The 288,358-nt window shown below is 38.1% G+C and overlaps 4 protein-coding genes and 1 pseudogene across 13 annotated transcripts; 3 read left to right on the forward strand and 2 right to left on the reverse strand.

Annotated features, from left to right (window-relative positions):
* Positions 1-29,791: 29,791 nt before the first annotated feature.
* On the reverse strand, positions 29,792-120,645 carry ACAD11 (acyl-CoA dehydrogenase family member 11). Of its 4 annotated transcripts, none has more exons than XM_081301195.1 (20): positions 120,389-120,645; positions 108,595-108,694; positions 107,118-107,243; positions 105,954-106,115; positions 102,926-103,090; positions 97,390-97,531; positions 96,935-97,056; positions 95,168-95,274; positions 93,605-93,731; positions 84,904-84,981; positions 84,034-84,172; positions 79,690-79,797; positions 71,680-71,778; positions 49,816-49,882; positions 49,108-49,193; positions 47,259-47,330; positions 46,211-46,365; positions 34,250-34,366; positions 33,278-33,387; positions 29,792-31,308 (listed from the first exon to the last, which is right to left on the reverse strand). In XM_081301195.1, exons 3-20 carry the CDS (start codon positions 107,130-107,132, stop codon positions 31,194-31,196), a joined length of 1,986 nt encoding a protein of 661 aa, XP_081157321.1. In that variant the 5' UTR covers positions 107,133-107,243; positions 108,595-108,694; positions 120,389-120,645; the 3' UTR covers positions 29,792-31,193. The 4 variants fall into 4 exon arrangements, with proteins under 4 accessions (XP_081157321.1, XP_081157318.1, XP_081157319.1 ...); XM_081301192.1 differs by having other exon boundaries at positions 29,800-31,308; positions 120,103-120,645; XM_081301193.1 differs by lacking the exon at positions 95,168-95,274 and having other exon boundaries at positions 29,800-31,308; positions 93,605-93,706; positions 120,103-120,645.
* ACKR4 (atypical chemokine receptor 4) lies at positions 66,386-71,406 on the forward strand. The gene is made up of 2 exons (XM_081301198.1): positions 66,386-66,837; positions 69,259-71,406. Exon 2 carries the CDS (start codon positions 69,268-69,270, stop codon positions 70,318-70,320), a length of 1,053 nt encoding a protein of 350 aa, XP_081157324.1. The 5' UTR covers positions 66,386-66,837; positions 69,259-69,267; the 3' UTR covers positions 70,321-71,406.
* LOC308653615 (tRNA methyltransferase 10 homolog A-like) lies at positions 115,593-116,808 on the forward strand (annotated as a pseudogene). Its single transcript has one exon. The product of its transcript is annotated as a tRNA methyltransferase 10 homolog A-like (transcript).
* Positions 120,646-120,835: 190 nt separating the features above from the next.
* UBA5 (ubiquitin like modifier activating enzyme 5) lies at positions 120,836-136,719 on the forward strand. Of its 2 annotated transcripts, XM_081301196.1 has the most exons (12): positions 120,836-121,168; positions 127,816-127,861; positions 127,977-128,066; positions 129,386-129,495; positions 130,272-130,358; positions 131,107-131,191; positions 131,774-131,878; positions 132,060-132,187; positions 133,163-133,298; positions 133,532-133,607; positions 133,749-133,855; positions 135,438-136,719. In XM_081301196.1, exons 1-12 carry the CDS (start codon positions 121,008-121,010, stop codon positions 135,519-135,521), a joined length of 1,215 nt encoding a protein of 404 aa, XP_081157322.1. In that variant the 5' UTR covers positions 120,836-121,007; the 3' UTR covers positions 135,522-136,719. The 2 variants fall into 2 exon arrangements, with proteins under 2 accessions (XP_081157322.1, XP_081157323.1); XM_081301197.1 differs by lacking the exons at positions 120,836-121,168; positions 127,816-127,861 and having other exon boundaries at positions 128,001-128,125.
* Positions 136,720-136,856: 137 nt separating this feature from the next.
* Positions 136,857-174,720, reverse strand: NPHP3 (nephrocystin 3). 5 transcript variants are annotated; one of them, XM_081301189.1, is made up of 27 exons: positions 174,287-174,720; positions 172,489-172,614; positions 171,806-171,956; positions 169,695-169,847; positions 168,593-168,726; positions 166,592-166,752; positions 162,368-162,524; positions 161,622-161,696; positions 159,660-159,833; positions 157,319-157,422; positions 156,017-156,131; positions 155,294-155,437; positions 154,717-154,814; positions 153,317-153,419; positions 152,700-152,782; positions 151,177-151,315; positions 149,226-149,390; positions 148,047-148,141; positions 147,376-147,498; positions 145,970-146,159; positions 145,559-145,800; positions 144,324-144,399; positions 143,467-143,594; positions 142,360-142,600; positions 141,253-141,378; positions 140,582-140,697; positions 136,857-140,051 (listed from the first exon to the last, which is right to left on the reverse strand). In XM_081301189.1, exons 1-27 carry the CDS (start codon positions 174,677-174,679, stop codon positions 139,871-139,873), a joined length of 3,993 nt encoding a protein of 1,330 aa, XP_081157315.1. In that variant the 5' UTR covers positions 174,680-174,720; the 3' UTR covers positions 136,857-139,870. The 5 variants fall into 5 exon arrangements, 3 of the variants coding, with proteins under 3 accessions (XP_081157315.1, XP_081157316.1, XP_081157317.1); XM_081301190.1 differs by lacking the exons at positions 172,489-172,614; positions 174,287-174,720 and having other exon boundaries at positions 169,695-169,864; positions 171,806-171,935; XR_014022954.1 differs by lacking the exons at positions 136,857-140,051; positions 140,582-140,697; positions 141,253-141,378; ... (3 more) ...; positions 145,559-145,800; positions 148,047-148,141 and having other exon boundaries at positions 146,023-146,159.
* Positions 174,721-288,358: the final 113,638 nt, after the last annotated feature.

Raw genomic sequence — 288,358 nt, forward strand, 5'->3', positions numbered from 1 at the left:
CCATTATCTGTGCTCAGTTGGTACTTTACACACACACACACAAATGTGAAATTCCTGTGGTATATTCATATATGCATGTTCATGATTTCATTAAATTTATTCTGCATTTCCTCCCTTTTTCTATCCTTCCTGATCTCCTACTCCATGATCTTCCCTATATCTTTATATACATGACATCTTATATGTAGTACCATCTGATCTGTGGTTTCAGTTAACCAAGGTCAACTGTAGTCCAGAAATAATGGAAATTTGCATAGATAAACAGTTCATCTGTTTTAAATTACATGCCATTCTGTGTCTCATGATGAAATGTCACACCCATCTGCTCGGTCCTGTCCTTTAGAATTTATCCCTTGTCCAACATATCCACATTGTATATACTACCCACCCACTAGCTTAGTAGCTATCTGGGTAAATCAAATGACCTGAAGCATCATTTGAATCGCTGTGTTTGAGTTTATTTTCCTTAAGTATTTTTCTTAATGAGGACTCCAAAATGCAAGAGACGTGATGCTGGTGATTTGGATGTTAAGTGAAAAGATGAAAAGTACAGTCAGATATTTGAAAGACCACATTCACAGCTTTTATTACAATGTATTACTATATTTTTTCCATTTTATTGCTAGCTGTTGATCTTTTACTGTGCCTAATTTATAAACTATTATAGGTATGTATTTGTAGTATCTGGCACTACCAAGGTTTCAAGCATCTATTGGGGCTCTAGGAATAGATCCCTTGCAGAGGAGGCAGGGTTGAGTTGGTACTATATACATATTTTATGAGAGCCTTTTATTGGCCAGAGAGGGTGTGACCCAAGAATACAAAGACTTCTTTTGAGTTCATTTCCTTATCTGCAACATAAGGTTGGTGATTCTTAACTCATTTCTCAAAGGGTTGTGATGAGGACTAAATATGGATGGCTATGGAAGGGCCTTGGAAATTGAGACAAATTGTTAGACTAAGTTATCAATTATGAAAACAGTTTTATTTATTTTTTGGATTAGAGATAAAATAAATTTCAAGGACCTCTAGGTCTACATAAAGTTATTTTTGGGGGGGGGGGTGTTATATTTAGTTGGACACAATACCTTTATTTTTTATGTGGTGCTGAGGATCGAATTCAGGACTTGCATGTGTTAGGTGAGCACTCCACCACTGAGCCTCAACCCCAGCCCTACATAAAGTGATTTGTAATTTAAAAAAAAAAAAAAAAAAAAAAAACTAGGTTGGGACTGTAACTCAGCGGTGGAGCATGTGCAAGCACAGGCTCTGGTGCTCCCCAGCACCCCACCCCCCAAAATGACAAATCTTTTCAAGCAATGATGTTGCTGTGTTACTAAAAATGTAATTCTGGCTCCAGATTCACTGCAGGTATAATCTTTATTCAGAAAACCATCTGTTTCCTACACTAAAACACCTTTTCCCTATAGGTGCTGTGTTATGGTTTGGGTGTGAGATATCCCCTAAAAGCTTACGTGTGAGAAGTGCAAGAATATTTAGAGGAGAAATGATTGGGTTGTAAGAATCTTAACCCAATCAGTGAATTAATCCCCTGGTAGGGATTAACTGAGTGGTAACTGAAGGGGTAGGGTGTAGCTGGAGGAGGTGGGAATTGGGGTGTGGCTTTGGGTATATATTTGTATCTGACAAGTGGAGTCTCTCTCTGCTTCCTCATCATCATGTGAGCTGGATCCCTCTGCCTCACTCTTCCGCCATGATGTCCTGCCTCACCTTGAGCCCTGAGGAATGGAGCCTGCTGTCTATGGATTGAGACCTTTGAAACCATGAGCCCCTAAATAAACTTTTCCTTCTAAAATCATTCTGGTCTTTTAGTCACAGCAGCGAAAAAGCTAACTAAAACATGCTGCCTATTTACCAGCAGATGAGTTTCAAGAGCCAAGACCCAGAGAATGACTTAGTTTCCAGAATGAGAAAGATGCCTGGCAATTGAGTCAAATGAGGAGTTCCCTTCAGAAACTAAAAGACTACTCACACCATTAAACCAATTTATCATCATAGAGAAGATGTTAAGAGTTTGGAGTTAGTTGATACAAAAAAGCTTGAGAATACAGAAGTCCTTGATTTCCAGCAGGGCTAATTGAACAACAGTGGCCAACTTACCTTTTTGTTATGAGGAGATTAGGGCTGAAAACTTGTCCTCTAAGGGCAGGCAGCAGAGGTGAATGGGTGAGGGGAGGGAGAGCTCATGCCTGTCAGCTCCTGCTTGGCACCACAAGGGTCCTCCAGGGTTTGCCAAATGCTGTCATGTTCAAGAGAAGCAGAAGGTTTGGATTTCCCTGTAAAATGAGATTTCTAAATTTGAGCAGCCCATTCAAAGTCTTTCAAGTAGTGAGTCATACAAAATAAACTTGTGAATTACACTTTGCCTATGGTTTTGCTAAGTTTGGGGGTAGGGGGACAAATCTGAAATTTGGTCCTCTGGAAATTTAGAATGCTATAAGGCATGTTACAAGGTGTTGGATGGATGCCGTTTTTTCTTTTTTAAGAGAATTTTTTTTAATATTTATTTTTTAGTTTTCGGCAGACACAACATCTTTGTTGGTATGTGGTGCTGAGGATGGAACCCAGGCCGCACGCATGCCAGGCGAGCGCGCTACCGCTTGAGCCACATCCCCAGCCCCTGGATGGATGCTTTCTATCCAGTGAGTTGCAAAGTCAGTTATTAGCTGAACTCCCTTCACAATATGCAATAATTTCACAGTCAGGCATGTTTATGCCACTTCTGTGAGGGGAGAGGGTACAGGACTCCAAGAAAGCTATCTGTCATGGACTGAATGCTGTCAACCTGCCCACGTGCACAAAGATCAAGTGAGCACATCTGGAAATGGCAGCTGCCCATCAGGCATTCAAGAAAAGGCATCCAAGTGAAAACGACCTTGCCAGTACAGCCTCCTCAACTGTAAGAAATAAATCTCTTAGTAAGTCATCCAGTCTCTGGTGTTTTGTTGTGGTGGCAAAGCTGATACTCTAGTGTTGACTGGAGAAGTGGGAGCAGAAGGGAAAAAGGAGGTTATTCAACCAGAGCTACCTGGGCATTAGACTTGTTATCAGTTCAGCTCAAAGTATCTTCAGAAACTTTAATTGATACCTATCCTCTTTTTTTTTTTTTTCTTTTTTTGACAGCAGTGAGGATGGAACCTAGGGTCTTACACCTGCTACCACTGAGCTACATCCCTAGCCATGATAGCCTGTCCCAAAGCTGGGAGGCAATCTCCCAAGGCTGGTCTACAGCACAATCCAAAACTTATAATTGTCACTGGGTAACAGCTAGGTAAGGCTGGCTCTTGGGAGTGTTTCCAGTTTCCTAGTTTATTTTAATGTATCCAGGTTATATCAGAATCATTGCTGGACGTTCAACATGTGGATTTTAAGTAATCCGTCCTTGTTCACAACAAGGTTGGTGGTTGGTGGATTTGGAGTGCCCAAAGTGTTATCTTGTATCACTCGGTCTAGCTAAATGAGGACAGGAGGAGGGAGTTGTCCTGGAACCAGTATGGGCTGCAGTTCTGGCCTTCACCACATGACCTTGGGCCTCTCTAATGGAGGTTATTAACACCAGACTCACGGCCCTACCCAGAATGCAGTGAATCACTAAGAGCGTAGAACTGGGCTGGATGAGACTGTTGAGACAGAAAATTTGTTCTCTTTAGGATTCTGACCTGGATTATCAATTTCTTCTACAAAATCCCTGGGTTGGTCTGGACAGAAAATATTTGACATTTAGAATCTGATGAAACATACATTAAACCCTCCACAAAATTACACACAACAGATACTTAATTTTTTTTTTAATTTCACTCGCACACCTGTTAAAAGCCCCAGACCTAATTCACTTCTCAGAATTATGATATCATTTCCCTCAAATAATTGGGCTTACCAGGAAACAGACTCTCAGTCTCCTTTATGATAGCAGGAACATCCAGGAATCTTCTGTTCCTCACTGCTTTCCGGTTGTTGGTTTTTACTGTTTGTTGTTTAATGTGTTAATTAGCATTTAAAGCAAAGAATATCACATCTGTTCAGTCCACTAATTTAAAATTCAGGGAGAAAGGGTGGGCTAGGTCAAGTATGGGCTCCAGGACCCATGAATAGAGGAAGCAGAGAGGCCAGTTTAAAATTATAGTTTTGCCTTTAAGCTCACACACACAAAAAAAGATGTTTACCCAGCCATTATTTTTATAAGCCCCCCCCCACCCATAGGGAAATAGGGAAGTCACTTTATGAAAGGCCCAGAAATCTTACTAGAAAGTTTCAGTAATGTATACAAATAAGAATTGTTTATCCTCATTTTTAACATTGAAAATGTACATGGTTTATATCACAGGGTTATGTGGTTATTGTGTGTAAGAGGAACATTAGCCTCATCCCCTGGCCCTGCCCAATGTCCTTGAGTAGAAAAAGGAACCTAGTGCCCCTGGTCTTTATTTCAGGAAAAAGTTTATGAAAATGTGGCTTGAGTCACTAAAGGAATGAGTCATTTTTCTTCAAAAGGAGAGGACATATGGAAGTAATTCTATAAATATTTGGGTTTGCATCAATTCAGGAAAGTTGCTTCAATTCGAACTTAAACTCAAACCCCAGTCTTCCTTTATATGGCTCAAGACATGGCTTGCATGTGTCTGTCAGGATCCCCCGCATTTCAAGGGCAGGAAATGGAATGTACTTTCTGACCCTAAAACCTTTAAAGGGAGTTGGGATTCTCTAAGCAGCTCTAGAGTTGGGAGCATGAAACTTTTTCAGTTGATAACAGAGCTAGATACCACACCCTTCCTGTGACAGGGACTTTCCTGAAGCAGTTTAGCATGATGGAAAGAAAGCTGTTGAAGTCAGATCTTGGTGGGAATGTTGATGGGTGTATTCCTCCAGGCAGGAGGGTAGAAGCCTGATGAAGGCTGAACAGGAAGGAAGAAAAAACAATTTGGAGAAAACAGACAGTGAAGGAAAAAAAGAACATTGAAAAAAAAAGAAACCTATCATTAACACCTCAGAAAAAAACATTGTGTCTGCAGAACAACAGGATGCCCCTTTGGAAAATTCTTTTATTTGGAGAATTTAAAATCACAGCTTACTAAAATTTAAAAATAGAAGTGTCACATGAAAAACAATAGAATGAATTGGAAAAATAAGTGGAGGAAATCTCACTAAGAGATGACAAAATAGGTACAAATATGTTTGTCACAATGGTTCCCACTATTCTGATTAATTATTATGTACCAATACAAAGTTTTTTAAAGATGGCAAAATCAGATGCAAAGGTTAACCACAAACACAAAAGGTAAACAAGCTCAGTGCAGGAGGCCGATTATCACCCCCCCAAAAAAAATTAGATCAAAAAGGAGATACTAGGTTTGTAAAAGGGCAGGGAAGGATATACAAAGTTCAAACACTTTCCCAGAAAGGAGTGCCTGGCTTAGTGAATGACAGTAAACTGTACCAATGCATAGTCTTGTGAAATTGTACCAAATGGAAACAGATCCTATAAGTTTCCAGGGTGTGGCAGGAGAAGGGAAGAACATTTCTGAGAAATGAAAGAGTCTGATTAGCACAGAATTGCTCTACAACACTGAAAGTTAGAGGACAAGAGGACAAAACTTCAGTTCAGAATTCTATATCCAGCTAAAGTGCCAATTAAATGAGGGGACAGGATTAAGACATTTTCGTAACACAGAGGGTGTCAAATTTATTTCCTGCGAATGCTTTTATACGAAGCTCCAGAAAGATGTCATGCATCAAATCAGGGTAACCAAGGAAAAAAGTTAAGAGCTCTCTAAATTATTGTGGGAAAAAAAAAAAAAAACTTACACAGAGCAACAATCTGCTTCTGATTTAGGAGCGGGCTGTGTAGACTGGGCAGACTCTGGAGAAAAAGTCTTGAAGAAAGTGGTATTGAGGGGCTGGAGCTGGAGCTCAATGGCAGAGCGCTTCCTGGCACTTGAAGGCACTGGGTTCGGTCCTTAGCACCACATAAAAATAAACAAATAAAATAAAGGCAGCTGTCCATCTACAACTACAAAAGAAAATGAAATTGATAGGCAACCTGTGTGTTTGAATGTACTGAGAGAAAAAAGTCTCATTCATTTTTTCTATAACTTTTCTGAAGAAGTTTTTCAGGATAAAAAAGTTTGGAGGTGACCAACCTTATAATTAATTGTTCGCACAAATGGACTGGACTGGACACAAATTTCACGGATCATCTCAGCCTTTTATTCAGGAACAAAGTTTCCTGCAGGAATGGGGTGACGCCACTGGATCCACTTTCCTGGTTGAAAATGAACCGTTGCCATTTCTGTCTTCAGTGAAATTTTTGTCCCCAAGAAAGGATAACAGATTGAGTTGGTGTATTCTTGGTTATCAAAAAATACTCATGTAGCTTCAGGATTTTGAATTGGTGAATATTCATGATGTGTGGAAAAGCATAATACACACCACAATCTCAATCACACAAAATGGGATATTGTGTATATATGCACATAACCTAGAGGGTCACGTCCAACTAAGCTTCTTGTGAGTGGATGACTTTGTTCTTTGCTTGTGTTTTTTTTTTCCCTGTAATGTACAATTTACTTTTAAAAAATAAAAATTATTTTAAAAACCTGTAAAAAAAAAAAAAAGAAAGAAAATGAACCATGGAACAAAGGAGGGGGTTCGACTTCTGTAGATTATACTGAGAGAGGTGACTTAATTAATGAGCATGTCAGCTTGGGCACTCAGGAATTTGGGGTCTGTTTTACTAGGCAAAATGGAAGGGGTGTCTGGGGTCACTGGTCAATATCTGGAATTTATCTTACTGGACTGGATGGAGGGCCTGCGGTCAGTGGCTGGTATCTGGGAAAGGATTTATTTAGGGAAGGATCAATGATTTAGTCTCTTCCCAGAGACTGTCATTTCAGACTTGATGGCTATCTCCTCCCAGGAGCCTGTCCTGTCACTGAGAATGAATGTATTGGGAAAGGATCAATGCTGTCGATGTAGGGCTGCCTTTTTCACTCCATTTTTCTAGGCCCCACTATTTTGGGGTTTATCATTTTCCATATCTAATAATAATTGTATGTATTAGAGGCAGAGAAATAGGTAGCCATGCTTATCGATTAGCTTAATTTTTTTGTTGTTGTTCTTGTTATTTGAGGTGTTGGGTATTGAACCCAGGGCCTCATTCATGCCAGGAAAGTATTCTACCCCTGAGCTACACCTCCAGCCCAGCTTAAAATCAAAACATTAGCATGTGGGGAAGGCAGGAGGGACGTCACTGATGTTTTTCATTACTAACTTTGGTTGGTGATTTGACAGTTCAACAAACAAATAAAGATTTGGTTAAAAATAAAAACTAGAATTTGAAATCATACCAGTTTGCCAGATATGGTGACACACACTACTGTCCTAAGTTACTCGGGAGGCTGAGGCAGGAGGATGGCGGGAGAAACCCAGGAATTCAAAGTCAATCTGGACCCCATCTCAAAAGGAGGGGAGGGGTGGAATAATGAAACATTCAATGTGGTGATATCTTATTACGGTTTTGATTTGTGTTTGTCTAGTGATTAGTGAGATTGAGCATTTTTGCATATATTTATGGGCCAAGTATATGCAAAAGTTCTTTAAATATTCTGGATATTATTTCCTTGTCAGATGAATATTTTCTTGAGAGAAAATACTTTATGATATCTCTTAACGCTAGATTATTTCTTTTGTTGGGCTGAAGTTTCTTCATGTGATGTAATCTATTTGTCTATATTATATCCAATTTCGCTAGCCCATTATTGAAGAGACTATCCTTTCTCTTCTTTGTATTCTTGGCTCCTATGTCAAAACTCAGTTGGCTGGGCCATTTTTAGCAATTTAGAAAGACCCTGTTTCAAAAATTGTTTGAATATTTTAAAGGGTTGGGGATATATTTCAGTGGTAGATAGCATATGTAAGGGCCTGAGTTAAATTCTGAGTCACACACATGTTGGCTGTATTAACATGGATTAATTTCTGAGTTCTGTATTCTATTCTCTGTCATTTTTTGTAAGCGAGAGTGAGAGAATTTTTTAATATTTATTTTTTAGTTTTCGGCGGACACAACATCTCTGTTTGTATGTGGTGCTGAGGATCGAAGGCAAGCGCGCTACTACTTGAGCCACAGCCCAGCCCCAAACTGTCAGTTTTTATGCCAGTACTTGGCTGTTCTGGTTACCACGGTTTGTAGTATGTTTTGAAGTCAGTGTTTGTGATGCCTTCGACATTTTTTATTTTTATATCTTTTTGATCAGAATTGCTTTGGCTATTCTTGATCTTCTATGCATGGTTCCGTATGACTTTTAGGATTTTCTATTTCTGGGAAGAAAGCCATTTATATTCCATAGATATCACATGCAATGTGTAGATTGCTTTGGCTAATATGATCATTTTAATTCTATTAATTCTTTGGATCCATAAACTCAGCATTAACTAGCCAATTTTTTTGTGTGTCCTCTATAATTTCTTTCATCCGTGTTTTATAATTTTCTTTGTAGAGAATTTCACTTCTTTCATTAAATTTATTCCTAAATATTGTATCTTTTCATAAATGGAATTGCTTTCTTCATTTGTTTTTCACCAAGTTCATGATAAAACTGCTACTGATTTTTTTTTTTGTAGGTTGGTTTTGTATTCTGCAACTTTACTAAATCCATTTTTCAGTTCTAAAAGCTTTTTGGTGGATTATTTAGGTTTTTCTTCGTTTAAAATCATGATGTGGGGCTGGGATTGTGGCTCAGCGGTAGAGCACTTGCTTCGCACCGGCGGGACCTGGGTTCCATCCTCAGCACCACATAAAAATAAAGGCATTGGGGCTGGGGATGTGGCTCAAGTGGTAGCCCGCTCCCCTGGCATGCGCGGGGCGCTGGGTTCGATCCTCAGCACCACATACAAATAAAATAAAGATGTTGTGTCCACCTAAAACTAAAAAATAAATATTAAAAAAATTCTCTCTCTCTCTAAAAAAAAAAATAATAATAATAAAGGCATTGTGTTGTGTCCATCTACACCAAATAAATAAATAAAAATCATGGTATGAACATGGATAATTAACTTCTTCCCTTCCCTCCCTTCCCCCACTCCCCTCCACTCCCCTCTCCTCTGCATCCCTTGTCTAATTGCCCTTGCTAGGACTTCCAGTACTGTATTAAAGAAGTGTCTTGTTCCTGAGTTTAGAGAAAGTACTTTCATCTTTTCCCCATCAACTGTGGGTTTTCCATATATAGCCCTTATGAGATTGAGGTATGTTCCTTCTACACCTAGTTTGTTGAGAATTTTTCTCTATCCAGATGATAACATGTTTTTTCTGTATCACATTTATTGATTTGCATGCATTGAACCATTCTTGTATCCTTGGGATACATCCCACTTGATGATGATGTTAAATTCAGTTTGCTAGGTTTTTTTTTTTTTTTTTTTTTTTTTTTTGTACCAGGGATTGAACTCAGGGCCACTGGACCACTGAACCACATCCCCAGCTTTATTTTGTATTTTATTTAAGGACAGAGTCTCACTGAGTTGCTTAGCACCTCACCATTGCTAAGGCTGGCTTTGAACTCTCAATCCTCCTACCTCACCCTCCTGGATTACAGGTATGCTCCATCGCTAGTATTTTATTGAGAATTTTTGCATCTATGTTCATTGGGGGATATGAGTATGTAGTTTTCTTTTTTAAATGTCTAGTTTTGATATCAAGGTAATGCTGGCCCCATTAAATGAGTTTGATAGAGCTCTGCCATCTTGATTTTTTTAAAAATTGTTTAAAAAGAATGGGAGCCAGGTGTAGCAGCACGAGCCTCTAATCCCAGTGGCTCAGGAGGCCTGAGGCTGGAAGATCATGAGTTCAAACCCTGCCTCAGCAATTTAGCGAGGCCCTAAGCAACTCAGTGAGACCCTGTCTCTAAATAGAATACAAAATAAGGCTGGGGATGTGGCTCAGTGGTCAAATGCCCCTGAGTTCAATCCCTGGTTCCAAAAATATCTAATAAATATGTAATTAGTTCTTTTTTGAGATGTTTTGTAGAATTCAAGAGTAAAGCCATCAGGTCCTGGACTTTTTTTTTCTTTTTTTTTAATGGGAGTTCATTATCATTTATTGGTCTTTTTAGATTTCTATTTCTTCTTTTTTAAATTTTTTTTCTTTTTTTGTAGTTGTTGATGGACAGCATGCCTTTATTTGTTTATTTTTTATGTATTGCTAAGGATGGAACTCAGTGCCTCACACATGCTAGGCAAGTGCTCTGCCACAGAGCTACAGCCCCAACCCTCTATTTCTTCTTGATTCAATTTTGGTTGATTATATGTGTTCAGGAATATGTGTTCATTTCTTCTAGGTTTTATATTTTTTTATCATGTAGTTGCTTACAATAGTCTCTAATGAATCGCTGTACTTTTATGATACCAAGTGTAATGTCTCCTTTTCCATCTCTAACTTATATAGGACTTCTCTCTTTTTCTTGTTAGACTAATTAAAGCTTTGTCAATTTGCTTATCCTTTTGAAAGACTGACTTTGTTTTATTTATCTTTTATGTTGTTGTTTTTATTTGTTTGTTTCAGTTTTATTTATTTCTCCTCTGATCCTATTTTTCCTTCCCTTCTACTCATTTTGGGTTTGATTTATTCTTACTTTTCTGAGTCCTTGAGATAATTGTTAGTTTGTTTAATTGAGATCTTTCTGTTTTTTTTTTTAAATCATGCATTTTTTGCTATAAACCTCCCTCTCAGTACTGTTTTTGTTTTTATCCCACAGATTTTGATATGTTGTGCTGTCATTTTTATTTATTTCTAGAATTTTTTTTATTTCTCTTATAATTTTTTCAATTACCAATCGGTCATTTAGGAACATATTATTCCAGGTTCATGTACTTATATAATATTCATTCTTCTTGTTGATTTATAGTTTCATTCTATTGTGGTCTGAAATGATAGATGTATGGTATGATTTCAATTTTTTTAATGTATTGAGACTTAGTTTGTGGCCTAACATTTGATCTACCCTGAAGAATGTCCCATGTGCTCATTAAAAGACAGTATCCTTCTGCTGTTGGATGAAATGTTTTGTAAAGGTCTGTTAGGTCTATTTGCTCTGTACTATGTACTATGGTTCATTCAGATGTGTTTTTGTTGATTTTGTTGATTTGGATGATCTGTCCATTGAGGAAAGGGGGATGTTGATAATAACAACTATTATTGTTATGGAGTCTATCTCTCCCTTTAGATCTAACAGTATTTACTGTAGACATTTGGATGGCCTGTTGTTAGGTGCATATATTACAATTGTTTTGTGTTCTTACTGAATTGCTCCTTTTATCAATATATAAATAATCTTATTTGTCTCTATTTACTGTCTTTTTTTAATTTAATGTTTGCTTTATCATATATGAGTATCACTACTCTTGCCCATTTCTGGTTTTGATTTGTATGATATATCTTTTTCCAACTGTTCACTTTTAGTCTAGGTGTATTTTTATCAAGTTGAGTTTCTTATAGATAGCATGTTGTTGGGTCTTGATTTTTTATATCCATTCAGCCTGACTGTATTTTGATTTATGGATTTACTCCATTTACATTCATGGCTGTTATTTTTGGTATACACTCCTCCTGTCATTTTTTTTAAATTGTAGTCTGCTTGTTTCCTATATACTCTGTTCCTTTTCATCTCAGTGTTTATTCTTGTAATCTGGTAGCTTTCTCTCATGTTAAGATCTGGTTCTTTTTCTAGTTGATATATTTGTTCTCCTAGTTTTGTACATTTGTGCATTTTCACAACGGTGGCTGTCATTCTTTTGTTTCTAGTATAGGATTCCCTCAGGTATTTTTTTATAAGATTGGTCTAGTGGTGATGATTTTCCTTGGTTTCTCATCTGAGGAAAAACTTTATTTCTCTTCACTTCTGAAGGATAGTTTTACTGAGTATAGTACTCTTGATTGGCACTTTCCCCTTGTCTTCCGGCTTGTAAGGTTTCTGCTGAGAAATCTGCTATAAATGTAATGGACATCCACGTATATGTGATGTGACACTGAATTCATTTTGGCCTCAGAATTCATTTTGTCTTGTGTTTTTTACCTTTGTTACTATAATGTGCCTTGGTGAAAGTCTGTTTTGGTTGAATTTACATGGGGTCCTTTGGGTTTCTTATATAATGTGAACATTTATTTGCTTAACTGTGATCCATAGGTCTTATAGTCTTTTTCCATTATTCTTAATAATTTTCTTTTTTTTTTTTTTTGTCTAAATAGGTTAATTCAAAAGTCCTTGCCAGGTAGGTAGCTGAGACGGAGCATCACAATTTCAATGCCACCTTCAGCAAGAACCTAAGCAACTTAGACTCTATCTCGAATTTTTTTGAAAAGGCTGCAGATGTAGCTGAGTGCCCCTGCGTTCAATCCCCAATACCAAAAACAAGCAAGCAAACAAGCCCAAGTCCCCACGTTCAGAAATTGTTTCCTCTGCTTTTCTAGTCTGCTGTGGAAGTTCTCCAATGTATTCTTTATTTCACTGGTTGAAGTTTTTAACCCCAAGATTTCAGATTGGTTGTTTTTGATGACACCCATCTCTTTGGTGAATTTCTCTTTTATATTGAATTGTTTCCCTCATTTCTTTGTATTTCTCTGAGTTTCACTGGGATCATTATTTTGAATTCTTTTTCAGGCATTTCATAGATCTTATTTAATTGAGATCTACTTCTGGAGAATTATTATTTGATTAGTTGATGGCGTCTTGTCTCCTTCCATACCTCTTGAGGAAAGTGGGTGTCATCATGTTGGTGTCTGTACATCTGATATCTGATATGAACACTTGCCTCTTTCGATTTTATGGAATAACTTTGGTAAAAAAAAAAAAAAACTTTTCATTTACAGGGGATCTTTTCATTTAGAAGGGATATAGGGATAAGGGTTTTGGCTTTGGTTATAGGAGTACTCAAAAGCCTAGTCTCTGATTTCTTTGGCTTTGATTGATGCTGGTGCTGTCTACGAGTGCCTCAGTAGTCTAAATCACAATAGTCTGTGAAGGTAGCTATACAAATTTGCAGTGAATGTTGGTTTTTCAAACATGCATGTTGCCAGCCTTCACAGAGATGAGCCCTGATGGTATTAGGGCTTGTGGCAGGAGCTGCTACAGTCACCATGGTGCAGGAAATTGAGAGGACTGTCTCCAGGTCCTGGGGCAAATACAGGTGACACCAAGGAGTACAGCCCCAGTATCCATGGCTTCCAAGCCACAGAATGCAAAGGAGACTTTCCCCAGGATTCTCAGAATGAATGTGGAAGGTGACCGGGTCTCTGGCACCAGTAGCCACAATTTTGCAGTCACAGGATAGGATGTGACTTTTCTCAGGCCCCATGGGATGAGCACAGATAATGCTGAGGTCTGCTGCATTAGTAACCATCAACTCAAGGTGTCGAGATACAAACGGGGACCTTTTTTAGGCCCCATGGGACAATTGCAGATAGTACTAGGGTTTGTAGTGCTGGCAGTTGCTTTGTTGGGGAAGTGGAACCCAGATGGTTCTATCTCCAGGTCCCAAGAGACAAATGCAAGCTATACTGTATTTTTTTGCTCCAGAAACTATAGTCCCATGTTCGTGGGCTCTGGAGGAGAACTTTGCTACATCCCCTGGTGCTTATGAAACTGCACTTTTGAGATGAAACTCAATTCACTGATTCTGCTGGCTGCCGAGAAGTGTTACAGTTCTTAATAGTGGGCCATGCCCCTCTGCATTGCCGCAGACCCCAGCATCTCATCTTCAATTTCTTCTTCCAGGGTTCTTGTGAATTCAAAGAATGAAATCCATAAACCAGATGAGTGAGTGCAAGAGTAGGATTTATTGAAGAACAGGAATGGAACTTTTTCAGTGCAAGAGGGGACCCAATTGCAGGTTTTCTCTGCCCAGAGGGTGCTAGTCTAGGGCTTAATATAGCACTTGGTTCACTGTTACTGGTCCAAACTTATGCTAATTGGGATTTGGAAGCTCTTAGTCCAATTTTATGCTAATTAGGGCTTGAAAATGTACTAATGCTATTGGTCAATTCTTGAGTTCCAACTTTCATTCAAGTCTACCCCACTTCCATTTTCTCCTGGCGGGTCACAAACTGGGAGACTAAGTTTGATAAATGGGGCTGCAGCATTTCATGGATCAGACTTCTGAAGCCTCCTAACCGTGCCCAGGGCAGGCCACAGAAGGATGACAGGTCTGTGTGCCTTGGCTTTCCTAGGTGCTGGTTCTCTGTGCCTTCATGGTGGGCTTCACACCGCAGCGGGTGGTGCTTACTGCCTGCGCTCCAACCCAGGCTGTTGCTCCATGCTCTGCTGCCACTACTGCTGCTGCTGCTTCGTGGCAGTAGGCGGCTGCTGGTGTGGCAGCCAGGGATCCATGTCACATGTAAAGGTAATTTGGGGTTTGTGAAGCTGGAACCCATGCTTCTGAAGACAAAGAACATAAAGAAAGCCCCCTCCCCCAATTCTACAAGGTTGAGTGTGGGTGGCACCAGGGCTTATGGCTTTGGTACTTATGATCCTGGAGCAGGAGGACACAGATGAGACCTCCTGGTCCCAAAGGACAAGTTCCGTGATGATGCATGGTTAGTTAGTTAGTTAGTTTGTTTGTTTGCATTAGCAGCTACAGTTCCAAGGCCATGACTGGAAAGGAGACCTTCCCTGCTTCCTGTGGGGTGAGTGCAGATGGTGCTGGGTTTGGGGTGATGGTAGCCACTATCATGGAATTTGCATGGCAAAGATAGAAACTTCTCCAGGACCCATAGGATAGAAGTAGGTGGTGCCAGGCTCTTGGCAGCAGTAGTGGTAGTGCCAAGGCTGTGAGTTCAGGGGAAGACCTTCTTTAGTTCCCACGAATTAAGTGCAAGTGGTGCTGGGGGATTAGGTCCATTGAGTTCCTGGAAATGCAGGACATAGCTGGTACTTTTCCCAACTCCTGATGGACAAGCGTGAGTGAATCTGGGGCTTTGCCCCAGGAGCTGCAGTCCCAAGGCCATGCGCTGGGGAGAAGACCTTATCCCAATGTAGGTGGGACTTGAGCTTGTGCTCTCAGTGGTAAAGCATCTCTGTACTAAAGGGGTGGGGGTGGGAGAGACCTTCCTAGATGGACACCTGGATCTGTGAGCATGACTGGTCATGCTTGTCTCTTTGGTTAGAGGAACAAAACCTTCAGTGTATGCTTGCACCAGATCAACTTGAATAAAAACATAACTGACTTAAATTTCACCAAATTTGAATATCTGCCTGTTATGGAATGGATATGTGGTGTCTCCAAAAGCTCATATGGGAGACAATGCAAGAAACTTCAGAGGTGAAAAGATTAGATCATGAGAGTTGTAACCTGATCAGTGGATCAGTCTGCTGATGTGGATTAACTGGGTGTGTGACTAGAGGAGGTCAGTCTCTAAGGGAAGTGCCTTTGGGGTATATATTTTGTCCCTGATGAGCAGAGTTCTCTCTCTCTGCTTCCTGATTGCCAAGTCCTGAGCTGCTTTCTCCCACCACTCCCTTCCACCATGATTTTCTGCCTCACCTTGGACCCAGAGCTATGGAGTCAGCCATCTATAGACTGAATCTCTGAAAACATGAGCCAAAATAAGCATTTCCTCCTTTACGTTGTTCTTCTTGGGTCTTTTGGTCACAGCAATGTAAAAGCTGACTGAAATAGTGCCCACAACTGTTTTATGGCTAGACTGCTTAATCAAGAAGAAATATTCTGAACTCCAGATATCAAATGATTGACACGGGACTTGATTTCTTAAAAAGCTTACCTGGGAACCTGTGCTTTTCTTCCGAGGAAAATCATATATGTTGTCAGAGAGCTCAACCCTGGATGTGTTACTCATCTTCTCTGAGAGACAAAGGGTGTACAGAATCTTGCTGACCTTTAATAAATCTTTGCCTTTCCTTGTTTTTGGTGTGTCCTGAATTTTTTTTCAGTGGCATTAAGGGGCAATCTCTACTCTCAGCTTCCTTGGAGTCCCCCAGACCAGAGGGGGCAGCCCTCCAGCCTTTACTCTCAGGAGAATCAACACAGGATGCAGGAAAACAAGTTATCTGGAAGCTGCCCTCTATTTCAGAAAGGCCCTTAATTTCCGTCTGTTTGATTTTCTCTGCCATCATTCCAACAATGGTTAGCCTTTCGGTTTCTAGACTTTTCTAACCCTCCACTTTCACATGTATTGGCTCTACTTGGAACATTTTTCTCTACTCATATCCCTCGTTTCTTCAGGTGTGGAAGATTTCCTTGACTCCCTGATATTGTGGACTCTTCTTATGGAGGCCCAGGGGGAGGAAAAGACCGTCAGCGTAGGCAATAAATAATTGGGTCCCATCCAGAAGATGGGGGCTGGTTGGAAAGGAAAGGAAATGAAACGCTGATATCTGCAGTGACCTTCCCCCTCCTCCTCCACCTGTTGCCAAGGTAACCTGCCTCCAGGGATCCATCCTCCCTGTTGGGAGTTACAGGAGTTGTAAATTAGTGCCTCCTGGGCTGCTCCCTTCTTACCCTGGATCACTCCAGTTTTGGTCCACCTTTGGGTCACTTAGGCAGGGTAGGGGGAGGAGAGAGGTAGGATAGGGGGAGGAGAGGCCATACGAACAAAGGAACTCTAGAAAGTATAAAAGGGACAGGGTACCCCCACTTTTTCAGACACCCAGCTCTGGGACCCCTTCTCTGTGGAGAAGTCTATCTCTATTCTGTCCTTTAAATAAATCTTGCTTTCTACGCTTGCCTCAGTGTTTCTGAGGTGCTCAGTCTTCACATCTGGGGAAACAGAACTGGGCCCTGATTGATTCTCATCGCAGGTGGTATCATTAATAGTGTTCTTGGTTTAACAGACCATCCCCTGTAGGAAGACTATAAGTTCTGGGCTGGGGATGTGGCTCAAGTGGTAGGGCGCTCGCCTGGCATGCGTGCGGCCCAGGTTCGATCCTCAGCACCACATACCAACAAAGATGTTGTGTCTGCCCGAAAACTAAAAAATAAATATTAAAATTTTCTCTCTCTCTCTCTAAAAAAAAAAAAAAAAAAAAGAGTATAAGTTCTCCTGGTTCACCTTTAGCTCTCCTGGAACTCAACTAAATATTTGGTGAATTAGTTAAACTGTGCTTGTATAAATCAGTTCTTTGTGGTTAAAAAATATGTATACTCCAAATTCACACAATACCAACTGAATTCTAACAGGAAACAGTAACCTTTATCAGTTGACATTAAGAGTCATGGGTTGGGTCTGAGGCAGGCCTGTGTGGGCTAGTTTTGAACAACATAAATTCCTGCCCAGGACAGTTGTCATGCCTGAGCTATGCCATTAACATAGACCAGACATATTTGTGTTTCTCCTCAATGTCAGAATTTATTGAATAGCAATAAACCCACAAGCTACCTCACTTCCATTGGCTTTAATTCTTTGAAAACTCATGGTTTGCTTGGTATCAGGATCCTAGCAACCGCAGGTTCTTTTATTCCATTCCAATCTTGATTACTAATATCCGTAACATTCAAATCACACAACACATTTTACACAAGGATGCACAGGTTAGAGAACAGCTAAGAGAGGGTTCACAGTGGCCACAGAGTTTAAAAGAGACAGAACTGCAAGCAAAGATTTTGAGTTGATACAAATGCAAAGGAGTCACTGCTGGTGGCCAGATAAGCTACAACCTAGTGGGAAAATCTGAAGGCATGAAACTAGTTCAAGGTGTGTAGTTTTTCAGGGAGGGCAGCTGTTCAAGGTAAGGTACAGAGCAGTTCAAGGCGAAGTGAGGGTCTGGATGGCAGGCAGTTTCAAAGTGGGCTGCATGCGGCAGAGAGATGGAGTTGAGCTGAATCCCCTGGGGACAAAGTCTAGTGCTGATCTCCTATTGGCCTCCTGGCCTCCTGGTCTGAGAAGATGATGGCCTGATGGCACAATGACTCCATGTGTGCCCCCGCACCCCGGTCTTTCTCCTTTTATGTCGTTTAGGTGAAGAGTTACATCATATAGTGGTTTGTTGTGTTTGATCATCTCACCAGCCTGGTTTCTCTGATCTGGTTTGATATGCCCATGCATCCATGGGCTTCTGAGTTAATTTGGTAAGTTCACAAGTGACCATTTTTTTTTTTTTTATTAGCATGATTGATTTCTCAGTTTGAGCCTTATGATTGTGCTGTGCAGCTGGGGGTTATTCTTTCTGATGTGTTCTGTGTGTCCAACATCTGGTGGTTATCTATTTGCCCATACAGGTTACCAGGGCATTCTGCTTTAGCACTTGCACTCAAAATAGAGCAACCCAGGGCAAACTGATGCTTTATAAATGGAGTAACTCAGGGCCCGGCCCAGCCTGCTCTCCACACTGGTCTTCTCTGACTTTGAAATGTTTTCAATAATGCCAACTTCTCAGCCATTTGAGGCTGGGATTGGAGTTCTGAAATGTGCAGAAATGCCACCTGTTGTCTTTTTCTGCGTCTCACTTCCTGGATCTTCAGTTTAAATGGCTTGCATACTGTATTCAAGCTTCTACAGTGACACAGGATCTTAGAAGAGAAATTTGAACATGTTTTTGCTTTGTTTTCTAGGGAGAGCCCAAGTATTTTCCCAAGGTTATATGATTGTGGAAAATCCTGTCCTATCTAGTACGGATGGGTAGGGTTATTAGATTAAGGGAGTTGTCAACAGGATGAATTAACTCCTGAGGACAAGTCCAAGGACAATAGGGATTTGGTCATTCCTGTATCCCCCCCGCCCCCAGCCCATCCCCGCAAGCCTCAGCAAGGGTTTATCAAAATGCCTAGGATCCAGGTCTTCCTTAGTGCACTAAAGTTAATCTCATGTGCTCTGAATTCCACTTAGTTTAGTGTTGTTTAGCTAGAAATAAGAAATTCATCTGTCGTGAGCCGGCAAAGATACCACTGAATAAAGGAAGGAAATATTTCAATCCCCTCGCATTCCTGCTTCACATCTGGCAAAATGCTTAAAGCCTCTGCAAATATTGTCTCTTCTCTTCTGAGAGCTGTCTCAAACTTGGACAGCAAAAGAAAGGTTAAAAAGAGAACAAAGAAAATCATTGCCTTAGCTCATGAAGATCACAATATATTGTGGATTTGCTGGTCAAGTTACTTACTCCTATGGAATTAGAATTCTTGCTGAAAAGTTTCAACTGTGTTACTTACTGTCAGTCAAGCTAGGGAACCTACCTGGATCCCAGGCTGGCTGGATCCAGTCACCTGTCCACAGAACAAATAAGCCAATGATATAAAAAGGAAAAATGAACTTAATACAGTTTGATCAAACTGGGGAGAAATAGCTAGACTGTTTTTCTCCATAGGTCCAGTGCAAGTAGTTAAAATTTATAGAAATAAAAGTTAGGAAATAAACACATGTAGATCTAGCTAGGCTGTGCAAACCAGAGACTATATCAGACAGTTTCAGCTTCCTTGAGCCTGCAGGTAGGTTTTCAGTTTCCATTCTCAGCTTGAGGAAGTTTGGGACTTTTAATTTCAAAGGGGCGGCCTTTCAAATGAATTTAGAATTCAAACTCTAGCCTCAACCAAAGGAAGGTAGACTTCCCAGGAGGAGAGATCCAGGTTGACCCAGCCTGAGAACTGAAGCCATGCCAAGCAGGAAGTTCGTGTAAAGGGAACTTGCTCTTCTGCAGGGGTATTACCTTTATGGGATGGGTGGACCACCCCTCCAGTCTTATTTCAAATTTAGACCATTAATAACAGAACATTTGGTTAGCATCTTGGAGACCTAGACAGGAGTTAGGGTGACCCAAACTGAAAGAAATGCAGCAAGAAAGGCTTTTGAGGATAATTTCCCCTGAAGCCAAAAACCTCATTAAAAGCCATTTTCCAGAAGGTGGATCTGGAAAGAATAATGATTACACTTTTGACTTTTATTAAAATGTTTTCTCCATTTCCATGACAAAGTCATTATTAATTCCCACTGAGCCAGGAGGACTGTGGCTTGTAAGTCCAGTGGAATCTTAAGATACTGAGTTCATACACTTGAGTTTCTATGTGTTGGAGCCAACGTCTTGTTCCAGCCAGAAATCTTCATCACCAAGAACAAATACTAGTTTTCCTCCAGTGATCCGGAGGAATGCCTATACCACAGGATCTTTGGTAAACAAGATGTGCTCAGTGATTCTTGTCCAGCTGAGTTTTGTTTTGTTTTCTTTAATATAGTAGATGGACTGTAGTTATTATTATTTTTTCCTCACCAGACAATATCATAAAAGATAAAATTTGCCAGGAATGGTGGCCTGTAATCCCAGTGGCTCAGGAGGCTGAGGCAGGAGGATCACAAGTTCAAAGCCAGCCTCAGCAAAAGCAAGGCACTAAGCAACTCAGAGAGCTTATCTCTAAATAAAATAGAAAATAGGGCTGGGGGTGTGGTTTAGTGGTTCAGTGCCCCTGAGTTTACTCCCTGTTACCAAAAAAAAAGAAAAAGGATGAAATTCATTCTTTTTCCCTTAGTTACACTAGTGGACAATTTTTGTTATGTGGCAATAGATAATTTTACTTTATTTTCTAACTATAGTCCTTACTTATTTCTGCTCAAAAGTTTGTTATTTTTTCCTCCAACCAGTTTTGAATTTGGCTTGTTCTTGTTTTTTGAAGTCCTAGAGATGTATCTTTAAGATGTAGGTTTGGGTATGTTGTGTTGCCATTTTCATTTGTTTAAACACGTTTCTAACTTTCCTTCTGATTTCCTCAGGGACCCACTGTTCATTCAGAATTGTGTTTTTCAGACTTCCTGAATTGGTATTATTTCTAAAATTTCTTTTGCTGTTGACTGCTAGTTGTGTTTTATCATAATCAGAAAACATACAAGGTATGATTTCAATTTTTTAAAATTTATTGGCCTAATGTATCTTTAAATTTTGCAGCTTATTATATGGTCTATTCTGGAAAGAGTTCCATGTGCTGATGAAAACATTCATCATCTGTTGGATGGAATGTTCTCTATACATCTGTTAAGTCCCTTTGGGCTATAGCATAATTTAACCCTTGTGTTTCTCTATTGATTTTTTTTGTCTGTATAATCTGTTCCCTGATGAAGTAGGGTGTTGGAGTCCCCTACTACTAAAGTATTAGAGTCTATTTCTCCTTTTAGGTCTAATATTGTTTCTTTAATAAAACATTGCCTGCATATCGATTTTATAATTATTGTATCTTCTTGTTGAATTGATCCCTTGGACATTATATAGTTACCTTCTTGTTCTTTTTTATTTTGCGGGGGGGGGGGCGGTGGTGGTACCTGGGATTGAACTCAGGGGCACTCGACCACTGAACCACATCTCTAGCCCTATTTTATATTTTATTTAGAGACAAGGTCTCACTGAGTTGCTTAGTGCCTTGCTTTTGCTGAGGCTGGCTTTGAACTTTTGATCCACCCTTTGAGGGTGCAGCCTCCAACGCCCCTGGGATTATAGACGTGCAGCACCACACCCAGCTCTCATGTTTATTTTAAAGTTCATTTTTCCAGATGTAAATCCTGCACACTCTAGGTTTTGTCATTTCCCTCCTTTTATTTTTAGTTTGTGTATGTATTTACTGGTGAAGTGAATTTCTTATAGACAGCATGTTATTTTTTGTTTGGTTGGGTTTTTTTTAATTGTTTTTTAATTCATTCAGTCAGTCTGTATCTTTCAGGTGGAGAATTTAGTCTCTACATCCGGGTTATCATTGATAGGTCAAGACTCATTCCTGTCATTTTGTTGAATTTCTTCTATTGTTTTGAATATTCTTTGTTCTTCCTCTCTTGTTCATGTTGGGGGTTGGATGGTTTACCACATTCATATTGGGTTGTTTTTATCTTTTTGTGTATTTTCTAGTGGGATTTAGACTTCCATGATTTTTTTTTTCACTTCTGCATGTATGACTTCCTTCAATGTCTCATGTATTTTCCCACTTGGGGCTTATCTTGGAAAGCCTTTATGTTTTCTTCATTTCTGAAGGATAACCTTGCTGGATGTGGAAACCTTGGTTGGTGATTATTTTCTTTCAGGATGTGCCATGACATTCCTTTTCTTCCTGACCTGTGGGGTTTCTACTGAGAAATCTGCTTAGTCTAACTGGGATGCCTTTAAATGTGACATGGAACTTTTCTCTTGCAGATTTTAAAATTTTTTCTTTGTCTTACATTTTTGAGAATTTGACTATAATATCCTGTGGTAAATGTGTTTTTGGTTATGTCTATTTGTGATCCTATTAGCTTTCTGTGCATGGATATCCCTATCTTTCTCAAGGTTAGGGAATTTTGCTGCTATTATTTTTTCTGATGGGTTTTCTACATTCTTAACTTTTTTTGTCATTGCTTTTTGGTATTCTGAAAAAGTGACTGTTTGTTTAATCGATGGTGTCCCAAAGGTCTCAAATGTTCTCTTCATTCTTTCTTTCTTTCTTTCTTTCTTTCTTTCTTTCTTTCTTTTTTTTTTGGTCTGACTGTGATATTAAAAAATAAATAAATAAAAATAAATAAAAACCTAGCCTTTAAGGTCAGATTCTTGTCAAAGTCTTCAAATATATTTTTTATTTTACTTATTAGACTTGTTATTTCCAAGATTTTTGTTTGTTTCTGTTTTAGATCTCTCTGTTGAATTTCTCACTCAAGTGCTACATCATCTTCCTGGTTTCAATGAACTGTTTATGTATTCTCTTGGATCTCACTGAACTTTTGAAAATAATCACTCTTTTCAATTCTTTTTTTTGGGGGGGGGGTACTGAGGATTGAACCCAGGGGTGCTTAACCACTGAGCCACATCCTCAACCTTTTTTTTTTAAATATATATTTTATTTAGAGACAGAGTCTCAGAGTTGCTAAGTACCTCACTAAATTGCTGAGGCTGGCGTTGAACTCACAATCCTCCTGCCTCAGCCTCCCAAACTGCTGGGATTACAGGCATGCACCACCATGCCTGGCCCTTTTCAATTCTTTATCAGGTATTCCAGCCATTTCAATTTCTTTGGTAACTGTTGCTAGAGAACTATTGTTTTCGTCGGAGGTGTCATTTTACCTTGTTGTTTTCATATTCCTTGTGCTCCTGCATTAAGATCAGGTATATCTGATTTATCAGATCAAGTAGATCAAATATATCAATAACTTTTATGAGATGGCCTTCTTAGTAAGCAGTTTTGCCTGCAGATGTGTCCTTGGGTGTTGGTTTGTTGTGCAATGTTGACTTTGATTGTATCTGGGCACCATAGTGTATTCTCCCTGTTGATTATTTGGCTTTGATTCTTGACTTTGCCCATAGTGCACAACATGTTGAAGTCGTCAGAGAGACTCGCTGTGTGGTCTATACAAGAATGGGTGCGCTATAGCAGTTCAGGCAGGTAGGGTACAAATGGCAGTGTGTGTGAGGTGCTCACTGGGTGGCTACTCCTGTAATGCGACTGGAGATTCCTGGGGTAACGAGGGTGTCCACAGGCACTGTTGATGTTAGGAAGGGTCTCTGGCACTGGCTACCCCAGTGGTGGTGAGGGTCTGAAGCACTAGTCCTTGACTAGTCAGTGATATTGTCCAGATGCTACACAGAAGAGGCTAGAATCACAGTAACCGTTTGGTTTTGTGGCACTCACACCCAGTCCTGACAGCAGTGTGAGGTGAGAGTAGGTGAGTGGGGGGGCAGGACTGTGGCAGAAACGGGGTAGGTGGGCCAGCAGCAGGGACCTTGGTGTTCATCTCTCTCCTGTTTCAGTGGCAGTGCCCACCTGAGAGTAAGACTTCTGCCAACGTGGGGCAAAGATCCTCCTGGGGTTCTCTTTGGCTGTGTGCACCCATTGGCAGGAAGATGTCTGAAGCCATGGGATGACTGTCGGCCTCCTCATAATGCCCCTTTTGGGGTGCAGCTTTGGGAGCACCCTGTAGCCTCCCTGCCCAGTCAGCAACAGACTCCTAGGGTGGCACAGGAGGCAGAGGCTTCAGCACCTGTGTGGGCATTTGTCTTCAGTCGTTGCCGAGGCGTGAGTCTCCCAGCAGCTGGACACACCCTTGGTCTCAGAGGGCAAGTGCCTCCAGCCTCTAGTTCTCAAGGGCACCAACCTCCACTCTCCCTATTTTGCAACACCAGTCCCCTGCAGAGCAGGGCAGCTAGTGGACTCTGTCAGTGTCACTCTGCTGCACCAAGAAGCTACCTTCTGAGCCAGTGCAGTGGAATGAGCCCGAGTTCGAATTCAGACCATAGCTCCCATCTCAAGATGGCTCCTGGCCACAGCACCCTGTGGGTTCACTAGGAGATGACCTGAAACCCTTTTCCAAAGCAAGGCCACTGTGCTGATTTCAGCTTACCTATCTAAGTGGGCTACAAGCCTGTGAGGATATGAGCCTTTCTAGTAGCTAGGATTGCCAGCATCTCACTGATGGTGTGCTGGGATTCTTTCACCCTGACCCCTGCAAAGATCCTCCTTCCCTGGCTGTCAAGCCAGGTTGGTAGATTTGGGGTATTTTGTTTTTCTGCCTATTCTGTTGTCCCAGGTCTCCAAATCTTCCAAGTTTCCATTCTTTGTCTCTTTTTTTTTAAATTTTTTTTTAAAGAGCGAGTGATAGAGGAAGAGAGACAGAGAGAGAGAGAGAGAGAGAGAGAGAGAGAGAGAGAGAGAGAGAGAGAGAGAATTTTTTAATATTTATTTTTTAGTTCTCGGCGGACACAACATCTTTTGTTGGTATGTGGTGCTGAGGATCGAACCCGGGCCGCACGCATGCCAGGCGAGCGCGCTACCGCTTGAGCCACATCCCCAGCCCCTCCATTCTTTGTCTCTTGCCAATTTCCTGTGTTCTCCTATGATCACTCACCTCAAAACGCACCAATTAGCCTGTTGTTTTGGTTCTTTGTGGAGGAGCCAGTGAGTACTGGCCACCTCGATTCAGCCGTCTTGGAGTCCCTTGTTTTCTCTGCTCTCCACCCATCTTGTCCTCTCCTAGAGTCTTAAACGACTCATGTGGCTTGCATTGTATTTCTATTCATAGTACTGGAAGAGCTGTTTTTTTTTTTTCTTAGACAACATGGGACAGGCCCATAAACCCAGTTTGGCCAACCACACATTCCTCAGAGTTGAGCAAGTCAGGCAAGGAAGGAAAGAGCTGGTGGGCAAGGCCAGATGGAGGTCACCACTGTAGGATGGCTGTCCCATCAGCCTGCTCGGGTTGCTCTCTGGTCCAGCTGCAAAGACCTACCTGATCTGGGTGAGACCCTCCAGACTTCCTCAGTCTCCCCCTCCCACTCCCAGTTCCACACAGGCGATTCCTTTGGCTCCCATAGGCCTTTTTCTGATGATTTCAGCCATGCACCTACCTGAAATGAAGATCAAGATTTGTCAGGAAGCAAGTCTCCACCCTCGGCCCCCATGTCACTTTGAATCTTGTTATCACTGAAGTCACCATCACGAAAGCTGGGGCAGGAGCAACTGAGGCTATGTTGACCTCCCCGGGTGATTCTGATGATGAGCCAGGACAAAAACTCTGTTTTAGGACCCAGTGCGCTTGCTAGTGTGCCCTACTGCCAGAAGTCTGTATGGCCAGTGAGTAAGCCTGAGGCTGTGTGACCACACATTAGACGTAGAGATTAATCAGCATCCTGGACCCCGGTCCTCCTGCAGCTGGGTGCATGACTGTGTTCAAGAAATAGAGAGGAACTATTATGTATGTGGCAGGCATCGTTCCAGCTACTAGTGCTGTGATCAAAACAGACAAAATCCCCTTTCTGCTAAAGTATACGTTTTACTAGAAGAGGGAATACTAAGCAAAAGAAAAATACATAGTATGTCACATGGTGGAAAATTTTGAGAAGACAACTAAAGTAGAGGAGGAGGGTTAGAGGTCTATGTGTGGGTGTTAAGAGGGTTTGAAATTTAGCTGGTGGATGGTCATAGAAGGAATTCCTAGAGAGTTACATTGGCAGGAAAGGAGTAAACCTTAAAGATAGGGAAGGGGGTGCAGAGAGCTTTCTAGGTAAATAAACGCCTCTGCAAAGACCCCAAGGTAACAAATGTGAGAAATAGAAAAGCTGGCGGTCCATTTTCAGAATATAGTATTTACCTTTCATTGGATCCAATTGTAGCCTTTGCCTTTTGCCCACCCTAATTCTAAAATTAGCCAATTGCACAGATTGTAACCCCAAACTCATCCAATCAGAGGGAAGGGCAGCGCTGGGTTAGGGTAGAGGTTTAAGCAGGTGGGCTGCCTGCCCAGGTGCGCTTGCTAATGTGCCCTTCTGCCAGAAGTAAAGGTTTGCTTTGCCCACCCACTTTTTAAAAATATTTATTTTTTAGTTGTAGTTGGACACAATGCCTTTATTTCACTTATTTATTTTTTTTATGTGGTGCTGATGATCGAACCCAGGATCCCGCACTTGCAAGAGGAGTGCTCTACTGCTGAGCCACAACCCCAGCCCCACTTTTTTTTTTCACTTACTTTCTTTTTAAATGTGGTGCTGAGGATCGTACTCAGTGCTTCACACATGCTAGGCGAGTGCTCTGCCACTGAGCCAGCACCACCCAGCCCTTGCCCACCCATGTTCAAGCAGGTGTTTGATTTCTTGTGGCACCTCCTTATTTCCAACAAGAAAAACACCTGGGATATTGGAGGACTAGCTGGACAGTCAGCTGGTGTGGAGTAAGGAAAAGGAGCAGCGGAGATTAAAGGCAGAGGGAGAAGGCTGGTGGAGGGAGGGGTGTCTGCAGTCTCTGCTTTCACCATTTTTAAAATGTGAAAGAGAAGAATCATCCAGGGTGAGTTATTAACCCAGGAGGCTGGGCAGCACTGCCTGCCTGTGTAGCTATTCTCCATTTGGCCAGTGCTTATTTAGGGCGTCCCCCGAGTGAGGCATTTTCTCCAGGATAAACACACACACACACACACACACACACACACACACACACACGGTTGTGTGAGAAAGAGGTGCTGAAAAAAAGGAACAAATAAAAATATTATGGTAGGATCATAAATCCTAAATGCTTTTTGTCCACCCTGAATTAAGGGAGGACACTTCCCAGAATTCTGCTTATTAGGAAAATTGGAAAATTCTAACAATCACCAGAAGTGGTTCTGTTTCTCTTAGGTGTCCTGACTTCCCTCTGTGCCTAGAGCGGATCACAGCCCTCTGGCCGATTAGACATCAGGATAAAATATTTAATATTTTAAATATTAAATATTTTTAATATTTTTATATCAAATATTAATCAAATATAATATTTTAATATTTAATATTCAATGAGTATTTAACAATCCATATTCTCCTGGATTGTTAAATACTCATTGAACTTCTATTTCACCAGTAGACTTGCCCAAACTGCTGGGCACCCCCACTCTAGACACTGATGCTCCTCCTGAGACTTAGTTTTCCTCCAGTGGCTGATCCATTCTGGGTCTGCTGCCCAACCTGTGTTCACATGCCAGGGATCAAGCTTTGGCTCTTCGGGGTTTACAAATGGATGCTTTGCCTCTCACGATTGCTGTGCTACAAACCAGGGACCAGCAGAGCATGCATGACCACTCTTTCACACGTTCCTTCATTCTTTTCTTAAATGCTTCAGCCAGCTCTGTGAAGCAGACTTTTCTCTGCATATCTTCACCCCCCCCCCCCCAAATGAGCATGAGTAAAGAGTGAAGATGTCAGGCACGGTTTCAGGGATCAAGGAGACATTAGTGCACAGAAAAGTGACGGAAGTGAAATTTGGAAGGGCCTTACGCTCTGGTGAGAAGAGAGACCATGAGTAGATAGATATGTGCAAGGTAGTGTGTGCTGTGAGAACAGAAAGGCAGGTAAGGAGGCGGAGAATGACAGCATGTGAAATATGATCAGAACAGTGGTCAAGAAAGGACACTCTGAGGTGGCTCTTGAGCAGGCGTCTGGAAACCTTCAGGAGAGGAGAGTCAGAACGAGGCTCCAGGCCTGGCTGTGTTTGTGTGCTAGAACAGCAGCCAGGGGACCATGATGGAGTGGGCCATGTTGGGGAGATCAAAGAGCTGTCAGGGGATAAGCTCAGATGGAACCAAAGCAAGGACTGTTAATTTATTCTGAGATAAAAGCTGCGGAAACACAAGAGGCTTGTTGCAGCTGGCAGTTCTGCTGTGAAAACAGACCAGAAGTCCAGTTGGGCCTACTGCTATAGTGCAGGCCAAAGACCAAAAAAAAAAAAAAAAAAAAAAAAAAAAAAAAAAAAAAAAGAAGAAGAAGAAGGCTGGAGAAATAGGATATTTTTTCATAGTAGACGTTTTCACGAATACATTTCTTTTGATAATATTCTTTACGAATTCCGTAGGAAGTCTGAGTTAAAAAAAAAAAAAAGTGCCTTTCCTCTGACCTTGATTCAAGAACAAGGAGAAAAGTGGGTTTGGGCAAGCCTTGTGCCACTTACTGGATTCCATTGGCATGCAGTATCATCCTCCACCCTTCTCCCTTTCAATCTGCATGTGTCAATGCTGGTGAGAGGTGAGTTTACAACTTCTCTGTTCAAAGATCTACCTGCCACTTTGGACTTGGCTGCTTGTCCCCCACTATCGTTCTCTTCAACAATGTGTAAGCATCTTTGAAGTGTGGACCACAGCTGTATGGGAACAGCTGGGATGCTGGGAACCCACCCCCAGGAGGCCTTTATAGATAGCCACAGGTGGATGAGGAAACCACTTCCTCCATAGTTGTGCCTTCTTGAAGTTACAAACTTCAGATATTGGAGATCCCTTGCTGGCTACTCCCCTGCACAATCACCCTCTCCCCTCGTGCATCCTAACTGTTTTGCCGAAGTAAAGACCATGACCTTTTTGTGTGGTGCGTCTTGTGTCTTCCCGGTCTGGCAGTCTGGAGGCTCCTCCTCTCCTGCCACCAGCCACACGGGAAATCTTGGAGGGATCTTGGTGGGGGAAGCCCTGACTGGGAAGCCCATTCTCCCGCCTCTCTTCCTGCAAAAACTTCTCATTTTAAAACCATGTGGTTCCTAACATGTGGCAAAGCCAGCACACTACCCTAAGAGGACTGTTGCTCAGTGACTCCTGGCAACAGCCTGCAGAGACAGAGCCCTAGAAATGGACTGAGGCTCACAAGATTCTAGTCAGTACACTCTCCCTACCATGACCAGGGCAAAGGGACCCTTGCTCTCTTCATTTTTATAATTTGGAGACTTTTTTCCCCTTTCAAAAACAAAACAAAACATACTGTTCTTTTTAACATGATTTTATCTAAATAAATAAAGGTAGGGAAAGAGGTAACTATTGATGACACAAAGTGATCTGCCTTAGAGTGTGGTACGTACAAGACAGTCGATAACGGAAACAAATAACTAATTTAGCCAGCTTTCTTTAAAGAGAGAAAATTACAAGATTACTAGTATTGGGCATAATCTTTAAAGCCAATTATTCAAAAAAATCCTGATTTCTTCTAAATTACAACTTTGTAAATTAGTAATAAGGTTACAGGATTTGCTCCACATCAAATAAGGAGACCTTATAAAGTAGTATCATGTTAACTAATTTCCAGATGTTCTATATAGTTTCAGTGATTCTCACAATAGGCCCTTGGTAGGTGAGGGTCCTCTAGGATTAAAAACTTCATCTCAAAATGGAGAAAGAAAATGAGCTATGCAGAGGGTAAGAGGGCAGATGTTGCAGAGGACCTCACCACACACAGGGGACCCCAGCCCAGGGCTGGTCAAATTCCTGCACCTCCACACTCACCCAAGGAGAAATTTAAATCATGATGGAAATCATCTAAGGACATCATTAAATTCATGGGATGTATATGTGTTCTGATAAAACAAACTTAAAAGGTTTTAGGGGGAAAACCTTTTATTTGAAAATTTAAAACTTGATCAGTTACTATTGCAATGATATTCACACAAAAATGTAATGAGAAACAGGTGAAATAATTTTTAATAATAAATTTTATTTAACTCAATATTTCCAAGTTATTATTTTGATATGTAATCAATATAAAAAGGTATTGAGATGTTTTTCATGCTAAGTTTTCAAAATCTGATGTACATTTTACACTTACTCTGTTTTCTTATTTGGATGCCAAATTTTGATTCAAAATACTTTCTCTGTATTAAGATTTCATTAAATTTACAGTTGAAAAAGTAGATTCACAAAATCCAGTCATTCTAAGCATACTTAAAAGTTTTCCCCTAATAACTAAATTTAATTTTTTTTTTAATTAACAATTCAGTTCCTCAGTTTCTTTTTCCTTTTGGTACCAGGTATTGAACTCAGGGGCACTCAGCCACTGAGCCACATCCCCAGCCCTATTTTGTGTTTTATTTAGAGACAGGGTCTCACTGAGTTGCTTGGGGCCTTACCATGGCTGAAGCTGGCTTTGAACTTGCAATCCTCCTGCCTCAGCCTCCTGAGCAGCTGGGATTGTAGGTGTGCACCACTGTGCCTGGGGGTTCCTCAGTTTCATTAGCTACATTTAGGGTGCTCAGAAGTCACACATGGCCGACAACTATACTATGTGTGACAGCTGACGTAACTGCCACAAGGATGTCTGCACAGGCTGCTGCTACGCCTGGGCCACTCAGAGCAGACTGTCTTTAACCTCTTAACAAAACAGAAGAACTTTCTTACAGCTCAATCTGTCCACTGTTCTCATTAACATTTTATAAGCAAGTAAAATGGTTCTTAGTTATATTTTCTCAAAATTTGCCGTGTTTTCTTGTAAACTATCAGCTGCATTCAGATGGAAGACAAGTGCTCCAGGCTGTATTATGAAGAAGTTAGAATTGCATGGATTCTAAACAACCCATATAGCCATGTGCAAACTTTATGGCACGATTTCAAACTAACCCCTCTAAAAATAGTGTTTAAAAGAGATCCAACTATATGTTTTTAAAAGCAGGATGAAATATTATTGAAGTTATTTACTTATATTAATTCCTAAAATTCAAAACATCAAACCATTTTTATGCCACACAGGAAATGTTTTAGAAATAATTCTCCATTATTTTATGATCTCATTATAAGTTGCACTTAAAAGCAAATACTAAACCACTTAGTTACTAGACCTAAGAACAGCTACAGATTTTCCAACTTATATCTGTGTGACCCTTGAAATTATAAAACCCACTGATCAAAATAGAGGCTAAAATCTTTACCACAAGTGAAAACTAACCCTGTTCTCAATCTGTTACAAAAATGTGAGACTCAAATGTTGGAGCTGATTAAGGAATGCGTCTACCCTGGGGATGGAGTGGTGTTGCCTTCCTCACATCTTGGCTCTCTGCGCTTTGGCTTGGTCCTGTAGCTCCATCTTGGCAATTGCTGAGAGGTGCACTTCATCGGGTCCATCTGCTAGGCGCAGAGTTCGTGTTAATGCATACCTGATAAAAACAAAAGAGCAGGGATTTGTGGGAGGTGTCAAAGAGGAACATGATAATTTAATGAAATAATAATTCTAAACCAAGATTAATTTCAATACAGCAGGAATAAGAAAAGGAATGCAATTAAAATGAAGGGAGTAAGCCAAAGGACTTCCAAGATGCTATTTTAAAGTTCCTAACTTGGGAGGATTCAAGATGGCTAAATAGAGGTGGCAGTACTCACTCACTTCTCTACAGAGAACTCTAGCAACAGGTGAACAAGTGCATTTTGAGGTGAGTGATTTTGAGAGACCACTAGAGATTGGCAAAGAGAAAATGGAACCTTGGGAAATGTAGAGACCTGGGATAAAAGCAAAAAACCCCAGTATCTACCATCCTGACTCTGCAGGGTCAGGGTGAAAGGAAGAATTCCAGCACACTCTATTAATGAGGACGCTGGCAATCCTAGCTACTAGAAAGGCTCATAACCTCACAGGCTTGAAGCCCACTTAGATAGGTAAGCTGAAATCTGCACAGTGGCCTTGCTTTGGAAAGGATTTCACATCGTCTCCTAGTGAACTCACAGGGTGCTGTGGCCAGGAGCCATCTTGAGAAGGGAGCTGTGGTCTGAATTTGGACTGATCTAGGATTCAGAAACCTACACATGCCCACCCTGGGAGCCCACAGACGTTCCACTGCACTGGCTCAGAAGGTATTTGCTTCATTAACCCCCAGCTTGGTGCAGCAGAGTGACAGTGACAAAGCCTGAGAGCTGCCCTGCTCTGCAGGGGACTGGTGTTGCAAAATAGGGAGAGTGGAGGTTGGTGCCCTTGAGAACTACAGGCTGGAGGCACTTGCCCTCTGAGTCCAAGGGTATGGCCAGCTGCTGGTAGACTCACACCATTCCAGGACTTAAGGCAGATGCCCGTGCTGTTTGCTGATGCCCTCTACCTGGGCCAGTTTCACCTGCTACTGATAGAGCAAGGAGGGAAAACTATAGTTCCTGCAACTGCTCTGACCACAGGGATGAGCTGAGGGGCCTTGGGCAAGAGTGGGTCCAGCCATTGCCTCGCCCTCACATGTGCACTGTAGATAAAGGACTTGTGAAAAAGTCATGGATCCAGCAGCCACCGTAAACCCAGGTGTGCATGGCAAAAAGGGACCAAGAGGAATTTTACCTGACTTCAGCCACCATTGCACCAAAATGGCAAAGAGGAACACTGTGGTTGGTTCCTGTTGCTACCCTGCCATCTGGCTATGCACTGCTGTCAGAACTGGATGTGAACACCACAGAGAGGATGCTGTAGTTCCTGCCAGCTCCTTTCCTCATGCAGATTCTGGGCTTGAACCAGTGGGGTTAATCTCATTCTTGGTTTGCCACATGTTACCAGAACTTGGAAGAGCTAAGAGGTGTCTTAAGTAAGATACAGGTAGCAAATGGTATTACAGCATATGTTTTGTTCTTTCTTAAGGCTAAAAATCCATGGAAGGTGAGACCCTACTTCCAGTGCGATAGACCAGGTGCACTGTGGCCACGTGTGGGGACAGATAGTGGATGGAGAATGCTTCTTCTAGCCTCCCTGTAATGAGAATCTGGCTATTTCATGGCCACTGGCATTCTCTGCTGCAAGTGCAGCTGCTGGTTCCCTGTGTGGCTGGTGATTTGTCCCATACACATAGAGTTGGCTCTCGGCTGTTTGGCTCTCTCTGGTACTCCCCACCTTCGTATTTCTGGGTAGATCTCCATACTATTGTGTATGCCAGGAGTCCTTAGTGGGTCCTCTTGGTGTGAAATTTAACATGTCAGAATGAGCTGATGATTGTAATTATGAGTCAAATATTTCTTGGTGGTGAGGTCTATATTAAAAGTTACAGTATCACTTCATTAAGCCTTCAATTATGCTTTAAAGTAAGTATCTTTATTTTCTTCCTAAACAATTAGTGTCAAGGTTTTGGTATATTTTTAGTTAAATATTCTATATCCACTCACATGTTAGCCAGAGGGAAATCCTGAGAGACGCCTGCACCTCCACACACTTGGATGGCTCGGTCAATGATCCTGCAGACGGCCCGTGGGGCAGCCACTTTGATCATTGCAATCTACAATAGCAAGATATGCAAGAATGCTTTTTTAGACCATACACACAGAGCCAGAATTTGATAAAATCTGTATTTTCCTCTGTGAATTGAAATAAGGAAAATTTCCCACAGCAAAACACCACTAAAACAAGATCTTTGGTGAAAGCCAACAATGAGATTTGTTATAATGTAGTTAGTGGCCATATTTCAGTCAATGCAGACCTTCTGGAAAGAGCTGTCTCTTTCCAAGTCACGTTTTATTCATTTATTTATAACTTGCCTCATTTCCAAAAGGATTTCAGGCAGCTCATAAATTATACTCATCATGTTTGGGGTCATAAAAAGAGTTCAAGGGTCATCACTCCACTACTCAGTTTTCTCTTAGTGATTTTATGGGCTTTTAGAAATAAATGACATGTCCTTATCCCATATAAGCCAGAAGGAAGGCAGTGGCAAGAGGTGCCTTTTGTGAAACATTACTATGTGGCAGAATTGTCCTGTGCATTCTATATGTATCATCTTGGTTATTCTCCTCAAGAACCCTGGGCCAAAGCAGAAAGATCAGTTACTTTGCCCATGGTCACAGGCTAGCAGAAAGTGGCATAGTGAGTACTATTAATTCTAGGTCTATATAAAGCCTAGAATTTCCCCATTCCTTGTTACTGCATGTCAAGAAAGCTGAAGATATTCTGCATCCCTCAAAATCATCCCTTAAAGCAGCCCTATGAAAACTAGCAAATAATAGATATTTATAATCTTTAAACCATAATTACTGAAGGCTTCCAATATTTTGAGAGCCACTGAAGTGTCTTAAAACCTGAAATGCACAACGGGTGGGAGAAAATGAAAAAGTCTCTGCAGTTAGTGGTCCAGGGAGCCTCACCTCCTTTCTGGCACCAGTGCTGCCCAGAGTATCTATGCTGTGGGCGGCTTTCAAGGTCAACAAGCGGATCTCCTCGATGGCAATTCGGCTCTCAGCAATCCAGTGAGCCACAACTTCCTGTAGGGGAGCAAAAGGAAGGAGAAGATAAGCTGGTATCTGAAGACCACATGTAACACAGCGTTAGAGTTTGAAGAAAACAATTTCTAGGCCAATGATGTTTCTATATATTTCAAAATGAAAGAGTTCATTCGCTTGATATACACCACCTAGCCACTTACCTGTGGACTACTAGTTAAAATTGAACATTTTAAAATAAACTTTATTGGTTCCGAAAAATCTTTTATTTTGGATATCTTTATGCTTAAGATGGCTGAACTGGGCAGTTTATTGCCAAACTACTCCTGAATGGCCCTCCTGAATGCAGATTACATGTTCTCATGGAAACCTGACTAGGTATTTGGTGGTGGAGTTGGCCATGGTCAAAGTAGATAATTCCCAGCAAGGGGATAATTCAGCAGCACTCTTTTTTTAATTTCATAATTTTATTTTATTTTATTTATTTATTTATTATTTTTTTGTATTGTGGATTGTAACCCAGGAGAACTTAGCCACTGAACCATATCACCAGACCTTTTTTGAATCTACCAGTTCTGCCTGTCCTCAAAACTCCCAAGCAATCTACAAAAAAATTTTCTAGAATTTATGTTATTTCAAGATCATAGGATACAAGATAGACATACATAAATCAACTGCATATATATAACATATATGTATGTATATGTGTATATGTGTGTATATTAAAAATATAGAGACACAAAAATTAAAAATACAACACCATTTGCAATTGCTCAAAAACCAAAATACTTATGTGTAAATAGAGGTAAGTACTGCTCTATATGTAAGTAAAGTTAGGCATAGTTGTGGCATACATTCTAGGAAATGTGTTCTTAGGTGATTTTTTAATTGTGTAAACATCATAGAGTGTACCTACAAAAACGAAAACAGCTATGACATCACTAGGTGATACATCTTATGGGACCACCATGTATATGCAATCCATCATTGACTAAAACATTGTTCTGTGATGTATGACTTTGTAAAAGGACGTGCATAGGATCTGTATGCTGAAAGCTACACAGAGATGATAAAAGAGACCAAAGAAAAGCTAAATAAATGGAGAGACACACCATGTTCATGGAATAAAAATACAACATAGTAAAGTATCTGATAAGCCCAGCCTAATTACCTCTTAAGTCAGGAGCCATCTTGTCAAAAGTTACAAAAGATTCATTTCTGTTTTCTGTTTTCTGTAAAATATTAGGATTTCTATTTGGCCTGGCTGTATTTTGATGTTTTAAACTTGTTTGGAATGCCTGCCTGTGCCTTGAACTCACCCATGCTTGGCTTTCCCTAACCAGATAACAACCCTCTCTGAAACCTTAGTGGTGCCTCATAAATTCTGGCTTTCCCTGACCAGATAACAACCCTCTCTGAAACCCTAATGGTGCCTCACAAATTCTGATGTTGGGATCTAAATTTACTCCCTAAGTACTGAACCATTTAGACCATTAACCTACTACCTGCCTTTGTATTATGCTTGTCAAAATCCTGTTATCTGAAGTTCTCAAGACACCTCCCTTTTTGCAACTTTCTGTGCTATAAAGCTGCACTCCTAGAGAGCTGGAGTACTGTCTTCTATCCCACGGATTTTGGGAGAGGGACAGTCCCAGCTAGTCAGAATTACAAGCTTGCTTTAATTTGATTTAAAATTGGAGTCAGTGGTATTTTCTTTGCATCGTGGTTTAACATATCAATTCTTTCTAAACTGAAGTATACATTTAACATAATTCTTATCAAAATCCCAGAAAGACTCTTTGTACAGATATGAACACGATTATTCTAAGAATTACATGGAAAGGGAAATGAATGAGAACAGCTAAAACACTTTTGAAGAGAAGTCAGTCACTAAATGACTTTTGAGAAGAGTCAGTCTAGTTTATTTCAAGAAAAGTTTTATTACTACAGTAAGCAAGATTGTGTGGTGTTTGTTGGCAGAGAGACAAACATAGATAATTAGGATATAAGACAACCAAAAATAGGCCCACATAAATATGCCTGATAGATTTTTGAAAAAGGTACAAAAGCAATTCAGTAGAGGAAAGACATCCTTTACAACAAATTTTGCTGAAGCAATTGGACATCTATAGGGGAAACAACCAACCAACCACCACAACAAAAAACAAACCAAACCAAACAAAAATCAAACTTAAGTCTTATATGTTATTAAAAAAATAAACTCAAGGGGCTAGGGCTTTACTTCAGTGGCAGAATGCTTGCCTAGCATGTGTGAGGCACAGGGTTTGATCCTCAGCACCACATAAAAAAATACAGAAATTTTAAAAAATCAACTCAAAATGTATTGCATATTCAAATTAAAAATTTTAAGGAAAAAAATCATAGGGGAAAATCTTTAGGACATAGAGTGAGACAAAGAGACAAAGAATTCTTAGAGTTGATACCAAAACCATGACCCATAAAAGCAAAAAATGACAAGTTAAGATTCATTCAAATTAAATTTGCTCTGTGAAAGATGAAAAGAGGGGGAAATATTTGCCAATTACATATCTGACAAAGGAGATTTTCTGGAATATGTATAGAACTCTCAAAATGCAACAGTAAAAAAATAAACAATTAGAACATGGGCATAATACATGAACTTAAGAGGATATAAGATGGCAAATAAGCACACAAAAGGCTCATTTATGATTAGCTATTTGGGTGATGTAATTAAGGCCACTTGAAATACCGCCATTAGTCTATCAGAATGACTGAAATTTAATAAGTTTCACACCATAATATGCTGGTGGGAGTGAGGACAAACTGGGTCATTTATGCACAGTGAGAATGAAAAACAGAAGAGAGTCTGGCAGCTTCTTTAAAAATTAAACATGCTAGGCTGGGGGTGTAGCTCAGCAATAAAGTGCTACCTAGCATTTGTGAGGCCCTAAGTTTGATCCCTAGTACCTCAAAAAACAATAGAAAATTAAGCATGCAACTGTATATGATCTGTTGTAAGTAGTTAAGCAAACTTGTCATACAACCATACAAGTAAATGCTACCATAAGAAAAGTGATACATGCAATCTAGATGAATCTCTAAAAGATAGTGCTTGAGTAAAGAAACCAATTACAAAGGTTTACATACTGTATAATTCCATTCCTGAAATCACAGAAGTATAAAAATGAAAACCTAGTTGGTTGCTAGGAGTTAATTGTAGGCCATGAAAGGGTGGTGTGAAGGACCTGGTAGGGATGGAAATGTTCTATAGCCTAACTTTATCCATAACAACATTGTGGTTCTGATACAAGATGTTACCATTGGGGGATGTAGGGGATCTCTCTGTATTATTTCTTATATCTGTATGTCTATTTATAATTATCTCACAACAAAAAGTTTTTAAAAATTGGTAATTGCTTCTCATTTATCTTAGTGAACATCTCTTGAGATTGTCCACTTTTGTCAAGCCTCACCATAAACCCCAGGAGCAAATGTATATTTAGAATTCAGCACAGAAGCTCAGGCAACATACTGAATGTTTCCTGTTAGCTGAAATCCATTCTTGTTTCCCAATTGTAAACATAGAATTGGTTTTTACATTGGAGAACAATGTTTGTTAAGAAAGTTAGACTGGCAGTGCTTTCACCCAAGCCACACTCACCTGCCAGAGCCATGGTTATGCACCATCATGTTTGCTTTGGGAAATTTCTTTAGCCATAGGATGCTTGGTTAGAGATTCTCTGGAGCATTTATGTTCAGAATGACAGCCACTAATCAAATGTGGCTACTAAGCATTTAAAATATGCTCAGTCTGAATTTAAATGTAATTAAAGTGTAATAGAGATGCCCAATTGTAAAGAATCAGTATTTTTGAATAATTTAAAATATCTCCTTAATAATATTTTTATATTGATTTCAAGTTGAAATGATCATGTATTGGGTATCTTGGGAAAAATAAAATATTTTTTAAAATTAATTTCATTTATTTGTTTTTACTGTTTAAAGATGTTGCTAAAGTACTAGAAGATTTAAAATTATATTTGTGCTGGTGGCATATGTCTGTAATAACAGCTATTCAGGAGCCTGAGGCAGAAAGACTTATGATTTTGAGGCCAGCCGGGGCATCTCTGTCTCAAAAAATAAAAGACTCAAGGAAATACCTTAATGGTAGAGTGCTCTGGGTTTACTCTCCCATACCACAAAAAATAAAATTTGTGGCTCATACTGTATTTCTATTGAATAGCACTATCTTAGAGGTTGAAACATATAGTTCTGAATTCATGATTTTAAACAAGCTGCTGGCAGTCAACAGAATTTTTTTTATGGTTGCAAAACCAAGTAATTGTAATTTCATGAACAGAATCAAAATGCATTTACATTTTTAGCTTCAGAATAAAAGAATGTGTTCTCAACTGGGTCATTACAGACCCTAGATTTGCTAAAAAGCATTAAATGAATAGAACTGAGTGCTCTAGGAAACTGACAAATTTATTTACTAAGACTGAATTTTGCTTTAGAGACTGGAATTGTTTGAAGAGAGCTGGAAGGAGTCTCCAAATTCAGGGATATGGAATGTTAAACTTTCACAAATTGGGCGGCGGGTGGTGGGTAAGCTGGCCTGAATTTTTGTTTATGACATACATTTCTCTTTTTTTGCTTCAGCTAGATCATCTTATTTGTACCAGATGTGAGAAGTTTCCAATAAAGAAGCATATTTTTAAAAAGCAGAAACTTCTGAGTAGCCAGGTACAGTGGCATATGCCTGTGATCCTAGCAACACTGGAAGCTGAGGTAGGAGGATCTCAAGTTCAAGATCAGTTTTAGCAATTTAGCAAGACCTTGTCTCAGAATAAAAAATGCAAATGGCTGGGGATGTAGCATAGGGGTAAAGTGCCCAAGGCACGTTTGAACAATGTATCAATTTTACTCTGTCCTCCCTTCACCCTGCTCAATGGATTGTGTGGCAAAAACTGAAAAGAGAAAAGGGGAAGAAGCCATAGTTGATGCTAGGAGCAACTCTTTCATCCCTAAATAGCAGCAGGAGGGCTGTATCCATGACCCCAAAACCTCCTCCAACAGTGCCCATCAATAGCTGAACACTTCCCCTGCTGTGTACTCTGTACTCTGAGGTTCACCACAAACTATTCTCAGTTATGATATCATAAAGCGAGCTCTATTTTCTTCATGAGAACAGTGTTGCAACTAAGCCATGTGTATGCTGAATGAGCATAAAGACTACAAGATATTGATCTCAGTAACTATTGCTATTCTTTTTGTGGCTCTCTCCTTCCTGCCCCTCCCCCTCGCACTACTGATGTTATTAATATTAGCATTAATAATACTGCCATTATTACTAATATTAAACATGTTATACTTCATGGAAAGCAAACACAGTCTAAGAATTTGGATAAAAAATATACTGCAAAAATTTAAAAAAGGATCACAAGTGTACTTTACAAGGGGATTGATGTCTTAAAATATACTTGTCCAGTAAACACAAATACAGTTCTATGAATACAAATTTTACCTAATATTAGCTTGTTAGTAACAGTACATGTTAAATATTTAATAATACTTTTTCTTGATTTCTTAAAAATTAGAAAGGTTTTTTGGGGATGTTTTCATTATCCCACTTTCTGTAGAAAGTTTTTCAAGGGAGAGCTGTCGCCAGCGCCTGCAAGGTAGGCATACCTGTGACCCACCGGGAGAACAGGCCCAGAAGCCCTCCGGCGTGGTAGACAGATCACCCCAATTGGAGGAAGGGCCCAGCTGCCGCCCATAAGGTAGGCAGGCTGCGTGTCACGGAGAAGGGGCCCAGCGGCCCGCCGGCCTAGTTGAAAGATCACCCCAATTGGAGGAGGGGCACCTCCTGGAGCCTTCACCTGTGCCTGCAAGGTAGGCAGACCTGCGACCTGGAGAACAGGCCCAGTGGTCACCCTCCTCCCCCCACCCCCCCCCCGTGGTAGACAGATCACCCCTATTGGAGGAGGGGCCCAGCGGCTGCCTGCAAGGTAGGCAGGCTGCGTGTCCCAGAGAAGGGGCCCAGCGGCCGCCGGTGTGGTAGAGAGAGCACCCCAATTGGAAGAGAGGCCCAGCCGCAGCCTGCGCCTGCACAGTAGGCAGACCTGCAACCTGGAGAACAGGCCCAGCGACTCGTCTGAGCGGTAGACAAACCTCCCCAGTTGGAGGAGCCCAGCCTCCCGCCGGTGAGGTAGACAGACCACTCCAACTGGAGGAGGGGCCCTGCCGCCCTCCCGTGGGGTCACCTGACTGAGCTCTTGACAAACATAAGGTTTCCCCAACACCCCCACCTCATCAAACACCTTATGAGAAAAACTGATGGAACTCATCTTGGAAAATCCCACCAACACTTAAAACCCACCAACCGGTTGACTGGCATGGCTACCAGTGCAGTTCTGCAGCGGATCAGGCACCTGGTTTACATCTCAGAGAATAAGAGTAGAGAGGCCACAGGTAGAAGCTCAAGTCCTCTCACACTGACTACCACCACCATCCTGAACCCAGAGACTCAAGCTAGGAATAGACAACGCCACCAACTGGAAGAAATGAAAACAGAGTTCTGAGAGACATCTTTTTTTTCTTTTTTTCTTTCTTTTTCTCTCTTCTCTCTCTCTTTTCAGCTATTCACCCAGTCTCCTCTACCCTTCCCCCTCGGGTCTTCACAACCTCAACATATGTGAAACCAAAAATTGTACACGAAAAAGTCTTTAACAACTGAATCACCAGAATAATATACTATAGAGGAATTGCATATGCCCCACCTCTCTTCCCCCTTTTTATTCCTTTTCTTTTTTCTCGCATTTTCTTTTTCATGCTCTCTTTTTTCTCTCCCTTTCCGTGTTATCTGTTTTTACTCCCTCTTACTCCCTCTATTCCACTTTCAACCCCCTAAATTTTACTATTCATAAGTAGGGTAATCTTATAAATACAGATAGGAATTTGAATCTATACATTCTTCCATAAATTACCCATCTATTGGTTAGAGCTCTCCAAAGCTACTAAGTTAGATTAACCCCATACCCTCACTCCTTTCCCCATAAACATAACATCCTACACCTGAAATCCAGTTCTCTTCAAGCTACCAGAAATGGTATGCCTTTCATGAAACTAATGACTATATTTGTAAACGATAATCGAAACCAACATTTGTAGACATAGAGTCTAGCTATAAATGTAGTAATAAGGAAAACGTGTGCTTAGATGATGTACTATTGATATTGAGAACTGTTAACATTGTCTTTCTCCACAAAAGGGAGACTTTGCAACTATACAAGAGCAATATAAATATATAGGGGGAAAATTCAATAAAACGACAGTTTCACCAAGCAGAAAGAAACGCGATCAGTATGAAAAGACAAGGAAAGAAAGGACCACAAGCAATGCAGGTCAACTCAACTTTAGAAGAGGTAATATCTGCAGCAGATGGAATGTCAGATAAAGAATTCAGGATATACATGCTTCAGATGATCTGGAGTCTCAAGGAAGACATGAGACAGCAAAATCAGACAGTGAAAGATCACTTTGACAATGAATTACATAAACAAATCCAAAAAGCAAAAGATCAATTACACAGGGAGATAGAGGTTATAAAATACAAACAAACAGAAATCCTAGAAATGCAGGAAGCAATAAACCAACTTAAAAACTCAAATGAGAATACTACCAGCAGAGTAGAACACTTAAAAGATAGAACATCAGACAATGAAGACAAAGTAATTCAACTTGAAAAGAACATAGACAGCTCAGCGAGACTGTTAAGAAACCATGAGCAGAACATCCAAGAAATATGGGATAACATAAAGAGACCAAACTTAAGGGTCATTGGGATACAGGAAGGTATAGAGGTCCAAACCAAAGGAATGAGCAATATGTTTAACGAAATAATACAAATCAATGAAATCGAAACAAAAGAAACAATTGAAAAAACTGACAAAACTAAAAGTTGGTTCTTTGAAAAAATAAATAAGATCAACAGACCCTTAGCCATGCTAATGAAGAGAAGAAGAGAGAGAACTCAAATTACTAGCATACAGGATGAAAAAGGCAATATCACAACAGACACTTCAGAAATACAGAAGATAATTAGAAATTATTTTGAATCCTTATACTCCAATAAAACAGAAGATAATGAAGGCATTGATAAATTTCTTAAGTCATATGATCTGCCCAGATTGAGTCAGGAGGATATAGACAACCTAAACAGACCAATATCAATTGAGGAAATAGAAGAAGCCATCAAAAGACGACCAACTAAGAAAAGCCCAGGACCGGATGGGTATACAGCAGAGTTTTACAAAACCTTTAAAGAAGAACTAATACCAATACTTTTCAAGCTATTTCAGGAAATAGAAAAAGAGGGGGAACTTCCAAATTCATTCTATGAGGCCAACATCACCCTGATTCCTAAACCAGACAAAGATACTTCAAAGAAAGAAAACTACAGACCAATATCTCTAATGAACCTAGATGCAAATATCCTCAATAAAATTCTGGCGAATCGGATACAAAAACATATCAAAAAAATTGTGCATCATGATCAAGTAGGTTTCATCCCTGGGATGCAAGCCTGGTTCAATATACGGAAATCAATAAATGTTATTCACCACATCAATAGACTTAAAGATAAGAACCATATGATCATCTCGATAGATGCAGAAAAAGCATTCGACAAAGTACAGCATCCCTTTATGTTCAAAACTCTAGAAAAACTAGGGATAACAGGAAATACCTCAATATTGTAAAAGTTATCTATGCTAAGCCTCAGGCTAGCATCATTCTGAACGGAGAAAAATTGAAGGCATTCCCTCTAAAATCTGGAACAAGACAGGGATGCCCTCTCTTACCACTTCTGTTCAACATAGTTCTCAAAACACTGGCCAGAGCAATTAGACAGACGAAAGAAATTAAAGGCATATAAATAGGAAAAGAAGAACTTAAATTATCACTATTTGCAGATGACATGATTCTATACCTAGCAGACCCAAAAGGGTCTACAAAGAAACTATTAGAGCTAATAAATGAATTCAGCAAAGTGGCAGGATATAAAATCAACACGCATAAATCAAAGGCATTCCTGTATATTAGCGACAAATCTTCTGAAATGGAAATGAGGACAACCACTCTATTCACAATATCCTCAAAAAAAATAAAATACTTAGGAATCAACCTAACAAAAGAGGTGAAAGACTTATACAATGAAAACTACAGAACCCTAAAGAGAGAAATAGAAGATCTCAGAAGATGGAAAAATATACCCTGTTCATGGATAGGCAGAAGTAACATCATCAAAATGGCGATATTACCAAAAGTTCTCTACAGGTTTAATGCAATGCCAATCAAAATCCCAAGGGCATTTCTTGTAGAAATAGATAAAGCAATCATGAAATTCATATGGAAAAATAAAAGACCCAGAATAGCAAAAACAACTCTAAGCAGGAAGTGTGAATCAGGCGGTATAGTGATACCAGACTTCAAACTATACTACAGAGCAATAGTAACAAAAACAGCATGGTACTGGTACCAAAACAGGCGGGTGGACCAATGGTACAGAATAGTGGACACAGAGACCAATCCACAAAATTACAACTATCTTATATTTGAAAAAGGGGCTAAAAGCATGCAATGGAGGAAGGATAGCATCTTCAACAAATGGTGCTGGGAAAACTGGAAATCCATATGCAACAAAATGAAACTGAATCCCTTTCTCTCGCCATGCACAAAAGTTAACTCAAAATGGATCAAGGAGCTTGATATCAAATCAGAGACAAGGCATCTGATAGAAGAAAAAGTTGGCTACGACCTACATACTGTGGGGTCGGGCTCCAAATTCCTCAACAGGACACCCATAGCAGAAGAATTAATATCTAGAATCAACAAATGGGACTTACTCAAACTAAAAAGTTTTTTCTCAGCAAAAGAAACAATAAGAGAGGTAAATAGGGAGCCTACATCATGGGAACAAATCTTTACTCCTCACACTTCAGATAGAGCCCTAATATCCAGAGTATATAAAGAACTCAAAAAATTAGACAATAAGATAACAAATAACCCAATCAACAAATGGGCCAAGGACCTAAACAGACACTTCTCAGAGGAGGACATACAATCAATCAACAAGTACATGAAAAAATGCTCACCATCTCTAGCAGTCAGAGAAATGTAAATCAAAACCACCCTAAGATATCATCTCACTCCAGTAAGATTGGCAGCCATTATGAAGTCAAACAACAACAAGTGCTGGCGAGGATGTGGGGAAAAGGGTACACTTGTACATTGTTTGTGGGACTGCAAATTGGTGCAGCCAATTTGGAAAGCAGTATGGAGATTTCTTGGAAAGCTGGGAATGGAACCACCATTTGACCCAGCTATTCCCCTTCTGGGTCTATTCCCTAAAGACCTAAAAACAGCATGCTACAGGGACACTGCTACATCGATGTTCATAGCAGCACAATTCACAATAGCTAGACTGTGGAAGCAACCTAGATGCCCTTCAATAGACGGATGGATAAAAAAATGTGGCATTTATACACAATGGAGTATTACTCTGCATTAAAAAATGACAAAATTATAGAATTTGGAGGGAAATGGATGGCATTAGAGCAGATTATGCTAAGTGAAGCTAGCCAACCCCTAAAAAACAAATGCCAAATGTCTTCTTTGATATAAGGAGAGCAACTAAGATCAGAGTAGGGAGGAAGAGCATGAGAAGATGACTAACATTAAACAGGGATGAGAGGTGGGAGGGAAAGGGAGAGAGAAGGGAAATTGCATGGAAATGGAAGGAGACCCTCATGGTTATACAAAATTCATACAAGAGGAAGTGAGGGGAAAGGGAAAAAAAACAAGGGGGAGAAATGAATTACAGTAGAGGGGGTAGAGAGAGAAGATGGGAGGGGAGGGGAGGGGAGGGGAGGGGGGATAGTAGGGGATAGGAAAGGCAGCAGAATACAACAGTCACTAATATGGCAATATGTAAAACAGTGGATGTGTAACCGATGTGATTCTGCAATCTGTATATGGGGTAAAAATGGGAGTTCATAACCCACTTGAATCAAAGTGTGAAATATGATATGTCAAGAACTATGTAATGTTTTGAACAACCAATAATAAACATTTTAAAAAAAGAAAGTTTTTCAAGGAAATCTGCAATGAGGCTTTCTATTCCCTCTCAATACTTTTTGCTGATTTTTATTATATTGCTCACATGTAACTATGTTTATAGTGGTTTGTAAATAAAAGACTCAATAGAATCTAATTTGCAGATGAAAATTCAAAATATCATGAATGGTCCACAGAATATCGGTCCCATTTTGACATACTTTCTCCAGTGATAGGGAACTCACTTTCTCCTGGGAGTCCATTCACTATTCAATCTATCAGAATATTCCTCTTTTTGGGCTGGGGATGTAGCTCAGTTGGTAGAGTACTGCCCTTGCATGCACAAGGCCCTGGTTCAATCCTCAGCACTACACACACATAAAAAGAATGTTCCTCTTTTCACTAAGTTTTGGGCTGTTTTCCATCTTTACACTAATCTGTCCTGATTTCTTCCACAAAACCAAAGATCAAGGCAGGTCCCTCTTCCAGTACAACCTCTTCATATCCACAGAGAGCTCTAATGACCAGGTTCTCTAGAGGAGTCTGAGAAATTTGAAGCCGTTGTCCACGCTATGTGTTGAGGTGATGAAGCACTGAAGGAGCTCAACTTTCAAAAGATAAATATTTTTCATCAAACTATATTTAAATAAAGAATAAATATGCTTTATGGGAAAGAATCACCTTGTTCATATAAAGTAAATTTCTCTAGCCAAGGAATGTTGTTTTTGTTCATGATTAGTGTAGTATACTGGGGTACCATAAATTCAGGGATGTAATCATCCTTACATGTTCATACAGTTTCTTCTTAAAGGCTTTCCTTTGTGCTGCCCGTTCACACATGATTTGCAAAGCACGTTCTGCTAAACCTATTGTTCTCATACAATGGTGGATTCTGCCAGGTCCAAGGCGGCCTTGGGAAATTTCGAATCCCCGCCCTTCACCTACAAGTAAAAAAGGAAAACATGAAAATGTTCCTTTTGTTATTCACAGAAATTCTAGAAAAATGATGAGCTTCCCTCAATAAAAATTACCTCTGGTGAGGAAAAATAAAAAGGAATGTTCATTATGCATTTAAGGGAGTTTTGAGATCTGTTTTTTTTTAAACCAACATCATTAAAGATTTCAATCAAACTTAAGCTCTGTCTCTTGAGCACTTACTATACATAAGGTAGTTTATTAGTGCTGCAGTAGTTACAAAGGTGCATGAGACAATTCCCTACCCTAGGAATTTAGAATCCAGAAGAACAGGCGAAGATAAGGGCTACAGAGAGGGCCAAAGAAAGGGAAAGGAGGGCGAGATTGTTATCATTGTTACCATAGTAACTTTAGAGCCTGGCAAGGGTTTGTTGAGTAGATGGGGTGAGAAATACAAAAATATTCCTGAAAGGAATAACACTTGAGATATTCTTTGAAGGCTGAGTAGGATTCCAATAAGCAAGAGTCTTTCCAGGCATACAGCATACAAAATTGTTTATTCATCTGTCTTATATATAAGACGTGAATTCAGAAAATACTAAGGTCTTCTTAAAACAAGGAGAGACCCAGAGATCATGTCTTGGGAAAAAAGGGTGTTGCTTTAAATTGGATATTGAATGATTTTTGTATTTAGCTATGTTTTCAAATCATATGAAATACACAAAAACATCTAACATTGAAATAAAACTTTATCATTCTACATAAGTCAAATCACAAAATGGAAAATTTATCTTTGATAAATGGCGTAAATAAGATAGAAATACACCCAAATAAAGGATGACTGGATGTGTTCTACAGATTTAGGTATGAAAGTATTAATATATAATACTGGAGAATAATCTTTCCAAACTTATCTCACCTAGTATTAAATTTGTAGCAGGAACTCGCACTTGGTGGAAATGGATCTCAAAATGTCCTCCGTGTAAGTTATCTGTAAAATAGAAAATACAAGTTTAAAGAGAAAAATTTTTAAAAAGAAAAAGAGAAAAATGAGTTGACTAAAATAAAGTTATACATAATGAATCTGCTGAAGTATAATTACTCAAAAAAAGTAGGGTTTAAAAGATCCATGTGTAATAGACATTCCTAAGTAAAATCATCCCTGAACCCCCAGCACCCAGCAGTTCAGAAAACTCATCATCTGTTCAAGTGAGAAGAGACTTTAGAAATCATTTGATCCAGAGGTTTCTCTGAGCTATGGAAAAAGAAGACTGGGTTCCATGGTGCTGGCAAGACTACATTACTATTATTATTTTAGTATTGTTTTTCCTTTTAATTTTTCTACATTAGGAATCCTGAAGAAAATATCTGGTGTTTCAAAAATAGAAAATAAGTAATGTAATTCAAGATTCTATTTTGTCATTGTGGAAACCAATGCCTGAAGATACAAAGGGCCTGCTTGAGAGGACAGAGCAGGCTCAGCATTAGTGATGAAGCAGAGACCTGACCTTCATTTAGGCATGTCACTCCTAATTTGCACTTGTTCCACTATGCGTTTGCTTCTTGAAAAGGCTGGCATTAGAGTCACTGAGATTGGCAACACAATCACTCCTCCTCCCCATCAAATTATAGAAATTATCTCTAGCTAACTCCACACCCTTTTCCCGTCAGAATAGATATTAAAAATCAACATTCTGTACACTGTTTCTTTTGGCCTTGGACACAGGGAATTGGAAAGATGCTAGTGTATATTTCACAGTAAAAATTCAAAAGCAGGCTCTGCAGTCGACTGCCTTCGTACCCAACCTGTATTAAAATTCATTTTTTGGTGTCTTCATGCTGTTGCTCTGCAACCCACAACTCTGAGGTGCAATTTGCTCCAGTGATCTTGTGTGCCCCATCTTGTACCTAGACTTCACTTGTGGGTACATCCTATAGCTGCATCTACAGAAGGCTCTGATGTCAAACTTTTGTAAAACCAAGGCTTGTGTCTGCTATTCAAACATATTCGTCAGTCATCTTCAATAACAGAAAGTTAGACTCACCATAAAGCCTGAATTTCAACCAATTTTGCATGGCATTTATCCCCTGCTAACATGCTATATAACATATTTACTCATGTTTGTCGTTATCGCCTGCTTCCTTCCACCAGTGTGCACGCTCCAGGGGGCAAGGATCTTAGTCTTTTGTGTTCCTTTATGTATTATAAGCACTTAGAATTGTACTCAGCACTCAATAAGCACTTGCTCAGTGGATGACCTGAGCAGCATGGACACAATGAATATATGCCCAGGATGGGTGGCAGGAAACAAAAGCAGTCTTGCTTCTTAGAAGTTTGTCCCATGAGCAGAAGGCAAAGCTTTGCACTCAAAGTCAACACTCAACTCACTGCTTATTGACAGTTGTGGTAGGTTGATTGACTAAGAAAAGTAAACTTGGAGGCAAAAAAAAAAAATTTTGGTGTAGATTATCTCAATTTATCTGTTTGTCTGTATCTACGTCATTAATCCATTCTCATGAATGACAGAGAAAAGACTGGTGGTTTAGAGTTGCTTTTCCTTGAACACATTCTGCATTTTCCGAAGCAGTAAATGAAATGTGGCCAAATGCTGCACTGCCTCACCTGCTGCACCCGAATTCCACGTTGCCAGGGCCAAAGGCATTTCCAAGAATACCTGTCATATGTTAAGATTCTCTCTATTTTTGCCAGCGTCACTGCAGATTCAGGTCTGCATTAGCAAGCAGGGACATATGTACTGCGTACTTACCCGAGTACCCAAAAACTGACAAAGGCCTTATCATTTTTATTCCAGGTGTGTTGATAGGAACAAGAATCATGCTGTGCTGTTTGTGCCTAGTCAAAAGAAAAATAATGTTAGGAAAAGCTTGCTAAGAGGAGAAATGAAACAGACATTACCACCATGATGTTCTGCCTCACTGCAGCCCAAAGTGTTGAGCCAATGACCTTGGACTGAAACCTTTGAAACTATGAGCTAAAATAAACCTTTCCTCCTTTAAGTTGATTTATCTCAAATATTTTGTTACAGCCATAGAAATCTAATTAATATACGGTTTTTTGTTGTTGTTCAACAATTGTAACTGGGAAACTGATATGAAAAATTAAACATTTCAAGACTACAGCCTTTGATTACAACATCTGATCACTTCAATAATACAGACAGTTCTGAAAAATTCTATCTCTAATCATCTGATCCTAACAGCTTTCATGACTAAGTAACACTCTTGAATGCCAGAAATTCCACAGTGAAGAATGTACAACAACACTCCCCAAAATATTTTTCAAATATGTCTTTTGGCAAAATACTTGTGAAATACAAACAATGAAATTTAATCTCATAATATATTTTATATTATTATGATTTGTAAGTCCAGTATTATATTTTAAGTAAATTAAATGAATAGCAAGATTGACTTTTATTCCTATACATATTTTTCAATCAATATTATTTTATTACCTGGACTGTGAAGTAGCTTTACTTCTTCCCAAAAGAATTAAAATTTTACACCTGGGATTCCCAGCTCCTAAAACCAGGGAGGAAATGATTAGAACTCTTTATAAAAGAAAATTTCTTATTTGGCGTTTTATCCTAAAGGTTCTAATACTCCTAAAGTTTATTTCTGGCAAAAACAAAAGGGAGAAAATCTTTTATTCATTAAAATAATAATGCTTTACACAACCCTGTTTGTCACCCAAGAGAAACAACTGAGCAAGTACTAGACTGGACTCCATCAGTGAATGCTGCTGCACTAAAACTAACTGAGAGTCAAAAAAGCAAGCAACAGCTGCCACCCTTGAGGCAGCCCTCCTATTCCCACCACTTCAGACATAAGCATGCTACAAAGGCTGTGAAATGTCATGCCTGATATAACTGTATGTCATATATAATACAAATTTTATATCTAACATAATATTTTATATGTTCATTTATAAGAGACTCTGATCCAAACTTCAGAAAGCCTGGGTTCTCATTTATTAATTTGTTGGGGGTCAAAATTTGACAATGTAAAATTATTCCTATTTTAATACTTAATATTATTTTATCACATATTTTAGGGGGTTTGAGAATTCCCCACTGGTCTTGCAAAAAGCATATTTCATGTTTACCAGTAAATCTAAGCACCTGGTTCCTGAGGGAAACTACTGAACTGGCCTTCCAGCTACCATGCCACACACACACACACACACAAACACACACACAAAAAAACTGGATCCAGACTAAGTTAAACATGTCTATACAAAGTCTCAAACAAATTATCAGATTCTCTTTTCTAATTTTTTATAAAAAGAGGTTTCGACATATTTGAAATCATATAAAGATATGGTGAAAAATGGAATTATGTCAAACAATTGAATAACACGGTATAACTTCAGGAGAGATGCAAGGGTGGCATATTATAGGTTAATAGAATTAAAGGCACTATCAACCAACTACAATTTTTAGACTTTACAGGGATTCCCAACTGAAACAAATAAAATAAAAAGTATTAATGGCACTCATGAAACAATTAAAAATTTGAACACTTATTGGATGTAATAGTATCAAGAAATTTAGGTTAGTAATAGTATTGTTATATTATAAAGGAGCTCTTATTGAGATATGTACTAAAATATTTGTGAAAGAAATGATGTGATATGTGGGATTTATTTCAAAATAATATGGGGAGAGGAATGAATGGGAGCAAGAATAAAGACTGGCCATGAGTTGAAATTATTGAATCTCAAAACTGTTCAGAGAATTCCTAGGGAACTTCAATGTGCAGTAGGGACATGAAGGAGAAACACGGGTGGTGTACTGAAATGTCTGGAAATGGCTCACGTACCAGCAGGAGCAGTAAGGAAGGTGGCACCCAGAGGAAAATGCTGCTTTGCCCCTGAAGATCGAGAAGAGGTTGGGAGGAGGACAGAGTGCAGCAAAACAGTACTAGGAGAAAGATAACGAGGCGAGAAACAGAAACCAAGCCAAGCAGACGGGAAGAAAGAGTATAAACGGAAGAGTATGGTTAGAGTGAAGTCCACTGCAGACTTTAGCATTTACAATAGTCATTTGAAACCTCCTGCAATTTAGTCTCTGGATCTGTGGAAGACACAGATGAATCCAATTCACAACAATTGCTCATACAGAGTTTTCAGTCCAAGGGATGCTAAATAAACAGAGAAAATTACACAATGGAAGCAATGTAAAATTTCCTGAAGTTCAGAATGGTAACTGAACTGATGGCTTTCTGAAACAAAAAGAGATTTAAGAGAGTAGAAACATGTGTTTGCCTCCCACTGTTCCCAAGATCCCATTGAAAGAAAAATACAAAAGTACAATGAAGACATAACTGACAGAAAAGGAAGAGGAGTCTGTGAAAGCACACGATTGGAGGTGTTGGTGGCTGATGGATAAAGGATTTATTTCACTCAATGTCTGAGAAATAGGTGGAGGCAAGTGGAAAAATGAAATCTGCAGAGAAGTTAGTGTCTAGAAAATAATAATAAGAGGCTGAATATAGAGAATGTTCTTTCTGGCCTCAGAGTCAGAAAGTGTGACTCAGAAGTGAGGCTACAAAAGAATGATAATGAGGGATTCTTAAGAGAGAAACACAGCAGCTGGTGCTTTCATAGGCAGGTATCTGACACTTAGACCGATGGGGAGAAGTATCAATCATGTTACAAGGAAGCTGAATGGAATGATTCTGATCCTGGGTGTTGAGCTCCAAAGCTGGCTTCCCGTCAGCTAACCCTGATGGAATCACAGCCCTACGCAGTAGTTCTTATAGAATTCTTACTCAGGAAAGATGCAGGGCTGGAAAAGAGTTCTCTGTTCGTAACAAATGAAACTTTAACCAATTACTTTTCCATTCCTTCTAAGTATTAATGGAAAATCAAGGATCTGTTGTATATGTAGAGAACCTGTAGCATTCAAGAGAATGACTGGCCAAAATAAGCTGGAAAACTGACCACAAAGGAATGAAATAAAACAAGAAACAGAGAAAACCTAAGGAGCAAACACAAAACAACAAAACTGAGCTAAACCAAACACAAAACTTCTGGTTAAAGTAACATGAGAGAGCCAAATGTTTTATAACCATAAAACCAGAAAAACATGCTTCCTGAGAAGAATAACACAAAAATGTTTAAAGATTAGCATATTATTGCTAAACATAAAGTTTCATAGAAGCATTAAAAAAAATAAATCAAGAAAATTTTCCATAAGTAGAAGAAAAAGCAAGAGACTGAAAATAAGAGAAAAAAGAGATAGCCAAAACATGAAGTACAGCATCAGGGTAAAAATGATGAATGAGAAAGCAAAAACTTTAAAGAGAAAAAACTTTCTGGGATAAAATTTTCTAAAACTGAAAAAAATAAAGAGTTTTCAAATGGAAAAAGCCATTGATGGACAAGAATAATCTATCAAATATGTGCTAAGGACATTTCAAAACATAAATGATAAACTAAAAGGTTTCAAAAAGACTAAAACAAGTCACTTGGTATCAGACTTTTCATTAGCCACAAAGGATGCTAGATGAAAGTGAATAATTCAATTTAGAATTCTATACCTATCCAAACTATCAATTTTGATGAAGGCAGACTAAAAACACATTTATTCATGCAAGAGCTGAGAATTATTTTTCCCACAGAGTTAAGAACTAACTCAGGCAAAATGAGGGAGTAAATCAAGAAAAAAAAAAGAAGCCCTAATATCCTAACAGTCCAGTAAAGTAATTCATGAAAACCCCAGGATTACTGCCCTAAACTATGTCTAAAGAATAGTCAGTCCAGGATGGAAAAGACTAACTTCTACAAAAGAGAGCTTCCAGAAAAGAAAGTTCAAAGAATTAATGTGGTTCAAACATAAAATAAAATGTAACATGTGAGGAATTTAAGTAATACACAAAATATAAGAAAAGCTAGTCTAACTGTCCTCGATGCTAGAATCACTCCCTAGACTGGCCAGGTAATTTATAATGTATCAGTTATGGAAAGACACAAAACTCTAACACAATACTTGCATAGCCTTATAAGTTAAGCATTATGTATTGGTTTTTAAAGTTTAGAGTCATCCTGTGGTCAACCATGATTTGTTACAAGACAGAATATAAATATTAGTCATCTTAACACTGTAAAAGTAGAAGCTGTAGCTGATATACAAAAAGGAAGGAAGGGATAAAATGAAGAGAAAGGGGTAAAAGAATCATATCCTTATATTATAAAGTGGAGCATGAAGAGATTCTGTCAAATGAGAATGCAGAGAGAGATTTAAAGATTAAAATCTAAAACCAATTTAAATCCTAATAAATATCTACATTAGGAAAAGGAAGACAGTTACAATACAAATGACCTAAAACTGTCACTATTCAAATTGAAGTGCCAATTATCATGTTTAAAATGAATATATTAGGAGTGAGAAAAGAGCATTTTACCTAGAATTATAGTGGAAATGAGAAAACTAATATTAATGCTCTCCAGGGTATAATACAGGTATGTGGAAGCACAGGAAGTAACATGCTCTTAGTCTCATTTGTTACCATTTCTAATTGGATAATAATAATTCTTTAAATATATTAAAGAAAAAATTAGCCTACTATTTTTGCAATTTAATCAGTAGATCCCAATTAGGAGAAGGAGAGGCTTGCTGAGTGAACTACAATGTTTTCTATTCCTAATTTTCTTTTAATCCGGAACATTTCACGTACAGTTTAAAGAGGAGTAATTTTCTGCAAACGATGGGGTATTTCCCCACTTCTCTGTGATTAAACACAATTTCAGAAATCCTACGGGCATATGGTGCTTGATAAAACACTTAAATTGATCTAAAAAAAACCACTTAAAATAGATTTCACTTGGGCTGGGGCTGGGGCTCAGTGGCCGTGCACTTGCCTGGCATGTGTGAGGCACTGGGTTTGATTCTCAGCACCACATATAAACAAATACAATAAAGGTTTATCAACAACTAAAAAAATATTTTAAAAAAAGAATTTCACTTGGGAAAGGGAGGGAAGAGCAAGAAGGCAGTGTGCCTTAAATGAGTGACTCTGCTCACCCCCAGGCTATTGATAGAATAAGGAGACACCTAAACTGATTTTAAGATTGATTGACAAGATTTGCTTTCCTTATAGGCATAGCCATCAGAATTGTATGAACATGAAATCATATGTACATATATGTGATTTTTATCTATTACTAGAAAGGGAGAGGTCTTAATTTACTGAAAAAGGAAATATAAAAAATAAAATTAGTCAGGCTGGGGTTGTGGCTCAGAGGTAGAGTGCTCCGCCTAGCACGTGCAAGGCCCTGGGTTCAATCCTCAAAACCACATAAAAATAAATGAAGATATTGTGTCCAACTACAACTAAAAAAACAAATAAACATTAAAAAATTAGTCAAAATATGTCACACTGTAATCAGATAACAAATGAGCTAGGCAAATTTGTCTTATTTTTTCATAAATACTTGACTTATAGTATAGTTTTGTTCATAGTATACGTGAGAAAGAGGGAAAAAAAATTCTACACTTCTGGGCATTTGTGATATAATCTTATTATTAAATCCAATAATTAGTAAATTAAATGAAGTAAAATACAAAATTATCATAATGAAAAGGAATATTTTTTATTAAAAGAAATTTGCAAGCATTTTCATAAATACAAGTAAGAAAATTATAATAGTCAAATAGAAGACTTTGCTTCAAAAAGTGTGCAAGTAGGTGCACTGACACTAGACAACAAAGGCCCTTCATTCAGGTTAAACACACTTTATATTAATCAGTATTATAGTTTGCATGTTGAATGTCCCTGAAAGGCCCATGTGTTATAAGCTTTGTCCCTTGGTGGCGCTACTGAGTGGTGATAGACCCTTTAAGAGATAAGGCCGAGGAGAAGGTCCTTATTTCATTGGGAGTGTGTCCTCAAAGAATCTGTGGTACCAAAGTCCCGTTTTCTTCCTCTTTTTCTCCCTGGCCATGAGGTAAGCATTGGCTCCATCACACACTTCCCACCATTGCCATTAAGTTCCTGCACCAAAGACTTAAAAGCAATAGGTCCACCTGATCATGGACTGGAACTTCTAAAACCATGAGCAAAAAGAAATCTTTCCTCTTTGTAAGTTAATTATCTCAGGTATTTTGTTATAGTGATAGAAAACTAACCGACAGAGATAATAGGAAATAACAGTTTCAGAATTTCTAGAATTTGTTCTTCTTTATAATGGCAACCTGCCCCTCTCTTTCATTGTTGATTTTAGCTAAGACTCATTATCTGAAAATGCTCAGCTGGGGGAAATTTATTTTACCCATAATTGGCTCTAGTTGTGTAATAATATATAATTAAGCTTTAGTTAGAGAGGAAGAAATCTTTTATAGAGTGGCTTACTTTTAATTTTGCAAATATATATATATATATAATTTAATATATATAAATGTAAATTTATATAAATAATATAATTATATATAATTACAAAATTATATATAAATTTAATGTATATAATTTTGCAAATATATATAATTTTTTTTTAACTTGGGGCTGAATTTGAGGTTTTACTTGTAGGAACCCATGGCCAGTGGCTGAAAGGTTGAGTCCCCCATACTGCACTGTCTCCTTGCTGGGCATACTTCTGAAAATCAGATCAGGACATGATGACATGACTTTGGGTTAATTTTCATTTGCGATCTTTTCTTTTTCTACTTTTCATCCTGGCAATCAAGGACTTTTTGGATAAGTCTTTTAAAGTCTCATTAATTCTAGATAACCAGAAGCTGAAACACAGAAGTAAAATCTCTATAATTCTTTTGAACTCTTGTCCAAAGCCCTCTTTTTCTAATACTCAGAATATATAATTTCCTGATATTTCCTAATGTTATTATTGCCTTGTTCTTTCTATTTTGAAGAACTTGTTGTCACATCTTTGTATAAGCCCAACAGATTTCAAATAGTATGTAAAGTCGGAAGAAACTTAAAAAACAAGGCAAATGATTCTTTAATTGTTGGCTTGCTTAAACATGAAGAATGATTCAGATTCTAAAAAATTAAACATCCAACCTGGTTCTCTTTTTTGCAAACATTAAGTAGAGGAAGTAAGGATGAATGCATGGTTTATAAAATTAAAAATATTTTTATTTAATTGTGTCAGAATATAAATATATCATCTCCTCTTAGCTACAAGCAGAATTTGGCAGGTGCAGCAACTGAAACATCCTTCTATTGAAGATAATGATTACTTTAGTTAACAAGCAGGATTCAAAAAGTCAGAAACAAAATATATTTGGGGAAATATGAATAATCCAGAGAACATTTCAACATATTTGCTGTTACAGGCCTTCATGAATGAAAACAGATGGCATAGATAAAATATTTTTGTTTTTAATCCAGACTTTCTGGTATTTCAAGACTGTTCAAGTGCCAGGATTAAGTCAAATTGAAAATTATATCTCCCTGATATTTACTAATGATTTTTTTTTAACTTCTTAGGCGCTTAAAAATAATTTTCTAACAAAAGGAAAGACGAAAAGTGGAGGGGGAAAAAAAACATGAGTGTCATGTATAGTGTGGTCTGAAATAATTACTAAATAATATAAAAATTACATAATATAAAATTAGTCAAACACAGTCTCAGGGCTATTTCTTCTACCAACATTGAATTTCTGAGGTTAAAAAAAAAATTGATTTAGGTCTAGGTCTAATAATAAAAATTCACTGTAAAATAAATAAATAAACATTTCTACAATAAAATCACTTGAAAGCAATCCCAAGGTTAAGGAAAAAACAATCTCATTTGTTGGGGAAATACCATTTGGCATTCACTGAATCCATCTAAATATTAAGTATTCAATGTTACATGCTGCTGCTCTTACTGCTAAATTACAAATTATGGTTAGAGGAAAAAAATTCCCAAGAGAGTTGAAACTTTTAAAAATTTTAAATAGGGACTGGGGATGTGGCTCAAGCAGTAGCGCGGTTGCCTGGCATGCGTGCAGCCCAGTTTCGATCCTCAGCACCACATACAAACAAAGATGTTGTGTCCGCCGAAAACTGAAAAATAAATATTAAAAAAAATCTCTCTCTCTCTCTCTCTAAAAAAAAAATAATAAAAATAAAAATTTTAAATAATTTAAGCCATAAAAATTGGTAGAAAAAATCTAATATTTATATCTCTAGATGAGAAAGAAGTTTAAGCTTTTAAACTATAAATGAAAACAAAAGGAAAAGATCAATTGGTTTGCCTATATAAAATTGTTGTACATTAAAAAACAAGGAGATTCAAGATGGCAGACTAGAGAAGACGACATTCCTAGTTGCTCGGTGGCTCAGGATTCAAGCAGCAGGAATACTACTTCTCTGCAAGGTAGGTGAAAGAGGGGCTCAATTAGTGAAATCAATACTGGACAGTTAGAGTGTCTTAGATGTTAGGTTGGTGGAGGCGGCTAGGTGGTGACTTAGTGGCAACTTAGAACAAAGCAGCCCGCTCAGAAAAGAACATCAGTCAGATGCCCGGCGGAAATGCCTGTCAATCAGCTAGATCTCCTGACTAACGCCTGTCAATCAGCAGGACCCCCTGGTCAATCCTGGAGTTCAGCCAACTCCCCTGACCAACTTCAAGGGGGCAAGGGACCCTAGAAACACCTTTTCCTGTCCCAAGCCCTTCCCTTCCTGCTGTAAGCCCCATAAAAGTCCAGTCCGGTCGAGCTTCCACGAGGTTTCTCCTCAGACCCTTCCCCTGTCCCCTCTGTGGGTCTGATCGAGTTCCGCCCGGGAGTGATATCTCAATAAAGCCTCCCCCGCCTGATCTGACATTAGAGACTCAGAAATTTGGGTACTTTAAACAAAGAAGAAAGACTGTGTTGGAGCCAAGCTGGTAGTGGCAGCTGTGGTAGCAGTACTGGTTCAGAACACAACAGACAGATTTTGTATGGAAAAACCTGAGATCAGAAAAGTGGGCTGCCCTTAGCCATCCAGAGGCTGCACTGGTGCTTGAAAAGTGCCTTGGGTTTCCCAACTGGAAACTGTGGAGAGTTGAGGTGGGAGTGGCCACACTGCAGCTACTGCTGTGGGAGCCAGAAGATCTGAGCAAACACAGCTACACTGTCCTGGAAAGCTCCTTCCATGTAGCCTAGGACATACTTAGAAGAACTGGAGTGAAACAGGCACAGAGTATTTTACCCAGGGGGATTCAAGTTGGGGAAAACCAAAGGAGAGCCTAACTCCTTCCTACTTTGAGTCTGGCAGCTCACCTGACCAGCTGAAGTGGGTTGTGAATCTGAACAGTGTGAACACACTAAGAACTAAGCTGGGGAGCCTGGAAAAAGTGTGTTTATGGGCAGCAGAGGGTTGAAGGATTGGCTTCCCTGCTCCCCAAGTGGAATCCTTGGGAGGCTTCTAGATCTAGATTCTCAGCAGAGATCAGCAACTGCCAGACCCTAGGGGTGTATTGATCTAATCTTTCCAGAGCAGAAGCCACTCAGTAAAGGCCTAATTAGACCTAAGCCTCACCTGCTGGAACTCGACTCATAAAAGTCCGCAGCAGCCCAAACCTGGGAGTGCATCCATCTGAGTCTGTATAGACAAAACTCCAACTGACAGTACTTCCCATTCCATTCCTTCTCAGAGAAGCTGAGAATAATTTGAACCAGCTTCAGTTTTAGGCATTCCAACTGTCATCTTGGTGAGCAACACTAAAAAAGGGAAGGGTTAACAACCCTCAGCCTTTGATCTTGCTATCAGTACACAGCCCAAGAAGAAATGGAAAGATAGTCACAAGATCCTGGGTTTGGTCCCTAGCACCGCATGAAAGAAAGAAATATGGGTGATGACATCCTTTGGGCCTTGGCTGGGCTAAGAGTGCACAGCACATGAAGAACCCTGGATAAATAAAATTAAAAAAAAAGGAAAGAAAATCTAAACAGACCAATGGCTTGTAATAATATACAAGCAGTAGTAAAAAGCCTTTCAACAAAGAAAAGCCCAGGACCAGATGGATTTTCAGCTAAATTCTACCAAACCTTTAAAAAAGAACAAATGCCAATTCTCCTCAAATTATTGCATGAACTAGAAAGGAATAGAACACTTCCATTCACTCTATGAAGCCAGTATCACACTCATATCAAAACCAGGACACATCAAGGAAAGAAAACTACAAACCAATATCCCTGATGAACGTATGAGAAAGAATACAGTATTAGTAAATTATATTCAAAAACATATGTAAAAGATTATATACCAGGATCAAGTTGGTTTTAGCCCAGAGATGCAAGGATGATTTAATATATAACGATCAATAAATAAAATTTATCACATTAACAGAATTAAGGACAAAAATCACTCAGTAATCTCAACAGATGTACAGAAGGCCTTTGACAAAATTTAGCACCCATTCATGATAAAAACACTGAAGAAACTAGGGATAGAAGGAACCTCCCTCAACAACATAAAGGCTACATATGAAAAACCCAAAGCCAACCTCATAGCAAATGGGGAAAATCTGAAAGCATTTCCTTTAAAATCTGGCACAAGTCAAGGATGTCCATTCTTATCATTCCTATTTAATTCAGTGCTAGAAAGTCTAGCCAGGGCTATTAGGCAAGAAGGAAATAAAAGAGGTAAAAAAGGAAAGGAAGACAAATTATCACTGTTTGCAGATGATATAATTCTATATCTAGAAGATCCAAGAAAAAAAAAAAACCTCTACCAAAAGACTGTTAGAGCTAATAAGAAACACATTTGGAAAAGTAGAAGGTTACAAAATCAACATATAAAAATCAATAGTTTTCCTATATAATAATAATTAATTTGCTGAAAAAGAAATCAGGAAAAATAATTCCATACACAATAGCCTCAAACAACAACAAAATACAACCTAGGAATAAATTTAACCAAGGAGGTGAAAGAGCTCTAAAATAAAAATGATTTGATCATTAAGGAAAGAATTTTGAAAGACCCCAGAAGATGGAAAGACCTCCCATGTTCCTGGAAAGGCAGAACTAATACTGTTAAAATGGCCATACTACCAAAAGGAATATATAGATGTGTTGTAATCCCCATCAAAATACAAATGACATTCTTCACAGAACTAGAAAAAAACATCTAGAATACATAAAGACTTCAAAAACTTTTCAACAAACAAATAAAATTAATAAATGGGCAAATGAATTAAACAGACACTTCTCAAAAGAAGAAATACAAATGGCCAACAAATACAAGAAAAAATGTTCAACATCATTAGCAATTAGGGAAGTGCAAATAAAAACTACATTGAGATTTTATCTCATACCAGTCAGAATGGCAGTCATCAAGAATACAAATAATTATAAATGCTGGAAAGGATTATAATGTGGGGAAACAGGAAGCTTTTCCACTGTTGATGAGACTGTTAATTAGTACAACCACCCTAGAAATCAACATGGAGGCTCTTCAAAAGATAAGGCATGGAACCACCATATGACCCAACTATACCACTTCTCAGTATTTACCCCGAAGAATTAAAGTAATCTTACTGCAGTGATATATGCATATCCATCTTTATAGCAGCACAATTCATAATAATCAAACTATGGAACCAGCCTAGGTGTCTATCAATGGATGAATGGATAAAGAAAATGTGATATATGTACACATATATCAGCCATAAAGAAAAATGAAATTACGTCATTTGGAGGAATATGGATGGAACTAGAGACCATCATGTTTAGAAAAATAAGTCAAACTCAGAAGATTAAGGGTCATATGTTTTCTCTCATATGTAGAAGCTATAGAAGAAAAATGAAAACAAAAGTTGGGGGTGGGTCTCCTAAAAATCAAAGGGAAATCAATAGAGGGACTGGATCAAGGAAGATAGAGAGGAAGAGAGGAAGTGCTAGAGAATTATATTGTTATATTGTTATATTGTGTGCATCATGAGTGTGTAACAATAAATCTCATGAGTATGTATAAGTATAATGCAACAATAAAAATGTGAAAAAATAAATTTACCTTTGGTTATAAAAAAATCAAAAAAGGAAAAATATTTCACATTTATGACAAAATATGTATAATAGCTAATAGTTTGATATTATATCTTTGGAATATAAATAACAACTGAATATCAGTGTAAAGGTTAACAAAGAATAGATCTTCAAAAGGAGGAAATAAAATGTAAACAGATTATTAATTTATCATTAATTAAATAAATGCAGAAGAATGCACTAATGAAATACTATTTACCTATTAACTGGCAAAGTTAATATTCAACAGCTGTTTACTGTCCAGTACTTCACACATGGCTGGTAAGGGAATGGTAAAGGGTACTGACTTTGTTGTGAGTTATTTAGAAAGCAGAAGGTAAAATATATTCTGTAGGACATATTTTAGGGAAATTATTGTTGGGAGACCAAAAGTAATAATTCCTATGAAGTACAATTTAGAAATATTCTTCAAAATTTTAGACTGAGTCAGTCTTTAGCCCATCATTCCAACTTTTATGATTTATTCTGTAAGCAGGTGAAGCAGCAGATGCAGATTATTCATTGCAGTGGTACTGTTAATATTTGCACTGAACTAGGCATTAGCCAGTGCCCGCGAGTAGGAGACTGTTGAAATATACTGTGGTATGTCCACATAATGGAACTCTTCTAAGAATAATAAACAAACTTTCTTTGCACAAATATGAAAGAACTCCAGGATTATTATTCAGTGTAAATAGTATGAACACCTTGGTACAGGGGGAAAAGAGGATAATTATATGCATTTATTACATTCCTTAAAATTCCAGAGTGAGATTAGGTTTAAATTCTTTCCACACAATATCCACAAATATGCTCTCCACATCATTTAGATTAACAACACACTGGAAACAATCTAGAAGTCCTATAATAGGAAATGTTAAAGCAAATTATAATAATCTATACAATAAAATATTAAGCTACTGATTTGTCATTTATAGTTAATTTGCAATAACACATTTTGCTCAAGCAAAAATATGATGTAAGAAACTCATACAATATAAATTGGATATATAATAGGATACTACAGAGAAATCATAAGGCTATACTTAGTATATCTCCCAATATTAGTGATATTCTTAGTGATAATGTAGTATATTGTTTAGCCAAATGTCTATCACTGAGCAAAATAACACCACAAAAAAAAGAGAGCGGAAATAGATGTGGGGAGACATTCTTCAGGGGCAAGGCAGGAGATCATTTTTATATTTCATTCATAGAAAATTGGAATCATGCAAGAGTTAACAACTAGAATCAACAAATGGGACTTACTCAAACTAAAAAGTTTTTTCTCAGCAAAAGAAACAATAAGAGAGGTAAATAGGGAGCCTACATCATGGGAACAAATCTTTACTCCTCACACTTCAGATAGAGCCCTAATATCCAGAGTATATAAAGAACTCAAAAAATTAGACAATAAGATAACAAATAACCCAATCAACAAATGGGCCAAGGACCTAAACAGACACTTCTCAGAGGAGGACATACAATCAATCAACAAGTACATGAAAAAATGCTCATCTCTAGCAGTCAGAGAAATGCAAATCAAAACCACCCTAAGATATCATCTCACTCCAGTAAGATTGGCAGCCATTATGAAGTCAAACAACAACAAGTGCTGGCGAGGATGTGGGGAAAAGGGTACACTTGTACATTGTTTGTGGGACTGCAAATTGGTGCAGCCAATTTGGAAAGCAGTATGGAGATTTCTTGGAAAGCTGGGAATGGAACCACCATTTGACCCAGCTATTCCCCTTCTGGGTCTATTCCCTAAAGACCTAAAAACAGCATGCTACAGGGACACTGCTACATCGATGTTCATAGCAGCACAATTCACAATAGCTAGACTGTGGAAGCAACCTAGATGCCCTTCAATAGACGGATGGATAAAAAAATGTGGCATTTATACACAATGGAGTATTACTCTGCATTAAAAAATGACAAAATTATAGAATTTGGAGGGAAATGGATGGCATTAGAGCAGATTATGCTAAGTGAAGCTAGCCAATCCCTAAAAAACAAATGCCAAATGTCTTCTTTGATATAAGGAGAGCAACTAAGATCAGAGTAGGGAGGAAGAGCATGAGAAGAAGATTAACATTAAACAGGGACGAGAGGTGGGAGGGAAAGGGAGAGAGAAGGGAAATTGCATGGAAATGGAAGGAGACCCTCATGGTTATACAAAATTCATACAAGAGGAAGTGAGGGGAAAGGGAAAAAAAACAAGGGGGAGAAATGAATTACAGTAGAGGGGGTAGAGAGAGAAGAGGGGAGGGGAGGGGAGGGAAGGGGGGATAGTAGAGGATAGGAAAGGCAGCAGAATACAACAGACATGAGTGTGTCAATATGTAAATCAGTGGAAGTGCAACTGATGTGATTCTGCAATCTGTATACGGGGTAAAAATGGGAGTTCATAACCCACTTGAATCAAAGTGTGAAATATGATATATCAAGAACTATGTAATGTTTTGAACAACCAATAAAAAAAAGTAAAAAAAAAATCAAAAAAAAGAAAGTTATAGGAAAAAATAACAATTAAGAAACATTAAGTAAGTTCTTTGAAAACCTATCTAAGGTGAATGATGCCTTTCCTTATCTTCTAAGCTACATGATTACCTTTTACATTCTGTCAAATCTCTCTTCTTCCCACCAACTCTCCTAGTTCTCTCCAAAGAATAGGAAAATACAGGAAAAAGCCAGTGGGTTGGTTTTACTACAATCCACACGACTCACTATATGATACCAGAGTTGCAGCTCAATCCTGACATCCTTTATGCCCCTAGGATTGTGTTTGAGTTCACAAAAATGATGTGCAAATTCAAAAGATGTAAAGATTAATAACATTATAATTAATTCACAAGATGGGAATGCAATTTACAAGAAAATGTGGTTGTTTTGGGTGGGGAAAACAAGGGAAAGGAAGAGATACTTTCAAATATGTATAAAATAGTATCAAGAGTTTCTAATAGCATAATGGAATATTAAAAAAATTTTTTTTGTAGTTGTAGATGGACAGAATGCCTTTGTTTGTTTATTTTTATGTGATGCTAAAGATCAAACCCAGTGCCTCACACATGCTAGGCAAGTGCTCTGTCACTGAGCTACAGCCTCAGCCCAGCATAATGGAATATTAAAAATGTGTTCAGATAGCATGGTAAGTGGATAAAACTGAAGACGTGAAATCAAAATTTCAGCTCAAGTGTTAAACTTATACATTTGTGGAGGATACTATTTAAACATTGGTTAATTGATGTATGTATTTATTATTTGGTCAGTGCGTACCATAAGTAAGATACCAAGATAAATGTTGAGAATGCAGCAGGGCACAGAACACCTATAAAAGACATGAAATTTTAATAAGTACTAACAACAGAGTAAGATGGTACTACAGGCATAAGAGCAGCTATATCTGACCTAATCTGGAAGAGTCATGGAAGGCTTCTTGGATTATTTAATGTTATGGTCAGACTGGAATCTGAATTCTAAATAGAAATTTGAGATCTAAAATGGAGCAGGAGGGAGCTCCTCTAGGCAGGAGCAACAGAATATGCAAAGGTCCACAATTCCTGATTTCAAAATCTATAGCTGGGTTGAAGAGACTATATAATTGATATCCAAGGAGACTGCGGTATTGATCAGTCATTATAGAAGTATAACATCAAGGACAAGTAAAATGGGATAATAATCAAAAGGAACAGTAGGACTGCTATTAACCCAAAATATTTATTGAACACCTATTATGTGTCTAGAATATCTCGGTGAATAAAGCAAATAAGAGTTTCTGTTCTGATGAAGCTTATATTCTAACACAGGGTGTGGGATGGTAGGAAGCAAACAATATGAATGATATGGTTCACTAGAACATGATAAATGATGTAGGAAGTAGACTGGGAGAAGGGGAAGGGTGTTTTGAGTAGAGTAGTCAGGGACTGCCTCAGTGAGCAGGTGGTGAGTGGACAAAGACTTGCAGGGGACGAGGAAGTGAGCATTGTAAATATTAAGATAAAGCACATTCCAAACTGACAGCAGAGCCAGCACAAAAGCCATGATGAGGACTTACCTGGTATGTTCTAATCAGCAGGAATACTGATGTGGCAGGCAAAGCGGTGAGTGGTATGAAATGAGGTCAAAGAGGCAACGAGGGGTGGGAAAGGCAGACTTTTGGGATCTTGTAGGTCGCTGTAAGAATTTAGTGGAGGGTTGTTTATTCATTTCCTCCAGCCAGGGTAAAAGAAGGGAAAAACCAGATAGTCTAGCCAAGGCAGAGATAACATTAAGAGCAGTGTCCTTTAGAAGGCAGCAAGAGATTAGAAAATGACCAGTCACAGGAAGAAATGATGCTGCTCTTGGAAAAACTGCTAGAGCCCGCTCAGTGTGCCAATTATGCCCATCTCTTTAGAGACTTTGGTAGTTCGAAATTGACCAAGGTGGGATATTAACACCATGGAAAGTAGAAAATGCCACAAATCTAGGTAGTGAGCCAGTTTAGCTGCATGCAGATATTTCTTCAGGGTGATGCAAAAATAAGAGAAGTTGGCTAATCCCCTGTGATGTATATTAAGGGAAGGTGAAGGAAAATGAAGGCAGGCCCCAATGAGCTGGTTTTGTGTGACTCAACAAGCAGGCTAGACTAAAGGCTTGAAGAAAAAAATGACTGGGGTCTAAAATAACTTCTGCAGGTGGGGACTGAGGCTGGCCTTGCATGAGAAAATAAATAAGGCAGCTGCCATGCAAATGTGAGAAGAGTTGAGTTGAAATAGACCAGAAAGGGCCACATCTGCATATACTTTTCTTCTTTCTTTAATTTTCATTTGTTTGAAAGTATGGAAAAATAAGCAGCCTCCTAAGACAGAAGGATTTTGAAGTTTTTTAGTCTTTGAAGGAAAATGTTACAAGCAGGCAGGACAGTTTAAAGTCTGGGGAAAGATGCACTTTGGGGCATGGAGAAAGAAAGAGTAAGGGGAAGCCAGGACTCTTATAGATTAAATAAAATGCTCAATGATGTGGCATAAAAGTATTAAATTCTACTGTAAGTGTATAATGATTACTCATTATTTAGTCTTCGATAATTTAGTCTTCAAAAAGATAATTTTTCTGGGTCAAAATCATTTTTGTTTTCTTTCTTAAACAAAATAACTTCAGAGAGTATTTCTCCAGATGCGTCCAAAAGGAGAAGATTGCTGCTTCTGGTGAATCTCCTGCTTTAGCATTCAGTTGCTAAGCTGCAGGCATTTTCTTGTTCTCTTCAGCGAAGTGGAAACTTGAAGAGTCTGTAGTTTTGGAAACAAGATGGAATTCTTCCAAATTTGTATTCTGGGACATTTAAGAACTTGGATTTGACTTTACAGAATGGTTTTACATAAAAGACAAGACCAAGTCCTCATGAGTTTAAAATTTCAGGAAACTTTCGTAGATCCAAGATAAAGGCGGGGTGTAAAAACGAAAACAAAAGTAGCCAGAGTTAGAGAAACCCTGTGATTTTTATCCTCTGCACTCAAGACTGCTCCTCTTTGCTGGCTGAAACAGGTTGGTTCATTCTTTCTTTTCTCATTCTAACTCGGATATAATTTTTTTTAAGTCCAAGGATTCTGTATTTTTACCTATGTAGAGGAAGGTTAGATAGATGCATAGCAGTTTAATATTTAAATGAACAAAAAGAACTACTTAAAACTGTATACTTTAACCTTAAAATGAGAATATGAATATAGCAAAAATATTTTCAGTACCAGTAGTTCTATGTAAAACATTGATGATAAAATAGGTTTTGCTGTGCTATTTTCTTTTGCTTTCTTTTACAAGCACTGTTTTTTTTGTTCTTATAATAGTTACAAAAACATTTAAAGACTTTCTATATGTCTGCCATAAGGATAATTTCTACAAATAACTTCCATTCCTATTGCTCACCTTTTTAATAAGATTAATCATTACTTTAAAATGCCCTGCCTTAATATCTTATATTATTTGGACATATTATTCTTTATCATCAGGCTTAAGAACTCTGTGATAAAAGAGAAGAACGAAGTTCATGTTATGTTAATAATTAATTCATTAAAAAAAGACCACAGTGGTCTTCCAGACTGGAACTTTTCAAATAATCTTAGTGATAAAAATAGTAGTTTTAAATTTTGGTACGTGGTTTTTGCATAATGAAAACAATTCTTCCATGTGGTATCTTTCCCCAGGGGCCAGCTTCACTTTGCTCTACTCATTCAAAAAGGGTTAGCTAGTTTCAGATTGTTCTTTTGAAAATGTACCATGGTTGGCAAAATGCTTTGGAAATATGATCTTTATTATTGTTTCTATATAATTACTTGGGATTCTTCAAAGGATAAAAATAACCAAAAGAAGATAGGAAGCCTAAAGAAAAAGCAAAAGAATGCTAAGCACTATAATAAAAACATTGAAAGTCATAAAATGCATTTTTAAAATTTGTGAATACTGTGTGAGCTTATCTTAGTACTATCGAGTATTATTAACCAACATAGTACAACAGCTTCATGTTGAAACAGGAGATTCCTGGCATATCCTCTATCCATTATAGAGTAACAGCTTTATACATGCCGGCAAAGCTTCAGTCTGACAAATACTCACTGAGCAGCTACAGTGTGTGCCAGGCACACTAACAAGGCTTCAATTACAACCACAAATCAAACAGGTCCAACTTTGGGGATCACAGAGCCTAAAGGGATAAGGCAGTCTAGGACATGTTTTCCTTGGGGTGGGATCAGTTCTTTGGGAGGTATGTCTTAGATCAGGAAAGTCTTCTGAGGCGGTAACATCTGATTTGATTGAGTAGGAATTGGCTCTTAAGGGAAGGGCAGGAAATAATGCTGGATAAAGGATTAGAATGAGCAATGATGCAGACATGAGATGCAGCATGTTGCATGTCCACCAAATGCTGGCGAAGCAGCATATTCCTATTGAAGCATGAGGATGGAGCTGGGAGTGGCACCACATTACAGTGAGAGCTTATCACGCTAGGAAGCTTGGATGTGACTTTGAGGGAAAGCAATGTGTCCCTCAGGAAAGAAGATAGCAGGGAAGTGGCAGACTGGCAATTTAGAAATATAGTACTCAAATAACAATCAGAAAAATGTTTTTGACAAGATGATGAGGAGGTATCCAGCAGGATCCCAGCTAGGATGATACTGTAGTAGGCCAGGTGAGAGTCACATTGCTCAGATCATGCAGGTGTGTGGAAAAGCGTGGACTAGATGGAAGAGACAGATTCAAGACAAAATTGGAAGATAAAACCAGAACATGTGGGCTGCTTGGAGATAAGGGATGAAGAGAGAAATCAAGGATTGTTGAGGCTTATAGCCTAAAGGATTAGGGGCTATAGGAGGGATGATAGTGCTAACAAATAATAGTATACCTTAAGCAAGTAGTGACTGGTTTGTGAGGGAAGTTGACTAAAGGAGTCTTGTTTTATAAAAGCCAACTATGAATCTTCAGCACAGATGCTGAGATAATTTATCTAACTTCAATTTATAAATGACATAAAAATGAGAAATGAATTTATTATTTCTTAAAATTTGTCATAGATATACATCACAAGATTGTTATATATGTAAAAATCATAACTTTTTTATTCTCTTATGTTGAAATCTGACTTAAATTTTCATGTTTTAAAAACTGCATTTATATAAAAGTCTTCAATTTTATTTTAAGATTTAACGATTAAGAACATTTCTGAAGGTATTGTTTTTCATCCCAGTGTCAATCCCAGTTCCTGCACACAGACCCATAAATTAAGGATGGCTAACTAATTTGGGGGATATACTCCAATGTGGCTCCCATTAAAGCTTTTTAAAGGGTGGAAGATTCAGGCTCACATGTTATAGCAACAATCTATTCTCCAGGAAAGAATAGAACACATGCTGGTCAAAAGCTGTTTCCTTTTAAGCAATATTAAAATTAGTATCTTGTGTTCTTTTTGCCATCTAGATTGCAGTCATGGCTTTGGAGCAGAACCAGTCAACAGATTACTACTATGAGGAAAATGAGATGAATGGCACTTATGACTACAGCCAGTATGAAATAATCTGTATAAAAGAGGAGGTCAGAAATTTTGCAAAAGTTTTCCTCCCTGCCTTTTTCGCAATAGCTTTCATCCTTGGACTTGCAGGCAATTCCATAGTTGTGGCCATTTATGCCTATTACAAGAAACAGAGAACCAAAACAGATGTATATATCCTGAATTTGGCTGTGGCAGATCTACTCCTCTTATTCACTCTGCCTTTTTGGGCAGTTAATGCAGTTCATGGGTGGATATTAGGGAAAATGATGTGTAAAGCAACATCAGCCTTATACACAGTAAACTTTGTCTCAGGAATGCAATTTCTGGCTTGTATCAGCATAGATAGATATTGGGCAGTAACTAAGGCTCCCAGCCAATCAGGAGTGGGAAAACCTTGCTGGATCATTTGTTTCTGTGTCTGGACAGCTGCCATCTTGCTGAGTATACCCAACCTGGTTTTTTATACAGTAAATGACAACATGAGGTGCATTACCATCTTTCCCCACCACCTAGGAAAATACATGAAAGCATCAATTCAAATACTGGAAATCTGCATTGGATTTGTCATTCCCTTTCTTATTATGGGAGTATGTTACTCTCTAACAGCAAGGACTCTCATCAAGATGCCAAACATTAAAAAAGCCCGACCCCTCAAAGTTCTGCTCACAGTTGTCTTAGTTTTCATTGTAACTCAGCTGCCCTATAACATTGTCAAATTATGCCAAGCCATCGACACCATCTTCTTTCTGATCACTGACTGTGACATGAGCAAACGCATGGATATTGCCATCCAAATCACAGAGAGCATCGCACTCTTTCACAGCTGCCTCAACCCAATCCTGTATGTTTTTATGGGAGCCTCTTTTAAAAATTATATTATGAAAGTTGCCAAGAAATATGGATCCTGGAGAAGACAGAGACAAAATGTAGAGGAGATTCCTTTTGATTCTGAGGGTCCTACAGAGCCAACCAGTTCTTTTACCATTTAAATGTAAAACTGTTCTACCTTTAGCTTGGATACATAAGAATGATGCTTTTCCTTTTGATAAAAAAAATTGCAGGGAATCTGAAATTCATATCTCAAACACTGTTGCTGCAACTTATAACAAAGAAGGAGTTGGGGTCATGGTGGAGGTAGAAGCCAAAAAGGAGACAATAAATACACAAAATATGAAAATTAAAATTGATGATATAGGAAATAGAAGTAATAGGCATAAATCAAAGCACTAACAAGAAGATCCTTGTGTGATGGAATGGTTTTTATATCTTGAATATACTATTGGTTACACAAATCTATAATGTTATATATTGAAAAAGATTTCTATATGCATTGTAACAATTTCAACTTCCTGATTTTGATTTTCTATTATAATTATTATTATTGGGTTCATCTATGGGTGAAGGCTACCCAAGATCACTCTGTACTATCTTTGTAACTTCTTGTGGATTTCTAATAATTTCAAAATACAAAAGGTTTAAAAAGAAAAACACACTATACTAGAAGTTTAGAAATCTAAAACTGATTAATAAAAAGGCTTATGTTTAAAAGGCACTTGTAATTATTTTTATTTATCTAAATTTTAACACAAGAACAATTTCCTCACATAACTTTAGTACCTAAATAATTGTGTAGCAAAACAATCTTTTTTGTCATTGTTGTTTCTTAACTTATAAGTAATTTTATAAAATTCCAGAAAGAATAACAATTAATAACTGAAACAAACAAAAACAACCAAAAAAAACCTCATAATATTGTCTAGCCCTTTCATATACTCCTGGTAAATTCTTAAAAACACATGTTTTGCTTCCATAATGTCAACTTTCTTTAGTAATACCTGGTTATCCTAATAAATGTTGGTTTATTGTGTAGGTTTAGAAGAATCCTCAAATTATAGTCATCTATCTTCCAATTTTTATAACTTCCTAAAGAATTCATTTGTTTATGTGAGTCTGAGAGTTGAGTAACTATATGCATAAAGTTTCTTTATAATGTATAGTTTCTCATTTTTCATTTAAACACTTGTATTTTTAAGCAATAAAAATATGTACCATAATAAATTTTTATTAGTATTATTGGTTTTTGTGCTAGGGATTGAGCCCAGGGCTTTGTGCATACTACACATGAGTTCTACCACCGAGCTATACTCCCATAATAAATTTTTTTAATAACATGCACAGATTATCTTTTATAAATTACTTTTTCTCTATCTACTATTTCTAAATTTGAAAATGCTTTCAAAGGCAGAATTTAAAGAATTTTGATCATGAAATTAGTATCTGTGAGTCATAGCATTATTATAACACAAAGGACCAATCTTTTGAGTGAAAAAATTATGCGGAACACTCACCACTGCTCCACCATTTCTTGCCATTAATTATATAGCTATCTCCATCTCGCTCGATGCTACAATCAATATTTGTGGCATCACTTGAAGCTACATCAGGCTCTGTAAACAAACAAAGATTGGATTTACAGGCAGGCAGATATCATTAGTTTGCAAAAGAGGCTTAGATAAGGGAATGCAAACTCTGAAAGAACAGAAGCATCCTTGTGTCTTTCATTTTCCATTCTTCCCCAATTCCACCCCGGTCCTCCCCTCTCCTATACATTGTAGGTACTTAATAAATATGCATTGGAAACCCTGAATGAATGAAGTATTCTATTTCTAAAGCTTGAGACTCAGATTTTTGAGAGAGGGACTGTACATATTCTGTAACCCCCTGTTAGTGCATTGTAAACACTATATCATTCTGTGGGTGTGAAATAAATGCCTCTTACTCATTTAGGTGAAAATCAGTTTTGTTATTACAAATAGTTATAGAAAACAATAAAATCTGGCCTTTATTGAAAGTACTTAATTATAGACAACTGAAATTCAGTTTAACTCAATCATGAATCAATGTTTTGTCTTTTAAAGTGTTCTTAATTATTGTTTCCTATGTATAAACAGTATAAAAAGTATTTTTATTAACATTTTCCTAGTTTTAGTTTCTTGTATGATTATAATTTGAGTCATATGTCCATTTTTCTAGGTTTACAGGAGAATTGAGTACTTTGTATCAATATAAAATTATCACAAAGACAAATATTTCACACATAAGGACAAAAAAAATCTTAAATTAGAGAGCAATTTTAGAAATGAAAGTTAAAAGTGTGGGGAGCCATTCTGACACGTGATTGGGTGACTCCCGTTAAGGGCCTGAGGCACTCTGGCTGTGTCGGAGTTATCCCGACCCTTTCCTGATGAGAGAGCCCATCCGTGTGGGGGTGTGCGTAACCACTGACCCTGGAGACCCAATCACTGACCCTGACCTTGGAGTACAGCCCCCCCTCAACCTTCATTGGATGGAATTCTCCCCTGAATCTCTTGTCCCCGGCGTGTTCGCTCTCTCTCTCTCCTGCTAGCCCAGAGTAATCCTCGCTGCCCTGCTGGGCGGCTGGAGGCAGGGAAAAGAGGAAAAGAGGCGAGCCGTCTTGGACCTAGCATTAAAATAAGGTACTGTCTGTGTGTTTTATTTTGATCTCTTCTAACTAACTGAATGCCAGAACCTCATTAATGAAACCACTGCGCAGGCCGCGTGGTAGAATTGGCGCCCAAGAGGGGGGCATTCTGAATTAGTTAGATTGAGTGGGAGCGCGCGCTAAAAAGATTAAGGGAAAAAATAAAAAGGAAGATAAGGAAAAGAAATAAAGAGAAAATAAAGGAAAGTAAGGAATAAAGAATAAAGAAAAGAAAGAGGTGACATTTGGGTCACAAAAGTAATAAAGAGGATAAGGAAAATAAGAAATAAGATAAGAGAAAGGAAAAAGTGACATTTGAGTCACAAAAGTACCGGGAGATATTGAAGGAAAGAGACGTTAATTTACTTAAAATGGGAAATTCTACTTCTTCGGATAAGGAAATGTATCTAACTATTTTAGACAGTATAATTAATCAGAAAGGAAAACAGATAAAGAAAACTCAGTTATTGCAATTCTTAAAGATTGTAGGTGAATATTGTCCTTGGTTTTGTGACCAAGAGTCTCCAAATTTACTTACTTGGGAGAAATTAGGAAGAAAGTTACAGAGAGTTTGTCTTTCTACTGAAATACCTGGAGGCATAAAGAATATACAAAAAACTTGGACGGCCCTAGACCAGAGTCCGTGGCCGCCAGAAGAGCTTCTGAGAGGTATTCAAAGAGCCATTAAGTCTATTCAAATGGAAAATCAGCCTGAGGCTAAGTTAATTACCTTTCCCTTGAGAACAAAAGCACTAGGGACCAAGGTTAGAAATGTGAACTTAGACTCGCAGCCCCATGCGGAGGATTCAAACGGCTCGGATCAGCCCGCTTTCCCGCCGCCGCCGGCATTTCCTCCTGGCGGGAGCCCGGGAATTCCAGGGACGGTCGCACAGTGTGACGTCACTAGCGGCGCCGACCAGGACAGTCCGCGATTTTTACCGGAACAGAGACATGGATCACAGACAGTTTTCTTAGGACCTTCAGAGACAGTTGAATTAGATCCTGAAACGGGACCAACACAAATCCCTACTGGGATTTCCGGGCCGCTTCCTGAGAATACTGTAGGTTTAATTTTGGGGCGTAATAATTTAAAGGGAGCTATTGAAGTAATACCTGGCGTGATAGATTCAGAATTTAAAGGGCAATTATATGTTACTGTAAGATCCAATTATGCCCTAAGACTCACCCCAAAGGATATTTTTGCTCAATTAATATTATTGCCTTGTGTCTCAGAAAGGCACCTGCCGGCAGATTCAGTTTCTAAACCGCCGGACAGAGTATATTGGTCCCAGTTAGTGCGACAAGAACGCCCTTTATTAAAACTTAGAATTAATAATAAAAATTTCCTAGGAATAATTGACACAGGGGCTGATAGCTCAATATTGTCCAGCCGGTTTTGGCCCAGGACATGGCCTCTGCATACAGCCTTAGCTAACCTAGAAGGAATAGGAAAAATTTCACAGCCTGCTCAAAGTGCCAACTATCTCCGTTGGGAAGATTCTGATGGAAACAGTGGAATATTTAAGCCTTATGTGTTAGAGTCTTTACCAGCTAATCTATGGGGAAGAGATATTCTAGCCAAAATGGGACTGCTACTAGTTACCCCAAATTCTATAAGGTCAGTTGAAGAAATTAATCAGAGGTATTTTCCTGGAGATGATAGGGAAACCTTTCAGGAAAAATATCTGTTTACAAGCCAGTCTCCACGGCAAGGATTAGTAAATACTTCAGGACAAAATTTTTATTAGGGGCACTGAGTACTTCCCCGATCCTTAAGACAGCTGAAAAAATTACGTGGCTCACAGAAGAGCCTATTTGGATTTCTCAGTGGCCCATCTCAGGGGAAAAACTTAAAATAATTCATAGATTAGTTGAGGAACAACTTCAAGCTGGTCATATTGAACCAACACTTAGCCCTTGGAATACACCTATTTTTGTTATTAAGAAAAAGTCAGGAAATTGGAGATTACTACAGGATTTAAGAGCAATAAACCAGATAATTCAGCCTATGGGATCATTACAGCCAGGACTTCCCTCCCCCACAGCCATTCCTTTAGATTATAGCTTGATGGTAATAGATTTAAAAGACTGTTTTTTCTCTATAAGGTTACATCCTGAAGATTGTGAAAAATTTGCTTTCACTGTCCCAGCAGTTAATTTTAAGGAACCTGTTAAAAGATACTGCTGGAAAGTCCTTCCTCAGGGAATGCGTAATAGCCCTACACTGTGTCAAAAATATGTTGATCAGGCAATAGATCCCATTAGAAATAGCTTCCCTGATGCATACATTATTCATTTTATGGATGATATATTATTGGCCCATGCTAATTCAGAAGTACTTTCAGAAATTTTTACTCAGTTAGAGACCTCACTTACAGCAATGGGTTTATGTCTAGCTCCTCAAAAAATTCAAAAGGTATCTCCTTTTCAATATCTAGGTCAGATAATTCAAGGGAGTACAATCCGTCCTCAAAATCTTCAGATAAGAGTCAAGGAGTTACGTACCCTTAATGATTTTCAAAAACTATTAGGAGATATTAACTGGCTAAGACCATCCTTAAAGTTAATTACTTCTGAGTTAAGTCCTTTATTTCAGATATTACAAGGAAATCCTTCTCCAACCTCTCCACGTCAACTAACTCTGGAGGCCAAAGCAGCCTTAAGGAAAGTGGAAATTGCAATTAAAAATGCACAGCTTACTAGAATAGATCCTAAAGAAATACTATATTTATTAATATTTCCAACTGAGCATACCCCAACAGGAGCCATATGACAAAGATTAGGAGTTATTGAATGGATCTACTTATCTCATTCCCCTCAAAAAACATTACTTCCTTTTCATGATTCTATAGTTCAATTAGTAATTAAGGGTAGAACTAGGATTTTACAATTAATTGGATCTGAGCCTGATATCATAATTATTCCATTTTCTGTTCAACAGACTAATTGGCTTTTTCAAACTTCTACTTCATGGCAGATAGCTTTTGCAGATTTCCCTGGGCAGATAGATAGCCATTATCCTCGTGATAAGATTGTACAATTTGCATCATTAACATCACTTATTTTTCCAAAGATTGTACTTTCCCATCCAATAGAGGGAGCCTTATCGGTGTTCACAGATGGTTCCAGCTCTGGTAAGGCAGGTTTCTTCAGCCGTGTTCACACAGAGGTAATACAAACTTCTTATACTTCAGCTCAAAGGGCAGAACTTCAAGCCCTGATTTTGGCCTTAGATTATTTTTCAAATGAGCCTATTAATATCTATTCTGACAGCTTATATGCAGTCAGAGTTACCAAAAATATTGAAACCTCAATTATTGGGTTTACTTCATCACAGGAGTTATTTGAATTATTTCATAATTTACAAAAGACAGTGCTAATGAGGAAGTACCCATGTTTTATTACACACATCCGTGCACATGCTAACCTCCCTGGACCTTTGGTTGCAGGTAATGATAATATTGATAAATTAGTAGCTTTTTGTCAACAGATGTCTTCATATGACTGTGCCCTAGCTTCCCATTCCTTGCATCATCAAAATGCTTCTAGCTTACGTAAAAAATTCAGTATTACCAGAGAACAGGCTCGTCAGATTGTAAGCCAATGCCCTAAGTGTGTTATTTACACTCCATCTCTGCCATCAGGGGTAAATCCCCGTGGTTTAAAACCAAATCAAATATGGCAAATGGATGTAACTCATATTCCTCAATTTGGTAAGCAATGTTATGTGCATGTCATAGTGGACACTTATTCTAGATTTATTTTTGCCACAGCACGTACTAAGGAAAATACTCAACATGTAATTTCTCATTGCTTAGCAGCTTTTTCTGTTTTAGGGTGTCCTATGCAGATTAAAACAGATAATGCTCCAGCTTATGTAAGCTCTGCTTTTCAACAATTTTGCCAAGAGTTTCAAATTAATCATAAAACAGGAATTCCTTATAACCCCCAAGGTCAAGCCATTGTAGAACGAGCTCATTTATCTATTAAACTTCAATTACAAAAATTAAAAAGGGGGAATAAGATAATGACTCCCCAAAATAGCCTTAATCATGCCTTGTTTTAAATTTTTTAAACTGTGACACAGAAGGTCACACTGCTGCTGAGAGGCAAATGTCTCCCTCGGTGACAGGCCCATTAGGCAGAGTTCTGTGGAAAGATTTACAGACTGGTCAGTGGAAGGGCCCAGATCCGGTAATATCATGGGGCCGAGGGCATGCTTGTATTTTTCCAGAAGGTGCTTTTCGTCCTATCTGGGTGCCTGAACGTGCTATCAGACATGGAGGAGATAGAACCCAGACTCAAGCGACTGAGGATAGACCCGAAAGAGCCACAACCCAGAAGGAGGAGATATCGGAAAAAGATGAAGAAAGACCAGATTGAACCAGCCGAGAAGCTAATTTCGTGGAAAGATGTGAAGAAATTGACAACCCAGGCTTCCCAAATACTTCGACGCCTAGGAAAGAACAGGACACCAGTCTTGATGGTAGTGACAGTAATTGCCCTACTGGGCTGTCAGGTAAAAGGGAATCAAGTAGACACTTATTGGACATATTTCCCAGATCCACCCCTGGTACACCCAGCTGTGTGGACTGGAGAATCTATTCCAGTATTTACTAATGACTCATTCATGATGGGAGGATTTACAGATACTCATATTACTCCCAATCATGTGACTAGATTTAATTATTCTGGCTACAGTGCCCAATTACCTTTATGTTGGTCACATGATAAACATGCTGGCTGTCTAAAAGTATCATTTGAAGAAAAGACAGCGATTGGTAAACCTAGACTGACAAATAATTCTATTTATGGAGACTTAAAACCTAATACTAGATCAGTAATTAAGATGGAACTTTCCCATAACAAGCCAGTCATTTCTGCAAAACCTCCACCGGTACCCCACTTCCAAATAGTTCTATAATTGAAATTGGCACCTTTCCTAAATGGATGGATTGTGTAAATACCTTTCCTGTACAACATAAGGTGTCTAAAGCTAGTGGGTATATTTTAGACTGGTCTCCAAAAATTGATAAGAGACAATTACGAAGAAATTCTGCTATGACACCTGCAGGATTTGTTAGTAATATTTTGACTTATAGTGAAGGAGGCATTCAAAGAGATATTTGGCATTTAATTACTGCCTCAAAATATTTACATTTTACAGACAAACCTTTACCAAAATTTGTCGGCAAGAACTGTAAGGAGGGATCTTGCTATGGCCTAAGAGCCTGTGTCCAATCTCCTTATGTTTTAATTATTGGAAATGTAAAAGTTAGATGGATAGATGATAGATATTTTGTTACTTGTAATAAGTGCAACCTAACCAATTGTATTTCTAGGTATAATGGAGGAAAAGGAGTGCTGATACTTCATCAGCCCTCTTTTGTTTTATTACCTGCTAATATTTCAGAGCCATAATATGCTGATGCTGGTTTACAAGTTTTGCAACAAATTCATGCCCAGCTAACAAGACCTAAACGTGCTATTGGAGTCATAATTGTTGGTGTCTTAGCACTGGTCTCATTTATTGCCTCAACCGTCTCTGCATCTCTGACATTGTCTCAGAATATTCAGCATGCAAAATTTCTTAATAATTTAGCTCAAAATACTTCCAAGGCTCTGCGTAATCAAGTAGATATTGATGAAAGGATTGAGACTAAGTTAAACGCCTTAGAGGCGACTGTTATTAACATTGGTAATGAACTTTCAGCCTTAAAATTTAAGGAAAGGCTTAAATGCCATGCTAATTATAAGTATGTATGTGTTACAGCTGCCAAGTACAATGCTTCTCTCTGGGATTGGGAGAAGGTTAAAACCCATTTATTAGGTATTTGGCAAAATAGTAATAATAGCTTGGATATTCTGGAACTTCATCACCATATCCAAGACATTCAAAATAATAGAGCTGATTTTTCAGATCCTTCTTCTTTGGCTAACCAAATATTGAAGGAATTAAATGGATTCAACCCTAGAAATATTCTTAAACACTCCGCTTGGTACCTTATTGGATTATTCTCTTTGCTGTTAATTCTCTTTTGTATTGTAACTATAGGATGGCAAGTCTTCCAATCAAGAATCCGGGGACTCCAAAGAGTGAACCGCCGCCTCATTGTTAAGAATAGAAAGGGGGAATATGTGGGGAGCCATTCTGACACGTGATTGGGTGACTCCCGTTAAGGGCCTGAGGCACTCTGGCTGTGTCGGAGTTATCCCGACCCTTTCCTGATGAGAGAGCCCATCCGTGTGGGGGTGTGCGTAACCACTGACCCTGGAGACCCAATCACTGACCCTGACCTTGGAGTACAGCCCCCCCTCAACCTTCATTGGATAGAATTCTCCCCTGAATCTCTTGTCCCCCCAAATAAAAGGCTACTCCCCGGCGTGTTCGCTCTCTCTCTCTCCTGCTAGCCCAGAGTAATCCTCGCTGCCCTGCTGGGCGGCTGGAGGCAGGGAAAAGAGGCGAGCCGTCTTGGACCTAGCATTAAAATAAGGTACTGTCTGTGTGTTTTATTTTGATCTCTTCTAACTAACTGAATGCCAGAACCTCATTAATGAAACCACTGCGCAGGCCGCGTGGTAGATAAAAGGTTATGAGACTAGATTTACTCTGCTACTAATGCTAAAGCAGGATGCCAAAAAATATCATCCAGTGTTCTCCCAAAGGTGAGGATGATTTTATTCTGCATATTAAAAACTGCAAAATTTAAAAGCAAGCTCAAAACAAACATATTCACATTTCTGGCCACTGGTAAATTTGACTGAAACACACAGCCATATTCCATGCTTCTTCAACTCACCCATAACAACTCCAGGATGACTGAGGACACAGGGGAGAGTGGAGATTTGCCTTTACCTGTCATACAGAAGGCAGAGGTAATGTCCCCTCGAAGAAGAGGCTCCAGCCACTGCTGCTTCTGTTCCTCACTTCCATAAAGGTGCAGTACCTCCATGTTCCCTGTGTCTACAAATAGGAATAAAAAGCATTTGTTTTACGTTTAAAATTTTACTAGTATGAAATTCACAACTTTATGTAGAAAATATAGGCATGCATCTTTTAAAAGCTAATATTTTCTAACAAAAACATTTGGAAACACACAATAAGTACAATTTGCAATGATGGCATGCCACTGTTGTAAGTATGTGGCATTCAGTGCATATTTATTTAATTTATTCTGAATCAGACTCTTGCCCATTTCATCCCAGCAACGCTCCAATAAAGTCTAAATCAAGTAAGACTGAAGAAAACAATTCACTGGAATAGATCGGTGCCTGCTACAATTGCAAATCATGTATGCCCTGCAGGGAGTGAATGCAATGTTTCAAGAGAACAATTAACATTACATGTCTGACTGAGGTCCCATTTCTTAAGTTTTCAAACATGCCCTGGGCTTTCTATCTTCCACATGTTTGCTTGGACAAGCTCTTTTCTCTGAAAGTCTATCAGTCATCCGTAAATAAATTTCTGCTTATGATCTCTTTTCTCTTCGAGAACCTCCAATTACCCATTCGAAACATCTCTTTCCTCTGAACTCATAGAAATTATTTTTATCTCTAACATCGCTCTACAGAAAAGTACTAAGTCTTCTCTCAAGCATGTGAAAGACAGAATCCCTGCCCTGGTTAAAAAGCAGCAGCAGATAACTTTCCCAACTCTTGGATGATAGTATTTGGTACACGATACACTGTGGTATCTCCCTCAGGCAAAAAAGCAATGCTTCATGTTTTCCATGAATAGAATGCTTTAAGACACTTTTGTGGATTTTCACTCCGATCAGATTTCTAAACATACTATGTAAAACATCTCCCTTTTGTGCAAATTACTCAAGATTTTGAAGAACAATTTTTCAGTATCAAGTCTTAGAACAACTTTAAGGATAATTACTTCATTGCCTATGAAAACTAAGTTAAATCTAAGTTAAGTCCTTCTAGATATGTTTGTATTCTGTTCAGATATTCCTCATGTAACCAAGACGCACAAAATTCCTAGTAGATTAATTGAAGCTTCACATTAAATGAGAGAGAAAATTAGTCTTGAGTTACATTAGATGAAACTCATTGTTTGCATTCTTTGCTTGCTTTAAATTCAGTGTTACTTATTATAATTTAACTAAGATAAATATTGAATAAATATTCCAAAATTATCAGTTATTCTGAGAAGCTGGCAAAATTATCATTTATAAATTGGGAAAGTAAGCTCCATTATTTCTACAAAAAAATGTTTTCCCATTAAAAAATCATCCCAACAGCCCCCAAATCCAGCAGTAGATTTGGGATTAAAACTATTTCCAACATTCCAATATACAATATTGTATGATTTATTTAAGGGTAAATATACAAATTGGAAAAACACATGTTATAATCATGGTATCTGGGAAATGATTTAGGTAACTTGGATAGAAACTGATCTTTTGTAGTTAAGAAAGTTCATAACGTATTTAACAGTATCACTTACATTCCCTTCTTCATCTGCTTTGGAAATGCTCTAAAACACAATGTTCAAGGCTTTCATGAAGATATCTCTACCACAAAAGAAAACACTTAGTTTTCTACTTCCAGTTTTATATATCTTACTTGCTGAGTAGAGTTGCTAACCATTCCTTGATCAAATAACATATATTTTCCTGCCCAATTTGAAAATTTCAACAGTTTTCTGATATCATTTAAATAATACAAGTGATAGACTTATGAAATTTTAATATGAGGAAAAATCCATGACCATCTAGTAACAAGTGAGTTTGCAGGTCAAATGGAAAATAATGGGAGAGCTGCATCTGCAAGAATGTCTCCTAGAGACTTATTTGTCATATTATGGCCATTTGTGTATCATGGAATCAGTCTGATGAAATATGGCTAGCATGCCTTAAAAAATAAAACAGAATACATTAGATTAGATTTAGTGGGAAATATCTGAATGCACTACATTTAGTAATCGAAAGTACTGTTTTATGAAACTTTTGTTTCTTGTAACATGTAGGAATATTTATCCATCCATCCATCCATCTGCCCATGCAAATGCTACATATTGGGTCACAATATAATGTATATTTCTTACCATGAATAGCAATAAAAACGTTTCAAGTTAGAAGATCACTAATTAATTTCCCTTTCTACAAACTCATGCTACCCATTGTAGTATATTGTAATAGCTTTATTCAACTGGTATAACTCTTCAGAAACTTTGCAAAAAGATTCCTTTTCATTTACAATGTATCATTATTAGATTGCAATGCAGTAGAGTGATTTTTGGATCAGTATTTTGAAAAGGGAAATCATCTCAGGGCCAAGCTCTGTCATCATCAGACGTCTATGAACTGTCTTAGTAATGCCAAAAAAAAAAAAAAAAAAGAGAGAGAGAGAGATAAAGTCTGGAATGAAGCCACTTTGCTAAATCCAGGATATGTTTTCTCCCAGAAGTCAAATATAGTTGCATCTCTCTCTCTCTCTCTCTCCCTCTCTCTTTTTTGGCAGCTTAATACTGCTTTAACTCTTGGGGAAAGCCTTAGCCACAAGGCCATACAATGAGCATGAAACTTGTGTGGGGATACTATCATCCTATTACAAATCAAGTGAAAGTCCTTGACTAATAGCATCAGAATAACCAGAGTAACTGGGGACAGGAGAAGGGGGAGACATTCCATTCCTACTTTAGATATACTAAATTAGAATCTGTAGAGATGGAGCTTGGGAATATGAATTTCCCCAAAGCTTCTTAAGCAGTTCTACAAATTCAGGTCTGAAAATACCTCCAACAGACTACATTCTAGGTTTACCTCTTCTTCCTTCATTTGATTTTTCACAAATATCCTCAGAGGCATCCTTGACTCCTCCATTAACAACCCATATCTAATCAGGAAATCCTCTTGGTTCTCTCTTCAAAATATCCTTAGAATCTTTCCACTCACCACTCCCTCCACAACTACCCTCATCTGAACCATCATCATCTCTCACCAGGATTACTGAAGTAGACTTCCTGCTTCCCACCTTCCCTCCTTTCATCAGTTCTCACATAGCAGCCAAAGTGATTCTTCTAGATCTGAAGTTAATCTTATCACTGCTTTGCTCCAAATTCCCAAAGGTTCCTCTTCTTCCTGAAGGTATAACCCCTTACCTGCCCAATAAGGCCCAATACATGAGGCCCTTTCCTTTCTGAACCCTTCTCCTGCTATTCTTCCTCTATGTTAGAGTCTATAAACAAGTCAGGATGGCGCCTGGCATTTTGCCAGGGGGAGTGGTTTATGAAGTAAGGCCAGCGAGCCATTAAGTGTGGAGATTCCTTATTGGTTGACTACTGTATCTAGTTTATGTTAATTAAGATAAGCTGTGTGGGATGTATAAATACTGCTCCTGTCCTACAATAAACAGCTCCTACTCCTGCTGTATCAATCTACACAAGTTGCTCGCCCCCCCCCCCCGTTTATTTTGCTGCAGCCGGACTGCAGCACCTCTAGCCACATTGATTGGCCTCCTTAGTTATTCCTGGAATACACCAATAACACTTTTGTTTTCGGGTCTTTGAATTTTCTGTTCCTTCTGCTATGAAAACTTCCCTTCCCCACCAAGAATCAGTAGAGCTGATAAGTCACTCAATCACCTTCTACCTCTTTATCAAATGTCATTTTCTCATAATTGTAACCTACCCCTATCCTGCTATTTATTTTTGCTACAAAGTACTTTTCATCCTCAGATTTACTGCTTAATTTACTTATTTCTTATCATTATTATTTATTTTTGTTTCCCTCTATTAGAATTAGACCCTTAAAGGCAAGGTTCACTGACTATTTTATTCCCTATCATAAAGACTTGTGGTTGGCACATAGTAGATAATCAATAATTGGCAAATGAATGGAGAGATAGTGAGGCTAACCAAAAGATTTGGAACTCTATTCAATCTCATGAGCCGTAGAAATACCAAATCTCCAATTAGGAAATCAGGATCCTCATATAACCAATCCCTTTCGTAGCTACTTTTCTTCACGGATTCCCTTACTGTAATGATGTTTAACAAAAGAGTAGTTCAATGAGAACCTCAAGACATCAAGTCCATTTTTATATTTAAATCAAAGCATATGAAAAATAAAAGTTATAGTGAAATTTATAAATCAGTGACTATGTAGAAAAACTTTATCCATGAAAGGTAGAAATTTTAAATAATGCTCAAAAGTATCCGAGAAAATTCTGTTTTGAATTAATTAGTAACCTGGTGCTTGGCAGTTAAAGACATCTGGAGCAAAAAAGCATTTTCCTGTTTCTTCAGCTATCAAGGCATAGTCCACCTGGCTCAGACCGCTCATAGCTGGCAAAAACAAGTTCCAGAGGCCCTGTGCTTTGGCCATTTCCTGTCAAGGTGAAGAAAAAGCCAAAGTGAACAGAATTCATTAGGACCTATATGATCTTATTTTAAAAAGATATTGGTGTTTATGCTTTCTGAATTAAAAATACGAAGTTTTTCTTTTATAAAACCAAGCAGTTATTAATTCCTTATAAATCAAGAGTTTCTTAACTATTCAAGAAATGTCTTCCAGTTTTCCTTAGATTTGGCAAAACAAAAACAAAAACACTAAATTTGCTTACTTTAGAGCTTATTAATCTCCCATACTTGAGCATAATTATGCCAAATACACTATTTTACGTGTTTGAATTTCTTACACATGTTGCTAGTAAGACTTGAAAATGAGAAAGGTGGATTAAGCCCAGGTGGGACAATGCCCTATTTTATTATTTTCCTTTCAGTTCTGGGGATTGAACCCAGAGTTTTACTCATGCTGAGCAAACTCTCTACAATGAAGCTACACCCTACACTCTAAGCTCCCAAGTGCCTGCTTTGACTTTGATCTTAGATTAGTGATAGGTGATCATGAAGTTTTAATCTCATTTTTATTTGAATAGCTAAAATCACATACCATATATAGAACAATATATAGCCCAATTTATTGTTTATAGATTCTGCTTTTGAGCTTTCTTCTAAAAATTACTGATGATTATCTTCTAAGTACATAACAAAAACTAAGATCTCTAAAAACACTTGCATTTGCATTTTCTAATATTAAAGATTCTCTCATTTTCTTACCTTGAGTTTATCAATCACTAAAGGTTGTTTCCACTTCTCTATGGACTTTTCATTTTGAACATAGTATTCAAATACCTCCTTAAGGTAATAAAAAAAATTGGCTTAAGTTAACCAAAGTAGGTAATGTCACAAGTGGATAATATCAAAAGTAAACATTTTTGAGTGAAGAAACTTTTTCAGCTTCTATTAAATCAGTAATCTTTTAAAAACCAGAAACAGAATAACAAAAATTCTAAAGGTTTGCTGCTCACAAAATTATTCTGCCTCAATATTAGATAGTAAAAATCTAATAACCAAGATTTGAGTGTTTCATTTCCAGCAATATGCTAGATGGGCATAGAAATCCCTCAACTAAAAAGGTTAGGTAAAATATTAAAAACAATTTTGAAATACATTTAGTAATGCAAGGCTGTGCTGGAAGGAAAATAAGAAATCCCTCAGGGCCAAGAAAAAACAGGCCTGATTTTTAAGATGTGAGAGAGTCCTGGAGCCAAGTTTGTCTGGGCCAGAGAGGCTGATCTATGCTCGCTTAGGCCCTGGGTGTTAATGGGCCACATAGGCAGGTGTCCAGACAAAAAGCAAGAGGGAGGATCTGAGATCACCTCTTTCTCCACCAAAGCCAGGGTTCTTGATGGATAAAACTTAAAAAAACAAACATTAAAGAATACATTAAAAATACCACACAATACACACCCCTAGACTGGTGTGGTGGTACACACCTGTAATCTCAGCAACTTGGGAGGTAGAGACAGGAGGACTGCAAGTTTGAAGCCAACCTCAGCAATTTAGCAAGACCCTGTCTCAAGATACAAAAAAAAAAAAATAAATAAAAAGGGGTACAGGTATAGCTCAGTGGTAGAGAGCACACATGGATTTAATCTTCAGTACTTAAAAAAATAAAATCCCACCCCTCTAAGGTAGTCCATAGAAGTAGAGAATCATATGTAGGTCTTAGTTCTGAGTGGAATAGAAAAAAGAGATTCTTCTAACTTAGTCTGCCTTCAACCAAGTTTGGGATCTGAATTCAAGTCCTGTGTGGTTTTAGGGAGAAAACCTCAAACCAAAAAATAAGTTTACAACATTCCTGGTGACAGTGTCCACGAGCACTTGGCAGAAACAAAAGTAAATCTTCTCTGAAAGAAAGGGCTTTAAAATAAAGGCCTTAAATAATTCCCTCAGATAAAATTACATTCCAAGGAACATGAGTATACCATGAAAAATTACTAATCACTCAAGCAAACAAGCCACCATAAACAAGAACTAGCAAAAACAATAATTCAACAAAACAAGCTCATACTTCCCAAAGACTACAGATACAGATAGAGTAACAGTGAGGCACATGATATAAAATATTTGTATTCAATAGATTTCAAAAGCAAAAGCATTAAAAGTCTGTCAAAGAACTATCAAAATCAACAAGGCAAATTTGAAAATAATAAATACAACTCGAGAAAAACATAACCTCAATAATTAATCTTAAGAACTCTGTGGCAGAGCTGGGTGTGTGGTGCACATCCATAATCCAAGTGGCTCAGGAGGCTGAGGCAGGATGGATTCAAACCCTGGTGCAAAAAAAAAAAAAAAAAAAAAAAAACCTTCCCCAAACATAAAACCTCTGTGGCTCTGTGGCAGGGATTCTCAAACTTTGGTGTTATCAGTATCACTTGGTGAACTTGGTGAAAAAACAGGGGCACAGGCCTTAACCTACTTCAATGAGCCTGGGCTTCTGTGTTCTTTAGAGGTCTCTAGGCAATTCTGACATACTCCAAAATTAGAGAACTGCTATTATATGGATGAAAAATAGACTACATACAGCTTAAAAAAAAAAAAAGGAAGAAAGATCTGAAGAAATTACTCAGGATGAAGAAGAGAAATTCAAGAGAAGAAAAATATGAGTGGTTAAGGGATATAATGGATTTAGAGAGAAGTTCTAACACTACTATTATTATTATTATTATTATTATTATTATTATTATTATTTTGGTACCGGGGATTGAACTCAGGGGCACTTGACCATTCTGCAACATCCTCAGCTCTATTTTGTATTTTATTCAGAGACAGGCTCTCATTGAGTTGCTTAATGCCTCGCTTTAGCTGAGGCTGGCTTTGAACTTTTGATCCTCCTGCCTCAGCCTCCTGAGCAGCTGAGATTACAGGTGTGCACAATTAAGTCCAGCTCTAACATAAGTTTTACTGGACCCTTAGATGAAAAGAATGTTTCCTTTTGATGCAAATGGATTTCCAGTTTTCCCAGCACCATTTGTTGAAGATGCTATCCTTCCTCCATTGCATGCTTTTAGCCCCTTTATCAAATATAAGATAGTTGTAGTTTTGTGGATTGGTTACTGTGTCTTCTATTCTGTACCATTGGTCCACTCGCCTGTTTTGGTACCAGTACCATGCTGTTTTTGCGACTATTGCTCTGTAGTATAGTTTGAAGTCTGGTATCGCTATACCACCTGATTCACACTTCCTGCTTAGCATTGTTTTTGCTATTCTGGGTCTTTTATTATTCCATATGAATTTCCTGATTGTTTTATCTATTTGGAGGGAAATGGATGGCATTAGAGCAGATTATGCTAAGTGAAGCTAGCCAATCCTTAAAAAACAAATGCCAAATGTCTTCTTTGATATAAGGGGAGTAACCAAGGACAGGGTAGAGAGGAAGAGCTGGAGTAGAAGATTAACATTAAACAGGGATGATAGGCGTGAGGGAAAGGGAGAGTTAAGGGAAATTGCATGGAATTGGAAGGTGAGCCTCAGGGTTATACACAATTACATATAAGAGGAAAGGAGGAGTAGGATAAAAATTATATAAGTGGAAGAAACGATTTTTAGTAGAGGGGGTGGAGAGAGAGAAGGGGAGGGGAGGGGAGGGGAGGGGAGGGGGGATAGTGGAGAATGGGATAGACAGCAGAATACATCAGTCACTAGAAAGGCAATTTGTAAATCAATGGAAATGTAACTGATGTGACACAGCAATCTGTATACGGGGTAAAAATGGGAGTTCATGACCCACTTGAATCAATCTGTGAAATATGGTATATTAAGAACTATGTAATGTTTTGAACAACCAACAATAAAATATTATAAAAAAAAAAAAAAACATCAAAAAAAAAAAAAAAAAAAAAAAGAATGTTTCCATCTTTTTTGTAGTTCCCTAAACTGCAAAAAATTTGGAAAAATTTTTGGAAATTTGGAAAAAATATTCCAAGAAGTTTTCAGAACTGATAAGTCAATTCTCAAATTCAGAAAATAAAATGAAGATAAAGCATAGTAAAACTACAGAACATCAAAGAAAAAGAAAATCTCTTAAAGGGAAAAAGAGATTATTGATAATTAAAAAATTAAAATTGAAAGCTGATATCCATAGTGACACATGAAGCCAAAAATCAGTGGGAAAATATCTTCAATTGCTGAGTGAAAATAACTATTGACCTATAATTCGATATAAAAAATAAAACTACCTTTCAAGAATTAGGGCAAAATAAAGGTATTACCAATAAAAAAGTCATTATCCACTCAGCATCCCCCAGCCCCCCCAAAATAGAGAAAGACAAACAAGAGTTTAGCAAGCAGATTCTCCCTAACAAACTTGATTCTAGAAGAAACACTTGAGTTGCAAGAAAGAATAATAAATCAATAAAGTAACAAATATGTGAGTAAATCTAAATATAAACCTAGTAAAATAAAACAGTAATAACTTCTAATGTATGCAACTAAAAGAAGTTAAAACATAATGAAAATATTGGACTATATAAGCATTCTGCAATGCACTGCTATTATTGTATCTCTGTACCTGTTTTTATTTTTTTCCACAGATAAAATTACATTCCAAGGAACATGAGTATACCATGAAAAATTACTAATCACTCAAGCAAACAAGCCACCATAAACAAGAACTAGCAAAAACAATAATTCAACAAAACAAGATCATACTTCCCAGGCTAGTAGAATTAACTGGGCTAAAGGCTATAAACATTGTCAAAACTCTTTATCCTTATTATCAAATTATTTCCATAATTGTTCAGACTAAAAGACACTCATATAAGCAATGTATTGAAATGTTCTTTTAATTGAAGGATGGCTACCTTGGAGTCCTGCTTTATTTGGTGATAACTTCAACAAAGCAAAGATCTGTCCTTTCAAAGGTACGAGGATAAATAGCTGTTGTCATTTCTGTCAGGAAATCAGTTAAATTGGAAGATTTCCTGTTTAAGGTTGTTTATTTTTTCTATTCCTCATGTTGCTATAGAAATAGTCAGTGCTATTGTGTTTGGTAATAAACATATTATAATTTCCTTATCTCTGTCTACCTCTCTATAATACTAAAGTTCTAAGAAATTAAATCACAGCAATACTAAAGTTCTGAAGAATTAAATTATGCCAGTGTTTACCTGCATTATTTAATACCTTATATTCTAAAGTCATTTAGGGAACTGCAAAATATATTTGTGATTCAGAATTAAATAAAATACTTCATTGTCAGGGGGCTGCCCTGAACAGGAGCTACGCACACATCTTTAAGTCCTGAGTAAAGAGGAATTGGACTGGTATTGCACCCTGCAATGAAAGTGGACTTTACCTCAGCTTGGATAAGAAAGGTGCAGCTCTGGAAGTGGGTGTCACCTGATGGAGTTGAATTACACCCACTTGTTTGTTGTAATTCTACCCTTCTGCCCTTTTTTGGATAGAATGTTCCATGGATTAGTCCCCTCATTAATAAAACCCGGGTTCAAGGCGTGCTTCCTCTCTTTCTTGCCTGCTTTGCCTCCTTTTGTGGGAACTGGGTCAGAGGAGTCATAGAAACCAAAGAAAGGTATTTTTCTGTCTGGGTGTCTTTAAATAGTGCCAGCCTAGTTCTTCTGGAGTGACCATGACTTAGTTGTGTGTCACAACACCTCATTACAAAAAAAAGTCCTTCTCAGTTCTTAAAGTATGAAAAATAATTTAATAAGCCAGGTGCTGCAGGTGCTGTAATATACCTCTGTTGCCCCAGCTACTTGAGAGGCTAAGACAAGAGGATAGCTTGACCTCAAAGTTTGAGGCCAGCATGACAATAAAGCAAGACTCCAGCTCAAAAGGAAAAAAAAAAAAAACAAACTGTTGGTGAAAGACAAAAGCAAAAAATATATTTTGAGCCTGGTTAATATTCTCGAAATATCAACCTTAATTTGGTACTTCTTCATCTACTAACTGAGGAATATATTAGTTCAGAATCTTAAATCTGAGCATACAAATAATTTCACAGTATATGATTTTTACTTTAAACTTAAGTCTACTAGAAAGAATCAACAGTTCCATGGTTTATGTTTTACATGCTGTTTTTAGGATTCTTTATCAATTTTAAATGGGAAGAACTGACTTTTACTATTTTCACAGATAATGGATTATGTTCTCAGTTTATGCTATTCAAAGAATATCAAAAGGTCATTGCCATAGTTTTGTGAAGCTTATTTTTTCATATCATAAAAACTTGAAAACTATGTAAAAATATAAAGTCATTGAGAGTCTTAGTAGCTAAAGGTAATGCTAAAATGTTGCTGTTTTATGACACAAACTTAATTTATAAATGTGACTGTTTTAGGTTTTGTAAAACTCAGTTATATACTACTAGATAGATTTTATATAGGATTTCTCCCCTTCCATTTTGAAAAAGCTATTTATTTTTCTCCAATTTCAAATGTGTATGTCTCACCATCAGGGATTGGCATCATTGAGTATCATTCTACCAAATAAAACATTTTTACAGATGTTAGTACAAGTTTTTAAAAGAAGAAAAAGTGCACATTTTCAGTTATGGCTACATTTCAGATTTCAAAGATTTGTAAAGACAAAATGACTGTGGGTTTCCTTGCCACATAAAACATGGAAAATCTTCTCCTTAAAGATACAGGCTAGGGACTGGGGATGTGGCTCAAGCGGTAACACGCTCACCTGGCAATGTGTGGGGTGCTGGGTTCGATCCTCAGCACCACATAAAAATAAAGATGTTGTGTCCACCAAAAACTGAAAAATAAATACTAAAAAATTCTCTCTCTTTCTCTCTCTCTCTCTCTCTCTCTCTCTCTCTCTCTCTCTTCCTCTTCAAAAAGAGATACAGGCTGCCTTTTTAAAGAACTTATACAACATTTTATTTTATTGCAGATTCTTTGCAATATTTTAACTGCTGCATGATAATAATGTCAGTGGAGTATCACTGACTCTTCAGTGCTGCAGTGTCCACTGAATGCCTATTCACATTTATAAGTGAAAGAGACAACTCACAGACTGCATTTTAGAGTGAGCAGATAGGAATGAGGGAGGCTGACAGGCACACTAGTGTCTCTATTCAAGCCCTACCTGCCCCCACTAAAAGCAACAAAAGCAAAACAGAAAACCAGTACATGGAGGGCCCTGCTTAATCCACTAATCCTCAGTTAAAAACCTGACTTCTTTGAAGCCCATGGTTACTTTTTTTTTTTTTTTTTTTTTTTTTTTTTTTTAAGAATACTATTGCAGTCTGCTGTTTGGGGCAAATACCACTGTTATGCAGGGTTATGAGAGACCAACCCAAGCAACCCATCTGCTAATTTCTTCAATCAATCATGGCTCTTTCTCTTCCCCTTGGCATTCTTGCTCTCCTTCTTACCCATTCACAGAGAACTCCATTTCGGATAAATGGTTACCACCTGTGCTATAGCCATCTCTTATTTCCAAATTCTTTTGAGATGTGGCTCATACTGTAATGATTTCTTCTTGGCTATGATCTACTCTGCTTTCCAAATCTAATGTTCATTCTCTTTTCAAAACCTTTAGGCATCCTGCTTTCATGCTTTTATCAATATATTCCATTTTCTAGGAAAAAAAAGTTTTTTGATTCTAGGGGCACTTTACCACTGAGCTACATCCCCAGCCCTTCTTATTTTTTATTTTGAGAGGGTCTCAGTAGTTTAAAGTCTCTTTGCTGAGGTTGGCCTCAAACTTGCCAACATTCTGCCTCAGCCTCCAAAACTGCTGGGATTACAAGTATGTACCACTGTGTATGGCTTCCAAAAACTTCTTATTATTGTTAATTCAATAGTCTTCTGATTACGGGAAGGGAAGAAAATGTCAAATGCAGACCACCATCTGAAAAGAAAAGTGTTGTATTTTCTTTTTAAAAAACAAAAGTTCAGAACTTTAAAACTCATAATTGGGACTGGGGATGTGGCTAAAGCGGTGGCGTGCTCGCCTGGCATGCGTGCAGCCCAGGTTCAATCCTCAGCACCGCATACAAAGATGTTGTGTCTGCCGAAAACTAAAAAATAAATATTAAAAAATTCTCTCTCTCTCTCTCTCTCTCTCTCTCTCTCTCTCTCTCTCTCTTTAAAAAAAACCTCATAATTGAACAAATACTAACTAAAGCAGAATATATTCAGTGATAATCTCTGGACATGAGAAGTGAAATTTCCTCATATTTAAGTATTTTTAAATAAACCATATCTCACTCTATGAGAAATGTTCATCTCAAGCTAGATATTTACTTTAAAATATGATATTTATATAATTCAAACAGCACTACTGACTGCCCTACAAACACATACCAGCTCTGAACATTTTTGTTGAAAGAATGTTGGTCTTTTTTGTCCCTATTTGATTTGCCAGTCTAGCTCTAGACCTCTCAGAATCACAGCAAGTAGAATAGGAATTTACCATGTATCTGGTAAGACCTATTCACACTGTAGATGAGGAGACTGAGGCCACACAAGACCAACTAACACAACACCACCTAACCGTGGAAGGGAGGGATTAGAATCAAGCACTTACATTCCTACACCAGGGTTCTACCCACACACATCCCCATCTCCTTCCATAATTTCATAAGAGGTTTTACCTTTTCTTCACAGCTCTTGTCAACTCTTATTTAATGTCTGTCTTTCTTGCAAAAGTATTTAAGTGCCATAAGAGCATAAGCCCTATCTTGTTCTTTATAACTTGTTGTTATGTACCCAATCATTATTTGTTAACTGAATGAGTGAATGCATCATACCGCCTCCCTATTTACTCTCCATGAACTTAGTGTAACTTAATATCTTCACAGAGTAGCATATCGGGGGGAGAGACCAGGTAATACCTGTGAACAGCTTGAAATGATAGGTGAAATTTTCTGGGCATTACCCTCTTGTGAAGTCTGCAATTCTCATTAAATTCTTAAAGAGAGTCATTTTTTTTTTTTAAGCTGAATGTTACTGCTGTAGGAAAAGGTACCCAAAGGAGAGTTTTACTCCAACATATTTTGGCTCCCAACTGCTAATTCTGTGTGACTTACTTTCTATTCTACAGACTTACCTGTACAGCCCTCTGGCATGTGTGTTTGTGAGACAGTGAGTGTGAGATATACTGGGAACTGAACCTAGAGGGTCTCTACCATTGAGCCACACTCTGGTCCTTTTTATTTTATTTTGAACAGGGTCTGCTAAATTGCCCAGGCTGGCCTTGAATTTGCCGTGCTCCTGCCTCAAACAATAGAGTCCCTGGGATTACAGACATGCACTCCCATACCCTGCTTCTCCCACTGTCATATTTTAGAAGCTTGGAATTTCTCAGGTTCTGTGTAAGACGAGGAGGGGAATCTGAGTAAGAATTGACTGCAAATAAAATAACACCATGGTTCTCCTACAAGCATAAATAACAAAAGTATTCAATAGCCTTTTAGCATATAACATTGTTTATAAAATACCTTTTCAGCCGGAAGAATGTGTTTTTTCATGAAATGCTTCACCTCCATAAGAACTTCCTGGCCTTTCTTAGTCTGTAGGAACAACTGTCCTGTAGTATCAACCTGTGGCAACACATTACTGAAAGTTCTTGACCAGAAAAGAAAAGAAAAAAAAAAGTTATCAATATGTTCAAAATCAAAATTATCTATTTCTGAAGAAGATAATGTAAAGTCTGCCTTCCAGCTCCCCTGAATATCCCTCAAAGAGAGTTGCCATATTTTAATTTTTGTTGTCTTTCGTATTATGGGGTAAATATAGAATCACCTTACCTTGAACATTAAACTTTAATGCTTAAATCACTATTTGGGAAAAAAATATAAGCCTAGCATGACCTCAATCAATGCTAGTTTTGAATCTTTGTTGAAGTCATCTGTCAAAGTCACTAAAAAGAAGGAAACTGAACACAAATTTAATACTTATACTAAAAGAAACACAAATATGACTTCAAGGTTATTCTAAAGAAGACCTTTAAAGGTAAACACAAAGAACAACAGTTGGTTATCATGTTGTTACAGATCACAAGTATCCATCTATATGATGAAATGTGGAAAACCCAACTATTGTAATGCTATTCTGCAGGTACTTGTGGCTTAGGCAAAAATTTCCAGGGACAACATTATACACGTATTCAGTAACAGGAGTATAACTAGAACAGGGTGTTAGATGCCTCAAAAAGTGCTCTAATGATAGAGACATGGATTTCAATACACTTATGAAGGGGAGTTGCATGGAAGATGGAAGGAGACCCTCATTGTTATACAGAATACATGTATGATGTTGTGAGGAGAAAAGAAAAAAAAAAGTGTGTCATATTAGATTGGATAGAGAGAAGTGATGGGAGGGGGAGGGGGGATAGGAAGGGCAGCAGAATAGACATTATGATTGCTGTATGTATATAGGGGACTGTATGACCAATGTGATTCTGCAATCTGTACAATCAGAAAAATGAGAAATTATACCCCAATTGATTCAAATGTACAAATTGCCAAGATCATTGTCATGTCATGTGTAGCTAATAAAAAAATACACTTATGAAGTGTATGAATAAAATATTGTGGGAGAAAGTAATAGTTCTATAGTAATAAATAAGCTTATATACTACATAATTTTAAAGAGATATATTTAAAATATTAGAAGGAACTATTAGTCAAATATTCGAAGGAAACATTTGAGTTGTACCTATATCTTTAAAAGGTTATACATTCAAACTGATAAAAATATGGTAATTTTTTCTAATCATAAATATGGGAATTTTCTTTTCATTTTGGGTCAATTTATTTTTATGCATATAAGATATTTTACCAAAATACTATCATAACTAGCAACAGAAATCCTGGCACCATCAACAAAAATAATGCCTATCTCATTATGTTCATAACCTTCACATACCTAATTATTTCTTAATGAATGAATAACCTTCACATACCTAATTATATATTTTCCTCCCTACTCTCTGTGAACTTATTCAAACAGACCTAATTAAGGCTCTAATTTGAGTTACTGAAGGACTCTGTTTTCCTTACCTTTTTGAGAGTTGTAATCCAGTTTCTGCCAGAGGTTGCACAATATTGGCAAACAGAAAGCTATCCTCAGATGAATTATTTCCCAAAAGATATCTACTATATACTCCCTATAAATAAATTAACATAGGGCAATTAAAATTTATTGAAAACTGTCCTTCAGCCATCCAATCAGTCTTTCCAAAGTTTCTCAGCTATGTGGGGAATTAAATTCAAAATACAAAGATGTAAATTAGTCTACCAATGCCATAAATTCACATGTAGGAGTAATAATTATACCCCACTAAATTAAAAGGTCATACTGGTATCATGTAGTTAAAACACTCTCATCCAGGGGAAATTGTAACTGATAATCAAAACAAACTTGAAAAGGATCCTAGCAATTACCAAAGACATCAAACCCGCAATTAACATCTCTAACAATCACTACCTTCTCTTCACAGTGAGGGTAAATCTAAAGAAATCAAAATCTGTAAAGGCAAAGAGAAGGCAATGAGATGACCTCTAATATTTAATCTCATTTGTGGACCCTTAATTTAGTAATTTACTATTTACTATTACAGTAATTCACTATTACAGCTTCCTTTGAACTGTGTTAGTTGAATATTAATCAGTTTTTAAAAATAATTCTCCATTTCTGTACTTCCAATATAATAAACACCCCTTCCCATCCCTCTAAATACAAGTGACTGGATTTCATTACTATTTTCTTTATGTAATTCTTTATGCAATAAACAATGTAATGATTTTCCTATCTTTCCAATTTTACATTTCCAGTTAGAATGGAATGTTTGTGATCACTTCTAAGGCTATTACTATGTAGTTTACAATGAATATTTTAATTTCAATTATAACTCATGTCAAATTTTTATTTGAAATGAAAATCATTTTAAATTTAAAGTCTATTTGGTATCTGATTTATAGAAACTGACAGATACTGAACACATTTCAAGAAATCCATTCATTCAACATGATCAGCTATTAGAATATAGGATGAGATGTAATATACTATTTCCTGGAGGAGATTTCAGTTGTTCATGGATAGCATAAATTCTGAGGACAAAGAAAATTAAATGTAATTTTCTTTATTCCTTCTTTTCTCATTTAAAAAGTTTCTGAAATCTCTTATTTACTGTTCTTTTTCTAAATCCTACTTTTGATGAAGCATCTCAATTTCTTAAAACCCTTAAAATTCAAGGTAGCTGGAAACTGGATAGGAAAAAAGAAGGCATTTGTTTATATTAAAATTGGAGAAAACCTGAATTTATGCTCAATATCCTCTCAAAATTTATTACATTAAATATGACTGTTAGAAAATGCAAAATTTTAGTCATTTATTCACTCAAAAACGTAATAAGCAGCTCCCATATATAAGGTACTGGGATTCTTCCCTTATCATCAGTTCTGGTTAGCTAATGACTTTTTAGTCTGAAGCAGGGGGCCTCAAAAGAGTGTAGCTTGTTTTCACATTGGATATTCAGGAAATGGCCAGTTTCTACCTGCTTTTTGCTGTCATCATGTCTTTCTCTCTCTCACCCTCCTTCTCCTACGTTTATTATACAAAATAGTGGCAAAACATTTTTCTACTCAAAATTTCCCTTACTAAAGGTCCTATTCTGTAGATTTACATTTTCTCCATAACTGATAGCTGGTTTTTAAGAAAAGCAAAATAGTCTAAGGATTAAAAAATATCAAATCCTGAAGACCAAAAAATACTGTTAATAGTACATTAGTAAATAATGATGAAACATATTCAAAACAAATAATTACCTGTGCTATTCCAGCCAGTTTAAAATATGAAAATGCAAGAAAGAAATTCCAGTTAGGAAGAATAGGATTAATTCCCCTGTAGCGGCAATATATTGAAACCAGTTCTTCCATTGATGGTATTCCTGTACAAATAGTACACAATATAAACTTAAATAAAAAGAGAGGGTGAATATTTCAAAATGTTACAATATGACATATACATGTAAAATAATATAAAAATCATTAATCCATACATCAAAACATGCTCTAAATATTGATTCTCAAAAGAACATTATATACAAAGGATTATATTTTATCACAAACTACTAACATAAAATACAATATAAAAATTGATAAATAAAATTAATGAGAAACATTTGGAAGAAACAAAAACTAAAATTACATTATAATTAGTTATGATAATAATAAAGATAATTCTATGTTAATAGGAACTTAGACAACATTATGTTTTGTACCTATGCTTTCTTGAATTTGAGAACTTTGATGCAGCATTGGAACGGTCCTTGGCCAAAAGTAGAACAGAGAAAGATAAGCTAAATCTGACAGAGGATGACCAGTGGTTGAAAGTTCCCAATCCAAAACTGCTATAACTCGAGTCTGTAATTTAAAAATTTAAAAAAGGTCTTTTAACGTATTAAAACTCAAAACAATGAAAATAAGAAAATAGATGAATATACTTAAAATCATGTTTTCCATCAAAAGCCAATACAGAGCCATAGTTTGCCAGTTTTTACCCCCAGTGGCACATCTATCCCATTTATGAAGTAATGAAATGAATTAGCCTTCATTAGGTAGAGCCAAGTCCTCTAGTTTCAGTACTGGCTTCAGTCCTTCTGCATTTTACTTTACTTATTTTACTAATAAGCAACACAAAAGCAGATGAAACTTCTCAACCAGGAGTAGTTGTGATAAAGAAGAAATTCCAATAGTTAATTGTATTTCAAGAATTCATGTATAATTAAGCATTTGCTCTGGTGATTAAATCTAGCTATGGGCTACATGTATTTATTCAATGAATAAGTACAGAGTCTGAAATATGGCAGGCAATCAAAAATTTGTAGTTATTACTACAGGAAACATTGATTATTCCCTTCTCCATGACTACTAGATTTTATAATATTTTTTATTGTTGTGACTATATTGTATTATAAGAGGATCATTTCATGTTACTATTCTACCTAGTAATTTATAAGTAATTTTAACTGTATTAAAATGATTTGATTCCAAAGAGATTAACTAAAGCGATTTCTACAGACCAAAAAGATGACTTGGCTCAAATCCATAACAGCTGATATACTTACATCTGGACAGTGATTCTCCCATACCTGGAGGCTAATGAATAATGAACACCATTAAGGCCTATTTCAAATGTAAGAAACCTTGGGGCTTTCTTGTGGGAATACCTTCAGACTCATATGCAAGTTACAGGAAGAAGGATGGGATATCATAAGAAGAGTCAAACCCAGGTGGTAACCAGGATGCCTTTTTCAATATCTATTTTATTATTGCCTTTTCCCACATCATGAAGTTTTATTTTATTTTTTGAGCTCATACAGACCTAGGTTAATGTTTTTCTGATCAGTTCTATTTTTTGACTGTGGAGTTTTTAAACATTGCAATGGAGATTGCACCTGTGAAAAGCTACGAGGCCTTTACTATTATGTTATGTGTTGTATGTATTGTGTTATATGTGCACACTTGTGTTTTGTGTTGTATGAATGTATGTGCGTATGTCCATATATCATATATGAGGAGCGCTCATGAAAAAATGGATCCAAATATTTTGTTTTATTCATGTGATTTAAATGGTTTAATTTAAATTGGGTAAACAGCTGTTGAGGATTGTTTTAATATGTGAACAAAAAAGGAGGTCAACAGATCTGTTTGTTTACTTTTACCTTTCCTTTTCATTATATTTAATAATTCTGTTCAGGATAATGTAAATTGTTTAGAAAATTGCTTTCTTTTAGTGCCTGCTGGAATGTTACATAATTATGTAAATTGTTTAGAAAATTGCTTTCTTTTAGTGCCTGCTGGAATGTTACATAATTTTTCTTAGCCATCATTGCCAGAATCCCTATTTTCATCCCAGTGCCGGTGAAGACAAAGATAAAACCAAACTACAGCTTCTTCCATAGCTATCACAACAAACTGTATAAACTGATGCATCAATGAATAATAACTCAGCAAGTGATGCTCAATCAAGGAGTCAATTTACTTTGGGAGGAAATGGACATATTAATAGATTCCTCTGCTTTGAACTGTTTGCAGAACTTGCCTGGACTATGTATCACTTGCATGCATTGTGAACTATCTGTTGGTGCAGCGAATTGTGGTAGTGCTGGGGTATCTTTACTGATGGTGTCATCAGTGGTACAATTTTTTCAAAGAGAGCCGTCATTTGGCTTGGTGCTGTGGCATTTTTCATCCTCCTCCCTTCTGCTTGTGATGGTCTAAAATTTGGGGGGCAACAGAGGTAAGGCAAAGAACCTCACCCCCTCCCATTGGCACCGAGGCCAAATTTGGGGGCCAACAGAGGTGAGGCAAAGAACCTCAACCCCCCCAATGGTGCAAAGGCCTATCCACAAGTATGGCTGTATGTGGACCGGTAGCCAATGACAGGTAAGATCCAATTACAATGGTACCAACCTAAGACAGGAGGCTGACGCCTTGAGGTCAGCTCATCTGATGACGGGTAAGGACCATATGTAGTATTGGACAATGTAAGACAGGCACGGTCCCTAAGCCACATGCTTGTTGTTTAATTAAACAGAAGGGGGGAGATGTTGAGAGCCACAGTTTAGTTGGAATGATGCCTGGCATTTTGCTAGAGGGAATGGTTGAAAGGTGACCCTGCTCTGGGAATAGGGCGGCTCTGGGATTAGGGCAGATCCTGCTGCCTCAGGGCACCCGCTACTTTGGAGTTCCCTTGAGTTCTCAGTGGGGGTTCCGTGAGAATTGTCAGGCGAGCCTGGTGGAGGGAGTGTGTTTCCGGGAAGTGTGTGTAGAGTGCCGGTGAGAGTTCGGGAATAAAGAGTTGCTGTTTGAACCTACAAGGCTTTGTGGTGGCTCGGTTATTTGGTGCCCAGCCAAACTGCGGCAAGTATGTAATAAGTTTCATTATCTCTGTACAATTTCACTACAAGCAAAACCTGCCACAGCCCGGCTGGCTGGGCAAAATAGCTGGGGGGGAGTGACAAGCAACTTGTGAAGGTTGATACAGCGGGAGCCGCTTTATTGTAGGAGAGTAGAGGTATATATACCCTTAACTGATTATACACAGCTTGTTTCAATTAACATCATCCAGATACAGCAATCCTCATCATCTTAACAATTATACACAGCTTAACTCAGTTATCAAGTAGATACAGCAATTAGCCAATAAGGAATCTCTATCATCTTAGTGGCTCGCTGGCATTACCTCATCTTAATAATTACACACAGCTTAACTTAATTAACATCATCTTAATGGCTCACTGGCATTACTTCTCAAACCATTCCTCCTAGCCAGGCGCCATCTTGACCTGTTTGTGGCTCTCAGCAAAAACCAATTCTTTCAACATAGATTCATTCAGAATCATGTGAGCACCTGCTCTATAAATATAAAAAGACCTGTAGGTATATTCATATTCTCTCTCTCTCTCTCTCTCTCTCTCTCTCTTCATCTATTATGTAGATTTCAGAGACAAATATAAGAAAAAAATAAAGACATAATCCTTAACCTGAATAGAAAAAAAAAGCTTTCTATCATATTTCTGTACACATATATAGGGGAGCACATGCATATACATATCTGTCATGTAATCCAGAGGATGATTTTGCAATTTGTGATCTTATGGGGAAAAAAAAGTCTAATTCTCTACTGTGAAAATTTTAAAAAGAAGGAGAAAGATAAACTATTAACTGAAATGACATTTTAAATTTTTAAAGCTCTTAGTGTTATTCCATAGTGAGTATCTTTTCTTCTTCAATTATTCTCATAGTTTCCCTTGTGTGATGTGTAGGCACATAGGTACATATTGTTCTTTTGCTAATTCCTGAGTATCTTTTCTCTACATCTCTATTTTGAGCTCATTAGGAGCTACATTTCCTTTCCATTCCATGTTTCAGAGCACACAGTTAATAATGAATAAATGCTAATTGACTTGGATTCATGGATTACATCCATGAAGAGTTAGCTACAATAGTTATTGGAGGCAGAAGCTGTTTAAGTTTGACTTAACTAGTAATTCTGAGATTGCTGAGTATAAAGTAGAAGATATTTTCCTAACTACTAAAAAATTAAAAGGTGATGATATATATATTAACAAATTAGAATTGCAGCTAAATAACTAAAATCTATGTCTTTATGGGTTGTTTCCTTTTAAGAAGAAATGTCTCTCCCAGCAATTGGATACCTTGCTTATCTGAAAATAGATGATACCTGTTCAGCTACTTTAATCCCATAAAAGATGGATTTAAAATGTGAGATTAAATATAAAAGGGAAAAACAATTGGATATTTATAATGGTTTACCATTATGTTCAGCATATTAAAATTAATCTTTAAATATCTTAGTAAAGAACATATAATCTTTTGGGAGACCTAGGTTTGTGTTTTTCCTTTCTTAAGTACAGAATAGAAAACAACTATAGTTACATAACATATTAAGGGCTCTATTAAGAGTAGTCAAAGATAAGCTCCAAGATATTAATGAATCAAGTAATATTGACCAAGACAAGGCAGATCCTGATGTTTTAACGAGTAAGATTTTGTAATTTTCCAGGTTATAAATTGGCACTATTTAATTTTCCTAATCTTAATATAGATAGCTTAGAATCTGGAATTCATCAATGCTATTAAACAAAAGTTTATGCACACACACTTGAAGCAGCCCCCTACTTATGATTGTTAGACTTAGAATTTTCTGTCTTTATGAAATGGTGCAATGACCATATGAATTTCGATCTTTTCCTGGGCTAGCGATGTGAAGGATAGTACCCTTTTATGGTTCTAGACAGTGGCAGTGAACCACAGCTCTCCATGAGCCATGCCATCATAAAGGTAAACAACCAATACTTCCGAGCATACTATATAGGTAGGTCATGACATTCAGTAGGTTAGGCATGTTAAACACATATTCAATTTTTGATATTTTCAAATTACAATTAGTTTATCAGAATCTAATCCCATTATAAATTGAGAAGCATCTGTATATAATTATATATACATAATTCTAATATCCGGACTAACTTTCCTATGAAAAATTTCCTGTTCTGCTGGTAAATATGCTCACATATCCTTATAAGGATACTTTGAATAATGAAAACTATGCAATGCAACTTATGTATTTTTTCCCTGTACTCTTTTTGTAAGGAAGGAATATAAAACCCAAAAGTGTAGCATATAAGTTTATAGCAGCTTTTCCTGTTCTAAAAAAAATTTAGCATTGTGAGAAAATTAATGGACCCAGAAAATAAGAAGCAGGATTCAGGGAACTGTAAATCTTTGATTTGTTTGTACCCTTTACAAAGAGTACACTGTGTACATTTACACAAGGCAAGGTTACATTAATCTCATGCAATTCTCTGAGGCCTCAAAAGAGGCTTCTGGAATTCTGCCTTCTCTGAGCTTATAATAAACAAATTAAAAATTCTTAATAGCATAGGAAAAAAGAATCCAAAGAAATGTAATGAACCAGAAGAAAGAGCAAGAACATGGATGAGCCAAATATTTTAAATAATAAATGAAAAATGTCTTTGGAAACAGATGTACATATAAAAATTCCAAATCCTTTTTAAGTAGTAAATTAGATACCATTTAAGATTAGAACCAGCCTTAAAGGTAGGCATCTACCTGTGCTAGAAATAATTTTTTCAAGTTTTAAGTGTGTATACATCCTGAGTTGTAGGGAAGGAAGGGAAAGCAGGGCTCCATGGGGATGTCCAGGGGGCATCTACTTGCTTTTCAATTGAGACCTACTTTAATTATTATAAATATGGCTTACAATACCTCCTTAGGGTGGAAAATGATGTTATCTAGCTTGAAATCTCCATGAATCAAATTGCTCTCATTGTCATTATCTGGCAGGTTTTTCATTAGCCACTCAGACAGCTGTTTCATGGCAGGGATGTCCCGATGAGCTGCAGCTTGATACTGCGATGTCCAGGTTGAAACCTAAAGATATAAATATGAAAAATGATAGAGCTGAAAGTGGAATGGAAGGTTGAGCCATTCTAAAATTAAAACAAATTCATTTTTCTCAAATTTTATTTTACTCTGAAAAGCTTGAGATAATGCCTATAAATGAAAAATCACATAAGTTAAAACATTCATATCAGCCTCAAATTTTAAACACTTAGGTATCGCCTATCTTGCTTCATTTTACTTTCCTAGCATTTTGTCAAAGACCAAAAAAAAAAAAAAAAAAAAAACCTGGCCTAGCTGGGCTTGGTGGCTCATGCCTGTAATCACAGCAGCTTGAGAGGCTGAGGCAGGAGGATTGCAAGTTCAAAGCCAGCCTCAGCAAAAGTGAGGCACTACTCGACCCAGTGAGATCTTGTCTCTAAAAAAATACAAAACATAGTCCTCCAATAAGTGGGACTATATTAGGTATCTGCATTTATCTTTCCATTTCCAAGTATAAGGTCCTTGCTTAGCATCTGGAAGGCTCTGCGGTCGAGTGCCCCTGAGTTCAATCCTCAGTACCAAAAAAAAAAAAAACAAAACAAAACAAAAAAAAAACTGGCCTACGCATCATAGGTGTGATATAGTCTTTATCCAGGAACAACTTTGTGGAAAAAAAAAGAATGTACACAAACACACATACAAATAAATAGGCATAGACCATTTCTTAAAAGGGCACAAGAAATAAGTAGTCCCTGAAAAAGGAAATATGGAGGCTAGAAGAAAAAAGGAGATTTTGACTTTCAATTTTAATTGCCTTTCTTAAACTCCCAGAGTCTTCTAAATATACTTCAGGTATGAATAGTGCAAATACTTTCTATTATTCTTAGAATTAAAAACAAATCCACTTTTTCAGACTCCTCCAACAAGTGGGACTATATTATGTATCTGCATTTATCTTTCCATTTCCAAGTAGTCCTTGCTTAGCATCTGGAAGGCCATCTTAAGTGAAAGCCACCATTTTAAGGAAAAAGTTTCACTTTCATGCCCAAGGGCGTTTCTGAGAAAGGCTCACCACTCCTTTACGCTAACCAAACTCCTCTGATTCCTGAGCTTCCCCCATAAAAGTCCCCAGAACTCAAACCTGTTTGCCTCTCTCTCTCCTATAGAGAAGATGCCTTTATTTGTCAGCTCTGACAAATAAACTCTTGTGTGTATCTCTGCCTGGTCTCCATCTTTTATTTCTTACTCACCCATCTGTTGTTCCTTGCTTTCCCTTCACCAAGTGTATCTCTGCTCAATTTAATGAAATAGAACAGAGATCTTTATCTTTAGAGTTTTACTAATCCAGGTTTAAATTATGTTCATGCCGCTTACTTGTGTATTACTTTGTCAGTGTAAGCCTTAGTTTCCTCATCTGCAAAATGGGAGTGAAAATACCTATGTCTTAGGGTTGTCACAAAGATAAGAAAGAGAAGGTCAATAGCTCATCTGGCACAGGACCTGACACAGACTAAGTACTCTCCAAAACCTAGTTCTCCCTCTCTTCAGCTTTCTCCCACCCAAATTGACATGTTTACAAAGGGAAACAGCCTCCTATATATCTGGTCTTGCTTTCCCTTGATTGAAAGGCTCACAATGTCCCCTATCACTCCAAATTTCGTCTTTCTTAAAAAACTTACTGCAAGATATCTTTCCCAGAAAGTTTTTCCCATCTAAGCAATCTCAGTGCTCTGAATGACAGTGCTCTTGTGATAAGCACCAAACAATTTACTACTAGATTATACACTCTTTTATATAATTTTCTAGTTTCATGTATTTGAGATGTACAGGTTCATGTACAGTTCTCTCAAAAATGACCAAGTTTCTTTGGAAGAACCTTTTTCTCTTGTTATTTTTCACAATACTCAGAAAGAATTAAACACACAGTAAAGCTTAACAAATGCCTGCTGGCACAACTTAGAAAGGGAAAACTGGTTTCCCAGTGTGGTGGTGCACACTTGATCCTGTAATGGGTAAACTAACCCAAGCCTGGATGCAAAATAAAACCAAGAACACTATCCTGAGAATTAGTGTCTGGGAAAGGGAGAGTTCTCCCCTTTCTAGTCAGCTCCTCTTCTGGGAACTTGATTAGCACAGTGGTGGAATATAACTACTTTCCTTTGAAGTGTAAAAGTCCCTGTACCAGTGGAGGCACTGGGCCCAAGGCCTCATAAAAGGAGCCAGTTCTTCCCCTTATCATTCTCTGCTTTGTAAACAAGCTTAAAATCTTGTGCACAACTATGTATTGTTTGAACTAGAAAATTTATGACACTACATAGCCTATAAATGTTGTGACAAACTGGTAATGTATGCTGAGAATTTGGAGTTTGATCTCCTCTGGACCTGCTGGTTTAAAATAAAGTTTGAGCTCTCCCACTCTTTTAGAGTGCCATTTGCCTTTTCTTGCCTGATTCCCACAATAATCCCAGTGATTCAGGAGACAAGACAGAATGATTGCAAGTTCAAGGTCAGCCGGAGGAACTAAGCAAGACCTGTCTTCAAATAAAAAATGTTAAAAAGTGGGCTGGGAATTATTAGCTCAGTGATAGAGTGCTTTTGTAGCCTGAGCAAAGCCTTGGGTACAATCCCCAGTACAATCTCCAGAGAGAAAAAGAGTAAGGGGGTAGTGGGTGGGGAGAGAGAGACCGAGAGGGAGAGGGAGGGAGGAGGGACTAGGCAGAAAATATATTGGTAAGTTAAAAGAAGAATCTGAAAACAGTAGCCTAAAAATAAGTCAATCTAAAGAATTATGTAAAAATAACAAATAGCAAAGTTTCAGAAAACCATATAATGATTGGTTTTTATTTTAACAAATGAACAATATTTCTTTCGAGGAACTTTAAAAAGTAGGCTTTTTATACTGACACATTACCTGTCTTTTGCAGTACCCAGCACCTGGACCATATCCCTCCAATTGCATTGTCTGTAAATTCAAAGAATGCAGTCGAGCCAGTGTCTCTATCATGGCCACATATATGGCTGAGCGTTCTGCTGGGCTAACTCCGGGAAGTGTGAAGTCACGAAAGATTCGGCCCTATGGATGTGATTATAATGGGTAATTTAAATGCTTGAAACCAAAACTAATACTTTGTAGAGTATGTCAGAAATACATTCATTTGTGAAACATTTACTATTGTAATAGTGGTCCACTTCCAACTTATTTTTAAAATGGACATGTTTCTTTCTCTTCCTCTCGCCCACTCCCTAATCTCAGGGGAAACAGTATTACCTTTCTTCCCCATTTCAGGAAGATTCATCTGTCCTAGAGTACACATCCATTTTAGGAATGAAGTAATCCAGACTTGGGGGTGGCACCAGAAGATCTCAGAAATGACTATCTCCCAAATTAACAAGTGAATTACAACTCCAACAGAGAACACAGGGAAAGTAGCTTTGAATCACCTCCTTAAAAGACCCCTGTTCCTGCTGATGGGCAGAATCACAGCTTCTGGAACAGGGGTCTCCTGTATTTTTCCTTTGCTAGCAAAGTAATAAACCTTCTTTTTTCTTTTTCTCAAAATCGCATCCTTGTTATTGAATTGGCATCAGGGACAAGAACCGAGCTTTTGGCAACAATATAAGAGTATACATTCAGAGGGAAAATATGAAGATGTGCTAAGATGAACACAAAAGTCAAACTACTCCCAACTTGAATTTTACCAGAAACAAACTAAAAAATAATTTGAATTTATTTTATTAATGGTTTGATCTTTTCTTTGGGAAATGTGTTATCCCCCCATACCTTACAGGACAATTTGCCATTTATGGATAGCTCTTTTCTGACACCTAGAGGAAGACTTAAAAATAAGTCAATATTCTCTAATTATTAAATTAGTTCTTAGTCTATTTCATCTCTCCCTCATTGTATATGCTTAAATTAAAATAAAAATTTAAGCCTTTACAAAGCAAACTGATTAACTGATTAACAGTTGAATAAACTGTCATTTATAAATATCATAATAAAATTTCATCTAATAAATCATACTTAACTTCAAAATTAAAAATAAGAACAAATGAAATAAGATTATTAACTTACCTGCACATGTTCCATCACATAAAATTCTGTTCCAATGACAGAAGTATCATTGCAGTACAGTAAAACCTTGGGAACAGGGAAGCCAACGGAAAACAAGGCTTTCTGGACTTTATATTCTCTATCAATCTAAATAGCATGATAGATTATTAAAAATTAGAAACATAGAAATTTAATAACTACTTGTAAGATAACCTTAAGGTAAGAAATCAATTATAAAACAGTGTCAACAAATAATACAGAGGATAACAGTAATAATTTACTTAACAGTAGTCTTAATATAATCATTATAATTATAAACTAAATCAGCTCTAAAAAATTGTAACTTAATTAGGATAAAAGGATGGGCACAGGGTCTAATCCTGGGTCTGTTATTGTGAAGGCAATAGTTTTTCACAGGTTATATCATAAAATATTCCTTTGTTCTCAGCAGTTCCCTGCTCACTGGCTTTCTCATTCTTTCATATCTCCCAAGGGAGCTTAGGTGAATGTCCCTTCTAGTGTACAACCATAGTCTTCTAGTGTGAAGGGACCAAGAAAGTTACAATCTGCAGTTTTTCATTACCCAGCTCACAGTGGTCTTTACCTAGTGAGATAAGCCTGGGAAGCACCTATTAAACAAGATCATATTAACATCCTAAATATGCATAGTGTTTTCACTCTTCTCCAGTATTGTGAATTATGTCCTGGCTTATTTTCTAAATATCCATAGACAATATGTGTTTATGCAAAAAGGAAAACTCAGTTGTTTTTTAAAAAAATTGATTGAACATAATATTTGTACATATTTCTGAGATATAATGTGATGACTCGATTCACATATACATTGAAATGATCAACTCAGGGTAATTAGAAAAACTTAGTTTTTAACAAAAATCTTTTATAATTCTCACTGCTAAGTCTTATATTTAGAGAATACATTAAAATTCTATTCAACTCTTCTTTTTTGTTGTTAGTTGTTGATGGACCTTTATTTAACTTATTTATTTATATGTGGTTCTAAGAATCAAACCCACATGCTAGGTGCACTCTAATACTGAGCCACAACCCCAGCCCCTCAAGTCTTTTTATCACCAAAAGATTAAAGCCTTGTAGCAAGTATACTAAAATAATTCAGCAAATAGTGTTATTAGATATAATATTTAAGTATATAACAAAAACAAAACATCTAAAAATGAGCAATACTGAAAATATTCATGGGCTCATTATATTTCTTGCCAAGTATACAGGGAGGAACCAAATCCCACAAGATTGTTTATCAAGATGAATGGCCTGAGATAGTCTTATATTTCAATACCAAATTCTTTTCTAAAACAAAAAGGGACAAAATTCAAGTAAAATTTAATTAGAAATAAATTCATTTTTCTATTACTTATTAGCCAGAAGATAACTTTTAAAAAGCAATTTAGATTATTTTTGTGTGTATAAAAGGCACTTTACTTGTCACCAAAAAATATACCATTACATTTATGTGCCATACCTTATGTGCTTTAGGAAGAAGTGAACCTGGTGGCTTTTTCCTGAGTACATATGCTTGAAAGCCCTTCTTGAGATGAAAGGTTGGATTGGACTGCCCTGATCTAGATAAAAACAAAGAAAAGGTGAGTTACAGGATATGTTTTCCTTCTTCAAATCCTGCAGAAATGTCAGAAGAGACAGGGAATGAAAAGGAATCCACCTGAATGTTGGAAAGACAACAGTAGTGCTATCAGCATTTCACAGTATGTAATATACTAGTAGCTGAGAATCTATGGCCCACACTAGTAGAAGAGTGGACCCCACCACCTGACTACAAATCATGTTCTGTCAGAAGTAACCCATGGCAATGTATAGATCTAAGTAAATAAAGGCTGGGAGAAGAAATTTCAGGTAATCAGTCAGAAAAGCACTAAAGGATGCTGGAACAGCTGGGTTAGTACCCTTTATTTGCCCTTGGAGAGAGAACCCCATTTGTCACCAAGGCGAGCAATTAAATTCAGCTCTCTACAAAAGGAGAGAGAAGTGAGATCGCAGAGTGAGCAGCATCTGGGCCAGGAAAGTACAAAAGTGCCGCTGGTAGCTGGTAACTAATGGACACCAGTGCACTGGCTTTCCTCTCCAGGTGTACAGTAATTCTCACATTTACTAAGGATATACACTCCAATTAACAAAACTATCCAATCTACACCTTCATTTATGACATGAGCAGTTAAGCATCACCTAACTTTTGAAGAATTTAATAGTATAAAAGAGAGACCCTGAACCAAATAAGCAAAGGAATAAATCCCAGAGGCATTATTAGGTAATATGAGAAATGAGGAAAAAAATCTGAAATTTCTCCCTAGGACTCCACCTTCCATCGGGAAAGAACAACAGTGAGCCCAGACTGAATGCAGCAGCAGCTCCATCTCCTATAAGCCAAAAACATTGTTCCCAGACTCATATTAAAGAGCAATGATCTTGGCACCATCTAATTCTATGATTATACTAGTGGCTGCTAATGGATGGGGGAGGAGGGAATTAGGAGGCATGAGGTTTCTTTCTGAGGTGACACAAAAATGTTCTAGATTGTGAATATACTGAACCATATACTTCAAAACTGTTAAAACTGTGAACTTTATATTATATGAATTTTATCCCCAAAACATCAATTAAAAAACTGAAAACTTTTCTTCTGAGGAAATACTTACTGTGGTTCTAACAAAGGCAAAAAAAAAAAAAAATGCAGAAGCTCACCTGCACTGGAGGATCATCACTGACACTGTCAAGATAGCATGGGCTAAGTTTAGCCACTGCAACCATCAGGCCTTCAGAGAATCTGGATCAGAGGTAGCCTCAATGTAAGAATGATCATCACTGAGCCAATGTTTAAGACTTGGATAAGATATCTATGCTAAAAGAAACATGTTGATCTACAACCTATAAGCACTTTTGGCTTGTCCAATTTCTATTAACAAAAATGCAATCATTACACTTAGGTGTGTAGCTAGAGGCCTCACTGGGTTGGAGAAGATTTTGACTAGATATCAAACTAGATTCAAAAGCTCAGAAATTACTGTAGGACTTCTTCAATAGAAGAGATGGAAAAAAGAAAGAACCAACCCTATAAGTGTTAGTTATGTTTGCAGCTACCTAGGTGGCCATCTTGTCCCATTAAATCTTATCCCTTGTCCAGAAATAAATTTGAAAATATTCAGGATTTGCAGTTTCTCTGTGTTACTCCTTGTCCATTGGCATGGAAACTGCCGCAGTCTGGCTGGGCACAGAATCACGAGCTACTCAAGCAGGAACAAAACTTTATGTTTGAAAATGCCGCCAATGCCCCATACGCCCCTGGGAAGCTTGCCGATCCACACACGCGGCATTGTCCCGGAACCCAAGAGGAAGTTCCTCCCCCGGAATTCCCTCCTACCGCACTTCCCCAACCAATGGGAACTCTCCAGGAGTCCCGTAGCAGGCCGAGGTGAACAGCAGGAGTCCAATATCCATATGAATGCAAATCTTAACATAATCATATCATCTCAATGGCTAGCTGGCGGCACCTTACAACCAAAAGTGCCATGCATCATATTACTTGTGGCTCTTAGCAGAAACCACTGTTGAGCCATGATATTCTGACCAAGTACAATATGGCTGTTCACACCAAGCAGCCTCAGACCTTCACCATCTACTCTCCACAATCAATTGGTTTGTTCAGTTTTATGTGATTGCGCAATGATAAATAAGAAGAACCAACTTGGCAAACTTGAACTCTTAGGCATCCTCCTGTACCCTCTGGATTTCCATGGATTCCATTAACTTGATACAGTTGCCAACAGCATCTGAGACATGTTTGAGATAAAAAGACCACTGACATGGTGTTTGAGAATGGACAACATTAAGTATATATGGTCAATAAGGCTTAAAAGTAAAAAATGTGAATATGAGAAACAAAGAGTCAAAATATTCACCAAGAAGTTGCTCAGATCTTAGATATTTAATAGGCCCCAGTGGAAGATGAATTCAAACAGAAGATTCTTGACAAGTGCAATGGAATTATCAAATGGCTGGACAAGAATCAGATTACTGAGTAGAAAGAATTTAACATCAGCAGAAAGATCTGGAGAAGGTCCCAAACGCCACCATGTCTCAGTGACCAGAGAGCAGGCACCATGCTAGGTGCTCCATGAGCAATTTCCCTGGGAGTGGTTGCTTATTCTTCCAGAGGTGCTTCTTTTGGAACCATGATTGCAGATACAAATTAAGCCAACCAAATCACAACGAAGTTTGAACACAGTCTTGACATTTGAAGAACACTGATTTGTAAATAGTTATTTTGATGGCATTTAAAAATCATATTTAAGGTACTATGTAACATTTCCTTAGACATTTTGAATACCTGAATATACACCATGAAAAAAATTACAGTTGCATTTTATCCTTGTGGTAAATAAAAAGAAAGTGCAATTCATGTTGGAGAACAAAATATTTTTAAATTGGCATCATAAAAACAAAAAAGTAAACCCAGAGCACTTAGCTTTAGACTGCTACTCCCAAGCTCCAACAACCTACGGAGATAGTCACGGAGCACTATGAAAAACAGGACCCTTAGGATTAAGAGATAAACACCTGTTGGGGGAAATAAGAGCCAAGCTAGCTCTCTGTCTTATGGGGTTAACAGTCACACCAGAAAATTAGGAATTTAAAAGTGCATCCATCTTCAAGGCTATGGGAGTGAAATAACACACCAGGAGATGGGAGGCTGAGGAGTTAGCTCAGCCTTCTGGGATTATGTGGTCAGCAGAAATGACAAGAAACTGGAGCCAAAGCAAAATCACTGGAAACAGTTCACTGAAACAGTACAATAGTTGGCTTCATTCTGAAAATGCTGTCAGACTTTCCCAGATGATAAGGGGCAAACCAGGGTAAAGGACAAATGCATGCACATGTGGATATCAGTCACTAAAGTAACCCACAGGAAACTTTCAACTCATTAGCATAGTAAAACAGAACCCCCAGGTGGAGACCTAAGGAGACATGATATATGAAGAGGAGTACGGGTGCAACTAAAATCCCAACACTACATGTGATGACGTCAAGAGATCAGATTCCTGCCTACTATGTAGATGCCATAAATGCTTACATATACCTTTGTCCTTTGCTTGAGCCAGCTTGACACTGTTGGTCAGTGCTGTCTCCCTTCTGTCTTGAGCAGAAGCCCCTAATAAAATCTTGCCTGTGCTTAAATTCTTCTGGGTCCAGTTTTCATTTCAACAGTTCTGGATACAAGAACCTGAGTGTAGTAATACTACCCTATCCCATAGTGCCATGGCATTGAGACCACCATGGTGGTCTTCCTCCCTGTTTTTATTCTGCAGACTTCCCAAGGGGCAGATTTTTTTTCCACATCAGTCATCCCCTGGGTCTGGAGATGTAGTCTGTATCCTTCTTCATTATCATTCCTGATTCTTTGCTTTCTCCAGTTTCATGACATGAGATTCCGCTCCCACATTGGGCACTAGGACTCTGAAAAGGGGCGGGTCTCCCTACTTCACCCCTTCTCAGCAGGAAGCAGCCAGACTTGGTATAGACACCCCAATTCATTATCTTCTTTCAGAGTCTGGAATGAAGGATATGGAAAACAACAACCCCCAAGGAGAAAGGAGGACAATGGGCTCTGGACTTTCATCCTTTCCCAGCAACAAATGGGTTTTGAACTTTTGCAATTGTTTTCCTGATTTAGGCTTTTAACTTGCACAACTGTTCCCTCTGACTGCCCAAATGATGCACTCTGCAAATGATTCAAACCTCACTTGTTATGATCCAAATCTCACTTAAACCCTATCAAAATCAGACCCCTAATGTAATTAATTGCCATTTTCTCTTCTGAAAATGTGCCATTCTGCTGCTCAATAAAAAAAGTTTGCTGATCCATTGAGGTCTGTTCCTTGTTTTGGTTATTTTTGCTTTTACCATCTACCCTTCTTTATTTTATTGTAGCCAGCTACCAACTCCTAGATCACTCCCCTTCATTTCTGGAGGATTTTAGCTTGATTCACAATTACTCTCATAAATAATACTTGATCAATGATTTCAAAGTCCACACAGAAGAAGGATCTAATAACAACATGTGATGGACATGGTGTCAAGGAAAATATCAATGGAGGAGGAAAATTCAAGGGACTGACAGATTTTGAGTATTAGATTGGACATATCTTGAAACACTGTATAATTCTACTTTGTAAGCATTTCTCTGATCTATTTTTCTACTCACTTTGGATAGTACCTCAATCCATTGATCCTACTTCTTTTCACTCACCTCCCCCCACCACATCCTTCCTTAACTAGCCTACATTTAATGGTAAATTACATAACCATTACCTTGATGCACCTTCAATACACTTGCCCTTTTCTTACTTCATGGTATTTGCTTGTAAAAATCCCCATCCTAATTAAATCCAATTATCTGCTTATACTTATAGAATTGAAAGTAGCTAGAGAAAGAAACATATGGTCATAATTATTGATTTTGGCTAAGCTTGTGAGAAGCAGACCCTGAGTAAAAACATGTGTGGCCAAATGACTTAAGGAAGGGCTTGATAAATAAAGAATTGGGAGAAACTGGTCAGGGAAGGGAAGAAAGACAAGCCAGGGTATGCTCTAAGACAAAGTTCCTAAGAGGGCAGCTTCAGCCTTAACTCCTGGGAGTGTAGGCAGGTATTGGGGCAAGGGGAAACTCTGCAGTGTCTAATACCCTGAGAGCTGTCTTACCTTTGAAGCAAAGATGATGGAGATTTCAGACTCCTGAATCACTTGTGATTAAGAGCCATCTTAGGCATTATAACATTCAGGACAAAGGAGGCTCAGATAGCAGAAGGACAGTTCTCCAAAAAAAAGAGCCACAGCTGCTAGCTATTAAAAACCCAACAAAGCTGGTGTATACAGAAACAATAGTAAAAAGAGTACCTGGGCAAAACAATAATGTCTACCAAAATAACTACTTGTCCTTCAAATTCATCACCATGAACCTCAAGGTTACCCTAATTGACAATCATTTTTCCTTAGCTCATTTATTCTCCTATGCTCTTGAATTTCATAATTTCCTCTTCCTCAAACCTCTAGCCCCTTCTCCTCCATCTTCACTCTCAGCTAATTACCTAGGTGCCTAATTCAGTGAGAAACAACAATTGGATCAGAATTTCCACAAATTTACTCTACTATACCTACTGCATACAATTATCCACACTCATATTATTGTCATCTCTCCGGAGTCTATAGAAGAATGTTCACACGTATGCCTAAGGATAACCCCACCTTTTATGAATTGGATTATTCTGGTTTTCATGGTCCTTGTTCCAGATATCCCTCTTGCACAATTACAAATCTCTGCCATCAGCACACAAACATGCTGTGTGTGTGTGTGTGTGTGTTTTAAAAAGCCTTTTCTTAAACCTCACTTCTCCCTCCACTTAAAACATTTCTATTCCCCTTTGTGGAAATGCTCCCTGCTCCGATTTTCTTTCTTTTGTTCTTTCTTAAACCTATTTCAATCAAACTTTCATTTCCGTATTTGCACTAGAACTACTTTTTCAAGGTCACTGATACAAACCATGATTCTCCTCTCCTCTCTGGCCTCCCCCTTCTCAGATTCCTTTGTAGGTTCCTCTTAATTCTCCAACTTCTTCATATTGGGGTGCTGTGGACTCAATTTCTAAACCTTAGCTTTATGACTCATTTTCTCTGTAATTCTTTAATCTCGTGGCTTAAACACCTTCTCTATGTCAATAACTCCCAAAATTATGTCTAATTCAGACCCAAACCCTGACCTCTAGACTCATATCCAGCTGCTATACATATTCACTTGAATGTCTAAAAGCCATCTTGAAACTTAACATTCCCAAACTGAGTTCCTAACAGTCCTCCTCTAATCCATTTTTTATTACAGTCACCTCTAATTCAGTTCATGATAACCCCATACTTATAGCTACCATGGTAAAAACAGAATAATTCTGTCTCTATCTTTTTCTTTCCTATGCCATATCTAATCAGTAAATTCTTCAAGATATACCTTCACCATGACCACTCTTCACATATTCTACACTCCCATGCTAGTCCACGCCACTAATCTCTCTCTACTGTAACACTGTAATACAGCTGTCTTGTGTTCACCCTTGCCTCAGTCAACTCTCAACACAACAAACAGAAATTCTGGAGATGTGGCTCAAGCGGTAGCACGCTCGCCTGGCCTGCGTGCCGCCCAGGTTCGATCCTCAGCACCACATACAAACAAAGATGTTGTGTCCGCCGAGAACTAAAAAAATAAATATTAAAAAAAATCTCTCTCTCTCTCTCTCTCTCTCTCTCTCTCTCTCTCTCACCCCCCCTCTCTCCCCCTTAAAAAAAATAATCACGGAAGCTTCCAAAGGAGGACTTGCCAGCAGTATCAAGAACACACCAGAGGCTTTCTGAATAAACTACCACATTCTCCTTCTCCATCACCTCAGTTTAAAACACCAAATAATGTCATTTAAAATGTCACCAGCGTTTATTGAGACTTTTAATGTTGAAAAGAAGCAAAACTTAAGTGAAGATCAGGAAAGAGAGAAACCAAGATCAGATGAAGGGATTCAATCAGTATCTAAATGACAAAATGAAGAAGCTAATAATACAGAAACAATGGGAAGAACAATGAGAATTTCTCAAACAAAAGTGGAAAGAAACAAAACTCAATAGAAAGAAATTAGAGAAACTCAATAGAAAGAAATTAGAGAAACAGTGTCAACTGGCATCAAACTCAGATGGAAATGACAGAAAACGTGTTGGAAGACATGCTGTTCATAGTACACTCCGCCTTATCATCAACTATAGTTCAGAACTACAGTTCTGATTTGATGGCATGAAAGGACATTAAGAAACTTCATGAGCATATCCAACAATGCTATGCAGAAAAACAACGAGCACTGTATCCTGTGAAGTTTTACCTGACAAGCCATGAAGGCCAACTGAAAAAAGAACATAGATGTAAATGACAAAGGACAGGACAACTGGAAGGATATCTACATCAACCAGAGCATTATAATGAACTCATAATAAAAAGAACCCAATTTTCAGATTCACCCAATATACTAAAGGAATTAGATGAATCAAAGACATAGGTGATTGGAGCATTAGTAGATCACAACCATCATAAGGGATTCACATACAAACAAGCATCAGAATTTGGAAGTGATCAGGTATGGCTCCCCCTTCAAAATTTTGTGAAGAAAAGTTTTGGCAGTTAATCATGCATTTGAGATTATTCTGGGATACCTGGAAACAAGAAACTGGCAAGAAGCATTTTTCACTCTCTTACCCCAAAGGAAAGGAGCTTTTCCCGTAGACAAGCAGTCTGCCATGGTTGAAGGTGGATCAGACAGTGATTCCAGTGAAGGAAATATAGCAAGAATGAACCAGAGTCACCACATAAAGACAAACAGCAGGATAAGGTACATAGCACTGAATGTACAATGCAATCTGCACCACACTAGCATTACCCATAATAAGGAATAATACCACAAACACCAATGTTCTCACTACCTTGAGAAAATTATCACGTCTTTGAAGCCCTCTGTAAATCCTTCCTCTTTAGAATAACTACCGTCCTGAATTTTATATTTACCCTTCTTTTGAAGTTTATTTAATTAAACAATATATGCTAAATGTACTTTTATTTGTCCATGATTTTTATTCAGTGTTGTGTACAGCTACAGCTGACTCATTTTCACTGCTGTATGGTATTCCATTATATCATTATAGTACAATGTATCCATCTATTTTACTACCAATAAACTTATTGGGTCCTGGATTTTTGCTATTACAAACTGTGTAGTGAATGGAGTATAATTTCTCATTCTTTTGGTTGTACATGATGCGGGATCTCACCGGTCATATAGTTTTATATATACATAGGGTAATAAAATCTGATTCATTCTTCTATCCTTCCTATCCTTATGCCCCTTCCCTTCCTTCACTCCCCTAATCTAAAGCAACTCTATTCTTCCCTAGCCTCCCCACTTATTGTGAATTAGCCATTCACATATCAGAGAAAACGTTCAATCTTTGTTTTTTGAGATTGGCTTATTTTGCTTAGTATGATATTTTCCAACTCCATCCATTTACTGCAATAATTTCATTCTTCTTTAAGGTTGAGTAATTTTCCACCATCATTTATATATATATCACATTTTATTTACCTATTCATCTGTTGAAGGGTACCTAGGTTGGCTCCATAGTTCAGCTGTTGTGTGTTGAGCTGCTATAAACATTGATACGGCTGTATCACTGTAATATGCTGATTTTTAAGTCTTTGGGGGTACAAATGGAGAAGTGGTATAGCTGGGTCAAATGGTGGTTCCATTCCAAGTTTTCTGAGGAAGCTCCATACTGTTTTCCATAATGGTTACACCAATTTGTAATTCCCACCAGCATTGTATGGGTGTACCTTTTTCCTCACATTCTCGCTCCCCTATGTTGTTTTTTTTAAAGAATTTCTTCTCTAATTCAAAGGTTTAAAAGGTCATGTATTCTAAATATTTAGTTTTGTCTTTAACAACCAAGTACACTGTCCACTTGGAGTGTGTGAAGTAGAATAAGGAGTCTAGTTTTAACTTTTTCATATGGATAATAACTATAATTGTCCCAGTATAATTTCGTTAAAAAGTCTCCCTCCACACTAGTTCTCAATGCCAGCACTGTCATATATCAAAGTTCTATAAATATTAAGTATTTTTGTAAAATCTCAAATTCATTGGTCTATTTATCCAGCTCCATTAATACCATGCTATCTTATTCAAATTTCTGTTTTGTTGTTCTTTAGAAGTTTTCTGTGATTATTGACCTTATGCTCTTGCACACAAAATTTAGGATCAATCTTTCAACTTAGAGAAAAAAATCAGAATTTTAAAAAAGAAAAATTTACAATATTATATTTTTCTAATCATGTACAGACATCTCTTAATTTTGAAAATTCTTTTTACACATTAAAAAATCCTAATAAACATTTTCTCAACAAAGGTACTGCACAGTTTTACTAGATGAATATTAATACATTATATAACCCCAACATTAAAATTCATACATTAACACACACACTCAAGATTGAATCCTATGTGGTTTGCCACTTAGTTACAACCCTAGACATTTGTGTGTGTGTGTGTTGCTGGGGATTGAACCCATGGCAAGGCAAGCACTCCACCAACTGAGCTATATCCCCAACCCTCCCCAGTCCTTTTTTATTTTTGAGATAAGGCCTAAATTATTGAGGCTGGCCTTAAACTTCCTCCTGACTTAGCCTTCCAAATAGCAGGGGTTACAGGAGTGTGCCACAATGCCTGGCTGGTAATTTATATTTTTGATGCTCTTATTAATCATAGCTTTTTGAAAATTCCTTTTTAACTGTTGGTAAAGTACAGAAACAGAATGCATTTGTTTACAGAACTTTCATAACTATTATCTGTGTAGATTATTACTTCTTTAATCCATGAATATTTCTAAATGTGTATTTGATAGCTGTTTTTTTTTCCGTTAAAGTTTTGGCACTTATTTTCTAAAAATGTGGGTTTTTTTTCAAAAAAAGATACTTCAGAATTATTGAGGTTTCCATTGTGGCTTAATGTGTCTTTAACTGTTATAAAATTTTTCATGTGTTCATCTGGTGTGGGATCCAGTTCTATTCGTATGTATAAAATCAAGTTCCAAAGTAATTTCTATACCACAACTAATTTTAGTTAATAAGTATGATTATGGTTTAACATTCAATTTAATTCAGAATTAGTAACTCTACAATCCTAGGTGAATATCATTATTCCTTTTTGTCAAAACAGGACTTGATGTTCAAAGGGCAATTGATTCAAATTCTTGTGACCAATAGTAATTGAACTTTGACCCACTTTAGTTTGTTTACATCATAAGTCTTCTAGGCCAGAGACTACAGTTATTCTTTACTCCACCTCTCCTTTATTTCCCAATGTCTATTAAGACATGGGGCTTTTAAGTTTTTATACCCCAGACTCTCTCTGATTCATCTCCTTTATTTCCATTTTTACTGAAATCAATAGTCAAAGAATATAAACACCAATGATAAAGTGCCAATGTTATTGCAAAGTTTACACCCTTTCACCCACATTACTTCATTTTATTACCAAGGCTAACTAGAACAGGCACAAAAGAAAACTTGTTCTCAAAGTTTACGTAATATATTTAAAATTCCCACGTAATAAGTGGCAGATCAAGTTTTTTTTTTTGGAAGTTAGGAGTCTTTCTATAGTGCCCCATTTATAAAAATGCAATTTTAATTTTTTTAAGTGGTAGATGAACACAATACCTTTATTTTGTTTAGTTTTTTTTTATTGTGGTGCTGGGGATCAAACCCAATACCTCACGCATGCTAGGCTAGCACTCTACCACTGAGCCACAACCCCAGCCCTAAAAGTACAATTTTAAAATAAAGTTTTAAAAAGTTTAAAACGGTATTATCTGGATCAGCTCTTCAAGTTTCATTTCCTGGGTTCAGAAACTGAGGCCCAAAGTAGCGCTATAACTTGCCAAGTGAAGACATTAGTAGCTGTTGTAGCCTCCAGGTGGTACCCCTAACTCTGCCCCCAAGAAATATGGCCAATTAAATGTAATTACACCGGCTTCTCAAAAAAAAAAAAAAAAAAAAAGTCTTATGGTTGTGGCACAAAGGCCAGAGAAAGTAACTAAATTTCTCACTGTACTTCCGGCCTCTACTACTTCAGTGAGTAAATCCTTGAGTCACATAATTTCAACCTTGAACAAAATTTCCAGTGGGCAATGCAATGGCAAATGTCATGATGCTTCCGGTACTGCCCTCCAATTGGGACCAGCCCGAATTGGAATCCTGGAACAGACAATAAGCAGTCCCTGCCTGCAGGATGCGTCACTTTAGAAAAAGAAATCGGGATGGGGTAAATTGGAAGGGCCAAAGGAAAGAAAGCATAATGCACAGATCTGTTCCTGCTGCATCAGATACCTGTACTGAGTAATCCTCAACCTAGCTCCGGGCTGTGCCCCGAAGCCAGGCAAATGACGGCTTAGGTAAGCATCCAAGGACTTGCAGTCTAACTGGTGCTGGGGCAGCACTTCTGCGGTCTCGGGCTCGCGGGCAGCATCCGTCCCCATGACTGTCGCCGAGCTGCAAGCCACAGACTAGACCCGGACAGGTTCTGGAGTGCCAAGGTTCCCCACAGGTTGCAGCAACTACACTTCAGGACTTGGGGGCGAGGCCGGGTGGGGCCTGGCTCTAGCCAATCACACACCTTAGGGCTCCATTGCGGCGCTAGGCCGGCCCGCTGAATTTGGCGACTTGAGAAATACTGAAAGCAACCCTGTGTGCTCGAATTTTTAAATTTCTGTCAGTGCCAGCGTTGGAGGGGCTCGGTTTTAAAGAAAGTAAAACCGTAGTTATAGCTGCGAGCGAACAAGGATGTAGGAGTCGCTCCCAGCCGACTTACTGCACCTGCGTGCGGAAGACTTCTAGGGTCCGGTTCAGAAAAGAGACCGTCAGGTCCTCAAGCCCAGAAATAAAAGATCCGGGTGTTTTCTCTTAGCCACTTAGTTAAAAGGCAACGTCGCCGTCCTCTTGCTCTAGGTACTTATAACCCCAGTCCTGCGGCAGCTTGTTATAGCAGATGTAGCGAAGAAAGAACTCAAAAGAGGCGAGTTTTTGCTGAGGGGAGCGATGAGAGCGACGCACCGGAAGCGGTACCTTGGAAGGTCTTCGGGAGCCGCGGAGACTTGTCGGTCTGGGAAGCGCCGGGGGCCCTTCGCTAGGTCTGTGGGCGTGGAAGGTGACGGCTAGTTGCCCAGCCGAGCAGCGTGGGGCGGCGGCGGCGGCGAAGGCCGGGGCTGGGAGGTTTGGCCGCGGGGGTCCCAGCCATGGCCGAGTCCGTGGAGCGGCTGCAGCAGCGGGTCCTGGAACTGGAGCGGGAACTTGCCCAGGAGAGAAGTCGGCGGGCCCTGGGTGACGGCGACGGAGCGGGCGGCCGGGCCCGCATCGAGAAGATGAGCTCAGAGGTGGTGGATTCCAATCCCTACAGGTGACTGCGTCGCAAGTCGGAGGGGGGCGAGGTCCCTGTGGGGTGAGAAGGGCGCCCCATCCCGCTAGCTCGGCCTCCCGCCACCCTTTTCCTGGTCTGGGGTCCCGTTCCCAAACGCGCAAGGGCACTTCTTAGGGCTGGTCGGAAGTTGTTGTTTCTCATTTTTAAAAACCCAAGCGAGCCTTCCATATGGTACTACTCCTGCTCTCGCCGCCGACGTGCATTCAGCTTCCTGCAGCTCTTGCCTCTAATTACTCCTCCTCACCTTGCTTAGGATTCAGAACATTCAGAAGACATCAAACGTAAAGCCCGCCTAGCCTAAACTTGGAGATTCATAAAGGCTTTTCAATGTAATTTAGATGGAGCAGGGCGAAGGAGTTCCAAAGGTATCTCAGGCCTTTCTGCTTTACAAGACCTGCTGTTCCTCTCCTTTCCTCGGGAAGCTTGTCAGTTCAGTGCAGTGGTTAAGGGTAAGAACTATACAGCCGCGCTAATGGGTTTTACCCCCACTTTATAGATGAGAGAATCGAGGCTTAGAGGGCTGTCAAGTTTTTATATATAGTATAAGGCCTGAACTGGGGCTGGGCCTGTAACCTCAGTGGTATAGCACATTCCTGAAGCCCACCTCCACCCCCCAAAAAAATAATGCCCAAAGCCTGAACTGGCATTAGGTTTCACTTAATCCAAAATTCACATGAAACTATCTTCCCTCTAAAAATAAATAAGCCATTAAGTAGTGTGGCTAAAAACTGGGTCATCTTAACGTGAAATAAAGAAGAGCTCTTGTTATTTTTTTCCTTTAAAGAACATGAGGGTTTTTGTTGTTGTTGTTTGTGACATTATAAAGCCTCAGTGGCAGTTTTAAGGTGCACTGTTTTAACTGTATTGGTAAATATTAAGGGTTAATGTTCCAAAATCTTTAGAGATTGAATAAGCATGAAACTGTTATCTCTAATCAGAATGAGTGCAAACTATTCCATTTGTCATATTTCAGTATGTTTGAATTTTACAAATGAACACTTGGAAATTTTCCCTCCAAGATAAAATGCAAAAAAATGTGTATCTTTTTTTTTTTTTTTTTTTTTTTTTTTAACTGGGGATTGAATCCAGGGCCTTGTGTATGTGAGGGAGGGCGGGCACTCTACCAACTGAGCTATATATCACCAGCCCTGGGTCATACATTTAAAGTCATCTTTCAGACATTATTTTTATGAAAGGCCCATTAGCACGGCCCAAATAATCAAAAACAAAACTTTCAGAACTCAAGTCTAAACATTTAGTACTCTCTATCACGTGTATATATACCATTTGTTATTAAAACTGCTACAGAGGAGATACCTATTGATATCCAGGTTGTTTATTGAAATGAAATTATATATGAAAAGTGGTCAGTCTTGACTTTTTAAATTGTTCATTCAGCTCAAACATTTACTGAGCCCTCCCTTTTATCTCTAGCCATCTTTGGCATTATTTACCTGTTTATGAGCAGTAAACCATGGATGCAAAGTGATATGGTCTTTTTCCTCCAGAATTTACTGGATGAGTGTGAGATACATGGAAAAGTAAAATATGCAGATATAGTACAGGTTAAAAAATTATGAAAGGGGAAGTACAGGGTAATTGGAAAATATAGGAAATGACTTTGAATTTTAATTACATCAAATGATACATAAGAAATATAAAGTCCTTGACCCTCAAAGTTCTTTTGCTTTAGTTGGGAAACTAAATGGATGTGGAATAATGGTCATACAACACAAGTTGTATGAATTGCATGAATTGAATAAGCATGAACTGTTATCTCTAATCAGAATGAGTGCAAACTATTCTATTTGTCATATTTCAGTATGTTTGAATTTTACAAATGAACACTAGGAAATTTTCTCTCCAAGATCAAATGCAAAGAAGTGTGTGTGTGTGTGTGTGTGTGTGTGTTGCTAGGAATTGAATCCAGGGCTTTGTGTATGTAAGGGAGGCGGGCATTCTACCAACTGAGCTATATCCCCATATGGTATAGAATATGATTATAAGCACATGGAGAAACTGGAGAGACAAGCAGAGGTGTTGATTAGAACACCTAGTTTCAAACCTAAGCTCAGAAATTCAGCTCTATATAAAGGAGTAGAAATAATACCATGCATCTTATCTGATCATAATGGAATGAAACTGAAAATCAACGATAAAAGAAGGAAGGAAAAATCATGCATCACTTGGAGAATGAACAATAGGTTACTGAATGATCAATGGGTTATAGAAGACATTAAGGAGGAAATTAAAAACTTCTTAGAGTTAAATGAAATCACAGACACAACATATCGGAATCTATGGGACACATTGAAAGCAGTTTTAAGAGGAAAATTCATTGCTTGGAGCGCATTCCTTAAAAAAAGAAAAAACCAACAAATAAACGATCTCATATTTCATCTCAAAATCCTAGAAAAAGAAGAGCAAAACAACAGCAAAAGAAGTAGAAGGCAAGAAATAATTAAAATCAGAGCTGAAATTAATGAAATCGAAACAAAAGAAACAATTGAAAAAATTGACAAAACCAAAAGTTGGTTCTTTGAAAAAATAAATAAAATCGACAGACCCTTAGCCATGCTAACGAAGAGAAGAAGAGAGAGAACCCAAATTACTAGCATACGGGATGAAAAAGGCAATATCACAACAGACACTTCAGAAATACAGAAGATAATCAGAAATTATTTTGAATCCTTATACTCCAATAAAATAGAAGATAGTGAAGGCATCGATAAATTTCTTAAGTCATATGATCTGCCCAGATTGAGTCAGGAAGATATAGACAACCTAAACAGACCAATAACAATAGAGGAAATAGAAGAAACCATCAAAAGACTACCAACTAAGAAAAGCCCAGGACCGGATGGGTATACAGCAGAGTTTTACAAAACCTTTAAAGAGGAACTAACACCAATACTTTTCAAGCTATTTCAGGAAATAGAAAAAGAGGGAGAACTTCCAAATACATTCTACGAGGCCAACATCACCCTGATGCCTAAACCAGACAGAGACACCTCAAAGAAAGAAAACTACAGACCAATATCTCTAATGAACCTAGATGCAAAAATCCTCAATAAAATTCTGGCAAATCGGATTCAAAATCATATCAAAAAAATTATACACCATGATCAAGTAGGATTCATCCCTGGGATGCAAGGCTGGTTCAATATACGGAAATCAATAAATGTTATTCACCACATCAATAGACTTAAAAATAAGAACCATATGATCATCTCGATAGATGCAGAAAAAGCATTCGACAAAGTACAGCATCCCTTTATGTTCAAAACTCTAGAAAAATTAGGGATAACAGGATCATACCTCAACATTGTAAAAGCAATCTATGATAAGCCACAGGCCAGCATCATTCTGAATGGAGAAAAATTGAAGGCATTCCCTCTAAGATCTGGTACAAGACAGGGATGCCCTCTCTCACCACTTCTGTTCAACATAGTCCTCGAAACACTGGCCAGAGCAATTAGACAGACGAAAGAAATTAAAGGCATAAAAATAGGAAAAGAAGAACTTAAATTATCACTATTTGCAGACGATATGATTCTATACCTAACAGACCCAAAAGGGTCTACAAAGAAACTATTAGAGCTAATAAATGAATTCAGCAAAGTGGCAGGATATAAAATCAACACGCATAAATCAAATGCATTCCTGTATATCAGCGACAAATCCTCTGAAACGGAAATGAGGACAACTACTCCATTCACAATATCCCCCCAAAAAATAAAATACTTGGGAATCAACCTAACAAAAGAGGTGAAAGACTTATACAATGAAAACTACAGAACCCTAAAGAGATATATAGATGAAGAACTCAGAAGATGGAAAAAATTACTCTGTTCATGGATAGGCAGAACTAACATCATCAAAATGGCGATATTACCAAAAGTTCTGTATAAGTTCAATGCTATCCCAATCAAAATCCCAACAGCATTTCTTGTAGAAATAGATAAAACAATCAGGAAATTCATATGGAATAATAAAAGACCCAGAATAGCAAAAACAACTCTAAGCAGGAAGTGTGAATCAGGCCGTATAGCGATACCAGACTTCAAACTATACTACAGAGCAATAGTAACAAAAACAGCATGGTACTGGTACCAAAACAGGCGGGTGGACCAATGGTACAGAATAGAAGACACAGTAACCAATCCACAAACTATAACTATCTTATATTTGATAAAGGGGCTAAAAGCATGCAATGGAGGAAGGATAGCATCTTCAACAAATGGTGCTGGGAAAACTAGAAACCCATTTGCATCAAAATGAAACTGAATCCCTTTCTCTCGCCATGCACAAAAGTTAACTCAAAATGGATCAAGGAGCTCGATATTAAACCAGAGACATGGCGTCTGATAGAAGAAAAAGTCGGCTATGATCTACATACTGTGGGGTCGGGCTCCAAATTCCTCAATAGGACACCCATAGCGCAAGAGTTAACAACTAGAATCAACAAATGGGACTTACTCAAACTAAAAAGTTTTCTCTCAACAAAAGAAACAATAAGAGAGATAAACAGGGAGCCTACATCCTGGGAACAAATCTTTACTCCACACACTTCAGATAGAGCCCTAATATCCAGAGTATACAAAGAACTCAAAAAATTAGATAATAAGATAACAAATAACCCAATCAACAAATGGGCCAAGGACCTGAACAGTCACTTCTCAGAGGAGGACATACAATCAATTAACAAGTACATGAAAAAATGCTCACCATCGCTAGCAGTCAGAGAAATGCAAATCAAAACCACCCTAAGATACCACCTCACTCCAATAAGATTGGCAGCCATTAGGAAGTCAAACAACAACAAGTGCTGGCTAGGATGCGGGGAAATGGGTACACTTGTACATTGTTGGTGGGACTGCAAAATGGTGCAGCCAATTTGGAAAGCAGTATGGAGATTTCTTGGAAAGCTGGGAATGGAACCACCATTTGACCCAGCTATTCCCCTTCTCGGTCTATTCCCTAAAGACCTAACAAGAGCATGCTACAGGGACACTGCTACATCGATGTTCATAGCAGCACAATTCACGATAGCAAGATTGTGGAACCAACCTAGAAGCCCTTCAATAGATGAATGGATTAAAAAAATGTGGCATTTATACACAATGGAGTATTACTCTGCATTAAGAAATGACAAAAATCATAGAATTTGGAGGGAAATGGATGGCATTAGAGCAGATTATGCTAAGCGAAGCTAGCCAATCCTTAAAAAACAAATGCCAGATGTCTTCTTTGATATAAGGGGAGTAACCAAGGACAGGGTAGAGACAATGAGCTGGAGAAGAAGATTAACATTAAACAGGGATGATAGGCGGGAGGGAAAGGGAGAGAGAAGGGAAATTGCATGGAATTGGAAGGTGAGCCTCAGGGTTATACACAATTACATATAAGAGGAAAGGAGCGGTAGGAGAAAAATTAGACAAGTGGAAGAAATGATTTATAGTAGAGGGGGTGGAGAGAGAGAAGGGGAGGGGAGGGAAGGGGAGGGGAGGGGGGATAGTGGAGAATGGGATAGTCAGCAGAATACATCAGACACTAGAAAGGCAATATGTAAATTAATGGAAATGTAACTGATGTGATACAGCAATCTGTATACGGGGTAAAAATGGGAGTTCATAACCCACTTGAATCAAACTGTGAAATATGGTATATTAAGAACTATGTAATGTTTTGAACAACCAACAATAATAAAAAAAAAAGAAATTCAGCTCTAAATATTGTTTGCCAGTTAGCTGACTGTGAGCAGTAAATTATTCTGATTTTCTTTTTTTTTTTTTTTGGTCTTAATTATCCTGTTTTTTTTCCTGGTCTGGGGTCCAGACCAGGGAGGTGGCAATGCATTTTTCTCAGAGGTTATTTGTAAAATTAAGGAGAGCATGAAGATAAAGATGGCAAACCACAGGAACTGACTTTCACTTCTGCCCATTCCCACTAAACAAACAGTGAAATATTTTAAAAAAGGGTAATCCCACATTCAGAAAATAGAAGGTTTCCATTAAAAATTGGGGGGAGAGGAGTGGGTTCCTATACTTGAAGATTATAGTGACACAATTTTGGAAACTTTGATGGATGAAGGATGACTGATTTAACAGATTCAAAGAAGTTGGATCTTAAACCTGCATCCTAACTTACACCGCAAAATCACCCCAAGAAGCTCAGAAATGGGTACAGGTATTTCTAGAAAGTCTTTTGAAAAAAATAGAACCCAAGGACCCTTATCCACTGAGGGTAGCTGAGCTAATGCCCCTTCCCCACCACGAGAAGAAATTGGAGATTTATTTATCGAAGAGAGTAAAGTAGAGGATTTCTACTAATAACTGGGCAGGTATTGATCTCAGCTGCACATTAGAACAGAGAAGTAGCTTTTAAATACATATATATTATTTCACAGGCTACACCAGGAAGGGTACATGAGTGTCTATATTTAAAGCTACTAAGTAATTTAGTTCCATCTGGAAAAAAAAAAAAAAAAACTAAAAGATTCCTCTTATTTTGAAAGAGGAGTAATGATTGAATTTCAGTGTTTATTTTATGTAATGATATATGCCTGTTTATATCACTGTTAACTAATCAATTGTAGCTCTAAAACATTTTCTTTTTGTTTTAAGCCGCCTGATGGCCTTGAAGCGAATGGGAATTGTAAGCGACTATGAGGTATGATAACCCTTTCCAAGTTTTTGAAGATAATTTCAGGAAATGAAAATAATTTCTGGTGACAAATTAAATGAAGAACTATTAACCAGAACATATGTAATTTTGCATTTCACAGAAAATCCGTACCTTTGCTGTAGCAATAGTAGGTGTTGGTGGAGTTGGTAGTGTAACGGCTGAAATGCTGACAAGATGTGGCATTGGTAAGGTAAAAATATTTCTCTTTGCCTGTCTTATAGGGAACTCTTCATTCTTGGAGCAAATCAGGTACAAGTTAGGACTTTTTTCCTTACTACTAATGGTCTATTGATTTGTTGTGTATTTATTCAGATTGTTCTTTCCATCCAAAAGATTGAGATATATCCCTATCCAAATGAAAACTGATATTATTGATAATTAAACAAGGACTGTTATAGGAACTTTTTTGTTTGGGATACTATATAAACAATTTGGATTAGGTGTTTTAGATATAGATATTTAGGAAAGGAGACTATTAAATTGATAAAGTATGAGTGAAACACTGAAACATATATAAATTATTTTATTAAACATAATTTAAATGACAAATAGCCTCTCTATCCTGTGTATTTCTTACTCTTGAATTTGTACTAGAAAATGTTCAGATTTTTTTAATCCATAGTTTTTAAAATTTTTAAAAAATATTTATTTGGCTTATGTATAGGAAAGAAAAGTAAACTTATACCAGAATTCAGTCCATCAGTCTTCGATTTATAAAGCCAAGGTCTATGATGTTAGATACATAGTAATTGAATAGATAAGCTTTCCATAATTATATAATTGTGGAAAACCTTTTAGTTTTTCATTTTGATAAGACAAACATTTTCCCATATAGTTTATCAATACTTTGTAATGTGTTGGTACACCTCAAATTCTTAAAGTGGTTTCAGATTTGGTACTCATTCATCAATACAAAAACACCACCAAAATTTTGATATCTTTCAAGAGGTTTACAAAGGCAGGCCAAAAATTGCTTATAGTCGACTTAAGTACATGTTTGGTGAAGATATTAGAGATTAATGGGGCAGATCCGTGGTTCACAAGTTTGTTATCAGAAGCACTTGAAAAGCTTATGAAAACACAGACTGCCAGACCCTATATCGTGGTTCTGATTCTGTTGGTATCAGTTACATTGTCATTTTAACAACTTCTCAGGTGATCCTAATGATGTTCAAGGGACAAACTAAACTTTGAGAATTGCTGGAGTCTTGCTAGTACTCTAAGTCTGGTCCTAAGAAGTAGTCTTAGCATTACCTGGGAGCTTGTTAGAAATGAAGATTTTCAGCCTTTGGGCAAATGCTCTAGTTGCCTTATCTTTAAGATGAGGATAATAGTACCTGTGTATTTAGCTCACATAAGTGTTCTGTGAATTCACATATGGCACCTAATGTCTTAGTTAACTAATGTCATCATCAGACTCTAAAGCAATCAAATGTAGGTCCACTGGTTTGCTATTTGTTAATTTTAGTTTTTTGGTATGTTTTTCATTGGAATAAATTTTTATTTTAGTTGCTCCTCTTTGACTATGACAAAGTAGAACTGGCCAATATGAACAGACTTTTCTTCCAGCCTCATCAAGCAGGACTGAGTAAAGTTCAAGCAGCAGAACATACTTTGAGGTAAATGGAATTACAGTTAAGGACTATATTCAGTGAAATCTTATTTTGTATATTTGGTGTGAGTTAACCTAATACATAGTCCTAAATTTTTCTCTATATAAATGCAGATTTTTACTTACTCTTGGACTTGGGTTGACGAACTTTTTCTATATATGGATAGATGTTACATATTTAAGTCTTTGAGGTTCTTATGGTCTCTGCAACTGTTGAACTATGCAGTTGTAGTGTGATAATAGCCACAGATATCACAAAAGTGAATAGGCATGTCTGTGCTCCAGTAAAACTTCATTTTTGGACTTTGGAACTTGAATTTCATCATTTTCATGTCATTAGGTATTATTCCTTTGAATTTTTTCTCAAATGTTTAAAAATTGTTCTTAGCTTGAAGGCTGTACAAAAACAGGTGGTACACCAGATTGACCAATGGGCCATAGTGTGTGAACCCCTATACCAAATTGAATATGGGACAAATAAGCTATTTTGTTAGGCTGAGCTGTAGCTACCAGAAGTAGTAAAGATGTAATTCCCAGCACATAGATTGATCCAGGTTGGGTGAGAACATTCTTATAATCCTTACGACAATCTACACATTTTTTTTTTTTTTAACCTAGTTCTTAAAGTAGGAAAAAAAAAAAAGGTAGAAGAGGACTTTGGATTTTCTCTGAATAGCTTGAATTCCAGTTCTCTAACTTACATTAAATACTCTTTAGCTCTCTCTGTTTTTTCTTTCTGTAGCTACTAATAGTCTTTATAATCATTCCCTTTTTTCCTCTTAGGAACATTAATCCTGATGTTCTTTTTGAAGTACATAACTATAATATAACCACAATGGAAAACTTTCAACATTTCATGGATAGAATAAGGTAACATTTTATTTATGAGTATTTTGTAAAATGCCCAGCTCAGTTAAGCAAGTATTAGACAAATCCACTGATTAATTTAGCAAATTGGCAGAATATAATATTTTTGTGTTTATTAAAATAGTAATTTTTATATATTTAAAGGCAGGAGGATTGCAAGTTTGAGGCCAGCCTCAGTAATGTAGTGTGACCCTAAGCAATTTAGGGAGACCGTGCCTCAAAATAAAAAATAAAAAGTGGTAGGGATGTGGCTCCAGGATTAAGTACTCCTGGGTTCAATCCCTGGTACCAAAAATAAACAAATAAATAAATAAACGAAATACTCTGATATTTACAATGATTTAATAAAGGATCCTCAATTTAAATTTTGTGTTCTAGATTATACTTCTCTCTGAAAATAGTTTTCTTCAGAGACTGTCAGAATACCTCCAAAATAATGAATTGTATTCACTTAGCTTTTATTATATTGATATTTTAGTGAAGCATGAACAAGATTTTAAAAGCTAATATGGAAGCATTTGTGAACAGATTTCATATTTCCTTCATCCTTTTACCACAATGGTATCATTGATTTTATATTCAAATAGTTACTTAATGTTTCATATATATAGGATATTTAACATTAAATACTTATTTATGTTATACTCAAAAATTTAATGAAAGAAGAAAACTGACTGAACAAATAAAGTCTAATTAGAATATATTTTCTATCCTGATATTTTTTCAAATAAAATTTGTTTTCTTTGACTAGTAATGGTGGGTTAGAAGAAGGAAATCCTGTTGATCTAGTTCTTAGCTGTGTGGACAATTTTGAAGCTCGGATGGCAATAAATACAGTGAGTTTTTCTGTTACGCAAGATGTAATACTCATGGATTTATCTATATTCTTTTATGATCTCTAGTGTATGATTAGTATACCATCCCCATCCCAAAAATAATTGTGATTTTTAGCCCTTTTTTTTGTTTATTTATAATGTTCTCTTTGTCTACTTTTAAAATTTATAGTAGTTGTGGGAAGTGTCTAGCTTTGTTGGCATGACAGACATTTTAAGTATCCCACTCTTTCATGCTTACCAGAAGCAAGGACTTTTAACTTTTCAATTAACATTTTAGATTTTTTATTTTTGAAATTTCAGAAAAATAAATTTTTATATTAACCTGGCAAGATACCTAATAAACTATAGTTTCAGTTAATAAATAGGTATTTATCAATTCTTTAATACTGATAGTTTATTCTTTAAATAAATATGGTAATTGCCAATGAATTCAATTATTTGCAGCTTCACTCCTTTTTTTTTTGAAAATTAATTTTTAGAAACCCTTGGTGATTCATTGAGTAAGCTATAACACTTCACAACAAGAACTTAAACTACTTGCTTTTTTGTTTTCTTCCTTGTTTTCACTTATTTCTATTTAAGGCCTGTAATGAACTTGGACAAACATGGATGGAATCTGGGGTCAGTGAAAATGCAGTTTCGGGGCATATACAGCTTATAATTCCTGGAGAATCTGCTTGTTTTGCGGTATGCATTATTTGTCTTAGATCTTTTTACATTGTTAGGCACTAGAGTCCTTAGGGGAATTGAAAATGTATTATAATTCAAAGAAAAAACAAACTTGAATGTAATGGAATGCCGTTTGAAACAGTTCATATTTTTCCTTCTTTCTTTTAAAAATTGTTTGCCTTTATTCTTTTTCATGCAGTGTGCACCACCACTTGTAGTTGCTGCAAATATTGATGAAAAGACTCTTAAACGAGAAGGCGTTTGTGCAGCCAGTCTTCCTACCACTATGGGAGTGGTGGCGGGGATCTTGGTACAAAATGTGTTAAAGTAAGTGAGGGCTAATTTTTTTGAATAGTTTTATATGCTTTTGATAAATATATTTTGTGAAGATTTCAGAAATTGAAATTATCAGCCAAGTATTTAATTATTAAAAAATTAGTTTTAAATATATTTTTATTTTATATATGTATATATGTACTTTTAATCCATGTTTATTTACATTAATTTGAATACATTAACATAACATTAATATGTGTGTATGAATGTCCATTACTCTGATAAGCAAAAAATGCATATTTCATTTTAATTTTTATTCATTTGTTTAAAAAAAGCTAGGCACATACATTTCTGTGAGTTATCTTTTAATATCCTTTTCCCTGTTTTTTTTCTTGTTGTATATTGAAAACATGCATTTGCAAATATTTTTCCTTTTATTCCTTTTGTTTTATATATGATTTTTCTTCTATACAGAAGATTTTAAAGGGAATCACATTTGATGGGCAGAGGAACACAAAAGAACTTTATGGGTTATTGGAAATACTCTGTATCTTGATCTGGTAGTATTTACATGAAGACATAAAATATTTTATTGTACTGTACATTCACAATTGTGTACTTCACAGTAAATTATATACAAATTTTAATTAATTATATATAATACCATGTCTCAAGATTTTAAAAAACACTTCTCACATTTTGATATCTCTGAAATCAGTATGTGTCTTAAAGTTTAAAAACTGTATAAAATGTCAGCATTTTATTTTTAGTAGAGGTTCAAAAACTAGTAGTGCATTCTTTAGGTGATGAAATGGAGTAAATCTTTTCTTTCCTTCATTAATTAAGCAAATATTCAAGCATCTGCTTACAAAATAGGCTCTGTCAACAAGATAGAAAATTTCTGTTTCTGAGTTGCATGTTAGAAAAATCATTACAAACTCCAAAGTCATTTCTAAAAAATTCACTTACTTTCTTTTAGTACTTTTTATGGGTTTTTCTTCCTTTAATACTATTTTGTTTTTCTAGGTTTCTATTAAATTTTGGTACTGTTAGTTTTTACCTTGGATACAATGCAATGCAAGATTTTTTTCCTACTATGTCCATGAAGCCAAATCCTCAATGCGATGATAAAAATTGCAGGAAGCAGCAGGAAGAATACAAGGTATATGGGATCTTATTGCATAGGATAGTAACTTAAACAGTCAAACAAAAGGAACAGATTTGGATTCTGGAGTTTTATAGTTTTAATTTTATAATTTTAATTTATTCATCGTATTTATTAAAAATAAAAATCCTTTCTTGTTTGTGATGCCATAAAACCCTATCTGAATTCTTGATTAATGCTTCAGAGAACTGATAATGATTGAAAACACTGGTATTATTTGATTTCTACAGAAAAAGGTGGCATTATTGCCCAAACCGGAGGCTGTTCAAGAAGAAGAAGAGATAATACATGAGGAAAATGAGTGGGGTAGGAATTCTTTTATAAATTGAAGACATAACATCCAACAAAATCTTCTGTGGTAGAGAAGATAAGGTTACACACATTTTGAATAATTATTGCTTATGAAGTTTCTTCAGAACTGTTACAGAATCTATTTTAATTCAACAGGTATTGAGCTAGTATCTGAGGTTTCAGAAGAGGAATTGAAAAATTCTTCAGGTCCAGTTCCCGACTTACCTGAAGGAATTACAGTGGCATATACAATTCCAAAAAAGGTACTTTTAAAATCTGATTTATCCATAAGTAAATATCAGATAAAATGTATATATATCTTCTTTTATCTTATTCTATTTGGTAATGCCAATACAATAATTCCTGTTTTGGGTATTTTACACCATAGGCATTAAGATGTGAGAAAGAAGTATTCAGTGTTAAAATGGAGTTGTGCACAGCCCATGTTAAACTTTGAAAACACTGACATAAAATGGTTTCATTCACTCATTTATAGGTCATGCATAATAGATTTTGATTAAATGAAAATATGATTTTTGTATATTTAGAGCTTTAGCCATAGTACCATTTAAAAATACTTCAGTAGACAGTCTAAGTACATTTCTCTAAAGAAGACATTCAAATGGCCAACATAAATATGAAAAATTGCTCAACATCATTAAACATCAGAGTAATGCAAATCAAAACCACAATGAGGTTATCATCTCATACCAGTTAGAATGGCTGGTATCAAAAAGATAACAAACGCTCAAAAGGATGTGCAGAAAATGGAACCTTTACTATTGGTGGAGATATAAATTAGTAGATGCTTATGGAAAATGGCATGAAGTTCCTCAAAAATTAAAAGTAGAACAATTTTAAAAATAGAATGTTTGTGGAACAGCAGTTTCACTACTGGGTATATATCTAAAGAAATGAAATCCTATGTTGAAGAGACATCTATACCTCCGTATTTATTGCAGCATTGTTGACAGTAGTTAAGAAATGAACTCCAGTTATTTATTGACTGATTAATGGATAAAGAAAAATAAGGTGTATATATACTGTGGAACACTATTCAGTCATAAAGAATATTTTTGTTATTTGTGACAACATGGATGGAACTGGGGGTCATTATGTTTAGTGAAATAAACCAGGCACAGAAAGACAGCTATGTCACTCATGTAGAATCTTAAAAACTTGATCTTGTATATATTGAGAATTAAATAGTGCTTACCAGAGGCTGGGGGAGAAATAGGGGAAGTTGGTCAATAGCTACTGAGTTATTGTTAGAGAGTAAAAATAAGTTTTGGTATCCTGTTTCACAAGCATTACTTAGATAATGTACTGTACTCTGTATTTCAGAAAGCTAAAAGAAATGATTTTTTAAATGTTTTTACCACAAAGAAATGATAAGTGTTTGAGGAGATAGATAAGTAAACCCTGATTATATCGTATATTCATGTATCAAAACATCACATGGTACCTCATAAATACATATAATTTTTAGGTCAATTAAAATATATGCTTGAGATATCAAGAATACGAAAATTACTGCCTCAAATCAAATGCTGGTGGGGAAAGTAAAGGACTGTCCTAAAAATTGCAAAGCATGGGCTGGGGCTATAACTCAGTGACAGAGCGCTTGCCTAGCATGTGTGAGGCACTGGGCTTGATCTTTAGCATCAGATAAAAATAAAGGCATTCTACAATTACCAAAAAAAAAAAAAATTCTTTAAAATTACAAGCCATATTTATTAAAGAAAATTAATAAACTTGTTGAGCATGGTTAAAGCTTACTGATTCCTAAGCATAAAGAATTCAGTAAGGCTATTTTTTCACTGTATTTTCCTCATTTGTTGACAGCAAGACGACTGTGTACCTGAAGTAACAGTAGAAGATTCTGGAGAAAGCTTGGAAGATCTCATGGCCAAGATGAAGAATATATAGATTATGGACTGGCATATATTTTACTTTTTCTGTGTTTAAGCCTATTCTCTTGAAATTAAAAAAAATCAAAACTGATAAAACTTAGGGCAAGATTAATTGATGTATGTAAAATTGTTGTATTTTATGAAAATACTGTAGCTGTTGCTCTTTGCTCCCCTTCCCAACTAAATCTAATAGCTGTCCTAAAAGGTTTGCCTTCAGAGTAATATTGTAGCATAGCCACCAAAATATCTTGGCCTTTTGAAGGTTGGGAAAGGACCAATCTGATTCTATAGTCGTTATTTCTTTCTAGTAATCCCTTGTGGTCTGTGAAAAGGACATAGACAATAAAGTAGTACAAACAAAAGAAGGACAGGTGCAGCCTATTGATCAGAGCTGGCAAGTGTCTGTCACTGTGTTTGGTTCCTACAAGAAAATTGCCCAGAATTACTATCTTGACCAACAGTGATTTTTAAATACTTAACCCATAAAATGAAATCATCCTCTCCAGTGTTTTTGGGTTTAATACAAGCTACAATGTAATCATTGGAGAAGTTTAAAAGTTATGGATTATATACTCCAAACAAGACAAAAGGCAAGTAAATGGAACCTTTCTTCATGGGTAGGTAGATAAAGGTACTTAGTAAAGTCAAATTTTATTTTATTCTGCACTGACCATGGAAAAGAAATCATTGTTATCTGTGGCATATATATGTGGAGTTTCTGCACTTTATTGGAAAACAAGGCATAAATTTAGACTGACATCCACATTATACCTACCAAATAGGCTACTTCCAAATATTTCATTTAAATTTGATACTTAAGGTAGTGAGATCTTGACAAGGGTTGTCCTGGCCAGTAAATATGAAAGAAGAGTTTTAAATTACCTCCACAATGACTAATATATACTGCTTCCTTGGAGGAGGCTCATTTCCTGATAGTGACTACTAAATTGTAAATTGATATAAACTGGTTTTCTCTGGAGTTACATACAAATAGCAAAGTTTTAGCGTGGTTGGAGTAAATTCTCAGTGGTTTGGAGATCAATAAACAACATGCAGGTGTAACCATTGCCAGTAGGCTGTTAGTATGCTAATATCTTATTTTGATGATTGTTCCTTTGAAGTTATGAATGTCCAGGTTGTATTTACAGGGGGAAAATGTTAGTAAAAAGTTAAAAGTACATTCCCTACTTGTAAAATAAAGTTCTAAAAACTGATTTCAGAAATATATTCAGTATATTAGTTTTGCGATTTTGGAATTACTCTGTGATTTTCATGTTTATAGTAAAATGAGGAAATAGGAGGATAGTTTTTTAAAAAATATTTTTTAGTTATAGATGGATGCAATATCTTTATTTCATTTATTCATTTTTTTTTATGTGGTGCTGAACCCAGTGCCTCACATGTGCGAGGCAAGCGCTCTGCCACTGAGCCACAACCCCAGCCCCAGGAGGATGGTTTTTCTAGCCTTAAAACTTTCTTATGTTGCCTTGGTGAGTCTTTTACCGTTTAAAAAAAAAAAAAGTGCTTTGAATTATAGAATAGCTCTTCTAGTTACTAAAGATGTTTTGGATTTTTAAAATACAATGTGGTCTTTCTACAATAATTCTGCTTCAGAAACTGGTACATAAATTTGGTAAGGTCTTACTTATAAATTACTAAATTTGATTTGATAAAGTATATAGAATTCACCATCTGAAGACCTTTATCTGGTCTTGTACTAGTACAGCATCATGGCTGATGTCTTGACTACACCAAATTTTATTTATCTTATTTTAATTTTGGGGGGGAGGGTTCTAATATCTTTCATAAACTATTGGATTATTTTATAAGAAAAAATATGGTAAACGGTATCTCTTTGCAACTTGGAATGAATGCTTTCTTGACAGTCTGTGTGCCATGAAAACTTGTGTAAGTAGGCAGCCAATTATGAGGAACTGATCATGACAGAATTTTGCATTAAATAAACCCAGAGTATTTGGTTAGACTTGAAGACACTAGAGATTCTGATTCGAAAGAGGGGAAAGAAGTAACAATACTGCCTTAGCAGACTCTAACAAATCACTCTTTAATTTCTTTATTATCATCATTAATGGAAAATTAATTTATGGTCTGCCCAGATTTTTTTTATGTAGTAGAGAATGTATGTATTATGGTTTTCTTTTCTTATAAATACGCCTTGGATACTTAGCCCATCCAATACAGAAAGGTCTGTACTTTTTAAGAATATATTTAAGGAAGATTTGACTGTTTTTTTCTGTTTTGTTTTTCTTTCTTTTGTTTTTTTTAAAGAGAGAGAGAGAATTTTTTTTAATATTTATTTATTTTTTTTTAGTTTTCAGCGGACAACATCTTTGTTTGTATGTGGTGCTGAGGATCGAACCCGGGCCGCACGCATGCCAGGCGAGTGTGCTACCGCTTGAGCCACAACTCCAGCCCTCTGTTTTGTTTTTCATATTTCATTTTCATTGATGAATGAAAATGAGAAAATGAATTATGAATAGCAAAATTTGGTTCCTACCTATTCAGTTTTATGATTGAGTTGTTTGAAAGCTCTTTTCTAAACTCAAAGTATATGTTAATGTGAATATAATATTCCTATTGGAGAACCTCAAATACACATATACACACACACACATAAGATCTCTGTTATAGCTGTGTTTATCTTAGACATTCTCATGAAAATGTATGCTTGTTAGTAATACAATAAATAGATCAAAATAGTTTTTACATTTAAACTTAATTATTTTTGAAATACATAAAGTGGTCATTCTCAGCCAAAATTATAATTTTTACCATCAAGTCACTGTGAATAATAATAGATATTTTTAATATTTTTTGTATGTTTTTCAAGTTCAAATTTTGGAGAAGCAAAGAATAAATAAATATTAAGTTTTTTTTCAAGGTTTTTCCAGAGTACCGGTCTCATTATTTCCTAAAGCAATTTTTTTAGGCATGTAACATAATACTTATAATGCATTACTTATATTACTAAATCAGATTTTAAGCTCCAGTAGCTAAATTCTAAAATTAATTTCTGACATATTTGTGAATTCAATTATTTGTACCTTTCACAGCAAGGTGAATGATATGTTACAGTCATATTTTATTTTCTTTTCCCTCTGTACCTCTTCCAAAAAGGGAAATAAGGATGCTTAGTAGGATCCTGCCTAATTTATTTCAAATGACCACTCTAAGGCCTCGGAGTTTTACCAATGCTTCTCACACTTAAGTGTATATAAATTACCTAGGGATCAAGCTGAAATGCAGATTATGACTTAGAAGGCAGCAGAATTTAAATATTTAATAGGATCCCAGCGTAAGCAGCAAGGCCTTAGAGAACATTAACCAAGACTCTTGTAGAGTCACTGAAGTTCTTCAAGTTGACCAAACTACTAAATATTGATAACATTCAAGTCTTTTTATTAGCAAATTTTCAATGTATTTCTTAAGTATACAAAATGTAGCCCTCTTATATAAACTAGAGTGGGAAAGTAGATTGCACTTTTATTTTAAACAGTGAAGTATAGTTTTTACATTTTTCTTTTATAACTAATACATATTAGAATCTCAAACGTTAACATTGATGAAGATTTTACTGAGTATAAATACATAAGTGGTATAAATAACATCCAAATGTGGCAATATTTACAAAATCTATAAAAATATTTAATTTTTAGTATAAAAATGAATTTGAGTATGAGGTAAATGAGACAGGCTCAGCTGTTCAAGAAAGATGACAGAATGCTAGGTCCACTTTGGGGCAAGATCAAGAATACTAAAGAGTTAGCCTGTTATTATTGCACAGAGGACTCCAGACACTACAGATGTATACAACACAGTCATGAAAAATGCATAATGTGGGGAACACAGAAAGCAGGGTGATTGGCCTGTCAAGGGAAAAGGCAGAATAAAAAAGAAAAACACAGCAATCAAGAATTCCTATAATTAATTTGAAGGCAATTCAAACATTTCATAAAAATGATCCCTTTATTCGTTTTCTTTGAGGTAGAGGATTAGGCCGGACCACTGCTGAGAAACAAGGAATGGCTGGAAAGGCTCAGGTGGCTCTTGAGAGATGAAAAGAATCTTGGAGTTCTTGACTCCCCCACCAGCTCTCGGTGAAGACAGACACATCTACTCACAATCCAGTCCTCACGGAGTCTTAGAATGGATCCCATACATGAGGAAAATCAACTTAAACAGATAAAATCACAACTCAAATATAGTCCAATTCCAGACAAATACCAGTTAAATCATAGAGTAGTAAAAATACATTTTCTTACCAACATTTTTAAAAAGTTTTAAATTCTAATGTTCCAAATGATAATCACTTTATCCTAAGGTATGTGACTATAAGTGCTGCCGTCACCTTTGTCCTTGAGGAAGGAAAACATTAGGAGAATGAGTGGTTTTTAAGCTGAACGTGTCTCCACTTGATGAATGTCTTGAAGGAGCTTTTCCTCCCAAAAGTGATGTTTCTGCTTCTTTTATCTCCATGGCCCTTTTGTACAGTTCAGCAGCTTTTTCAAAATCTCCTTCTTCGTAGCTTTGAGAGAGGAAAAAAAAAATGAGAACATAAGCTCCTAACAATTCTAAATGACCTTGAGACAGAGAACAAGCTATGAACATTTGCTCCTTTTCCCCCTTTTTGCAGTGTTCATGACCAGTATTCTCTCTGTTCTGTGGACCATTTGCTTCGGTGTCTCATTCACACCATTAAGACCATATTGTAGTGCATTCAGTGAAAGTGCTCAAGGAAGTTCCTATATGCATCCTGAGATAACACAATGGGCAAGCAAAACTCAGTGTGCTTAACCGTGAATGGGCTCCAAGGATACCAAATTGCTTGTTTTTTCCCCATTGCCAGTTAGTAGCAAATGTAAACCATCCGATTTGCTATGATACACTCTCATTTTTGGATATGACTTTAGTTTCTCTTGAGATAGAACAGCAAAAAAAACCCCTCTTGTATCCAAGAAAGAACATTCAGCAATAAATATTTTGTGTTGTTCTGTGCTGAGTCAAAGCTATTCTAAAAGAATGGGTATACCTGAGGAAAGTGAAGGAGATTCTTACCTAAGCACAGCTAAGTTTTTTAATGTTTCTCCAACTCGAGGATGCATCCGACCCAGGCTATCTTCATAAATCTTTAACGCTCTTTCATATAATGGCAAAGCTTCAATGTGTTTTTTCTTATTAAAAAAAAAAAAAAAGTAACGTACACATAAACACACTGGGTTTCTGAAATTACTATTAATGCTTTTTACACTAAGTTGATCTATTTTGGTAAGCACTTTAAAATGAAATTATCCTTCAAAAGATATGAGTAAAAAGATTAACTTATTAATATCATAAAAGGAGATGCAGTATAACAGAAAGTCATACATATAAGTTTTCAACCTGGTCTGGTAACCATTTGACCTTAACCTAACAATATAAATGCAAACCTGTTTCTTTATTACCTAGTGGGTAGATACTATAAGCTTAAAGATAATATTCTACAGACAACTGTAGGAATCTCCAGAATTTAAAAAATAAGCCTATACTCAACTTTACACTCAGGGTTTTACACTCCGAAGGGCACCATCTTACAACTCCAATAATTTCTCAAGTATTAAAAATGGAAGCATTAAGTAGAAAAATATGACCTCAAATTTTCTTTACTTTTACTGTGCCATTAGTTCATGCTTATCTATATTTTAAACCTTAAAGGCATTCATTAATAGAGTTGAAATGTAGGAACTTACCATTTGGCAATAAAGAACTGCTAAGTTCACCAAGGCCGTTGCTACGCTAGGGTGCTTTGGGCCAAAGGATTTCTGCCGAATTTCAACAGCCAACTCATACAAAGGTACGGCTTTGTCAAGTTTCCCCTAAAAAACAAAAGTATCATCTAACAAAAATATTAAGGCAATAATACTATCTGATCAGAACTTTCTCCTCAAATACAACTGTGTTTTAAACAGTAATCCTGAGGAAAAAAGTCCCAAAAGAATTTTTCTCCAATTTTAATGGTCAAGTTTGTAGATAAGTGAAAAATCTAATATGTAAGTAAAGTTAGACTGAATATAAAACCACTGACAATTTGGAAAGCCCTTTAGGCTCATTTATTATTATTCATTGTTTATAGTGAAAGAAAATATTTTAAGTAGACCTTCTTACTGAACTTATTTAGAATTGGTATCAGAATAAAAACTCACTTCTAACCAAATCACTTCCAGATTTTTCTAATTATTTCCTTCTACTGGAAAGTTGGGCAGATATAGCAACAGTGTACCCTTATTACTAACCATCTATTCAGTGCCACCAGCACCAGCCAGGGTGCCACAAAGTCTAAAGTTTACATAACTCTACCTGTACTCATTAGAAGCCGACTTCTCTGGTGGTGTTTTGGAGAACAGATATAAAAATTTCAAACTTTGCTCCTATGATAAAGAATGGCTATGGATGTAGGTAAAGTCAAGAAAGAGTGAAATAAAAATGTTTATTTAGTCAACTATCAAGATACTTCCTGCATCCTGACATCTGGGTGGTTTGCTGTTTATGGTGTTTTATACAACAAAGATAGTAATGGTGAGATGAGATTTTAGAACTTCTGAAATGTAATCTAAGCTTCATTTAGAATAATGAATGGATCTGTATTTGGAATATGTTTTCACAAAATCAAATCAGTACTTTAATTAAGTATGAAATAATATTTTTAAATGTATAAAACAGTTCTATAGATTAAAAATTATAATTTAAAAAACTCATATAAAATAGTCTATCCGCCAGAAGACAAAATGATTTGCTGATAGTAATTGTGGCTTTATTGGTGTATTATAAAACATGTAAGAATGGCAAGGATTACTTACTGTTTTCTTATACAAGATTGCAAGGTGCTTCACTGTATACGCCAAAGAAGGGTGATCGGGAGCCAAGGCTCGTTTCCGAATATCTAAAGCTCTTTCATAAAGCTCTTCTGCTTTTTCATACTGTTTCTTTTCATTGCACAGAGCTGCCAGATTATTCAGAGACTGGGCACAGTCTGGGTGATCTGGTCCTAGAACTCGCTCCCTCATTTCTAAGGAACGCTTCAGAAACTGGTCAGCAGTTCTAGGAACAAAATCCCAAAGTGGTTTAAACAGCTTATTCTCTGGAAGTCAGAGTCCTGAGCCCTAGTGAGGTGGAAAATTGGATCATTTTTTTTTTTTTTAAATTAGATCCAAGTTAAGGCGGAGGATTCATCTCAAAAATCCTTCCTCTCCACTCTTACTCCCCATCCTCTCCAGTCCTTTGCTTCCTGATAGTTTAAGTTCATAAAATATCTGGATGATTGCCCCGTCACTTCTGCTGAAAGACAAACTCACAAATAATTTCCATAACAATTTCTTACATCTTTACAATTATTAGACCTACATCAAATAAAATATTTTGGCATTCATTCTTTCTTTTTGGAGATTATCCTAAATATTTGTTAATAGAAGAAACTTCTATGAGATGGGTTGAATATTTGTTGCATTTTTTTGGCATCCAAAGTTTTAAATTTGTTAGATGTCTGTATCATATAAAGAAGTAAAAAAAAACACAAACTTTTTTTCAGAAATTATAAATATAAGTGCCATTCAACTTTTTTATGTCCAAATAAACTAACTAATGAATAAAACTAGCAGCTGTCTACCTTCTTTGATTTGTTCTTCATTAGTTCCAAGTTTATTCTGTAAGTTCTAATGACAAATATTATACAAACTCACTTTTCATAATATATAAAATGCACTAGGGAAGCTACAGAATCTTTAGTTTGGAAGCAATGTGACACAGTAAAGAAAATTCAGTTTTAAGTGTGTGTATGTTCATAACCTAATATCATAAATGAAATCTGTCATGGTTTTATCAATTTTGCCTAGCTTTGGACTTGACAGTCAAAACAGCTTTGAATCAAAGAGACGAAATATTTTTAATATTAATACCATGGTACTTACTCCAGGTTATTTTGAAGATAGTAGAGAACACCCAGTTCATTGAGGGTCCGGGCATTATCAAGCGTGTCCTTACCTAAGGTAAGCTCTTCTAACTGTAGGGCCCGTCTGCGTAGAAGGGCAAATCCATACTGGGGCAAACACAAAAAATTAAGACACAATCACTAAGTGCCATCTTTGATTCTGAAACCACACACTGGGGTCCTAAAAAGTTCTTTCTCCTCCTTTTCTCTTTATCTGGCAATTATTTTTAATAGCACACAGAAGTAGTCTGGTGGTTATTAAGAATACATGTATTTCCACAGGGCATCACGGTCTCAAATTCATTAAAAACTATTTTCTGAAAATTATTATGAGATATTTTGGGAAAGATTATCTCAAAATGCTCCAGAAAAGATCGGAAAACAGAGCTAACCTGCAGATATTTACCAAGCCCACTGCTAAACACTCGAATATCAAGTTCTTAAAAAGGCACATAGCTTTTTACAACAAATGCACCATATTTAGATTTTATTAGCAACTCAAAAAATAAATTTTTTGTGTGTGCTCAAGGAGAAGAATTCCTTTGCATTTGAATCTAATATAAGATGCTAATTAAATTTCTTTAATCTATCATGCAAAAGAATCAAAGTAGCTTTAAATTTCAACTTCCAAAGTCTAGCCTTCAATTGAAGCTTCCACTTTAAAATTCTATTGAGCTGTTATATTTAAATAAGTTAAAAAATTTAAAAAAAAGTTAAGAGCTTTTCTGGAAATCCTTTTAAAATCTGAAACTCTTAAAATGTGAGGTTTATGCACTTATGATATTCAGAGATCTTTTCCTTTGGTTCAAAATACAACGTAAAGAAATCTCTTATTACCAAGTTGCCTTTTCTCCTTGTAGCTTTCTGACGAATCTTAAAGGATTTTTTCCTAAAATGTTCAGCTTGTTCATATCTTTAAAAAGAAAAAAGTATGGTAAGTTCAAAGACGTATACTCAAAGTATTCTATTTCAGTGAAATGAAAGCACTCCTTAGATAGTGTGAGACCTTTTTGGGAAATTAAATATAACAACATTCTAGTGATAGTCATATTTAGTTAGGGCAACCTTTTTAATAAAAAGCCAAAATAACACCTTTTTCTGCACAGGCTATTTTTTGGTTAAATATAAATAAAATTCACATAGATTTGGGTGAATATTACTTGTAGAAGTGAAAAGAAAATCTTCCAATATGTTTCACATATCATGGAGCAACAGAATTAATTTCTGATAGAGGAAGAGATGTCACTCTGGGTGCCTAATTGATAGGAAAGTTTTCTTTTCTTTCTTTCTTTTTTTTTTTTTGGTCAGTTCTGGGAATTGCACCCTGGGATGCCCTACCACTGAACTACATTCCAGCCCTTTTTATTAATTATTTAAATTTTGAGACAGGGTCTTGCTAATAAGCTGCTGAGGCTGGCCTTGAACTTGCCATCCTCCTGCCTTACCCTTTGGAGTTGCTGAAATAACAAGCTTGTGCCACTGTACCTGGCTGAAAGCTTTTACAAATCTTTGTTTTTGTTTTCCCAGTGCTAGAGATGGAATGATGGTCCTCACATAGCCTAGGCAAGCACTTTTCCACTGAGTTCTACCCCAAGCCCTGAAACCTCTTGCAAACTTTTTTAATAAAGGGTTTGACAGTGTTTTAGGCTTAGTGGGTCCCTGGTCTCTGTTGCAACTAAGGAATTCTGCCACTGAAGAATGAAAAACATAGAGATAATATGTAAATGAAAAATGTGGCTGCATTCCAATTCCAATAAACCTTATTCACAAAACTGGACTTGGGCTGTGGTCAACAGTTTCTGCCCCTGAGTTAGCAATGCACTCAAAGAGCGTAAATCCAGGATTTGAACCCAAGATCATACTCCAAAGCCCATGCTTTATCTTTCATACATCTTCAAATAGAGATGAACCTGTAGTTCTAAGCTTCTCTGTCTACCCCATGATGTTCCAGACCAAGAAATATTATTTGACATGACACACACAGGATAAGGAAATGTACACAGCAAAGCGGACCACGTAAGTACATTAAAACACTGTAGTTCTCTTTATGACATCAGAGAACTAGATCTTACTTGTTTTGCTTCTGGTACAAAGTTGCAAGTGCCTCCAGTTCACGAGCAGTGTGAGGATGATCTGCACCATAAGCATTTTCTGAGATTTCCAAAGCCTGTTTATACAATTGCTCTGCATTGCCAAACTTCTTCCATTGCACGTACACACTTGCCAGTTGGTGGAGGGACTGGGCTACTCTTGGGTGATCCGGATCTAAAGCTGTCTCTCGAATTTCCAGAGACCTCTGCAAAGGCACCACAGCCTGGGGAGAAAGGTGAGAGGCTCATGTTGGTGAGGGAAAGGCTGCTAGACAGAGCTGTCACCTGATTCATGGTTAAAGAGCTCAGCACCACAGGGAAAACTGCTTCACCTCCTCGGAAGGAGAGAGTGAACATGAAAACTGCCCACGTCTGACTTCCTGGGGAGGTTACCTGACTGAGAAGGCCAAGATCCTTGAGAAATCGCCCCAGGGTTTCATAGAGATCTGCAAGGCAAATCATGTTCTCCTCTCCTTCGCAGTTTTTCTCGTATTGCTTCAACGAGTCAAAGTATTCTGTTGCCATTGCGCTTTTGTCTTTGCCAACAAACTGCCAGTAACTCAGCAACTCAGCAAAATGTCCTCTGTTCCAACAAATAACAGGGATTTAATGAAAAAGCAACCTTAAAAGTCCCCTCTAGAGTGAAAAATACCAGAATTCATGCCACACTTCTGACAATTCACAAGCACAGTGTAGTGAGGTCAGATCTGTCTGCAGGTGTGTGCTCTTGAGCAGGCTGGCTGACCTTTCACGTCCCATTCTCTCACTACCTGCCTTGGCTGTTGCCCTAAGGACATGACTGGCACTCTATGGTGTTGGCTGTCATCATGAATTCATCATGGTTACTCACCAAGGGAAATTTATTTGGATTTCTTTTAGACATTTTATGTTATGCAGTCAACTGAATTCACTCCAAAAATTATTTTAAATGGTGAAAATTGGAACAGAAGAAACTAACAAAACCATTAAGCAAACTGCCACAGAGTATCCACTTTGTATTTTTGTCAAGCTACTGAGTGATAAATATAGTCTTATTCATTTTCAGATATTCAGAAAAATGGGAGAGCTGGAGAGCTAAGGAACGAATCTGATTTCAAGAGAACTATGAGAAGTGGGCATGCAGATTAACAAAGCAATTTAAGAGAGCTCACTCAGGAGCAAAACAAATTATGCTATTTTATGAAAACGTTTTACATTTCTAAGTGAAGTAGAAAAACCTTTGTGAGGCTTATAAGTCAGAACTCTGGCTCATAAAAAGGTAGTTATATCACTGACCAACTCAAACATATCAAAAGAAACAAGCAGGATACACTTCTGAATAAATTCAACACAAGTTAGATGTGAGTTGGGGCCAGGTCTGGTTTGAAGACCACACCTTTGAGATACCTGAAGGGCCTGAGAAGGACACATCTTGAATGACTTCTCTGGGTGATGTAAATAATATTAAGAATAAGATACAAAATTGTCCCATGATCCTTCCAGACCTGATTTTCCAAATACTAAAGTGTTTCCCTCCCAAAGAAAGCAGATCTCACAGCAATCTGCAAACTGTCTCAAATTTTCTCCCATGCTATTTGTTTTTCAGGTACCACTGAAACTGGACTGATTTTTATTGACTGATTTTTGGTGCTAGGGATGGAACCCAGAGCCTTGTGCATGCCAGGCAAGCACTTTACCGCTGAGCCACCTCCCCAGTCCACAGACTGATTTTTAAATTTAAAATGCCTTTTTTTTCTTTGTTAAATGGAAGGACTGTTTAAATCTATCCTTCTAGGAGAGATGTTCTAGAAGCTTCTCACCTTTTGTAAAGGTTCTGAGACACGAAGAGGTTGAGGAGGCAACCATGCAGCTTCTGTTTACTTCCCTGCTGCTGCAAAAGCCAAGGGAGCTCATCTGCACTCCTCCAGGTCACTCTGTCCTGGCTGTCGGGAGAGAGGAGACAACGCTGGACAACAGCTTTCACAAGGAGAGTGCTTCAAAAGGCTTCGGGAAAATGTTCAAGGAAGAAAAATACATTAAACATCTATCCCTAAGTATGGCCTAATCCTGAGACTGGTCAAATTCAGAAACTTCACCAACATAATTATGCAAACAAACATGAGGTATTCAGGACCATCCACCAAATTCTTCCTTGGACCTCTAGGGGGAAGGAGATAAAACATCATTGAAAGGCATTAAGAGAAGTCAAAACCCCAAGTCTATAAAACCCTATATTCTAAAGGTATTTTCCTAAAACTGAACTATTTTTAAAAACCTTCAATAGACTCGAATATACACAGAGAGATACATACACATGTATTTTAAATAATGAATGTGATATTAAAAGATCTCCTTACAAGATCATCTTTTATTCTTTTTGCAATAACTACATTTTTATACTTGAAGTTATATGCTAAGAAAGAGAAATAAGGACACAAAGAAAGAGTGTGTTGCCAAAGTTACAAAACAACAATATGGACATTCATAATACCTTAGCTGTGAGGTGAAAAAGCTAATTAGCTTTTGCCTATATGAAGAAATGGTAGCAGGACCGTCCATGTACTCCAGTCTCACTGTTTCCCAAGCCTAGGCAGAAAATGCTGCATTTTAAGTTAAGTAACTATATATCTAATAATTAATTTGTAAAAGGAATATACTTTTATCATTGTATAATAGAAATGGCATTAGAATATTTTTAAATTCAGGATACATTTATGTGACAAATTTAGAGTAAAAATTCCTGTACAACTATTTAAGAATTCCAAACAATTTAGTTCAAACTTTTAGTTAATATCTTAAAAATCCCAAAAAAGTGGAGTGAAAAGTTACTAAAAAGAGTTAAATTATATTCAAGGGATACATAATAAAGGAGAAAGGCTCTGAAATTACAAACATTTCACATCTATAAATATAGTACATTCAGAAGAAAGACTTCATTTGCATTTTCACACATATACAAATCAGGCGTGGCACTGCATATTGATAAGAATATGAATCCATAGTTCCTAAAGATTTACTATGATGTGCTAGACATCAAATCTACCACCTCTCAAGGACCAAGGACCATCTAACTTCTCCTTATAACCCTGTGATAAAGTGGAAGTCTTCCAAGGGCTTAGGACTTGCCCAGAGTCAGACAGCCACTAAGCCTTGAAGAGCTGGGTTAGGTAGGGAGTCTGACTCTGAGCCCCAGCTCGTGACACATATATAACCATACCAGCAATTCAACAAAATACAAAATTGAAAAAAAAAAAAACCTTTTTTCATTTCCAGAAATAAACCTCCTTTTTGTTTTGTTTTCATTTTTGGTCTTTTGTGACTTGTTTTCTTTCTTTCGAGTTTAAAAATTTTTATTTTTATCATGGTTAAAAACACTTAACGTGAGATCTAGCCTCTTAATAAATTTTTAAGTGTATAATACAGTGTCATCAACTTTATGGACAATATTATACAGGGAATCTCTAGAAATGAATGCGTCTTGAGATATGACCCTTCAAAATAAGAGTTGCCTCATAATAGTAGATAATTTTTAACCTAAAGTCATTGCAAAAAAATAATTTTATTTTATAACTGAAACATCAAACTAACCCAGTATAATATAAAATAGAGCGACATATTGACATTTATGAGTAAAAAAATCCTATTAAAAGATGTTTTAAATAACACTTACTTGGAGATGTTGAAACCTGAGCAAGCCACAACCATATGTCAACAAACACATTTTGTGTAAACTGTGAATAAGGGAGGTCAAGACAGCCCAGGACATCTCAGGATAGAGTTCCATCAATTCTGATTCACTCACGCCATTGTGACTAACATTGACAAGGCAGAGAATCTAGATAGAAAAACAAACAATAATCACAAAGCTCCTTTATAAGTAACTAACAGTCATTACATTTTCTCTAATTCCTGGAAGCTTATTAACATTTCATCCATACTTACAAATGATTTAATAAATCAAGAAGCGGAGTTCTTACAATAAAATATGCTGCCCAAAAGGCATTAATTAAGGACAAGGTAGTATATAAATATAAAGATGTATAAAATCTGGCATCCAAAGATCACACATATATAGAAAAAAGTTAGTGAAAATTGGAAGTGCATGAAATAGATTATTATTTTAATGACATTATTATTCTAATGACAGAATTCCAATTTGAGAAGACAGCAGGAAAAATAACCCGGCTCCTACAAATGCCTATGAACATCAGACAATATATAATAGGAAACCAAATCAGAGGGACAGGTGCTGAGATGCTGCCCTGGAGGAAGGGAGATAGAAGCAGTCCCAGTGACTTAGAGCTTCGGGGTCACACCACCCTGGGGTGTGACAAGGAATGGGAACTAGAATGCCTATCAATTCTAGGACTTACTGTCTGTGTGAAAGGATACAAGAGGAAAATATGAGACATGGAAAGAATACAAGGAAGCTCATTGGTAAAATGAGAAGTCAAAACCCCAGGAGCCACCAGGCTGGGAAATTCACACACACAAAAAATGGATCTAGTTTTGAATTATAAGAGCTCAGCAAGGTGGTTAGATATAAAATAAATTTCCAAAAAAATCAAAATTGAATGTATTAACCAACAGTAAAATACTATTTTAATTATAAAGTATTTATAAACAAAAACTTAATAGATTTGTAGGTTCTTTAGGCAGAGGAAGATAAAACATTGAAAGGCATTAAAGAAGATGACTAAATAATGGAGAGTCATCTTTCCATCCAAGGGAAGACTTTTATAATCATATCCTCTACATTCAATGCCATTCTAGTTAACATACCAAAATGAGTTTCCATGGAGTCAATTCTAAAAATATATAACAGCAAATTAGCTAAGACCATTGTAAAGAAGAATAACAAAAGGGAATTTACCCAACCAAGTATCAAAGCTTAAAGTTCTAATAATTAAGACAGTGTTGTAATGGCAAAGAATAGGCAAATATGGCCCAGAAGAGCCTAGAAACAGATTGACATTCATACATGAGCTTGATTTTTGTCAGGGAGTATTCCTAATCAGCAGAAAAGATGTACTAGTTAGCCATGCCTATGACAAAAGATTAAAAAATAACTCACACAATAAACAAAAATAAATCCACATGAGATAAGGATTTATACAAGAACTATAAAAACCTTTTCAAGGAAATTACACACACACACATGCTTTAATAACAGCAAAGCATTTTTTAAAAAAAGATACAAAAAGCCTAAATAAACCATAATGGAAACTGTTGGTAAATTAGATTTTATCAAAATAAAACTTTCAATGAATAACATCCTAAAGTTGAAAGACAAAAGACACTAATAGGAAAAAGGCATTTATTTAGAACTCCTACAGACCAATAAGAGAATGACCAAAAAATAAAATACTAAAACATTGGTAAAGTACAGGAACTGGAAATTCATATAAGAAGAAAGAAGGATAATAAATAAATGTGAAAAGATGAGAAACCCCAAAGATAATCAGGGAAATACAAATTTTCAGCAAGCCTGCGTGGCTGCCAACATTCCTATGTATATGCTTAAAACATATGTAAGTACAAATCAGAAAAGAATTATCTACTTCAATTCGATTATAAATAAGACCAACTAGCCTTCTTTTTCCAAGCTGACCACACTCTACCTGTCTCATTAGCTCTTTGTCCGTGTCATCTGTCATGGACTCCTTGATGGAGCGCAGAACCAGCCTGTACAACGAAACAGTGTCCTGGCACTGGAGACACTCATGAAGGATCTTATCTACACCACCTGCTCTCCCAGCACTGTTGGAACGGAGAAGAGATTTTATTCCTCACAGACAGTCAACATCTGTGAAAAATCTAGGGTGAAGACAATGGGACCTCTATTTTTTTTTTTGTACTATAACTGATAACAGGAACTGAATAAAATACAATACAGGAAAATGCTAATTTTATGAAGCTACTAGAATCACCAAGTTTATTTTAGCATACCACTTAATTCAATCCAGTAGACATAGGCTGAGACTCCCTACATTTCAAGAAATTTCTATACGCTGTGCAACATAAAACTGAATAAGACATGGTTCTTATTGTCCATAAACTACCTACATACAAGATGCAGGGAAGGAAACGAAAGTACTGTTAGTAAGTTAGCCATGCAAATGAAATTTATGTAGATCCATAATTTTTAAAACATCAGGCTAATAAACTGAGGAAAATCAGTAAAGAGAGGGGTTTGTTTTAAAATACCAATAATTCTTTTTCAAAAATGAAGATGTATGAAGGAGAGAAAAACATGGTCCCTAGTTCATGTTGAAGTATATTCTAATAAATACCATGAGATCTGTGTGAGAAGACTTATACTCTGAACTGCACTCACTGTACTGCTGATGTTCATGGAAGCAGATTTCCTGCTGCACTTGAACCATGGGAAGGACGGTGGAAATGTCATGCATGATTTAAAGCTTCAGAAGATTTTTTTTTTCATTCAGATTTAGTGCTTAAGATGAGAATGTGGAATTAAGAGACAAGAGTACTAGATTCAGTGTTTGAAAATAAGAGTTGTGCTAGAATTATGATATATTGTGATGAATGCCAAAAAAGTTATTTTTTAAAAAATCTCTGGCCGAGGACAGATAATGTAGAGGCTATCCTGAAGAAGAAACAAAAGTAGTAAAATGTTCTAATGGTTACCTACAAGCAGATTCCTAATGGACACTAGAACAGAAAAACTACTGTATGACAACATGTTTATCAGGATTTGAGAACCAAGACAATAAAAATTCCTGCCTGCATACTGACCTCCTGATATTCCAGGAAACCTGAAACAATTCTTATATCTCAGACGTCTGCACCACTTTCCCAAAGCTAGGGGCCTCTGCAGGTGGCACAGAGCACTGATGGGTGGCTCTAAATGAGGGTGAAGAGGGCCTTCTTTTTGCAATCCAGTGGGGAAAGGGTTAGGGTGATAACAATTAGATAAATCTATCATCGAGTTCCCATAATTCACAGGCTATTCAATCTTCAGCAGTCAGCCACATTGTGTCACAGAGGGTTAGTGTCACCATTAGAATAAGCAGAAATCTGGCCCAGGAAATTGTTTAAGGAGCAGCCATCAGTTCACAGAGTGAGGAAATGCTCTGCAGCAAACACAAAACACACAGACTGGGACACGGCCACCACTTACCGTGCCATCATTTTGCCAAAAAGGGTGATGTAAAGGGCATTGCAAGTTGTAGCAGAACGACAATGTCGTTCTAGTTTCTTCTCCTGCACCAGTTTTCCCCAAAAAACAAAACAAAAATACAGTAATCACCCTGGAATTCATCGGTCATCACTACTGAGCAGGTATCCCAGCAGAAATAACACTTTTCTGCCATCTCCTTGGGGACATCACTGCAGGCAGCAGAGGATCCCTGGCCACGGTCAGGACGTAGCCAATGTGAAAACATGATTTTGCTTTTCAAATACTTGCTTAATATTATACAGTACTCCTTAAGACCAGAATCTTTTCATCACTTTTTATCTGTCATTAAAGAATCAAGGCATTTACCAAATAATTGCTAGATTTCAATTCTCTATAAAAATGAGCCCCGATATTGATTTTTTTCTAAATTTTTCTTCTTAGTTATAGATGGACACAATACCTTTGTTTTATTTATTTACTTTTATCACACTTGCTAGGCAAGCACTGTTCCACTGATACAAACCTCTCCCCATATTAAATTTTAAGTCTCATATAAGATATTTTTTATAGGAAGGCTGAAACAGAATGAAAACAGTATCAAAATTAAAAATACATACCTGCTCTTTGCTCAGTTTAATGTCTACAGAGTGGCATTCTGCAATTATAATAGATTTTGCATCTTTTGGATTTAAAGGATCAAGATGAAGTGTAGGCCACAACCTTTGGTTTAAAGAAAAGTAAAATTCAAATCATTCAACAAGAACAGTAATCTACCCACAGTACAATTAAAAACCATGAAGGAAATTGATCTTTTTATTCTGCTTTTATAAAATAAGTGAAGTTAATCTCTGTTAATCACATCAAGGAAAACTATTACTTTGATTTATTCTAACATGTATATCATTACAGCAATTAATCACCACAGAGTGCTATACATGGTATATATATTAGACAACTAAGTGGTAAAACATTTCTAGTTCTATGTTCTGTGCCTTTGGTAAAACTAAGCAGAGGCATCAGTACTTTTGGGAGCAGTACAAGACACAGTCTTTGTCCACAAGTACTTATAAAGTGACTGGAATTTAAGTGCTACAATATTCACTTTCAATATGGTAGCAAAAATTGTTTTTTGGGTGTGAGAAAAATCTCATTGTTTTGTACAAAGCACAAATACATACACATATCTGCTTATATATAAAAACTGATAATATATGTGTAATACACAGTATTTTCTTACGAAGCAGAGATTAGAAAAAAAATTTCTATGAGAATTCTTAGGGGGGAAAATAGGTTGAGAAACACTACTCCACACAATTCAATCTCTGTGTCATTTGTTTTTTAGGGCTGCTAAAGCCAGCTTGCATTTCCAGATAACAGGAGTCTAGACTACTATTGCTGGTCTGCTCCCCAGTTTTTCCTTTCCCCTAAATTAAACTGCCTTCTAGACATCATTACTTGGATCTACAAGTGGTAACTCAAACTAGCTGTGTCCAACAACTGAATTCAATGCCTTTCCTCCACAAACTTGCCTGTACTTTGTGTTTTCTGTTTTAGTTCATAAAATCGCCATCAATTGATATGTGTGTGTGTGTGTGTGTGTGTGTGTGTGTGTGTATGTGTGTGTGTAGTGCTGGGGATTAAACCCAGGTGTACCATACAACTGAGCTACATCCTCAGCCCTTTTTGATTTTTGAGACAGTCTCTCTAAATTGCTGAGGCTGGCCTTGAACACCTCCTGACTCAGCCTCCGGAGTCATTGGGATTATAATTGAACCACCAGGTTCAGCTGTTTAATTTCTTGAATAAGAAATTTACAGTCACCAAGTTTTCTCCTTTCCCCTTACATCCCAAATCTCACCTCCCTCCAAACCCTATAAATAGGATCTTTGTCTTTTTCCTGAACTCATCCTGCCATTTACATAAAAATCATGAAAAACACAAATACATATCAAAAATCATTCCTTGTTTGCCCTTAAAACATTTCACTTAATCTGAAAAACTAAAGGTAGCATCATACCTCCACGCTGCAGGGCAAGTTTCCACGTTCACAGAAACTATGACTCTTACGTTCACTGGCAGTGGGTCTATCAGCCATTTCATGTGTTTCTCAACTTGCTTAAAAATACAAAAACAAGATTCAATCTATTAACCAAGAGATTTCAAACAATCCAATAACTCCCCCAATATAGTGCAATTCTCACTAAGTTTCTCTTATTATTAAGGACAAAAGTCTTATATTTGGACGATTTAAGATTTTTTTTTAAAGAACAAGTGGCAGGATACTATTATCACTGATCTGAATTTTGGACACTTAAGGAAATGTCAAGGCCCTGAAAATATGGTAAAACAAACAGTTTTTGCTAATTATTTAAATTCAGTTGGTCCTTCCCAATAAGATAGTAGTGTCTATTGGCACTCATACTTTTATTTATTTATTTTTAAATTCAAGTGCTTTCTTCCTAGAAATGAAGCAGGAATAAAAGGAACAGCATTATTTTCATATCACAAACACAGAATTTAAACACTGGCTTGGGCCATCACGGGTATTTTTGTCTTTAAGCTCATATCACTAGGTAACAAAGTGAAAACAGTACCTGAACTTGATCTATGGAATCAATAACGATGATGATGCTTCCCTGATGACGAGCGGAGAGTTTCTCTAGCCAACGTGGAAATTCTTCCAGGAGCTTAGCGGGATCCAAAGTTAGCGCTGACACAGACCAAGAGTGCTGCATCAACTACAGGACGAAGACAGGCACAAACGAGGTGTTCACACCGATCCTAGCTGGTGGAAATGCTCTTGTGCCGTCCCTACTTTTCATATCACAACTGAGTCACCAAGAGGACCTGATTAAATACTATTTTTAACCTTGGACAAAACCAAAACTGGCTCCAGGTATCCCTTATCAGAAGAACTTGGCATCAGAAGTGCATCAGATTTCAGTTTTTTTCAGATTTTGGAACATTTACATATGCACAGTGACATTTACATATCTTAGGAATGGGACCCATGTCTAAAGACAAACGTGTTTCTGTTTTATATATACTTTCTACACACAGCCCAAAGGGGGTTCTGTACAAATTTTTAGTGCATCTGTTTTGTGACTGTGACCATTGGTCACATGAGGTCAGGTGTGGAATTTTCCACTGACGGTGTCATGTTGGTGCTCAAAAAGCATCCAATTTTGGTGTTTCAGATTTCAGATTAGGAATGCTCAAATTGTAATGCTGAAAAGTTATTTATCATCATCTCCTTAGTCCTGATGATTTCTGAATCTAAATACTATTTTGAGAATTCCAAAGGTGGCATGCTATACCTTTAGCGTTAGGCGTTTAATAATCAAGGAGGACTCTGAACTGGTGGACATGGGCCTCCCCACAAAATGAGAAAGGATCAGCGTGTTCGGGGAATTCTTCTGCTGCAATTGAATCCTGAAAGAAAAACAGGACTGTTACAAAACTGACCAGAGCCTCTGCTTCAACAAAAGAAGAATTCACAGCAAACTAGACATTAAATGCTGACTATCAGCAATCGCATGGTTAGTCACTTGTACATAAACACATAGCATTCTTGATTTTACTTCATTTTTACAAAATTTTAAATATAATTGAAAAAATTATTGATTCATTTTAGTCACAAATTGATATTTACATTAGAGGTTAAGGTATTAGTAAAGGAAGCATTAAAATAGTTTACTTTGAAGGTTAGTAAAGTAACAATTTTTAATTAAAATATGCTATTTGAGGAAAATTTATTAGGTACAAAAATACTATATTTCAAAGATACCTTTAAATAATAGAGCAATAAACAAGAATCAACCATACGCTAACTCTTCAATGTAAATAATTATGAATAAAAGAAAATAATCTTAATACTTGTTTAAAAATAATACAATGAAATTTAGAAGCTTATTAGTTTATATGAACCTTTGTCTATAACTTGAAGACTAAACTGCATTCACAGTAAAGGTTATCCTTAGTTTTGATGCTTTTTTAGAATTCATCTTGCTTTTAATAGTTTGTCTTCAAAAGACTGGATATTTATCCCAGGGGTACTTTGCCACTGAGCTCCATTTCCAGCCCTTTTTAAAGAAATTTTGTGATGGGGTTTCACCTAGTTGTGCAGGGCCTTGCTAAGTTGCCAAAGCTGGTCTTGAACTTGAGATCCTCTTGCATTAGCCTCCTGAGCTGCTAGAATTACAGGCATGACCCACTGCACCTGGCTATAGACTTAGTCTTCACTCAAATATTTTCAAGTCCTATGGAACTTTTAAGATGAAGCCAATAACTGAAAAATAAAGATGTATCCCTCTTTAATTTACCTAGTTCCCCGCCATACTGACACACCTTACTCCTGTACTCCTTTATCTCTCACCCATGTAATTTGTGTTCACAATCACGAATGCTCACACTTCCTAATTGTTTTTCATTCTGTATTTTCTCTCTGACATCCAAATTCTCTACACTGCATAAAGCTATCAATTCACTCCTCTGTGCTTTGTTAGTGGTTAGTATTGGCCATGCGGCAAGGCAGACATGCAGTGCGTTCTGTTGAAGGACCTCTGTAATTCAAGTGATGAGGACAAGTACGATTTAACTTTAGGGAGCAGAGATCATACCACTTTGATAAAAGAAGGGACTTTCCAGAACCTGGTCCTCCAGACACCAGAAGGGGTGGAATCGGGGCTGGTGCTGCCACCAGATCATTGAGGCGTTGGTAATACTAGAAACAATAATGAATTTAAATTGTGAGGAAGTGCATGCCTCTGAGAATTCCAGTCAACTTCTGATTATCAATGAAAATACTGGAACAAGCTGCATCAGAAAACTCCACTGTCAGTTGAGGCACCCTCATAATGGCTTATTTTTATTCCCAAAATACACTTAAAGTAGCAAACTAAGAATGGGCCCCAATTTCTCCTCCCATAATGTTGCTGTTAATTGATGAGTGAAGGACACCACTTCAATCCATGTGGGTTTTGCAATTCAGATGCTTTGCAGAACACTGCAGGGAGGTCACTCTGTTACACTGGATCCCTGAACCATACAAGGTACCACAGAAGGCCTTGAAGGCCCGTCAGGCATGTTGGATCTCTTCATCATAAAAATCAACACCTGCTTTACAGGATAACCATCTCTTATCTTAAATAGTTGGTACCAGCAATGTCCTGGAGACCTTCTTAGTTTCCAGGGACTGGTTGGGAATAGCTCTAAACAAGAGCAGGTTTCTTCTGGGGCCTTTTGAGTCTCCTAATTTGCCCCAGGGAGTCAGGTTAGCGTAGGATGCTACAGAGCTTTCTGAAATTGAGTTTCTCTCAGACACTCAAAACTGGTTCAGAGCTTAAAGGATGCATTCAGCAAACCAAATTATTACAGTACTTATCAAAGTTCTTGGGGAGTTTCCAAAGTTATCTTAGGGTTTGGATGTTCATTAAGTGGCCTAAATGATAGCTGATGAAAATGTTTAAAAATCTGCAATAAGAGCATATGGCTTTAGGCTACAAAGTTTCTCTAGGAACTACAAGAAAGGATTACTTGGAATAGCTTTACAATTAATTTTTCTGCTTGTCTATCTAGATATAGAATACATTGAATCAAATAATTCTGCTAGTAATGATGCATCTGAAGGAAGAAAGGACTTCATAGATTTACTATCTCATAAATCCTAACCACTTGGCTAAGGTTCCACAGAAAGCTCAATTATAGAGCCATGGTTCTCAAGTTAAGATCTTTGTTGAACAAGAAAAAACAAAGGATTTGGAGCCAGAAGACCCAGGTTCAAATCCCAGATCTGCAATCTACTCCCTGTGCACTCTTGGTCAAACCATAATCAGAACCTCAGTTTGTATATAATTAACAACAGCGGTACCTGTCTTATAAAATATTAATTTAACATTTGTCTTATGCCTGGTACTATGCTAAATGCTTTATGGGCATCATCTGGCTTAATACATTACAACAGCCCAATGAAGTAGATACTAGTAGTTATTCTCATTGTACAGACAAATCATGTCTAGTGTGATCAGGTGATTGACCAAATAAATTCCAGTTAGGAAATGATGGAACAGGACATAAATACAGATAGTAAAAATTTAAAGAAGATAATGCTAAGTGAAGTTAGCCAATGCCCCCTAAAACAAATGCCGAATGTTTTCTCTGATATAAGGAGGCTGATTCATCGTGGGGTAGGGAGGGGGAGCATGGGAGGAATAGACGAACTCTAGATAGGGCAGAGGGGTGGGAGGGGAAGAGAGGGAACATGGGGTTAGAAATGATGGTGGAATGTGATGGACATTATTATCCAAAGTACATGTATAAACACATGAATTGGTGTGAATATACTTTGTATACAACCAGAGATATGAAAAATTGTGCTCTATATGTGTAATAAGAATTGTAATGCATTCCTGTCATATATAAATAAAAAATAATAAAAATACTGATGTTAATATGAGCTTCCATCATATTCTTTAACATATTATTCTTACATTAATTTTAAATATTAAGTATTTTTTAACTTAGACACCTTTGTTTGTACATATCAAGTTCTATTAATTTTTTAGGTATTTAGGATGCTGATTAGACCACTAAAGGACTGATCTACCTATTGCATGAACAACTTCACTCTGCTTTCTGAATGTCTGATACTCTCATTCCTTTAAATTGGAAGAATAGCCTTACTATTCTAATCAAGTTTCCTAGCTATGCTATACCCAGCCCAGGTGAGTTGTAGATGGTGATACCATGAACTCATAAATTCTAATATATAACCAGAATTGCTTGGTGCTTATAAGTTTATCTGAATCTCACACATCTTTCAAATCTCAATATGGATAATCACGCTATGACAGCAGACTAGTAACCAATCACAGACCTTGATTATATTTAGATGAAATACAATTATAACACAGCCTTTTAGTGGTGACTAATCTTTGCTGGAACAATACTCCAAATGCTTACTTTCTCAAATCCTAACTCATGGGCTGAATTAGAAGCCTGCTGAAAGGTTTCCATTTGCTCTTGTTCATCGTGTATGTCCCACAGAACATCCCCAAAATCATCTTCTTCTGGAAGGGAATCATCACTTCCCAAATCCTTAGTCTCCAGGTCTGTGTTCTCAAAGCCCAGTATATCCTGAACACAAGGAACAAGCACACAGAAACAAAGGAGAAAATGAATGAGAGGCAAAGACCTTGCAGCAGGAGTGAGCACACAGGCCCCAAGTGGGCTTAAGCTACCGAGGAGGGATGTCCAAACCTATGGCTTTAATATAATACCTGCGAGCATAAAGTTATAACCATAAATGATAATTTAAAAATAAGGAAGACAAATAAAAATATTAAAATAACAAAAACAAAGATCTCTTCTACCTAAAAATAAAGCTAGAGGGGATATTGGACTCTGATGAAATTTGCTTTCTGAAAAATGCTACATGGGATCTGTGGTTATATCTGCTAGTGAACAATTTTTAAGGTTGTGCTATCACTTAAGAAATATGCCATAAACATTTAATTACTGCCAGCTGCAGTAGTGCACACCTGTAATTTCAGTGGCTTGGGAGGCTGAGGCAGGAGGATTGGGAGATCAAAGCCAGCCTCAGCAAAAGTGAGGTATTAAGCAACTCAGTGAGATCCTGTCTCTAAATAAAATACAATATAGGGCTTGGGATGTGGCTCAGTGGTTGAATGTCCCTGAGTACCTCTCTCCCCCAAATTTAATTACCTAGATGGAGTTTTTTATATCAAATATCTATGCTGTCATATCTTTATATTAGATCACTGAAAACATATTGTTCTTCAATCATTAAAGATAGTAAATATGGCCAGGTTCATTTTACTCAATTCATTTTTTTCATCTGTCCTAAAATTTGCAAGATTGTTGAAAATATAAAAATTTATAATGACAATCTTTATATTAGATAACATCACTTTTTCTCTGATAATAAATTTTCATATCTGTAAAGCAAATTAATTAGAAAAGGTATTCTAACCCCTTACTTCTCAAATAGACTCTCTAGTTCCCTGGAGGTGTCTAGAGGGACGGGTAACTACACACTAAACATGGTACATCTTCCTCTTGTGTTCATTTTACTTGAAGATGGGGCATCTTTTATTATATAATTATTGGTATTTTGTTAATAAGTAATTTTGACAATATTTTTAATATTAAAAATAAACAGGTATACTATCAAACAGACTATATAAGGTAAATATATTTTTAAGATAATACATGAAATTTCATAAAAACCTTAAGCTCCAGACACCTCTCTGGTCCATGTTCTCAGCTTCCTTAAGGGATACTTGAACCTCTCTCTGCTGTTAGGGATAATGTGGTGGGAAAATTTGAGGACTTTTCTAATATGTAAAAATCCAAAGTGCACACAGAATCTAAGGAGCCTCTCTATTGAGTAAAATGCACATTTTACTTCAAACATCTATTTAATTTATTTATTTATTTGGTACTGGGGATCTAACCAAAGGGTGCTTTACCACTGAGCTACATCCCCAGCCCTTTTATTTATTTATTTTTTAAATTTTGAGACAGGGTCTCAGTAAGTTACTGAGGCTGACTTCGAACTTACAATCTTCCTATTTCAGACTCCCAAATCTCTGGGATTACAGGTTTGTGCCACTCTGCCCATCTCAAATATCTACTTTTTAACTTGCACTTTTGTAATATGTTTTCTACTTAACAGGTATGAACTGTCAATCATCTGTGAGACCGATGAGTGGTAACAGCATCTATTTGGTCCTAAGTAATGCCATAATTACACTACAGGACGTACTCCCAACAAAACAACAGTGGTTTCCTTGGGGACTGTTCTCAGAAGAACAAACAGGTGGTTTTCTCTGGAAAACTCAACTTTATGGAAAACAGTCTTAAAATATTTTAGATGAAATCTTACAGGGGATGCATATTTACCTGTTTAATGATCTTTTCCACACAAATATAAGTTTTATATACTCCCTCTGCAGGATCTCCTGAGTGATCAATGAACTGGGAAAAAGAAAAAAAATCACAGTAACAACAAACACAGTAACAGCAGGAAGAGGTGGTGGTGCTATGTCAGGAAATATTCTAGGCCTTAACATATCTGTCCTCCCTTATCCTCAATAACATTATAAGGGAGAAACTATTATTACCCTCATTTTATAGATGAGGAAACTAAGGCATTTCTTTAAAAAAAAAAAAAAAACTTGTCCAAAGTCACACAAAGTGTGACCAGGGGTGTGATGAAACCAAAAGTACACAGGTTTCCCCCCCTTATCACCTCTCTGGTCTAAGCCACTAGCACCTCTCACCTGGATGGTACCACAGCTCTCAGACTCTGCCCACTACACTCCAAACTACTGTCTATTTTCCACGAAGTGGCCAAAGAGATTACTTGTCCAGGATCGCATCAGGCCCTGATATTCTTCTTTTTAAAATCTTCCAGTGGCTCCTCGTCTTATTCCAAGGGAACAAAACCAAGCTCTTAAAATGGTGTTCAGGACTCTTGAGGATCAACTGGGCCATCTCTCCGGCTCCCCATCCCCCTCACTCTACTCTGGCCTTGCTAGCTTCCTCCCCCTCCTCAGACACTCCAGGCTCATGCCCACTCATGACCTTTAGTCTGGCTCTTCCCTCTGCCAAGCATTTTCTGAAAAAAGAAACCCTGTGACTTTTACCCTGGCTTTGTTGGCCTTGTTGAGGTTAGAAACTTGATCGATCAATCGCTGGACAGAGTCGGAACTGACTTTCCCATCCTCCAGACGGTGATAAATTAACCGTGGTTTTCCTTCAGGGTTTTTCAGAAAGGCTTCTTCACAGTCTTCCAATAAAAGGCTAGATGAGAAATTGGCATTTCTGGTGCTACACTGCACGGTGGCAGCAAACAGTAAAACAACCTACTCCAGTGACAGGTGGCCAGAGAAGCTGCAGCCCAGTGAAGCTTCTAAAAGCTACTCTAAGTCCTTAATTCTCTGATGAAACTCTGTTATAGCTTGTTCTTAAAATACAATGTGTTCCTTAGCCAACAATTAGAGTCAGTATGATAGATTATGAATTAAATTGTAAAGCTTAAGCAATTTAAGTTTTTAAACCTCACAAAATTCTGAAAGATTCTGTTAAACATGGCTCAAAATAGTGGAACCAGACTCATGAGACTTTGCAAATACATGGAAAACAAAATTCCATTGGCTGATTTATATTTTCTAAGTTTAAACACAAATATTATCAGCCCTAAAGGCTCAAGACATTTTTTTCTCCAGTCCTTTAGCCTTTTCTCATTTAATAAATGGCCTCAATATGTCCAATACCTACTATGAGAAAGACCTAGGGGTAGATGGGTGAGGTCAAATGAGTAGCAAAAACCTTGACTATGGTAAAGTTGTTTTATTTTTTTTTAAATAAACTTTGCTACAGGGAACCATAATTATATTGTTTACAAAAGTTACTAAAAAATTCTAGAACTAATAAAAAATTAGTGTTTTATACGCCACAGGAACATTGCAACCAATTCCCCTTTCTAAAAGTTTTAAAGTTGTCTAGAGAGGCATATTGGTGTGTATGTGTGTGTGCATGTAGGACATGGGGGCTAGTAAAAAGACTCAGAATTTGCAAATGCAGAAACTAGTCTCAAAGATAAAACAGAAAAAAATAATACCCTATTAGATGTTTCTGGGCTAACCCAATGTACCAATCTACAGAAATTTTCATTGTTGAAATCATTCTGGCCATGTTTTACAGAAGTTTGGAATTTAAATGGCCCATTTCTTTTTGTTTTTGGTTAAAAAAAAATCTGTGGCCCAGATGAATGCCAAAGAGTGGGCCTTCTGTTCAGATGCATGTTTGTATTTGAAAAGCAGGCCCTACAAAATTGACACAGGGGTTTAGGTAAAATGCTATGGTCTCTGGGATTTGGTGGCATCCGGTGGAAGGGAAGTAGATGGTACAGATGAAAATAAACAGATCAAGAGTTAATAACTGCTGAAGTCAGAGAGTATGACAAGCCGGCTGACATGCTGATAACCTGCATTGCAGAATCTAGTCAGAAAGTGGGTTGTACAGACAGACTCAGAAGGGAGGAGCTGATAGAGGAGATGCCACTATGTGAGGCCATTGGAATTGGAAATGGGGAAGACAATGAAGAAAGCTCATTCACAAGAGTGGAGCTTCCACTTCACTAAATTCTGTAAGAAAACTCCACAGAGTTACTCCTTGTTACTAAGGACTGAATGAAACCAAGAGTAGGGCCTAAGAAGTCATGAAAGGTGATTTGATTATCCTTTGGTAATTACCCTGAAGGCTCCCAAGAGGGAGCTCTTCTCCCTGGAGAGATGAATGATGCATTGAAGAAAACCAGGTGCAGTAGTCCCTCTGTGCCACCAGGACCAGAGGATGCCTCCAAAATGAAAAGCGGCCTTCTCTTCCACTTATGATCAAGAATTCTTCATTAGCTTAGCTGCCCAACAAGAGTTTTGCCACAATGATGGATGGCAAAGAATCAAGAGCAAAGAATATCCTAGACCTTTATCTAAAATATTCCTATTGGCCAGTCCCTCCTGGAGTCCCCATTTTTCAGTTCACATCCTTCATGGTAGAAGAGTTCTCCTATGATTCTGCCACAAAGGAAAGCAGGTCAAATTAATTAAAGAAGAAACACATGGATCAGCAGTGTCAGAAGTCTGACCATTTCCCTTCTCTGGAGAGGGACAATGGAAAGGCATGGCTCCTGTGTTCCTCACTAGATAGATTTTTTTTTTTTTAATGATGACTGAATGTTGTGAGAAGCCACTGAACAGTATCTTTCAGTAACTCTGTGGGTACCATTTGGACACAAGGTATAATTATTGGTTAGAAAAGCATTTCTCCATCAAGATTCCAAGTGGTTCAGGAGTAGTATTTCTAGATTCACCTTTTGGGAAGGAGGAAGGATCCATAAGGAGAGGTTAATGAGCAATCTGAGAGAAAAGAAGGCCCCAAGAGTCCCTGCTTGTGGTATGAATCTCATCTTGACTGCCACACTTGGTGACAGCCATGGAAGAAACAAATGATGAAATAAAATAATAAACAAACAGAGTAAGAAAAAAATCCAAGTAAAATAAAGGTGAAGCAGAGGCTAAGAAAAGACTAAGAAATTAAAAATTCTTGTTCTTTAACAAGAATAACCTTTTAAAATGCAAATAAATGTAATTTTAGTTAAAGGAGATATATGAATCTGCCAATCAGAAATAATAAAATATGAAAGAAATGGGGGACATTAAGAAGAGTTTAAGATTAGAAAGATAAAGATAAATGTTAAAAGTATCAAAATAATGTACAATATTCTATTAACAAATTCCTTTAGGTAAAGAAAAAACGATATATACAAAGACATGAAATATTGTGCTCTATATGTGTAATAAGAATTGTAATGCATTCCGCTGTTATGTATTTAAAAAAAATAAAATAAATTTTGAAAAAAGCTCTAAGAAAAAGAAAAGAAAAATAAGATGGTTTCAAGGATTAAAGATAGGAATTAAAGAAAAATAATGTAAAACAAATGACATAGCACCAATAATATAACATATTACTCAATATTAAGTAAGGAAACATGATAGAACCTTAGTAAATTTAAAAACAGGGAAGAAAAGGGAAAGGGGTAGACAGTAATAAAACTCACTGAAGGCAATCAAGTGGAAGGACTCCTAAAATACTCCAGGTAAAGGTTCATTGACCAGCCAGCTCCCATCTGCCTGGCCACTAGGCAGGCAGTCTTTTTTTTTTTTTTTTTTTTTTTAGTACCAGGGATTAAATCCAGAGGTGCTCAACCACTGAGCCACATCCCCAGCACATTTTTTTTTTTAACTTTATATTTTGAGACAGGGTCTGACTAAATTTCTTAGGGCCTTTTTAAGTTGCTGAGGCTGGCCTTGAACTTGTAATCCTCCTGCTTCAGATTCCCAAGTCATTGAGATTACAGGCATGTGCCACCACCCTTGGCCCACTTAGCCGAGTCTTAGAACTAATGATGAGTTAGTTATACAGCAGGGAAACTCTTGTCAAACTTTAGGTCCCACATACTTCTGTACACAGTAAAAAAAAAAGTCAGAGTTTGTCCTCAGTCAAAAAAGAGAAATCCTTTGAAGGGTTAAATTCAATCAGACAACAAATCTAGAAATAAAAATTATTAATCTCTCAGTAAGCTTATTTGTCTTTTATCTACATATCTAACTGATGTTAAAAAAATCTTTATTTGCAGGCAAGATTCATTAGCATGCTTACATTCACATTATAAGGAAACTGTTCACTTTGCTGGGTTTATTCAAGTATTAAAGCTCCTCAAAGCATTTCAATTATGATTCAACACACACACAATTGTTCAAGGTGTGTGTATCACATAAAATTCATAAACTTCTGAAATTGTATCCAAAGAAAGAAAGAAAGGTTAATAATGATTATTGAAATCATGGATCACCAACTTTTTCTGTAAAAGGCCAGAAAGTCAACATTTCATGCTTTGTAGGACATAAATTTTCTGTTGCAACTACTGAACTTTGCTGTTACAGTAGAAAAGCAGCCACAAAAAGTATATAAGTGAAAAAAACATGGCTGTGTTCCAATAAAACTTTATTTACAAGGACAGGCACCCAGCTGAATTTGGCCATCAGGATATAACTTATTAAGTCCTGATTAAAATGATCCTTATATTAAAGATGTTGTTCATACAACCTATTAGAAAAGTCTAATAGTCTAAAAATTTTAATTCTTTATTTTAGGTAAGTGTGAAATAGTTTTGGAACTTATTAAAATTTCATAGATTGTTTTTGATTTTAAAGAATGTAATTATAACCTATCTTTGAAGTTCATTTGCAATTTCAATTCTATATACAGCTAATGCATATAGTAAATTACAGATTTTTCCAACTTACCTTGGTAAAGTGGAGTGAATGAATAAAATAACTAAGGAACTCTTCTCAATTTCCCATTTTCTTATAGTGAGGTATTGATTTTCAACGTCTATTGGAAAATAAACAGCATGGAAAAAATATCCCATTGTCTCGCACATTCTTTTAAGTTTAGGTGAATAGTCCTAAAAACAAATTATGATATATAAAAGCATAATGTATTTAACTTGAAAAATAGTAAGAGTCATATGGCTTTAAAAATTATGCTCTGTAACAGGTTATGGTGGGTATTTTCTAACACAAAATTCTAGGAGTAATAATGAATCACATTTAAAAAAAAAATCCTAAAGAGAAAAAGCCAATTTCTCCCTGAAACGTAAATAATAATAGCTTAACCACCAAGCTATTCTCTAGCTTAGAAAATGATTTATTTCATGATCATAACAGGAGAAAGCATTAGGCTATTTTGCTTTGGTGCTTCTTTCTTTTTGTGATTATTATCGTGAATAATTTTGGTTTTATTGTTCTAAAGAATACAAAATATTGATCAACAGATCTATATAACACAAAGGCTCGAACTGGATATATTAGAATACCAAAGCAAACAGAAATATGCTAGAAACATGTTGGTCTTTAATAAATTAGGTTACTAAGTAAAGATGATTATCATGGCAAAAATCAGTAACGCCCTCAGAAATGCCTTTGGGAATAACCTATATGCAATTACTGAATGGAAACTCTGAGTTTTAAAATATTTTTACCAAAATTGAGTAATACTACAAAGGACAGCTAAATGTATTTATTAACGAACAATCTGGAGGATGTAAATACAGTAGGTTTGGTCTGTGATTTACTTAAAATTCTCTTGGAATAGGGGCAGACAAAACTTTTTCTACAGAGTCATGATGGCAAACAGTTTAAAAAAAATAATTATAGCTTGACACCTTGGCATTTTAGCAGGGATCTTTGCAGCCTATTTGGTTCTTGTCACAATTTGCTCTGCCACTGAAATGTCCTTGTAGTGCAGCTAGAGATGGCATATATATGAATAAGTCTTAACATGTACAATAAAACTTTATAGGCATTAAAATTTGGATTTCATATAACTTTCAAGTCATGAAATATTACTCTTCCTATGATTTTTTTTAAAGCAATTTAAAAATGTGAAAACCAATCTTAGCTCCAGATTATGTGAAAACAGGCAGAAGGCCAGATTTGGCCTACAGGGTACAGTTTGCAGATCCCTGTCTTAGAAAAACTCCAAGGGCTGCCTTGAAAAATTAAAAACGATGACAAGAATTAAATTTGTTACTACCTGCAAGAGATTCAAAAGATAGAGCTGGCAGATATAACTAATGTAGGTGTGATCTATGAAGGTCTTAAACATTGTGGAGAATAGCAAGGATGGTGGAATGTGATGGACATCATTATCCAAAGTACATGTATGAAGACACGAATTAGGTGTCAATCTACTTTATATACAGAGATATAAAAAATTGTGGTATATATGTGTAATAATAACTATAATGCAAAAAAACCCAAAGTACATGTATTGGCATGAACACACTTTATATACAAAGATATGAAAAATTGTGCTGTATATGTGTAATAAGAATTGTAATGCATTCCAATGTTGTGTATTTAAAAAAATAAAATCGATTAAGTAAAACAAAGAGAATATACAATGAAATGTAGAACAACATAAAGCTCCAACACCCTAACATGGTATTCAAAACTAATTACAGCTAATTATAATCGTCCTTTCCTGTCTTAGTTCCTTCCCTAAGAAAGTCACTCCCAGAAGGCTAAAAATCAAAACCCTTAATTCAACAGCTATCTTTCTTTGTATCTAATACAGAACAATGCTTTCTCTGAAGAAAAGTCCAAGAGGCTTCCTGTTCTTTAAGACATACTATCTAATATCCAGCAAGGCACGTGGTTCAGAGGCAACAGTATCCTGAATAGGGTATAATATCAACGTGTGTTTTAAAGCAGTGTATACAGAATTTTTATAGATATCCTCACCTTCAGGAAAAGATCCATTTCAGGCTGGGTTTCTTCTGTGTACATGAGGTAACATCTGACAGTGTTACTCCATAGAGAATGTGAAAACAAGGGAGTCACCTGTAATAAACTAGCTACGGCGACAACCCAGTCATCTGAAAAGAGAATTTCCACAAGTTCAAGCAAAAATTACCAGAAGGCATAACAGGCACATAGAATGGAATCTGATCTCAGAAGTTGAGACTGAGATGGCTTGTAGAATGACATAAAAGGCAATTAGTTCTCAAACTTCAAATTCCTTCCTGGGACTTGAAGCAATAAATGTCACTAGTGGTCTTCCCTGGTGTACGGGGATTCTAGCCAAATTTTCCAGAACTTCCTTACAGAGCTGTGTGATTACTCCACTACTTGAGGGGAGCCTGCACTCCCAGGATGACCTATCATTGGACTTTCTTATTCTCATTCTATTGAGCCATAAAGAACATTTAAGAATAATATAAAATGAAAAGTAATTTATGTTATTGAATTAGAATAAAAATTTTGAGACATATTTGGATAATTCAAATAGCACAATTTAAATAAATGATTTTCATTTTGCAAATAGAGTAAAAATTTTATAGTTTTAAGAAAAAAAAAAGAGTAGAGCTACTTACAAACCTTCTTAAGTCTACTCTGATACTGAAATTGTAAACAGACCTTATAGACTTTTTGGACATTCGATTATATGAAAACAATAAGCACGTTCTCCTAAGAATACTATATGACCTAGTAGGGCTTTGTGTATTTTGTTCCAGGCTCTAACCTTCTACATCATTGAAGAAACAGGGAAAGACTAAATCCTATTGTTTCTCAGTTAATAAGCATCAGACTCTTGCTCTTAAACAAATCACCTGAGCATTCAGACCAGAAGCATAGTAACTAGAAGCTGGTTAGCCTGGCTGGCTGCAGCATCATGTGATCCCAATATGAATTATGTAACTTCATCCCCCTGGTTAGGTACAGTGTCAATGGAAGGTACTCAGAACACAAATTTCATGCTCTGCTGGTGGCAGTGGTCTTAGCACAAGATTACAGAATATGAAATCAATTCCACTAGGCAAGAAATTGGCAAGCGGTGTATTACCTCTGTTGACATTTGCAAAGGGTCCCTCCACATCTATGGAACTGTGGGCGAACTCCGGCCCTCTGAAGGACTGTTGAAGCTGGATCAAGCTCCCTATGGAGGGCTCACTGCCCAAGGCCCCACCACTCCAGTATTCACACTGGGTTCCAGCAGCTGTCATGGCAAGAGATCTTTAGGTTGTGCAGGCCAAGTTACCTACTGTTCAAAAACTCAGCACATACATTCAACAGGATTTGTAACTTTAAAAACACTACAAAATCCATATACAATAAATACTCAAATGATTTTGAAAGTACTTTGCCATCAACTTTTGACATAGCCCTAAGGTTATCATCTCAAATTCAAGGAGGAGATTAGAAAGGAAAGAAGAAATAAGAATACAATAAACAAAGGAATTTTAATAAAAGGGCAGTTAACTCCATAAAAAATTCTATAAATCATTCTTAACTATGCATCATAGATATCAGCTAAAATGTAAAAGAAAGAACTTCAGAGGCAGGCTGCTACTTGTGCACTAATAATTAATCTTTGTAATTTTTTAGGACATAAATTCTAACCTCCAAGAACAACAGAATTAATGTCTGAATCAACAGTTACTTGTGAACATGTGGATGATTTTCTAATAAACTACATGGTCCAGAATATCTACCCTAACCCTAACCCTATATATTAAACAACAACAAAAAAAAAAAAAAAAAAAAAAAAAAACCACCTAGGCTGGGTGTGGTGGCACACACCAAAATCCCAGTGACTCCTGAGTTTGAGGCAGGAGTATCTCAAGTTTGAAGCCAGCCTCAGCAATTTAGCAGGACTCTGTCTAAAAATAAAAAGGGCTGGGGATGTAGCTCAATGGTAGAGTGCCCCTGGGTTCAACCCCTAGAACCCCACCACCACAAAAAAGACCTAAAATAAATATTACATTGTTTTTGTTAACTTCCCAAGACAATTATAAGAGTTTTGAAATGCTGTGCATTTGAACATGCTGATACTGAAACAATCACTCAGACTAATGTGACAGCAAAAGGTATTTTCTCAGTTGTTCTTAGACAGTTAGAATCACTTCATCTTTTTCTCAAAAGTTAATAATAAAAGTCCCAGGATGCTGGTCAGATTGGAATTATCAGCCTGGTGCAGTGGCGCAGGCCTGTAATCCTAGTGGCTCCGGAGGCTGAGGCAGGAGTTCAAAGCCAGCCTCAGCTAAAGTGAGGCACTAAGCAACTCAGTGAGACCCTACCTCTAAATAAAATACAAAAAATAGAACTGAGGCTATGGCTCAGGTTGAGTGCCCCTGAGTTCAATCCCTGATGGTACCCCCTTCAAAAAATATAAAAAGGAATTGTTGGTTCCTATATTTTACTCCAAAATGTACCAGTTTGTAAGAGTATAATTTAATAGTCCTTTATAAGTGGGAGAGTGACTACATTTAAAATAAAATCTTTCCCATTTTTCAATATTACTCAGAATTTATTAATATTTTCTTGGGACATGGTACACTCTTTCATTCTGTGATTTTAGGTCTTATTGCCAGAAACATATATTTTATATGTTTAATTATAAAACAAAAACTTTTTAATAGTTTCCCATCTAGGGACATATAATGCAGGTATTCTAAATGATAATTGTGAAGAATACATCGTCATATGGGAAAATAATGCTTCAGAGAATACTAGTTCCAATAGCCCCTCTCCCCTTCTGCCTACATTTTCCAATCCTCCTAGGTGTAGTTCTGCCCAGTGGGACTTGAACAGAAGTGATGTGTGCATCATTCAGATTGTCTTCAAAAAAATAAGAATGTGTTCTCCCTTTCCTTCATCTCCTTGGCTGAAACACAGATGTGACGGAGGACATGCAGCAGCTCTCTCAGACCAGACAGGAAACAGGTATGGGGTAGAGCTGGCAAAGCAGCGTGGCAGAAGGAACCTCAGCTCCTGACTTCATGTATTTCAAGAAAAGGAGAGAGACACATTGATGCAGGAAAAAGTTCAACTCTATTTGTAACAGTGATCTAAGCTAATATAGACAAATAAAAGGAATATAGCAGAATGCAAAGTTTGCTCTATAATACAGCTATGTTGAACGCTCAACATATTATTAACAGGAAATGAATTTACCAGTAATATCTGTACAGTTGTCATCTGAATCAGACTCCCCAGGATCAAATACTTGGATCCCCTGAGACTGTAGCCTCTGTAGTTTGCTCTCCAGCTCTCGCTTGGCCCTCAATAAGTCCTGAATTTCATTTTCTTTGGTCTCTCTAAAAATCTTTAAAAAGGAGAATTTTAATTTTGAAATCGTTTTCATAATCCAAAGGTTGTACCATCAACTTTTAAGGGGAAAAAAAAGGCTTTCATTCATAAAATCAATATTCACTTGGTCCCCCATCTCCTTTTTTAGGGTAAATGCCCCAGGAGCTTCCCATTTCACAACTGGAGCCCACTGAAATTCTGGAAGAATGGATGTGTGTGGTGTGGGCCTTTCATGTACCCTGAATGATGTTCAGCAAATCTGTCTTCCTGCCACTAAATACTGGTAATGTCTTCCTACACACAGCATCCCCCCAATTTTCCTTTCTCCAAAAAGAAATGCTTTCCTTTTTAAAAATCTCTACTATAATGTTCATTTTTATACCTTTTCTTTGTTACACCACGTCCAACTCAAAAATGAAAAAGTGTTCTACACTAGTTCTTATGAAAATTCTACATAATTTATTTATTCATTGCAATATTCTAGAAACTTTTAAGAATACATTGTTTTTATTCTGTGTCGTTCTGAGGTAAAAATGTAGGGAATTTACCTTGAATTGCCGCTTAACTTTATCTCTGTCATGTTCAAATGTAGCTGCTCTCTCCATTGCTTGGTATTTTGCTTCTAAAGCACTTTCTTTTTCTCGAAGTATCTTCTGATAAGTTTTCTGGAGTGCCTGGAATAATTTACCTTGTTATTTCTTCTCAAAAATAATCTCTCTCCCAAATTTTACATTTGTACCTTTACATTACATAGCTTAGGGTTTTAATAATTTACTATTTTTATCAGTTATCAAGAATTTCATGTTGCCATTTTATTAAAATACATAATTAACAAATGCAAATATGCCTGAACTATAGTAAGACACTTCAACAATGGAAATTAATACTTTAAAAAATACTGCTCTGGCTCTTAACTTCCCTATGGCTCAGTTTTTCTATCTTTAAAAGGAAAATACACCTTGTAAGGCTTAACTTGAACAACAGTTAATTCTGGGAGTCTATGCACTCCTTGGCACTATATCATAGTCATTATTATACCCTGAGCCCTTCATAGTGCCTGATATACTGCAGACTCCCAGTAAAAATGTCTGACTACTGACTAAAATAAATATGGAAGAGATTTTCATGCCTACATAGGTGAGAAAGGAACCAAATGGGACACAAGGAATCAGGATTGGTAACAGGAGTAATCTGGAACTGTGACATTTGTCAACCCTCTCCACACTCTGCCCTGTTTAGTTTGGCCTTCTTTTCTACCTGTCAACTCACAGTGATTTTCAACATGCAGTGTCCACTGGGCAGTGGCCTGGACACATGAAATCAGATATCTGAAATACACAAGTTCACTTTATGTACTCAAGTGCATTAAGTCCATCCAGTGGGAAACTGATAACAGACTAATGCCAAGTATATCTCCACAGATAACATGCTAACTCTATAACATATAATGGCTAATGCAGGGGTGAAATAAGAAAACCCGATTTAGAATGCCCAGACTAGAAAAGGGGCTTCCTTCTTTTATATAAATGAATCTGAGGTATTCATTTAATTCCTACTGTGATAAGCCCAGGAACTCTTGAGCTGCCTAGAAGTCTCAATCACAGTAGAGTAAATAAACAACACAATAACCTTCAGAGGAGTCCAAAAGAGATGGCATAATGTCTCAGAATTCTGCTCAGGCAATAATCTTTTGCTTTATATACTATCAATGAATTAAAATGTATCTGTTACAAAGGAGGCTGCAAAAACTGCTCTGAGCAAATTAATAATGATATGGACTAATTACATTCAGGTAAGATTTGCAACCACAGCAGTTGGATGGTGAAAACCAGGAGGCTTCCAGAATAATTCACATCAAGATCATTAAAACCCAGCAGCTCTGGAACTTCACAAATGGGCCATGAGCCCACCCTGGCGGTATGTAAAACTGGCGGCAGGGTGGCAGGACCAGGAGGAATGTGTAGTTTCTCCAACATATGCCACCAGTCTTGGTGTGCACGCTTCAGAGCCTACTTCCTGGGGACTGGCATTTGACGCTTCGGGGCACTCCCTAGCTAATTACTTTAAGGTGTCTGAATGAATGAACCACAAATCGAAACGGGGGAGCACAGCTGAAAAGAAATCAGTTTGGACTCACGAAAAGAATGGCCCCTCAAAATGAGGGAAATTTTCCGTTCCACTTTTTATAGTATTTCATTTGGAGAGGGGACACGGTGGACAAGGGACGGGTCAGGCGTCCGGGGTGCAACCTAGCAGTGCCACCAATCTGCTGCACAGTGTGGGCAGGTCGTTCTGGGTCTCAGTTTCCCCAGAGTCCCGGCCGCCTCGGGTGCGCGCCCGCGTTACCTGCAGCTCGGCCCGCAGCCGCTTGTTCTCGGTGTCCAGCTTGGCCTCGCGGCGGCCCATGGACAACAACTCCTGGTTCTTGCTGACCCGGAAGATCTCGTACTCTTTCTTGAGCCGCTCGTACTCGGCCGCTGAGTACTCCAGCTCCGGCACCGACGAGCCGGTGGACTTGAAGCTGGCGCCCAGTAGTCCGCCGCTGCCCGCCGCGCGGGGCAGCGACCCGGGCCCGGCCGCTGCCGCCACCCCCGCGCCCCGGCGGAACGAGTTGCGCAGCAGGCGGGCCTTGGGCTTCACCTCTACCGGGATCTCGCAGGCCTCGCCGCCGCCCGCCCCGTAAGTGTCCTCGATCACCTCTCCGCCCGCCGGGCTCACAAGGGACGAGGCTGTCCCCATGGCGCCAGGGTCCACCGCAACGCGTCTGCTGGGTACCAGGAGGGGGCGGGACAGGAGGAACGGGGCGGAGCGGGGCGGGGAGCGGGGCGGGGCGGCGCGGGGCGGGGCGGGGCGGGGCGGGGCGGGGCGGGGCGGCGGGGGCGGGGCGGGGCGGGGCGGGGCGGCGGGGCGGGGCGGCGCGGCGGGGCGGGGCGGCGGGCGGGGCGGGGCGGCGGGGCGGGGCGGCGGGGCGGGGCGGCGGGGCGGGGCGGCGGGGCGGGGCGGGGCGGCGCGGGGGCGGGGCGGGGCGGCGGGGCGGCGGGGCGGGGCGGCGGGGCGGGGCGGCGGGGCGGGGCGGGGCGGCGGGGCGGGGCGGGGCGGCGGGGCGGCGGGGCGGGGCGGCGGGGCGGGGCGGGGCGGGGGGCGGGGCGGGGGGGCGGGGCGGGGCGGGGCATCCGCAAGGGCGGGGCAGAGGGGCGGGGTCAGCAGGAAACCAGGCTGTTCCGCAAGAGACGCGAGGGGCTAAAGCAGTAGGGCATGGCAGCAGGATTGCACCGAGAAGGGGAGGATTTTTCGGAGAGTGGTAGTAGGCGGTGGCGGGACAGGGAGAAGGACAGGGCGAGCAGCGGCGAACAGCTAGCTTCTTGGCTGCCAAATCTGACCAGTACTGTTACAGGGCCCAGCTGGACCGGCCAGCGGGACGTCGGGGCTGCTCTCTGATTCCTGTGCCCAAATTGAGGCTCCGTGGCAGGCAGACCGCACAGTGAGCACCGACCTGGATCTAGCTGCTTCACATCCGATGTTACTATTTCTGTCGCTGCTGTTGTCCCTCCTGACCATGGACTCCTTTCTGCAGGCATTTGGGAAATCTGAGACATGGATTGAGCACCTATTATGTGCCTCTTGTGATGCCACCCCCCTACACTTTTTTTTTTTTTTTTTTAACTAGGGATTGAACCAGAGGTGCTTTACCACTGAGCCACATCACGATGTGTGTATCTCAGGATGCATGTAGATAGAATGCCCAGGAAGACAGAGTACCAGCCAAGAAAGAACTTTTAGGTTTTAAAACCGGAGACCATTAGGGAAAACCTTAGAGAAGGCCAGATTTTATAACTGTTGCAATAAGACATTGGGGACCATACATCAAAGGAACTGTGAGGCAACTCACCAATTAAAAAGATAAAGAGTATCATAGTATTTGCAGGAAGGGTTGGATTTAAGTAGAGAGAGAGAGAGAGAGAGAAACTGCATTAGGTTGCTCAGAGAGAGGTTTGTTCCTATCTTCCTCGTTATTCTGTTTTGTGATTTTGACCCTCTTCCTGCTAAACTCTGCAGATTGGAACTTAGGATACAATGGAAAGGACCAGATGAGGGCAGGAAAGGTGGTATTTGTCACTTGTGAGCTGGATGTTGTTGCTTTTTGGACTGGGTAACAAAGCTGGCTCTTTCTTTCTTAGGCAATTTTGTAAATTCTTCAAAATACCAGCCCCCCCCCCCCCTTCAGCCTGCCACCGCTCTCCCTTGAAGTCTTTAATTTTTTATTCTGTTGACCAGGGCTGATGCAATTTTATTCCAGCTATAAGGAATCCAGTAATACTTTAAGCATCCTCTCCATTAATGTCTGATCATTGGTCTTGGGTCCTCCTTGCACAACTTTTAAGATAATCCATGCTGGTTCAACTATGGTACCCACCTGTGATCCACAGGTGTTGTGGGTCTGGTTTTCTGAAAAGCAGATCCTGAGATGGAGACAATTGTGCAAGAGTTTGTTAAGGTGTGCCCTTGAGATCAATGCTTGTGGATTGGAAAAGAAAGAAGCAAGACTGGTCAGAAGGAAAAGTCGAAGCTGTCCTGTGGTCTCAATGGGGACCTCAGCCAATCCTGTAGAAAGTTTTGAAACTGGGATGGCCATGCATAATTTAGTCCTAATTTAGGGGAGGAGGTCTGGAACTTTATCTCCAAATAGGCCAGTATCCACTCTCTGTAGCTGATGGACATTGACAGCTGAGAGCTGTCTGATGGCAGGACTTCCAGTGGCTAGAGGTCAAATCCTTCAGACATCACATCTACCCCAAAGTAAACAACAGCCTTTTCCTCAAAGGACTCTGGGAATGATGACCAATTCTAATTCCCAAAGGACTCTGGGAATGCTGACAAATTCTAATTCAATTCTCTCCTTCACTCCCTCCTTCAAAGTAGTTGGTCCTCCTTTCTTTGGCCATTTAGATTTTCTTCAGGCCATTGTGTTCTTCAAAATTCAAGGAAAACATAGTAATTTCTTCAGGTAGTCTCCTGAGAGAAAGGGAAATTTTCCATAGATCCTAAGAACCTTCTACCTTTTCAAATCTTTTCTGATCTCTAACTTCCAATGTCTGTACCCTCAATGTGGATCAGGGATTTAAGGATCATCCTGTAGGTTTCTGACCAATTCCTTTAATTTTTTTTGCATCTTAGTACTGCATCTGCTTTGGAATGTGTCTCAGCTGAAGACTGAGACTCTTGCATAATAAAATAGGCTTCACCTGTTTCCCCTAACCAAAAGGGATAAACTGCACCAACTACCCACAGTTTGTGGGGTAAATTTAGATTCTGCAGTATGGGACTGAGTGCTCTGAAGCAATCATCTCTTCTTTACTCACCTCTTATCAATCTAGTAACATCTCTCTACACATGTTTCTTCACCTCTGTCAGGCTAATTTTCTATTTTTTCATACCACTGTGTTTGGTTTCTATTTCAGTTCTCTCTGCCAACCCTCCATTCTTTCTCTAAGAAAGTTTCCTTAATAATCAGACTCTTTGAAAGTTTATCACATCAACAGTTGCAATTCAATAACCATTGCATGCTCTGTGCTTAGCACTGTACTGTTTCCTGACTCCGTTTTCCATTCATTGCATCTACCTTCTATCGATTTGGGGTTTGGGGTAGCTACTGTTATTGTTGTTATGCCATTTGTTGCTTTTGAGTATTTCTTGAGTACAAAATGTAGATCAAATGACTGATGTGTCTAAAGAGAGCAGTGTGGCCCCCGTTGTCAAACAAAAAAACAAAAAAAGAAAAACACATATGAACTGGTTGTCACAGATGTCTTTAATTTTTAAATGGCTTGGCAGACGCCCCAAAGCACAAATCTAGGTTTATCAAGAACCTGGAGATGTACCCCAATATAGTGATTACTGGTAGTCTTTCTTATCAGGTACCCTATGTATGATCCTGGATAACCATTTGTCAATGCTGAAGTGATCAAATCTGTGAGTGAGCTCAAAGGTTTTAGCCAACTGAAACTGCCAGCTAGTAAACTCTTTAATAGGATGGTTGGTTTTCAGTGTGTTTTGTAATCCTGAAACATGACAGAGTTTAGTCTAATTTCCAATCTCATTATCTGTTTTTTTTTTTATGTAAGGAGGTGAATTTAACCTACCTCCTTCACTTAGCTTTTTGAAAGGGTAACTTTGAACACAGAGATACAGTAAGGAATAAAATCTCTGGCAGGTGGTTTGTGACTGATTAAAAATGACTATAATTTTTTTTAACATTCCTCCAATTGAAAGGTGAAGTTTATGACTAGGACAGGCTACAATTTGTGGGACATGGTGCCAAATGAAAATGTAATGGCCCAAGTGTGGGACCCTGTGAGGTTGCATGTGGCGTTCTTCCTAGGGTTACATGCCCACGAGACCAGTCTGTTTATGACTCCTTCTTGAATCTGAGCTTGTAGTGGCTTTGACCATAGACTATGGCAAAAGTGATACTGTTTCTGAGGCCAGGTCCTGAAAGGATGGCAGTTTCATTTCTAGCACCTTGGAACATTGGGAGCCTTGAGCCACCACGTGAAGAAAACTATAATCCTGAGCCTGCCAGATTGGAAGGGTCATGTATGGGCATCCCCTAGTGACAGTCTCAGATAGGCCCAATCTTCCAGCCACACTTACCAAGCCACATGAAAGAAAGCCATCTTGGACTCTTTAGACTGGCCCATTCACTAGCTGGATGATGAATGATTTTAGTATACACCACAGGGAACAGAATCATATAGCCAACCTCTACCTGAACATCTGATCCTCAACATCTTGAGATATCATAAAATTGCCATTGGTGTAAGCCACTGAACTTTGGAGTAATATTTTCTCATACCTGGAACAAGAAAAATTTTTTCCTAAATTTAATCTGGGTAGCTTATAAAATTAATGAACAGTGCTGTTACCTTTTAAAAAATGTAACTTGCAGAATAAGTATCACTTGTGTGTTTGGTCCTCAGGCTATGAATATCAAAATTATTTGGGACACTCATTACAAATTGAGATACAATGAATTTTAATTTCTGAGACTGGAGCTTTCAAATTTGCTTTAAAGTGATATTTATGTATTTTAAGTTCTCAGAACCGCTGGGATTGCATCAAAATTGTGGCCAGGAATGATCTAATTCTTTGCTACTGAAAGTGCGGTCCACAAATGGCACGATCAAGCATCACCTTGATGCTTGTTAGGCGTCAGATTCTCAGATGCCATACCAGACCTACTCAATTACAACTTGCAGATTAAAATGGTGTCCCCCATCCAGTGATTTGAATAGATATTAAAATTTGAGAGACACTGCTGGAGAATGATTCTTAACCTTGGTTGCACAATACAGTCACCTGGAGGACTTAAAAAAATGAAGACACCCACCTGGGCCTCACCCCAGATCATTTAGATCAGAATCTCCAGGGGCTGGGGTCTGGCTATCATTTTTTTGTTTTTGTTTGTTTTGAAGCTCCACAGAAATTTTTAATCAGTAATCAAGGTTGCAAACCAATGATCTCATCTCTGTCATCTGTCTCCTTACCAACATATGTGCGGTCCCCCTTGGTAAGTATCTGGAAGTGTTTTTTTTTTTTTTTTTTTTTTGTGCACCCAGATTCCTGTTTAACTTTTTTCATTTCATTATAGTTCACCTTAGGAAAGGTACGTGTGATTTTGACCTTATCAAGAGCATTGCATTTCAACTTTAGAAATAGAAATGTATCACAAATGATCATCATTTCCACTGAAAATCAAGCACCTTGAAATAAATGATTTAATTGGAAATGCTATGTTGGGTAATAGTCTTCAAAGATAAAGGAGCTCAGCAGAGGGTGGGATTCTAGACCCCTTAAAACTTCTGACCTTCTTACAGGTCATTTAGTCCTTGTTACTTCTATGAATTGAACTTTCACTTCTAGAGTTCCTTACTACAAAGTCCATAAGTATGACTCTAATTTCAAGAGTCAATCAACAATAGAGGACTGTAGATTAGTGGATTAGGACAAATTAGTTTAAGCACCTGTGATTTAATACTTCTACCAGTAGGTGTCAGTATAACTCAGGGAAATTTAATTTGACCAGTGATTTATATAAAATGATGGCAGAAATGAATTCAGCACAGGTGTTATTTTCATTAATGATTATATACATTGTCTTAGTTCCCATCACAAATAATAACAAGACTCTAAAAATTAGTCATAACAGGCAAGAGTAGGGTTCTGCAAACTTTCTCTAAGGAAATAAATATTTTAGTCATTGTAGCCCATATGGTCTCTGCCATAATTATTGAACTCTGCTATTATAGCACCAAGTCAGCCCTACATAATCCACAATAACATGTCTGAATTCCAAAAAACTTTATTTACAAAAATAGGTGGTGAGCCAGATTTGGATTGGGGGCATAGTTTGTTGACCCCTGAACTAGAAGTTTAGTCCTTAAACCTGGGCCATTTTCAGAATTACTTGTGAAGTCTGTTAAATATGTAGAATTTTATAACACACATCAAATCCACTGAATCAAGATATTTGTGAGTGGGGTTCATGAATCTGAATTTTTTAAAATCCCCATCTGATTCTGAAGTGACTGCTAATTAAGAATCATTAGGTCAAAATAATGTTAACTGTGCCCTTTAGGGAACCATTAAAAAAGGTCTTCCTTGGCATATTTTCAGTATTTGAATAACTATTCATGGTGTAAAAAATACAAATGTAAGGCACAGGCTCAGATTATCTCTATAGATACTCTCAAAATTTGTCAATGAAGGGCTCTTTCCTCTATAAATGTTTGTATTAAATCATGTTGTTGGGACTGTTTTGTATTGCAGCACAACCTACCCTATACTGACTGATAGAGGGGCATATTGAATTAGTTTGCTTAGGGAAGGGGAGAACATCAAAGAAAGTAGTAAAGGAGAAGTAAAAGGGAACAGGTACTCTTTTACAGTACCTTCCCCCAAAGCTCTCAAATCTTCAATAAATTTACAAACTCAGAAAAGCTTGCTGTGATTGGATATATATTTGCATAAATTGGAGAAGAAAAGCAGTTTAGTGTCCAGGTGGGTGGGAGGATAAAACAAAGATGTAGTGGGCCAAGAAGTGGAGTGAGAATATTTTTTAATTGGTTCTTTGTAGTTACACATAACAATAGAATTCATTTTGACATAATTATAAAAGCATAGAATATCATTAGCTCTTATTCAGTCCTCAGTACTTCCCCTTTCCCTCCCCTCCTTCTTCTCCCTGCTTTTTCCCTCTACTGATCTTTCTTTCTTTCTTTCTTCTTCTTCTTCTTTTTTTAATTAGTGTCTTGTGGGTGTACACAATGATGAGATTCACTGTGCTATATTCACATACATACATAAGAAAGTTAGGTCAGATTCTTTCCACTGTCTGTCCCTATCCCATCTCCTCCTTTCCCTTCATTCCCCTTTGTCTACTCCACTGATCTTTCTTCTATCTTTTTTATTCCCCCTGCCTAATTTTGGATTAGGTTTTGCATATCAGAGAAAACTTTTGACTTTTGACTTTTGGGGATTGGCTTATTTCACTTAGTATTACAGTCTTCAATTCTACTTACTGGCAAATGCCATAATTTCATCCTTTTTTAAAAAAAAAGACAGAGTAATATTCCATTGTGTATATATACCACATTTTCTTCATCCATTCATCTGTTGAAGGGCACGTAGGCTGGCTGCACAGCCTGGCTTTTGTGAATTGAGCTGCTACAAACACTGATGTGGCTGTGTCACTGTAGTATGCTGATTTAAAATCCTTTGGATAGGATTGGCATTGGGATAGCTGGGTCATATGGTAGTTCCATTCCTGATTTTCTAAGGAATCTCCGTACTGCTTTTTAGAGTGGTTGCACCAATTTGCAGTCCCACCAGCAATGTATGAATGTACCTTTTCCCTACATCCTCACCAATATTTATTGTTACTTGCATTCTTGATTATTGCCATTCTGACTAGAGTGAGATGAAATCTCAATGTAGTTTTGATCTGCATTTCTCTAATTGCTAGAGATGTTGAGCATTTTAAAAATATATTGGCTGAACATTTGTATTTCATCTTTTGAGAAGTGTCTGTTTAGTTCCTTTGCCCATTTGTTGATTGGGTTATTTGTGTGTTTGTTTGATTTTTTTGTGTGTTTTTTTTTTAGTTCTTTGAATATCCTGGATATTAATGCCTTATCTGAGGAGCAGGTGGCAAAGATTTTCTCCTATTCTGTAGGTTCTCTCTTCATGCTCTTGATAATTTCCTTTGCTGTGAAGAAGGTTTTTAGTTTGATGCCATCCCATTTATTGCTTTCTGATTTTACTTCTTGCTCATTAGGAGTCTTGTTAAGGAAGTCAGTTCCTGAGCTGACACGTTGGAGTGCTGGGGCCTACATTTTATTCTATAGGTGCAGGGGATCTGATCTAATTTCTAGGTCTTTGATCCACTTTCAGTTGACTTTTGTGCAGGGTAGAAATAGGGGTTCAACTGCTCTCTGCTACATATGGATTTCTAGTTTTTCCACCACTATTTATTAAGAAGGCTATCTTTTCTCCAACATTTGTTTTGGCACCTTTGTCTAGTGTCAGATAACTCTATTTATGTGGGTTTGTCTCTGTCTTCTAAAGAGTATTTTAATTATGGAGTGTCCATGCCTCATGAAGTATGAACTCTAAAGCTAGGGTTGTCCTATGCTGTTTCACCTTGGGTTAAGTAAACGTGTAGACTAAGCTTTAAAAAGAGTTTTGTTAAGAATGTGACAGTAACCCATGGTTGCATATAAAGCATACTGAATATATAGGATATTTGTTTGACAAATGAAGCAATTCTGTCTTTCTGGAGCAGAAGCAGCCCTCAGCTGTAAGAAACTATTTCTTCCTTGTTGAAGAGTTTTCCTTGGTTTCTCAAATTCAGGACTGTTATCTCACCTCCCTCCACCTCCACCCTGTGTTCAGCTATGAAGTTGAATATAAGTTTAATTTCTTCTGTGGAACCACCCATCTTGAATCTGGTAACCAGTACCCACTTCAGGGTTCCATGAATGATGGTCATTCTTCTTAACTGCACTGAATGCCCATATGCCAGGAAGCAGATGAGGAGCTGGACTTATGCAGTTCCTACACAGGATGATGAAGTTCTCTTTGCTACTGTAGAGAATCAGCTGACATCTGCAGTTGGGGGCGGGAGGAGCATACCTCCTCACAAGTCATGCATGGGCTAATGTGGTTGGATTTAACTTTAAAAACAGGACAGTTTCTCTTTTAGATCAGATTTATTCATGGATACAAAATTTAATGATTCTTTTAACATTGATAGGACTTTTTAAAAGATAAGTTTTATCCCCAATTTATGAATGAGTTATGTTCCAGCAGTAGATTTAAGAAACTTTTATTTAGGATTTGAAGCATAGTTTCCCAAGCAACAAGATTAAACCAACTTTGGCTGTTGGTCCAAATTCACAAACAACTGAGTACTATTTTATGATAAGTGCTGAATAAAAATGACTGAAACACCCTTTTATTGTGTATTCTAGGGGGACATACTTCCAGCATATTAACTCAGATTATCCAGCAACACGTCCATCCTTGGGTTATGAGATCTTAGCTGTCACCCTTGCCTGGGTCTGTGCCTGCTAGGCCCTGTGAAGAGTAAATCTATAGCCAAATCTACAGGTCAAAGGGGGCATATCCCATTGGTCTGGTACAGCAGGGTGGGGATCTAGAGAATCTAGAGGATCTAGAGGCATTAAATTGTCATATAGTTTCCATTGCTTGGATTCTAGAAAAATCTTTGTAAGTTCTTTGACATCTTGAACTTTAGTTTCCTCATCTGAAAAGGGAGATAACAGTAGTTCACTTCATAGCAGTTGTGGACAACCAAGTCAGTAAACTGGAATTGATTGATTTGTTCCTTGGGGATTCAAAAGCACACTATTTCAGTTAGCTAAATTCTCTTCTTTAAGGAACCTAGCAGGTTGACTCCAAAGAAAACTTGTCAAACCTCAGAAGTCTGAAAGGTGGTTTGATTGACTATCCAGCAAGATGGCCCTCTCTCACCCTCTCTGTGACATAGGAATCTCTGGGATATCTGCATCCTTAAGTACATGTCATTGTCCTTAAAAATAGCATCACTTCACTGGTTTTCTGGCTATTCCATCTTGAACCAGAGCCAAACCACTTCACAGAGATGGTAGATGATCTGTTTGATTCTAAGATCAGAGGCAAGAAATGCCAAACATTTTTTTTAAATAAAAAATTAATTATTTAGCTGACAAAAATTGTGTATCTTTATGGTGTTGGTTCGATATATGTATGCATTGCACAACGGCTAAGTCAATATAATTAACACATGTATTATTTTGTATACTTACATTTGTGTGTGTGTGTGTGTGTGTGTGTTGTATGAAGACTTAAAAACCCTTAGCAATTTTCTAATTGCAATTCATTGTTATTAACTATAGGTACCATGCTCTACAATACATCCCTTGGACTTATTCCTCCTGTTTAACTGAAATTTGTGTTCTTTGACCAACATCTCTCCACTTCCCCTACATCCTTGCCTCTAGCCCTAATGACCACTGTTCTACTCTCTGCTTCTGTGACTTCTTTTTTAGATCCCAATTTAAGTGAGATGTTGTATTTATCTTTCTGCATTTGCCTTATTTCACTTAGAATAATGACCTCTAGTTTCATCCATGTTGTACAAATGACAGAATTTCCCTCTTTTTAAAAATTGAGTAGTGTGTGTGTGTGTGTGTGTGTGTGTGCATGTGCACACATGTGTGTGTATATGTGTATATATAAATAGTATGTGTGTATCAATATGTGTGTCTGTATATATATATATATATATACAGACACACATATCACAAAAAGGTGATACATATACACATTTGTATCTGTTCATCGTCGATGGACATTTTGATTCCATTTCATAGCTTTGGTGAATAATGCTGCAGATGTCTTAAGATACTGTATCTTATTTCCTTTGGCTGTATACCCTGTAGTGGCATTTCTGGATCATAGGGTAGTTCTGTTTCTAATTTTTTGGAGGAGCCTCCACACTGCTTTCCCTACAGGCTGTACTAATTTACATCCCCATCAATTGTATGCTAGGATTCCCTTTTCTTCACATCCTTACCAACCCCTACCTTTCATCTCTTTAATAACAGCAGTCTAACAGGCGTGAAGTGGTATCTCATTGTGATTTTGACTGGCATTTTCCTGATGAATAGTGACATTGAACTCCCCCAGCCCCGTACCTATTGGCTATTTGTGTGTCTTCTCTTGAGAAATGTCTATTCAGGTAGGCTGCCCATTTTACAATTCACGTTCTTTGTTATCTCGCTATTGAGTTGTCTGAGTTTCTTATATATTTGGGACATTAACCCCTTTTCAGATACTTATTTGTAAATGTACCCCCTTCTATTAGGTTGTCACTTCACTCTATTGGTTTGTTTCTTTCTCTATTGCAGAAGCTTTGTAGTTTGATGAAATCCCATTTGTCTATTTTTGCTTTTATTGCCCGTGCTTTGGCCTCCACCACCCCAAATCATTACCCAGACCAGTGTTCAGGAGCTACCCCTCTATGTTTCCTTCTCGTAATTCTATAGTTTCAGGTTTTATATTTAAGCATTTAATCCATTTTGAGTTGATTTTTGTATATGGGATGAGATCAGATCCCGTTTTATTCTTTCTGCAGGTGGATACTCAGTTTTCCCAGCACCATTTATTCCCTATCTGTTCTGGGGCATCTTTGTGAAAAGCCAGTTGGCTGTAAACTTGTGGATTTATTTCTGGCCTCTCCATTCTTTCCCATTGGTCTCTGCTGCTGTTTTTATACAGTGCCATTCTGTCTTGATTACTATAGCTTCGTAACAGATTTTGAAATAGGTTAGTTTTGTCCTTTTTAAGATGACCATAGCTATTCTGGGTCTTTTGGAGTCCTGTACAGATCTTAATATTGTTTTCTTCTATTTCTGTGAGAAATGTCGTTGGAATTTTGATAGGGATCGCACTGTATGTATAGATAGCTTTGGGTAGTACGGATATTTTGACAATATCAATTCCTGTGAACAAAGGAACAAATTTCCTTTTATTTGTGTCTTCTTCAGTTTATTTTTAGCAGCATCTGATTGTTTCCTACACATCAGTTTATTAGATGAGAACAGACTCACTAACCAAATTGAGTCAAAACAAAAGCCACAAAAATCCCACAACCTCAAAAGTGAAAGGAAGGGTTATTTTTCATGATGGAGGAGGAAAAAAAAACCACACTAGAGAACTACTGTAGTCTTGACAAAGCATGAACTGGTAGCACAAAATAACAGGGTGTAGCACATAGGGACTAGTTTTCTTAATCACTTTTTATTCCCTGTAATCAATGTTTTCTCCACTCCTGTGGGACTCAGGAGTCACCCCACAAACCACGTCCTCTGCTTTTCTTCCAGTGTTTCTGGGTTTTGAGTGACTCTATCCTTAGCCCTGAGGTCTGTGCACAAGTAATATTTGAATTCATTGTCCCACCTCGAACCTCACCCCTTGCCGCAGTCTGGCTGGGCACAAAATCACGAGCCACCACACACCTTGTAGATTCAAACAGCAACTCTTTATTCTCGAACTGTCACCAGCACTCTACACACGTTCTGGGGAAAGCCACTTTCTGGGCCAAATCCGTATACTCCACCAGGCTCTAATCAGCAGGATACGCCCTATTCCCAGCAGGGTACACCTTAAAGCTGGAACCGCCCTAAACCCAAGGAGCGGGATACACCCTAAAACCTGATCCGCCCTAAACCAGGATCTGCCCTGGTCCTTGAGCAAGGTCACCTTACTCAAGCATACATGCAATGTCACTGCAAATGACCTGAGTCTAAGACAAGCCCATTTCCACAATGGAGAGTCCTTCCTCTAAGCAACATGGGGTACGCTGACAAGAAAATTTCGATGCGTCATTCCTACTTGGCAATGGCTCTCAGCAACCCCTCTGCCCATTTTATGTTGCCCTTTGTCCAATGTTACTGGACATTCTTTTATAGCTCAAATTATACCTAGTGAAAGCCCTTCTTCGCATTTTCCCAGAGGAGGACAGCTGTGGTCTTTTTCCTTATACCCTTTACTCTCCGGGTAAGATAATGAAGTCATCCTGCGACTTGCCAATAGGGTCTCACCAGCGCCACCAAGCCAGCTTATACAAATTACCGGATTCCCAGTCAGTAGAAAGTTTCCAGAGACTCAAGTCCCCTGCCTCTGCCTCACCCTGTGTCTGACACAGGATAATTTTGATCCTTGACAGTTACCCAACATTTCCCTTTAGGGAATTTAAAAATATCACCTAGGTAGAAACTTCAGATTCATCTAAAAATTTTTCTCTTCTTGCTCTTTCTCCTATATATGTCATCTATCACTGAGGATGGTTCACTCTTTCTTTGGGGGATTTTAAGTCTTTATGCCTCCGTTTGGAGCTGTCTCCACCACAGCTATATGGGATGAGATCAGATCCCATTTTATTCTTTCTGCAGGTGGATATTCAGTTTTCACTGAATACCGCTGGTTTGACACAGTGGGAGGAAATAAGGAGACACACCAGGGTTTGTCTGCTATTTTTTCGAGTGTGACTTTTGACAAGTTTCTCGAACTTCTCTGCTTTCTCTGGATTTCTCCTGTCAGTCTTCTCCTCCTTAGCTGTAGAGTTGACATTGTGCCCCATGGACCAGCTCTGAGAATTAAATGAGGTGGCACAGCAATGACTCCACTTTATCCAGCTGGATCCCCAAGGGCGACTCAGCCAGTGGTTGCTCCTTTCTGCCTCGATCCCCACCCGATCCCAGTTGCATCTGAGAATGAAATCGGACTAATATCCTGGTAGAGTGGAAGTGTCAGGGTTCTGACAGAAGTAGGTTCTGAGATGGGTGCCTTGGTGCATGCCTGTAATCCCAGTGGCTTGGGAGGCTGAGGCAGGAGGATCTCGAGTTCAAAGCCAGCCTCAGCAATGGTGAGAGCCTAAGCAACTCAGTGAGACCCCGTCTCTAAATAAAACACAAAATAGGGCTGGGGATGTGGCTCAGTAGCTGAGTGCTCCTGAGTTCAATCCCTGGTACAAAAAAAAAAAAAAAAAAAAAAAAAAAGAAAAAGAAGGAGGAGGAGGAGGAGAAGGAGGAGGAAGAGGTTCTGATATTACATGTATTGGGACTAAAAACCAGCAAGCCTGGTTCCATTGCCCTGCAGTTCACTTCAGCTGTGTTAAACACCACCGGGAAGCCTGTAAATGGAGAAGGAGAGAAGTGATTTCATGAATAGTTCAAGCACTTTGTGCGGCCAACATTTACCTAAGAGTCAAAGGTCTCCCTGAAGATGCCAGGTACTGTGTGTTGCGTGTTGGCTTCTGATTAGAAAATCCTGGACAGGGTGGAGCACTGGCAGGAGGGACAGTGGCAGCTGTGGCCTGCACCTGAGGGAGGGAGCAGGGAAGCTATAAAAATTAGGCAGGAAAATTAAATAATAATAATAATAATAATAATAATAATAATAATAATAATAATAATAATAAAAGTAGTTGTCCTGGAGAATATTCAAGACAGTGTAACAATCCATATTCACCATACTGATTCCTTAGTTGTCAGCAAATGTAGAAATGATGCTGTCTGTAGTTGGTTTAAGTATATGGAGAACTATACTGGTCTTTAAAAAATTTACATCCAAAAATGTTAATATGCTTTCTTTTCTTTTTTTTTAGAGAGAGAGAAAATTTTTTAAATATTTTATTTTTTAGTATTCAGTGGACACTACATCTTTATTTTATTTTTATGTGGTGCTGAGGATCAAACCCAGCGCCCTGCACTTGCCTGAGCCACATGCCCAGCCCTATATGCTTTCTTAAAAAAAAAAAATAAATAAGTGGCTCTTGATCAGAGAAATTTCGATGACCTTGAATTTCAATAGGTGAGGCATTTTGTGATTAGCTAGTTACTCCCACTCCTGACAGTGTGTGTGTGTGTGTGTGTGTGTGTGTGTGTGTGTACATACAGACAGCTAAACCTCTTTAAGACATTTTGCTGTAGTTATATTCAGGTACAAACCTCCCTTTGAACTTCCCATGGGCAATTTGGTTAATAAAGGTATCAAAATTCTTGATTCCGGTGTGGTTTTACAGAGCATTGGTAGGCCTGAGAGGATAAAACCACATCTATCAAATACGACTTCCCTGTGTAGGAACAAACATCCTTTGAGTACATTAGATCCTTCTTCACCTGGAGACATAAAATTTCAGGCTTCCCATCATCTCCTAAAAAGTAATTTTGTCTTTTTCCCTCTGCTCTAAATTATCCTGAATGTTTCAGCTTCTTACAGCCAATTGGCTTGCCGAGGACTAGCTGTGTTTTTGAAATTACTTTTCTTTCCTTAGAAATAATTTCCATATATTATTGAACTCTCTCACTGGGTAATTTTTCCTCTGTGACTTCATGAATTTAAATACAATAGTTACATGAGCTACGTAAGTTCCTTTTTATCAATACTTTTGTCTTATAGCCAAACAGATGTTGGAGTTCTGCTTCCATTTAAAAGGAAGATAGAAAAAAAAAAAAAAAGAAGTATCTGACATTCATTTAGATTAATCAAGAATTTAAAAATATTATTTCACCTCTCCATATGAGCTTGTTACGCATTTATGTTTTAATCCTTCCATAGTTCCTCTAAGTCATTCCACCTGTGTGCTTGGTTTACTAACGTTTAGCATAAATTAAGACTTTTAGCAGTTCTCAGATAATATAAGATATTTAAAACCAAACTTTGTTTACCCTACCTTCAACTTTTGTTACACATTTCAATAAATGTAAGGTCCTTGCTTAGCATCTGGATGGCCATCTTAAGCAACAGCTGCCATTTTAAGAAAAATTTCACTTTCCCACCCAAGGGCCTTTCTGAGAAAGGCTCACTACTCCCTCATACCAACCCCACCCTTAACTGCCTGCATGCTGACTCGCCCAGCTCTAATTCCTGAGCCTGCCCCTTAGAAGTCCCAAACCCCAAGCCTGTATTGCCTCTCTTCATCTATCATTCCTTGCTGGATTTCCCTGGTCCCATGAGGTCATTCTTATTTACCTGAAAATTTCCCTATAGCATTTTCTTTCAATAGAAGTAGACTTGCCCATTTAAAAAAATTGTCTGAATTAAAAATATATATATATATATATATATATATATATACATATACACACACACACACACTTTTTTTTTTTTTGTGTGTGTGTGTGTGTATTCTATTCCTGAAAGGTATTTTTGCTGACTGTGGGATTCTGGTCTGGCAGTTTTTTCTTTCAACATTACAAACTTGCCATGCCATTGATTCCATTGCTTTTATTGCTTCTGTTTAATAGTCAACTATCGGTCCCGTTGAGCAGTGCTTGAAGATAATGTTGCACTTGGTCTTTTGGCTGCTGTTTGATTTGCCCTTTATCTTTCACCTTAAAGCAGTTTGACTATAATATTTTGCATCCTTTTTGCTTGAGATTTTAGAATTTCTTCAGCCTAAGGCTTGATGTCTTGGTGGATCATTTTTGTAAGTTCTTAGCCATCCCCTCTTCAAATATTGTTTTGGCCCAATTTATAAAATCTCTTCCTGATCTGGTTCTTTGATTAAAAGTATGTTTGACATTTTCCCTTTATTATATACGTCTCATCTGTTTTCTTCATTTTCTATTCTCACTGTACTTTGGTATATGAATATTTTATTATGAAATATCTTCACTTTCACTAATACGTATTTGAGTTTGCCTTTAGCATCATTTATTGACTCCTCATATTGAATTAGTTCATTTGGTAATATTTGCCTATTTATACTGGAATTTTAATTTAGCCCCTTGAAATACAGCTCTTTCTTTTCATAAAATTTTCTATATTGCCATCTATTTTCTTAAACATGTTAATATTTTAGAAGTCTCAGTAGTCAAAAGACTTTAGTAGAAAATAAATTTGCTGAAAAACGATGCTGCCTGACCTGTTGAACTTTTTCTTTACGAGTAGGGACAACAAATCCCAGATATAGAGGTAAAAAGTCATGACCATTGTATATAGCAAAAAACAAGGTGACCTGTGTTTATGACCTAAAACTGATTATAGAGTTTGCATGATAAATAGGACTTTGGTGATCATGTAAACTAAACCCACCATGGTGCCTAGCATCTTGTACCTGAAGAGCACTTCATATATATGTCTACATAATGAATACATTCCCTAGATGAGTCTGTTTGTCAGTTTTCTGTCACTATGACTAAATACCTGAGAAAAACAACTTAAGGCAGAAAAGATTTACTTTGGCTCATGATTTCAGAGGTTTCAGTGCATGGTTGCCTGGCCCCATCACTGTGGGTTTGTGGTGAGGCAGAGCATCATGGTGGGCAGTACATGTCGAACAAAACTTCTTATCTCCTGGTGGCCAGGAAGCAGAAAGAGGAAAAGGGAGAGGGAGAGGAGAGGGTATGCCCCTAGTGATCTGGGCTTTACTTCCTATAATTTCTACCAGTTCCTAGTGGTACCACAGGCTGGTGACCCACTCTTTAGCACAAGGTCTTGGAGGGACATTTCAGATCCAGATCATAACCATGAGTAAATTAAACCCAGAATGTGACCCACTTAAGACACACAATACAAACAGGTCTGAGACAGGGTTCAATTCTGAAGAATGCCCCACGGACTTTTTATGTGTACAGGTATTGTTCACTGACACATGCCATTTTTCTTTGATTAACAGACATTTCATTATGTAAAAAAAACTTTCAAACATTTACAAAGTAAATAGAATGACTTACATACACAAAGGTAGTTAGAATGATGAATCTGCATGTACATATCACCTAAGTTCAAAATCATTCAATACTCTGATGATTATTTCAACTGATTACTATTTATGCCTTTACCATTCTCTAATCATCAACTTATTATCTTTCAACAGAAATTTCAAGGTAAAATTTATAAACCTTGAAAAGACAAGTCTTAACTATACCATGTCAGCAAATGGACCTATTTATATAACCATGTTATTATGGACTAAACTGTGTCTCTCCCAAATTCACATACTGAAACTTTAATTCCCAGCATGACTGTCTTTGGAGACAGAGCCTACAGGGAGGTAATTAAGTCTAAGTGAGGTCCTAAGGACACAGCCTTAATCTGATATTGAATAAGAAGAAATAGTAAAATGGCTAGGCAGTCAGGGTAATGGACCCCAATTAAGGTTTTTTTTTTTTTTCTCCAAATGTAAAAACCACTCCATGAGGGCTAACCTATACAAACTTTCCAAACATTTTGGTCACTTCCTTTGTTCCAGAGCTTTGGGAAAAATGGCAATGAGTGCAGACTAGAATAGACCAGGGAAGTTCGAACTCAAGGGCTAAAGGGCACAGCAGTTAGAAGGTTGCAGACTATGCCAATAGCATTGGTACTTTTTCAATACCTGTTTAACATAGGGTTGTTTTTGTTTTGTTTTTAGTTTTTCTTTGGAGTTTATTAAAATTGAGCAAAGACTATAGTAATCATCAAAAATCACATAGGAATGGTTTTCTGCAAATAGTTTGTCAAATTGTACATAAATTGCCCTTAACAAAAATTTATAGCCTATGCTACCAGGGAGCCTGCTATCCCATTGTGTTCCAAGGCTACTTTTAACCTGTAGCCTTAACATTTTTCCAATACTTGTCTAGCATAGGTTTTGATCAATGCCTCTACGCAGAAAGCTGTATAAGCCCTTAGACTAGGAAAATTTAAGTGGGAAAGTCTGCTGTCACATCCCCTCTCACATTGCAGGAGTTCTAGCTCTTTTTTTTTCTTACTTAAAGAATTCCTATTCTGAGAGAAGAGGGGAGGGGAGGGGATGGGAGGGGGGATAGTAGAGGATAGGAAAGGCAGCAGAATACCACAGACACTAGTATGGCAATATGTAAATCAATGGAAGTGTAACTGATGTGATTCTGCAATCTGTATACGGGGTAAAAATGGGAGTTCATAACCCACTTGAATCAAAGTGTGAAATATGATATATCAAGAACTATGTAATGTTTTGAACAACCAACAATAAAAAAAAGAATTCCTATTCTGTTTACTCTTGCCTTTCATTATTGTTCGGGGATTTCATTCTTTGAATTTGCTAGACAGAAACCTAGAATTGGGTGAGGACTGCAATTTACACAACCTCCACCTACCAGCAGAATTGGAAAATCTAGTTCCACCTCAGACTCTGGTTTCAATCTAGTCTGTGTCCTTGTAAGAGGAGGAAAAGAACCAGACTTTTCTCTCTCTGTGTCTGTGCAAGCACACACACAAAAAAAGTTATGTGTGCACAAAGTAATGGCAGCCACCTATGAGCTAAGAGAAGAGACCTTAGAGTGAAACCTGCCTTCCCAGCATCTTCATCTTGAACTTTTAGCTTCCAACACTATGAGAAATGAATTTCTGTTGCTTAAGCCACCTGGTCTGTGGTATTTTGTTATGACAGCTCCAGAGTCTAATCCATGCACACCATTATGATAGGGAACATTTTAATCTACTCAGGAAATCTTGCCTCTTCCCAGATAGCCTAATCCTCTTCTTCCCACCTTTGAGGCAACCACCATTTTATTTATTTATTTACGCTATGTTAATGTTGTCTGTTTTAGAAACTCATGTAAATGAAAAAATTCAGTATGTCTGTTTTGTTTCTTTCACTCCACATCATATCTTTGAGTCCTTCGTATAGTGTTATGTGGGTAAGTAGTCCATTCCTTTTCAGTGCTCAGTAGTATTCCAGGGTATGAATAGATCATAATTTGTTCATTCTCATGATGAATTTATTCCAATTTTTGACTGTTGTGACTCGTAGTGCTATGAACATTCTTGTACAATTTTTTTTTTGTAGAAATAGTTTTGATTTCTCTTGGGCAAATGTCTAGGAGTGAAGTTGCTGGGTCAAAGAGTTCTTGTATGTTTTAGCCATTCTTGTGGTTGTGTCATATCTCATTTGGAATTTTAGCTGACATTTCTCTGATGACTAATGACATGGATCATTTTTAAAATGTACTTATTAGTCATTTATATATCTTCCTCTTTGAAGGTGTCTGCTGTGTCTTTGTCTATTTTCAATTGATTATTATTTTTATTGTTAGGTTGTAGCAATTTGTTATGTGTTCTGGATATAAGTTCTTTGTCGGATTTATGATTTATGACATTTTCCATATGTCTATGGCTTGCCTATTCCTTTTCATAATGCTTTCTCTTGATGAGCACAAATTTTATGTTTTGACAATGTCTAATTTATCCAAATTTTCTTCTATGATAATCATTGTCTACGTTCTGCCTATGGAATCTCTGACTATGTAGGTCTCTTGTGAAAACGCTCCCCTATGTCTTCTTTGAAAAGATTTATGGCTTTAGTTTTTATGTTTAGATCTATGATCTCTCTTAATATCAACCTACTGAAGATCAGATTGTGTACACAGCTTTGTAACTTGCTCCCATCTCCAGTACTGTTGCATCAATCTTTTCATGTGTCTTTGAAAACACTTCATAAATAATGTTGGCGACTGGGTGACTTTCAGGGCTAAGGATGTGCCATCATTTATTTATTTAATTATTCTTTTGTTTTTTGGACCTTTAAGCTTCCCCCCTACCTCTGCTGCTATAAATCATATTTGTAATGAAAACGTTTGCGCATATATATATATATATATATATATATATATATATATATACATACATTTTGGATGCATTCCTAAGATGGGAATTACTGGGCCAAAGTATATGAAACATCTTTTAAGACACTTAAGACACATCATATCCCCAAATGCTTTCCAGAAAAGAATTTAATCACTTTAATTCCCTCCAGCTTGGGTTGGGGGTGCAGCTCAGTGGGAGAGTATATGCTTAGCATATGTAAGGAACTGGGTTCAATCCCTGCTAAAAGAAAGACAGACAGAAAGAGAGAGGAAGAAATAAATAAGGAGAGTTCCCTCCAGCAGAATATGATGATGACTATCTCATTATGTCCTCTCATTGGGTTCCATCCTTCTATAAAGTCTTTTCTTCTTTGACATGTTAAGGAAGGTGTCTGTCACAGTGTCAGTTTGTATGTCTTTTACCATTCATGGGTTTGAGCTATTAAAATGGATTTATGAGAGTTGTTTTCCTCATCTTTGAACAGCTCATTAATAAGCTATGTTACTTATCCTTTACTGATCTGTAGGGGTCCTCCCTTTATTTCCTTTGAATTTGTTCCAGAAATGTTATATGAAGGATATTATAATATGCCACATGTCTTATTTTATACCCATGTTATTCTCAGGTTTTTCTTGCAATGTTCGACTATCATATTTTAATGTTCAGTGTTTCTAGTCAAGATTGTTGTTACTGTTATTGAGGTAGGATAGAATGAATAAGAAATGGAAAGAGGATATACAGGAAGCACAGTGGGGAAAAAAAGGATTTTAATCAAACAATTCTGCATACTTTTCCAGGTCTATTACTCTCTAACCCTGTCTCCTTCCAAGGCCTACTATTTCCAAATGAATGGGAAATCTGTAAACCTACCTGTGCACTGTTATCCCCCCAATAAATAGATGAAGAGAGATGTGCTATCTTGAGGAACCTATAATTTCAGGGTCTTTCCTGTACTATCTACTGAGCAGGTAATTAAGATGTCAGTCTGAGGATCCTGAGTTTGATTAGATCATCAGAAACTGTTGGGAGTCACCCCCCCCCCTCCAAAGACTAACTTCCCCATTTCCCCAAAAGAGCAGTCCAATGGTGAGCCCTGCTGGCTCACATGATCCTGCCATCCAATCAGACTAGCCCTGCTGGCTCACCTGATCCTTACCCACCAATCAAAAAACACCCCATGCCAACTGTCAAACCACCCCCGGCTCTATAAATATGCAGAGCTGTTCCTCAATACATGGGCATTTTTCTCCGACGGCAAGCCTTGATCCTTCTTTCAGAAACCATCTTGAGATCCTAGGACTGGTATTCCTACATACCTTTCCATTCCTGCCCCTCACCAAGTTTCCTTTCAAACAAGAGTTGGGAGTTCTCAAAATGGCACCTCTCACGCCTGCATTCTCCCTTGAGTGCAAGTTCCTTGCTTTACCTACAAAGGTGTCTGTGTCTTGAGTTTGCCCTTATTCTCCCTTGAATATGTATCTACTTTCTTACATAAACCTCTGTTAATGTCTGACTGGCATGTGCCAGAATTCTTTTTGTTACACAAGCCAACAACCCCAAGAACTTGATCCTGAGTCAAGTTCCTGCTTCTCTCTGGGAACTCCTCAGACCTTTCTTCTTACACTCCTCTTCTCCTGTGACACTTACAATATTTAGAAGTATAGCATAGTAAAATTTCAAGAGATAGGGAAAATAGTAGTGGTGGGCTTTCACTAAAAAGTAGAGGAAGGAATTTCATCTTTGATCTGCTCATCAATGACTGTGTATTCATAAGTTGATCCTGCGGTTATTCTATGCCTGATTCCCTATGCCTAGAAACAAACATTAAAATTTTTGAGACTCCTGAATGATAGTATAATTAAATGCAAAGTATTATGCCTATAAGTGATTTTAGCGTACATATTGGTGGTAGGTAGAGACCCATGTTTTTTCATTTCATAAAAGTTTTAGGAGATAAAAATGTAATAAAAATGCAATAAAAATGCAAGTATCATTTTACATTTTTTTTAGTAAAAGTAACTTTATTGTATTTAAGAAAAAAAACAATTCCCAAAGATAAAGGATATATCATTGAAAATAAATTCAATTGCCATTGTATGTAATACCCTGGGGAAATTAAGGACGAAAGGTAAGTCTTAATTAATGAAGACATATTCTAAAGTCGCCCTTTACCGTCAGGTGCAGCTATGTTTTCTTAGACTGTATCCTGAGCAGTTATTCCTCCTGGTGGCTAGTAATAACTCTGGAATATTTCTTATAAATTGAAACCATCTTAGCATATCAGGTTATTTCCTTTGAATTATGAAATTGTAGATTCATTGTAGTCTTAGAAGATTTGAAGACTATCTTATCTAGTTTTATAGTTGTGAGCATTGGGACCAAAAGAGTTTAAATATTTTCTATATTTTCTCAAAAACTAGTTATTTCCTAGAAATTAATGATAGAGTCCAGACCAGAAACTAGTGTCTCTTGATGTTATAGGGCTGGGGTCTTCCAGAAAACTGAGGCAGCATGAAGCCCCTCCCCCCACTTCAAACCCTGATTCTTGGGAAAGATTTTAGATATGTTGCCCAGAGTAACAGCAGGAGTTTTTAGAGGGGATAGGACAAGGGAAGGGGATACTCTCAGGGGAGAGAGTGCATCCTCTCAGAGAGAAGAGGGACCATGCACTTTTCCTTTCCTCCAGTTTTATTAGGGTTGGCAGGGAAGTTTCCAGAGAGTTCCACCCAGGTCCACTGTGGGGAGCCATTCTGACACGTGATTGGGTGACTCCCGTTAAGGGCCGGAGGCACTCTGGCTGTGTCGGAGTTATCCCGACCCTTTCCTGATGAGAGAGCCCATCCGTGTGGGGGTGTGCGTAACCACTGACCCTGGAGACCCAATCACTGACCCTGACCTTGGAGTACAGCCCCCCCTCAACCTTCATTGGATGGAATTCTCCCCTGAATCTCTTGTCCCCCCAAATAAAAGGCTGATCCCCGGCGTGTTCGCTCTCTCTCTCTCCTGCTAGCCCAGAGTAATCCTCGCTGCCCTGCTGAGCGGCTGGAGGCAGGGAAACAGGGAGACCGAGCCGTCTCGGACCTAGCATTAAAATAAGGTACTGTCTGTGTGTTTTATTTTGATCTCTTCTAACTAACTGAATGCCAGAACCTCATTAATGAAACCACTGCGCAGGCCGCGTGGTAGAATTGGCGCCCAAGAGGGGGGCATTCTGAATTAGTTAGATTGAGTGGGAGCGCGCGCTAAAAAGATTAAGGGAAAGAAATAAAGAGAAAGGAAGATAAGGAAATAGAAATAAAGAAATAAAGAGGAAAGTAAGAAATAAAGAATAAAGAAAAGGAAGAGGTGACATTTGGGTCACAAAAGTAATAAAGAGGATAAAGAAAATAAGAAATAAGATAAGAGAAAGGAAAAAATGACATTTGAGTCACAAAAGTACCAGGAGATATTGAAGGAAAGAGACGTTAATTTACTTAAAATGGGAAATTCTACTTCTTCGGATAAGGAAATGTATCTAACTATTTTAGACAGTATAATTAATCAGAAAGGAAAACAGATAAAGAAAACTCAGTTATTGCAATTCTTAAAGATTGTAGGTGAATATTGTCCTTGGTTTTGTGACCAAGAGTCTCCAAATTTACTTACTTGGGAGAAATTAGGAAGAAAGTTACAGAGAGTTTGTCTTTCTACTGAAATACCTGGAGGCATAAAGAATATACAAAAAACTTGGACGGCCCTAGACCAGAGTCCGTGGCCACCAGAAGAGCTTCTGAGAGGTATTCAAAGAGCCATTAGGTCTATTCAAATGGAAAATCAGCCTGAGGCTAAGTTAATTTCCTTTCCTTTGAGCCGTTTTAAAACAAAAGCGCTAGGAGCTAAAACAAAGGTTAGAAATGTGCAAGCTAGCCCGCAGACAGATTATACAGAACAGCATGATAAAGAAGAAGCATCTCTAATCTTGGAGAGCCCTCCAGAAGTGGTAACCAATCTTCCTGGAGAGGAAAATACAAAGGAAACTCCTAGCGGGGCTCAGGTTTCTTCTCAGCCACGTGAGTTAGAAACCCAAATTCCAAATGGCAATAGTACAGAGTCTGATAGCAGCTCGCAGTCTGAGGAAGAAGAATTAGACATAGAAACTCAGGACTTAGAGAGAAATTTTAATAGATTGCATTTAGCACCACCTGCCCAAGCTTTTAAAATTCAGCCGATACCTGCTAGAAGAACCAAATTTAACAGGTGTGCTGAATTAAAGATGACTTTTCTTACCCCAGTTCAGCAAGGTATTAAGAAGGCTCAAGAAATGGGGGAGGATACTACTGGTTTTCACCTCTTTCCAGTTTTTGAGCAAACTGATGAGCAAAATCAGAGAGTTAGAATTCATGCTGTAATTCCATTTAAAACTATCAAGGAATTAAAAAATGCATGTGAAACGTACGGCCCAAATTCGCCTTTTGTTCAGAGTCTGATAGAAAATATCTGCTCACAACCCCTTCCTCCTAGTGACTGGGTTTTTTTAGCCAGATCTTGTCTGAGCGGGGGAAATTACTTACTTTGGAAAACTTACTGGACTGATTTTTGTAATGAACAGGCAGAAAGAAACAGAAGACAGGGCATAGAAACGCCAGTAACGATGTTTTTAGGGACTGAAGATTTTGCTGATTTAGAAAGACAGTTAAATTATGATTTTGTAGTGTACAATCAAATAACTGATTGTGCAAAACGTGCCTGGAGGCAAATTGTCCCCAAGAACCAGTCCAATTTAGTTCTTACCAAAATCAGACAAGGTGCCAGTGAGACTTATTCAGATTTCGTAGCCCGACTATATCAGGCTGCGAACAGGTCCATCGGAGACCCAGGAGCTAGCGAATTTATTGTTAGACAACTGGCTTTTGAGAACGCAAACAAAATTTGCCAAGATGTTCTCCGCCCCCATCGTAAGAAAGGAACAATTTCTGAGTATATTCGCTTGTGTTCTGACTTAGATTCCACTCAGTTGCAAACGGTAGCCTTAGCAACAGTATTAAAGGAAACTTTGGGGCCACAAAATTCAGTTCAGAAGTCCCGCAGCAAGTGTTACGTTTGCGGAAAACCCGGTCATTTCGCCTACGAATGTCGCCAACGTAAATTTAGGTTTAGGGCTCCATCTACTGGCGATAATAGATATTGCAGGACTCGGCGCCACGTGGTTGATTCGGGTGGCGCGGATGAGCCCGCCTTCTCGCCACAAGTATTTCCTCCTAGCGAGGGGACAAAAAACTTCCGTTCGGCCCCTCCCCGGGCCCAGAAACAATATGGGGAGACGTCGCACAGTGTGACGTCACTAGCGGCGCCGACCAGGACAGTCCGCGATTTTTACCGGAGCAGAGACATGGATCACAGACAGTTTTCTTAGGACCTTCAGAGACAGTTGAATTAGATCCTGAAACGGGACCAACACAAATCCCTACTGGGATTTTCGGGCCACTTCCTGAAAATACTGTAGGTTTAATTTTGGGGCGTAATAATTTAAAGGGAGCTATTGAAGTAATACCTGGTGTGATAGATTCAGAATTTAAAGGGCAATTATATGTTACTGTAAGATCCAATTATGCCCTAAGACTCACCCCAAAGGATATTTTTGCTCAATTAATATTATTGCCTTGTGTCTCAGAAAGGCACCTGCCGGCAGATTCAGTTTCTAAACCGCCGGACAGAGTATATTGGTCCCAGTTAGTGCGACAAGAACGCCCTTTATTAAAACTTAGAATTAATAATAAAAATTTCCTAGGAATAATTGACACAGGGGCTGATAGCTCCGTGTTGTCCAGCCGGTTTTGGCCCAGGACATGGCCTCTACATACAGCCTCAGCTAATCTAGAAGGAATAGGAAAAATTTCACAGCCTGCTCAAAGTGCCAACTATCTCCGTTGGGAAGATTCTGATGGGAACAGTGGAATATTTAAGCCTTATGTGTTAGAGTCTTTACCAGCTAATCTATGGGGAAGAGATATACTAGCCAAAATGGGACTGCTACTAGTCACCCCAAATTCTATAAGGTCAGTTGAAGAAATTAATCAGAGGTATTTTCCTGGAGATGATAGGGAAAACTTTCAGGAAGAATATCTGTTTACAAGCCAGTCTCCACGGCAAGGATTAGTAAATACTTCAGGACAAAATTTTTATTAGGGGCACTGAGTACTTCCCCGATCCTTAAAACAGCTGAAAAAATTACATGGCTCACAGAAGAGCCTATTTGGATTTCTCAGTGGCCCATCTCAGGGGAAAAGCTTAAAATAATTCATAGATTAGTTGAGGAACAACTTCAAGCTGGTCATATTGAACCAACACTTAGCCCTTGGAATACACCTATTTTTGTTATTAAGAAAAAGTCAGGAAATTGGAGATTATTACAGGATTTAAGGGCAATAAACCAGATAATTCAGCCTATGGGATCATTACAGCCAGGACTTCCCTCCCCCACAGCCATTCCTTTAGATTATAGCTTGATGGTAATAGATTTAAAAGACTGTTTTTTCTCTATAAGGTTACATCCTGAAGATTGTGAAAAATTTGCTTTCACTGTCCCAGCAGTTAATTTTAAGGAACCTGTTAAAAGATACTGCTGGAAAGTCCTTCCTCAGGGAATGCGTAATAGCCCTACCCTGTGTCAAAAATATGTTGATCAGGCAATAGATCCCATTAGAAATAGCTTCCCTGATGCACACATTATTCATTTTATGGATGATATATTATTGGCCCATGCTAATTCAGAAGTACTTTCAGAAATTTTTACTCAGTTAGAGACCTCACTTACAACTATGGGTTTAAGTGTAGCTCCTCAAAAAATTCAAAAGGTATCTCCTTTTCAATATCTAGGTCAGATAATTCAAGGGAGTACAATCCGTCCTCAAAATCTTCAGATAAGAGTTAAGGAGTTACGTACCCTTAATGATTTTCAAAAACTATTAGGAGATATTAACTGGCTAAGACCATCCTTAAAGTTAACTACTTCTGAGTTAAGTCCTTTATTTCAGATATTACAAGGAAATCCTTCTCCAACCTCTCCACGTCAACTAACTTTGGAGGCCAAAGCAGCCTTAAGGAAAGTGGAAATTGCAATTAAAAATGCACAGCTTACTAGAATAGATCCTAAAGAAATAATATATTTATTAATATTTCCAACTGAACATACCCCAACAGGAGCCATATGGCAAAAATTAGGAGTTATTGAATGGATTTACTTATCTCATTCCCCTCAAAAGACATTAACACTTTTTCATGATTCTACAGCTCAATTAGTGATTAAGGGTAGAACTAGGATTTTACAATTAATTGGATCTGAGCCTGATATCATAATTATTCCATTTTCTGTTCAACAGACTAATTGGCTTTTTCAAACTTCTAGTTCATGGCAGATAGCTTTTGCAGATTTCCCTGGCCAGATAGATAGCCATTATCCTCGTGATAAGATTGTACAATTTGCATCATTAACATCACTTATTTTTCCAAAGATTGTACTTTCCCATCCAATAGAGGGAGCTTTATCGGTGTTCACAGATGGTTCCAGCTCTGGTAAGGCAGGTTTCTTCAGCCGTGTTCATACAGAGGTAATACAAACTTCTTATACTTCAGCTCAAAGGGCAGAACTTCAAGCCCTGATTTTGGCCTTAGATTATTTTTCAAATGAGCCTATTAATATCTATTCTGACAGCTTATATGCAGTCAGAGTTACCAAAAATATTGAAACCTCAGTTATTGGGTTTACTTCATCACAGGAGTTATTTGAATTATTTCATAATTTACAAAAGACAGTGCTAATGAGAAAGTACCCATATTTTATTGGACATATCCGAGCACATTCTAGCCTCCCTGGACCCTTGGTTGCAGGTAATGATAATATTGATAAATTAGTAGCTTTTTGTCAACAGATGTCTTCATATGACTGTGCCCTAGCTTCCCATTCCTTGCATCATCAAAATGCTTCTAGCTTACGTAAAAAATTTAGTATTACCAGAGAACAGGCTCGTCAGATTGTAAGCCAATGTCCTAAGTGTGTTATTTACACTCCATCTCTGCCATCAGGGGTAAATCCCCGTGGATTAAAACCAAATCAAATATGGCAAATGGATGTAACTCATATTCCTCAATTTGGTAAGCAATGTTATGTGCATGTCATAGTGGACACTTATTCTAGATTTATTTTTGCCACAGCACGTACTAAGGAAAATACTCAACATGTAATTTCTCATTGCTTAGCAGCTTTTTCCGTTTTAGGGTGTCCTATGCAGATTAAAACAGATAATGCTCCAGCTTATGTAAGCTCTGCTTTTCAACAATTTTGCCAAGAGTTTCAAATTAATCATAAAACAGGAATTCCTTATAACCCCCAAGGTCAAGCCATTGTAGAACGAGCTCATTTATCTATTAAACTTCAATTACAAAAATTAAAAAGGGGGAATAAGATAATGACTCCCCAAAATAGCCTTAATCATGCCTTATTTGTTTTAAATTTTTTAAACTGTGACACAGAAGGTCACACTGCTGCTGAGAGGCAAATGTCTCCCTCGGTGACAGGCCCATTAGGCAGAGTTCTGTGGAAAGATTTACAGACTGGTCAGTGGAAGGGCCCAGATCCGGTAATATCATGGGGCCGAGGGCATGCTTGTATTTTTCCAGAAGGTGCTTTTCGTCCTATCTGGGTGCCTGAACGTGCTATCAGACATGGAGGAGATAGAACCCAGACTCAAGCGACTGAGGATAGACACGGAGGAGCCACAACCCAGAAGGAGGAGATATCGGAAAAAGATGAAGAAAGACCAGATTGAACCAGCCGAGAAGCTGATTTCGTGGAAAGATGTGAAGAAATTGACAACCCAGGCTTCCCAAATACTTCGACGCCTAGGAAAGAACAGGACACCAGTCTTGATGGTAGCGACAGTAATTGCCCTACTGGGCTGTCAGGTAAAAGGGAATCAAGTAGACACTTATTGGACTTATTTCCCAGATCCACCCCTGGTACACCCAGCTGTGTGGACTGGAGAATCTATTCCAGTATTTACTAATGACTCATTCATGATGGGAGGATTTACAGATACTCATATTACTCCCAATCATGTGACTAGATTTAATTATTCTGGCTACAGTGCCCAATTACCTTTATGTTGGTCACATGATAAACATGCTGGCTGTCTGAAAGTATCATTTGAAGAAAAGACAGCGATTGGTAAACCTAGACTGACAAATAATTCTATTTATGGAGACTTAAAACCTAATACTAGATCAATAATTAAGATGGGACTTTCCCATAACAAGCCAGTCATTTCTGCAAAACCTCCACCGGTACCCCACTGTCCAAATAGTTCTATAATTGAAATTGGCACCTTTCCTAAATGGATGGATTGTGTAAATACCTTTCCTGTACAACATAAGGTGTCTAAAGCTAGTGGGTATATTTTAGACTGGTCTCCAAAAATTGATAAGAGACAATTACGAAGAAATTCTGCTATGACACCTACAGGATTTGTTAGTAATATTTTGACTTATAGTGAAGGAGGCATTCAAAGAGATATTTGGCGTTTAATTGCTGCCTCAGAATATTTGGTTTACAAGTTTTACAGCAAATTCATGCCCAGCTAACAAGACCTAAACGTGCTATTGGAGTCATAATTGTTGGTGTCTTAGCACTGGTCTCATTTATTGCCTCAACCGTCTCTGCATCTCTGACATTGTCTCAGAATATTCAGCATGCAAAATTTCTTAATAATTTAGCTCAAAATACTTCCAAGGCTCTGCGTAATCAAGTAAATATTGATGAAAGGATTGAGACTAAGTTAAACGCCTTAGAGGCGACTGTTATTAACATTGGTAATGAACTTTCAGCTTTAAAATTTAAGGAAAGGCTTAAATGCCATGCTAATTATAAGTATGTATGTGTTACAGCTGCCAAGTACAATGCTTCTCTCTGGGATTGGGAGAAGGTTAAAACCCATTTATTAGGTATTTGGCAAAATAGTAATAATAGCTTGGATATTCTGGAACTTCATCACCATATCCAAGACATTCAAAATAATAGAGCTGATTTTTCAGATCCTTCTTCTTTGGCTAACCAAATATTGAAGGAGTTAAATGGATTCAACCCTGGAAATATTCTTAAACACTCCGCTTGGTACATTATTGGATTATTCTCTTTGCTGTTAATTCTCTTTTGTATTGTAACTATAGGATGGCGAGTCCTCCAATCAAGAATCCGGGGACTCCAGAGAGTGAACCGCCGCCTCATTGTTAAGAATAAAAAGGGGGAATATGTGGGGAGCCATTCTGACACGTGATTGGGTGACTCCCGTTAAGGGCCTGAGGCACTCTGGCTGTGTCGGAGTTATCCCGACCCTTTCCTGATGAGAGAGCCCATCCGTGTGGGGGTGTGCGTAACCACTGACCCTGGAGACCCAATCACTGACCCTGACCTTGGAGTACAGCCCCCCCTCAACCTTCATTGGATGGAATTCTCCCCTGAATCTCTTGTCCCCCCAAATAAAAGGCTGATCCCCGGCGTGTTCGCTCTCTCTCTCTCCTGCTAGCCCAGAGTAATCCTCGCTGCCCTGCTGAGCGGCTGGAGGCAGGGAAACAGGGAGACCGAGCCGTCTCGGACCTAGCATTAAAATAAGGTACTGTCTGTGTGTTTTATTTTGATCTCTTCTAACTAACTGAATGCCAGAACCTCATTAATGAAACCACTGCGCAGGCCGCGTGGTAGAGTCCACCTCTTGACTTTTGACTGACAGCAGGATGATATCACTTTTGAATTCCCACTGCCTTAGCAACTCTAGTTCACTTTGGCCCATGCTGATGTTCTAAGTGGAATTTGTCTTATAGATTTATCCTTATCTCCCTGAGTTTTGGGATCTGGTCTGTGTCAGGGTCATAAAAATTGTCCCTTTCAGGGTAACCTGTGTTCTTTTTTTTTTGAGGGGGGGAGGGATACCAGGGATTGAACTCAGGGGCACTAAACCACTAAGCCACATTCCCAGCCCTATTTTTTTTTTTTTTTTTTGTATTTTATTTAGAGTCAGGATCTCACTTGAGTTGCTTAGTGCCTTGCTTTTGCTGAGTCTGGCTTTGAACTTGAGATCATCCTGCCTCAGCCTCCCAAGCAGCTGGGGGATTACAGGTGTGCACTAGCCTGGCTACTTGTGTGCTTCTTATCAGCATTTTGGAGCCTGCATTTCTGCTGCAGATAACAGGAAGTTTGCAGAGGAATGTAACATATCCTAGGAACTTAAGCCAGGCAGGGTTGCAGGTAAATTGCTTTTCCAAAGAGAAAACTTTCGGCGGTCAGCACAGTGGGCCCAGTTTATAGAATTATTCCCTTAACCTCCTGTTCCCACCATTCATGTCTATCTGACCCCTACTGCCATCTATTTTGTAGTTCTTCTAGAGTTGGTAAGTAAATTCCAAATACAGGTAAGGCACAATTAAAAGTAGGCCACTTCAAAATTAGTACCTTTAGCATAAAATTCATCAGTTCAAAAGCTAACATGCTTTGTAGTTTTAAAACAATGACTTGATTGTTCTTTCAATGGGACAGGAAAGAAGTCCCCAAACCCTAACATCTGAAAAATTATACACTTAGAAAAGGATATAAATTATGACTTTCAGAGAGTTGGTCTGTTGCATATGGAATAAGATCTGATCTTTCTACTAGATGTCAGAAGGTAAAACTTTGAGGGATATTTTACTTTTGTTACTTAAGAAAAAATATACCAGTAGCTCCGGAGGCTGAGGCAAGAGGATTTCAAGTTCAAAGCCACCCCCAGCAACTTAGTAAGGCCCTCAGCAAATTAATGAGACCTTGTCTCAAACTGAAAAAATGAAAAAGGGCTGGGAATGTGGCTCAGTGGTTATGTGCCCCTGGGTGCCATCCCTGGTACCAAAGAAAAACTATAACTATACCTCAAGCATCTTCTAAATTTACTTTAAAGGAAAAAAAAAGACATATTTGCTGCAAAGACTCCTCAGCCTATCTATGAAAAATGAATTGTTGTTTCATTTTAGAACAAGGTAAACAAAGCCATAAAAAGCATTGCTCAAAAATTGACAGAGATGCATATAGCTTTTAAATCAGAAGGGAGAGCCAGTGCTGCATTTTAGGCTGGTGCTTTGTTACACCAAACTAAGTAAGTAGTTGAAATGATGGATGAAGAAAGCAACATTCTAGCATTTGCCATGATGAACACACTATCTACCCCCTTGTTAACTCCTACAGGGCATGACTGATGGAACCCATCCACTGACCTTTTTGGAATAAACTGCTTTCTGTAAACTGCATGCAAAGCTTGTTATTATCTAGATTTATTTTAAATTAGATGAACTGTTGTTTGGATAAAATATAGTTCTAGTAGCTATCAATAAAAAAATAGGACACAACTAAATGCTATGAATTTAATAACAGCATGTTTCACCCACACAGAAGAAGTACCTGTGTAGACATGTCGGAAGGTAAGGGAGTCTAAAGCCTTTTGTTTTTCTTTCTGAAAATGAATCAGGAAGTCAGATATTAAATGAAAGATTTAAAAAATACAGCCATTATATTTAACTCAGAAAGCCCAGCTTTGCAAAGTCGCCCATTTTTTTTCCTGTTATGTTTCTCTTACTGAACATTAAAGTATTCCAATTAGATTCTCATGGAATGAACTCTAGAACCAGTACTGAAAGCTGCTTTTTTACGTCTTATTAAATGAAGTGTCTATTTGTTTTTAAACTTGGACCAATGACTATTTGTGCAGATGATATAAACGAGTTGGTCTAGGCTTTGTACTCTGAGCCCATTTGAAAGGTAAATAAGCTCAGAACGAGTTCCATCTACGGAAGCACGAGGCAAGGTGTAAGACTGGATGTTTTCATTTTACCACATTTTTTCTCAATGAAAATGGAAATACAGATGTTGTTAAATAATTAAATTTACCGGAGAGTTCTTTTTTGGGGGAAGTGAATTCATCAGGAAACCTATTATCGTTTTCTCTTTCTGGGTCAAGAGAAAAATATTCCAATAGCACTCAGGGGATTTTTAAAGTACTCGCAGAGGAGAATTATAAAAGCAAGGATATGATTGCTTAACTGATGATTAAAGAAATGCAGACTGCAATCTAGCTTCTAGCACATTAGGAGTCTAGCTTTGATTTCAGCTGCGTCAGTTGGAGTTGATCCTGTTGCCCAGTATACTGCCTGTGCCACCAAGCAGGATTTCTACTGGGTCCTAATCCTGCTCATCCTTGAGGACAGGATGCTGGAAGGAAGGTCAGAAGTTCCTCTCCAGGTGGATTAACCCAAACTGGTTGGGTCTAGGATGGCTACTGACCTTTGGACCACTTCTAACCATATAGGGACCTAAATTCTATACTAAGTGACATATCTATCAGCCCCATGACCAGAAGCACCAGACCACATATAAGAAGTGAAAAGGGGTTGTGCCTGAGTTGGGGAGGCACCTCCAACTATTCCAGGAAAAGACATGAATATTCCTCCCTCTATTAGCCCACCCCACCCCCTCATTGCCTTTACCCTCTGTCTAAAACCTCCCAACCCCAACAGGATGAGAGGCTGACTTGAGAGCTGGGCTCTCACTTCTCCATTCTTTGGCCATTGAATAAACTTGTCTCTGACAAATACTGAAATCATGCACCCACTCTACGGTAATTACTTTGCAAACTCTGACCCTAAATGGAGAGGCTTGTTAAATTGGGAAAGACAGATATATTTAAACATAAGACCATTTAAGAATTTAATTAAAACTGCAGCAGGGAATAGAAACAACATAGAGGATAACTGGCCGTCCAGAATGGAGACTCATGCCCAATGGCCTGATGGTTTACATCTATACATGTTGAACTTGAGATTTTCATACCTTGAAATTCAGCATCTGGGGAAAAAAATCATTCCACTGGAATTCATTCAAGTGTTTCCAGAATTAATATTCAGTGACCAAGTCAGAATTTACTCATAGAAAACTATTAATTAATATTTTCTTTTTTTGAGCTTTCGAATTGTATGAGTGATATAAAATATTATGGTTTGCATCTGGAGTGTCCCCAAAGCTCAAGTATTGAAAGCATGGTCCCCTATACAGCCTGGTTCAGAGTAAGGCTTTTAGGCAATGATTAGATCTTGAGGGCCTCTGACCTCAGCGGTTCATTAATCCAGATCCATGTGGATTAATCCATTGTTAGCTCAATGGACTACTGGGAGGTGGGACCCAGGTGGAGGAAGTAGGTCACTGAGGAAAATGTCCTTGAAGGGTTTATCTTCTCCTCGGCCCCTTCCCCACCCCTCTCTACTTCCCACCTGCCATGGAGTTGAGCAACTTTCCTCATCCATGCCCTTCCCCTGTGACATTCCTGTCTTGGAGCTAGCTGACCACAGACTAAATCCTCTGAAACCATGAGCCAAAATAGATCTTGCCTCCTCTAAGTTGTTCTCGTCAGGTATTTTGGTCTCAGCGACAAAAAGCTGACTAACACATAAATGGAAATCCTTATTTGGGAAGGAAAGGATGATGTGTTAATCAGCATCTTGTTTGTTCTGTGGTTATTTCCTTCTCCCAGTCCTTGGTATTTTAGGTCACCATGCATATGTGTGGATGGTAAAGCCAAGCCCTCAGCAACTCCGCAAAAATCAATTGACAAGCAACGATTTAGTTTGTTCACGTACTAATTGTTGCATTTCAGACTGTTTTATTTAACCAAGGCTATTAACCTTAGTGAATATGACCTTGAATAATTTAACACTTTTAAGCCTTAATATTTTGTTGGAATTATAAAAAGGATGGTAAGAGGGGAACAGACATAGAATCTGCTTCACAAAGTTGTAGTTAGTAGTAGGATATTCATGAAGTCACTGTCCAACACAGGCTGGCACATAGTAAGCACTCAATAAATGAGTTCTCTTAGGATGATTAATGATATATTAAAGCTGTGAGGATGAGTGTGTGTTTTCATTATAAAAGCTTGTCTTTTGTGTGCTCTTTCAGAATTTCTAAAAGCACCTAGCAAGAGCAGGCTGCATTAGCGGGGCACAGTGGCACATGCCTGTAATCACTGTGGCTTGGGAGGCTGAGGCAGGAGGATTGTGAGTTCAAAGCCAGTCTCAGCAAATGTGAGACCCTAATCAACTCAGTGAGACCCTGTCTCCAAATATAATACAAAATAGGGCTGGGGATGTGGCTCAGTGGCCAAGTGCCTCTGAGTTCTATCCCTGGTATCAAAACAACAACAACAACAACAAAAAGACCCAGACTGCATTATAACAAACAAATATTGACTTTAGAAGCAAAGTAGTATGAATGGATATTATAAATATTTATTGTGAATTATTTGAAAATATGTATTAGATCTGAGAACTTTGATAGAATCAGAGGGTTTTAGTCTGAAACATTAGAAGAGAGGTGAATTAGAGCAATCAGACACAATTCCTGACTTTCTCTTTTATGAGTTGTTAATATGGAAACTTTAAAAAGAGAGTTTCTACTCCTGCAGAAAATTAAACATTTTCTTTTTTTAAATAATGGCTTGTCTAGATTATCTCATTAAGATCTTTAAAATAATCTTTTTATTTTCCATTTCTAGCCTAAAATGAAAAAAAAATTGTAAGAATTTTTCTCCATTATATTAGATTTCAAAATGTTTGCACTCTCTGTCTCTCAAAAATGACCTGTCATTAAAATTGCACTTACATTACAAAGAAGAAAAAAAGTCCTCATTTCATTGATGAGACCTAAGGGTCCTGGACAGCTAGTACCCAAACCTCATTTACTGATTGGCTGATAACCAGGAACCTCACCAATCTTAGGTAATTCACCAAGCAGTTCATAGGCTAGGAAGACAGTTCATGACAAAATAATTCACATTATTTTTTTTAAATTCATTTCTAGTCCTATAGAAGAGAGACCAGAAGCAGGAAGATGGGGGCTCCCTGCCCATCTTTTTGGCTTCTACCTCATTCATTTAGTTTTTAACAGTACCGGATCTGTTTTCTACTTGCCAAGAGCTGGGGGTCCAGCAGTGATGGAAACAGACTCTTGCTCTGTATTCATGGACTGCAGAGAGCCTAGAAGCAATGCCAGTAATAAAAAGACAAATCATGAGCACCACTGTACAACTGCAATTGTGAGAAGAGGTTCCCAGTGCCCAGCCATGGCCTCCAGAAAACGTTCTCCTGGGGAGAAGATGTCTGAGATGAAGTCTGAAAGGAGGAGACAAATTCCTTGATGAAATTGAGGCCAATTGGAATTTAGTTGAGTAGAAAGGACTTAGAAGACCACAATGTACAGAATAGATTGCTTAAGGGCAGAGTGGAATTAGCAGAGGCTGGAGAAGTGGGCAGCAGCCAGGGCCTTCTAGACTTTGCATGCCAGGTTAAGGAGTCTCTCTTTACCCTGAAGGAAGTGGGTGGCCATCAAAAGGTTTCAGCCAGTGGTATGACATGGTCGAACCTACCTTCTGGAAAGATGCCCACTCTGGCTGCAAGGTAGAAAACAGATTGTAGGTTGCAAGAGTGGTTGGGGAGAGATTGAACGAAGGAGGCTACTTCTGAATCCACACAAACCAGCAGATTGGCATGAAGTAGTGTGGAGTAGAGATGGAGAGAAATGACTGGATTTAAGGAAAATTGTATTTGGAGGGCTGGGGAGAGGGGGCGTAGGGATTGTGAGACAGAAGGAAGGAGGATTTACTGATTTAGGGAGTAGTGACGGGTGGAGGATCTGGTCTTCAGGAAAGAATCGAGTTTTTGTTTCAAACATGGTGAATTTGAAGTCCCTGGAAGGTCCCTGAGAGGAGCTGTTATATCATTAAATATTGGGGTGTGCTGGGGGGGTCTAAGTAGTGCTTCTTTCCTCTCTGGGCCACCAACATGTCTCGTGTCCTGGAGGACATTTTAATTCTCTTCACAAACTTGAAGTCAGAACCCACTTTGGGTTTAGATCTTAGAGATGAATTCTTTGGCCTCTACCTATGGTAAATTTTCTCTTAGTAATTCCACTGATCCGTGAGTCTGTTGGAAGAAGACTCTTTACCCCTCTCCACACATAGCTACCTTGAGTCTCAGCCTAGTGGAGTAGAATCTCCTTTACTCTTCTTGGAGCTATAGGTAGAAATAACTCCTAGGAGCTCTGTCGTCACCTCATCTGGTTCATGTTCTCCCATCCTATCCAGCATCTCTGAACCATGTTCACCCATAGGCTGTCATGTCTTACTCTATTGTTATTGTCTGTGCCAAGCCGAGGAGCCCTTATTGGTGACCGCTTCCTTCTTCCAATGATCCTATCAGTCCTTTGCTACTTCTCAGTTCCTTCTAGCCCAAACTGCTCATCTCATCCTATTTTAGCTGGAGCTGCTTAATTAACTTCATAGTATACCCCAGTTACTTGTTAGAAATTTCTTTAGCTCTCAGGCTTATGGCTAAAACTGAGAGTATAGACACACGTCGGGAGTTCACTCAGATCTCCAAGTTCAGGTTGATGTCTTGTGATTCAGGTCAGTGCCTCAAAGGGAATATCTAGGATCCTTGGCCTCGAATTTTATAATAGAAAAATACTTGATAACTATGGTATTAATTATAAGTCATTCCCTGCCAGAAGAACAGGATCGTTTATCATTATATAGATGCCTATTTTTAACCATTGATTTGATTCTTTTACTTACTTTTTCATTTATTTGACATTTTCTAGACCCTTTCTTGTGGGTTGAATTGGATGGAAGGATTCCTTCTGTCTTTCACTTAGGAGTCAACGAAGGAAATGTCTATTATCAAATTATTATAGGAAAAAATGGTGGTTCAGATGCTCCTGGGAGCAATAGGGTTAATTAATTTTCATCCAACATTTCAAACACTTAATTCTGAGGAGGAGGAGGAGGAGGAGGAGGAGGAGGAGGAGGAGGAGGAGGAGGAGGAGGAGAAGGAGGCAAGCCCTTATTTAATTGCTGGAAACACTTTACTGATTTATTTCTCAACATCCCACTCCTGGTACATTCAAAATGCTGCCTGAAATGTTTAAAAACCTGTAAGCTTCATTCGCAATTCTGTGTGAATCTACCTTGTCATAAGATTTTTATTTTAGTCTGCCTTATGTTTAGGCTGTAAAGATAAGTTGGTTTACTATACCATCTTTTCAGATGTCAGTGTCTATGATGGATAACTTAATGCAAAACCCTCAAATCTACCTGCAAAAATGAGATATTTCTCACTGTTTTCCGACTATCTATTGCCACATGAATTACATAAGAAATAAGGTGTTATATTTCCCATTAGATATATGAGGAAACTGAGTCATAGAGCAGTGAAATGTATATCAAAGATCAGCCTAATGGCAGTGGCTACAGAAACTAATAAATTCTTATGGAGGAAATAAAATAGTACAAATGAATGCATCTGCCTCCGATAAAGGTGATTCTATCATTCTTTCTTGTCCTTTTGAGTTTCCTTTACACACTAAAACATAGTCATTCTCATATTGATTATTTTTAGTTCATTTTTTTTTTTGCAGTACTGGGGATTGAACCTAGGGGTTCAATCACTGAGCTACCGCCCCAGCAACACCCCCCCCCCCCCCCGCCGCCTTTTTTAAAGTTTTGAGACAGTCTCGCTAAATTGCTGAAGCTGGCTTTGAACGTGGGATCCTCTTGCCTCCGCCTCCCTAGTAGCCAGGATTACAGGCTTGAACCACTATGCCTGGCATACTGTATGATTTACATAAAGTCTTAAAAATGCAAATTAATTTCTAATGGCAGGTAGCACTGCGTGTGGGTGCCTGGGGTCCAGAGTGGAGGGAGTGATAGAACTGTTGTATATATTTTTTTTGTGTCAGTAGTGTGTACATGTGTCCAAATGCATCAAATTGTACCCTTTGAAGGGATCCAGTTTGTTTTTCATAAATTATAGCTCCATGAAGTTGATGAAAATTAATGTGTATATATATTAAGTATACTCAAGGTCTTGGGCTTGACCAGTAAAGCCTAGAAAGCAAATAGTTAGATGAACTTCCAGTTCCTTCCTAGGACTTCACACCCCAAATAAAATTCAAAGTTAACCAGAGCAGGCAGGATGCATCAGTGGGAGAGAGGGTCCTACTCACTCTACCTTGCTCTTGGAGGACATGGGCAGGAGCCAAACGGGTGGTACAGGAAGGACATGTGAGACAGGCTCCAAGGACAGACACTGCACCAGTTATTTGTGTAGCTGTACAAATAACGTTTTAGTTGTACCTGACAGTAGAGTATATTTTGACATATTTACAAAAACTTGGAGTATATATTATTCTAATTAGAATCCCATTCTTGTGGTGGTACATGATGTGAGTTTCACTGGTCGTATATTCATATATGACCATAGGAAAGTGATGTCCAATTCATTCTACTGTCTTTCCTATTCCTGTACCCCTTCCCTTCCCTTCATTCCCCCTTGTCTAATCCAATGAACGTCTATTCTTCCCTACCCACCATGTGTGTTAGCATCCACATGTCGGAGAGAACATTGGGCCTTTGTACACCATTTAATTGAACTGAGGGAATTCAATGTAAAAACTTGTCCACTACATACCTGAAAAAACTGAAAAGAGAACAACGAGGTATCAGGGAGGTAGCCATTGCTGATGCAGCTTCCATCCTCAGGGTAGCGGGGAGAGGTGGAAGAGGTTAGAATTATTAAAATATTCAGTCACTCAAGTCTAATCCTGGGTGCTGGGACCTAGACCTCTGGGGAGGAGGTCCAGGTTGGCTGGAGCTGGTGTCTCTGAGTGGGCATGAGGCTAGCTTTACAAATGTTGGAGAAACTGCACACAAATTCCCTAGAGCTGGGTTGAAGAGCCCTTGCTATGGTGAGGCTTACAGGAAGAGGAAGCAAACAGGAAAAAGCAGATGTTTTTCCTTCCATCAGCTCCTGATCTTCCTCTAGTGGCCCAGATGGGCAGAGCCCAACAGCTGGAAGAAACAAGGTGTTTTGTGGAGTCTCACTCTAGCATCATGAAGCATAATATGGAAAGATGTGAGAGGCAGTTTGAAGTCAGGAATTGGACCTCAAACTGTTTTGTGTTTAAATCTGGGTTTGGCTTCTTACTCATTTTCAGAACTCAGGAATGCTTCTTCACCTCTGAGCCTCAGATCCACCACAGTAAAATAAATATAAGCTTGTGTTCATGAGCTTTCAATTAAAGGGCTCTAATGCCCATTGCTTTGCTCAGGTAGCACTAGTTTTCCCCTCATTTGTTTCTCTAAATCACTCCCAGCATCAGGGCCCTTGGGATGGCTCTGCTTAGAGAAGCCCATGAGAAGCCCCAGTGGCTGGATATTCAGCCCAGCATGGCGGGGTTAGATGGTGGCCCACAGTGAGTTTCAGTTTGGGGAGGTGAGGATGAGCAGCTAGGATTGATCCATTTCTCCCCTTTCACTGGGAAGACACTCCTGGGGGAAAAAAAAAAGAAAACCAGTGTTTTACTGTAATTTCCTTATAAACTTGTGATAATTAATCTCCTGGTAAACAAATTAATGAGATTTTCTAGAGGAGAATCTTCACTTATGGAAAGCTTTTAGCAGGAATAACCCTGAGTTAGGATTGCTTTTGCAAAATTAACCAGTAGAATCTATGGATTTGTGAAGCAGGGTCCCCTGGAGAATTTTAAGTCCTATAATGACCTGGATAGAAAATGGAGATGAGTCATAATCTAAAATCAGAATTCTCTAACCTAAAATTCTCCAATTCATTTATTTTTTAAAATACATTTTTATTTAAGAATTCACTCTATTTTATAAAACCACAGTCTAAATTCATTTGACATATGCATAATAACTGTGTAACCCAAAGGTGTATCAATATCTGTGAAGACAGGGAACACCTCTGTCACCCCAAAAGGATCCATGTGCCACCTTCTAGTCCATAATACCCTTGAGAAATAACCATTTTTTCCAGATTACTATTGATGCATATTAGTTTGGCCTGTTCTAGAACTTCACATTCTCTTGTGTTTGGCTTCTTTCACTCACTATAACATTTTTGAAATTTAACCCTATTGCTGTGGATAAATTAATAATTAGCAACTTTTTAAACATTTATGTTTCTTTGGTGCATTGTAATTTTACATAACTGTAGGGCTCAGTAAATAGCACTTTTAGCATTTTTTTCCTCTACAGGATTTCAGTTTGTGAATGTACCACCATACTTGTATGTGTACACATACATGTATGCTTCTGATGATGGACATTTGGGTCATTTTGAGTTTTTGGCTATCAAGAAAATGGTTCAGGGTCATCTTATATAAGTCTTTGTATAAACATATGTTTTCATTCTTTTGCATCAATACCTAGGAGTGAAATCAATGGCTCATAATATAGATGATGTATGTTTAACTTTTTAAGAAACTAAGCAGTTTCCTAGAGTATATGAAAGTTCTGTTTTTTTTTTCTATATCCTTGTCAGTATTTGGTATTGTCAATTTTTTTTTTCATTTTAGCCATGGTATGTCCTGATATATCTGGCTCTTCAAAAAAGTTTCCTTGGATTCTTAACCTGGTATCTATAGAATCCCCTTAGGATATGATCATGAAGTTCTATGCAAGAACTATTTCCTACTTACAATTTTATGAGGATAGAGTCTATAAATTTTTGCTTCTCAAAGCAGTCCCTCATCACTTCAAATATTAAAATTATTCGAAGAGCAGTCTCTAAAGATGTGATTTCTGGTCAATCTCATATGGTAGGCCATAATAAACTAGCAGGAATCAGCTATTTATGTTCTCACTTCTTAAAAATTTTATTTTACTGTAACATGCAGTTAAATATAATACAAATTCTTACTAGCTCTTGATGTCTTAAAATACTATTTGGCCTAGATTTATAGAATGTTCTCATGCATCCACAGTCTTTTCTCTAATGAAAATCATATCCTCTGGCCTTGTGCTATTAGGGAAGGAAATCTGCATTTCTGATTTGATTAAGGAAAAATTAGTCATGGGGCCTTTCACAATAAATGTCTTTGGTCTACCTGAAGCTTGAGCAAATAAAACAGGTAGGGATAATTGTTGCAGACATACGACATGCTCTTTAAGGCCCAATTTATAATTGTAATTAGCCTCATCATTGTAATCTTTTAGAAATTTGCTCCAAGATTATTGTTTATTTTCATGTGTATAATTTAGCAAAAAATTTCAAAGCATTGTGTATATGTGTATATGTGTGTGTGTGTGTGTGTGTGTGTGTGTGTGTGTGTAATTTTAAAAAACAATGAGCCTCAGAAGAGATGAAGGTTTTTTTTGTTGATTTTCCTTTCTTTATTTATTACTTTTTTTTGCAAAGTTTTACATTCACTTTTAGAATTCATACTGAATAAATTCAAGGATTAAAGAAAGAATTGAAAGATATTTTCTCATTCTGTGCATGTACTGTTTATGCTTAATTCATAGGGGACAATTAAATGGAAATGGTCATTTTTTTAGCATAAGCTTTTTAAAAAAAGTCAACTTAGTAATTGTCCTTTGTTAGGAGTTTGGGTTTGAATTTAAAAAAAAAAACAGAATTTTATGTGTTGGCCAATCTACATGGCATCCAAATTGCTTGAGTCATATAATAATGAATGAGATGCAGGAGGATAACTGTATCATCTTAGACAACAGGCAATTCTACAGCCTTTCCAGTCCTAGATAACCATGAGCCTATTTTCTGTCTCTATGAATTTTTATGGATTTACCTATTCTGGACATTTTGTATACATGAGATCATATACTACGTAGTCTTTTCAGACTACATATTAAAGTTAGCATAATAGTTTGGAGGTTCCTCCATATTATAGCATGTGTCTGTATTTCATCCTTTTTATTATTATTTCTTCCTTTTTATTCTTCAATATTCCAATTTTTGGAATATTCCACATACCACATTTTGTTTATTTGAATTGTTTCAACTTTTTGGTTACTGTGAATAATGCTGCTATGAATATTTGTATAGAACCTTTTGTGACATGTCTTTAACACTCTTGGGTAAATGCCCAGGAGAATTGTTGGGTTAAATGGAAAGTTTATACTTAACTGTTAAACAATTTGCCAAACTGTTTTCCAAAGAGCTGGACCATTTTGCATTTCTACCAGCTGTATACCAGGGTTCTGATTTCTGTACATCCTTGCCAATCCTTGCTATTGTACAGCTTTTTCTACTTCAGTCATTAGAATGGGTGTGAAGTAGTATTGTGGTTTTGAATTGCTTGATGTCTAAGGCTGTTGAAGGTCTTTTATAGGCTTATTGGTCATTAGTATTTCTTTTTTTTTTTTTTTTGGAGAAATGTTTACTCAGATCCTTTGCTTAATTTTTAATTGCATTGTCTTATTGAATCAAAAGAGATTCTTGTTATGCTTTTGAATAATAGTACAGAATAAAAAGAAATGTTGATATAAGCACCTCAAAATGGTAACACATATGAATTGACATGCTTGGAATCCTAGAACTTAAGAGGTGGAAGTCATCATAGAAATCACCAAGGCAAAACCTTCCTTTCACAGGAAACAAATGCTCATGAAGATTAAGTGACTTTGCCAGAAGCTGCAGCTGGAAGGTCAAAGAGCAGGCCTAAAGGCAGTATGTTCTTTATGCAGAATTTGCTACTCTGGCTTTGCTACTCTGAGTTGTTTATTGCCTGAAAATTCAGCAAGATGCTCTGTGCTGTTGAGAATTCTTAGATTTTTGACTCTTGTTCTTTAAAGGTAAGTACGGCATTTCCATTTATTGCTATGAATTAGACCAGGTTTCTGTTTTAGAGCAGGACTAATGCAAAATGAATTAGAGCAGTGCTTCTGAAACCTGAGAGTGCTTCAGAATCACCCAATGAGCTTGCGAAAACACAGTTGTGCCCAACATACATAATATGTTATATCATGCAAGTATATTCTTTTAAATGACTATATGTGATGCACAGGTGCCATTGGCAAAGTTTGAATAATGTGCAGCACTTACCACATGACTCTAAGTAAATATTTACTGAATGAAAATTGAAAAAACATAGTTTAGTATGTAATCATGGTGCTGAAACTTGAGCATGCATCAAAATTACCTGGAGGGCTTGCTAACACACATCTTGCTGTGCCCCCAACCTCTGCCTTTCTCAGTAAATCTAGAAAGAGACCCAATAATTTGCATTTCTAACAAGTTCCCAGGTGATGTTGATGCCCGCTAGTGGGGGGGGCCACAATGTGAGAACCACAGAACTAGCCGACATTTTAGTGTCTGGGGAAGGAATAATGTGGTGGAGGCCAGACAGAAAAATATAATGCCATACACAGTGATAAATTTTTCCAGATGTTCTTAAATAATTTCAGTCTTTTTCAGTGTATACTTAGGAATCTACAACTTGTCTTTTCTTATGATAACTTGAAAAGGAAAAGGTAACAAAAAACAATAATATTTTTTTGATTTAAATATAAATCTCTACACATAACTTGCAGAATATTATATCATCCCAAACTTAGATATTAATTTTATATACACATAAAAATATTTGACTAGAATACTTGACTTCACAAGTAATGCAGAATGGTTGCTTGCTTATTTTAGAAATAAGGGAGAAAGAGGATTCTATTATAATGCAACTAGAAAGATCACCAAATTTCTCTGCAAGATTTAAGTCTTGGCTGGGTGGTATTTACAATACATAACATGGTCCTTGCACCCCACAGGTCGTCTGCAATATTTGCTGACTAGGTAAATACTCTGCCACAGATCTTACTTTGGCTTAGTCATGACAGTTTTCCAGTTGAATTACATGGCTGATAGATTTTAGCTTTACTTTTCAAACTTCCATATCAAGATCATATACATTTCACTAAGGCTTTCTGAGTTTAATTCCTGCACTTCTTTTTCTTTTGGGGTTCCAAACCAACACCTGTCTTTAACCAGTAGGCTGTAGGTGATCAAAAATGTTTAAACATGGGCTGGGGATGTGGCTCAAGCGGTAGCGTGCTCGCCTGGCGTGCGTGCGGCCCAGGTTCAATCCTCAGCACCACATACAAACAAAGATGTTGTGTCCGCCGAGAACTAAGAAAAAATAAATAAAAAAAAATTAAAAAATTCTAAAAAAAATAAAATAAAATAAAATAAAAAAAAATGTTTAAACATGAGTACCACACGTCTGACAAAAGTTATGTTACTCAATTGTTCCTGATTTCTAAAATGAAGCATCTGGAAGCTAGCTAATGAAGCTTAGATAGAATATATTTTAAGTCTCAGGATGCTAATCTTTCTGATTTGAATCTAGTTTTAGAAATAAGGATATTTTTGTGGGTGACCTTATAAAAAGTATATACTATTTTTTTAAAAAAAATGGATAATAGATTCAAAGTTGAATTAGCTACATAAAATTGGAAAAGTCTCCTGATGTCAAGATACCAGGCTTGATTTCCAGAATCAGCATGCAAACTATTTTTCATTTTTACCATTTTCTAAAATTGTTAAATGTACAGTCACCCAATTTCCTGGTTGCCTCCTGGAGCAAAGTGAGTAGAAATGAACTGTACTTTATCATATATATGGCTATACCTATTATAATTTCAAGTAGGTTGCATAATGAAGTCCACATGGGTTTTGGTGACAGGACTGTGTTTATAATCCAAATTAGTTAAGCTGGTTGACTATGATCAAGTCATAGTGTGTTGCTCTGATCCTTATTCAGGACTGGATAACTTATTTTATCCAGCTCCTGCAACTGCTGTAGACTTCGTCCAACTCATTGACATAAAAGTATAAAATTCTGGCCCCCTCATCCCAACTTGGGACAGCCTTGAATGGCCATGACAGCTCTGGAGCTCCCGGTCAGAGCATCTGAGGCCTTACTGAGACTATAATGAAGGCCAACTTCTCCCTTTGCCCACTCCACTTCCTGACCTTCCCTTCCAGATACTGATCCTTAAGATACTTCCTAAGAAATTTTCTGAACACAGAAACCTGGAGTCTGCATCTAAGAAATCCCAATGTGCAACAGTGATCTTTTATAATTAATTTCACATCTTTGACCCTAAAAAAATTCTATGATAACGTTTTATCTTGCTTAAGGTTATTATCAGAACTAAATTATATAATGTCTCAGTTGGTTTTCCCAATCTCAGACAAAAACAGATCGATTCTGGGACAAGTTATAAAGAAAGATGGATTACAAAATATTACTGCATATCTGGGTAGGCCCAGCTATGGTTCCCAATGGCTGCTTTTGCATAAGATTTCCTCTGGCTGCCAAGGAAATGGATGATAAACATTTTTTTTTAGTTAATGGTCTCATGTTTGATTTAAATTTTCAGCTTGGGAGAACATTACCCTGCGTTGAGAGCTAATTTTTGAAAAGACATTACTCTTTTTTTCTTAAAAAAAAATACCACATTAAGAACATGTGGATTTCATTAAGCAACCTACTGGAACTTATAATAGGTATAGCCATAGATATGATAAAATGTAGTTCATTAAAATATGGAAAGTCTACAATCTGCATATTCCTAAAGGAGTTTAACCCAGTCAAGGGCTCTAGGAGTGATCATAATTGTTCACTTTGATCAACATTTACTAAAAATAATTCTGTTTTAGCTTCTGGAGATTTATAGATGAATAAGATATGGTCCTCTGTCCTCAAAGATTTCATCTAGTTCTTGACTTCTAGGCCTATAGGAAAGGAGATATCAGAAATAAAATGTCAAGTTTTTTTTTTTTTTTGCAGTAATGGAAATTTATGTAATAGTGAGAGAGTAGCTAATGTAAATTGCTCATTAGTCCCAAATAGTAATTTTCTCTTTCTTTCTTTTAGTAATAGACCACTTCTCTTACCATTTTATCTGGTCATTTGGCCATCCATATAGAGACTACATTTCCCAGCCTGCCTTGCTGCTAGATGTTGTGCAACCACATTCTGGCCAATGGGACATAGGCAAGAGTAATTGTGTGGTTTCTGGATCCTGTCTTAAAAAAGGAAGGTCTTTACCCCCATTGTCACTTTCTTCCATGCTGCTGGCTCAAAGACAATCCATCTTCAAATGAAAGCCACAGTTTAGGAATGTATAGGCACCCATCATTCCACAATTGCTGACTGCTTCTAAAATATTACACAAGTAAAAGACTTTTATCTTCCTTAATCCATTTTTTAGGTTGTTTTTGTTATAGTTACTTTTTTCTTGATATCGCCATTTTATATGAAGAAACTGATTTAGAGATTAATTTGCCCAATGTCATTAAGCTAGCAAGCGAGAAGCTAGAATTCAAGTGCAGATAATCTGTATTCAAGTCTAATTCTTTTCTCCAAATGAATTTTTTTTCCAGGAGAAAACTAAAGTATTTCCAAGTCTATACAGTAAAAGGCTATGGAGACATGACCAAAAGTTCATAAAATCAAAGAAGGATAATTTGAACAATTTTTAAATCAAATCGTGACTATTAGAACCGGGGATCTTCTGTGAAAGTCAAAACTGGAATAACAGAAATAGAAAGAAAAATTGTCCTATTGTGTATAGAAAGTCAACTAAGAGAAATCACTGTCCCAAGAAGTGAAGGTGAAGTATAAATTGGCTAAAGGTGATTTAGTCTGTTTAATCAATGTAGACTCAGGGAAGTTTTGTGGGTGTTTGGGTACATCCTTTATTTAAAGTTTTAAAGATCTCTGCCATGTCCACAAAGTTCCCCTTGAGACTTCTCCCAGCCAGAAATCTCAGATGGACTGACTGGCACCACATTACATTCCTTAAATTCTCCTGCTATTGCTAACACTGCATACCAAGCTGTGAGCAGCTATGGTGCCAACAATTTCAACGAGGAAGAAGCAGACCACATGCTAAGATGTGACCTCTATAAATGTCCATAAATTCACAGTGAGGAACAGGCCAGTGTTTAATAATCTTATTTTTCAATTATGTCACGGTTTGGGTTTTGGAAGAGCATCAACTCATCTTGTACCCATCACCGGAAGGCTACAGAATTGTGTTTGAGTTGGTTGCTCTTGAAAGTTGCTTTTGGATCCTCAGAATGAAAGGTGACACAAGTCAGGTGACACAAGTCTTTGAGAGGAGCTCTGTCCTCCCTTATGGGTGCTCTCCAGTTCTCTGGCCCCTTGTCTTTTCTTGCAATGAGTGTGTTTGGTACAATTTACATCACTCCCTTCCAACTCCAGACCTTCCCTCCTTTTCTTTCTTTCCTGGCTTCTTTCTATTTATGCTAGAGCAAGGAAGTTTTATTAAACCAGTGGTTTCTAAACATGAATGAATGCCAGAATCACATGGAGAGTGATTGGTTAGGCTCTGCCCACAGTGTCTGACTCAGTTTCTGATTAAGTAAGCGTTGGGTAAGGACTGAGAATTTGCATTTCAAACAAGTTTCCAGCGGATGCTGATGTTATTGGTTTAGGTACCACAACTTTGAGAATATGCACATTCCACACACACACACACACACACACACACACACACACATTTCATTTTGCTCACTGTAGGAGTTGCTATATAAAATTTTCTCTCTTCTTCTTAGACTATCAATCCTCTTAGGTCTCATACTTTTTATGTGCACAGAGTTTGGCAATGTGCCTAACCAAGTAGACAGCTTGTGAGTGTTTGTCAATTCCCTGCTGTTATTGACTGAATATTTATGTCCCCCTAAAATTTATACACTGAAATCCATCCTGTGATGTAATGGTTTTTGGAAGTGGGACTTTTGGAAGGTAATTAGGTCATGAGGGTGGAGCCCTTAAGAGTAGGGATTCTTGCCCTCTTTTTGACATGTGGTGGTACAAGGAGAAGTTGGCAGTCTGCAACTTGGAGAAAGGCCGTCCTTACCAGATACCCTGATTTTAGACTTCCAGCTTCCAGAACTGCAAGACGTAAATGTTTGTTGCATAAGCCATCCAGTCTATGGTATTTGATTATAAAATCCCAAACTGATGAAGACACCTGTGTAGTCCTGCCCCACTTCCCTTTTCTTACAGGACTCATCTCCTTTCAGCAAAAAATTCTATTGCACAAAGCTTTCTTTAAGATGCAGAATTGTTCCTAACCTTAGCAAATTTCATCGGCAGAGGAGCAGTTGGATACTATTTCCAATGACTTGCACATAGTACGCTCTCTCCTGTGTCTGGAAGACTAAGCTAATTATGTTTTGGTTGCTGGCAACTTTCCAATAAGAGATCTGTCAAGTGTAATATCACAAGACATTTGGCAACATAAAGAAGAGTAAACTATGTACGCAGAGTAAACATTTTCCCCCAGTTGGGAAAGGAAGGGAAGTGAAGAGAAGATTATCATGTTAGTAGTTTACTCTTTTCTCATGAGAACATTCCGGAACCACAATATTGGTTTATACTAGATAACATTGGGTTTCTAGAGGTTGTGCAATTCTGTATCTATGCAGCCTCTTCCTGACAGCTCAAAGCTTGGCTGAGGCTCAGAACCATTTTCTAGCCCAATGCGATTCCCCCATTGAGCTCTGAAGGGAAGAGCCTTTCAAAGAAGGTTTTGAATCTTTCATGATGTTTTTAGAACTTTTGTGTTAAGGTGTCTAGAAGCTCTCACACACCAGATTCTTTAAATAATATTCTTTCTAGTTAATTGGCCTGAAAAACAGAGCCAGTTATTAGAATGTGAATATGATATCTTAGTCTGTTTGGGTTTCTATCCCAAAGTACCACAGACTGAGTGGCTTACAAACAAAAATGAATTTCACACAGTTCTGGAAGGGACTCCAATTAAGGCATTAGTCCGAAAGACCTCTTTGAATCCTAATTACCTTCCAAAGTCCCCATGTCTTAATATTGTCACATTGTGGACAGGGTTCCCACTTGTGAATTTGGGCTATACAGAAACATTTAGCCCATAAGAATATCCTATAAAATTATAAAACACAATTATAAATTCCTTTTTTTCTAAATTTGATGCAATCCATAGCAATTTCTCATTTAAAATAAGGCAGCAGGATTCTAAGGCACTCACTTTACAGTAAGGCAGCTAGTAAGAACACCTACTTTCATTTAAATGGGATCTATATATTTTGGACGCATCCTCTACGGTACAGAGGTGGCAAGTTTGTGACTTGCCAGACTGCACCCGACTTTGCCCGGATGAGGCCAAGTGCCTCTTTAGAATGAATAATTTCTAAGCTTTAGTAAAGAGGGGTGATAATCGTACCTATCTCACAGAGCTCTGATAAGCGTAAATGAGAATGCACACCCATTCCTTAGCACAGAGCCTGGTCCAGGCGCTCTATCCTGTTTCCTATTCTTCTTGTTATTATTAATAACTAATAAAAATTGGACAAGGGTGAAATTATTTGAGCACCACCTCTCTCCCATAGTTCTTAGATCAGGACTGGGGAAGCCCTTATTTGTTAGGTTTCAAAGTTGCTTCACTTATCCTACTCTACTCTCTCTGGCATGACAGTGCATTGGTGCGAGCAGTCGTTTATCCATTCGGGTTACACTTTAGTCACCTTTTGAGTCACTGAGGCCAAAATACCCAACAGGAACAACTTAGTGGAGGAAAAGTTTATGTGGGGCTCACAGTTTCAGAGGTCTCAGTCCATAGATCGCTGATTCCACTGCTCTGGGCACAGGATGAGGCAGCACATCATGAGGGAAGAGCCCAGCGGAGGAAAGCAGAGCATGTATGAAAGAGAGAGACAGAAGAGGAAGAGGAGTGTCCGGGGCACACCCCCAGTGACCCTCCCCTCTGCCATATCCCCACCTGCCTACATACCCAGTCCTAGTTTGGACAGACTGATTAGGTTACAGCTGTCACAATCCAATCACTTTATGCCTGAATATTCCTGCACTAGTAGGAGCTTTTGGGGGACCCTTCATATGCAAACCATAAGTCCAGCTTCCCTGCAACCTCTAATCTTCGCCAAACCTTTCTGTTCAAATGGTGGTTGTGGTGATCTAAGTGTCGGTGCCATTACTATTATGTGCCATGTCCTTTTAACCTTTAGTGGGCCCAGCTAGAATAGAGTCCCATACAACTTCTCACTTGCTCCCATCTCTTGGTAGAATTTAAAGATGATGAACATGAGAACTGGGATTCCATTCGACTCTTCAAGCTATCTTAAACCTATCCATTCTTCCCCCGTGTGCTGTTGCCACACCCCTAATTCAATCAGGATGTATTGTGGTATATTCATACATACACCTAGTAATAATGTGGTTACATTCATTCCCCAGTTATTATCCTTTCCCTCCCTTCATCCCCCCTCCCACTTTGTCCTTCACTTCTATATTGATATTCCTTTTATTTTCACGAAATCCCCCTTTTATTCTGTTTTTTTTTCTCTGTAGTTTCCATGTATGAAAGAAAATATTCAGCCCTTGGCTTCCTGAGTCTGGTTCATTTCACTTAGAACAATATTCTCCAGTTCTGCCCATTTATAAGCAAATAATGTAATTTCATTATTCTTTGTGACTGAGTAGAACTCCGTTGTGTATATATATGTCACATTTCCTTTATCCGTTCTTCTGTTGATGGGCATCTAAGCTGGCTTCCTAACTTGGCTGTTGTGGATTGTGCTGCTATAAATATTGGTTTTCATGTATCACTGTATGTTTTAGTCAGCTTTTCCACTGCTGTGACCAAAAAAAAAAAAAAAAAAAAAAAAACCCAACAAGAACAATTGTAGAGGGGGGAAAAGTTTATTTGGCAATCAGTTTCAGAAGTCTTGGTCCATGGACTACCAGGTCCATTGTTCTGGGCCCAAGATAAGGCAGAATATCATGGCTGAGTAGTGTAGTGTGGTGGAAGAAAGCAACTCAGGACATGGCCCCCAGGAAGGAGAGAGGGAGAGGGAGGGAGAGAATACCACACACCGAGGAGGACAAAATACATAATGCAAAGGCATGCTCCTCCAACCACACTGTACCTTCCTACAGTTACTCCCTAGTCAATCCCTATCAAGGGATCAATGCACGGATTAGGTTAAGATTCTCATAACCCAATCACTTCACCTCTAAATTTTCTTACATTGAAATTTTGGGGGACACCTCATATCTAAACCATAACATTCTACCCCTGGCTCCCAAAAGCTCATGCTCATATCATAATGAAAAATACATTTAGTCCATATTCAAGAGTCTCCATAGTCTTAATATTTCAGCATTATGCAAAAGTCCAAGTTCACAATCTCATCTGAGACTCAAGGAAAATTGTGAGCCCCTATAAAAATCAAAAGTAAATTACATGCATCCAATATATAAAGGCACAGAGTATACATTTCCATTCCAGAAAGAAGGAATAGGGGCATATAAAGAAGGGATTGTACCAAAGCAAGATCAAAATCCAGCTCCATGAATAGCATCTGGGTCACGTGTCACTGTGATGTTCTGTCTAAAGGGTTTATGAAGCTCTGTTCATATGGCCTTGCTGCTTGCGCTCACAGGTCCTCTCTCTTGCCTTTCTTGTGCTCAATTTCTGAAGCTTTCCTTGACAGATGTTCCATAGTACTGGCAGCTTCAGCTTCCTCCTCACATCTCCATGCAGCCCCCTCTCAGGGGCAGCCTTCAGGAACTCCAATCCTACTCTGGTCTCCAAGGTCATCCTTTGAAATCTCAGTGGGAGCCTCAATGACCACCTAACTCCAATGTACTGCAGTCCTGCAGAACGAGCACCACGTGGTTGATTCCAAGGTCTCCTTCCTTCTCAAGCCTTCTGGGGACCCTGGTTGTAGCAGCTGCTGAGTGCCTAGGTCATTGAGCAGGGTAAAACAAATTCTTAGGCCTCTTTGCAAGAAGGGTGCTCCACTGTTCTCTGCTCAACGGAAGTTTTACTTTTACACCATTGAGAACCTGAGATGGGTGTAGTCTGTCCAATTCCTGAGTTGCCTTCGAGCCATCTTTCCTATTGTTTCTGGGTAAAGTATTTAATTTTCCTTTAGTGCCTATTATCTATCCCTTTAAAAACCACATCTTCCTCAGCCCAAGTTGTACTTATAGTTTTCTGGCCAAATTACAAGTTCTTTAAATCTTTCTACTTTGCTTTCTACTCCTGACTATCACGGTAAACTTGGCTAAAAGCCATCAGCAACATCCATGCTACTGCCCGAATTCTATGCTGTCTTGAATTTTTCCATCAGATTAATTAGTCCCTTGCCTTTAAATTCAGCCTCACAAAAAGTCTCAGGACATGGGCAAAATGTAGACAACTTCATAGCCAGAATGCAACATGATGGTGTCTAGTTCAATTTCTAATGGATTCCTCCTTTTCCTCTGAAACCTCATGAGCCCAGTCTTTGCTGTCTGCAGTCCTTTTACAATTCTGATTTCTGAGATTCCACCGGATTTTCCCATTAGGGCTCTGTTTATAATAATCTAAGGCTTTTCCAGCTTGTATCTCTAAACACCAAAAAATTTCTCCTATGATTCTAAAGAGCTCCAAAAGCTCCTGAACCACATGATCAGATTAATCACATCAATGACCCCACTCCTGGTACCAATTTCTGTTTTTGTCAGCTTTTTTTTTTCACTTCTATGACCAAAAGACCTGACAAAAACAATTTTTAAAAATGAAAAATTATTTGGCACTCATGGTTTCAGAGGTCTCAGTCCGTATCCAGTTTCATTGCTGTGAGCCTGAGGTGTGGCAGAACATCATGGTGGAAGAGTATGGTTCAAGAAAGCAGTTCAGGACATGGCCAAGAGGAAGCAGAGAGAGAGAGTCACTGACCAGGGGAAAAATGCATACCCCAAAGGCAAACCCCCAATGACTTACTTCCTTTAGCCATACCCTACCTAAATATAGTTACCATCCAGTTAATCCCTATCAGAGAATTAATGCACTGATTATGTTAAGGCTTTCATAATCCAATAATTTCACCTCTAAATTTTCTTGCATTGTCTCACATGTGAGTTTTTTGGGGATACCTCATACCTAAATCATAACACTAAATCCTAACACTAAGCTGATTTTATTCTTTTGGATAAACACCAAGGACTTGGGTAGCTGGGTAATATGGTAGTTCCATTCCTAGGTTTTTTTTTTTTTTTTTGAGGGATCTCCATGCTGTTTTCCAAAGTGGTTGTACTAATTTTCAGTGCCATAAGCAATACATGAGTGTATCTTTTCCCCCACATCCTTATCAGCAATTATAATTATTTAATTCTTGATAATTGATATTTTAAATGGGCTGAGATCAAATTTCTGTATGTTTGTTGGCCATGTATTTCTTCTTTTGAGAAATGTCTCTTTAGATCTTTTGCCCATTTAATGAGTGGGTTATTTGTTTTTTGGTGTTTTTATCAGTTCTTTATATAGGATATTAATTCTTTTTTTTTAAAGAGAGAGAGAGAGAGAGAGAGAGAGAGAGAGAGAGAAATTTTTTAATATTTATTTTTTAGTTTTCGGCGGACACATCTTTGTTGGTATGTGGTGCTGAGGATCGAACCCGGGCCGCACGCATGCCAGGCGAGCGCGCTACCGCTTGAGCCACATCCCTAGCCCAAGGATATTAATTCTCTGTTGGAAGAGCAGCTGGCAAATATTTTATCCCATTCTGTAGGTTATCTCTTTATACTCTTGTTTCCTTTATTGCATAGAAACCTTTTACTTTTATGTTACAATGCTTATTGATTCTTGATTTTCTTTCTTTCTTTCTTTCTTTCTTTCTTTCTTTCTTTCTTTCTTTCTTTCTTTCTTTCTTTCTTTCTTTCTTTCTTTCGGTGGGGTGTATTGGGGATTGAACTGAGGGGCACTTGACCACTGAGCCACATCCCCATCCCTATTTTGCATTTTATTTAGAAACAGGGTCTCACTAAATTGCTTAGTGCCTTGCTTTTGCTGAGGCTGGCTTTGAAGTCGTGGTCCTCCTGCCTCAGCACCCTCGCACACACACTCCCACTGTTCCTGGTGATTTTATTTCTTGAGGTTTAGAAATCTTATCAAGGAAGTTGGTGCCTGTGTCAGTATGTTGTAGTGTTGCTCCTATTTTTTCTTCTGACAGTTTCACTCTTTCTGGTATAATTCCTAGGTCTTTGATCCACTTTTAGTTGATTTTTTTTTGAAGGGCGAGAGGTAAGGATCTAGTTTCATTTTTCTATATATGTATATCCAATTTTTCCAGCAATATTTGTCAAAAAGGATATCTTATCTCCAATATATACTTTGGGCACCTTTTTCAAGGATCAGATGACTGTATTTATGTGAATTTGTCATTGTATCATCTAGTCTATTCTATTGGTATTTTTTATGCCAATACTGTGTAATTTTTGTTACTGTAGTTCTGCAGTATAATTTGAAATCAGGAATTGTGATGGCTCCCAGCCTTGCTCTTATTGCTAAGGATAGTTTGGTTATTCTGGATCTTTTATGCCTCTATATAAATTTCAGGATGTTTTTTCTAGTTCTGTAAGGAATGCCATTGGTGTGTTAATGGAGATTGAATTGAATCTGTAAATTACTTTTGGTAATATGGTCATTTTGATGATATTAATTCTACTCTTTCATGAACATGGTCTTTCATATTCTAAGGTATTCTTCAATTTCTTTCTTCAATGTTTTATAATTTTAGTTATAGAGGTCTTTTACCTCCTTAATAATATTTATTCCTATGGGTCTTTTTTTTAGATTGTTGTCAATGAAATAGTTTTCTTGATTTCTTTCTTGGTAGATTAGTTATTGGAATAAGAAAGGTATTGATTTTGTGTGTTGATCTTGCATCCTGCTACTCTGCTAAAATTTTTAATCTGATGTAGAAATTTTCTGGTTGAGTTTCTTGGGTGCAGTAGGTATAGAATCATGTCATCAGTAAACAGAAATAGTTGGACTTCATATTTTCCTATTTGTATCCTTTTAATTTCCTTCTCTTGCCTGTTTGCTCTGCCTAGAGTTTCAAGAACTAATTGAATAGGAGTAGCGAGAGTGGATATTCTGATTTTAGAAGGAATTCTCTCAGTTTTTCTCTGCTCAGTATGATGTTGAATTTGGATTTGTTACATATAACTTTTATTATATTGAGGTAAGTTCCTTCTAGCCAGTTTCTCTATTTTTAGCATAGATAGCTGCTGAATTTTGTTAAGGGCTTTTTCTGCATATATGGAGGTGATCATGTGATTTTTGTACTTGATTAAATGATGAATTATATCTATTGATTTACATATATTGAACTAACCTTGCATCCCTGGGATGAATTCAACTTGATTATGGCATAAAATCTTCTTAATGTGTTTTGGGATGTGGATTGTTCGTATTTTATTAAGAAAATTTTTTGCACCTGTATCTATCAGGGTTATTGGTCTTCTGTTTTCTTTCCTTGATATATCTTGATATTTTTTTCTTTTTTTTTTTTTTTTTGGTCAGGGTGATGCTGGCTTCAGGGTGATAGATACCTGAAAGAGTGTAGGAGTGTTCCCTCCCTTTCAATTTCATGAAATAATTTGAGAAGGATTGGTATTAGTTCTTTAAAGGCTTGGTAGAACTCAGCTGAGAATCCATCTGGTCTTGGGCTTTTCTTTGTTGGAAAACCTTTTATTATTGCTTCAATCTCATTTCTTGATATTGGTCTGTTTAGGTTTTCTATATCCTCTTGGTTCAATTTGGATAGGTCATGGTCTAGTGTTTATTTTTTCTTTTAGTCTACTGAGTGTTCAGCTCTGATACCCTGTCTTTGAGTCCTGATTTTGTTTTATACATAATCTATTCTGTTGATGATACTCTGAAGTGAATTTTTTATTTGGTTTATTGTGTCTTTCATTTCTGGAAGTTCTAATTGGTTTCTTTTCAGAATCTCTATTTCTTTATTGAAATGGTCTTTTACATCTTGTAATTGCACTCTTAGTTCATCTTAGTTCACTCCTTAATTAGTTTCTTAGATCGTCTTTTAGTTGATTAATCATTTTAACGATCAATATTTTAAAACCATTCTCTAGAATTTTACCCCTTTCCATGTCTGTGTGTTCCTTTCTTGGGGAATTATAACTTTTGGGGGGAGACATATTTTTTTTTCTTCATTTTCAGAGGACTTTTGCATCTGTTGAGATGCATTCCTCTTCCTCTTTGGTGAAATGTCCCTTGGTATATATTTTCCTCTCTTGTAATAAGTCCTGTGTTGATGGTATCTCTTGGCTTCAACATGTAGGCTCAGTGTAATCCAAGCATTAGTTTCAATCACCAATGCCTCTCAGTTTACCACTGCAGAGCTGCTGAATTAATTCACTTGGAGAGCTGCTGTAACACTGTGGATTTTCCTGCACCTTCTTTTGGGAATTGTTCTCTGATTTTGCTGTAGGAGTAGATGTCCAAGAGTGGGACCTGATATCTCTCTCTAGTCATTCCTACTTGGGGTTTGGTTTTTGGTTTGGGGTTTTTTTCTCCTGTATTCTAAGTGTAAAATATTGTTGGAGCTTGAGCAGGACTGGTTTGTGGAGGTAGGTTTGCTATTAGTTTGCTGTGTGCGTTGTGGGTGTAGTTCAGCCTTGGAACTCTACCCCATGAATTTGTAGTGTACCAGTCACTTCCTGGCCCCTCTCAGAAAAGGGGGAAACAAGCAATAGCAGCAATCATAGTGATCATTATATAACATTATAATAAATGACTGGTGCCTACAATGGCATGTATACCCTTAATTAATTACCCACAAAATATGAATTATATACCACAACAGCAACAAAAATGTACAGCTATGAACGAGATCTAGCATCAAAGTAAATAGCATATTCAACTATGCCCTCCTTAGTACTAATAACCACAACAGCATGAATGGTGGGGGAAGTAATTTATAAACTAAATTTTTCTTTGAGGTAGTAAAATTGCCACTCATTAAAAGGAAAGTCAGGCACTGTAGCACACGCCATAATTCCAGAAACTAGGGAGGCTGAGGCAGGATGATTGCAAGTTCAAAGCCAGCCTCAGCAACTTATCAAGGCCCTAAGCAACTCAGCAAGATCCTGCTCTTAATAAAATATTAAAAAGGGCTGTGAATGTGGCTGGGTGGTTAAGCACCCCTGGGTTCAATCCTTGGTACCCGTCCCACCAAAAAAAAAAAAAAAAAAAAAGAGGAAAGAAAATGGGGTAGGAAGGTTAAAAAAAATTCAAAAGTCAAACAGAGAGAGGTAGCAAGTGATGTCTATGGAGAAGGGGGAGTAAAAATTAACTAAAAGAAATAAAATTTTAAAAATGAGAGAGTAAACCTGTGATGTTAGCTACTGAAGGGGGAAGAGAAGTGAGAAGGAGTAATAAGATGCACAAAAACAGAGGCTCAAACAAAAGTCAAGCCAAAACATAAACAGAGAACTTTGCCCTTCTAAGGTCAAAACAAGGTGAAATAACAAATGGTTGAGGGGAGATAAAAAGAAGAAAACAGAAAGTGATAAAAGTGAAGAGAAAAAGTGCATGTATAATATGTCTCCACAAGTCGGGCAATACCCCTGAACACACCCACATCCACACCCATAAGCCCATTCATACTCCATTGATTAAGGAGAAAAGAAGAAAAATAACCTTAATGAGAAGTGAAGGGTCATCTTTGCTGTGGTTCTTATATATATATATATATATATATATATATATATATATATATATATATATATATATATATATATATATTTTGGGGGGTGTCTCTGTACCCTTAGGGTAAGGGGTGCAGGCTGCTAAACCTGTTGTTTGAATCTCTCACTAGGCTGTCAGCTGGAGGGGGAACTGAAGTTGGTTGTGTTGACTCTCAGATTTTGTTCTCACCTGTTTAATTGAGTGACAATTGGAGCTTTGTCCATTCAAACTAGGCAAATGGCCTTCCAGGGCTAGGCAGATGCAGAGTTGTATAAATATGAAGTTAAGGAGGCTTGTGTTTAGTTTTGACTGACCATTCAAGCTTTGTGGTGAGGCGTCTGCTCTAGAGAGAACAGCCCCACCCACCCTATTGCTGAGAAGATGCTGATCTCTGCTGGGCATAGGGTCTGGGAGAGGGTCCCTGAGAGCTCCACTCTTGGTTCAAAGTGACCAACTTTCCCATTATACACTCCACTGCCCCCAAATATGGTCTTTCTAGGATCAGGGTCCAAATGCACATGTACCTGCCTGTCCAGCTTCTGGGATACGTCCAGCTAATCCTACAAGCCCTTAAACTTCAAGGGAGAGCAATAAGCATCCAGCTCCATATCCCTAGCCTGAGTTCCCCTGGGGAAATCCCCTGTGTGTCCCTCAGTCGCAGCCCACCAGGAGGACTCTAGATCTCACACGGGTACATTCAGGGATGGTCCGCTAATGCTTGTTATGAACTCCCTGGCTCCTGCAGTAGAAAGCCATATCAGAAATCTGCTGCGATTCTACCCCTGAGGGTGCCCACCATCAGCTCTCCACTCTCCATCCAAGGAAGGCATAACAGCTGTCACACACAGGCTCACCACGCACCCTATGAGCCACTCCAGTTGGGATCACCTCTCTGTTCCTTGGCTCCAACACGCCAAATTTACTTAACAAATCCAGTCTTTCTTTTTGCTTGGAGCAAAGCCCCCCACCCCCCACCCCCTCCCACACACAATGGACCAGCACTGTGGGCTTAATGCCTGGATTCCAGAAGTCTTCTGTTCTACGTTCAAAGAGCCTAAGTTTCCGTCTCTGTGATTCTGATGTTGAGATTCAGTGTCGCCCATGTCAGTAGGAAGCAGTATCCCCCTGCTTGACTCCACATCACAGAACAGCTGGAAATCAGACCCTACCTCTACTCCTGCATCTTTAGACTTACCTTTTGCTGGGATTTTGGATAGACCCCTCCCAAATGGGCTTTAATGGGCTTTCTTCTCCCACTTCTGCCTCTCTCCCCACCAATCTCCTTCTTGGCTGTTTTTGATCTTTTAAAAATGCAATCCTTAAAAAAAATGCAATCCTGATCAAAATGCTTGCTTAAAAATCTTCAATGATTTCCCAAGTTTTTGTAATAAAGTATAAAATCAAGAACAAGGCCTGGCTGGCCTTGTAGGAATATGCCTCTGTCAAGTTTCTTTCATAGCCATCATCTTCTCCTTCTCTGCCTCATAGTTATAATTGCATCTTTCATCCTCAAATGGCCCATCTCTTGGCTTTCTCAGGGCCTTTGCACATGCTGATTCATTTTCCTTGAATGCATTTTCCCGTCTCTTAACTTGTTTGACTCTGATTCCCCTTTTAGGTTTCAGCTCAACTGTTGCTTCTTCAGAAAATTCTTTACCCACTCCCATTCACTAATATGATTTAGATTCCTCCTGTTTTTAGACTGTTTTTATCTTCCTCCATAGAGCTTAGCATGACTGGCAATTCTATACATAAGCCTATGTTTACTCGTTTAATGTTTCTCTCCCCCTTTTATACTTTTTGATGCTAGTGTGTTTAATCACCCTCTCAGCCTGGAAAAAATTTAAACTGGTTCTGTTTAGTTTCATAAAAGCATAAAAGCAGGACCTTTCTCTTCCTCGTCATCACAACACCATGGTGATTGTGAAGACCCCATGTAATGGTTAATTTGTCAACTTGATTGGATTAAGAGATGCCAAAGCCTCCTAAGGCTTCTGGGTGTGTCAATGAGGTGTGTCTAGGAATGATTGGCATGTGGGATAGCCAACTGAAATGGAGACCCTCCCTAAGCATGGGCAACATCATCCAATAAGCTGGAGGCTTGGATGGAATCAAAGTTGGAAGAACAAGGGAGCGGCAGCAGATGCAAGCTCCATTCTTCTTGAACAGTTTCTTTGCTGCTGTGATCACCTGAGGACGTCACACTCTCACTCCTTCACTTCCAAAGCACACTCTGCCAGTGGTTCTCCAGGGAGTTTCCAGAATCCTTCAGTCTCAGATTGCAGTAGCATCATTTGTTCCCTTTTGTTCTAAGGCATCAGCCTTGGATTAAACAGCTACTGGTTCCTCCAGCTCTCCAGCCTGCAGACAGCCACTGAGGACTCTCCAGCTTCTGTCGAAGCCAATCTAATAAATCCTTTTTTCATAACCATACTTCCTATTGATTCTGTTCCTCTAGAGAGCCATGACTAATACACCTCATTTGCCTTTTTGTTTTTTTTTCTCTTGGTGGGGGCTGCTTACTATGACCTCATATTTTGCAAAATTAGCTTCCTATCCTCATGGGGTAAGTTGCATAAGACATGAAATAAGTAAAGTATAGAGACTGAAAAGTGTTACTTGAGCTTCGTGGTTGTTGAGAATATTTGTCAGGGTAGGCCAAAATTTCTGTAACACACTTCAACATTATAGTGGCTTAACACAATACATTTTTTTTCCTACTTACATTAGAGTCCAATGCAGATTTTTATGGTCAGAGTGGGTACCTTAAGCCACGTCTTCCAAGCAGGGATTCAGGGACACAGTCTCCTTCCACCTCTTGTTCCTGTCATCCCCTAGAGCCTTTGAGCCCACCATTTATACCTGGTAAAACAGAAAAGAGGGAGCAGGGAAGACTGCATGGGATTATGGAACGGACAGGAAGAAGTGTATATCGCTTTTCCACACATTCCAGTGGCCAAAACTGACTATGATATTTCTTCATCTAATGGCAAAGGAGATGTAGTCGAACTGTGTACCTGGGAAGAAGAGGCAATCCTGGATTTTGGATGCTCAGGGAAAGCATGATTGGTATATGCCCTGGTGAGCGTGATGGATGCCGCTCACTCCATGTCGGCAAATCTACCCTTGGCCCCTCTTAGGTTTCTGGTACTCACCAGTTTTCTGGCAGATACATCTTTTTTAGTCAGCTTTTTTTGCTGCTGTGACTAAAGGATCCAACTAGAACAACTATAGAAGAGGAATAGTGTATTTGAGGGCTCACGGTTTTAGAGGTCTTAGACCATAGAAGGTAGCCTCCTCCATTCCTTGGGGCTCAAGTTGAGGCTGAACATCATGGCGGGACACAGTGGCAGAGGGAAGCAGCTCACATCACGGTGGTCAGGAAGCAGAGAGAGAGGGAGATTCTATTTGCCAGATTCAAATATCTACCTATAGCCACATCCCCAATGGACCTCTTCCTCCAACCTCATTCACAGGCCTCCAGTTACCACTCAGTTAATCCCATCAGGAATTACTTCCCTAGTTGGGCTAAGACTCCTACAACCCAATCATGTCTCCACTGAACCTTCTTGCATTGGCTCAATTGTGAGCTTTTGGGGGACACCTCACATCCAAGCCATAACAATATCTCATACTCGTCCACCGGCTACCTACTCAGGTCTGCATTGCTTCCCTTACCTCACTGGTCTCTCTGAGGCAATTCCCCTGTGTCTGCTGCTCAGCTGAGGGGAGTCTTTCTTATCTAGTGGGGTATCTGGGTGAGGTAAAGCTCTGTTCATGCTGACGTTTTGTTTATGCCTGACGTCATTTCTATTCCCCTAAAGTATCCCTGTTTTCTTCTTATTACACCTCACCCCTCAGGAGGTGTGCACAACCTAGCTGTGTAAGTGCAAACGTGGGTGGGGGTGGGGGGTGAAGCATTAGGAGAAAATAACATAACTGCAAAAACATTGTCCCGCAACAAATGCCCAATGAAGGCACAGGCTATGTCTGTATGTTCACTGCAGTTTCCCTGGGATATAGCAAATGTGCTCGGTAACTATTCATTAAATAAATAAATAAATGCATGAATAAGCACATGAATGTGCTAAAAAGCAGCACTCCTCACAGATACCTCTCACCTCCTGATCATTCCGTACCTTTGCAGACCTACATTTTCACAGGGTGGTGAGCTAGGTTCTTCATGGCTCTGGAGGGAGGCTCTGAAGAGCTGTATTTCTGGTGCCCTTGACTCTGTAGGCTTGACGTATTCTCCTACACATTTGCACATACACAAATTTCCATATGCACTTGGGGAGAGAAATGATCCAAGAAAATAGGACAGGGAACAATAATAGAGGGAAGAGAAATGCCCCTCACCCTGTGTCTGGCACACAGGAATTCTAAAAGTGTTAACTGAATTAGAAAAAACAAGGCATGCCAACTTTCCCCCATCAAGACTGAAATGGGCAATTCACAGACATGCATTGAATTCCAGCATGCATCCTTTAAAAATATATTAAAGAGAGATGCTGTATGCTGATATAATGTGACTCTCATCCTCTAGAAATAGACTAGGTTAATTCTTCTGTTTGATCAACTGTCTTTTAAAGACGGGGGAAGTGCTGCAGAAAGCAGGAGAAGAATTAAGTCTCCCAGAAGGAGGAGGCTGAATCAGTAGGCAGAGAGATGGTTCCCATCCAATGTGGAGAAAGAAAGTGCTGTGGCTTAAGACGGGATCTTTATCACTGGTCCCTCTGCTGATGTCTTTTAGGGAAGGCAAAATTCAATGAAAAGACTTTTTTCTCCCTGTTACCTCTCATAAATAAATCTTTGTGGAGATGCTACCGGTTGGCACTCCTGACTCTCATATCAACCCTCCTTTCTGGCTTAAGTCTATAATACAGGCTGAAAAACAGACTCGTTTCCAGCCTATCTTGCAGCTCAATGAGGTCATTTGATACAATTCTTGATACAGAGACATGGTACCCATCCCTCACTTTTCCTTTTTTGTATCTTGCCTGGATAAGATGGCAGCAGCTGTGACTTTCATTTTGTGAGGGAGACCCACAGAAAAGTTAGCCCTGACGTCACTGAACTACTGAAACAATGCTACAGAAACCCGTCTTCAAACCTCTTATGTGAAGAAACACAAACCCCTATTTGTTTAAAGCACATTGAACTTCAGGATTCTATAACTTGCAGCCCAAAGTTTGTCTTACCTATGATTCTTATTTTTTTTTTAATTTTCTTTTTTCCAGATAAAAGTAAATGAACCAGCTTTTATGTTTTAGATATGAGGTGTCCCCCAAAAACTCATGTGTGGGACAATTCAAGAAAGTTTAGAGGTGAAACGATTGATGAGAGTCTTAACTTAATTAGGGCATTAATCCCTGGGCAGGTTGGTTGTGGCTGGAGGAGCCAGTTACTGGGGGTGTGCCCTTGGGGGTTTATATTTTGTTCTTTGTGAGGAGAGTCTCTCTCTCTCTCTCTCTCTCTCTCTGCTTCCTGGGTGCATGTCCTGAGCTGTTTTCCTCTGCCATAGCCTTTGCCATGATGCTCTGCCACACCGTGGGCCCAGTATGACGGAGCCAGTCATTGTGGACTGAGACCTCTGAAACTGTGAGCACCCGATAAACTTTTCCTCCTCGAAAATTGTTCTTGTCAGGTCTTTTGATCAGCAGCTAAGAGCTAACTAAACAACCCCCCAAAGTGGGGTCATTGCTGTGACATCTAACCATGTGGTTTAGAAGCCTTTGGAGCTCTTTGGAATTTGTGGAAGGAATTTTGAAAAGTTTAGAGATGTAAGCTGGAAAAGTTTTAGATTGTTGTAAGTGGAGCTTAATTAGTGATTCTGGTGGGAGCTCAAAAGACCAAAATGCCCATAGGACTGTGGAAAGTAAAATTAAGGCTCATGAAGTTTCAGAGGAAAAGGAGGACTCTATTGGAAATTGGACTACAGGCCATTCATGTTACATTCTGGCTAAGAAGTTGTCTACATTTTGCCTGTGTCCTGAGACTTTATGTGAGGTTGGATTTAAGGGTGACAGACTTGTTAGTCTGGAGGAAGAAATATGTAGGCAGCATAGCATTCAGACAGTGGTGTGAGCTTTGCTGGGGGCTTTTAATCAGATATACTATGATAATCAGGAGCAGAAAACAAAGCAGGAAGATCTGAAAAATTTGCAGTTTGGCCAGAGAAGTTTGAGTAAAAGTGGGGCTAAGAAGGTGTGGTTGTTAAAAACTTTACAGCCACCAAAGAGACAATGTTAAGTGCTTTACCTAAAAACAACAGGAAAGATGGCTTGAGGGCATGTCAGGGATTGACAAAACCACACTCATCTCATGCTCAAGGGTGCAAAAGTAAAAAAGTTGTTTGAGAAGAGACCCTGCGTTCTCCCTGCTTGCACAGGAGGGCCTAAGAAGTTTTTTCACCATGCTCAACCACTCAGAGGCTGCTGCAGACAGAGCCCCAAGAGGCTTGGCTACTGCTCAAGAAGGTCACAGACTGTTGAGAGCCACAGCCAAAGGGGCCCCAGCAAACTTCCAGCTGCCAGCAAACTTCCAGCTGTGGGCTGATGATTGGCTCACAGCGGCCCCAGCAACAACTAGCTGATTGGCTCCTCTGCGGTGATGTTCATTGGGCTGTTTCCCTGCCCTTCAGACTGCCAGCTGATGATTGGCTCACAGCGGCCCCAGCAACATCTAGCTGATTGGCTCCTCCACGGAGCTGCTCATTGGGGGACTTCTTTGGCTCCGCCCACACGACCCAGCCAATCAGCCTCAAGAGCAGGAGGATTGTAGGAGGTGGTGAGGGTGTGTGGGGGTGAGAGGCTTGTGGGAAGCCAGTGGTGGCAGTTGGGCTCTGAGGGTTTTTTCCTGAGGAGCTGTTTTGTTTGGCATTTGTAGTTCTAAAAATAAAGTTAGTTTCTTTTGACAAGTGGCTCCTGAATTGTGCCCAGCCAGACTGCGGCATTTGGTGGCTCGCACGGGGAGCGACTGAGGGTAAGTAAACTGCTCGCCCCTGAGGGCAGGGCGAGAGGATGGATAGCCATTCTAAGATTCCTCTTTTGTTTTGCTTCATTATTGTTTTAACTTGCCTGTCCTTGGAGAAACCGCTCACATCTGAGGAAAAACTATTTGCGTCTGAGGAACAGATAGGGAGAAAGGATGGATGCACATGTCAGGAGGATAGAAAGGCTGATATAATGAATTATTGTTCCATTTTTATTGCATTCTGTCTCGGTTTTGTTTGGCGTCATCTTGTTGGGTTGTATTATAGTAGAAATACGGGATCAGAAATTAGTAAAAAACAAACCGAAAGACTGTTAAGTAAATTGTTAGAGGAAGGAGGCATCTCAGTAAAATCAAGAACAGTCAGGGCATACGTTGATACAATACAACAATGTAGCCCATGGCTTTTTAAGGAGGAGTTGTTAGATATATCACAATGGAACCATCATGGTGAAGATTTAAAAAGAATAGAAAAGAACAACCCAGGGACTCTGCCAGTTGGCACATTGACATTGTGGGCGTTGGTATCTGGTTTGCTTAGTCCAAAGCCTTCAATTCAGACAAAGGTAGAGGAAGGAGAAGACATATTGATTCAAGTAAAAGAGAAGGTCTTTCGAGCTAGTGAGACAGAGGAAGGAAGTTTAGAGCAGAAAAAGCCATCAGGGGAAAAGTTACAACAGGAGACTGCTAATAACACCTTTCTATCAGAGAGCGTAAGTGTCCAACCATCAGCACCACCTCTACAGGAGACTGCTACTAACAGCATTCTATCACCAGAGGGCATAAGTGTCCAATCAACAGCACCACCTCCATATGCTAGGAGACTCCCAACCCCCGCAGTTGATAGTTGGGATCCTGAGACAGGATCTCAAGTATACCCTGTATTTGAGGTAGGAGGGCAGCAAATTTACCAGGGTTTAAATTTCAAAACAGTGAAGGAGCTAAAAGAGGCTGTAACAACCTATGGTCCTCAAGCACCCTTCACTGTAAGCTTGGTCGAATCCATTACCAACTTAAACATGACGCCAGCAGATTGGGCTAATATTTGTAAAGCTGTGCTAAATGGAGGACAATACCTGTTATGGAAGGTTGCCAATGAGGAATTTTGCAAGGAGACGGCTAGGCGAAATGCAGCAGCTGGTTATTCTCAGAGAAATCTAGATATGTTGTTAGGAAAGGGACCTTATGAGGATCGGCAGCAACAAATTGCATATGATCCTGGCGTATACTCACAAATTGCTGTAGATGCAGTTAAGGCATGGAAGACTTTACAAGGACATGGAGGTTTACAAGGTCAATTATCTAAGATAATACAAGGAGCTAATGAACCTTACGCTGAATTTGTAGATAGGCTTATTCAAACAGCTACCAGAGTTTTGGGGAATACAGAACAAGCAATGCCATTAATAAAACAACTGGCTTATGACCAAGCAAATCGTTGGTGCAGAGATATCATTAGACCATGGAAACAGGAAGATTTAAACACATATATTAAATTATGTAGAGACATTAATGAACAAGAGCAAGTCATGGCAGCTGCAGTAAAACAGGCTTTAGATGCCAGAGACATTAATGAACAAGGGCAAATTGTGGCAGCTGCAGTAAAACAGGCTTTATATACCAGGCCAAGAACATGCTACAAATGTCAACAAACAGGACATTTTAAAAGGAATTGCCCCATAGGAGGAGGGTTTAACAAAACTAGGTATCAAAGGAGTAGAATACCGGGTATTTGCCCACGATGCCGTAGAGGGAGACATTGGGCTAATGAATGCCATTCTCAAACCACCATAGAGGGTACTCCATTACATTGGGCTAATGAATGCCATTCTCAAACCACCATAGAGGGTACTCCATTTTAAAAAAACGAACAAGGACAAGGTGTTTATCCACAATATCGTGGACAAAGGCATCGGGTTCCATTGCCAAAAAATGGACAGGGGGCCCCAATGCTCCAGGGCCCCAAACCACAAATATACGGAGCACTGGAGGAACCCAGCAACCCCATCAGGGTAGTGACCAGGACACATTGTCCATCAGATCCCTCATCAGACAAACCAGAGGGAGCGCAGGGTTGGACATCTGCGCCTCCGCCAGATCAGTACTAACTCCAGAGATGGGAGTTCAAATCATTCCCACAGGGGTAAAAGGACCTCTTCCCAAAGGAACAGTAGGCTTATTATTGGGATGCAGCTCTTCTACTCTAAAAGGACTTTTGATAAGTCCTGGGGTAATTGATCCCGATTATGAAGGTGAAATAAAAATTATAGCCAGTTCTCCAAAGGGTATATCAGTAATTTCACCACGAGATAGAATAGCACAGTTACTAATAATACCAAGCCTACATGATAAATTTTCCAGTCATGCTGTAGAAAGAGGTTCCAAGGGATTAGGCTCCACAGGTGTAGATTGGGCTATGCTTTCTTTAAATTTAGATTCTCGCCCCATGCTAAAACTAAATATTCAAGGACATGAATTTAATGGGCTACTGGATACAGGTGCAGACCTTAGCATCATCTCTTGTCAAGAATGGCCAAAACATTGGCCATTACAACAAGCCACTCAAACGCTTCGAGGCCTAGGAGTGGCGACTAATCCCGATAGAAGTGCAATGGTATTAGATTGGAAGGATCCTGAAGGATGTGAAGGAACTATACAGCCATACGTATTGGATCATCTTCCCGTAAATTTATGGGGACGAGATGTCTTAGATCAATTAGGTTTGACATTAACAAATAACACCAATCAAAATGCACCCACTATTATGGCTAGACAAGGTTTTAGGAAAGGAAAAAGATTAGAAAAACAAGAACAAGGTATAGCAGCACCAATACAAATAGATCAAGGAACAGACAGACATGGGTTGGATTTTCACAAAGGGCCACTGAGACAATAAAAATTACATGAAATCAGAAAGACCAGTATGGGTTCCTCAGTGGCCCTTGACTAAAGAAAAGATACAAGTAGCCCATGATCTGGTCAAACAACAATTAGCGGAAGGACATATACAACCTTCTGTATCTCCCCATAATACTCCCATTTTTGTCATCAAAAAGAAATCTGGTAAATGGAGATTATTGCAAGATTTAAGAGCCATTAATAATGAAATGGTCATTATGGGACCTGCTCAATCGGGGATTCCTCAATTGTCTGCTTTGCCAAAAACTTGGTATGTTTTAGTTATAGATATTAAAGATTGTTTTTTTTTCAATTCCAATTCATCCTGAGGATAGTCCACGTTTTGCATTTACTATCCCTGCACTGAATCATGAAGGTCCTGATCAGAGATATGAATGGAAAGTACTCCCTCAGGGATGGCTAACAGCCCAACTATGTGTCAAATTTATGTTAACAAAGTAATCCAGCCACTTAGGAATCAAAATCCTGAACTACAAATATTTCACTATATGGATGATGTATTATTAGCACACAAAGCTAAAAACACATTGCTAGAATGTTATGCCACACTTACAAATTTATTAAAAAATTATAATCTAGAGATAGCAATAGATAAAGTACAATTAAATTTTCCAATTAATTATTTAGGAGTTCTATTATCCTCAACCATGGTCCGTCCACCAAAAATTCAAATACGAGTGGATCAACTCAAATCACTTAATGACTTTCAAAAGTTATTAGGAGACATAAATTGGATAAGGCCTTATCTAGGTATTCCAACAGGAGAATTAGGACCTTTATTTGATATCTTAAAAGGTCCATCAGATCCAAATTCACCCCAAATGTTAACGCCTGAAGCAAGAAAGGCATTAAAAATCATTGAAACATATATGGAAAATATGCATTTGGATAGAATTGATATAAGTTTGCCTTTATTATTTATTGTACTACCAACAAAAAATATTCCTACAGGAGTATTTTGGCAGGAAGGTCCATTATTATGGATACATTTATCTTATTCTCCTAACACTATTCTTACTAGGTATCCTGAGGCTGTAGGACAATTAATACTCAAAGGAATAAAAACAGCAAAGGGAGTATTTGGAATTTCTCCCAATAAAATTATTACTCCATATACTATGAATCAAATTGATGAATTAGCTAATGAGTTAAATACTTGGGCAATAATCATGTGCAAATCTAATGTTTCATTTGATAACCACTTACCATCTAATCCTTTATTGTCTTTTTGGTCATTGCATCCTGTAATTTTTCCAAAAATGACAAGAAAAACACCTATCATGAATGCTCCAAATATATTCACTGATGGGTCAAATAATGGTACAGCAGCAATAGTTACACCTGATCAAACTCTTACATTTTTAGTACCCAAACAATCAGCTCAAAAGGTAGAGCTTAATGCAGTATTACAAGCTTTTGTGATGTTTAAAGATTCTGTATTTAATTTATTTTCTGATAGTCAGTATATAGTTAATGCTATAGTATCCCTTGAAGATGCTGGTAGGATTTCCCCTTCTTCTACTGTTTTCTCTTTGTTTTCCACTATACAAAGTTTAATCTGGGACAGAAAAGATCCATTCTTTATAAGACATATCAGGGCACATACAGGATTGCCTGGAGCCCTTAGTTTGGGCAATGATTTAGCAGATAAAACTACACATGACATACATATTTTCTCTACACTAGAAGAAGCTATAAATTTTCATAAAAGGTTCCATGTCAATGCTAATACTTTACAAAAGCGTTTTAAAATAACTAAGGAACAAGCTAGACAAATAATAAAACAATGTCAAAATTGTGTGACCATTTTACCACAAGTTAATCTTGGAGTCAATCCTAGAGGATTGATACCTAACCATATTTGGCAGATGGACGTCACACACTTGCCAGAATTTGGAAAATTAAAATATTTGCATGTTACAGTTGATACTTCTTCTGGACTTTTGATGGGCTCCCTTCATGCCGGAGAAAAAACTAAAGATGTTATAGCTCATTGCTTACAAAATTTTGCCACTGTAGGCATTCCAAAACAGTTAAAAACAGATAATGCCCCTGGTTATACTTCTAGCTCTTTTAAACAATTTTGCTCATCATTTGGCATTACTCATATAACAGGAATCCCATACAATCCATAGGGACAAGGCATAGTTGAAAGAGCTCATCAAACTATTAAAATGTACTTACTAAAGCAAAAAGACGGAATTGGGAAGGGGTATATATTCCCCAAAGATAAACTTAAAATAACACTTTTTACTCTAAACTTTTTAAATTTGGATTCATCAGGACTTAGTGCTGCAGAAAGGCATATGTGTCCAAAAAATGTACATAAGCCCAAGGTACTTTGGAAAGATATTCTAACAGGACAATGGAAAGGTCCTGACCCAGTAATTGTCTGGAGTCGGGGGTCTGTTTGTGTGTTTCCACAGGAAGAACAGCAGCTGATTTGGATTCCGGAAAGATTAACTAAAATCCTGACCCAGTGATTGTCTGGAGTCGGGGGCCTGTTTGTGTATTTCCACAGGGAGAACAGCAGCCGATTTGGATTCCAGAGAGATTAACTAAAGCGATTTCTACAGACCAAAAAGAAGATGATTTGTCTCAAATCCATAACAGCTGATATCCAAAACTCCAATTTGGCTATCCTTACATCTGCGACAGAACCAGGATGCTTTTTTCAATATCTATTTTATTATTGCCCTTTCCCATATCATGAAGTTCTATTTTGTTTTTTGAGCTCATACAGACCTAGGTTAATGTTTTGCTGATCAGTTCTATTTTTGTTTTTTTGACTATAGAGTTTTTAAACATTGTAATGGAGATTTCACCTGTAAAAAGTTATAAGGCCTTTACTATTATGTTATGTGTTGTATGTATTATATTATGTGTGCACACTTGTGTTTTGTGTTATATGTTTGAATGTACGTATGTCCATATATCATACATGATGAGCGCTCATGAAAAAATGGATCCAAATATTTTTTTTTATTCACGTGATTTAAATGGTTTAATTTAAATTGGGTAAGTAACTATTAAGAATTGTTTTAATATGTAAACAAAAAAGGAGGTTAACAGATCTGTTTGTTTACTTTCACCTTTCCTTTTCATTATATTTAATAATTCTCACCTTACCTTTTCATTATATTTAATAATTCTCTTCAAGATAATGTAAATTGTTAAGAAAATTGTTTTCTTTTAGTGTCTTCTGGAATGTTACACAATTTTTTCTTTAGCCATTATTGCCAGAATTCCTATCTTCATCCCAGTGCCAGTGGAGACAATGTAAATTGTTAAGAAAATTGTTTTCTTTTAGTGCCTTCTGGAATGTTACATAATTTTTTCTTTAGCCATTATTGCTAGAATTCCTATCTTCATCCCAGTGCCGGTAAAGACAAAGATAAAACTAATCTACAGCTTCTGCAATAGCCATCACTGAACTGCTTGCAGAACTTGCCTAGACTATGTGCAGAACTTGCAGAACTTGCCTAGACTTGCCTAGACTATGCATTGTGAACTATCTGTTGGTGCAGCGACTTGTGGTAGTGTTGGGGTATTTTTGCTGATGATGTCATTGGTGGTACAATTTTTCAACAAGAGCCATCAGTTGGCTTGGTGTATCTTCCTCCCTTCTGCTTGTCATGACAAAGACCTCTCCACAGGTGTGGCTCTATACTGGACCGGTAGTCAATGACGGGTAAGATCCAATTACAATGGTACCAACCTAAGACAGGAGGCTGATGCCCTGAGGTCAGCTCATCTGAAGACGGGTAAGGACCATATGTAGTATTGGACAACCTAAGGCAGGCACGGTCCCCAAGCCACATGCTTGTTGTTTAAACAGAGAGGGGGAGATGTTGAGAGCCACAGCCAAAGGGGCCCCAGCAAACTTCCAGCTGCCAGCAAACTTCCAGCTGCCGGCTGATGATTGACTCACAGCAGCCCCAGCAACATCTAGCTGATTGGCTCCTCTGCGGTGATGTTCATTGGGCTGTTTCCCTGCCCTTCAGACTGCCAGCTGATGATTGGCTCACAGCGGCCCCAGCAACATCTAGCTGATTGGCTCCTCCACGGAGCTGCTCATTGGGGGACTTCTTTGGCTCTGCCCACACGACCCAGCCAATCAGCCTCAAGAGCAGGAGGATTGTGGGAGGTGGTGAGGGTGTGTGGGGGTGAGAGGCTTGTGGGAAGCCGGTGGTGGCAGTTGGGCTCTGAGGGTTTTTTCCTGAGGAGCTGTTTTGTTTGGCGTTTGTAGTTCTAAAAATAAAGTTAGTTTATTTTGACAAGTGGCTCCTGAATTGTGCCCAGCCAGACTGCGGCAACAGACCTTGGCGTCAATCACATGGTGCTGGTTGTGCAGGATTGTAGGATGTTGAAGTTAGGGGGTCATGGAAGCTTCTACTTTGGTTTCAAAGGAAAGTCTGGGAGACCAGGCAAAGTGCAGCAGGGTTGGAGACCCTGCAGGCTGCCCCTGAAAGGGTGATGCAAGGGATGTGAGGAGGAAGCTGAAGCTACATGGAGACCCCTGAGATTAAGAAATGCCAGTAACATGGGATATCTGCTGAGGAAGGCAGGAGGAATCAAGCAGGCACAAATCAAGAGAGAGACCATGGAAGCTGCAACCAGCAAAACCATAGGCACAGAGCTACATGGCCCTTTGGAAAGAACATCACGATGTTTGCCCAGCTGGATTTCGGTCTTGCTTTGGTGTCATCCCTTCTTTTTATGCTCCTATTTCTTCACATGGAAATGTTTACTCTACTCCTTTGATTTTTGCAGTGGTTCATACTGAGAGTTTGCCCTGAGTCTCAGAGGAGACTTTGGACTTGGACTTTTGGGCAATGCTAAAACGTAAGACTATGAGGACTCTTGGAAATGGACTAAATATATTTTTTGTTGTGAGATGGGCATGAGTTTTTGGGGGTCAGGGGTAAAATGTTGTCATTGAGATATTAAGTGTTTCCTCAAAAACTCATGTGTGAGGCAATGCAAGAAAGTTTAGAGGTGATATGATTGGGTTATGAGAGTCTTAATCCAATCAGTGCATTAATTCGGATAGGGATTAATTGGATAGTAACTATGGACAGGTAGGGCATGGCTGGAGGGACTAGGTCAATGGGGGCATGCCCTTGGGTTTATATTTTGTCCTTGGTGAGGACAATCTCTGTCTCTCTGCTTCCTGGTTCCATGTCCTGAGCCACATTCCTCCACCACACTCTTCTACCACCATGTCCTGCCTTACCTTTGGCCTGGAGAATGGAGCCAGCCATCTATGTATTGAGACTTCTGAAAACATGAGTGCCAAATAAACTTTTCCTCCTCTAAAATTGTTCTTGTCTGGTCTTTCAGTTACAGTGTCCAAAAAGCTGACTAAAAGTAAGTATTTTTAAAATTTCATAAAATACTAAAATAAGACTTAGAGGATAGAGATTTGTAAAATGTATGACTTGTAGGATAGAGAAAACAATTTTGAAAAAGAACAAAATTGGAAGACATGCACTGCCTGATTTAGAAACTTATTTATAAAGTCTTTATAAGTCAAGAGAGCATTATTGGGCTGGGGTTGTGTCTCAGTGGTAGAGCACTTGCTTGGCATGTGTGAGGCACTGGATTCAATCCTCAACACCACATAAAAAGAAAAAAATAAATAAAGGTATTATGTCCATCTACAATTTAAAAAAAAGAGAGAGAGAGCGCATTATTGGCAAAAGGATAAACACATAGGTGAATGGAACTCAATACAGAGCCTAGAAGAGATGGAATTGGAAAGCAGTCCTTGCTCCGGAGCATTTCTGCAAGGAGGAAATCTCTAGCAACCAATATGCCTCTTCCACCAACAGAGTTAAGTCAGTTTCCTTCCTTGGGAGCTTTACTTGGCAAAAGATATATCTTAATCATAATGACTATATTTAACAGTAAATTCTATAGTAGCTTCTCCTTGACTAGACTACATTTCTCTAATTTCAGCTCATTCTTTCCTTTGATCTCCCTGGCTCACGTGAGCAGATCCTGGCAATCATTGTCCACTCTTGGTACCACCTCTACCCCCTCTACCCTGGAGCAAGTCCAAGGATCCTTCTTTCCAGGGTGTCTAATTCCCTTTTCCTGCCTTCACTAATATGTTCCCTCTAAGACACATCATCCCTCTGACTTCCTTCCTTAATTGACTTTGGCTCCATAGTCTCCTTTCTTCTGATTCCTCTTCTTAAACTGCAAATTAGATCATATCATCCCCTTGCTTAAAATCTCCAGTGGATTCATCCTTTCACGGGTCTGTTTCTTCAATACAGCAAAGACCCGATGACCTCCTCCTTACTGATCCTCTATCAGGACCATTCTGTTTCCATAGCTTGGTGTCCCTGAGGACACTGAAGTCTCCAGCCAAATGTCATCCCCTCAAGCAGGGCTTCAGGACTGCTCTTCCCCAACATCCTGAATCATTTCACCCAGTTTTTACATTATCCTTAAAAATTCTCGGTCTTTAATTTCATGTCCATGAATTTTTCACTTTCTTACTTTTTATCACTAATTGTCATCATCTGCCAAAAGAGGACATTTGTCTTGACCTAAGAGAAAACAAGTTCACTGGAGGCAAATGATTCATAAGTAGGATACCTTTTTTTTCCCCCAAGAACAATCCAGGTTGTTCCATGAATTTATTAACAGCATTCATTTTCATTCTCAAAGGTGTGTCAGGAGAATGATGAGTTACATGGTCACCCCACCTACGAGGCAGAGGACACTATGCATGACTTAAAACCTGGCCAGGTGAGAGACTGGTACCAGTCAAGAGATGCTGAAGAGTCCTTTTGGGTGAAACAGTGGGCATCCTGGGGTGGTGAAATTAGAAAGCCTGACTTGGGCTAACTTACTAAAGGTCTTGTGTGTGCTGTCATGCAGAATTATTACTTTGATGAAGTGTTCTCCTTGCATGCTTCTGAAAGAACTGTTTATGGTGCTTTGCTTTTTAAAGAGATTTGGGGATGAGGATTTCTCAGCCTGCAATATTTTCTTTTTGCATGTTAAAACAGTAAGACTATTTAAGTTTACATTAAAGTTAACTACCACAAGTTGAAATTTCAGTTTCCCTATTGCACTAACCACATCTAAAGTTGTAGTTAGTGCAATAGGGAAAGTCCACATTCCAGTTCTGCTACAGCCATGGGATAGGTTGCTGAGAGACCAAAGAAGGCACTTGGGAGATGGAATGTGAGACATAAGATTCAGAGAAAAATGCTTATGGCGAAGGTCTGGTAGCAACAGGCTGGACTAGTAGTACCTCTGTTTCTTGTGCACCTCCAGCGCTGTATCAGAAAGTCCATGGTGACAGACTGGACAAGTAACACATCTGTGTCTCACTATGCCTCTGGTGCTTCAGTAGGAAGTCGCTCCTCCAACCCTCATGCTTGTCCAGTGGCACTGGCTGGATGAGCGCTTATCCTCTCCATGCTGCTCTGCTTTACACTGGTTACCATAGGGAGGGGGCTTTTATAGGACAGGACAGCTTTGTCCTATTGTATGACCAGTATTCCAGGAAACCTGTGTACATGCAGCAAAGCAGTTTCTCCAGCTAACACTGATTTCCAGTGTATGTTGAGAGGGTCGGCGTTCTTCAAGATGCTGCTCATCTGGTTGCTCTCGTCCAGATCTGGTTTCATTGTCCCCTTTACTTGGCTAAGTTCTTGGGAATGGAGAGGGGCATTTCAGGAACATGGTGTTTGATTGTCCTTTTTTTTTTCTCAGTGATGACACACAAGAGTTCAATGCCCATGTGTGGTTGGTGTCTACTGCATTGGACAGTGCAGTTTAAAAATATTTCCACCATCACAGGAAGTTCTCTTGCACCACACTGCTCTAGATTGCTTTAAATTAACAGAGACTAAGTTGGCATGAAAGCTAAAGGAAACATGTGGTCCTGGGTTTGGTCTTGGACCAAACAAACACACACAAAAGGAACATCAGTAGAGAGGCTGGGATTGTGGCTCAGCAGTAGAACACTCGCCAACAAATGTGCAGAGTCCTGGGTTCTATTCTCAGCACTACTGAGCACTATTAAAAATAAATGAATGGAATAAAGGTATTGTGTCCAACTACAACTAATAAATAGGTAAATATTTTTTTAAAAAGGACATCAATAGAACATTTTGTGAAATTCGAATAAGGTCTATAATATTAGTATGGAATCAATTCTTGTTTGGAGAATTCTAATATGGTTATATATGATGTAAGTATCTTTGGTCAAACTTTATATTATCTTACACCTTTTGCATAAGTCTGAAGATGTTTCAAAATGAAAAGTTAAAAATTTGTGTGTACCTGTGCGCGTGCACACACACACACACACACACACACACACACACACACACACTTCTCTAAAAGCAGGGCCATGACCTATTAGGTAGGACAATGAGAATAGTTAAACCAGTGCTTCTCAGATTTGAGTGACCCCACAAATTAAATCTTTGTAAGTGCTTACTTCCATAGGTCTGAGGTTGTTCCTGAGATTCTACATTTCTAATAAACATTCTGCAGAGTCCCAAAGAACATTCCTTGAGTAGTAAGGACTTGAAGAACTGTGAAAATCGTGGCTCCTCTCTATTTAAACCCAGCAGTCGGGCTGTTGACATTGGAATGTGAGTCATAAAGGTGGCCACTGACCTCCTTGGGTCATGTTCCAGGAGTAGAGATGTGATTGCTGATGTTCTGAAGTATCTCCACCTTAACCATCAGATCCTAGTGACCATGTTTTTTTTTTTTCTGTTTAGTTTTGTTTTTGTGAACTCATAAGAGAAGCAAAAAGTCAAGAAATCTCATGCTTCATTTTCAGAACTGATTTTTTTTTTACTTATGAAAATTCAACTCTAATATAAAACATTTCAATGTACATAGGTGTTGAAGGTTTTGAGTAGCTTTCGTATATATGTTGGGTCTAACTCTTCTTGTAAAAGGGGAGACAAGTGGGAGACTGGTTAATGAATATATATATTATGTAAACCCTTATGCGCTTTCAGTTATTCATGTATTTTTTTCTTGGGTTGAATCCTTGGGGGATTCAACCATGAACGAGGACAGGGTAAATATGATCCTCCTTAGAGCAGTGTCAGATCTGCTTTTTCTCTCCTCATATCTTCAAATCTTTCTTTTGTCCTTGAAATATATTTTTAAACTTAGATAATGATTCTAACTTTGCAAGTTTTGAATGGGCTTCATTTTTGCTACAGGTTAAAACCAGTAGCAAAATAAATTTTTGCTCTCTCGTGTGGTGTCTTGTTCCCTTGTATGTCCTCTTTTGTTTAACTCTGACTTATTCATCTTCCTTGAAACTCGGTATAAGGAAAAAGTTGAAAATTAGGACAAAGAGGAATTCCTCCAGGATGAGTGGCCATAACTACTCCTCTGCGACTACTGTGAATCATCAGCTTGCAATTTTTGGAATTTGATTTCAAATTCCTGTGAGGTTTGATTCTTGATGATGAACTCTCATGTCAGATATCTTTCTCCTTCTTCTCATTCTCAAGGTTTGAGAAATTTTCTTTAATGTCTCTTTAGAAAAGAACTGAGGATGGTATTATTTCTATTTTACCCTTGTATTAAGAGCAAAGCCCTTCAGAGGTCCAGGTCCATGTAGAAATGGGATGGGGTGGGGGTAAAAGAGGGTTTTGTTAGACGTCCTCCCCTGGGAAGACCTAGGCTTTGTCATCTATCTGTAGACCTGAGAGGTGTGATGTTCAAGCTCATCCAGTGTAGCCATTATCTTCAGGGCAAAATCACTTTTCAGTACTCTCATTACTCTCTATTATCACTTATTTAAATTTTTGCCCAAGTAAGATCATGGATTAATCAAATATAATGACTTGGGCTGGGGATGTGGCTCAAGTGGTAGCGCGCTCTCCTGGCATGTGTGCAGCCCAGGTTCGATTCTCAGCACCACATACAAAGATATTGTGTCCGCCGAAAACTAAAAAATAAATATTAAAAAAATTCTCCCTCTCTCTCTCTCTCTCTTTTAAATATATATATATATATATATATATATATATATATATATATACACATATATATATATATTTATAATGACTTTACCTTTATCATTCAGACTTCCAAAGTCTATTCTTTGGGGCCCAATCTTTGCCTCTTGGTTTTCCAAGCTGGGAAAACCAAAAGATGAAGAGTGGCTTTATTGGGGTGTCTTCTTGTTATACTTTGGGTCTGAAATGTTCCCCAGTGGCTCTTGTGTTGAAGCCTTGGTTCTCAATGCAGCAATGTTCAGAGGTAGGCCTTCAGGGAAGTGATTGGATCATGAGGGCTCTGACTTCGTCAGTGGGTTAATTCATTGAGAAATTAGTACCTATACAGACTATTGGGAGGTGGTGGAAATTGTAGAAGATGGGACCTAGTTGAAGGTAGTGGGTCTTCAGGAGTGTGCCTTTGGGGATTCAATCCCTAGACACTTACACTCTCTCCCCAGTCTCATCCACTCTGTTTTCTGGCCACTAAGAGGTGAGCAGCTTCTGTTCCACCCTACCCGCTCTGCCATGATTCTCTGCCTTACCACAGTCTCATATACCAATGGAGCCACCAACCATGGACTGAAACCTCAAACCGTGAGTCAAAAATATATCCTCCTTTAAACTGTTTTTCTCAGTTATTTTGTTACAGTGACCAAAATCCAACTAACACATCTATTCTCAATTTTTTAATGCAAAATGCTAATAATGTTTTTTAAATCAGTGCGTTTTGAAACAAAAAAAGTACCTTTACGAAACAAGGAAGACCTTGGCTTCAATATACATTTGACTTAAAGCAGGTAGTGGATATGAAGTAAACAAACAAATTGTGAATAACAGCTGTAACACTTAATGGCTATCCAAATTTGGATAGGTTCTAGATAGCAATATTTTCTTATGCCGCTCCTTCTCATCTATAAAGATATATTTGACTGTTTTTAGTAATTGTAGAGAATTCCATGATATTGATGATTGATAATTTATTTAATCTCTTATCAATGAGTATTTCAGTTGTTTCCAATTCCCCCCTGCTATCCATGTTATAACAATGAACATTCTTACACATTTACTTTTGTATAAAAGTATTGTACAAATTTTGTAAGTGCAAAATTTCAGCAGAATAAATTTCCACATATCAATTTGGTTGCTCAAGTAGTATATCCATTTATAATGCTGAAGATTGTTGTTTAGGACAATTTTAAACCGAAAATTAATATAATGGTCATCTGTCACAAAAGCAAGCGTGTAGTTTCAGTTTCAATTTCAGAGTATTTGACTTTTACGCGTATATACAAATATGCCTTCTATAAGGAAGGCTTTTCAGATCCAAACTATATAATTATCTTTTGCCATCCCCAGCTTTTGCTTTAATGGTCTTTTATGGATGCATATGAAATAAATCTATGGGTCATTAGCAGTGGCATGCTTTCTGTATTAACATTTAAGTAATTTATTTAATGGTCACAGATGGATCCCTAGTTTACATATTTCTCTCCTGGCCCTTTCTTTCCTTAGACAGGAGTCCCCAGATCTGTAAAATTAAGGAGTTTTGTGCTCAACTCTAAAGCAAGGTCAGTCTTTGTGTTTTGTTTTGAATCAGTACCCTCAAATCACAACACATGAGAACTCTAAGGGATCTTACAGATCTTCATTTAGGAACTCCAGTTGATCACCTGGGACTGAAGAGCAGGTGGAGACCAAAGTTGAACATGTGAACATTCTCATGCCTATGGTAGGAAATAATATTCTTTTTCAGGGCTTCTTCCCCTGATATGCCCAGGGCCAGTCCTTGTCACTTTCATTTCAACTCTTGGAATCTCAATTCAGGTGTGCTCCCTCAATATTAGGAGACTCTGCTGTCCTGCAAAAGGGGAGAGGGAAGCTCCAGATGCTGCTAGTATAGACCCTGGCTTGGGCCTCTGCTCCTTTTAGAAGGGCCCAGGGGGAAGATCCCCAGTACTCAGGGGTAATTTCAGCCAGAGGTGGGCTTTGGGAAAACCTAGCTTAGACTCCTCATATTCACTCACATGGTCCCTTCTCCAGAACTCAGATCTGCTCCCCAGTTCCTGGGTTGATTCTAATCCTGGTGTGCACTGCCTTTCAGCCCCCCAAATATATTCCATTTGAATTGTACAGAGGCTAGCTGGTGGTTCTATCTTTTTGCTTTGGTGGGGGGGCTTATATGAGGGGTCCCATGGTCCTTTCTTGACTCCAGGCTTTGTTCAGGTCTGACCTCAATCCACCCTGAATAGGTTTAATTTTTGTGGTCAAGTGTGATGGTCTTAATCTTTTACCATAGGAGTGGTCTTGGGCTCCAAATGAAAATTGGGCTATCCAAATTTGCCTAGGTTCTAGATAGCAATATTTTCTCTTTTGTTCCCAGAAGACATTATATTTCATTTTACTCATCTGTCATACTGCAAATTATTTAACTCAACTCCCCTGATTTTAAAAGTGAAGAAATTGAGGCAGAGGCAAGTTGTATGCACAGGGTAACACACTTGGTCTTGAAAGATCAGAGATAAGAATTCTTGCCTGGATACCTTTACTATTTACATAGTAGTAACTTCCAGAGTCAAGCCAATCAGCCATTGTTTTGGAAGAAGCACTTCATTGTTCCACTTATTTAAGACGATCATCAAGGGCCAGAGCTGAGCACAGGTGTTGTCCTACAATTTACTTTGCTGTCTCTCTGGGGCCCAATGACTTTAGGAAATACTTACGTTGCAGCCCAGAGTTTGCTGCATGCTTCATTTTCAACACTTCCTCTGGACTCTCCATTGGGTCTAATCTTTTCTAAGTGCTTCTGATTCTATTTCATCTTAAATATTTGTCGTTTGATCATCCACATTTCAATATCTGTGAGTGGTGTAAGACAATCTCTTTCTAGAATCCAAAAAGGAAGTGAGTAGAATCCTTTCCTTCACTTGTCTCGGCCCCTGCCTTACCATCTCTCTTCCACCTTCCACAATTCAGATGACGAGCAGTGGAAAGATTCAGGTGCTCCATCTCTTAGTTACCAATGTTCTTTCTCTCCCCACTGGACATAAAGTAATGTTTTCTGTTCTCATCTTCCAAGCCAGCTTCCTATGTTTAAGAAGATTAAAAGGAGTCTAGAAAACCCTTTTCTATTTTAAATATTTATTTATTTATTTGTTATAATTTGATATATATGGCAGCAGAATGCATTTCAATTTATAGTACACACATGGAGCACAATTTTTCATTTTTCAAAGCAGAGTCACAGCATTAGTGTCTTCATCCATGTACCTAGGGTAATGATGTCCATCTCATTCCATCATCTTTCCTACCCCCAGGCCCCCTCCCTTCCCCTCCCTCCCCTTTGCCCTATCCAAAGTTCTCAATTCCTCCCATGCTCCTGCAACCCCCATTATGGATCAGCATCCACTTATTAGAGAAAACATTTGGCACTTTCTTCAACTGTTTTTTGACTCCATGAGTCAGAGTGTAGATTACAGAGGTCAACCTCCACCTAAGGGAGGCTGAATAGGAGGCTGTCAGATCCTGGGAAGCCTTGTAAATTGTGTTGTGAAATTAAAACTTCACCCAAATGTCAAAGAGAAGCCCCTGAAAATTCACACTGAGCTACCCTCAATTAACATGGCTATGGAAGAAAGAGAAAAATCGCATGTAGGGAGAAATTATGGAGACCAATTGATGTTGTAAAAACGTCAATAAGCAGACAGAGATCGAATAAAGACCATGCCTTTAACTTTGCTATCATTGAAACTCATTCCATTGATTATAACTCATAACTAATATCACTATACTAAAAATCAACATTTTACAGGGAATTTAATTAAAAAAATGACAACAAGTTCTGTTAATATCCTTGCAATAATTATTTTGCATTATAACAAAATAAATATCTTAACAAATTCTAAATTACCTTTTGAGCAACTCTTGTAGAGCATAAATAGATTTAGAATGAACACATCACTACCAAACACTATTCCACTCAGTTATTTAAATGTGAGAATCAGTGTTTTTCATTTTGAGAATATAAATTTAGAGACCCTAACTGATTTTAGAAATGATCCTTTCCTTGCAGGAAAAAATATTTTTAGTAAAAAATTTCTTGATGCTTTAATGATTAATTTTGGAAATTAGGGCATCTAGGTAGATTCCATAGCTTAACTATTGTGAATTGTGCTGCTATAAATATTGATGTGGCTGTGTCACTATAGTATGCTAATTTAACTTTGTATATATACTGAGGAGTGGGACAACTAGGTCAAAGAGTGGTTCTAGTGGTTTCTAGTTTTTTGAGGAATCTCCATACTGCTTTCCATAATGGTTGCACCAATTTGCAGTCCCACCAGCAATGTATGAGTGTGCCTTTCCCCTTGCCAACACTTATTGTTGCTTGTATTCTTAATAACTGACATTCTGACTGGGGTAAAATGAAATCTTACCATAGTTTTGATTTGCATTTCTCTAATTGCTAGAGATACTGAACATTTTTTTTATGTATTTGTTGATCAATTGTATATCTTCTTCTGAGAAATATCTGGTCAGCTCCTTAGCCCATCTATTAATTGGGTTGTTTGTTTTTCTGGTGTTAAGATTTTTGAGTTCTTTATATAGCCTGATGATTAGAAAACCCTTTTCTTTAAAAAAAAATAAGCTTATTTTCAAGATTTAGTTCCTGTGCATGCTCAAAAACATTCTAATTTAGCTGCCAGAATCTGAATATTAATTGCTTTTGTTATGGTTTAGGTATGAGGTGTCCCCTGAAAGCTCATGTGTGAGATAGTGAAGAATGTTGAGAGGTGAAATAATTAGATCATGAGATATAACTTTATTGTTGGATGATCTCAGTGGAATGGGTTATCTGGGTGGTAATAGTAGGCAGGTAGGTTTTGTCTAGAGGAAGTAGGTCACTAGGGGCATGCCTTTGGGGGTTTATATTCTGTCCCTGGTGAGCGGAGCATCCTCTCTGCTTCCTGGTTGTCATGTCCTGAATTACTTCTCTGCAACACATTATTCTACCATGATGCTCTGCTTTTCCTCAGGCCCAAAGCTATGGAGTTGGCCAACTGAGAACTGAACCTCTGAAACCTTGAGCCAAAATAAACTTTTCCTCCTCCAAGTTGTTCTTGTCAGGTCTTTTAGCACAGCAATGAAAAAGCGGAATAAAACAGTATTTCTTTATGTTCCTGCAAACAATGCTTCTAATTATTTTCCCTTCCCACTACATCTCTCTCTATCTACCCTCCCCCAGATTAATGCTCTATATTGGCTAAGGAGATACTTCATATGAAAATATAAGGAAATATACATTTATATAATTTAATGTATTATCCTGGCTCTACTTATAGTTACTCAGAGTGGGCTCAGGCCATGGCTGAGTACTTCCTACATATTGTTTCATTTAATTTTCATAAAGCTTATCTTACAGATGAAGAAGCTGAGACATAAAACAGTTGAAGAAAGTGCCCCAGAAATCATTCTTATTTAGCTGGTCATGGTTGTGCATGCCTGTCATCCCAGCAGCTCTGGAGGCTGAGGCACAGGGGTCACAGGTTCAAAGTCAGCCTCTGCGACTTAGCAAGGCCCTAAACAACTTAATAAGACTATGTCTCAAAATTAAAAATAAATAAATAAAAAGTTCTGGAGAGGTGGCTTGGTGGTTAAATACCCCCTAGGTTCAATCTCTGGTAACAACAACAAAAAACAAACAAACAAACAAACAAAAAACCATTCTTAGGATCAGAGTTTGAACTTAGTGATGCCTAATGTCACCGCCCTGCTTCAACCCTTGCACTTTCTGTTTCCCTGTATGGTCATCATATGGAAGTTTCCCTTTATAGAGTTCTAAAATTCCTTGGTGCTATCCTATATGTTTGAAGCCCATTTGCTATTCTAAAAGGCATATGAGTGCAAAGTCCAGGGATACAACTTAAAAAGAAGGCAGGAAAAAACAAGAACAAAACCCACAAAGAGCGATTGTAACAGCAAAATAACAAAACAAAACAAAAATTGTAGAAGAATAATAGGATAATCTCCACACAAAAGGCTTTTTCTAACCCAGAGAAGCAACAATGACATTTCATTATAAGGAACAATATGGCAAGAATGGACCACCAGTTTGAACTATATTTTGACTGTTTTATCTTCATGTTGGGCACATAAGCAAGAGTACATATACATGCATTATTATTTTTTCTGTGGTTAGGGCATGCCATAGTAAATTTCTCTTGGTGTATAGTATTTCAGTTAAAATTCTCACAAAACAGGGTCCTAGGAGTTCTAAATTCAACATCATTTAAACAGATGCTTTTTCATAGCTGCTAATTGCTTGTTCTTAATCCTAAACTATTAATAGTTTTAATTTATTCTAGAAGGTTCTTTTACTACTTTATAATTATTTAGAGGAAGATTTGAGTGAAAAATAACATTTTTTTTCTTACACTATGCTATTAAAAATAAAGATAAATGTATTATACTCCTTAGACCAGCAGCCTGGACATTACCTGAGAAACTTTTTCAAAATTCAAGTTCTTGGGCCCAACCTCAGACCAGATGTGGTCTCCCAGAAGTGGTTGCATTTGGGTTTAGAATTCATCTAATGTCAATTATTTGTCCATATACTTATTCAGTTATACCCCTTTGAATTCCCTTGGCTCCTTGGTCCAAAATCAATTAAATGTAAATATGTACTCTATTTCTGGACTTCTCTGTTCCATTAATCTAGTTCTCTACCCACTAATACCACATTGTCTGGATTACCCTTATAATAAGTTTTGAAATCAGGCAGGATAAGTCTTCAGCATTGTTTTGTTTTGTTTCTTCCTCCATTTATTTAGATATTTTTCAATTTTAGCAAAATTTCATAGCTTTTGATACATATGTCTTTGATACATTTATATCTAAAATTTATATAGATGTATTATCTGTGTGTGTGTACATAGGTGTATATATATACACATACACTCACATATCTACAAACATACACATGTTTTAGTGGTACTATAAATGGTATTTTTTCTTTGTGGTAAACTATAGATAGCATAACATTTACCATTTTAACCATTTTTAAGGGTACAGTTCAATGAACTAAGGACATGCACACTCTTGTTCGGCTCTTACTCTAGGCAAAGGTCCTTACTCAAGCATGCGGTACTTACTCCTAAATTATCTGGGATTCTGATGAGCTGCTTGAGGTTCTCCCTGAAGTCCCTCCATTCCAGCCAAGCTGCTACTCTGTTTGACAACATTGCATAGTCTTAACTGTCTGCCTCCGACCACAGCCATGCAGTAGCCCGCTGTTGCACCTCCTGGGCTCTTTTCCTGAGCACGTGTAGCCTGGTTTTCAGTTAACACCCCAGGGGAGACCCCCATAGACTTTTGCCCACCTTCTTCACAACCAGGCCATTTTATCCTCTCTGATGGCCTGCCCTGCGAATCCAGCTCCCTCAGCAACCCTAAAATCTGGTTTGTGTCTTCCCAGTGTAAGAAGACTCTGCCTCCGTTCACATTTCATGTCTTTGCCTTGTGGTCAGGAAAATGCTACCAAGCAAAGAGCCATAGCAAATATGGGTCAATGCTATGTGTTCCCTTTCTCTTGAGGATTATGATCTTGTGCTGCGTGTGACAAATGTCTGAAAACTGTTGCCTTGTAAGTTTTTCCTAGTTTAATACCTTTTTATTGTAGGAAGATAAATCCAATAACTCTCCTTGCAGAATGTTTTGAATCTTTCTCTATGTGTATACATACACACATGTACATATATACTTTAAATTTTTTTTTTTTTTAGTTTTGATGGGCCTTTTTTTTTTTATTTCCTTATTTATATGTAGTGCTGGGAATCAAATCCAGTGCCTCACGTGTACAAGGCAAGCACTTTACCACTGAGCTACAACTACAGCCTCTGTACATATATACTTTATATACATATTCACACACATTTATTCCAGAGCATACATATGTGTATGTGAAACATTTCACTTAGAAAGCTTAGAACATTGCAACATTGTTGCAACATTGCTGTAACATCAATGTAACATGGAAACAGCTTAATCTTTACAAACATTTACTCATGTCATACAATAGTAATCTCATAAGTTACTATGTTATTAAGGAGATATTTTATAACAGGAATTTTACCCAGGGGTGCTCTACCACTGAGCTACATCCCCAGTCCTTTTAATTTTTTATTTTAATTTTTTATTTTGAGACAGGTCTTGCTAAATTGCTGAGGGCCTCACTAAGTTGCTGAGACTGGCCTTGAACTTGAGATCCTCCTGCCTCAGCATCCTGAGTTGCTGGGATTATAGGTGTGTGCCACCATACCCTGTCAAGGACCTATATTTTTGCTCTTTTCCCCCCTCTACCATTTCCTTATTTTTTTTTCAATCTTTTTTTTGTCGTCTCATGTCTGTAGGATAGCTGCCTCTGCTCCAGGTTAACCATCTTCACATTGCTATTTTCTGGGTAATAATATATGTGCCATCTCAGTGCTGGGGATAGGCCATATATGTTTTTATTTTGGGGGAAAACACTTAAAATACCCCAATTTTTCCCAACAGACTTCATATTTCTTTGGCCAGAACTGGGACATACCCAAATAAATCATAATGAAAGGCAGTGAATTTTATGGTTGAATAATGAATCAACTAGTGAGGTAAGGGAAAAGGCCCGACTTCCATGTTCATTTTGCTGCCTGAACAATATCAATATTTTAAAAACTAATGTAGAGAAAATGGTTGTTGGGATAGCAACCAATAGCAATGACAATTGTAAGGCCTCCCAATTCAATTTTGGGAACTTGTAAAATTCACATTACAAATAATAGAACAACCTGTTACATTTGACATCTTATTTCACTTATCCTACTCATGGTGATCAAAATTATCTTCCAGAAATAGAGATCTAATTTTGTTACTACTTTGCTCATTTTTTTTTTTGCTGGCTACCTATTGCTACAAAACAGATTCCAAAACATGGCACCCAAATGCTTTGAATACCCAATTTGTTCCAAGTGTCTTCTCCCAATCCCCTGCATCCCCGACCCCAGGAAGCAGGGCTTTATTCTGCAATATGGAGGAAACATGCTTTGCCCACCTGCTCCAGACGTAAATAGTTACCATTCAGAAACTGGCCAGCAATGCCCCTTGTGGACCTGTTGCAGCATTCTAAAGACAAAACAGAGCCCCCAAATTCATTCTTCCCTTAAATACACTCAGCAAGTATTATCTTTAATGTCCTTCCTTCTGCGTTTGTCATTGTAGCATTGGTGGTAAAACCTTTGTCCTCCCTGTTTGCTCTCCAGTTCACTCATTTTTGAAGACCTGCTTAAATGCCACCTCTTCTATGGTACCATCCACAACATTTACAGTTGTAATTGATTCTATCATCTCTATGCTCCTATTGTAGCTATCATGCTCCTTTGTAGGATATTTAATTGCAAATGTGTTTGTATTATGTTTTACTCAGTTGTTTAACCTTGCGTTGCCTCAGTTGTTTATCCTTGGGTAGCATTGGCACATACACTGCACTGAAGCCACAAATCTCCATTCGTGAGCTCGAGGAGCACATTACTAAATTATTACGACATGGTTTTCCACTAAGCCAAAATGTACTTCAAGTCATCTCAGGACATTATTAATTTATTATTAATAACTGCTCTGGGCAGTTATCACCAGTCAACTAAGTGAAATCTGCATTCATTTTCTAGCTAAATGTATGACCTTATTCATAAACCAAAGCTCAATACTTTAATGGACTGAAGTGAATTTCATTGTATAGATTCCAAAGGTGGTTTCTAAATTTATTCAGGAGAGGGTAGACAGATTATAGAGGATTATAAAGCTAGGACATTTTAGCATGGAGAGAGGCTGCCCACATTGGAGAAATCTGTTAGTAAGAGCAGCAAGCTCTTGCCAAAGGGAGGCCAGCCTGTCAAACCTGTTTTATTTTCTACTCAAGAAACCCACCAGGAAACCTTGTTATTTCTGTGGTTTAGAATCTAAGAATCAGATTAAGGTCTGTATCAACTATGTGTAAGGCCATGCTCTGGGAATCTCTTGGGTCAGAGGAAGGAGTGAGAGTGTTTCCAAATGTCACAATCCATTTCATTACTGTGGAACAAATCTCATCTGACATGGCTTTAAGTCCCCCCGTGGGAACAGCAGGTGTCTATAAGAAATAGGAATCTTTAAACCATATAGACATAAGTCTCATGTTCAAAAGTCCATTTGGGAAATGACAGAGACATCCAGGGTTTCTTTGAAGATGAGGTCAGTTTTGAATGTTGATTTCTTGGCAACCATTCTAAGGCTGCACCATCTAATACAATAGCCATTAGTCCTATGCAGTTATTTAAATTAAAATGAATTAAAATTAAATAAAGTTTAAAATTCAGTCCTTCAATCACACCAGTCCCATTCCAAGTGCTCAGTTAGTCACACGTGTGGTTAGGGGGTACTGTGTTGGACAGAGCGGACATAGAACACTTCCATCATTGCAGAAAGCTCTGATGGACAGCCCTGTTCTAAGGCATTCTGGAAGACTTGGGTGTCTCAGCATGCTAGTTAAATTTTTTTTTTTTTTTTTTTTTTTTTTTTTTTTTTTTTTTTTTTTTTGCAGAAGATTTGGCTTCTGTGCCCCAATTACATTCTTAGGTATTATCATTATAAATAATGATAATAATAATCACACAACTTTTATTTATGTTTCTTTTGCCCAAATAAATGCTTTTTCTCTTTAGAGGCCTTTCGGCTTAATGACCCATTCAAAAAAAAAAATATATAAAGGCAGTATTTATCTGTTATAGTTAGAGGCTTGTATGGTAAGCAAAATTCTATTATTTATATCCTATTGTTTCCTTATAGCAGTTAATATCTTGTCTGATCCATATGAGTTCCATTTTGCACCTCACTGCCAGCTAAGTCTGCTAAGTTCCGCATGGTTGTGTGAATTTAAATTGCCTAGCTTTTTGCCTCACTAAGGAAGATGTAGAGAATTCAATCATCAAAATGAGGGACTTGCCCCATAGGGCTCCTCACCATGCTGTGACATTTTTATTCTCCCTTCTTCTCCCACCATAAATAAAAGCTACGGTGTATAGAGAGGTACATGGAAATCAGGCCCCACGATACAATGTGAGAAAAGCTCCCTAAATGGGGTTCATTTGAAACATCTTAGTCCAGGTTATGTTGGCTGCTCCATGTAAAGTTCACCCTTTGTAATAATTCAAAGCCATGGGTTTATTTCATTTATGCCATATATTTACTTCATTTATTCCAATGAAGATGTGATTAATTTTTTTTAATATTAAGGAAAATATGAATAAACAGAATAAAGTGCATTATGTCATAGAAGAACAAAACCTCATTATTTTTTCCTATCCCTGTGGTTCCATAGATTATTTTCTGTCTTGTAATATCCTACTAAAGCATCCTTTTGAATAAAGTGTGGACTGACTACTTAGCATTCACATTATCTCTTTATCCACATGATCCTGAGGCTAAAAACCTGGTATATATTTGGAACAAATGAACCCAAATCTTCCCTTTCATCCTTGTCACCACCCCAAGCTCTCTTCAGAGACAGCTGTAGAGGGACAGTTACTCACAGGGCTGGGATTCAAAGCCAGGTTGTGTGGACCCCAAAGTTATTTAGCATTGTATCCTGCAGCTTCTTCATCTCAAAGATGAGTTTGACTTCCAAACCTACACCATCAGATTTTTCTGAGGTTTAGTAAAAACCCTCAAAACAGTGCTTTTATATTTCAGTTTGAGACTAAAATTCACGTTTCCCTGTGACTTTAAACATTTTTATGTATGTGCGGTACTGGGGATTGAACCCAGGGGTGGTCTATCACTGAGCCACATCCCCAGCCCTTTTAATTTTTAATTTTGAGACAGGATCTTGCTAAATTGACAAGACTGGTCTTGAACTTGGGATCCTCCTGCTTCAGCCTCCCAAGTGGCTGGGATTATAGGCCTATAGGCCTTACAGATTATGACTTTAAACATTTAAAATGGAAATGTTCACATCACAAACTCTCTGACCCTCACTCATCACTTTAAAATGAATAACTGTTTTAGTATTTACCTGACAAAATTTTTATTATAGAACAAAATAAAATAATGCATAGAAAGTAATCACTAATGTAGTGTGAAATGCAGATTTTTAGTATATATTTGGATGAATTTTAACAAATGCATACATGATGTCACTTTCTCTGAAGATGTAGGAGATTTCTACTTTTTTTTAGTAATATTTCTTTGCCCCTTCTCAACCCCCCCTTGCTCCCCGAAATAAGACTATCGCTATTTTTTTTAAAGAGAGAGAGAGAGAGAGAGAGAGAGAGAGAGAGAATATTTTTTTTAATATTTATTTTTTTAGTTTTCGGCGGACACAACATCTTTGTTAGTATGTGGTGCTGAGGATCGAACCCGGGTTGCATGCATGCCAGGTGAGCGCGCTACCGCTTGAGCCACATCCCCAGCCCAAGACTATCACTATTTTGATTTTATCACTATAGCTGGTTTTTGTTTTGCCTGTTCAAGAATTGCATATAAATATAATCACACCACATATATTGTTTGAATCAGGCTGTTGTCATTTTTCTATGAATTTTAATTTAATGTTTCATTTTTTACTGCAATGTCCCTTCCATCCACATTTTATAAGGAAAACTTATCTTTAAAACATTGAAAAATCATGGGTAGAGAGGTTAATTTAAAAAGTCTAAGAAAATGGCTTGGTGTTTGGGAAATGGGTTTCTAATTTCTAGTCACAAGACATTGTATGTTTTAGCAAGTTTTTTAAACTCTCTGACCCTCATTCATCACTTTAAAATGACTGTTGTATTATTTACCTCACAAAAACTTTCATTAGGATAAAATAAAATAAGGCATGTAAAGTAACAACCCTCTGTGGGTACTAAAAAATGATCAATGCCCTCCCTTTTTAGGTCTCTAAGTTTTGCAGGAGTTACCAACCTGTCATTTTGGCATTTTTGTGACCAATCACATATCTATTAATTGTCATGAATACCTGACTCTGTCAATTGTTAAGAAGGCTCAAACCAAGGGTTGTTCTCCTTAAAAATCACAACTTAAAACATCTTACCTCTTGTTTTTGTATGTTAGAAAGTCAGTATTTATTGTGTCTCTTATGAAAAATAGCTGACATTATTTCATAGATAAGGAAATTGACACTGGATGTGGACTTGAAAATAAGACTCCTGGCATGAAAGTTTGTACCTCTACTGGGCAATGGTGTGTCCCCTGAGGTGGAGATGAAGGTGACCCAAGACTCTCAGGTCTTTCTGTCATTGCTTTGCAGCCAGGAGTTTCTAGCACAATTGGGGGAGCTGGGCTAACCGATGTGTCTGTTCACCAAAGTTCTCCATATGTCTTCTGCCTCATGTTCAGGTGATACTTGGCTGTGAAAGAACCATGGTCCAATGGCTCCTTTGTTCGTTCATTCATTCATGAACAGGTGTGTGCTATTCTGGCCATTTATGTAACTGTGCCAGAAGTTATTCTGGGCCCTGGAAATTCATCAATATGTAAAATAGAACAAGAAAAATAATCCCGACCAAAGGAACTTATATTCCAGATAGGGAATATGGACAGTAAGTTCATTTACTTATTTATTTATTGGTGGTGGCAATAAGTCCTTTGGAGAAAAAAATAAAATGAAGAAGAGGAACCTTATAGGGTGAAGGATTTACCGCCATATTAATTTGGGGAATTGATAAGATGAAGGAGGTGAGGAAGGAAACACAGATATGGGACAAGTCGAGGGAGTGGTTCCAGGCAGAGAGAAGAGCAAGTTCAAAAGCATCAGGACAGCAGGGTGCTTGGTATCTTCCAGAACAGTCAGGAAGCTAGGGGAGCAGGATAGAGAGGAGTCACAGTGGGCAAATCAGGGAGGGCCTTATTTACCATTTTAGGGATTTTGGCTTTTATTGGGTGTATGTTGCAAAGCCAGTAGAGGATTCTGAGCATAGAAAGCAACATGTTCTGTCTCATGCTATTTTTTTTTAAGTTTCATCAACTGCTTTATATAGGTAAATATTTAAGATGATTGTCTCATGTTCTTAAAGGATTATTGTGACTTTCAGCATGAGCACAGACCATAGGAGAGCAAGGGTGGAAAGAGGCCAGAAGGAGGCTGTTGCAGCCATCTAGGGAAGAGTTGATGTTGGTTTGATGGGGTCAGTAGTGGTGCAGGTTATAAAAAGTGATTGGATTTTGCATATGATCTGGGGCTAGAGTTGTAGGATTTGATGATGGATGGGTTGTGGTTTGTGAAAGAGAAGTCAGGAAGATGTCAGGGATTTTCCCCTGAGCCAGTGGAAGGATAGAATCACCATCAGCTGAAACAGAGAAGGCAGGGAGAGGACAAGGGCTGGGAAAGCAAACTTTAGGAGTTCACTTTTAGGCAAGCTGAGTTTGAGATGCCTGTAGATCAAGTGGGGATGTTGGGTAGACAGAGGGGTATGAGTCTGAAGTTTAGGGACAGGTCTGAGCTAAAGATGCAAATTTAGGAGTTGTCAAGAAAGAGGACAATTTTAAAACAAAGGCTAGATGAGCACACCCAGTTGTGTAGACAGAAGAGGGGAGCCCAGGGAGAACCCCTGGAATTGATGACATGGAAGTTAAATTTCATTTTCATACTGCCTCACTATTACAGAAAGGCTTTGGAGAGCTTTTCTTCTCATTACTATTTAGCATTTCCATGATACCTCTAGCTCACTCTCCCCACCCCACCCCCATTTTTTCTTTGCTAAAGAGGCTCTTGCTGTCTTTATCTCAGGATGAAAACCAGCCCTGCAGGTCACTTGCTCTGGACCCCTCACAGGTTAGTGGGTACTGAAGTTACAACTGGCCTCTTTTTGAAACTGTTCTCCGTTCCTTTCAGCCCTTTAGAAGTTAAGAGGAAGCCAAGGAGACATAAAAACAAATGCACCTTTTGTGAGTTCTAGGACTTTGTCAATGTGAGGAACAGAGTTTTATTTCAAAGAAGTTCTGCTCTCCTGTGAGAAGTAGAGATAAGAAACACCCCAACTGCTTTGTTTTAATTGTGACCTTGAGAACTGCCTTCATTTCACAATCAGAGACAAAATCCTACTTTGTTGAAACGTGAGCAGACAGAAATGATCCACCACCCCCCATTGCCCTAGAGGCAATCATATAATCTTCAGGTTGCTTGAAAAAGTCACATTTGTGAGTTATATAAATATAAAGTAAGGGATAACATGCTTGGAAATATTTTATTACCATTATGATGGGTGCCTAACAAATCACCCTAAAATTTAGTGGAATACAATGGACGTTTATTATGCTCTCAAATCCTGTGGAGAGTGAATTGGGTTAGACACAGCGGGTATGGCTTTTTTTCCCCCCCTCCATGATGTCTGGGGCATCAGATAGAAGACAAGAATGTTGGGAGTAGGAATCATGTAAATGGTTCATCACTCACTCTATTTTTTTTTTAAAGAGAGAGTGAGATAGGAGAGAGAGAGAGAGAGAGAGAGAGAGAGAGAGAGAGAGAGAGAGAATTTTAATATTTATTTTTTAGTTCTCAGCGGACACAACATCTTTGTTGGTATGTGGTGCTGAGGATCGAACCCGGGCTGCACGCATGCCAGACGAGCACGCTACCGCCTGAGCCACATCCCCAGCCCATCACTCACTCTAAATGGTTTGTCACTCAACTAGTGTGGGTGCTTCTAGGCAACCAATTGGGTCCACAGTTGCTCTCTTCAGGGGCTTTTCTATGTAGTCTTTCTATGTGGGCTGGTTTGGGCTCACTTGCAGCATGGTAGCTGGGTTCCAAAGACGACTGTCCTGAAAGAGAAAGCCAGGTGGATATTGTCCCCTTTGTGTGATCTATCCTCAGAAGTCTCACTCATCACTTTGGTCAGACTGCATTGGCAGGGACAGTCTCAAACTCACCCAGATTCAGTGGAGGGAATATAGGTGCCATATTTCAGTGGCAAGGAGGGTCAACCACATTCTCAGGGCAGCATGTGGGATGGCATTTATAAAATGGTGTGGCCATTGTTGGAAAAATACAACCTGCTAAAGATGTAGTAACCATAAGGAGCATAAGCTATTAGATTTGTGGAGTATTTGGCGTAGGAACTGAGAGGAGATGAATGATAAAAACATCTGGGAAGAGATAGAGGGTAATCATCACTGATTTTAGAAATGTCCCTCCCCCCCCCCCCCGCAACACACACACCCTTTTTTTTTCTTTTTTTTGTTTTCTACTCTGCAGACCATGAAATATTATTCTGGCAAAAGATCTGTCTGTATCTTTGGATCACTGTCTCATTAGGACAGCACTTGTACAGAGTGCTGTTGGATGACGAGCTTCTCAGAAAGGCTCAGGGAAGTGACATATGGTGGAGTTTTAAATAATCGCCGAAGGTAATTACAGAAAGTTTGCAGGCACCACCCATGAGAGAGAAATTTTCCTATGAAGCTGTCTCCAAACCTGACCAGAGACCTGTGAATTCCCCTACCCCATCTTATGCTTAACTTCTACCAGTTTCCCTCCAGACACGTACAGAGACACAGGCTAAGTGATAGCCTTTCCCCTCTGTGGGTTTGGATATGGGGAATCAAGAGCATCTCTCTCTCCACATATATAGTACTGTGGACTCATTTTTAAAAGTTATTGGTGGCAAGACCCAGGTTAGAAGACAAATTAAGAAGATTTAGAAACTCTAGACAAAGTGAACTCAAATATATGGACCAAATTTGACATGATTTCAAATTCTTTATGGGAATTCTATGGGGATATGGGTATGGGGATGTTTTAGTCAGTTTGTTTTTGCTGCTGGAACTAAAAGATCTGACAAGAACGATTTTAGAAGAGGAAAAGTTTATATGGGGTCTCACAGTTTCAGAGGTCTCAGTTCATAGACAGTGGGCTCCATTCTTCAGGGCTTGAAGTGGGGCAGAACATCATGGCAGAAGAGAGTGGCAGAGGGAAGTGGCTCACGTGACAATCAGGAAGCATAGAGAAAGATTTTTTTTTTTTTGCACTGGCCAGATATAAAATCCAAACCCCTAAGGAATGTCCCCAGGGATCCACCTCCTCCAGCCATACCCTACTCGCCTTCAATTACCACTCAGTTAAACCCATCAGGGAATTAATTCACTGATTTTGTTAAGGCTCTCATAACCCAATCATTTCACCTCTAAGTCTTCTTGCATTGTCTCACACATGAACTTTTGGGGAGCACCTCCCATCTAAGCCATCACAGGGAGCAGACATGAGGGTGATGTTTTCTGACTTTGTTTCATCAACCCTCCTAAGCAATGTGACACAAAGCAGAAGGAAAGATTTTTTTTTTTTAATAAAGAGTGCTGGGTCATAAAATAGTAATATTCATCTCACCTCTTAATGGAATTTGAATGGACCAGATTTTTGCAATTTTCAAAATATAACACAGCTAAGGTTAAACTTTATTAACCAACTTTTTAAAAATCAGCCTTTGAATATTAGAACCTTAGAACGTGTGACTATCAAGTTCCCGCAGTGTTGGGGTTTGGCTCTATGGGTGGCTGCAGAAGCATAGGCAACCAAGGAATGGTGGGAGCTAAGAGAGCATTGTGGGTCCAGGCTGACTTGGTAAACACTGGGAAGTAGGTTTTGGTCAAGGGAAAAGTGAAGGAGCCAAGGATAGAGAAGTTAGTTTTCCTAGGAATGGGTAGCCATATGGAAGTGAGGATATGGATATAAGATGGCAGTGAGAGGTTGGGTTAGGGATGAAGTCCAAACCATTTCTGATAGAAGTTTAGGAACAATGGCCTGTGTATGTGAGGGACTTACATTTTGTGTTCTGACAGATAATGCAAAATTTCAGTAATTCAAGCTTTCAAACAGAATGATAATAGTTTATAGAGTTGAGTAAGTGTATGCCTCATGGGGTAGAGAATTCTACTGTTCACTGTATCCTCTTCACCTCTCTTCCTGGCTCATACAAGTTACCATTATCCCTACGTCTTCTGTCTGGATGGGACCACGGAACTAGTCTGGAATGTGGGCTGTGGGCAGAACTGACATGTGGACCAAAGTATTTAATTACTCATGTGTAATGCTTTAATTCCTTTTCCTCTACTGTCAGTAGAATAGTTTTGGCAGTAGAGAAACCTGCTTAGTGGAACCTCCAATAGTCTGGGTACTGGAGTGAGGACTACGTGGAGCAGAGAGTCTTCACCCATACCCTTGCTAATGTATGATGGACATGTTTGGTGGGCAGGAAATAACTGATTTATTAAGCTATGGAGATTTTAGGTTAGTTCATTACCTCAGCATAACACAACACCCTGAATGACCCTACTCAGATGTGCAGATACTATTCTATGTTTTTCTAAAACTTATTTCATTTTGCTGCGAAGTCTGTACTTTGTTGGAGGCTGACGAGGGAAATTAAAATGTGCCAACCAATGGTAACAGTTTCTCTCTACCTCTCCCCACACGTAGCTTTTGGGGTTTCTTTACCAGTCAATGTGGTATCTAGGTGTAGAGGGTAGATCATTTGTCCTAGTGGCAGAAGGGAGAAGGGAACCTATGCTCTTTCTGATCCCTGGATGTCCTGTGGACTTTAAATGCAGTACTTTGGAAGAAGACGGCTACTGACTCTAACCCTCTCCAGGATCCTCTAGGTCCTCAGGTCTCAGGTCTTGGCTAAGTCTCATCCACCATCCTTGCCTGGCATGCCCACCCTGTGGTCCCAACTCTGCTATGGAGTTACCTTTCCATGGCAACCTCACACAGGCTTGCTAGCCTTGCAACCTCAGCCATGATTTTTGTCCCCACCCCCACCACTGGCCTATATATTTGTGTCTGAACCACCTTTTCATTGTGTCCTATCTTGTTTTCATCTTTTTACTGTCTATTCCCACAGTTTGACCTGAGGATCAGAGAAGGGGGAGTGCTGGGCTCCTATGCCATCAACCAAACCCTTTCTCTTACATCCTTTCTTTCTCAATCCCTCCCCACTCCATCCATTAGGGGATGGCCTCCATTACTGCTGATGGGGATCTCCTCTAAGTCACTCCCTTCCTTTTTTTAAAAAAAAAAGAAAGAGAGAATTTTTTAATATTTATTTTTAGTTTTCGGTGGACACAACATCTTTATTTTATTTTTATGTGGTGCTGAGGATCGAACCCAGTGCCCGGTGCATGCCAGGCGAGCGCGCTACCGCTTGAGCCACATCCCCAGCCTCCACTCTCCTCTTTTTAACCATCACTAGACATCTTTGTTCTAGGTAGCCCTGCTTCCTTTTTTTCAGGCATTAAGCCTCAGGGCTTAGACTGAATGAATGGTGGACATGATTAATGGAGAGAATAAATTTTTTAAAAACTCAGTTTAACATTTTCAAGATAATTACAGTAGCATGTATAAAATACTTTCTTCCTGGAAATTCTGTCTACTAGCCTGACATTATTGACATTTTCTGGCCCCCTTGGAGAATCTAGTGGCTTCTAGTGTGTGGTAAGGCCACTGGGGAGTGAGGATACCTTGGCATAGACCCTCTTAATTCAAGTTGATGGGTCAACTGGGAGAGCTCCTTCCAGTCTGTGGATCACTATTTATAAAGTATTCATCTGTAGCCAACTGAATTCAGTATTTGACTTCAAATTTCCAGGGAAACCCTATGGGAAATATAATTCTTTCTTTTGGGTTCATCAGCTGCCTTATTTCCCAAATACCATAGCCTAATATCCTCTGGAGTCTCACTTACATAAGCATTTTAAGACTAGCAAGGATCAAATAAATAAATGCTAGAACCTTACTTTTTTTATTATCTCTTTGGTCTATACATTGAGGCTTCTATTTTGTCTTGGTTGTATTTTGTCTTATTAAAAGAAATTCTCTGCTTTCATATAGAGTACATTGTCTGATTCTTCACCTCTCTTATGGGCTATCCACATTAATATGATGTCCACAAATCATTTTAAGCCAAATCCCAGGGAGTTTTTTTTTGCTTTTTAAGCCTTGAGAATGGTTTCACCTGGAGATTCTTAGTCGCTCTTTATGAAAAATAATGATTACTTCAGTTCTTTTTAATTCTTCTTTTAGTTTGATGCTGATATTTTTAGCTATGTATGATCTTATATTTGTTGAACCTAAGATACTGTCTTTAAACTCCTCACCGAACAATCAAATCATACCTCAGGAATATGCCATCTGTCTTCTTTACTCTCAGATACTGAAAGTTTGTGCTAGAAGAAAATTGCTACAATTTTTTTCTGGTGGCAGAAACAAGGCATAGGAAACCTTCTACTCCTTTTTATAAAGTTAGCACAGGGATGATGGAAACATGTTTGTGGGCGCATGTACAGCATCTTAAACAAAGGAGGTGTTTCTGAAAGTTGCTTTGAAAGCAAATCTCTTTATTGATTTTGGACAAGTTTGTGTATGACTTCAAAAATTTCTCAGACTCACCTCTTATTCAAGGTACTCTTGTGGCTACTAGTTCTTGCAGACATTAATAAGCTTTATTGCAGATGCAATAAGACTGAAACTTTCTACGGACTCAGGCAAGTTTTGTACCTTATGGCTTCTCTGATGTCACAGCCTTGGATTTAACTCTATAATTATGGATATCCAATTTCTGGAAATTCAGGGGCATAAATCTCCACATGAGCCATCCTTGACCAATGAAAGAAGCAGATGGATAACTGCTTCCCTAGTTTGTTCCCAGGACAGATACTTTCTGAAGCACAGTTTATAATACTCCTTGGAATAGCCTGGTAGATCAAGCAATGGTTGCTCATAGGAGTGATCAACTCAGTAACACCTTTATATTGCTTTGCCTTCTCCCTGGTCCTGTACTCTTGCTCCCTGGGAACCATATTTTAAAATAAATACAGAGTATTTGCCTCAGTTTCTGCTTTGGAGACAACACAGGCTAAGATATAACTTCTCCTATATAAAATAGAAGCTAGCATTTTCTTGTTTCTTACCCTTTCCCATGGAAGTGTACCAAATATAAAGACAAGCATTTATGATGATGATGGTGTGTGTGTGTGTGTGTGTGTGTATGTATGTATATGTTTGAGGGTGTTTATAAGTGTATGAGAAAACCAGTGTTATGGTTTGGATATGAAGCATCTCCCAAGACTTATGTATTGAATGATTATTCCCCATTGCAGCAGGGTTCAGAGGTGGGGCTTTTGGGAAATGGTTGGATCATGAGGACATTAGTCTCACCAAAGGGTTAATCCATCATGGCTGAATGGACCAAGGGGAGGTGGTGGAAACTGTAGAAAGTGGTGCCTGGTTGGAGCAAAGTAGATCACTGGTGGCATGCCCTAGGAAGGGTTTATCTTGTTTCTGGTCACTTTGTCTCCTCTCCTCCTCTTTTCTCTCTTCAACTCTGCCCCCACCTCTGCTTTCTAGCTGCCATAAGCTGAGCAGCTTTCCTGTGCCACTCCCTCACACCATGATATTCTGCCTCGCCTCTGGCCCAAAGCAATCGACCATGGACTAAAACTTCTGAAATTATGAATGAAAATAAACTCTTCCTCCTTTAAGTTGTTTATGTTAGATATTTTGGTCACAGTGATGAGGAGTTGACTAATACAACTAGTTTTAGCTATTATTTGGTTACCTACAAAGACAAATTATAAAAAATCATTTATATTTGACATCAAGGTATACCAGTTCTCATATTTATTGGCAGTTAAAACTCATCTTTCTTTTTCTAATGCTAGCTCAAGTTCCTTCCAACTTGACACTTCTTTTATAACCTAGGCTCCTGTGTATGATGGTGGGGAAGCAATCTTGCAGAATCTACAAAGCAAACAAACTGGTTTAACTCTAAAAGTTAAGTTGGAATTATGTGCTTCTTGGGATAGTTTTTATTTTATTCCCACCAGTTAATACAAATAATTTAGAATTGATTATTAATGATAATTTAATGTTTTTTTTTTTAATTTAAAATGGGGAAACCTGTCCAATTAGCAGTTCCTTATAGACACATTGTTAAAATGGCCATCCGGACGGTGGTGTGCATAACTTAGGGGATTAAAAGGGATGGGGTTTTGAAGACCCCTTTCTTAGGTGACACTGGTTCCCCTCCAAACCTAGAGCTTCATAGTTGTGAAGGGAGAATCCTGATGAACATTTCTATAATCAATTCTTGAGAAGGAACTTATTTTCCTACCTAGGAAGATAAATCCCATCAAAATTTCAAAGGTTACAGAAAGCTTTGGAGGAAGGGGTTCCTAAAATTGTGCCATCTACCAGGGATACTAATATTGGGTTTCTACTCATTCAATGGCATGCTTCAAATGATTTTTATCCTATTATTGCTCATTTCTGGGTAACCAGCAGCTACCATATGGATTCTGATTTCTTTATGCTTTTGCCAGTACAGGCAAAAATTAGACAAAACCATGAATTACCTCTTTTCTTGTGGTTGTATTATGTGGGTGATAATCCATCATGGAATTCCTTCAAGCTTCTGTTCAATTTTGATCACTTTATTTCCTTTGGTGAGTCATAAGAGCTGTGATTGCACACATATTCCTTTTTGAAATCTTTCAATAATGTACCATTTGGATAAAGAATTTTACAAGTTGGTTGTATTAATCACAAAGATTTTGGTTGCAGTGATTCAAAGCCAACTCACAGTGAATGAAACAACGATGTTAAGTCTCTCACAGATCTCAAGGGCAGGAGTGGAGGTGGGCAATGTCCTATAGGCTTGTCCCCCCACCCTTTATCTCTCTGTGTCTTTATTTTTCTACTTAATTTCTTTCTTACTCTGTCAATTGACTTGCTCTGCTTATATGAGATAAAAACATGGCTATTGATAATACCTACATGGATATTTCATTTATAGTTTCAGTCACCTCAATAAAGGTGGACCCACTTTGCTTTCAGATACCAAATCCCTGTTGGAAAGACTCTAAGCAGCCATCTTGGATCAGATACTCATTCTGGAATGAATCTTTGGTTAGGAAAAGCTGTAAGAGGTGATTGGCCCAAATACCTTCCCTAAACCAATGGACTGAAATCAGGCACATTTTGTGCAAGATGATTGGTCTAGATGTTAGGAATGGGGCAGAGGATAGGAAGAGGTGATTTCCAAAAGGAAGTAGGGGAGAGTTGGAAGTGAAACTATGTAATTAGAACAATAATTAATTGTTCATTTCATTGATCTGATGGAACCAGACCCCTATTGTAAATATGGTAAATTTCACATAAAATATCCAAATACACTGGGTGTTGGGAATATCAAGTAGTTCCTTTAGGAAAATTGGGCAATCTTTCTGTACCTCATATTACTTATCTGTAAAGTGGGAGTAATAACTGCTTCTTGTTGTTGTGATTACAAAATTGATTCATACAAGCAAAGTGCTTAGAACAGCGTCTGACCTGTAGTCAGCATTTAATAAGTGTTAGCTATTATTATCACGATTCTTTGGCCATTATGACTTTCTTCAAGATTATGAATAAATGGTAAAAAGTGGACTCTCTTGCCTAACTTTTCATTTAATTTCATTGCAGTGATCACTTAAAATGTGTTCCCTGCAAAACGTTCCTGAGCAGGATTATGGGAAAAGATGGCAGAGCAGAGGAAGGGTATAATTTCTAGATGCTCTGTGACTGGGGATTCAAGCTGTGGGAAATATTGCTTGCTAGGGAGGTGGGTGATTCACCAAATCTCAGTATCATAGAGACAGAAATTTGGGCACTTGGTACATAGAACAGGAAATCCAGCTGATAATTCTGTGGTGCTGGTCTACCTCCAAGCAGAAAGAAAGACTGAATTTGTGAAGAAAATTTGGCACAAGGCACCTAAGGAACAAAGGGGCCATCTGGTGCTTGAGGGGTGTGTCATTCTTCTCTGTTGGAGAGTGGACAGCTGATGCAGGACACCATCTTGTGGCAGCTGAATGGCAGTTTTCTGTGGCAGAGTCACGGGATTTATATCAAGTATGAGTCAACTGTCCTTGTGTGCACCACCATGAAATCTAGAGTTCTCCTGGGGAAAGGATGCAACTTAATTGAACAAAGAGGGGATTGCATGTAGGGGCACCCAGACTGGGAATAGAGCAAAGTGCTTCTTTCTCTCCCTTTGGATTTGACAGCTTGCAGGATTAGCCAGAGAAACCCCAGGAAATGGACAAGCAGGCACATTTGTGCTTGGGGTCTGATCCTGAGAAGACCACATCTATCAGCAGTGGAGTGTATAGTTTGGAAAGTTGGTCTCTTTGCTCCAAGTGTGGAGCTCTCAAGACCCCTACTAGATCCAAGTGCACAGCAGAGATAAGTATCTTCCCAGCAATAGGGTGGGCAGGGCTGTTGTCTCTAGAGCAGAAACCTCACCACGAACCTTGAAAGGTCGGTCAGAACCCATCACAAGCAGCTGGAACTTCATATTTAGAACTCTGGTCTCGATCAGCCCTGCCCTGGGAGTGCCTCTGCCTAGTTTGAAAAAAAAAAAAAAACTCCAATTGTTACTACTTTTCATTCTGTTCTTACTTAAATTGGTGAGAAAAGAAGCTGAGAGTCAATACAACTAGCTGGGTTCCAAGGCCACTCCAGGTGACAGCTTAGTGATCAATTTAAACAAGAGAGGTTTAACAATTCCCACCCCTTGCTCCTTAGATAAAGGAGCCACAACCCATGAAAAATAGAAAGAAAAAAGACAACCCCTTCATTGTTCATTAGGTTCTTTTTCTTTTTCTCTCTTCTCATCTTTCCATTGAATGTGGATGTGAATATGTGTATGTGTATATGTTGGGGGGTGTTCTAGCTGTATTGATGGGTTCATGGAGGTAGGTATCTCCATGAATTTTTGTTTTAGCTCCTGTTTTTGTTTATCTTATTACCCCTTCTCATCCTTCTTTCCCCTTCAATAGCCAAATTCACGTGTTCACTTCCTCATTATTTATTTTATTATTTAATATTTGCTCCTCCTTCTTCATAACCCTCCCTTGCTACCTCTTTCCTGCTGTATCTGTTTGCTTTTTGAGTATTTTAAACTTTCTTTTACCTTCCTACCTAGTTTCCTCCTCATGAGTGCCAATTTTCTCTATCTTTAAGAACGATTTAGTTTATACAATTACTTCCCCACTATCCATGTTGTTATGGTTATTAGTACTGGGGAGAGCATAGTTGACACATGCTCTTTACTTTGATGCTAGGTCTAGATCATGGCTGTGTATTATTGTTGTTGTTGTCAAATTCTGACCATACCATTCATCTTTTTGTGGTAATTAAGGGTGTGCATGCCATACTAGGCATGAGACATTTATTCTTATGCTGTATATTGATCACTATGATTGTTGCTATTGCTTGTTTCCCCTCTTTCTGATAGGGCACACTACAAATTCATGGGATAGAGTTACAAGGCTGAACTATACCTATGTCTCATAAATAGCAAACCTACATCCACACACAAACCAGTCCTGCTCAAGCTTCAATAATACTTTACCACTAAGAATATGGGAGAGAAAAAACCCCAAACCAACAACGAGGCCCCCAAGTACAAATGACTAGAGGGAGACTAAAGGAAGATCTAAGAAACTCATTAAGGAATGAAGTCAGAGTGCAATTACAGGATGTGAAAGACAATTTCAATAAAGAAATAGAGTTCTGAAAAGAAACCAATTAGAACTCCCAGAAATGAAAGACACAATAAATCAAATAAAAAATTCACCAAAGAGTATCATCAACAGACTAGATTATGTGTAAAACAGAACATCAGGCTTCAAAGACAGGGTAAATGAGCTGGAACACCAGTAGATATAAAGGAAAAATAAACAACAGACCAAGATCAGAATATACAAGAACTCTGTGACAGTGTTAAGAGAACCAACATAATAGTCATTGGGATAGTTAAGGGACATAGAAATACAGCTAATGGCATTAAGAAACTTTTCAGTGAAATAAATAATAGCAGAAAATTTTCTAAGCCTTGGGAATAAGGGATTGGATTTACACTTAGGGGTATGAGTACAGAAGTATCTGTCTGATTGGGTCCCCCACTTGTGTACATGAGCACTTTCATCAAGCAGGAGATTGACCTCATCAGAAGGCCATCTCCATGCTCTTTTGTTGTGGTCCCCCTGCCCCTGACCTCCTCACTTGCCATCTTGCCCTGGCTGCCTAAGCCCTTCTACGTCTCCCTCAACTGGGAATAATGAACATCTCCATAATATGTCTGAATGTAAATGGTCTTGACTCTTCAATTAAAAGACAAAGACTGGCAGAATGGATTTTTTAAAAAAAAGACCCAACCATAGGCTATTTGCAAAATAATAATAATAATAATAATAATAACAACAATAATAATCATCTTATAGGCAAAGATATACACAGACTAAAAGTAAAAGGATGGAAATTTCATGCAAATGGAGTCTGAAAATGATCAGGAGTAGCCACTCTCATATCTGACAATGCAGATTTCAAGCAAAAATTAATCAGAAGAGGCAAGGAAGTGCACTATGTATAGTGTTGGAGGGAACAATCTAACAGAAAGATATAACAAATTTTATGTCTCAAATGTTGGTGCCCTTAGTCACACAAAACAGACCCTTCTTGACTCTAAGTCTCAGATAGACCCTCAATACAATAACTGATGTAATCTAAGCTGAGGTGTACTAGATCGTTAAAGAAAAGCTAACACCAATCCTCCTCAAATTGTTCCATGAAATACAAAGGGAGGAAACACTCTCAAATTTATTCTGTGAAGCCAGTATTACCCTGATGTCAAAGCCAGATAAGACACATCAAGAAAGGAAACTACAGGCCAATATCCCTAATGAACATAGATACAAAAATCCTCAATAACATATTAGTAAACTACATTCAAAAACACATTAAGAAGATTATATACCATAAACAAATTGGATTTATCCCAGGGATGAAAGGTTGGTTCAACATATGTAAATGAGTAAATGTCGTTCATCACATGAATAGAATCAAGGACAAAACTCACATGGTCATCTCCATAGATTAGAAAAAGCTTTGACAAAATTCAGCAACCATTTATACTAAAAACAGTGAAGAACATAATAAAAGCTATATATGACAAACCAAAAGTCAACATCATGCTGTACAAAGAAAAACTGAAAGCATTTTCTCTAAAATTGGGAATTAGATAAGGATGTCCACTCTAACCACTCCTATTCAATATAGTTCTTGAAACTCTAAGCAGAACAATCAGGCAAGAGAAGGAAATTAAAGGGATATGAATAGGAAAAAAAAGTCAAAATATTTCTGCTTATTGATGACATGATTCTATACCTAGAGCACCCAGGAAACTCCATGAGAAAACTTCTGATTAAAAATTTCAGCAAAGCAGCAGGATACAAGATCAACATACAAAATCAGTACCTTTATTACATTCCAAAAGCAAATCTACCAAGAAAGAAAGCAAGAAAACTACTCCATTCACAATAACCTCAAAAAAAGATCCTTTAGGAATAATTGTTACTAAAGAGGTGAAAGACCTCTACAATGAAAATTATAAAACAGTGAAGAAAGAAATTGAAGAAGGCCTTAGAAGATTTTCCATTTTCTTTCCAACTTGCCAATGTTCATGGATAGGCAGAATTAATATCACAAAAATGGCCATATTACCAAAAGCAATTTATAGATTCAATGCAATCTCTATCAAAATACTAGTGAAAATTTTCACAGAAGGAGAAAAAAAGTCCTAAAATTTATATGAAATAATAAAAGACCCAGAATAACCAAAACAATTGGGCAATAAGATCAAGGCTGGAGATATTACTTTACCTGATCTGAAATTGTACTGCAAAGCTGTAGTAACAGAAACAGCATGGTTTTGGTTTAAAAACAGAAATGAAGACTAGTGGAACAGATTAGAAGACACAGCAGCAAATCCACATCAATATAGTCATCTGATTCTTGATAAAGGTGCCAAAAGCATAGGTTGAAGAAAAGATAGGCTGTTTAATAAATGGTGCTGGGAAAACTGTTGTTTACATGTAGAAGAAGGAAACCAGATCCACATCTCCTATTCTGCAAAAAAATTAACTCAAGGTGGATCAAAGACCTGAAAATTAGGCCAGAAACAGTGAAACTGTTAGAAGAAAGCATGGGGTCAACACTTCAACACATTGGCATAGGCACTGATTTCCTTTGTAAGAGTCCTAAACCTCCAGAAATAAAACCAAGAATTAACAGGCCTTATAGTATTCAACTAAAAAGCCTCTACACGGGAAAGGAAACAAGAGTATGACTATAATGCACCATTTTAAAAATAAATAGAAGGAAGACCAGTAGAGTAGAGAAAAGGGATTAGGAGAAGGAAGGAGGAGAGGGAAGGTGGTAGTAGTTGGGACTGAAATGGAGAAAACTTTGTTGCATACGTAGGTTTATATGCCTAAAACTACATTATATTGCAAAATGAACCCCACTGTTGTGTGTAACTGTAGTGCGCTAAAAAGAGTTTATGAGCTGCCTATCATTTACAGACATAAAGTAGAGATTACTGATTAGGCACTGGAAATCTCAGATCAACGACTTTCTATCTTCTTGGATAGAAACTGTAAGAATCAGGATAAGTTTTTAACACATTCTTTTTCCCTCCATCATGACAACTGGCAACTTGAAGTCTTCTCCAGTGGCCTAGATCCCTACTGACAGTTCACAATGGATACATAGCATGAACAACAAAGAAGTTTTGTCATTTTAATTACTGAGAGTTTGCTTTTTAATTCCAGTGGAAGTTTTTTAAATAAGCCCTCTGGAAAGGAGGGTATCTTCAAACACTGGATGTGGCTGAATTGGTATTTCTTTGGCTACAGTTCATCCAGGAATGAACATCTGCGTAATTAGGATATATGGATTTCAGAGAACATCACATCACTAAGAGTAAACGTACTCTGGCATCAGTAGGAAGTTTACATTCAATCAGTACATTTGTAACTCAGCCCCACAAAAACAAAGAGCTCATTTTTAAGGTTGTCATCTCTGTTGGCTTGGTAAGGCCCATATACTCATCCTTCCAACACTTCTAAAGGCTGATATTAATGAACTTTCTTTCATTGTTATGTCTAGTATTTACTATCCATCTCTTTCTTCACTCTAATTCATGAGCGCTTTCTGAGCTACAACCCCAGCCCTTTCAAGTTTTCATTTTGAGACAGGGTCTCACTAAGTTGCTTAGGTTGGCCTCAAACTTGCTGTCCTCCTGCCTCAGCCTCTCCCCAGTCTCAGACTATAGGCATATTGCCAGTATGCTCAGCTTGTTTGGTATAGTTTAAATACATCTTGAAACTTCAGCACAGTTTCTGAGGTCTTTTAAACAGCATTTCTGTCATTTCTGGGCAAGGAATAGGTATACAGTTAAGTTGGGGAGCATATTCAAACATGGGGATGGGTTTTATTGCAGACACAGATTTTGGTTCTTCTATTTCCTCCACATCCAATGGGTCAATAAAATTCTTTGAATTTTTTTCCCTTAAGAAATGTCTTTTCAATTCATTCACCCTTTGTATCCCTTGGGTAATACCTTAACATAGTCCAGGTTCGCCTTATCTCTTGCTTATAAATTTCAAGCTGTTCTCTAACTTACCATTAGATTCACCATTCAAGAAACCAAATTTTAGGAGTTCATTCTCTGCCCGGGGAATAAAATGAACATTTTAGCATTTACAGTTCCTCTTCATCTTAACTTTTCTTCCCCCTACCTCATAACTTCCAATTCTCCAGTCACACATCTTCATTCACTATTTGCTACAAAAGTAATAACTTCTCTGTCCCCTGAGGCTTTGGCCATGTTGATTTCCCTGATCCAAAAATGTCATCCTGTTCTACCCTGTATCAGTCTACCAGGGCTCCAGTAACAAATCCACAGGCAGAAGAAATTTAAACAATAGAGATTTAGTTTCTCACAGGTCTGGAGGCTGAAAGTCTAATATCAAGATGCCAGCAGGGTTGGTTTACTCTGATCCTGTCTTTGGCTTGCAGGTGACCACCTTCTGGCTGCCTATTTATGTGGTTGTCCCAGTAAGCATGTACATCTCTGGTGTCTCTCTGTATGTCCCACTCTCCTGTTCTTATAATGATACCCTATTAGCCTTACTTAACTTAATCTCTTCCCTATTGGTCCTATCTCCAAACACAGTCATTTTGAAGTCTAGGGGTTAGAGCTTCAACATAGGAATTTGGCAAGGGCATACAATTCTGCCTATAACCTACCTTTATCTCCAACTATTTATTTGTCAATACCTATTTTTCTGAGAAACTTTGCTTAGCTTCTAGTTACTAACTCTTTGATGCTGGAGTCCTTGGTGCTTACCTCAACTGTCTGTTGCAGTAATGGATGGCACAGATTATGAACTTAAAGGGCCAATTAGTAAATATTTTAGGCTCTGAAAGTCAAATGGTCACTGTCACTACACTCAACTCTTCCATTGTAGCAAAGGGAATGTAGGAAGCTCTATGTCCAGATTCCAGTCGATGGAGCATCACAAGCTTCCAGTAGGAAATTGTTTCTTTAAATTTTACTCTGAGCTTGAGGATAGCAAGCTGTATGGGAACATCATTTTTATTCATTCACTTCTTAGAAAAATCCAATGCTTAAGAAGCAAATGCACTTTGCCTTTAACTGTATTTGGCTTCCCATGCTATGGTCCAGGGAATTGCGTTTTAGTAGCAATTCTGCTAGCTATGGGATCCAGCATGGATCTACAAATCTCCTGGGAAAGATTCCTAATTTTTAGAATAAACAGTTGAACAAAATATATTGTCTATCGAGGAATAATTTGCATGGAGATAGGATAATTCCTCCATGTATGAGATAGTCCTATATACTGCAGGACGTATAAAATGTCTGGCCTCTGATCAGTAATGCCTCCTGGCCTTTATGACAACCTAAAATATCTCCAGATAGTTTTGAACCATCAGAGTTTAGTGTACCCTGCATAACCTCTAAAGTCTCTTCCATTCTAGAATTCTATGACTCATGTCGTTTGTTTGAAAGTTAAGTATATGGAAAATTCCTTTTTATCTGAAGTTTAAGGTAATCAGAAAGCTTGGGTAACTAATTTTGTCTTGTATATGCCGGAGACATGGATGTTACATAATCTGACTTCACTTTTCTATTTTGAAAATACAACCAATAAATTACATAAGTCTTGATTCTAAAATGTTGCATGCAAGGGACCATGGGGTTACCTCATATTTAAGCCAATCTTGGATCCTTCAGCAACTTACTAAATGGTAGCCACTAGCCACCTATGACTATTTAAATTTAAATGCAGAGTAAATGAACTTAAATGAATTTTTGAATTTATCATCTCCGTCATACTAGCCATATTTTGCTATACCTATGGCTGGTGGCTACCATATTGAATTGAAAAGATGCAGGATATTACCTTCGACACAGAAAGTTCTACCACTGTTCAAACAGTGAACAGTTCTACCTCCTAGTTCAAACAGTTTTAACTGATCCAAGCTATGTCAAGCAACATTTTATTTTTCTCTGTTCATTTTTAATACTGGGACTGTCGTTACATTCTAATTATTTAACACCCCAGTCTCTCTATCTTGTTTTTCCCTCCTAGATCCTCACCCGTCTGCATCCTCCCCAGGAGGCAGTACTAGAGCTTGCAATCTCAGAGTGGATGAGGAAAGTGTAAGATCCCAGGTGGGTTCATCAGTCCCTCATGACCACATGTGCTATGTTTTAATTAGTAGAGTTTTTTCTTATCTCCATGGCTGCATTTTAATTACCCAGGGGACAGAAGCTAGATGAAGCCTTACACAGCCCACCCGAGGTCCAACAATGATTTATTGCTGTTTATCCAAATGTTCCGAATGGTCTTCTGCTTCTCCAGCTTTCACTCAGCTTTCAGTTATAGGGAAGAAGCCCAAGCAAAGAGCCAATCTGATTGTCAGGCCCTTTTTCCCAGCCTCTGATTGTGCAAATCCATTTCTCTCCAGAGAACAGTTGAAGTGGTTAAATGATCTCTTGGAATTGTGCAGTCTTGATAGCTAGCACTGATCATTGTATCAGGCACTGGGCTTAGATTTTTTACATATATATTTCACTTACTGCTCTCAACTTGATGGGGAGACTATTTTATTACAGCCTTGGGCTCAGAGATATTAAGTAACTTACTAAAAACCACACAGTAAGTAAAGCACAGGGCTGAGATTGGAAACCAGGCATTCTGACTCCACAGCATGAGTTTTTGTGAGTGACATATGGCATACTTTTCTACTTCATCTTCTTTACAGTCTATGATGTAGAAAAGGCCCCACTCATCTATTGAAGGGCATCTAGGTTGGTTCTACAATTTAGCTATTGTGAATTGTGCTGCTATACAGTGATGTGGCTGTGATACTATAGTTTGCTGTTTTTGAGTCCTTTGGGTATAGACCTGCGAGAGGGATAGCTGGGTCAAATGATGGTTCCATTCCCCAATTTTCCAAGAAATCTCCATACTGCTTTCCACATTGGCTGCACCAATTTGCAGTCCCACCAGCAATGTATGAGTGTACCTTTTTCCCCACATCCTCGCCAACACTTATTGTTGTTTGTCTTCATAATAGCTGCCATTCTGACTGGAGTGAGATGAAATCTTAGAGTAGTTTTGACTTGCATTTCTCTAATTGCTAGGGATGATGAACATTTTCTCATGTGTTTGTTGATTGATTGTGTATCATCTTCTGAGAGGTGTCTCTTAAGGTCCTTGGCCCATTTATTGATTGGGTTATTTGTTGTTTTGGTGTCTAGCTTTTTGAATTCTTTATATACCCTAGAGATAGTGCTCTATCTGATGTGTGAGGGGTAAAGCTGTGGCATCTATACACAATGGAATATTATTCAGCAATAAAAGAGAATAAAATCATGGCATTTGCAGGTAAATGGATAGAGTTAGAGAAGATGATGCTAAGTGAGGTTAGCCAATCCAAAAAACCCAAATGCCGAATGTTTTCTTTGATATAAAGAGGCTGATTCATAGTGAGATAGGCGGAGGGAGCATGGGAGGAATAGACGAACTCTAGATAGGGCAGAGGGGTGGGAAGGGAAGGGAGTGGGCATGGGGTATTTAATAATGGTTGAATGTGATGATCATTACTATCCAAAGTACATGTATGAAGACACGAATTCATGTGAATATACTATGTATACCAGCAGAGGTATGAAGAATTGAGCTCTATATATGTAATAAGAATTGTAATGCATTCTGCTGTCATATATATATAAAAGGCCCCACCATAAGGCTAAAGAGGCAACTACCTCCAACATTAGACAAGTTAAATTTCAAAACTCCTCAACAAATTGACATTCTAGTCCTCAGAAAAGATCATGCCCATGACATCACATGACATGACAGCTCCACAAATGTAGGAGAAGACAGAACTGGAGGGAAATCAAGAATCTGACAGTATGACAGATGCCTGCCAATTAGCCAACTCTTTTGGTCAAGAGTGTCAGAGATTTGGGTAACTTCAGAAGAGGGATGCTTATTCTAAAGGAAAGAAGGCAAAGAAGGGTGAGGAATTTCATGGAAATACAACCAGTGGGTTTGGAACTTCCCAACCCAGAAGGTGGAGACCAATAGGGATGGGAGAAATTCAAGATGTTTCAGGAATCCACCTTCTGAGTTCCTACATGGTCAGAACCAGATTATTATGCATCCCTTGTTTGCAGTATTATGCATCCCTTGTTTGCAGTACATCCACATCGGCTCCACACCACCAATTACCTTATTCTTCTCCAATTTCCAGTTCCAATAATGAATGAGATCTGATTGGCTCAGCAGACAGCCACCATCTCTATAGGCACGATCCCCAGCCCAAACTTCTTCCCTACCACAGGCAGATGACTGTGTTTGTGTCAGATGCATGCCCCAGGGCCCATCACCTGGAGCTGGAGGGTCAGAGCAGGGTAAGAACGGATGGGAGCATATTAAATAAGAAAAATTCTTGGCTTTCTTGACAGAACCATCTGCAGAGCTATTTCCCATAGAATGGGTCAGGGGTTACAGGTTATATCATTTCCAGAGGGAAACTGTAATTTTACGGAAATAAGATTGGAATTCACTGCTCTCTAGTGGGTGTTTACATGTGGGAAGGTGATTTCTCATTTTTCTCCACATTACGCAATTCTACAGTGAATCAACCCAAAGTACTGTTAAGCAATACTTTGTGGGAGGTGGTGGAGTTGGATTGGGTATGTGCAGTGGGCCCAACAGACTAACTCGAGGTAGAGTTTGGTCACAGTCACTGAGCTTTGTTTGGTTGCCAAGCAACTGATTAAGCTCTGAACAACAAGGTAAGCTGCAACCAATTGACTGGTTGACTGGGTAGAGCCAGTTAAATTGTTTCCTAGGCTTACCTTCAATTTTCTATAAATGCTGTCAGATCACCAGTGTTGGCTGTAGTTCTCAGAAGCTTCCTTGGCTCTGGGAGATTTTCCAATTCTCAAATCAGTTTTTGTTTTTGTTTGGCTTTACTAAAACTTTACTTTTAATCATACTCTTTGCTTTCCCTTGAAAATCAGATTTAGGTAATTTTTTTTTCCTATTCTACATGCTAAAAATGTTTTCCTGAAACCTTTAGGGACTCAAAGTTACCTCAAAATATGACACTATTTTTGGAAAGCCCTATGTAGGATTTTGGTTGAGGCTGTTTGTAAGAACTTGGTCCTAGTGAATGAGGACCTGCCCCCAAGTTGCCATGAGACTAAAGAAAGAGAGGTCTGGATTGTATAGAGTTCGAGTTACTAGGGAGCTACAGAAGCATGGTTCAGGGGAGCAGCAGACCAGCTAGATCCCCACAATTCGGGTCAGAAAGAGGGGCATATATGTGGGTTAGGGCAAAGGTGACTTCATCCTGGTTGGAAAGTATCTGATTTATCTTCAGATAATATCAGATCCAGGCACATCCCTGGCACCAGGGTCCAGTAATAAAGCTCCACATACACACTAATGGTTTGGTCCATTTTTGTTGACTGGAAACTGTGCAGAAATTAAGCGAGGGCTATTCTAGGGAATCCTCGAGGTTAGGACTCAAGATGACTGCAGTCCTGTCAAACTGAATCCATATAAGGCTTTTGGAACTTAAGTTCTATTCTTCTTCTTTTACATGTAAATTCTATTGTTTCTTATCGTCTCCACCACATGGTCAGTTTTACATGAATTCTGAGCATTGCTGCTGTTTTTTTTTTTTTTTCTGACATATACTCTTATCTACTGGTTCCCATTCTAACTACCTGGTAGAATCATCCAGGGAGTGTTTAGAAAGCACCACCACCCATGGCACAGCTCCAGAAATTTCGATTTAATGGTTCTAGGGAGGTCTGAGTATTTTTATAAAAGCTTCTCAGGTGAGGGTC

The sequence above is a fragment of the Spermophilus citellus genome (genome assembly GCF_964194105.1).
Source record: "Spermophilus citellus genome assembly, chromosome: 7".
NCBI lineage: Eukaryota > Metazoa > Chordata > Mammalia > Rodentia > Sciuridae > Spermophilus > Spermophilus citellus.

Bases quoted from the DNA above. Each gene is read 5' to 3' on its own strand.
- ACKR4 (XM_081301198.1), top strand. From the start codon at position 69,268: ATGGCTTTGGAGCAGAACCAGTCAACAGATTACTACTATGAGGAAAAT.
- ACAD11 (XM_081301192.1), bottom strand. From the start codon at position 120,251: ATGGGGACGGATGCTGCCCGCGAGCCCGAGACCGCAGAAGTGCTGCCC. The intron at 97,532-102,925 runs GTATTGTAAGCC...TTTAAATTACAG, and splicing joins TCATTTTCCACCCTAAGGAG to ACTCGAGTTATAGCAGTTTT. The intron at 47,331-49,107 runs GTAAGTACGCAG...TCTATTTTACAG, and splicing joins GTCAGTTTTTGGGTACTCGG to ATAACTTACACGGAGGACAT.
- UBA5 (XM_081301196.1), top strand. From the start codon at position 121,008: ATGGCCGAGTCCGTGGAGCGGCTGCAGCAGCGGGTCCTGGAACTGGAG. The intron at 128,067-129,385 runs GTAAAAATATTT...TTTTTATTTTAG, and splicing joins CAAGATGTGGCATTGGTAAG to TTGCTCCTCTTTGACTATGA. The intron at 131,879-132,059 runs GTATGCATTATT...TTTTTCATGCAG, and splicing joins GAGAATCTGCTTGTTTTGCG to TGTGCACCACCACTTGTAGT.
- NPHP3 (XM_081301189.1), bottom strand. From the start codon at position 174,679: ATGGGGACAGCCTCGTCCCTTGTGAGCCCGGCGGGCGGAGAGGTGATC. The intron at 148,142-149,225 runs GTAAGTGTTATT...TTTTCTGCCTAG, and splicing joins TCAGGTTTCAACATCTCCAA to GCTTGGGAAACAGTGAGACT. The intron at 140,052-140,581 runs GTAAGAATCTCC...CCTCTCTCAAAG, and splicing joins AAAAACTTAGCTGTGCTTAG to CTACGAAGAAGGAGATTTTG.